Source organism: Eubalaena glacialis, chromosome 2 (assembly GCF_028564815.1).
Source record: "Eubalaena glacialis isolate mEubGla1 chromosome 2, mEubGla1.1.hap2.+ XY, whole genome shotgun sequence".
NCBI classification, from domain to species: domain Eukaryota; kingdom Metazoa; phylum Chordata; class Mammalia; order Artiodactyla; family Balaenidae; genus Eubalaena; species Eubalaena glacialis.
Window position 1 is genome coordinate 187,723,650 of NC_083717.1, and position 288,358 is coordinate 188,012,007.

At 44.7% G+C, this 288,358-nt stretch overlaps 1 protein-coding gene and 1 non-coding gene across 2 annotated transcripts; one reads left to right on the top strand and one right to left on the bottom strand.

The window, feature by feature from the left end:
* Positions 1-24,403: 24,403 nt before the first annotated feature.
* Positions 24,404-215,522, bottom strand: LOC133084744 (uncharacterized). Its single transcript, XM_061181504.1, has 5 exons — positions 215,494-215,522; positions 214,221-214,448; positions 213,709-213,829; positions 213,528-213,660; positions 24,404-24,967 (listed from the first exon to the last, which is right to left on the bottom strand). Exons 1-5 carry the CDS (start codon positions 215,520-215,522, stop codon positions 24,453-24,455), a joined length of 1,026 nt encoding a protein of 341 aa, XP_061037487.1. The 3' UTR covers positions 24,404-24,452.
* Positions 215,523-247,787: 32,265 nt separating this feature from the next.
* LOC133086129 (U1 spliceosomal RNA) lies at positions 247,788-247,950 on the top strand. The gene has a single exon (XR_009699899.1). It is a non-coding gene; the product is annotated as a U1 spliceosomal RNA (small nuclear RNA).
* The last annotated feature ends 40,408 nt before the right edge of the window (positions 247,951-288,358 follow it).

Here is a 288,358-nt window from a genome sequence, read left to right on the forward strand (position 1 = left end):
CTCTTACTTGGCACACATTGCGTTCTTTTTAGAGATCCCATTGGCTTTGGAGTCAGACAGTCCTGCCTCTCATCCTGCCTCCATTTATTAGTCATAGGAGGGCAGGTTATTTAACCTCCCAGAGCCCCAATTTTCTAAACTATAAGATGAAAGAACAAAACCTGCATTACAGGGTTGACCAGATGACCACATGAGATAACATACATGAAGTGTCTTAGCGAAGTGGTCACTATAGATTATTTATCTTCCTATTGTATTATTTCAGGGCCCAGTCGCAGCTACAACAGATAATCTCCAAAATCTTGGTGGCTCAACACAGTAGAAGTCTATTTCTGACTCAAGGAAAGTCCCAGGACATGTGCGCTGGGCAGCCTTTCATGCAGTAAGTCAGAGATTTAGAGGCCCTTCCCATCTCAGCTCTGCTTCCTCTTGGGGCTCAGCATCCTCTCTATTCAGCCAAAGATGGGGAAAGAGTGAGTGGAGGATGACTTGGGACTATAGGCCTTATATTGGTTTAAGACTAGAAGGGGAGAGGAAGGGAGAATCCAGAGCACTTTTACATCTCTCTCCCTAGTTTTGATGGCTTTTCTGCCAAGCACTCTGATGCCATGGGCTGTGATTCCAAAGCGTTTCCAAACACTCCATAGAGGTGTGACTGGGAAATGAATGACCAACTCAGGGTCATCTTTAGCAAATTCCTCATGGAAAAAAGAGTTTGCTTGTAAATCACACTTCTTCTATCCGGCATCTGGAAAGAGGGGAGGGACACTCAGTGGGTGGATGCCCTAAGAGGGCAGGTCATAGAGAGACTGATGAATGACCATGACCATAATAAAGAGCCACCCTGAGACTGATTGATTGATTGAGTGAGGGACCCATTCACTCATCAAATGTTCCCGAATGTTTCCTTTGTGCCAGGCACTATCCTAGGCTCTTGGCATACATTCAACTCACAAAATACCTTCAAATCCCTCCCCTCATGGGGCTTACTTTCCAGGGAGAGAGACAGACATAAACAATAAAGATATCAATTTAGTAAATTATATACTTAGTTAGAAGGTAATAAATGCTATGGAGAAAAATTAGAGCAGGGAAATGGAGGTGGGGTGGGACAGGGAATGGTCAATAAAAGACTACTGCTGTTAATTCTGTTTCCTCTGCTACTTCTCCACCCTGGGCTGGGGTTTAATATGCACTGAATTCTCCTAATGATCCATTGAAGTCAGTCTTATGACTTCCATTTTCCAGATTAGGAAACTGAGATTCAGAGAGAACCAGGGATTTGTCCAACTGGGCTCAGCTGGTAGGTTGTAGAGTCGGGATTTGAACCTATGTTTGTCTGTCTGCAAAGGCTTACATTTTTTTGTTGTTTGTTTTACCACGTTGCCTCCTATGGGTGTAGATTGTACCATGTGGATGAGCCCTGACTGGGAAGTCAGTAGACCCAGATGCTGGCAAGCTGTGTGACCTGGAGGTGATCACCTCACCTCTCTGGACCTCAGAGTTCTCAATGATGGAGTGGCAGAGAGTGCTATGTGTTCACCCAACCCCATTTTCTTTTCTTCTTGGGTACCCAGATTACAATTCCCAGCTTCCCTTGCACTTTAGTGGAGCTGAGGAATTGATCTCTTGCTCGTGCAGTGTGGGTGGGAGCAGCATGAACCTCCTCTGCAACCCTCCACAGTCACTCTCTGTGCTGGAGGGATGGAGGGGAATTGGTGGAGCCATATGATGGGAGAATCCTGGGTCCCTGAGTGATTCTGTGGAGCAGAGCCCCCGCTGCATTGGACAGTAGTGTCATGACACATAAACTTTCAATGTAGGCATGGCTTGTCATGGTGGCTAACATTCCCTGGGCAACACAGATGGGGTAGATGCGATCACGGGTTTCCCAACTGTGCCCTTGGAGCCCACTCGGAGACCCTACTTGGGCATGAAGGTGGAGGTGGTGGACAGGGTCTGGATGCTCTTGCTCCTGCTTCCAAATTGTACTTCCTCAGGTTTTGCTTGGGAGAAGAGGGTCCATAGTCAAGGTAAGAGTGGGCAACACTGGACAAGATCATCTCTGTAAAGTTTCTCAGCTCAGACTCTCAGTGGCTGAATGATACTGAGAACTGGGCAATAGCCACATCTCTGCTGAGCTTCCTTCCACCATGTCTGGTGGCCTCATGTGTTTGGATGGGCTCCACTGGGCAGAGTCTAGAAGGACAGATGGTAAGACAATGCTGACTTTGGACCAGACCATGATCTTGTCCCTGCCTCCAAGGAACTTACATTTTAGTGGCAAAAATAAAGGAGCCATGTATTTGGAGAAAATTTCCTTTATGTGGGTAGTAGGAAATGCACTGAAGTAGCAGGCAGGGGACTGAGTTCTGGTCTGGAGCCTCGACTCATTTGCTTGCTGTCTTTGGTTCTCAATTTCCCCGCCTGTAAAATCAGAGACACTCATTCCGACCATCTCTTCTGGGTCTTTCATCCTCTCTGATCTCATCATCCTCAAAGCCGCTGCGTCTGGATTGGTGTCCACAGTAATGATGGGCACCTGTGAGCTCAGCTGCATGAGGGCAAGTGGGCAAGGTCAAAGGGCAAAACACTCTGTGGCTACAGAAGCCACCTCTGCCCCAAATTGTCCTGTAGAATGCCCTTTTCCATCCCAAGGGGTAGTGACATAAACATGACTTACTGAGTACTTTGTCTAAAGCTGGTTGGGGACAGCATGGTCTTGTGCCTCAGAGCTACCTCGGCAATGTGATTCCACACCCACTGCAACTCTGGGGAGTGAACTAGTGTGATGGCAAAGGGTATGGCTTTGCTGTTGTTGGACAAATCTGGGTTTGAATTCCTGCTCAGATCCCAGCTCCACCACTTACCAGCTGTGTGAAGTTAGAAAAGATGCTTAACCTCTCTGAGCCACAATGTCCTCATCTGTATAATGGAGATAAAATTTGAGGTAAAAAAAGATTGTTGTAAGTATTAAATGGAGATAATATGATGATGATGGTAATAAAAATGATGGTGATAAACACAAGAGGTAAGCATTATTAGGCATCTATCATGTGTCATGCTTCAGGCTCTGCATTTTACTTGCTTTATCTCATTTCGTTCTCCACAGCCCTCTGAAGTATGTACCATGTATGTAACTTGCTTGGAACAGGGCTTGACACATGGGAGAGGCTCAACAAGTATTTCATTCATTCATTCACTCATTCATTCATTTACTCATTCTTCACATCTTTTTTGAGTGCCTACTACATGCCAGACATTGTGCTAGAGCCCTGGCTTCCTGGAATGTGCAATCACAGAAGAGGAACAATCACTAAACAACTTATTATACAACAAATGAATGAATTATGATTAGGCAGCTTTGAGAATATGGAAGAGGTGAGATTTGATTTTTGGCCAGGGGAAGCTAGGCAGGCTTCTCGGAGGAGGTGGCATGATCTGGTCCAGGAAGGATGAATGGAGCTGGGTATAGAGACCCTGAAAAAGGTGTTCCAAGGAGACGGGCCAGTGCAAACAGAGCCATGGGGTTGGAGAAAAAGGGCATGTCTGATATCTGTCGAGGAAACCTGTGGATGGGAGCAGGGGATATATCAGGGTGGGCAGAGGAACGGAGGGCTGGAATGGCTGGTCAGCCAAGTGGTGGAGTGTCTTCTGTGTGGGGCTGAGTGTGGGCTTTATTTTGTAAGCTAATGGATTCCACCCCCAATCCTGGGACAGCATCAAGGTAACATTTTCTCTCCTCGGGAGCTGGCAGCTGTGGATGAAATTCTGACTCTGCTGGTCACCAGCTGTGTAACCTCAGGTGGGTCACCTCACTTTGGGAGCCTCAGTTTCCTCAACACTAAATTGGGGATGAGATACCCAACTCCCGAGGTTATTTGAAGATTTAAATGAACGCGTAAGTGTACAGTTGCTTACAAGGACCACTCCTGGTCCCTGTGATGGAGACGTGAACCGCGTGACGCCCGAGGTCCCTTCTGTCCCTGAAATCTCGTGTTCGGAAGGATGGGCAGGGCATGTCCAGGTTCTGAGTGATGCTGAATGTGAGAGGAAGAGATTGGCTCCATATGCAGATCCGGACATCGGGCTCGTATATTGTTTCTGACACCATAAAGTACTTTGCAGAAAATGAGAGAATGTCTCAGTGTTTGGGGGGTGGGAGGGAAGGCTGAGAAGCTTCCATTAACTTCATTTTGCTTTATTTATTTATTTAACTTTTCTTCTCATCTTTGATAATGCCGTTCCCTCGGTCAAACCTGGGAAGAGAAACCCAGACCTCGGGGGCTTGGCAGGGAACAGGAAAAAAGCCCACTTGTGAGGTTCCTGGAGCCTCATTTCCTGTAGAACATTTCTGCATCAAGGAGGGTGTCTTTGGCTACCCCAGAAGAGGCAGGGTGATTGGGGGGCCTGGTTACGCTCAGTGAAGTAAGTGAAACCCTAAACACATTCCTTAAGAAAATCTCTGAGCCACACCAGGCTGCCAATTTAATCTTTCCTGATTGATGGAGTCTTTGGAATGAGAGACCTCTTAGATCTTCTCTGGATGGAGAGTGTAAATCTAGTTGACTTTTCCAATCTGTGTCTGCTTTATTCATTTTTTGGATTTAGGCTTGTTCTTGCTTTCAACGGACAGATGCCCTAACACCCTGAATACTGACGAGAAGGGATTTGGTGATGTTTGTAAAACCTCCGGGGTTATTCCCCTCCATGAAAGCCCAGGAATGGAGTTTGTTCACTTCCCAACGCTTCCCATTAGCACCCACCGATGGCACCCAACCCTTGAACCACGTTTAACTGAAAATGGCAAATAAACATTGTCCAGCCAGAGCTCCCATGCCTGGCAGCTATAGGACTCATTAAAAGGAAAAATGACCAGCCTCCCGACCGTCCAGGCGGACGCTTCTGTGTGTAATGTGGGATGCTGCGTTTAGAGTTGCATTAATTTTTTATCATTCCTTAGTAATTAACATTGTATTTCTGCTGATAAACCCCATCAATACGGTGATTTGATTAGCAAAACATAAAACTACTCATTAAACTCCAATTATGTTGCTCAGGTATAATTTGATTTTGATTGGTTGGAGAAATGCTGTTGTGTTGCCTTTTTTTTTTTTTTTCTTACTCCCCCTTTTAAAATACCCAGTTAAGTGCTACATTTACAATGCTGGTGGTGATGCAAGGCTTATTTTGCAAAAGCCGTTCCCTCTCATGTTTACTGAGAACTCAATGGCATTTAGGTGCCAACTGTGGGGATGACATTTATGGAATCTAATAGTCAGAAACCTCTGGATAATCCCCCCTTCCCCTTCCTGGTGGGAGGCCTTCTGGCAGGGGTGTTCTTCTTTAAGGGGTCCTCACAGCATAAACAATGCTGATTTTTCTGTGCTAAATAAGTGGAAGTGAGTTTTTGAGGATGGCCAAACAGGCTGGTGGTGCCAGAGCTGCATCTTAAAACTTGATTTTGCATTTATCTCCTGTGCACACTCTCTCCCCCGACCTTTGCCTGAAAAAATCTGATCTGGTAAAAATAAGCAACAGGGTCCCTCTCTACGCTGCTCCAGACCTGTGAAGACACTGGCTTCTTGGATGTCAGTTGAGTTGGCTGCAAGAAAAGAAGGATTCCGTCTGACAGATCAAAAGGTAATTTGAATGTTCAAATTGTAATGTCAACTTTCAACTAGTATGAGTTTGCAGCGGAGGGGAGGGATGTTGTATTAATGAATTGATTCCTTCCACAGAGATTTGTGTGATATTTATTATGGGCCAGACACTATGTTGCACCTGGGATGTGGGGCAGACAAGTCTGAAGACCCTGCATCTCATGGAACGTGCGTCCAGCGGAGAAGACGTCCCTGACGGAACCCTTGTAAGCTTCCAGTCACACCTGGAATTCAATCCAAAATCCACCCCACCCCAGCTCCTTCCATTTTCCCTCTCACCTGTCAAACCCTCCTGGTACCTGCTGTTCTTTGGACTTGCCTGCCTCAGGACCTTTGCACTGGCTGTGCCCTTTGCCTGGAATGCTCTTCCCAGGTACTTGCCGGGCTTGCTTCCTCAGCTCATCCACATCTCTGCCATAAAGACATTTTCTCTGATTGATCTATATAAAACAGCAGCCTCCAATCAGCCCTCATCTCCTTACTCTGAATTACTCTTTACAGCGCTCAGCACTACTAGGTATTATATTATTTGTATTTATCTATGTTCACCAGTGGAATGAAAGCTCTCGGAGGGCAGTGATTTGTCAGGCTGTGCTCACACCCACGGCACCAGAATAGCACCTGGCACTTTGTTAATGCACAGTTAACCTTGTCAAATGAATTGATGACATGAACTAATAATTTCAGGCAACGAGATAAATCAGGACCGTGTGAAAGTGGCTGTGGGTGGAGGGATCCCTTTATGTAGGGTTGACAAGGAAAGCCTCTTTGGAAAATGGCAGTTGGGGCAAGATCTAAATGATGGGAGAGAGCCAGCCATGCAAAGGTTTGGGGAGGGAACATCTGGGGCACAGGAACTGCAAATGCAGAAGCCTTGAGGCCGGAACCAGCGTGGTGTTTCCAGGAACAGAAAGTAGACTAATGCAGCTGGAGCCAGGGGGCCAGATCATGGGCCTTGTAGGGCTTCACCTCTCCAACCTGTGTCTGTGGCCCAGCCGTGGGATGGAGGGTGCGGGCTGAGATCCACCAGCAGGGGGAGCTCTAGGATGGCCAGTGTCTAGCTTGCCCCCTTCTCCCAGCCCTGGGCGTTTGCCCGCCCATCAAAGCCTAACTTCTTCCACATTGCACCCCTCCCCCCTTGCCTCCCGTACCTCTGGGTCCCTCGGCCAGTGACTCATGGTTCCTTGTGGGGTCATGAAGGTCTTTTCTTGGAAAGGTACCCATGGATGTTCATCATTCCCAGCATCTCTGAGCCTCTCCTGTTACACTTGATAGTAACAGAGACAACTAGTTCCCAATGGTGATCAACAGCTACCCTCTAGTCTTTGAATATTTGCTCGAGGCCTTCTTTCTGTCTGAAACTTCCTTCTCTTCTTCCTAGAAAATGTCTGCTTCAACAGTAGGTCCGGCTCAAAGTCTCTCTTTTCTGGGAAGTCTTTGAATGGATCTCGACACTTCCTCCCAAGCCAAACCAAGCCCTCCATCCTCGATGACAACAGTGCTACCACTGTCTCCCTTCCAAGAAGCATGAGTTCTCTGAGGGCGGAAGCCACATCTTCAGGGCCCATCACAGAGTCAACATGCAAAAAATGACCAATGACCAGATAGATGGACATTACAAAGCACTGACTAGAGTGGGGAAGTCCACCTGGTGCAGGCAATAAGGGATACAGTCTCTGTAGAGAATTGAAGAACATTCTAGAAAACCAAGTCAAAACCATCCCTGTACCCTTGCATTTCTGAACACCGTTGATGGTAAAATACTTCTCCCTTCCGAGATGGACTTCTTACCTCCCCAATTCCAACTGGTTGTCACTGGTAGAGTGGTTACTGTGTAGCTGCATTTTTTTGGTTTGCTTTTGTATTTTTGGTCAGCCCAGTATATTTTCCCATCCTCCTTCTTCCTTTTTGGAGAATTATATCCTAACTCTGCGTGGACTTCCTGGGCCTGACAATCCCGGCTCCCACCCTCCTCTCTCTCTGAGTATGGAACCTGATCCTTGTAGAACTAATCAAGAGGTCCTGTCCACGTAGATACAGTGACTGGTTTAGGGATCTTCCTGGAAAACTAGAGACCTTCACAGGCCTTTTCTGCTGAATCTAATGGCAAAACCTTCCTTCTTCCCATGGAGCATAGTTTTTAATGCTGTTGGGACAGCCAGCAGCTGTCCTTCCAGGAAGAAGGAGGAAGACTGGCCTGGGGGGAGAGGAGAAGAAATCAAGAACAAGAAAGAAAGACCCGAGGACATTCTTGGAGCCTTTGGATCCAATCAGGGCTGGGAGCCTCCATCATGTGAATCAACCGACTCCTTTTTCCTTAAGCTAATTTGAGTTGAGATTCTGTCTGCCACTTGCAAGTGAAACAGATTGGAATAACACAAGTGGAAGAGATGTTTTGAAGTTTTAGAGCTCTTCCAATGATCTCTCACCTAGAAATGTAAATGAGGCCCAATCTCTCAAGGAAGCGCAGTGGCAGAACTCTGATGCCCCCATGGCAAGGCTTCATTGGCTTGATTTTGTTCTCCGCCACCCCGTGGAGAGGTGACAAGCTCCACCTAGAGCGGGGTCTGCAGTGGAAAGTTGGCCAACAGGGCTCTAGCTGGGGAGGAGCCATGAGGATGAGCTCTCTTTGGAAAAACAAAACAATAGGGAAATTGAACCTTTCTCGAGAAATACATTTAGTTGACAAAATAATGTTTTACAACATAGTTCAGATCTGGAAGATTCAGTTGCCAAGTTCTCTTTTCCACCCCTGCCCAGTGGGTGCTCCTTCTGGGCTCCATCCCATGTTCCAACTCTCAGCCACGGCCTCCCCCAGAAGTATGTGGTTGGGTCTCACCTTCACAGACCGTGGGGAACCCAGACACAGCTCATTCTTTGGCTGCTTGAAGGCTTTGGAGACTGGAGGTGCCTTAGAGATCACCCATAACAAACCTGCAAATTTCATGGGTGAAGAATGTTGAGGGGCTGACTTGGTGGAGCTTTTAGACCCTCCCTTGGAAAGGTTTGAACATGATTTAAGGGAATGGTCTTTTTAAGGCTGCGCTGCTGGCTTTGTTAGCCCTGAGAAGCTATGTTTTCTCATACATTTACTTATCATTTATCATCCATCCATCCTTCATGCATCCGTACCCTAGGTGCCATGGTGACAATTGGTGTCAACAATTTCAGGGGCCCAGCTTTCTGAAAGATATTATTTGGGAGGGCTGTGGAGATCCCTCTCCCAGTCTGAATTCTTGCTTGGCTTGAAGTATTCCTAAAATACGAGATCTGCAAAATAATGTGCCCACAAAATGTCTGAAGTAACAACATACTATCATAACTCATCTCCAGCTGATGAATGAGGAATGAAAATAAGAAACCGAATGTGATTTAGAATGTGATTTGGGATGCCATTTTCACCTATCAGGTTGACAAAATTATATAGTATTGGTGAGGTTGTAGGTTAACAGTCCCTTTGCTTACGTTGTTGGTAGGAATATCATTTGCTGCAAACTTTTCAGAGGATATTTTTGTTAGATCTATCAGAATTTTAAATGTACGTGTTCCTCGACCCAGCTCCTCTATGCTTAGAAAATTTCCCTGAAGATGTAATCTCAGAAGTACACCAAGAGATGGATACAAAGTTATTCCTGGGGGCATTGTCTATAAGAACAAAGTCCTTAAAACAACCTCAGTGACCATCAGTAGGGGACTGGTTAAATAAATTATGGTATATCTACTCAGTATGTTTCCCCAGTTGATCAAAAAAATGCAGGTGATAATATGGAGAGAGTTCTAACAATTATTACTTGGTTTGTGATTGCAAAAAAACGAAAACCAGAGCAAAGTGGGAAACAACCTAATTGTCTATCAGGATCAGTGGAGGAATGGATGAACTAAGGACCATGGTTTAGTCATAGGATGGAACACTGTGAAGCAATTGAAAGCAATATCCTGCATCTATCTGCATCAACATTGATGAATGATTATAAACATGTTGATTGAGAAAAGCAAATTCTGGGAAGATACATTCAGTATAATTCTATTCATGCAATATTAAATACATGTACATAAAACCACAATGTATCAATATTTTTTGCAGATATAAAACTATGTCTTAAAATTACAAAACCATGCATGAGAACTATACACACCAAAATTCAAGATAGTGGCTATTCATGCAGAAGGGGTCAGGATGGGACTTAGGGCTTTTACCTGTATCTCTGATGTTCATTTTCCCTTCCCTTCCCTCCCCTCCCCCCTCCCTCCCACTTTCTTTCCTTCACCCCCTTCTTTCCTTCCTTCCTTCCTCCCTCCCTCCCTCTTCCTTCCTTCCTTTCTTCCTTCCTTCCTTCCTTCCTTCCTTCCATCCTTCCTTGGATCTGAAGCAGATAAAATAAGGCAAACATATCTTAAATCTGGATGGTACATACATGGATGTCTGTTATATTATTTTCTGTATGTTTGAAAAATTTTGCAGAAAACCAAATATGTTTCCTCTTGAGTAAGCATATGTTAGTATAGATGCTGATAACAGTGTAAAAATTTTTGTTTTCTTGGTGAGATACACATGGAACTGTTAGCAAAGTGTAACTTTAGGGGAAGATGAAGAGTCAGGTTGGGGGAGGGATGGAGAGAGATTTTTGCATTCATTTAGTTCCTTTCTGTACTATTTGACCACTTAAAGATACATGTACCTTACTTACCATCCATCTTACTATCCATCCATCCATCCATTGCCATATCTGTATCTAACAGGAGTTATCTGGTTGTTGGATTATAAACCATTTTTGTTCTCTTCTTTAACTTTCTCTAATCAGAAGCCTAGTCAGTGTTATTTAAACACAATAGTCATTTAGGACTGCTGTTTTAACAGAAATTTAGAATTCTTCTCTGACAACTTGGCACTCTGACTTTTGGCAAAGCTTAGTCCTGATGATAGAGGAGATTTTGTTTGTGAGTTTGCTTTGTGCTTTAAGGGCCTGGAAGACCCCTCAAGGTGGTCAATGCAGTCCCTCATTTTAGGTGAGGAGACAGAGGCTGGGAGAGGTTAGATACCAGCTAGGCGATGCTTGGCCCTGGTGAGGCCAGAGGGATGTGAGGAGAGCCCGTTGGCATGTTGAGGACACTTGGGAAGGTCCTCTCCCAGCCTGTGCCTGCCTGGGAGACGGGCTGGAGGGATGGAGAGCGGAATTGAGACCCTTTCCTAGCACCTCCAGGTGATGGCTCTGGTGACTGTCTGTCTGGCGGTGGCAGGCTCTGTCTCAGCTCCAGCCCACATGGAATCAGCGGCAGCACCCCATTTGACTGTGTGTGTTCATGCGTCCCTTGTACAGGGGAGCCCATGTGGAAAGACAGGGAGCAGATAGCTACAGCTGTTGTCACTTACGCTCCAGAGAACAATTCTGGGAATTAATGGCTTCTAATCCTGCAAATAAGGTAGATACAGCATGGTGTTAGATTCCAAGCTGCCAAGCTCAAGTCACTGGTCTTATTTCACAAATATGCTTATAAGGATGCTCTCTAATCACTCAGCAGGGGGATGGGCCCCACCATCCCCTCCTCTGCCTGCGGCACATGGCCTCATGCACCTTCCCAGCCCAGGGAACAAATATGGTCAATAAGATCTTTAAAACAGCCCCTTAGGAGACCCATGTCAATGGATAATCAGAAAAACTTAGGAGTCCTGATACCAATTGCTTTGGATAGCTTTAAAAAACAGAAGTACCGAGGATGGGATACTTAACTGTAACAATCTTTCATTTTAATTATAGCCTTTACGCACTACAGTAAGAAGTATCAAAGTCCATTAAATATAATGGGCTGATCCTTCCAGGGACGGGGAAGCAAATGAGTCATTCTTTGGGGGGTAGCTGAGCATGCTTAGGCTTTGAACTCGTCACTTGAGCTCTTTGGGAGCGGAGCTGACACACGGGATGGGGCTAGTTTGTCTGGCTTTTTGTTCAGGGGCCTGCGGTCAGCCTGGTGGGAGGAGGCTCCTGGGTCAGACTGCGTGGGTTGGGGTTGAAGATGAGATCTGCCAGGGAGAAAGGTCAAGGTCACGGCTGGAAATGCAGTGGTCACTGCTGAGCACTGAGCAGGAGGCAGGAGGCGAGACTGGAAATGGGAGAAGCAGCTGCCAGACGGGCGAGCGGAAGCCTGGGCAGAGGAGTAGGGAGAAGAGGGGGAAGTGCGTTCCCAGGGTGGGACAGTTCCGCCCCATGCTGTGCTGAGGGAGGCTGGAGAGAACTGGAGAACAGCCCAGGACTGGAGCTTATGTGTAAGCAGTAGCTCCGCTTTGGGTCACGGTCACCCTTCCTTACTCCAGGACATCCTTCCTGAGATTGCATAATCCTGCTCAAATACCTCCCTTAGGATTTAGAAGCCCTGCTCAGTAATTTATCCAGCAGTGCCCCACCCCAAGAAGGACATCTGTCCCCCTTTAATGGAGAGTTTCCCATACTTAGGGGCTACCACCCCAAGCCTGGACCCCATAGATCACCTTACACTTCTCATTCTAAGTTAGGGTCACATTTCCCCAAATTCTTCCATTTCACCCACCCCTAGGGCCCTTCTCCCTCAGATTCCCTGTGAACCTTGGGGATGTTCTCCCAGGCCAGCTCCTTTGTGTCTCCCTTACGACTCACTGCCATGGCAGCGCCGAGACCCACGGCAGCCCCAGGAGAAGCCGTCCCCTCTCCTCTCATCAGCACCTGGGTCCTCACTCCTGCGGAGCTGTGGCAGGGGTCCCTGGGCTCTGGCACATGGCCTCTGTTTCCTTCTGAGCCTTTACCATGCTGCTTTGAGCTTTCCCTCGCCTCTTGGTTGTAGAGCCCCTGGTTGGATCCTGACGGTCTGTTCTTCTCGCTGAATAGCACGGAGCTCCAGGAGGGGACAGGAACATGTGTCAGGGTGGGTGGTGGGGTCCCAGCAGGACAAGATGCTGCAATCCCACAGGGTCATCAGGGGGGCTGTAAAGGGACAATTTATAGAGGCGAAGGGAACCAGCATAGAATGGGGATGCACACTGGGGCCAGCAGCAGCTGGGAGCCTTTACCTTTACCTGAAAGGGCAAAGAGGCGGGATGGCCAGAACTGGGAGGGATGGCTGGTCCTCCAGGCCACTGGTAGAAGAATCACTGCCAGCTGCAGCCTACCGGTGCCTCCCGTTGGCCAGGACCCACCTGAAGCCGTTGGGCAAGGGGTGGTCCTATGGGTGAGGCTCCAAGGCACAGAGCAGGGGGAGTGGGCGTGGGTCAGCAGAGGGAGAACAGTCAGCACAGAGTGGACGGTGACCGACTGGGTTCCCCCGCACCACCCCCCCAGGCCATGGTGGGCCCTGAATAGCTCCCTGAAGTCAAGAGCGCGTCCCTCCAGCAAGATCACGGCCAGGTCTTGGGTGGCTCCAACGTCGGCTCAGACACCCCAGGCAGGAACTGGAGTGGTTCAGGGCCCCCTTCTTTCCTCTCCCCATGTCCAAGCAGCCTGCCTATGTGTCAGGCACTGTTCTCTGCATTGTACCTGCATTTACTCATCCCAACAACTTTATGAGGCGGGGAGAGGAAGGTGTGACATGCTGGCGGTCACCCATCTAGCCAGCGATGGAGCTGGGGTTTGAAGCTGGGGTCCACATGCTTAACTGCTGGGTTACACTGCCTCCTGGGCTGGCTGTGGAGCCGCCCCCAGGCCTGCTCCCCTGCCTGCACCCCTCCAGTTGCCCCCTTCTCTTCCCTGTGCACATTTTGCAGCTCCCACCCCAGCCCGGACACCCAGAATCTTTCAAATGCTTCTTTGCCTCCTCTTTGAGACGTGGCAGTTGGAAGATTGAAGAAAAAGTTTAGAGGTCTTAAGCAGCAAAAAGCTTAGGAGGGCTCCTCCCCACACTCCCAAATCTCATTAAAAACAAAAAATAAATACGTAAAAGAAGGGTAAGGCATGTCAGGAAGTCCTGATTTATTCTCAGAGGTTTATTCTGATGATTTTGGAGGCTGATATCAAGTATAAACTTCTTCTTAAACAATTTTCCCTCATTTTGGGGGGCGCTCCTGTTTACTTGATGCCTCAGTGCCTACATTAGTTGCCTGTTGGGGAATACAGTTCTAGAAAGAGGGAGCTTCTATTTTCCCCCTGAGAAATCATGGTATGGCACAGTCACGGGAAATATTCCCGTTTCCATGGTGTGGAACCTGCTTCAGCTGAGGGAGAGAGCTCCCTATGTGGGTCTATGTTAGGTGGGTCAGAAATTTGGGGGCAAATACCCAGAAATGGAAGAGAGGGGTTTTTTTTGTACTCAGAACTTCTAGAAAACTTTTGGGATCCATATAAGATGTCTAGCATTCTGGCTGCCTTTACCCAGGAGTTATTAAGAGTTTGAAGTCATCGAGTGTGGGATGCTCGGCAGTGAAGTTGTGAAAGGATGTCTGAAACTTTCTGTTCACTCCAGATCAATCTGATTTTGCAGATGGGAAACAATGGCCAAGATCACTGTCTTCTCACACAAACGGGTGAGAAGCGAGGATGGACGGGGCTGCCCTGGGTCTTCCAGATGGGCTGTGCACGGCACCAGGGGTCCACAGGGAAAATGAGTAAGCTTCGTTGTTGTCAGGCTGAGAGGTGCTTGCAAGGCGCCCAGGCACTTTGCAAATCTGCTGCACGCTGGGATGTCGGGGCCACTGTCGTGCCTCTGTCTCCTCCCGGGCAGAGCGAATCCCTCTCTCCCTGCAGGCATTGTGCTGTCCGATGCACAAAGGGAGGTGATTATTAGCCTGACTCGGGCGAGGACAGGGATGAAGCATGACCCACTCCCACCTCAGCATCTCTCTCCACGATGGTCTGGCAGGAGAAGCTCAGGAGAGCTGCTAAGGAATTACAGGACAGAGAGTGCTTTGACCCTGGACCCAAGAAGTACAAGGTTCCACATCTAAGAATATCCCACTCCAGCTGCCGAGTCCTAATTCCTGGGAGGAGAGACCATCGTGGTCTGCAAGCATTCTGGGGGGACACCGTTCTGCTCTTGCCTGTGGCAGTGCCCACACATCTGGAGAATTCAAGACGGAAAGACTTAAATTGGCCCCGACTTGGCCATCACGTGAAGAACTGAAGCCTCGAGAGAACAAATTCACATCCACGAGGCTGATTTCCCTTCATTAGAGGAATGTCTTAAGCAAAAAGCATTCCCTTGTGCACACGTGTGCACGCGTGCGTGTGTGCCTGTGTGTCTGTGTGTACCTGGGGAGGGGAGGGGAGTGTGCATGGGAGGGAATGAATGGCTGAATTGTCTGCTTAATTGTTCTTGGTCTCAAAGTAACACTTACAAAATTGAATGGATCTTGTTGGAGCAGTTGTAAGTTTACAAACTGAGCAGGAAGTACAGAATTCCCACCCGCGCCCTCTGTCCCCACCCCACGTTTCCCCATTGAAGATGGAAACAAAGCCAACTGTTCTTGTAGGACTTTTGATGCAAATGGACCACAGCCAACACCCATGATTTCTGGCTCTTCATTGATGTGGAGTAGCAAAGCCCCCAGCCTGAGAGTACACGCTGCAGATTGGCCCGGTCATTTCTTCCTGCGTTGGACGAGTGTGCGTTCACGTGAGCTTCGTTCCCCCCGCCCCAGGTGTGGATGGTGGGCACTGGGGGTGAACCCCAGTCCCTGCCCTCACCTGGCTCCCAGGCGAGTCCAGGATACACCCACGTAGGAGCAGGGAGAGAAACTTCGTGGAGAAGGCAGTGTCTAAGATGAGACGTTCAAGAGAAATAAAAGAGGCAGGATTTGCAGGGCTCTATGACCGTTGGGATGTGTGGGACATGGAGAGCATCGAAAAAAAAACAAGACCTTGGACAGCTAGGTAGGTGGTGCCATTCATGAAGTCAGGTGGCAGGGAGCAGGCTTGAGGGAAGGGATGCACTTCAGCTGCCTCTTAGGGCTGTGGGTACCGGAGGCCTTTGGCACCTGTGTTTGAGGTCAGCAGGGGATCTTTGTTCAGGTTTCAGTTTGGAAGATGTTATGGGATAAATGGCCAGTAGAAACAGGCAGGCCCCCAGGAAGTGTGTGCTGAGTAGAATGAGAGCAGAGTGGGTGAGGCTGGGTTATGAGGCTCACCAACACAGAAGGCGTGGGAGATGATGGGATTAAGTGTGTGCACCTTGGGGTCTGCAGTGGTGGGGGTGAAGTGATGGCGCAGAGGCCACACGGGAGGTTCCAGTAGTTCCAGAAGAGCCCCAGGAATGGTGAAGGGGGACTAAGGCAGCAGAGTGGGGACACCGGGTTCTGACCCAGCCAGGAAAGACCACCATCCATCAGCCTCAGTTGTCAGCAGTGATGGCCAGTAAAATGCCCAGGGATGGAACCGGATGGAATGTCCTCAGGGGATGCACCTGCCCCTCTTCACGCCCCCAGAAGTGATTTGGGGGAGAGGAGTGAGGAGAGGAGGCCAGGAATAGGAAGGGAGGCCAAATTACACCTGTAAGAACGGATTCGCAGCTGTGCAGCCTGCCTTGTGCTTCTGAACCGCGTGGCTCAGAATTAAATAAATAAATAAACAAGCAAATAAATAAATAAATAAATAAATAAATGCTGTTTACGCACCTGAGTGTGAAGCCTTTTGCAACACTTGTCCGTTTGTTGATCGGTGGACTGCCTCACTCACTGGCACATAAGCTTTATTGAAATGGGTGTACCTCCTGCTGCTTTATCAAGAGCACCCATCACAGTGCTGGGCATGTGGGGTGCAGAGCAACTGCGGGATGAGTAAGCATCTGTGGTAGAGAGCTAGCCAGGTTCTGCTTGCAGATTTCTTTCCTTTCCTGGGGAATTCCATCCCCCAGGATAAAAGCCCTTTTCTTTTGCAAATGGTTCTGAATGTGACAGAGTTCACCTTTTTTGAGCTCTGATTGGACCTACGATGACTCTCCTCTGGTTTGGTTCACTGGAGCAATCATGGACAATTCTAGTCTTCCTTCTGGGGTCTCTCCAGCTCTCAGATTCATCCCTTAACTCTTTCCTCAGTGTGGCTCCCTCATCAGAGTCAGGACAAAGCCCCCGAAGACGAAATTCCCAGGTGTGGTTCTGAAAGGGGTGTTTGCCTTCCTTCCTGGGCTCACCCAGCCCTGAGTCTCCCAAATGCTGAACTGGGGGACGGGGAAGCATGAGACAACATTCCACGGAAAGCAATGTGAGGAGTGAGCTAAGGGTTTGGAGGCTAATCAGGCTGACGACACTGAACAGAATGATTCTCCAATGGAAGAACCACGGTCTCTTAATGAAGAAGTTTTGTGTTTGAAGGTGGACCGGCCTGGCCACAAAGCAAAACTTGCATTCACTCCCTCCTCTCAAAAAGCAAGGATGGGTTTCCGAGAAGTCTGCTGGATGCCAGCATCAACCTCACTGCTCAGTGGACCGCTGCAATTTTTACTGAGCACCTACATCCTGCCCAGCAGGTGCTTCACACTAAGAGGGATGGACAAGCATTCATGGTTCCTACCCCCAGGGAATCTACAGATCTGCTTGGCATGAGTCTAAATAACTGGTGGCTTTGGCTAAAATACTGTGGGAAGAGCTGTGTGACACCAGAACCAGCTCCTGACTGTTTTCACCACCTTGTTTTCATCCATCCCCTCTGTAATCATCGGATGCCCTTGGCATACCCGACTTCCTCTTTCCTAGAAGGCCTACTCAGCCCTCTGTTCACACCCAGATCATGTCTTCCTCACCTTTGTGTCTCCAGTACCCAGTACCCTTAACATCCCTACCAGGTGCTCAGGAAATGTCTGGGGAAGGAACCAGCGTGAGGAAGAGAGAGCCAGGGCTGGGGGCCCATGGCAAAGAAGAAAGATGCAGAGGCACTGTCTTCTCGTCTTTAAACCTATCAGGAGGCTTGAGAACACATTAGGTCTCAATATATACTTTCTGGAAAATCACAGGAATCATGGGAAACTCCAGCACAGCCAGCAACTCATTTTCATCACGGCACGTTCCCTCCTCCAAAACATAGGGGATTTTGGTTCCAAGTTGTCATCTTCCTTCTCCAAGCCTGGGTTTGAAGCAGCTCCTTGGGAATTGTGTTGGAGGAGGCCTTGTGTTGCCGAGAATCTCGCCGGGCAGGTTGGAAGCCATCCTTTCTCAGCTGCCTGCTCATGGAATATGGCTGGGGCTTCCCCAGCCTTTGTGTCTGCTATGGAATCTGACAGTTGAACTTGCTTTTTGGCTGAGTTCACCATGGCTGTCACCCAGGCAGGCCCATCTCGGGACCAGGGGTGACAGAGAGCGGAGGGACATTAAGGTTGGGGGGCGCTGTCTTCCGTACATAGAACACGGCCATGCCTCCACTTGCTGTGCCCAGACTTGAGACAATGCAGGTGGACCCCAGTGGCTTGAAATCTACACTGGCTCGTCACTCAATTGACAATAGAAGGAATTTAGGAACTGGCCCCCCCAAAATTGTCACTGCTTAAAATAAGCACACACCATTCGACATACCTTGAATTGAAAGCGTTGTTGGTTACACACTAACAGCATCCTTAGCGGGCACCAGACGTGTGCGTGTGTGTGGGGTGGTGGTGGTGGTGAATGTGTGTGCTCTCATCTGATGCCCGTTCTTTGTGTAGCGTTGGACCCAATCAGACGCCTCTTTTACCTTTAATTTTCTGGCCAGTTACTGTTCATAGCTCTCTCAGAAAAATATGGATGTATTCATTGAAACCCTAAATTACCCAAGAAGGGAAGGTATGAGGTTAGATTATGGTGGGAGTGGGCATTGCCCATGGGGGCAGGCACTCCCTGGGTGACCAGTTGTCTGTGGTGTGTGGCATGCGGTGGGCTTTGAATACCAGCCTGCTGCATGAATGAATGACAACGGAGGACAAAATACATACTCAAAATTCTATACCTTCTACTGACTATTCTCAGTTTGGAATGCAGTCTTCTCGTCTGTTGTGTTGAATTTTGCATTCTGTTTTCCTTTCAACATTATATCATAAAACTTTTTCCCCAACTTTACATTCTAGAAGTCTTTACGTAGACCTTGGTAACATGATAACTATTATTATCGGTGACAATAAAATATTCTGTGATGGGGGAAGTGACGTATTTAGGCAAGTATTGCTGAATTTGGCAGGATTTAGAATCTTTCCAGTTCTCAGCGATAGCCAAATCTAAAATGAACAGCCTTGTGCCTATAGCTTTTTCTTTTAGTAGAACTTATCACTTTGAAAGGTTTTCATTTTTTCAGGGGTGGAATTAAGCTTTGCCACATTTTGCCAAACCCCCTTCCAAAAGGGCATTTCCAACTGACCTTGACACCAGTCACCTCCGCCATATCTTACCCACATGGAGCATCATGAAATGTTCTACTGTTAGATTGTGATGGTGGTGGCACAAATTTGTAAATAAATTAAAAACTGTTGAATTGTAGACTTACAACAGGTGAATTTTATGGTATGTAAACTATACCTCAATCAAGCTATGGGTAAAAATAGTTACAGAAAAAAAAAGAATGTCTGTCTTAAGTGCCTACACTGGTGGAAATATTTTAGACTTGTCTGTCTCCACCATCCAACTTGACATTTGGTTGGAATGTCCCTGCAGAGGGTGGGTACAGGAGTGCAGCTGGGCCCCAGAGACAGCGGAGCCAGGAGGGCTGGGCCTTCATTCAGTGGTTCCACTGATGAACATTGGGCATTTGCTATGTGTCAGGCAGAGTTCTAGGCACTTGAGATACATAAGTGAACAAAAGAGACCATGATCTCTGCCTTTGAAGTGTTTATAATCCAGTGAACAAATAACCAATTGTCCTCAGCAATGTCCATTCTTCCCAACTAGATGTGTAAGCCCCTTCGAAGCAGGGGTAGAGATTCAAGTCTCTCCTTCTGGCCTCCATGGATTCATGTATGAGGCCCTCCTTTCCAGGTATCTATGGCTGCCTCATAAAATACCCCACAACCATAATGGAAAAGAACATTAAAAAAAAGAATTCATATGTATATGTATAACTGAATCACTTTGCCGTACAGCAGAAATTAACACAACATTATAAGTTAACTCTATTTCAATAACAAACCCAACAACAACTAAACAACTTCTTGATTTTATCTCATGATTCTGTGGGTCAGAAATGTGGTCAGGGCTCAGCTGGGCAATTGGTCTGCTCCGTGAGGTGTTGGATGGGGTTCCCTGGTGGTACTTAGCTGGTAGACAGGCTGGTTTGGAGGGTTTAAGGTATCTGCTACTTCGATGAGAGGGCCTGGAGGGCTGAGCTCAGCTAGACCTTTGGCCCTCTCCACGTGGTCTTTTTTTTTTTTTTTAAACATCTTTATTGAAGTATAATTGCTTTACAATGGTGTATTAGTTTCTGCTTTATAACAAAGTGAATCAGTTATACATATACATATGCTCCCATATCTCTTCCTCCACGTGGTCTTTACTTGTCACTCGGCATCTCTGGGTCCAGGAGGGAAAGTGGAAGCCGCTAGGCTGGTAAGGTCTGGGCTCAGCATCACTTCTGCCATATTCGATTGGTCCAAACCATCAAGAGCCTTCTCTGATTCAGGGGGAGTGGACATAAACCCACCTGCCCACAGCAGGAATGACCGGGACATTGCCGCCATCTTCGATCCACCACTGACTGGGTTTGGTATTTTAATTTTCCTGGCTCTTCCTCAGTATCAGGAATGATGATCTGGAATTTGATTTGGGGACTTTTCATCTCTGTGAAGACCCTCCCTGTCTCAGCTTAAGCCACAGTTCCAAAGTATATAAAGTAAAAATTAAACATCTTCCTTGAACCCTTTCTCTGTACCTTTCTACACTTTTCCCACCATGAATCCCTGTGAACTGTGCGTATCCTTCCAGGTAGTTCAGTGCTCACACAGCACTCACCAGAGAATATATATGTTTATACTTTAAAACAAATATCATGATGCTATGCATACCGTTCTGTAACTTGCATTTTTCCACTTAATAATGTATCAAGGTCTAAAATGAACTTTAAAAAATATATTGTTTGCAAAGACTTACAAAATGAACACAGTGCGTGGATTAACCCTGACATCGGGGTACTTTGGAGCAGGGTGGGTTTGGTGGAGGTCATTTGCACATCTGGACTGGTGAGACTTTCCAATCAGACTAGCCACGGGGCTCTCGAGTCTCTCTGAAACTTCAGATGACTCAAGATGTGTGCTTTTCATTAGGTGTGGAATTCATGGCTTCTTATGCAAACTCACCCAGCGTGTCAATGGGGAGTCATAAAATCCATGGTCAGATCCTGGCCATTTATTAGCCATGTGTCCTCGGTCACGTTTGTTTCTCTCTTTTTGCTTCTCAGTTTTCTCATCTGCAAAATGAGGCTAAGAGCCCTTCCCCTGCCTTCCTCTGAGAGTTTTGAGGGAGAATCATAAAAGACAAATGCAGGTGAAGTCGGTCTATAAATTGTAACTGCTGGGTTCATGTTTGCTGAGTCTCTCTCGCTCAAAGCACCGTGTGAGCTGGTGACAGACACTGGGGCGTCTACAAAGGATGTGCAAAAGGTCCTTCTGATGCAAACAGGTCAGAACAAATGGAACATTCAAAAAAGTCATAAAAGTGTGTGTGTCCAAAGACGCAATTGAAACAAAGTAAAACACGTGAAATGCTATCCATTGTTTTAGGTGACTATAGGGTAGTGATAATAGTATACTCACAACAGCTACAATGTATGGATTTCTTATTCAGGGCTGGCCCTATAGGTTACTGCTAAACCTCAGAGCAACCCTACCAGGCAAAAGGCTTTTATGTCCACTTTCCTGATGAAAACACTGAGGCTCAGAGAAGTGGACTGTCACGCTGAGGGTCACTGAGCTGGTACGTGGTCCTTCGGGTTTCCCAGAACTTGAGTGTTTCACTGTATCTGCTGTCAGAGCCTCAAAGACTTCCAAGTTATCTGTCTCCACTGCCTGTTTATACCCCATGAGAGCAACAGGGAGAAAGAGAGAGCATTTCTCAAGAAAGAGCAGCTTGAATAGACACTACCAAGTATTTGTACCTCGTGCTGGAAGAGAACATCTCTACACCTCACTCTGCTTTGCAAAAGCCATAGTGAGCTTGCTGCTGGGTTTATAGGCCTGTAGCTGATCTCTATTCTCACTCCTCATTCCCCGAGATGTCAGATGGGGCTGCACAAGGCTGGCAGGTGTTGGCACCTGTCTGTCTAAGCCTTAGCTTTTTCCTCAGGTGCTGCCTTTGGCATCTTCAAGGAGCCTGCAGGTTCCTTCAGGCCTGGGGACATGGCTGGGGTTTCTGCCACTGGGTCCCTCCCCATCCCCTCCCTCCTCCAGAGCTGATGTGATAACTTCTACACGGTGGGTGTCCTGAACCCCTGTCCTGACAGGGCTTGAACTTGGGCAGAGGGCCTGGAAGCCGGGGCTGAGTTCAGGTGAGATGGGATTCGCCCAGACACCAGTCACCAGAAATGAGCCCAGGCAGGGTCCTGTCTCCCATTGGGATGGAGAATGGAACTCTGAAGCCAGACAGACCTGTTTCAGGTTTACTTGCTTGGTGACCTTGAACAGGTACTGACCTTTGCTAAGCCTCAATGCAAACTGCTACTGGGGGGGTTAAAGATCGTGCCAGTCAAAGGAAGAAAGAAATGTCTCTGTGTCTGGCCCCAAGGTGTGTGATCAGCCAGGCAGGGAGCGCCCAGAGCATCAATTTGAGGGAGCCGGGCAGAGGCTCAGAGAGTGGGAACCAAGCGCGGGGTCAGGGATTATGGTGCCAGACCAGAACTCTCTCCAATCCCTTTCCCGCAGAGTCGTAGCAGAAGTAATCTTAAAAACCTCCAGGTAATAACAGCAGTGCGATATCGTGATTTACAGGAAAAATACGTATTTGGTCATTCAGAGAAGCAAATGTATATGAGAAATATATATTTAATCTTCATCCACAGTTTCTGACTCACAGCTTCTAAAACCCTTGGAATTTCCTGAGTGATGGATTATTTGGTCTTTTGTCCTCCATTCCTGAACTCTTTAGGGAAGGTAGCTTTTGGATCCCACCCGAGGGTGGGAGCTGATTGCCAGGAGAACCAACCAGGTGATTTGAGGGATGGAATTTCAGTTTCCCCCCTACCCCTGACCTCCAGGGAAGAGAAGAGGGGCTGGAGGTGGAATCAATCACCAAAGGCCAATGATTTAATGAATCATGATTATGTAAAGAAAACTCCATAAAAACCCAAAAGGATGGGTTCAGAGAGCTTCTGAGTTGGTGAACATGTGGAGACTGGGGACTGGGGTCTGGGAGAGAGAGCGTGGGAGTTCCGTGCCCTTTTCCCAGACCTTGCCCTGTGCATCTCTTCATCTGGCTGTGGATTTGTATCCTTTAACATCCTGTATAATAAATCCGTAACCTAGTGAGTAAATGGGTTTTCCTGAGTTCTGTGAGCCTTTCCAGCGAATTAATTGAACCCAAGGAGAGGTAATTGTGGAACCTCTGATTTACAGCCAGTCGATCAGAAGTACAGGTAAAATCTATGTTTTCAACTGGTGTCTGAAGCGGAGGGCAGACTTGTAGGACTGAGCCCTTTACCTGTGGAATCTGATTCTATCTGATTCTATTTCCAGGTAGGTAGCGTCAGAGTTGAGTTGAATTCTCATACACCCTGCTGGGGTCCAAGAATTGCTTGTTGGTGTAGGGACACACACACATGCACACACACGTTAGAATTGGGGCCAGGAACCCTTTTTACAAATAGATAACACATATTGAGTACATTGACTAGAAGGCAGGCTCTGTCTTAAGTTCTTCACATGGGTTAAAACTATGAGGCACCGATAACTCAGAAACACCACGCATAGCTATTTGTTTTGTTCTGCAAGGGGAAGAGGTGCTCAGAGGAGGCCTCTCTGGAGAGGTTCATCTGAGTGGGGTCTTGAATAAACTTGAGGGAGGAAAGGGGGTCAATATCTGGAGAAAGCGCTTTATTGACAAAGTGGCCGTGCAAAGGCCCTGAGGTGGGAGCATGCTCAGAAGGGAAGAGACCTTGGAGACATTAAGTGATTCGCTGTGGGAGGCTGAATAACGACCCCAAAGATGTCACATCCTGATCTCTGGAAACTGGAAGTGTTACTTAATATGTTAAAAGGGACATCGCAGACATGATTAAGTTAAGGCTCTCTAGATGGGGAGACGACCTTGGATTATCACTTGTGCCCTGAATGTAATCATAAGTGTCCTTATAGAGAGGGACGGAATGAGATTTTTTAAAAAATTGAAGTATAGTTGACATATAATATTGTATAAACTTCAGGTGTACAATATAGTGATTCACAATTTTTAAAGGTTATTTGTAGTTATTATAAAATATGTGTGATATTTCCCACATTGTACAATATATCTTTGTAGCTTATTTTAAACCTAATAGTTCGTAACTCCCACTCCCCCATCCCCTATGTTGCCCCTCCCCCTTCCCGCTCCCCACAGGTAACCACTAGTTTGTTCTCTATATCCGTGAGTCAGCTTCTTTTTTGTTGTATTCACTAGTTTGTTGTATTTTTTAGATTCCACATATAAGAGATATCATTTGTCTTTCTCTGTCTGACTGATTTCACTTAGCATAATACCCTCCAAGTCCATCCATGTCGCTGCAAATTGCAAAATTTCATTCTTTATTATGGCTGAGTAGTATTCCATTGTATATCTATATACCACATCTTCGTTATCCATTCATCATTTTTTTTTTTATTTTACTAGATTTTAAATGCTTTAAATTTTTTTTTTGTCCGTTTTGTCTTTTAAATACAAAGTCTTAGCTGTCCCAGTGCCCAAAGTCTTCCCTTCCTCTAAGGTCCAGTAGAGTCTGAATCTTCAATCAGAACCTCTGTGGTAGCACCGAGTATATCCGAGTTCATGACCAGCCCTTCAGTGCCCCCACTGCTGCCACTTCCCACAAAGATCTTCCCATTAGCCATCAGGCTCACCCGTTCCATCCCACTACAGTATGACTTTGACATCCGTTCAGCTTCTAGCAGGAGGCACTCTCCAGAGGTGGAGTTTCCCAAGGGCTCAGGAAGAAGAGGAAGACCCTGACCGTCTGCAGGTTGTGTCAGGGACTCTGGATTAGTGCCCAAGATATCTGTGCTGGTGATGAGGGCGCCTGCATTGGCAGCCAGAGCTTCGGCAATCAGCACCTCAGGGTGGCTTTTTGCTTTGTGAGCCACCACGCTGTCCTTCTTCTCAAATTTTTTGCCACAGATATTGCAAGAAAACTGGTAGAAGGAGTCTGCATCATGCTTCTTCATGTGCCAATTAAGGGATGCCTTTTGCCGACAAGTAAATCCACAGATCTCGCATTCATCTGTTGATGAACACTTAGGTTGCTTCAATATTTTGGCAATTGCAAATAATACTACTATGAATATTGGGGTGCATGTATCTTTTTGAATTAATGTTTTTGTTTTTGTTTTTGGATATATACCCAGCAGTGGAATTTCTGGGTCATATGGTAGTTCTATTTTCAGTCTTTTGAGAAACCTCCATACTGTTCTCCATAGTGGCTACACCAATGCACATTCCCACCAACAGTGTATGAGGGTTCCCTTTTCTCTGACAGAATGAGATTTGACACACAGGGGAGAAAGAGATGTGAGGACAGAAATAAGAGGTTGGAATAATGTGGGAAAGGGGTCATGATCAGAGAAATTTAGGCAGCTTCTAGAAACTAGGCAAGGAGACCTAGCTCCCCCAAGAGCCTTCAGAAGGAACCAACCACATTGACATTAGCGCCCAGGAAACTGATTTTGGACTTATCTCCAGCACTTTAAGAGAATCAATTTGTGTTCCTCGAAGCCACCAGATCTGTGGGAATTTGTTACAGTAGCCACAAGAAACTCATACATGTGCCCAAGACCACAGGGATGTTCAGAGTTTTTAATAGACTATTCTGAGTTCTCATCTCCCTGTCCCAGCTTTGGTGACTTCCTTGAGGAGAAGGCAGGTTCCCATTAGCTGGGAGGCCCTGGTGTGACTTACAGGTGGTTACCTGCTGAAATATTTCTCCATTGTTTGCAAAATCGCTATTGCAGTGACTATCCCTGCTGCTCTGGCTGCCCCCAAACCTCCCTCAGGACTGCCCTTAATTCATCCATTAAAGGGTTAATGCCTGAGCGAGTGGGGAGGGTGTTGGGTGGGGGGTGAGTGGGGGCTTGGGGACCAGCTGTAGCAGGTGGCAAGGGTTCATTCTGATTGTTCTGGGTCCTGCTCTACCGGTTGCTAATATTTTGGAGTTTTGGATATCACCCCTGGGTTAAGGCATTTTCTGCTTCTTACTTTTCCCACCAAGCCCAGAGCAGAGGCAGAGTCAGTTTCCACCAGATCCCTCAGGGCTGGGCTGCTCTGTGCCCTGCCCTGAGCCAAAGGACAAACTGCCTGCTGACCCTAGAGATGGTTCCTGAGTTGGTCCGATGGTGTTAGTTTCAGCTCCCTTGAAAACAGGACCCAAAATAATCCAATGCTTGCCAAGTAGGAGAAGGTCAGGAAATAGGAAACAATGAAAAGTTTTGCGATCTTTTAGTTTTGAATGTTATAAACAGATTTTTTAAAAAGTCTATAAAAAGGCCCTCATCAGGAGGGTTTGCTACAAATCACAGGAAAACAAAACAAGAAATACTTTTAAATAAGCAAACAAATCCTTGCTTTTTTGGTTTTGGGGGGGTTGCTGCTTCCAGCAGCATTGAATGGGTTTTGGCTGAATTCATTGCTCGAGTGTGGACCGGGCTCTGACTGGTCCCGGGAACAGCGTCTTCAGTTTCTCCTTCCAGAAGTTTCCCATTTCTTCCTGGGCTCTGATCACTGAGGAGAACAGTGAGGGCTAAGCACCCAGTGCCAGGCACACAGTGGGGGCTCCACATGGGTTTGATGAATGAATGAGCGAACTCCCACAACCATTCATCCACCCATTTATCCAACAAGTATTGACTAAGGGTCCACTTTGCTCTAGGCTACATGTCAGGGATGTCTGACACCCCCACTTTATAGCTAAGAAGCCCATGGAAGCATCTGGGCTGTGCTCGATTTTGGGAAGAGAATCTTAATTAATTTATTCCACTTGTGCTCCATTTCCCCCAAATGTCCAAACACTGATCGTCTTCCTGGGACTTAGGAAGTGCAAATGACGATGGCACACAGGGATGGCGCAAGGACGGACAAACGCACAGAGAGTCTCTGTTGGAGGAACTTGTGGCAAATTGTATCCTTATTCTTTCCTTTTTTTTTTTTTTTTATAGATCTTTATTGGAGTATAATTGCTTCACAATACTGTGTTAGTTTCTGTTGTACACCAGAGTGAATCAGCCATATGCATACATATGTCCCCATATCCCCTCCCTCTTGAGCCTCCCTCCCACCCTCCCTATCTCACCCCTCTAGGTCATTGCAAAGCACCGAGCCGATCTCCCTGTGCTATGCGGCTGCTTCCCACTAGCTATCTATTTTACATTTGGTAGTGTATATATGTCCATGCCACTCTCACTTCGCCTCAGCTTCCCCCTCCCACTCCGTGTCCTCAAGTCCATTCTCTACATCTATGTCTTTATTCCTGCCCTGCCACTAGATTCATCAGTACCACTTTTTTTTTTTTTTGGTTTCCATATATATGCGTTAGCATACAGTATTTGTTTTTCTCTTTCTGACTTACTTTATTCTGTATGACAGACTCTAGGTCCACCCACCTCATTACAAATAACTCAATTTTGTTTCTTTTTATGGCTGAGTAATATTCCATTGTATACATGTGCCACATCTTCTTTATCCATTCATCTGTCGATGGACACTTAGGTTGGTTCCATGTCCTGGCTCTTGTAAATAGTGCTGCAATCCCACTACTGGGCATATACCCTGAGAAAACCATAATTCAAAAAGAGACATGTACCACAAGGCGAATTGTATCCTTATTCTTGAGACATGATTACACTTCCTGTTGACGTCACGCGTGGCCACGTGGCCTGCGCTGGCCACTGACGTGGAGAATGGGAGTGTCCTGTGCCACTGCTAGGAAGGGGCCATAGGAGCCAACCTGTGTTCTTTCCCCTCTGCCACAGCCCCACCTACCCCGGCTGGTCGCTGTTGCTTCAGCTCAGGCTGGAATGAATCTCTGTTGTTGTAAACCACCGGGATTTGGGTTTCTTTGTTACTGTGTATACTTACCTTAAGCTGACCAATACAGACAAGGTAACATCTAAACCAGGCACTGAAGGATAGATGATGGTTTTCCAGGCACTGGGAATGGGACAAGCAAGGGCATGGAGGCCAGACAAGGAGAACACACATCTTAGTTAGGGTGTAACCTCACTGTCTATTAGTGGAGACCCAATGTAGAGATTTATCTCTCTCCCAGGCTGGGCAACATCATTCCAGGGCTGACAAGGTGGCTGTGTGGTGCAGGGACCTGTGGACCTTCTGTTTTGTTGCTCTGCCCTCTGTTGGTCTGCTCACATCTCTACACGCCAGCCAGTAGGAAAGGGCAGGGGAAAAACTCCCTTCTTCTCAAGGCAGGACCTAGGGTTGCATGTATCACTTCCATTCCTATTTGTCCTGGATGTAGTCACATGGCCACTCCTCGCTGCAAGGGAAGCTGGGAAGTGTGGTCTTTGTACTGAGAGCATGTGCTTCTCCATGAAGGCAAGGAGAGTCACATTGAGGGATAAATCTGCCACAGTGTAGCTGAGGACTGGGAAGTAGTTCCCTGTTAACTTACAGGACCCATGATATGGTCAGAGAGTGCTACAGCTTAAATCCTATGTTCACTGGGATGGACAAATATTTTTTGATCAACAAATATTTAATGGGTATTTCTATGTGCCAGAAACTCAGAACCCACGTTCGCCAGTGGCCGATGGCCCCTTTTCAAGTTGGGGTAGATTTTGTTTCCTCTCCCCTTCTTTCCGATTGGAACATACATATCTTTGTCTACAGCTCATCTCCTCAATTTTCAACTCACAGTCCTGTAATAGAAGTGCTTTTTACCTCAGTGCCAAAGTGATTTTTCTAAATGGACAAATGCACCTCTAAGTGTAAGTTCTCTGTCTTCCCTTTGCCTCTTCAGACCCCCCGTCACCCCTTATCCCCTGCTCAGAGCCTTGGGAGCCAACCCGTGTGAACTGCATTGCGAATTTCATCAAGGGCTTCCATTCCCTCTGGTCTTGGTTGGGTCTGGCCAGTGGGAGCCCCTCTGGCTCCCTCCCGGGTGTGGTGGGCTTGCTGTGCCCTCTGAAGGTCACAGCTTACAGGTGGCCTTGCTCATGTTCTCTCTGCCTCAAGTTCCAGAACTGCACCCTCCACCAGCCTTCGAAAATTGCTCCCCGTGTCCGAGCCCAGAGGCTGCCACGTACTTATTGGCCTTTCTGCCCACACTTTTCTAAGGAGCCTCTTGATCAGATTCTTTTCAGATAAATCCATCTAAGTGTCCACCTGTTTCCTGCCATGACCAGGATGATACCAAACCCTTCCAGTGGCTCAGGACAGAGTGTTAGTTCCTTTCTAAAGCCTCCAAGGCTCGTAGGGGTTTAATCCCTGTCTGTTCCTCTAGCATCATCCCTTGTCATCCTGCCCCCATAACTTCATTCATTCATTCATTCATTCACCCTGCAAATATTTAGTGAACCCCAGCTCTGTGCCTGGCGCTGTTCTAGGACCGAGGATCCGACAGTGACAGAGTCAGGCAAGGTCTCCGCATACTGGGGTCCCGCATCCCAGCCCCCGACCACTCCGATCTATGTTTCCAGGTGCTGCGCTGTCTTGCCTCCCCTCCCCCCTCCACTGTCTCACCTTTGGCTGGATACACTCTGACTCTCCAATGATAACCCCTCTCCCCCTCCACGAAGCCACCCAGCTCTCTGCGGGAAGGACCCCTTTCTCTCCCTGGAGCTCCGCTGAGCCCTGTGCTGAGCCCTTGCTCTCTCTTGCATGCTGATTGGCTTATGGATCTCTTTGACCCCAAACTGTGAGCTCCTGATGGGCAAGAGGCACGTCTGGGGCTTCTCTGAGACCCTGTGCCTGCAGGGCCTGGCGTCTAGCAAATGCTCTGTGGAGATTCGTGGAATCAGTTGAACGAAATGTTACTTCTCTGAATGTATCAAGGGCATTTGCCGACCCTCACTGTGGCCGCTTGAGGAGGGCAGGGCAAGGTTTCCACCCTTCTTCTTAGGAGGGAACACAGCGGTCAAGGGCAGGGGAATTACTCCCCTGGTTCACTTGCCTGGTAAGAGGCAGATCAGAGGCACAAATTCAGGGCCCTGAGACAACAAATGCTGAGCGTCTGGCTCCATCCCTCCCAGCAGAGGCCTCCCGACTTGGACACAATACACACTAAGACAGGTTTGTAATTTATGGGGATTAAAATAAATGTATTTACTTCTTTAAAGATTTCAAGAGCAATCCTGGGAAGCCTGATTCAAAAAGTATAGGAATGGGTAGTGTATCAGCTTCCTAGGGCTGCCGTAACAAATTGCCACAAACTGAGTGACTTAGACAGCAGCAATGTATCGTCCCACAGGTCTGGAGGCCAGAAGCCTGAGATCAAGTCCCTCTGAAGGCTCTAGGGGAGGACGTGCTCCAGGCTTCCCCCCTCCACCCAGCTTCTGGTAGTCTCCTGGCTTGTGTCAGTTTACCTTGGATCTTCACATGGTGTTCTCCCTGTGTCCCTGTCTGTGTCCAGATTGCTCCCTTTTGTAAGGACACCGGTCACATCGGATGAGGGCCCACCCTACTCCAGAATGGCTCATCTGAACCTAATTAATTACATTTGCAACCTCCCTATTCCCAAATGTCACTTCTGAGGTTCTGGGGGTTAGGACTTCAACACGTGAATTTGTAGGGGACACAATTTTACCCATAACATAGAGTCAGAGGCATAATAGCAGAAGCTTCCTTTGCTCCCTTGTGACCTTCGTCCTCTCCTAGCCAACCCCTGTATGAAATGATTGCTATCAACGCCAGATTTTTCTATGCTTCTCCAAACCTTGATGATATACCCACACCTACTCATATATTATGAGAAACAAAATTTAAAAAAAAGATACATCTAAAAACATGGAAGAAAAGAGAGAAACCCTTTAAAACACAAAGCGTCCTTGTCAATGTTTAAATTTTTATTTTGTTTCTTTGTTGATTTCTTTCCTGATCAGGGAGACAAGGGTCCGCTCTGCCCTGGAGGGACTCAGAAGAAGCAAGGGTCTGGGCTGTGAGACCCACTGGAGAGTCCTGGACCCACTGGCCCTTTCCAGCCGCTCCGATGCTCATTAAAATCTGTTAATTCTCATCCACGCAGAGAGGGGAGGCTGCCAGCCTCCCGTCTCCGCTTTTGCAAAGCCTTGAGTTCTACGGCACGGCCAGTCCTGGCTTCTGCTGCCGCGAGGTGGGCTTTGGGAGGGCGTGGAAGGTGGAGGTTACTGTCCTGACCTGGTCCTACCATGGAGAGGGGAGAGAGCTGGACGCCGAGAGGACAGCGGAGTGAAGATGAACGCCCGTCGCTGGTCTGTCTCCTAGACGTGACTTTCGAGAGGCAAACAACAGGAGCAGAGCGAAGCCGTACATATGTTACATTCACATCAGTAATAAAGATTAAGTAGAAGTTAATAGCATCCAAGTCATGCTTGTGGAGGTAATCTCCTTTCTGAAAATTCAAAATTAGATTTGGAGGATCGAAGCAAACAGGGGGTGAGACTTTGGCGTAATATTTTAATCAAATTGTCATGAGTGAGTGGATACAATTAAGAATTCTGTCAGTCACAGCGCTGAGGCCCTTTTGTTAGGCAGCGGTGGGAGGGGCAGGCAGGGCCAATATGGGGAGAGATTAAACTTGACCTTTCCCAGGCTCTTCACTTTTGACCCTCTGGATGGGCTTTGCCTGTCAGATAGATGGCCGGTTTTTTAAAAAAAGGTATGTGTGTACACATGGGTACACGTGTGCCCGTGTGTGTGTATGCATGCACTTGTATTTGTGTGTGCTGGTGTGTGTGTGCACCTCTGTATGTGAGCATGGGAGTGCACGTGTGGGGTGTGCCAGGGTGCACACAGATGTGTGTGATACACGTGTGTATGTGGGTGCGTGCGTACACACGTGTGCATATGCGTATGTGTGCATGTGAGAGAGGGAGAGTGTGTGTGTGTGTGTGTGTGTGTGTCCATGCCAGGCAGTGAGAAAGCAGGGACTGGGGGCAAACAAAGGATTTGTGCTGTCCCACCAGTGACGAAACCTGGCCATAAGTATGCCTTTCAATCTTCTTTTCACCCCCTTTTTTTTTTGCAGCCAAATACAAGCATCTTGCATGTGAATATCTGTGTGTACAGGATGTGTCCACATGAGTACCTGGGGATAGCTCAATGCCTATATACACATGCATATTAACATGGTCCAAGGCCGCTGCGAAGGATAAGGCAATGGATGCGAACGCATGAGTGAATGACGGCCTGCATTGCTGTCTTTGACATTAATGCCGTTCTGCACAGCCAGTTTAACTCCTGAATCGAGGTGCACCGTCCACGCTCTCTTCTCTCAAGGGTTTGCCGTTTTCAAGACCTGCTTTGCAGGGCCCCATGAATGATGCTGGAGACGCTGGGAGAAACTGACTCTTCCTACTTCTCTCCCATCACCTTCCTCTCCCCCGCATAACACTGATTTATTTTTAATTTTGATCCGTGGGTGGCGGAGGGGTGGTTGGGAAAGACACCGGCAAAAGTAGCTTTCTTTTTCCTTCTGCAACGACCGTCTGCCATGTAGGTGTATCTTATTTATCAGTGATTATAAATCAATAAGGAGAAGGCAGAAAAGCCAGCCAGCCAGGCTTCCCAAGCCGCTAGAGTTACAGACGTCAACATGTATGAATGCAATGTGTCTGATGCAGAATTTATTATTTTAAGCAGAGTCAAGTAGATTCGAGGTTTAAAAAAAAATTTTTAAAAAAAGATTTCCTTCAAGGTTGCAGCGGCTGCTCTATGCTCTATCTCCCATCTTTAAACTCCAGGGTTTGGGAAATAGACAAATGCCTTCGACCTAGGAGGACAATATGTAATCAGCATCCTGGTGGTTTATTTCACCTTTTGTTGTAGAAGAGAATAAAGTCGGGTGTAACTTGCACTACTCCCTCCACTTGGGTGAGCATTTGGAGGCCAAAGGACCTAATTATTTTTAACACCGCCTTTTACTGTATTTGCCTGGGGAATTATTTCAAATCAACTGACAGACCTATTGTGCTTGTGACATCACAGCAACGGGCTTTTTTACACCGAAAACAAGCCTTCTGTTAATTCAGCAGTAACACACCCGCACGCAAAAATTGCATTAGCAACGTCTAACCCGAGTGTTGAACACATTCGGAAATAAACACTATTGCACTACAGGGGTTGAGAGGGAATATGCATCAAAATGCCTGGCATTTAATTTATTCCCCCCTTCTTAGGGAATTTAGCCAGTGAAATATAGCTGCCAGTGTCCCGGGCCTGCGCGTGCGCTCCTGCAATATGCTCTCGATCAATCAGATTTGCATAACTAAACTGTCTGCGCGCCCGCTCGGCTGCCCAGGTGCAAGGCCATTTGCATATAGAACAGTGAGGAGGTCCCAGGAGTCACTTCAGACGGAGCGACTGCTGAGCCCGCAGTCCGCACAGCCCAGGAAATGAAATTGGAATGACAAAAAAAATGGGAGTGCTTGCCAGGAAGGGTGAAATATGCCGGCGTGTTGCAAAGGTTATGTAGAGATTACAAGGCGGAGGCTTCCAGATGCAGAAAGACCCCCCAGAGTCCAGGGGGCTGCACCCACGGGGGTGAGGCCATGGGTGTCCCATCACCTACGGGTGTCCCCTTGAACCTGTGGAGCTGTTGAAAGTCTTCCTGGGTCTTTCCCTACATGTAAGGACTTCCCAGCCCTGATCCCTTTGTAAGACAGGATTTCCAAATGGATAAGAGGTCTGTGTCCAACACAGAGCAGGGGCTTGCCACACTTCTTGGGCACCCAGAATTAACTGCTTTATAAGTACCAGGTCCCCGCTGAGTCCGGGCGGGTCATCCTCACCCAGCCTTACCCCAGCCCTATAAGGTGGGGCTGTCATCATCCACGTTTGCCCAGACATCCAATCACACGTCAAAGTTCACCAGGACACTGCTCGCGACTCTCAGAAGTCCAGAGAGGGCAAGCCAGTTATTTCAAGTCATCCAGCATGTCAGAGATGGACCAGCACCTTGCTTTCTGGAGTCCCAGCTGAGGATGAGATCTGCTGGGCCAGGGGCCTGCAGATTTTTCTGTAAAGATCCAAAGAGTAGAAACATGAAGCAGAGCCTCATTAAGACATCCATGGACCCTAAGCACTTTTGCCTTCTTGGGTCTCATCCTCCATAAGGAAATATTAAACCTTACATTTTACAGCTGCATGGATATTGAGATGAATATAGCCCAGGCTGGATTCATTATTTTTATATTTATGTTTTTCTTCTGATTTTAAAATAGGTTAAAATCGAACGATTTCCATGGGCACCTGAAAGTCACGCGGGCCCCAGGCACTGGGCCTGCTGTGCTTTGTGGAGTGGTCCCCCTGCTTTGCCGCAGTGCAGAAACAGTTGTGGGCCATGCATAGTTGTGGGCGCACTGTGTCCAATGAAACCTTATTGATGGACACGGAAATAGACAGTTCCTATCATTTTCAGGTGTCACAAAATCTTTTGGTTTCTTTTTCACCTGTGTAAAAACCAGTCTCAGATCAAGGGCCCTAGGAAACAGTACAGCCCCCTGCCCAAGCCATGTAGGTTTCCTGGGCAAAAGCCCTGTGAGGTTGGACAGGATAACAGGAGAAAAATCTCTCGAGAAATAACAATGTGGCTTTTCCTTTATTGATTAGGGACAGACTGATTTTGAGGGAGCTGTTCCTTTGCCTGCCCTGCCCAGGGCTAATGATAAGGATGATTGCACTCTCTCACCTGCCCGGGATCCAAGGAGGCTTAGAACAATGACACCCCCCACCATCTCTGATTTCCCCATCCCACCCCATAGAAAATTGTAATGGAAGTTACGTCTTTGTCATTCTCATTTAATGAATATGAATAAGTCAGTGCTTTAGGTAAAGGAAAGGACATTCTTTTGTAGCTTTCCCTCTGGCGACTGTGTGTGTGTGTGTGTGTGTGTGTGTGTGTGTGTGTAGTGGGGGTCAGGTCAATGTCCCTCTTGGTTTGAATGTCACTTGTTGTCAAGTTGGCATCCTATGTGGTTTCCATGGCAACAGCTTTTTGTGCAGGGGAGGGTCACGCACCTGTAATCTCCATGAAAAGGACAGCGAGAGGGTGCCCACTGGTTAGTGCTTTTGTCTCTCTTGATGGATTTGAGTTTAACCTTGAAACTGGGTGAATAAAGGGCAAAAAACATTTAACACAAACATGGTGTGGGCCACATCCAGAGCCAGGGAGCACTTGCTCGCTGGGTGGGGGTGATCTGACCCGCTGCCAATATTCTGGGTGTCCGAGTGACAGCCAGCACTTCGAACCTGACACCTGGCTGCCTGCTGACCACCTGGGTTGGGTGGGGCATGAAAGGCAAGAAGCCCTGCCTAGAAATGGAGCCAGGAAAGCCATTTCTTCCTCCAGTCATGATTCTTACCTGGCTGTGCAGGAGCTCCCCGCCCTCGCGGGTCTCTGCTAGTTCCTTTACTTTGGGGACCTCCAATTTCTATGGTGGCTGAAGGCAGCTATTGGGTCAGACAGCAGATATGGCCTGTGTTCCAGCTTTGCACCCCAATCTCCACGGAGCCACGCGTCCATCCATTCAACAACTGTTGGCTGGGGGCCTGGTGGGGGGATGCTGGATGCGCCAGGTGCAGAAAACAGAGCTGGTCCTTGTCCATGAGGGATTTACAGGCTGGTGACAGAGATTAGTGTGAAACAAACACCCAATGAATATATAATGATCAATCATGGTAAGTGCTAGTCAAGTTCAGCCAAAGACTTAGTGAGTGTGCATCTGTGGCCAGACAGGGTGCAAGTTGCTGGGATCTCAGAGATAACAAAGGCAGCGAGCCACAGCAAAGGGGGATGTGTGTGCAGTGGAGACTGTCCAGCCTTGGAGTAAAGGAAAGTACATCCACTCTTCCTCCAGGAGCCCCGCTTCTAAGGGGGTCCAGGATGACTCTTTGCTCTGAGCCTCATTTCCTCGACCCTGAAAGGGGATAATAACACCCACCTCTAGGTAAATGTCTTAGTCAATTCTGGCAGCTATAAAAGAATACCAGAGACTGAGGGGCTTATAAACAACAGATATTTATTTCTCACAGTTCTGGAGGCTGGAAGTCCAAGGTCAAGTCACCAGCAGATTCAGTGTCCACTTCCTTGGTCACAGGTGGCTGTCTTCTCACTGTGTCCTCACATACGAAGGGGCGAGGGAGCTCTCCCTCCAGGGTCCCTTGTATAAGGGCGCTAATCCCATTCATGAGGGCTCCACCATCAAGACCTGATCACTTCCCAAAGGCCCCACCTCCTAATAACAACAAAAGGGGGTTAGGATTTTGACTATGACTTTGGGAGGGGACACAAACATTCAGTCTACAGCAGGGAGGATTAAATGGGATTAGTGCATGAAAAGCTCTTACGAGCACAATGCTTGGCACAGAAGAAGCTCGGAAATGGTAGCAGTTGCTGTCGTAACAGAAGAGGTGAAGGCACGTGGCCCACTTTGCGGCAGGCACCCTGGAAAGAACACTGACTTGGCATCAGGAGATCTTGACGCTGCTCCTTGCCAGCAAGGGATTTAACCTCTCTGATCATAGTGGCTTCCTCCCTCCCTCCTTCCCTTCTTTCTTCCTTCTCTTCCTTCCTCCATCCTTCCCTCCCTTCATGGAGATTTATTGAGCAGCCATCATGGACTTTTCACTTTTTTACATGCTGGGATTCCTGCACCTATGCTTGACTCGGCCTATAGCATATGCTCAATAAATATTTGACAAACAATACAATGAATGCATCATTGAAGCAATGCTTGCTCTGAAGCTGGGCTTCTCAACTCTGGCTGCATGTCAGAACCACCCAGGGAGCTTCTCACAATATCTGTGCCTGGGGCCTATCCAGGCTAAGCGAACTGGCCTCTCTGGGTGAGAGGCTGAGAACCACGCTTCTAACGGAAGCAGCAGAAGGCAAAGCGCCTGTTGGAAGGGCAGCCAGCCTACAGGGCAGAGACCTGGGAGGCTGTAGCCCCTGCAGCACTTGGTACCCTTTTCCCTCTCCTAGGGTCATGGCACTTGCCTTGGTGTCCAGGATAACTGGATCGTGTAGGGTCAGGTGCTGTGGCCCTTGCTTTCTCTTGCAAGCCAATTTTACCAAGAAGTCAGGTCAAAGTGGCAAGGGAGGTGATGGGAGGCTGAGAATAAATTCTTACATCTGTTTAGGGCTTCACTCTTACTGAATATTAATATACAAACCCACCTAGATGGCAGGGCACTCCGGGAGAATTATTGTGTCCATTTAGCAGACAGGGAACCGAAGTCCAAGTCATCATGTGATTGCACTGAGGTCACCCGAGTAGGAAGGGGCAGAACCAAGATTCAAACCCAGGGCTTCTGCCTTCCAGTCCAGGGCTCTTTGTACCCGAATGCAGATGTACAACTTCCTTAAGGTGAGAGGGAAGGAGGCCAGATTCAAACTAAATCCTTAGGACTCCTCCAAAGCCTGTTCAAATGAGAGAGAAATCAATTCCTGGCCCTCTCAGAGTTTAAAACTAGTTGCTTACACATCACCTTAAGGCACAAACCAAGACAGTCTGGGAGCGAGTTTTGAACAAGGGACTATGCCGCTGGGTGCCGCAGGAGTTTAGAAAAGTGCAGTGTGGTCTGGGGAAGTCAGGGAAAGCTACCTGGAGGAGGGGGACTAAGCGGAACGTTGATCAATAAACAGGATTCAGAGGAGACGGAGGATTGGGAGGAGGCCTTACAAGTGAGGGGACGTATGAACACAGGGATACATTTTAAGAAAAATTTCTGTGTACATTATCTATTGTGTAACAGTCCACTCCTAAACCTAATGACTCAAAATAACTCGCATTTATTAGGGCTCAGGAGTTCATGGGTCATCTTGGTGGTTCTGCTGTCTTGGGTCAGTCTCTGCTGACCTCACATAATGGGTTCCTTTGTGGTCAGCTGGTGTGTCGGCAGTGGGGGGTGGTGACTGGAAGTCCAGGATGGCCTCACTCATGTCTGGCCACTGGCCAGGGTGATGGAGGTGAATGGACCACATGACTCCATCCACCAGGCTGGCCCTGGCCTGTCCGCTTTGCAACTGGCTAGGGGGACAGGACAGAAGCACATAGGCTCTTGAAGCCAAAGCTTAGAATGGGTACACTGTCACCCCCAGCTCATTCTAGTGGTCAAAATGAGTTACAAGGTAGGGCTTCCCTGGTGGCGCAGTGGTTGAGAATCTGCCTGCTAATGCAGGGGACACGGGTTCGAGCCCTGGTCTGGGAAGATCCCACATGCCGCGGAGCAACTAGGTCCGTGAGCCACAACTACTGAGCCTGCGCGTCTGGAGCCTGTGCTCCGCAACAAGAGAGGCCGCGATAGTGAGAGGCCCGCGCACCGCGATGAAGAGTGGCCCCCGCTTGCCACAACTAGAGAAAGCCCTCGCACAGAAACGAAGACCCAACACAGCCAAAAATAAATAAAAAAAAAAAAAAAAAAAAAAACATACAAAAACAAGTTACAAGGCAAGGCCAATTCACGTGATCTTGATCGGGAGAGATTCCACCTCTTGGTAGGAAGAGATGCAAAGTCAAATGCAAGGTGGAGTGGATAGAGGGAAGGGAATAATTGTGGCTATTTTTGCAAACAATCTTCGCTCCCTCCCTCTGTTTCTATTCCTTCCCTATCTCCATGAGTATTTTATTGGCACCCATCCTGGGCCCACTGCGTGAGATGCTAGAAGGGCAGAAATCAAGGAGACTTAGACGGTCCCTGCCCGCTGGAGCTTGCACGCTACTGAGGCAAGACAGCTACTGATCACACTCAAATGTGTGTTACACACGATGGCAAGTGCTATTTAAAAAATAAGTTCTCAGCCACCGTGGAACAGCTTGGCAGTTAAACATAGAGTTTCTGCGTGACCCAGTGATTCCGCCAGAAGGATCCACCCCAAAGAGCTGAGGACAGGTGCTCAGACGAAGACTTGCACTGAAATGTTGCTTGCAGCTCTAGTCACATCAGCCAAAAGGTGGAAACAGCCCAAATGTCCATCACGGATGGATGGATGAACAAAAAGGCGTATATCCACACAATGGAATGCTATTCAGCCAAAAGGGGGGAATGAACACTGATACAGGATCCAACATGGGTGAACCCTGACCACATTGCGCTGAGGGAGAGAAGCAAGGTTCACACATCGTATGATTCCATAGAAATGAAATGTCCGGGATAGTCGAACCCCTAGAGACGGATAGCAGATTCCTGGTTGCACGGGCTGGGGAAGGTGGGAACAAGGAGAGACTGCTCGTGGGCATGGGGTTTCTTTTTGGGGTGATGAATGTTCTGGAACTGGATGGTGGGGGTGGTGCACGACAATGTGGATGTACTAACAACCACTGGACTGGACGCTGTGAAATGGTTAAAATGGTGGATTTTATGTTACGTGAATGTTATCTCATACACACATAAGTTCAATGAGCTGGTGAGCTCAGTGCTAGTGATCCGATCCGGCTGGGGCATCAGGAGGCTCCCTGAAAATGTGACGTTGGGATTGAGACTCTGAGAGCAGGGAGATGGGGGTCCGAGGACCACTGTCCTCACTTGCGCCCAGCGGGAGCCCAGCCTCAGCAGATGCCAGCTCATGACTGCTCAGCAAGCCAGGAACGGGTCCCTTTTGTCTCAGAAGGGCCACGTTTAGCCACGTGACTGTCAGGCCACTGTCACTCCCTGCCTCTCAGGCCACTGTGGGTTTGGGGGTGCTCAGATGCCACCCCGAATGTCTGAATGCAGGCCTCTCTTCCCTGGGTGCCTTCCTCTGAGCACAGCAAGGCCCCTGGCAACCTCCGGAGCCTGGAGTCCCAGCTGCTGGGTGTCGAGGGGCTGGTGCCCACCTTCCCCTCCTCTCTCCACGGCCAGCGTCCCTTCCCTTTCAGATGAAGGATGAGGAGGTTTGGGGCCCCTCGCACTGGCCCCCCATGGGGTGTGGACTCTCACCCCCACCAAAGTCGCCAGCTCTTGGTGGGCCCTGGGCATCGTCTCCCCTTCCATCCAGGTTTCCTGTCTCCCTGTAGCTTGGCACAGTAGCTGGTGATGCAGGCTGCCTGCCAGGTGGGCATCTGCGTGGCCTCCTTGGTCCCCAGGGTGTGGCCCAATCCCTGCTGCTTTGGAATCATACCATCAAGTCATGAGAGCCGGGCAGGAAGAGCTGCCAGCCCTTCCCTGGGCATCCTCCTGCTCGCCAGCTCTGGCCTGGGCCCGCGGCTCTGTATCCGTGGCTCTTGCCAAATTCAAGGGGCTGAGAGTTGTGCTCAGTTCTCCCTGGTCCCTGCCTCCCAGGCAGCACAGAGCCCTAAAGGCTCCCTGCTGCATTCCTGACCTGGCCAAGGGGGCTCACCCTGGGCCCGGAGAAGGAGAGGCCAGCGGTGGTCTTTAAGTCGCCTCTTAGGCACAGATGCCCCTCTGCCTAAGACTGCTTGAAGCAGCCTATTATCCTTTCCACTGAGGACCACTGACCCAGGGTTAATGGAGAAGGGTCCATCCAAGATGCTGATTTGCATACTGATACCTGTTAATGCCGAGATGCATGATGGCTGCCGTGGTGTCCCTAGGCCCAGCCCGCGCTGGGCTGCCCCCTGATACAAATGGAGACAGAAACTGTTTCCATCTCAGCCCCCAGGGAAAGGGCTGCATTTCCCAGAGAGTGGCCTGCAAGAGGGATGCCTCTTCTCTCAGGGCTCCCCTCCCCACCCACCTCCTTCCCCTCTTTCCACCCAGGAGCCTGGAGACCCTCACCCTTTTAAAGAGTTCTCTCTCCAGAAAGTTCTTTTGTATTCCAGAGAGCACTGTCAACATTGAGACTCTGAGCAGTGCCATCAAACGTGCCTAGGGCAGAGTGGCCCTGGTGGCCTCCAATGCACCGGAGGGGGACTGTGACATTAGGGTGGGTGTCGGGGGCTTCAGCCTCTGCATCTTCCCTCGGTGTTTCCTAAACCTGCCTTTTGTGTTTTATGACAAAAACAGTCTTAAGGACCCCAAGAAGCAATGAGAAACTGTAAGAAATTATAGTCTCATTCTCTGAAAATATTTTAAAATTGCACATCATTACTGTGAAAGAGACTCTGACTCTCTACATGGTAATATTTTGCATGATCATTCCAATGAGAAGACAAAACAAGAAAATCCATTCATGGACCACTTCTTGGCCGTGTACACCAAGGTGTCTGCAGATCCAGGTGTGAACAGCATCTCCCTCCCTTGCTGGGTCCTCATAGCACGGATGTGAAATGGAGTAACTATCCCTTTTCAGGGTCCAGTAAACTGAGGTCCAGAGAGATCATGGGATTTGGCTGAAGGAAGCGATACAGATGCAAAAAGGCAGGGAGATCTCAGCCTGTTCACCTGCCCAGAAGGTGTGCAGGGCTGTCCCTTGGAGTCATGCTTCCAAATGTGAGTCTTGTAGGGTTTGAAGTTGATTTTCAGCAAATTCCATCTCTCTTTTATAGGCCTTTCACTTCTTTTCTGATGGTTTTACTCTTCCTCTCTCCCTCCCCAGAACCATCCTCTGGTACCTGAAGGAAGGGGAGTAAGAAGGAAATTAGCATTCGTTTCACCCTGAAAGGCATTTCACATTCATTATTTCATTGGTTCCTCACTAGAGCCTTCTGAGGCTGGTGTTATTCCCACTTAGAGTGGAGGAAATGGGTACTCAAGGGGTGTAATAACTGGCCCAAGGTCATTCAAAGTATAATGGGCGGAGCCAGATTTCATATCCAGGGCTTCTGACTCCAAAGTCCTCTTCTCTGTAACATTGAGTTGGAGGTTCTAACGATCTGCCAGGGACTCCCTGGGGCAGAAGGGTGGAGAAACTACTTTATCCAAGACATCCCTTCATTGACTTTTTCTTCCTCTTTGTGTTGTGTGAAAAATTCATGTTTGCCCTCATGAGGCAAAGTAAGGAGGACTTTGAGAAACCAGGTAAATGTCACTCAAGAAACAGAGTTGGCAACCTAGATTCATAAAGCACGGAGGAAAGGAAATCTAACTTAGGACCTCAAAGAAAATCATTTGTGGTCATGTATAAAGGAGAGAGAGATGTGTTGTCATAGTCTAGCCCACAGATATAGGGGCCAGAGGCATTCAGAGGAAAGAAATCAGCCAGAAGCCAAGGAGGAAAAGAGGATGGAGTCCCTCTGTCCTACAGCCCATCCCCCAGATGTGATTATGTTTTCATCGTGTCCATTCTCAAGGGAGCATTTATCTTTGTCCCTAGGCCGTGCTTCAAACCAGGCATCCTTGTCATGTGGTCATTGTAGAATGCACCAAATACATCTTTGAGTAATGTTATTAAATAATATTGACACAACCATAATGTATTCACATGGCATTTGTTTTTAATGTTCTTTCACATGCAAAATGTCACTTAGTCTTGACAGCAGACTATGGAGATACTGAGGACAAGAATGACCATCTCCATCTTGTCCTTGAAGAAACAGAGTCTAGTGGGGCTGCAGAAATGACATGGAATAAAAGGACATTCACAGGCCTACTGGGTTCTCGAGGCCATGCTTTTGCCACCCACCAGGTTGCCTTTTGACCTCGTGTTTCATGATGCTTTCACGTGTATCCTGTCACTTTACTCTCCCCATAGTCCTGTGTGTTAGATATGTTTTATGTCTGTTCATTTTACGAATACAGAAAACCAACACATAAAAGAAGGAGATGACTTGCTCAAAGTTCCATGGTGGAACCAAGGCCCAAACTCATGTCTACCGACATGCAACCTCTTGCTTTTTCTACTACTACATCACTGACTTCCTACTTGCATTTGAGGTTGATGGGGTGGGTGTGTCTTGATGAGGGGGTGAGAAAGCATGGTAGAGAAGATGACCTTTTAGATGATGCTGCAAACAGCCCAGGTGTACTTGGTCCAGGCCTTTATCATGGTGGACATGAGAACTCTTCAAATCACTTGAGTCAACTTTCCAAAAACGCTCCTGCACCTCAAAGGGTAGCTCATTCGGGAGGGGCTAAAGGGAGGGAGGGTTTGGCTGTGGAGCAAAACGACAGGGAAGAGCTTCTGGGTTGTTCATTCCCAGCCTTGATGGTTAGGCTGAGATTATGGCTCGGGGAATAAGAGTCCATTTATCTGGTGCGTTCCCACAATCTAATTGGAAAAGTGGAATTACCACTTAAGACCGATGGTAACAGAACGTCTTTAAGCTGTGAAGCTAAAATGAACTGTGAAGTTACACGCAGGAGCGTCTCGCTTTGACTGAGGCAAGAGGTTTTATTTGAAATTAGAAAATGAAAATTACCGATCAATGCAGTAAGAATAGAATGAATGGCATTTCAATTGCGCTATGGGAAAATGTAACTCAGAATCAAGATGTCCTATTTACCTTCTCTCTAACTCCAGCTCCTTCCACTTAATGGCAACATATATAAATAGATAATGCATTGGTTAGCAGCTGAGATGCAACCCCCAGCCTCAGGTAAACCCTGAGATTCTAAAGTGGGCTTTGGGGCAGTTTGACAGAAAGCGGGGACCTCTGTGAGCTTGTCTTCCTAAGAGAGGCAAACAAATGAAGTCAAAGCCTTGGCCTGTGGTCCTTCTTTAAACCTAGAATGCTGTGGAGTTCTGCTTCTTTAGCTAGAAAAGTCAGGTCGTGCTTTTAATTAACAAGAGTAGGCCACCAAGAAAGATCTGTTCTTTCAAAGGAAGTCGTTGAAAGAGCAGTTGTTGTGATGAAAGAAATGGTTCCAACCAGAAAACTGGAATGATGGGGGGACTTATATGATACATTTTAAAATTAGTATTATTGGTGTTGTCAAAAGACTCATAGCTTATATTTCTTGAGCAATGAGTACGGGTGACATGATTTTTGAACATGATTTATTTATTCATTCAACAACTATGTTTGGAATGCCTACTGTACGCCATCTGCTGTGGACGTGGTCAACCAATCAGGCAAACATGCCCACTTTCATGGAGCTTTTATTTTGGTGGAGGATATACAAATAAGTAGGTTTTGTTGAATGTGATGACTGTTGCAGAAAAATAAGTGAGGGAAGGGGGGTAGGATAACCTGGTGAGGCATAGTTTGCATTTTTACAAAGGACCGTCAGAGGAGGTGGGAGATGAGCATTTGAGGAAGTGAGGAGGTGAGACTCGTGGCTGTAGGGGGAAGAGCAGACAGAACGGTATGTGCAAAGGTCCAGAGGCGAGCATGTCCTTGTGTCAGGAGAACAGAAAGGAGGTCATCATATTTATTCCTCCGAGAGCCACTGCGAGGTAATGTTGTTAGTATGTTACCGACGAGGGTTCTTGGCCTCCTTAATCAATAGAAATTGATAAGAGGCCAGACAAGAAATTCAGGCAAGGCTTTATTTGGGCTCCTGCTGCAGCAGGGGGGAGCGAGAACAAGTAACAGACTCCCTTGCTCACTGAGTCGGGGGGGGGGGGCAAGCTGGTTCCTTATACTATGGGGTCCAGGGGTCAGGCCAGAGGGGTGGCTCAGGTGTCTTACCCACCCCTTTGGTGGTGTGAGTGCAGGGGGCATGTGCAGCACCCTGCTTTTGCTTCCGGCTCTTCAGAAGTGGCAGCTGGGTTTTTGGTCTTTTCGTATCTTGTTTTCTGTAATTTGCACCTATTGTGCCTGCACACAGTTATTTTCACTCCCTTATAGTTTCTTCATATTTTATTGCTGGAGGAAACGTTTGTCCTGGGGCAAGCACTGCAGCAAAGGGTCCCGGGTCCCAGGTCCCAGCCTGTATCAGTGTCACAGAGACGGTTGAGGCTTGGGCAGAGGTTGAGGATCTTGACCATGACTTTAGCTCTTAATCACTGTACACCTGCTTCCACCATCCCAGGGATCCCTTGGGTGCCATGGAAACCCCCTGAGTCAATGTGAGGATATAAGAGAGGTTGAAAATGTGAAGTCCAAGCCTGTTTTTCTGCTTCCTGAAAACCTCTTGCATCCATCCATTTGTCTCCAGCTCTAGCCCCTCCACCCTGATTCAGGCTGCCTTGTCTCTCTCTTGGATTACTGAAAGAACCTTCTATTTGTTCTCCTTACTTCCACTCCTGCTCTCCTCCAACCCCTTCCCCTTGTAGTGATCAGAAAAGTCTGACAGAAATACAAATCTGATTATTGCATTGTCCCCCAACTTAAAATCCTTCAGTCCCCATGGCATAGATTTAAGTCCTAACATCACCCCTTCTGCCCTCACACCCTGGGCTCCAGCCCCACTGGCCCTTTCTGCTGCCCAGACACATCATGCATCTTCTTGTTTGTGTCCTTCTTGAGTGCACTTGACCCTGTCTGGAACAGTCCCTTATACTCTACGTGGTTAATCCCCTCTGTATTTCTCAAATAAAAAGATCAGATCAAACATCACTTCTTGCTTTCTCTAAGGCCTGATCAGGTCACTGATTCCATGCCACAGTCCCCTGATTTGTTTGCACTGTTCCCTCATGACACTTGAGACATTAATTTTTCTGATTATTTGTTCACTGTTGTAACTCAGCATCTAGAACAGCATCTAGATGCCCAAGAAGAATGAATAAATATGCCACTCTGCTAGACTCTAATGTCCATGGGGGCAGGGATCTCTTGTTTTGTTCACCATAATTCCCCTGTGCCTAGCCCAGTGCTTGGCATCTAGGATGTACTCCATAATGACTTCTTAAAGGAATTCACGCAGTTTTCAAAATATCAGTCCCTGGTGTTTTTCTCTGGTCCTGTCTGGGGTAGGCTCCTTATACATATACAATAATAGATGGACCCCATTCACAGTTTTCATTCTGTTTGACTTGTGAACTGGTCCAGCTGTGTCTCCAACCTGCTGCCTAGATGTGCCTGCTGTTTTTCTTTGTTTGCTTTGGCTCTTGGAGTCTTAAAAGCAATTTCTTGGGCTCAATTCTAAAAATTCTGTGAGTCTATTCAGTGTGCAGACCCCAAGCTTTATGATTTCACTTCTCTATCCTCTCTCTGCTTGATCTCCTCAAGAACATATTGTCTTCTTTAGTGTTGAATACATTTTTATACATTGCCACGAATTTATTGTGAAATAGTAAAGGAAATGAATAAATAAAAAATTGGGTTTCCAGCCATGCTAAGAATCAGATAGAGTAGGTGTAAATGTTGGGTTCCAGAAAGGATCCAAGTCACATCCCAGCTCACTCCACCATGGCTCAATGATCCTGACCTGGGGACCCTCTTCAGATTCCCACTCTATTGTCTGCCCAGTTACCTCACCTTGTCTTTCTTTCTTTTTTTTTTAAACAGTTTTATTAGAGTATAATTGCTTTACAATGCTGGTCACAAAGCACCGAGCTGATCTCCCTGTGCTATGCGGCTGCTTCCCACTAGCTATCTATTTTACATTTGGTAGTGTATATATGTCCATATATACACTACCACTCTCCACGCTACCACTCTCTCACTTTGTCCCAGCTTACCCTTCCCCCTCCCAGTGCCCTCAAGTCCATTCTCTAGTAGGTCTGCATTTTTATTCCCATCTTGCCCCTAGGTTCTTCATGACGATTTTTTTTTTTTTAGATTCCATATATATGTGTTAGCATACGGTATTTGTTTTTCTCTTTCTGACTTACTTCACTCTGTATGACAGATTCTAGGTCCATCCACCTCACTACAAATAACTCAATTTCGTTTCTTTTTATGGCTGAGTAATATTCCATTGTATATATGTGCCACATCTTCTTTATCCATTCATCTGTTGATGGACACTTAGGTTGCTTCCATGTCCTGGCTATTGTAAATAGAGTTGCAGTGAACATTGTGGTATGTGACTCTTTTTGAATTATGGTTTTCTCAGGGTATATGCCCAGTAGTGGGATTGCTGGGTCATATGGTAGTTCTATTTTTAGTTTTTTAAGGAACCTCCATACTGTTCCCCATAGTGTCTGTATCAATTTACATTCCCACCAACAATGTATGAGGGTTTCCTTTTCTCCACACCCTCTCCAGCATTTATTGTTTGTAGATTTTTTGATGATGGCCATTCTGACTGCTCACCTTGTCTTTCTGACCAGTCTCTTTCTGGTTTTGGGAACTATCATGAATCCAGCTAGCTCACACTTTATTGCAATGCCAAAGTCTTGCCAAAACTTTTTTTCCCAGAGCTTGAGCCCAGCTCACTCTAACCTCTGTTCTCCTCACCTCCAACATTTGCTGGGATCTTGCAGAGAATCAGCTGGCCTTGAGAGCTGTGTCTCAGTTTCCCAGGTCTCTGCAGTAGGTTTTCATGTTTTGGGTGGCTGTGTTTAGATGGTTCTCTGCATTTCCTGAGGCACCCAGAAACTCCATGCTTAGGACATATTCTTCTTTTCTATTTAAAGTGTATCTCTTGTGAAAAGCATACAAGTGGGTCTTAATGTTTCTTAATCCAGTCTGAAAAATCTCTGCCTTTTAGTTGGAATACATAGTCAATTTATATTTAATGTAATTTTTTGTTGTGGTTGGGTTTAAATCTGTCATCTTGCTATTCATTTTCTGCTTGTTCCATCTGTTTTCTATTTTTTTTTTTTTTGGTTTGAGTAGTAATTTTTTTAGTATTTGATTTTTCTCTCCTACTTTGGCCCTTCATCTATACCTCTTTGTGTTATTTTTAAAAATGGTTGCTCTAGGACTTGCAATATGCATCTTTAGCTTATCAAAATCTGTCATGAATTAATATTATGCCACTTAAAATATACTGTTAGAACCTTATAACAGTAAAGTGTCATCTACCCTTTTAATACTTTGCATTATTGTTGTCATGCATTGTACTTCCTCATATGCTACAAATTAAAAATTAACAATGTAGTGTTGTTAATTTTGCTTTAGACAATTATCTTTTAAGTAAATTAGGAAACAAGAAAACTTAAAAAAAAAAGGTAAAAATGTTTACCATTTCTGGGGCTCGTCTATCCTTTAGGTAGATTCAAGCTTCCATCTAGTGTAATTTTTCTTTAACATGAAGAAGTCTTGTTAACATTTCTTAGAGCCTCAGGTCTGCTAGTGATGAATTCTCTTGGATTTTGTTTATCTGAATATGTTTTTATTTTGCCTTAATTTTGAAGGATATTTTAGCTGGATTCAGAATTCCAAATAGATCAATTCCATCCACTCCCCCAGCATTTTAAAGATGTTGTTCGATTATATTCTGGTTAGCATTATTTTGAGTGAGGACAGTAGTCACTCTTTGTTGTTCCTCTCTATGTAATGAGTTTTTCCTTTGGCTGCTTTTAAAATTTTCTCTTTATCTTACATTTTCAGCAATTTGATTATGATGTGCCTGGAAATGTGATTTATTTTTGTTTCTGTTGTTATTGTTTTGGTTTAGTCTGCTTGGAGTTTACTGAACTTCTTAAATTATGGGTTGATAGTTTTAATCAAATTTGGAAACTCTGGGCCATTATACTTTCAAATATTTTCTTCTACTCTAATCTCTCTTCTCTTTTGGGGACTCTAGCTATACTTGTGTTAGATCAGTTGATACTGTTCACAGGTCACTTAGGCTCTTTTCATTTTTTCTCACTCCCATTTTCTCTTATCAGTTTGAATAGTTTGTATTGCCATTTCTTCAATTTTACTAGTTTTTTTTCCTGCATTGTCCAATTTGCTATAAAAGCATCCAGTAAATTTTTCAATTCAGATATTTTATATTTCAGTTCAAGAATTTCCATTTACTTCTTTTTTAAAATAGTTTGTTTCTCTATAGAGTTTTCCCATTTATTTCCTCATTATGTCTATTATTTTGTTTAAATCCTTAAATATATTTTATGTTTCTTATTTTCTGCTAATTCCAAGATCTCTGTCATATTTGGATCTGTGTCAACTGACTTTTTCTCTTGGCTATCAGTTATATTTTTCTGCTTCTTCTTATGTCTAGTGAATTTTGATTTTATGCTGGATATTGCAGCTGTTACATTGCTGAGAGTCTGGATTTTGTTTTTTCCCTTTAAAGATTGTTGGGTTTTGTTTCAGCTGCCAGTGAATTTATTGATGGATCAGCTTCATCCCTTTGAGGCTTGTTTTTAAACTTTGTTATTGTGGGTCTTGTGTAGACTTTACTTAAGGGCTAGTGTAGCCCAATATCTAAGGTGTGGCCTTTCTGGAGATTCAGCTGAATGCCTGGAGGGTTTATTGAGCTCTTTCTACCTTGGCTGTTCAGAGTGTTAATATTTACCAGCACTGTGCAATCTTTAAAATCTCTATTCAGCTTCCAGCTTCCAGTAGTTGTTGCCTGCCAGGCCACAGTGGAGTTTTTTCCTGCACATGTACAGCTTAATATCTGGCCAAAGACTTAGAAGGACCTTTATACAGATTCCTGAATTTCCTTTTTGCGTGACACTCCCTCCTCTTTGGTATTCTGCCCCCAAAATTCCAGTGCCCACAACAGCCCTAAACTCTGATCTCTGCTTCCTCCATTCAGCCACACGATCATGTTCCCTTGGGCTGCACCCTCTGGTGCTGTGGACCATAAAGTGCCTTCAGGCAGAAAGCCAAAGAAATTGTGGCACTTACCTCATGTATTTCCTTTCTTTCAGAGATCACAATCTTCTGAAGACTCTTGTGCAATATCTGAAGACAGTTGCTTCATATATATTACCCAGTTTTACAGGTGTTTTCAACAAGAGAAATAACCTAGCACCAGTTATTCCATCATGGTCAGAAGTGGAAGTTTTGTCACATCCTCTCTTAACTGTGCCTGAATGTTGTAAACCACCTTAAAACACAGTCTTCTTTTTTCATAAGTGAATAGTGATTATTTGCAAATAATAAATAAGTTGGCCAATATCCTTCTCCTGGTCATGCTTAGGCAGAGGATGGAAGGATGGGATGAGGCAAGATGAATTCGTAGGAAGGTCTATAATATGTACTATGAAAGATTTCATGATAGAGATTGTTAGCGGGAATGGGTTATACGTGTTATATGGGTTAGAAGTGTTAGCACTTATTCTCCACTCTTGATGTTTCCTTCACAGTGGAGAGATACCTATTAGAGTAATACTCTTTCTTTTTTTTTTTTTTAAATAAATTTATTTATTTATTTGGCTGTGTTGGGTCTTTGTTGCTGTGCACGGGCTTTCTATAATTTCAGCGAGCAGGGGCTACTCTTCGTTTCGGTGCATGGGCTTCTCATTGCAGTAGCTTCTCTTGTTGTGGAGCATGGGCTCTAGGTGCCTGGGCTTCAGTAGTTGTGGCTTGTGGGCTTAGTTGCTCTGTGGCATGTGGGATCTTCCAGGACCAGGGCTTGAACCCGTGTCCCCTGCATTGACAGGCGGATTCTTAACCACCATGCAACTAGGGAAGTTCCCTAGAGTAATACTCTTGATCTCTCGTCTTATCCCAACTCTTCTTAAGTGGGCAGAATGTGTACCTGATTGGTGAATTTGGGACCAGAAATGGGGAAGTTCAGCTTGATCCTGTCCTCCTGCCCTTCTCTTGGGGATCTGGACCTGGTTTACTCCTCCATGGCTTAATTTATATAGTAACATGCAGGAAGAGAGTAGGAGCTCAATCAATGTTAGAATTAGAAGTTATTATCATTGCTATTATTTTTTACTTTGTTTTATTTTCACTTGCATTTTCTTTCTCCATTCTGAGGGTCCTCTAGAAAACAAAACTTGAGCAGTTACCTTAGGTCTGTCTTTCCTTGTTTGTGTATATAATAAGGGGGTGGTCTCCCATGTAAGCGAACTGAAATAGGAAAAGGGTGACACTTATGGAATCCTTTGGCCCACCCAGAAATCCCTGAGATTGCATCTGGTCCATTTTTATGTGGCACTTATTTGGAGACACTCAGAGTTGTTGGGATCGTCCATTCACATAGTATCCAAAGTGGCAGATATCACTACAACTGCCAATTGATGGTATGAATGCTAATGGAGTAACTGAGGATGGAAATAGGGTTTGAAGTATGGTGGGAGGCGAGGGGAGCCAGGCTAAGGTGGCAAAAACAGCCTCAGAAACTCCACGCTCTGTAGATCAATGACTAAGTTCTAGGTTGGAATGATCTCAGAACCCAGCCCTCTACATGGATAATTCTTACCCTTTTGCTTGTTTCCCATATATTCGTAGTTATGGCAAAGAATCAAAAGACACGTAGTGTGAGCTTAAGAGCATGGCTTCTGGAGCCAGATTATCTGGTTTGGTTCCTAGTTTAATCACTTACTGACTGCCTGGCTTTGGAAAAATCTTTTAACCTCACTGTGCCTCAGTTTTATCGTCTGTAAAATAATAGTAACCTATTCATAAGGTTGTTGGGAAAATTAAATGAGCTCTAGGACACGAGACAAAATGAGATAATATGTCATAGTTTTAATATTAAGTTATGCTAGCTAACATTTAATAAGCATTCCTTATGTGCCAGACGTTATTCTAAGAGCTTTGCACATAATGACTTGTTAACCTTAGCACATAGAATCCTATGAGATAGTTCACTATTATTATCTCCATTTTACGATGAGGAAATAGTTTCCTGGTTAGTGCTGTGGCTGGGACCACAAGTTTGTCTGCTGAAGACCTTTTCCTGTTCTCTGGACCATCTCCCAGACCCCACCAGGTGTGTTGTCATATAAAAGGTTGAGAACGACTATCTAGGATAAAACTTCATGCAGCAGAAAGGAAAAAACAGAGGTCCTGGTGGGGGTAATGGGTTTGTTTTGTATTCTGTTAAGCGATAGTCAATCAGGTATGGTCAAGAGAAGCTCAGAAAAAAAAGAACCCAAAGTTTATTATACTCATAGATCCTAGAGACAGGAGGCACACAGGACCATCCAGAAACACCAGGGTTGTCAGGAAGCAGAAGATGGGAGGAAGGGGTACATTTAGGTGAGGACTTTATTGGCATTTCTGCAAGAAAGGCAAGGCGGGGCAGGGTGACCAGTTTAGGATTAGCTAGTGTGAATAATTTCAGTGGGCTCAGCCCTAGGGGTGGTCTCTAGTTGGAACCAGGCCCTGGGAAAATTAGGCGGCAGCTATTGCCTCCTGGGGTGTGCAGACCAGATAGAGAAGGTAGGGCTCCGGATTGGTTAGTTTGCACATCAAAGACATCTTCTAGGCTGCATTCTTTGCTACCCCTAAGAATTGGCTAGCCCGGTGAGGGGCAGTCTTTCTCCAGCCAGAAAGGTTTTTTAAGATGCCAAAACATTGTAATACACAGAAAGTCAAGCAATCAGTCAACCAAACAACAGACATACAATACAGGCTTCTAGACCATGTGCCACTGGCGTTGGAGACAGCAGATGGGGTTTCCAGCCTCCTAGCCCATGACCCCTCAGGACCCCCGTCATGCTTGGTAATGGCTGGGTGAGAATTTTTCCTGGCAGCCTCCGGGCAGGGCAGGCAGCAGCAGACTAGGGGAGACAGAACCACGCTGATGTCCCTGAGGGCATCCTGTCTCAGTTGGTAGAGGTGACAGGACAGCTGCCTAGATCACAGGCAGCAGCTGGGAAGAAGGCGCAGGAAAAGGAAGAAGAGAGTTTGCGGGAGGGTCACCGAGGGAGAGCACAGCCATTGTTACCTGGGATGAAACTCGTCTGAATTGGTCTCAGAGACTCAATCCAATTACAAGTTGTTCATGGAATCATAGCTGACACTTGTTTGCATAGTGCCTGGCTTGCATTTATTTAGCCTTCACTCACATCATCTAACTTTTTTCCTTTGTTATTTTTATTTGAAATTTAATTCTCATATCCCACGATCATTTATTTAAAATATACAATTCAATGGCTTTTAGTACATTCACAGAGTCACTAATTCGTCACAGAATGCAACCATCATCACTGTCAATTTTGAAACGTTTTCATCAACCTAAAAAGAAACCCCAAACCCTTTAACAGTCATCTCCCCGCCATTCCTTCCCAACCTTCCAGCTCTAGGCAATCACGAATCTACTTTTAATCTTCTCTCTGTCTCTAAATAGTTGCCTATTCTTGACCTTTCGTTTAAATGGAATCCTACAATATATGGTCTTTTCTGTCTGGCTGCTTTCACTTAGTATAATGTCTTCAAGGTTCAGACATGTTGTAGCATCACATCATCTAATTTTGATTCTTCAATAAATTTTGGAAATAGGTACAGTAAATACTGTTGTAACTGTTTCCACTTAAAGATGCGAAAAAAGAGCCACTAACTCCAAGTCAGCTTCTGTGTTGAGCTCTCTATAGGGACCATGTCATCCTCACTATGATGCCAGACATAGGTACCATCTTTTTTCCCATTTAACAGGTAAGAAACTGAGGATCAGAGAGTTGGAGCAATTTGCCTGAAATCACACAGCCAGCAAGTGGTTGGGCTGGCACTGGAGCCCAGGCAGGTTGGCTCCAGAACTTCAAATGTTAACCACCAGCACCCACTGCTTTCTGGCCTGAATGCCTTGCCCTGGGGGCATGGCTCATCTTTGGCCAGGATGGAACTCTTATCCAGATCTCCTGCTTCTAAATCCTATTTTCCTCTCCCGACTCCATGGGCTTTCCACAATCAAGTTGGAATGGCCACTCTTGGTTATGTTATTTAATGTATTTTGGGGAGATACAAGTCCTAATTTGAAGAAATCTCAGGAAAAATGTCAAGATCGCATTTCATATAACATCCATTTTTGAGGTATGACCAAGTTCAGAAGACACAATGAAATATGAGGGAGGATTACATCCTTCAGCCCAGGAAGGAAAAAAAAAGAAATGAGCATCAATAATGTTTGCCTTTTTCCTTATTTTCTATTATTTCTTTCCATGGGTTTCCTATATTAGTATGAGGTGTTTAAATCATCACATTTAACTTCTCTTGCAAATTTATCACACGATGCATTTGTATTTTATGCAAATATTTATGGATCTCTGTATTGTCTGTATTCTAGAGGTGCCCTTAACATAGGGACCTATGTTCCCAGGAAGATTTGGATACCCAGGCCCAAAGTGACCATCACTCCCTACGTCTAAGATATCAGCTCTTTCCTTCCTTTTCCTTACCTAGACCCAAAGAAAGCACACATACATAAAAATGGAAGAAGATGTTCAGGTGGTGATGACAATCCTGCATCTGCCCGAGTTCCTTGCATTCGATGTTGGTTCCTCACTCCCTGGCCTGGCCAGATGTCTGCCAGGGTGACAGAACCTGAGGGTCTCCACTATGTTCAATGAGATGCTTTTCAACTTCAAAACACTATTTAAACATTTTTAAAAATTTTATATTAGAATATAGTTAATTTACAATGTCGCTTTAGTTTCAGGTGTACAGCAAAGTGATTCAGTTATACATATACAGATATCTATTCCTTTTTAGATTCTTTTCCCATTTAGGTTATTACAGAATATTGAGTAGAGTTCCCTGTGCTGTTGTCCTTGTTGGTTATCTATTTTATATGTATTTTATATATAGTAGTGTGTATCTGTTAATCCCAAACTCCTAATTTATCACCCCCCTTTTCCCCTTTGGTAACCATAAGTTTGTCAAAACAGTATTTTAAGACCCTCGCACAGTGTGACAGGGATGTGAGACTTCAGAGAGACTGTGGCTGTAAAACTGCTTTAAAATTGAAAAGTGTTATGCAAATGTGAGAGGTCATTCCTAGTGGTATGACTTGTTATCAAGAAATATAATGATTGATATAACATTATATTCGTTGTCTTATCCAGTGATCGTCAGTGGCGGTCTCCTGGTCTCTCTTCCGCTGGCACTAGACGCTCCATCTCCATTCCCCGCGTCAAGCATGGTGCTTGGTACAAGGAAGGGCTCAGCCCACTCTGCCCGGTCGAGCCTCAGAACAGGTGCCCTCCCATACCTCAGATGTGCATCCAGGTCCACCTCCTGTTTCCTTCCGGCTGAACAGACCCTTTCCCCGAGCTCTGCCTGATTTAATTTCTGCAAGCAAGGTGTGCTGGGGAGTTTTATGTGTCAACTGGGTTTGGCGGGTTATTTAATCAAACACGAATGGAGGTGCTGCTGTGAAGGTATTTTGTAGATGCACTTGACATCTATAATCAGTGGACTTTAAGTAAAGGAGATTACCCTCCATCATGTGGGAGGGCCTCATCCAAGCAGTGGGAAGGCTTTAAGAGCCCAAACTGAGGTTTCCAGAAGAAGAAGAAATTCTGCTTCAAGACTGCAGGCTGAGTTTCCAGCCTGCTGGCCTGCCCTATAGATTTCAAACTCAGTTCCTCAAGGTCAACTTCTGATGCATTTCCAGCCTGCCTTGTGGTTTTTGGACTTGCCAGTGCCCACAATTCCATGAGTCAATCCCTTAAAATAAATCTCTTTATATAAATATAAAGGTCCTACTTCTCTGGAGAACTCTGACTGATGCACAAGGCCCTGAGAGATGTTACACCCTCCCTTTACTCCACCTACCTATTCAGGGCAGCTGGTTTGTTCTCCAGAACCTGAATTTTTAAAAAAAATTTTATTGGAGTATAGTTGATTTACAACGTCGTGTTTGTTTCAGGTGTACAGCAAAGTGATTCGGTTATACATATACATATATTCATTCTTTTTCAGATACTTTTCCCATATAGGTTATTACAAAATACTAAGTAGAGTTGCCTGTGCTATACAGTAGGTCCTTGTTGGTTACAGAGGCTGATTCTTGGGCTTCCTCTTCCACCAAGAGAAAAGAATGACCGTTCTTTGGTGTTTCTGCCTCTCCCTCTGTATCCTCCAGTCTTGGAGCTCCACCCAAGAACGGACCTCTCCCACCTGCCCCTGGGGAAACTTACTAGGGAGAAACCACGTGAGTCGGCGTGTGTGCAGTGAGATTTGGCCATCAGAGAGACCCCGGTGAATTTTATCATCACTTTGAACATTGAAGGAGATACTTTAACGTTCCCAGGCCATTCCACTGCCCCCCCCGCCCCCCCGCCCCCGCGCATCACTATTTTTCTTGTTAATTTACAAACAGAACCGCGCGTACGTGGTCTCCTGTGCGTCTACATTTAATGAAGAATAGTAGTCTGAACCTTGCGTTTGTTTGTTTTCCATTTCCTGGGAACTCAAAAGAAGGAAGTGTTATCCCCACACTGATAGGTATTTCACCTCCGAAGGATCCCGGGGGGGTGGAGTCTGAAGAGTCATATCTCATTCAACATTCTTTCCCCAAGTTCAGCAATCAGACAGATAGACATATGGGTGATGCTAAACTTAGGTACCGCAGATAGGAGGAATATTCGCATGGCACCCGCTCTCTTCAGCCCTCACTCAGCGCAGAATACCATCCTGTTAAAAACGGTCTATTTTTGTGGAACTCTTTTGCTTATATTGAGATATAAAATTATTAGTCTGAGGTTGGCTCACATCATCAGAGCCTCAGATTCTTGGCAGAGCTGCCTGCAGTCTGTTCCAGTCATTCACTGCCAGGGACAGAGCCCGCGCAGGAGCAAAAATAGGTCTTCCTGCCGAAACCTGCTGAGATACCGGGAAGGCGATGTGCGAGAAGAGTTTAATACCCTGGCCTTAAGAAAGTTTCAGTCTTCTCCTCAGACAGACTTGCCCTTGGTAGGTGACTGATCATATGAAATTAGAGAGTTTCAGCGGGGATCGAGGAAGTAGCAAAAGGAGACTTGGCAGCCAGCGGCCCTGTTATAGGAGAGTTTTGCATATAAATTACATATGCATATGACATTTTAGCTCCAACTTTACATGTGTTTTGGAGGCTGGATGCAGTCTTGTCCCTGCCTGTCTGTTTGCTTTTTCTCATCGCTGCATCAATATTAATCCTGCTGTTTTTAGTTCGCTTTGAAGAAAGCATGGGTTTTCTTTTTCTTTATTTGAAACGGCAAGTGGGACACTTTTTTCGTGCGCTCTCGATAGCCTTTATTTTGATATTTTCGGTGAACCCTTGCATCTTCCATGCAGAAATGCGTCCCATCTTCCGTTCTGTCAGAATGTTTCCAGAGTGATCCCTCCCCCACTATGACCTCCCTTGGAATAGGCAGTGAAGCTCTAGGTCAATGTTTTTCATGATAAAGTTCTATTACCAGTGATTTCTCCCTTCTTAGATCTGAGAGCCTTCTGAGGGGGGAAGGTGATATGAGATCAAGGTGTTGCAATCCTTCACTTATTGATGGAGGAAGGAGGGTCCTGGGCGGAAGTGGTTTGCTCTGGGCCTCCAGCGAGTTGGAGATTGAACTGGGGATAGAACCCAGCTCATGTCACTCTTCTCCAAGATTGGCTTTGCAGATCCAGTGGGGATGCCAAGGGGATCCTCAAATTACAGCCCCTGGCGTAAATCTGACCTGCCACCTGTTTTCGTATGGCCCGCAAGTTTAGATTTTACATATTTAAATAGTAAAAGAAATCAGAAAGACACATGAAAATTATATGGAATTCAAATTTTGGTGCCCATAAAAAGGTTGTAAGGGTACCCAGCCATGCCCTTTTGTTTGCGTCATATCTGGGGCTGATTTTATGCTACAACAGCAGAGGAGAGTGATTGTGATGGCAGCTCTACAGTCTGCAAAGCCTGAAATACTCCCTTTTTGGAAAAAGTGTGCTGACCCCTGCTCGACCTCACTCCAGTGTCTCCATTCTCCAGACAGATCGACATATTAGCATTTTCTTCTAATTCAGTCAAATCTACCCATTCATGGCTAGGTATGGTTTTCTCCATTTATAGTAAGGGTCGATATCTTTATGGTCAAATTCAGGTTAAATGTTTTATTGGGCATTTCAGGTACCAATTAATGCATAGGAAGGAGATCTTTGAATTGACCTTTGGGATTCCCATTTCTAGTTGGACTAGTGGTGTCTAAAATGGCTTTACTAGTATATCAGCCAGAACAAGAGGAGGGGGGGATGTTTCATTCTCCACTCTGTGGATTGGCCCACACTGGGATTCCTGGTGGTCACTACACTTCTTTTTTTTTTTTTTTTTAAATTAATTAATTAATTTATTTCTTTTTGGCTGTGTTGGGTCTTCGTTTCTGTACAAGGGCTTTCTCTAGTTGCGGCGAGCGGGGGCCACTCTTCATCGCGGTGCGCGGGCCTCTCACTGTCACGGCCTCTCTTGTTGCGGAGCACAGACTCCAGACGCGCAGGCTCAGTAGTTGTGGCGCACGGGCTTAGTTGCTCCGCGGCATGTGGGATCTTCCCAGACCAGGGCTCGAACCTGTGTCCCCTGCATTGGTAGGCAGATTCTCAACCACTGCGCCACCAGGGAAGCCCACTACACTTCTTAAAAGGGACACTGACAAAGCATATCTAGGCTGGTGTGAGCAGGTGATAAAGAAAGTGGGATGGAGGCGGCAAGAGCGTTAGCGTCAAAGACCTGAACTGCTGTGGAACAGAAGGCTGATTAAGCTTGTGTTGTAGGTTGTGGGGGCCAAAGATGGAAGATCCGAACAGGCACGTTTTGGTCCACTAGGACCAAGATGTTATCAGTTGAAGATAGTCAACCATGGAATGAGCACCAAGGCTCGGAAGTGCTCTTCCCTGGAGACAGCGGACGGCCTTTAACGTAGGCTGTTCTAGAAGAGGTTCAGACATTTCTTGTTTGGATCCAAAAATGGCTGACATATCTCATCCAAAGTTGAGCTGATTTGAGTTCCTTTCCCACCCATTCAGGTCCAGTTAGAACCAGTGTCACCAGCTTGGGTTCTAGGGTGAGGATTTAATTCTGAGGTCAGAATTTCTGTTTGAAGAAAGTAGCCTATGAAGCTTTTCTTTTTAAAAATGAAGTTAATTCAGCGTATTACTTTAGTGTAGAGGGATTTAGGAAGATTTCACAAGACACACAGCTAACACACATTAAGATGTAGAATATTTAAAGCATTGTCCAAGAACAATTTTCCAAACACAAGCCGGGCCCTTAGTTCTCCAGAGTGGTGAGTTTTTAGCACTCTGTTTTGTCTTATGTAGGAATAATGTAATGAAAAAAACAGAGACTCGTTGGTCTTGCTGTAGAATCAGAAAGAGCTAGCAGTTGGCCGGGCAGGCTGATTCTCTGAGATTTGCATGTTATCAAGAAGACTCTGGCTTGCTAAAATTCTTCATAAAAACTCCAATGGCAATAAATTTCAGATGTCACAGTTTTCACTAATAAAGAGATGGAGGAAATGCTCTCTGAGTAGCTCACTCATTCACACAACAAATATTTACTAAGAACCGTTACTAGCAAGGCACTGGCAAAAGCTACAATTCTTTATATCTTTTCAGGACTTGGGATGTTTTTCATGTTGAGCATTTCTTTTATTGACAAACATTTGTGAGGTATCAAGTCTGTGTAAGATGCTAAGCAAGATGGAATGTAGTGGGGGAAGCAGTGTAGGGGGACAGATGAGAATACAGACCCCGGAGCCAGGCAACCTGGGTGTTAGTCTCACCTTCACTTTTGCTATGTTCCTTGGGAATGTTCCAGAATGTCCAGAGGCCTCAGTCTGTTTACCTCTAAAATGGGGATAATGGTACCCCCAATAGAAGCCTCTTGTGAGGATTAAGTGAGTCAATGTGTGTGAAGTTCTTAGACCAGAAACTGGCACATCATAGTGTAATTTAAGTGTCTGCTACTATTATTTTGCTGAAGCTATGAAGATACTGTGTTATCCCTTTAGTTTTCATTTGTATGGCACTCTATACATTACCTCTACAGGCATCCTTTTGATCCTCACAACTGTATGATTTGTAGCAAGAGGTTAAGTCTACTATCTTCATTTTATTGTTGAAGAAATGAGATGCAGATGGGTCAATGGCATGTCCAAGGCCACCTAGAACCAAGACCTTGGCCTTGAGTACCATCCCCTTCCCACTGGGCTTGCACCTCTGACAACAGCGGCCACGTGATGCTTCAGTTAAGGCTGAATGGGTATTGGCTGTGAGCCAAGGGAATTAGATTCAGCGCCTCTCTTTGATCGTGGAGCTAAGAACCCACGTGCTTCCCTTGGCTTTAAGAAACAGTTTGTCCTAAAGGTTGAAGGAAAGATGCTTCACTTTGTCGGGTCAAGAGAATTGGAGCTGGGAGTCTGCTTGGCAGACCTGTTTCTTAGAACAATTCTTCTATTGATCTGGGGACCTTTGAGCAAAGTAAGAGAATCCAGTCGAAACAGGGCAGATACTGAGCAGAACAGATGTCACCACACTCACCACTTTGTACCTCTGTGTGGACCATTCGGCAACATCTCTTGGTGAGAATTACTTTAAATGTAACCAGGCGACAACCCAGGGCTCCGCTGCTGGGACGTTAGAAGATTCCAGGGATCTACTGAGAGGTCATGAGAACAGCTGAGGAGCTTCTGGAGAGACATAGGAAAGTGAAAGAGGGAATCTGAAAATAAGACGGCACCTTAACTCTCAAAGGTAGGAGATGGTTCCTGCAGCTCCCTTTCTCCTGGACCCTGTGAGTGGACAGCAGGTTAGATGGGGGCAACTGAAGATGACGGGGGTCTCTGGGTACAAGAGGAATGAGCCCGGAGCTGGATGTAACTGGAGGACAGAACTGACTTTGGTGGAGAGATAGTCAATGACCAGCTCGGTCACCCAGATCTGAGAGGCAATGCCTTCAAGACTCCATGTGTTTGGGAAGGTTCTAGAAAACGGTGGGTGAGGGGCAGAACACAAATCAGATGCTTCAGTACCTCACACAGCATCACAGGATGCCACAAGAATGGCGGGTTTTCAGACCTGGAGGTCCAGGGCTTAATATCTGATGGAGATTTCCAGAGTGCTTTCTGTTGAATCCTTTAACCTAACTATGTGTGATGGTTCATTTTCTGTGTCAACTCAGCTGGGACCCAGTTGCTTGATCAAAAACCAGTCTAGATGTTGCTGTGAAGGTATGTGTTCGATGAGATGAACACTTACATCTGTAGACTGAGTAAAGCAGATTACTTACTCTCCATAATTTGGAGAGACCTCACCCAATCAGTTGAAGGCCTTCAGAGCAAAAAAAGTATCCTGGAAATGTTGCATGGTCGTAGAAATATTCTATATCCTTATTAGGGTGATGTTCACATGGGTGTGTATATTTATCAAAACTTCTCAATTCCATACTTAAGATCTGTGCATTTTACTATATGTAAATTTTACCTTAATAAGTAAAAATGATTACACCTTAATCCTTCTGTAAAAAGTACCCTAAAAATCAATGAAAATGCCAAAGAACATTGCATAACCAGAAGAAAAATTAATTAAAATAAAAGAATCTTCCTTTGGAAAGAAAAAAAATTGTTTTCCTGGAAAAGAAGAAATTCTTAAGAGTGCAGCATAGAAAACCTGCTTGAGTTTCTTGCACGCTGGCCTGCCCTGCCTAATTCAGATTCAACCCTGTAACATCAACTCTTACCTGAGTTTCCAGCCTGCAGATTCTTGCTATGTCCACACAATCATGTGTCAGATCCTTAAAATAAATCTCTATCTCTCATATATATGTACCTCTATCTCTCATCTCTCACATATATATGTATGTGTATACACACACACACACACACACACACACACACACACACATACATACATGTACTGGGAAAGAGAGAGGAAAGTTGCCACCCTGCCAGAGTCCCTTCCCTGGAGGGAATCCCTGAACGTTTTCCTTGTTACAGGATTTCCCCCAAAACAAGAGCATCTCCAGCTCTGGGAGCAGAGGTTAGGGTCAGTGAATTCACACGTCCCTCTGTGTAATGCCACCATGTTTTCTCATTTCTAAAGTGCCAGCCACCATCAGACAAAGCAACAGCTTTTCCAGAATAGAGAATCATTCCGAGGTTAAATATTCACATTGTTGAAAAGATGCATTTGAATTTCAAAAACCTTAAAATGTAAAGCCATGTGTATGTTTGAACTTTAGAAAGACTGTAGTTAGCAATAGTAAACTTTTATTTTATTTTAACAAATGTCAGGCCCCATATGGATCAGTGAAAGCGTAATTGCTCTAAGCCTTAATCTCCTCACCTGTGAAATGGAGACACAACAGCAAGGACCCCATGTTGGGTTGTGAGGTTTAAATGGTATGATGCTCAGAGTGTTTAGCGCAGGGCCTGGCTGCAGGAATCGCTCAGACTCTCTTCCTTTGTTATGATTCTTAGCATGTGTGGGCCACCAAGCCTGGTGGATGGATCTATAGACAAGAGGCAAAGTCCCTAAGCTCAAGTTCACAGGCCACTGGGGAAATTCCTGTGTCACCCCATTATGATACCAGGTTGTAAGTGCTGACAATAGGGAAAATCAAGGGAGCACCCATCACCCTAGCCGAAGTGGAGTTTCCACATGACGTCTGCAACTTGGCACCCAAGGGCTGCAGCGAATGGGCTGGCCCTGGTGCTGCTCATCCTGGCTGCTCTGTCCACGGGGATGTGCTTGTCCAGGCCCAGCCACCCAGCGAGGGAGGCCCAGCTAATGTTTCCTGACTGCCTACCACTTCCCAAGCTCTGTGTCAGGCAGGCTCAGACTCCATTCAAACGGGATGGTCTTCTGTTCACTTGTCCATTCATTCAACAAATGGTGGTATTTATATAATACCTGCTTTGTACCAGGCACTCGGTCCAAGAGAACGATACTCTGTAGAGGACAAGACAGGCAAGAATCCTGTTCTCATGGGGCTTGTTTTCTAGTGGGGGAGATAGACAGTAATTCCGAAGATGAGTGCCATCAAGAAAATAAAGCCCAGTGATTCGAAAGCACTCCGCTGTGCAATCTCCAGGAGGTTGGCCAGGGAAGGTCTCTAGTGAGGCATGTGGGAGCTGAAAACTAAATGAGGAGCCAGCTACGTGGAGACCAATGGGAAGAGCATTCCAGAAGGAGAAAACAGCAAGTGCAAAGGTCCTCGGTGAGAATGTTACTGAATTCAGGTTTGGCTGCCCGTGACTCAAGAATCCAATACTGAATGACGTGTTGGGTAAAAGGAAAGATGCTTTATTAAGGAAGCCAGCTATCCTGGGGAGGAGGTGGACTCACGTCCCAAAGAACCAACTCCCCGTTGCCAATCAGGCAGCGGGAGTTTCTGAAAGGGAGTTTCAGGGATGTACGATGCGGGGGCTAAGGGGGGCTGCCACATGCAGAGCAGCACAGTCAGCTCCAACACTCATCTTGAAATTGGTTCTGCAGTGGTCTGATCAGGGTCATCTTGATTATTTTCAGTGCAGTGAATCTTTAGTTACAGGGTTGGTTTTTTCCCATTTCCTTGAGGCCAGTTCTTAGAACTGTGGCAGCTTATGTCATGGCGACAGTCTGGTCATCATGTAGTTAACTTCTTCCACCTGGTGGAGGTTTCAGTATCTACAAGACAGCTCAAAGGATATGGCTCAGAATATGATCTGTAGCCCTTGAGGAGGAACTAAAGGTCCTCGACTTTGTTAAATGGTGAAACTATAATTATTTTGTCTTGTTTGACTGTTTTCCTTTGTTTCTGCATTATTTCATTTCTCTGATTAAATTTATTCTTTGACTAAAGTTTTTCTACAGGCAAGAGGCAGGTGGAGGACGTGGGGGTGCCGTCTGTCCTGGGAAGGCTCCGTGGGGTCTTGCTCAGTTCCAGGAATGGGCTTGGAGTGTTGGAAGAACAGAAGGGAGGCATGAGGCAGTGGTAACAGAGAGCTCCCAGAGGTGAGCCTACCATAGGTGCTAAGAAATCTGAGTGCCCTTCTCCGTGCAGTGGAATCATGATGGCAATAGTGCTAGTTACCCGCACACCAGGCAGGATGCTAGCTGCTCCCTGCATCTTCTGTCTTATCCCTTACATTAATGAGGATGTCATTATCCTCATTTTATGGACAAGGATATTGAGGGATAGAGAGGGGAATTACCTTGTCAGGGTGAATCAGGGCTAATCAGTGATGGGTCCAAGGTAGAAATGCAATTCTGTGGTCTTTATACCCCAAGTTTTATTGAGATATTCTCAGTCGCCATAAGGAGAAATTGGACTCAGGCCACACTTTTGGGGCTTTGTGAACATGAGTGATTTTCCAGGACCTGCAAGGTCACACTTTCTGTAGATCTTGAGCCCCAGAGTGACTCAGGACCCTGGTGGGGGAGCACATTTGCCTCATGAAACCTCAGCCCCTGGAGTCTCAGGTTGCCTTTCGCGTCTGACATAGAACAAGGATGAAGCAGCAAGCCTTCCTTTTCCTGAGTTGAATTTGAACTTGCATGGGGAGGATGCAGGTTTAGGGGGAAGAGAACGGGAGGGGTTGGTCTGTAAGGCAAGCATGTAAGGGAAGGGGCAGGAAAGAAAGAAAAAAGAGCAAAGCCCAGTAGTCAGGCTGTGGTCTCAGCCTTCTAAACCCTTTTGCTTCTCTGATTGATACTTTTCAATTATTCCTTCCCATTTCACTGACATTTGAAATGCTATTTTTTTTCTGAGCGATAACTTCAAATGCTCAAGTTCCCACAGTCCTGGTAGCCCTGTTTAGCTGTAGTGGTAAATTGCTTCCTTGTACAACATAATGGCATTGACAGCCTTTTGCTATAGGGAAATGAGTTCTCCAGTGGGACATGCCGATGATAAGACGTCCGGTTTTGAAATTGTATTTCTCTGTATCAGAATTAAATCTGGACTTTATATTTCTGGGCTGCCATGCTCAGGAGCTGGCCCCTATACAGTACACCCCGAGACTGACAAGCAATGCTTACATAGGGACTCTTTCGCTTAAATTGGATCTGTGCTTTTATGCTCTCTCCTATTATTAGCTATTAAAATCTCTCAAACTGCAACCCCCCTCAATACCCCTTTTTCTCCTTCTTCTTCTTCTTCATCGTCGTTTTTTTCCCCTTTTTAAACAGTGATAGGGTTTTTCAGACCTAGTTATCTGAAACCCAGACAACTGTGGAATGGGGGAAAAGAGGCTTTCTCATCTTTGCAGGCAATAATTCCCCTCCAGAGGCTGAAAGGTGTAAAATTAACGCAAACTTAGTAAAATGCAGTATTGATTTTCTGTGATTCATAGGGGAATCTGCTTTTCATTACAATAGGGGGTCAGAGCTGAGCATATAATACGGGGAGGCTGAAAGGCTTTTGTGCGGATGACTCTTCCTGGATGGAAAAGGGGAGTCCTTTTCAGATGCTGTCTGTAAACCCATCTTACGCTTTCCCTTCCTCTTGGGTTGTCACCTGTGTGTCGGTCTGCTTCCTCCCCAACCCCCCGCCCACCCCCAGTCCTCCTGATTCCCCCCAGAATGAGAATACTTCAAAACCAAAGTGCTCCCTGGCGACCCCCCCCCACAATAATTTTCATCTGCACCCATTTTTGACCATGTTCTAGTGTGTTCACTTGGGTAATGCTCTTATTAACATACCATCACCCAGCTGAATATAGGTGGCCTGGAGGGTACCAGCATATGTAATTTATTTCAGCCCGAGCGTTAATTTATCTTAAAATAATTTTTAAAAAAGCATAAAATAATCAGCTGTGTCCGGGTAAGGATTTTTCCTCGGCTTGTGTTCTGTTAAGATCCAAGGGCTTTCTCTTGATCCTTTGATCCCTTGTTTCAAAGTTATTTAGGTTCCTGGCCACCAATTCTTTCTGGAAGATTTCATTATTGGCATTTGAATGGGAGGGGGTCCTGAGAAATCCAAATATCTTCCGTGAATTTAGTTTCATATCGCCAAGGTCCTATCTCCCGACAGCATTGCCCGGTTCTCATGGAAATGATGGCCAAGGTTCCCATGTGTGGAAAAGCAACGAAGGGAGCTGGAAAGGCTGATGCAGCTGCTCAGCACTGACCTTGAACTGGCTCCTGGCTGAGAGGGTGGGAGGAGGGGGGCAGCCCCCCCCCTTATGTCCTCCTTTGCTTTGGACCAGCATGCTGGTTCCTTCCCAGGTGGGCTTCCCCCCATTCAGATGTGCGGGTTCCCTTCTGCAGGGCGCAGAGGAGAGGCTGCAATTCGACCAGAATGTAACTTTAGAGCTTGTGTTTCCTAAATGTCATTAATAATCAGGAACGTTGGATACAGAAGGGCAAGTTAAATCCTGTCATTGAAACAGCAAACAGCTTTAGTCAAATGTATTGGCAAAGGATTAAAAATGCATCAAGCATGTATTTGTCTTCTCTATGGGAAGCCCTTATTAATAGTCTGAAGAGTGGAAAGCTTTGCCCTTATACAATCAGCACTGTAGTTGTTTCTTTAAAAATATGTTTTAATGTGTGAAATTGCAGGATGCCAACGTTGCCATTAAAACTCCTCTCCAGTTCCAATAATTTCTCCACTTATATTTCTTCCCTTTTCCCCTCCCTCTTTTTTAAAAAAAATTCTACTTCTTTTTCCAAATCATATTTCAAAGTGGTTGGAGCAGGAGCGCGGGGTTATCAGGAAGGCAAACGCACAGCCCTGACCTCCATTTCTGCCAGCTGCAGCCACAGCGTGGGGTGGTCCCGTGGCACCTCGTGGGCTCCATTCGCAGGTCAAGGCCGAGGAAACCTTTCCTTCGGAGGAATTTAGACTCCGATATTTGTGGCGGAAAGAGCATGATCTAGTCCCAGCTTTGTTTTGTCATTACTTGGGCACCTAGTGCAGACCAGAAAGTGGACATGTGATGATTCTGTTGATTTCTTCTGACTCTGGTACTGATGTAGTTGGGGGAGGCAAGGCAGCGTAGTCAAGGTCAAGTGTGAACAGGGATCAGAGGTCTATTTGATGTCTCAGTTGCTTTTCTTCCCTTTTTTCTGCTCCCATCCTTTTCCTTCTCTCCCTCCTTTCCTCCTTCCCTCCCTCCCTCCCTCCCTGTTTGGCTCCATCTAGCTAATTCAACAGACATCTTCCGAGTACCTATTATGCACCAGGGTCCAGGGTGAGAGATGCAGCCTCTGCCTTCAGAGACCCACTTCTTTCCATGCACACGACCCAGGAGCCCCATGGCTGGCTGTGGTCCCCACTTCCCTACCTGTACAAATGTGGATATCAGCCCTGAGTCACCTCCAAAGGCCTTTCCAGACCTGCATTCTCCAAGACTACGGCCTGTGGAGAAATAGGAAGTGTGTGAGAAAACCACCTCTCTCTCCTGTCTTTATTGAATTTCTCCCAATTCCCAGGGCAATGGGTAACAGCCGCAATAGTTCGGTGATCCTCCTCTTGGCTCCTTCTGCCTCGTGTTTTAGATTCAATGCTTATGTGCTATATTGTCAATGCTGCCGCTCATGGGCTATTATTGTCACACACACACGCACACACACACACACACACACACACACACACACACACGCTCATGAAAAAAAAATCAATGCAATTTGAATTTCTCTTCCCCAGCCGGTCTTTGGTAAATTGTTGTAGAGAGCTATTGATCTCTTATTGTGATGTGATTTTTAAACAGCATTAAGGTAAACACAGTCGTATTGTGTTCATTTTACTGGATAACACTTATCTAGACAAAAGGAGACATGAAGCTGCCGGAGCTACTCAGCTTACCTTTAGGAAAGATGCAGTGAATCACCTCCAATAAAAACAAAGCAAAACAAAAAGCTCTCCACGCTGAACGGAACGGGAAAATTGCTCTCTTGTCACTAATTTTGATTGAATTGAGTCGGCAATCTCTGAACTGGTTCACTGATACAACAATAGGAAACATTTAACTATTTCTTGCACTTTTACACATAGAAAGTGGGTTTTCAGACAGTCGGTAGGGTGTGCGTGTTCAAGGCTCAGACACACACAGACCGTGGATGGCCACCTTGGATCCTGGGACTTGATGAAGTAAGATGCTGCCCAGAGAGCTCCCAGCCGCAGCTGGAGATGCAGAGACCTGGCCTTTGCCCTGGGCAGGATCTTGGGAGAGAAGGGACCCCAGAGTTGGTGATGCTAATGGCCATGGAAGCTGACATATATTGAGGATTCTCTGTGCACCAGGCTCCACTCTAAGTGCTGTGTGTGTATCATCTCATGAAACCCTCATGACATCACCATGGTGGCGCTGCTTTTACGACACTCGTGTTTTACACATGGTAGAACTCAGAAGTTGCCAGACCTGGTTAAGAACCAGTCTTGGCTCAGAATTGCAATGGACCAGGAGGCAGGAAACTCCTATTCCAGCTGTGACTCTGCTGATACACTTGCCTCCAAACAGAACCAATAAGATATCTATATATATATATATGTATTATATATGTATATTATTATAATGTGTATATATATTCATATATACATGAATGTAGAGAAGAGGTGAGGGAAGGAGGGATTTGTTTAAAGGAATTGGCTGATATATGTAGATGCTGACAAGTTTAAAATCTGCAGGGCAGGCCAGGAGGCTGGAGACCCAAGAAAGAGTTAAGTCTGCAGCTCAAGTCTGAAGGCTGTCTGCTGGCAGAATTCCTTCTTGCTCGGGGAAGGTCAGTCTTTTTTCTCTTAAGGCCTTCAGCTGATTGAATGAGGCCCACCTCCATTATGGAGGGTAATCTGCTTCACTCAGTGGCTCCTAATTTAAATGCGAGTCTCATCTGAAAAACACCCTCACAGCAACATCTAGACTAGCGTTTTACCAAATCTCTGCATACCGTGGCCCAGCCAAGTGGACACATAAAATTAATCTTCACAAGTTCACCCCTCACCAACATGGCCCCCATATGCATCCCCTTGAACCACAGGTAATCTCTGAATAAAGACAATCACAAGGTCATGCTTACATCTAACACGGTACACCATCCTGCACACAATCAGAAACACTCCAACCTCTTCCCCAGAAAAGGATGGAATACTTTGGTGCTGTTCCTTCTTCTTCTTGATAGCCTATAACTTAAACACTGTGATGTGGAATTAACAAACACGCTACTAGAAATTTGGGCATGTTGCTGATTTTTCTGTGCATTCGTCCCCTCCTTCATAAAGTGGGGAAAGTAACCCTAACCTTGCCGCCTGCTGGTGATGATTAAAGGACCCAATGCCTATAAGGTGCCCCACACTCAGTAAACACAGGCCACCTTCTACTTCCCTTTCTCAATCACAGATGAGGTGCTGGCAAGCTTTTTCTGTAAAGGGCTGGAGAGTAAATATTTCAGGCTTTGCGAGCCATTACGGCTTCTGTCTCCATTCTTCAACCCTGCCCTGGTGGTGTGAAAGTCCCTGTAGATGACACCTAAACAAATGGGTGTGGCCATGTGCCAATAAAACTTTATTGTCATCATGGTAATGTGAACTGCTGTGCATTTTCCTGAGTCATGGAGTCTTGCTCTTCTTTCGAATTTTTCAACCATTTAGGCGTGTCAAACCATTCTCAGAGTGCGGGCCCTACAAAAGCAGGCGGCAGGCTGGACATGGCCCACGGGCCGTGGTTTGTGAAGGCCGGCACTGGACTCTAAGCCCCCAGTGGCAGGAGCTGTGGATGTTTTTCTCTGCCCAGTGTCCCCAGCATGTTTCCCACGCAGAGCAGGTATGCAACAAATAGCTCTGGAATCAACAAAACACGCGCTGTGTGATGGAGTTTAGAATCCTTGACCCGTCTACACCTTAGGGTTGAGGGGGACGGCTGAATGAAGATACATTTGTAAACAGGGTTGACACCACGAAGGGCTGTGTCTTTACAGAGCCTTATTTACCACTTGGCTCTCAAAGGGGAAACTATCAAGTTCACAGCAGTGACTATGAGGAAGTGGCCAATAAAAAGGGAAGGAAAGAAGGCTCTAAAATCCATTTGGTTGAGTTATTCCTTTATCTGTTTATTAATCTAGCAACAACAATTTCATCCCACCCTCAATGCTCATACACAAAGGCAAAACTTGGTTTCTCCCGGATTCCCCGGGGAGCCTTCCTTTCGGAGGTGGCCTAAGGAGAGATCAGGGAAACTATGCGGTGCCGGCTATTAAAGCACAGCTGTTCCTCAATTAGGACGGAGAAAATGGTCCTGCTGTTTTAGAGTAGTGTGATGCGTCTCGCGTTATCAGGGCAGGCACCGTGAGACGGGATCGGCTCCCGTTTCCCTTCATCCATCTACCCCAGACACTTGTCTGGAGGGCACCCAGGTACCCACGTTCCTGCTTCTCCACTGCCCACAGCCCTGCGCCATCCAGCCCGGACCACAGCCAGAGGGCACCGGCCGTCCCGTGTCAGTCCAAAGGCTGATCTACGCCCCAGAGGGCGGTGGGAGACTGGGGGCCCCATAGGTTCCCCTATGTGGATGCATTTCAAATAGCATAGGGCCTCAGTTTCACCTGAATGAGGCACCCACTGAGTTCCCTCCTGTTCTGAGTAGGGCTCCCCGCAAAGGGGAAGTTGGCTGTGGATTCAGAGAGCCTGTTTTAACTACCATTTATATCCCCAAATGCTATTTAATCTACTCTCACTTCCTACAACAATGAAAGGGAGCATCAAAGAGAATATTGAACATCATCAAGTAACCAGTTTTCACTCTCATTCTTGGTTCAAGTCTGGGTTACTTTTTCCATAATATTTATTTTTTTTAAAAAAAATTTATTTTATATTGGAGTACAGTTGATTTACAATGTTGTGCTGGTTTCAGGTGTAGAGCAAAGTGATTCAGTTATACATACACATATATCTATTCTTTTTCAGATTCTTTTCCTATATAGGTTATCACAGAGTATTGAGCAAAGTTCCCTGTGCTATACATTAGGTCCTTGTTGATTATCTATTTTATATATAGTAGTGTGTATATGTTAATCTCAACCTCCTAAGCTATCCCTCCCACCCATCTTTCCTTTTTGGTAATCAGAAAGACAAATATCGTATGATATCACTTATATGTGGAATCTAAACAAGTGACACAAATGAACTTATTTACACAACAGAAACAGACTCACAGACTTCTATAATATTTAGAATCATACTTTCCAAGGTCATGTGTGGGTTGGCCCCCACCTACCCCTCCAACATCAGCTCCTGTCAGAATACCTCAGGGCCTTTGCACTGTCTCTTTTGCCTCCTCTACTCTTCATTTAAATGTCATCTCCTCAGGTCGTGTTATCTGAAGTCACTCTCCCATCACTTTATCACATCATCCTCTCTATTTCCACGATTTGTAGTTCTTTGGTTTGCTCCCTTCTCCGCATCCTGCTTTCATCATCTCCATAATAGCTTGGCACAAAGTAGGAGCTCAATACAACCTTGTTGATGGGATGATTGCAATGTGAGGCTGAAGAAAGAGCATCCCAGATGGGGGGCTGCTCCAGAGTAGGGATCAGAGCTCTTGGGTTCAAGACTCAGCCTCCACACATGGCCGCTGTGGTCTGGGGCCAACCATTCAGTCCTTGAGTGTCAGTCTCTGCAGCTGAAAAACAAGGACAATGCTACAACCCTCCCCTCAGGAGCACTGGAAAAATTAAATGCTGCAATGGTTGTGAAAAGTGACTTGTGGACTGTAAATCACACTGCACGTCTTAGTCACTGGGGACCCTGCCAGCTCTGGAGGGCAGGGACAGACAGTGGCTCAGCTTTGTCACTGGACCATCTGGCGGCATCCTTGTTCACTTTCTGTAGCGATTGTTAAGGAAAAGGATGGTGTGGGCTGGTCTAAGCCAACACTAAGGAATTGAGAATAAAGAAATTGAGAGCTGAAAGAGAGATTGTCTAGCTTTCCCCATGTTATTATGGGCTGGATTGACTCCATAAAATTCATATGTTGGAGTCCTAACCCCCAGTATCTTAGAATGTGACTGTGTTTGGAGATAGCTCCTTTAAAGGGGTGACTATGGTTAAGTGACATCTTACGGGTGGACCCTGATTCAATCTGACTGGTGTCCTTACAGAAGAAAAGATTAGAACACAGGTACAGAGGGAAGACCATGTGAAGACACAGGGAGAAGGCGGCTGTCTATAAGCCAAGGAAGGAGGCCTCACAAGGAACCAACCCTGCTGATACCTCGATCTTGGACTTCCAGCTTCTAGAATTGTGAGAATAAATTTTTGTTGTGTAAGCTGCCCTGTCTGTCATACTTTGTGATGTCTGGCAGCCCTGACAGTTGGATATACCCAGACAGCCCCATTATAGCAGTAAACACAGCTGCTCATTATGGAAAACTGACCTTGTTCAAGGCCCCGTGAGAAGTGCATTACAGAAAAGATCTCAGGGCATCTCCCAGCAACTGGCGAGGCGGTCCTCAGCATCCCCAGCTGTAAGATGAGGAAACTGAGACAGAGATGGGGTAAAGTGGCCTGTGCCTGGGCTCACAGCCAGGATGAGGCAAGGCTAGAGCAGTGAGGTGGCTAAGCATAGAGGCTCTGAGAAAGACCTCAGGTTTGAATCTTGGCTCAATCATTTCCTAGCCCTGGGATCTTGGCAAATTACCAACCACAGAGTTTCAGTTTCTCCATCTTTAAATGGGGCTAATCACAGTGGTACCCAGCTCTTAGAGCTGTTAAGGGGAGTTGGTGAGATAACTCCTCAGAGGCTTTCTTAGCATACCGTTGGTGGCACAGGAAAAGCTCTCAAGCTCATGGGCACTGCTCACAGCTCATACCAGGTTAGCTGGACTTGAGAACCTGCCCTCTGCCTGCGGCCCCAGGCTGCCCCTGGCCCCTGGTGATGAAGGCTTTGGGCAGGAATGAACCACAGGCCCTGCTGCCTGATGCACAGACAACTGAAGGGGAGCTGGCCTCCTGCAGCAAATCTGGTGGTTTGAACCCCTCTCTGAGCCCCTGAGACCACCATGTGGGCCTTTTAAGGACCTTCTCCTGTATCTCCTGCCACTGCAAAACAAACAAGAAGCCTCCTGTGGTAGCCTGTCGCTTCTGTAATTAAGCAATGTAAATGTCATAAAGGGTGTGAAAGCAAGACACCTTGTGGATGATCCAGCTTAGCAGATTGAGAACAAATCCTAGGTTGCAATGTAAATCCTTTTTTTTCTTTTCTTTTTTTTTTGACCATGATGAAATTATTGAGCTCCCTGGGAAATGGGACGAAGTTAAAGCAGTAGTTCATGATGGTTCCTAACCACATTTACAAAAGGCATAATAGTCCACGAAAGATTTCCGAATCGAGTCACTCCCTGGTCTGGCCACATCCTAGCTGCGTGGCTTTAGAGGAACTTCCTTAACCTCTCTGTGCCTTGGTTTCCACATCTGTATAATGGGATTCATAGTAGTACTTATCTTGTAGGTAGTTGGAAAGATCAAGAGATATAATACACAGAAAGCATTTAGCAGAGTGTCTGCTCAGGAAATGATAGCTGTGGTCTGAGTTCTCACTGTTATCCTCATTCTTTTAATTCCCCTCCTCCTCCCTGGTCCACTGTTCTTGGACCCTCCCAGCTCACCGACTGCTCCCGTCCACATGTGTCTCTAATACTCTGTTCTTGCACTACCATTGCTTTTCCTGCAATGCACTGCTCTCAGCTCTGCATGAGAGACTAGTTAGTAGTCATCCTCCAAGGTCCAGCTGTTGTTACCTCCTCTTTGAAGCTGCTGAGTATTTCCAGGTTCTGTGGTTTGTCTGCCGTAGTTCTCCTAAAATCTTGCAAGTTGAATCCGCTTTTCCTCATTTTACACATGGGGAAACTGAGGCTCATGAAGATTGATTTGTCCAAGGCCATAAAGCTTTCAAGGTCACAAGGTTTCAAACCTAGAGCTCAGTGGTCCCCAGGCCACCCTGATTTACCCCTCTCTCTCTTCCCACATACTGTATTCAAATTATTTGTGGCCCTTGACCCAGTCATGATGTGAATTCTTTGATGGTGGGCATAATTCTATTCCTCTCTGTATCCCTGGCATCTAGCAGGATACCCGGTACAGGCAGATGCTTGATAAATACTGGGTGAATGAGTGAAGGGAAGAATAAATTCCACACGCATGTAATAAAGAAGTTAGATTTGAAGGGATCTCTAAGCTCACCACAGCTCTCAAAAAGCTAAGTCACATAATTCATGGAAATTTCTTCCTGTCAAAATCGTGTTAGGAAAATACAGCAGCGAGTGGTATGGCAGGATTTTTAACATAATTTGCAATTTCCAAAGCTTCTTATTGAGACATGAACTGAAACAGGCATGGTGGTTGGTCGAATATGTGTATCCAGAGAATTATGTGAGAATCTCAGAGTGGACCCACCTGAGGAGCACCTTGAACTGGGACAGATGTGGAAATAGAAGGGGCGTTGGGGCTGAGCAGATCTGTGCATGGTCCTTCTCAGCTGCTTGCTGGTCTCCCAACCTTCGCTGAGTCACTGGCTTTCAGTTTCTTTGTCTGTAAAATGGGGACAATGTGAAATGGGGCTGTGGTAGGAAACATGGCTGCTACACGGAGAATCCCAGGTGAGTCAGTTTCTTCTTCCTCCCTTTGCAATTTATGAGACAGAGTTCAAGTTCTTCATTCTGACAGTTAAGTTGTTAGTCCATCTTTCTACCTAAAATCTTTGTCTGTTCTCTGTTGCCACCTGGGCAGCATCCCAGCTGCCGTGTGACATTTGCCTAGGCCTGGTGCACCAGACAGCTCCTGGTCAATGTGAAAGAGTTGGTATAAATGACCGAAGCTCTTAGAGGTCACTGGATGGTGCCATCTCTTCCAACTGGAGGACTGACTTGGCTGTGAGTGGTGGGACTTCAGTGGGCAGTTACAGGGATGGGGGAATGGATGGTATTTGTGAGGGTCCAGAGGACAAAAAATTCGAGGCATGTGTAGGGGTCATCAGCAGACAGTGCTTTTGAACTGGGAGAGTGAGAAGAGAAAGTGGAGGGGTTAGATGGAGGGAGGGGCTTCTTGCTGAGCCATTGAAGGGATTTTATTCCTTCCTCCTTTCCTATTGTCCGTCCTTCCTTCCCTCTTTCCTCTCTCTCACTCCCTCTCCCCCTGCCAATTTCAGAAGGACAGAGTTTAAGGCAAGGTTAAAGTTGGAGGAGAGAGAAGACAGATCTCAGTGGGGTTCTAAGTGGGTGTGGGAAAGCGATCAAATTAGCAGAGGATTAAAATATCAGTACAGTTTCTGAATCCTGAAACTAAGTGCAAGTCGGTGAAGGACAAAAGACAGAATACCGTATCTTCTTCAACATCACCCGTCTCCTGCTTTGTTTCTGTTCCTGTCTTTGGAGGACTATGACCCAAATGCTTAGGAACAGGGACCTCCAGGGGACATCTTCCTGACCTACTCTGTAAATCAGAACTCTCAGTTGGCAAGAATTTGATTTCTCCCAGCTTTAACTCAAAGGGAACAAGAATACTCTCTGTCTGTATCTGTCTGTCCATTCGTCATCCATCCACCCATCTTTCTTCCTTCCATCCTCCTATCCATCCATCCATCCATCCATCCATCCATCCATCCATCCTTCTACCTATCTATCCATCCATCCATCTATCTTTCTTCCTTCCATCCTCCCATCCATCCATCGATCCATCCATACATCCTTCTATCTATCCATCCATCCATCTTTCTTCCTTCCATCCTCCCATCCGTCCATCCATCCATTCATCCGTCCATCCACTACTACCCAATAATAGTAGAATAGGGGCAAGCAAGGGAGGAAGGGACAATTATTTATTGATGTAGAATTATTGGGGTCATATAGACTTGGGGAGATGAACTCTGTCTTATTCTAGTTACAGTTTTCCTAGTCAATCACCTCATCACTCAGAGATCCAGCTTTGTCACCTGTAAATTGGGGCTAATGGCACCTGCCTTACAAGGACGTGATGCAGCATCCACGCGAGCACTGTGGATGTAACCTCCCCTAAGCACTTCCTCCGGAGACGTGGGTGGGAACCTCTTCTCGCTAACCTATGCCAGGCACTACTGCACAACTAAGGGGTTATTCGCATATTTTTCCAGAAGGAGAACCGGGCAGGTCTGCTCTGGCCCCACCCTTTGTGGAGAACGTTCTTCCTGAAGCCCGGCCTTGTGGCAGCGGTTGGAGGTGGAGGGGTGGGGTACCTCATTCTGCCAGAAGCTCTGGGGCGCGGTGTGCGGCGGTTGCCCGCCAGGGGGCGCGCGCACCCGCGGGCGGGGCAGAGAGGGAGCCCCACGGGGAGGGTTCGCGGTGGGTTATTCTCTACAAGGATGGGCGCACATTATCTCCCAGCAGCCCGGTGGGGCGTCCTTGGCGCTGTTTTTCCAGATAAGGAAGCTTAAAGGGGCTGGGAGGGGTAAATAACGTGTCCAAGGTCCCACGCCCCTGGGTGGACAGGCAGGGTGGCCGGAGGTTTAGAACTGGGACAAAAGCCTGGCGGCTCAGCTGCCCCTGCCCCGCTTCCGTTTTGATTTCAGAGGGAAGAGCTCTACCTTCGACTCAGACCTGTGAAGTGGGTGCATCCCGAACAAGAAAAAGGCCAACAAGTTCTGGAGATTCAGCCTGTTGGTTTGGCCGGGGTGTGGTCGGTGACCCGGAGATGCGTGCCCGAGTCTCCCTGGAGACAGTCCCAGGACCAGGGCAGCAGCAACAGGACGAACAATAAGGAGGTTGAAGTGAGTTTTGCAACAGGCTGGCTGTCTTCGTTTTAAAAAGCCATCCTTTATTCTGAGACATCTTTATGGCTGTCCTAGAATTTAGATGTGCAAAGTCCTTTCTTTTATGAAATGAGAGCGACAATAGATGGTACTTGGGTCTTGTTTTTAACGTTTTGGCCAGATAAAAGCTGGAAACTCTACATTGATTTCCTTATCTATCTATAATCTATCTATCTATCTATCATCTATCATTTCTATCATATCTGCCTACTTATTATCTATATATCCATCTGTCATCTTTCTATCTGTTATCTATCATTTACCTATCATATCTATCTATCGTCTATCTATATATGCATCTATCGTCTTTCTATCTGTTTATCTACCTACCTATCTATCTATTTATCTACTTGCCTGTCTGTCTTTAATTGTAAAATGTACTACTCTGTGACATCCACAGGTCTGGGCATCCCTGCTCTGTATATCTCAAGGAAGTTCCATGGATTAGGAGGTTGCAGAGCCTTTCAGGGGCTTCTGAGCAGCCACCTCTCAGGCAACCCAAATCCCGGGAGCACTAGAGAGTAGAAAAGACTCTCACAGGGCTGGCACACAAAGGGCATCCAACCAGAAGGACTTGGCTTCATCCATTCATTCGTTCACTCACTCAACAAAGCCCATGGACCTCTTACTGTGGACCAGCCCCTGCCCGGCGTGCTGGGGGAATAGCAGACAGGGATAGTAACGGCCTTTAGCTTTTCAGTGTAGCAGGGGCCCCAATAAATACATGGCAGATCTGCTCGCTGTGTGGGTTGAGGAGGGAGGGCTTCTGGAGTGGGGTGGGCAGGGAGTCACAGGAGCTCATGGAGCTAGAGTTTGGGGAGAAGCACCTCGCCCGGCCTGGGGCATGGGAGCTGGCTGGCAGGGGGCAGAGCCCTGTCGATAGGGAAGAGCTTCTGGCTCTTAATGGGAGATTCTCAGAGGACCAGAGGAACAGATTCCTGGGGAGCCCAGGAATTTAAACACCAGAGAAAATGCAAATGTGTGATTTCTTGGAACAACAGACGGACTGTGGCCTTTTTTAGAGCAGAACGCCACCGCTGATTTGGACATCACACCTTCTCTGAGGGTCATGGTAACTGGCCCCTGCATTCACAAGGTCTGTCTGTTTATGGAGCTCTTTCTCAGACTTGATGTCATCTGATCCACACATCAGGCCCACGAGGTGGGTATTATTATCTCCATTATGTAAGAGGACATGGAGCCTCGGACAGATGAGATGACTTGCCTAAGCCCACCTGGCTTGTCAGTTGCGACGTGACCCAAGGCTTCAGGGCCACTGCACCCAAAAGCAGCCATTTCCTTCTAAACCCTCTGGACACGATATCTGCCCCATGCACCGCTGCCCTATTTTGTTTTTCTCTTTCTGACATCAGCTGGCTTTAGAAAGGTCAATCAGCTCCTTCGACCAGTGACCTCAGCATCCCGTGTCTCTGAAGGGGACACAGAGGTGGGCAGTGGTCCTGGTGCCCCCCGTACTCCTTCCCCAGCATGTCGGGGGCCACCTCCTGAGAAGTGACTTTAGAAGGGGCCTCAGGAAAAATGGGACACGTTGACTCTCAGTGTTCAAAAGGCTGGCATCTGGGGGAAATTCATTATTTATATTCTGCTGGGGGAGTCTCTGCTTATGTTTTTCTCAAGTGCATACATTTGCTAAAAAGCTCGACAAATCAGAAAGAAGGAACTTAACTTTAAAAAAAAAAAAGGAAATTTAGCATCGGAAGTTGGACTCTAATATTCTGGGTTAAATCTTTCTGAGCTAGGGAAAAGATGACCCTCCCAGCCCTCCTGTGTGGACTTCTATTTCCATGAATGTTGCCCAGTGTTAGTTTTGTTGTTGGGGTACAGGGTTTGTGTGTGTATGCGTGTTTTTTAAGGATATAAATTCCAACCATGTTTTGTGTGAAGGGTCTCAGTGCATACTGACATTGTGAGTGTCAGCCCCAGATCACTTTAATCAGAGAGTGGATATGCATGATAAAACGGATAAGGGACTTTAATCAAAAAATCCACTGGCCTGGAAACGTGACGCACTCCGCCAAACACACTTCATCCCGCTTTTCTTGTGTCACTGCCAAGATTCTATTTCATGAATATGCATTGGGCATGATATTACATTAAAATGTGACATTGGTGTATGGTGTGGAGGATTTAGAATTCCCTCGCCCGCCCCAAGATGTATGTGTATATCTGTATACACACACACACACACACGTGTGCATTTCTGCAAAGTTTTTGTCAATTGCACGTTAATGTCCCAAGATGATTTTTTTTTTCTTCCCAAAGCTTATTTGGGAGCTGAATATTGGATTTATAACCTGTATCATCCCTAAAAGAAACTAATAGTAATACTAGGCAGGAGTTTTATCTAAACTCTACCCAGGAGTGTCAGTCCCATTTTCAGCAAGGGTTACATCTTTCCATATAAAATTCTCATTTGGGAGAGAGGGCACAGGCAGGCGATTTTATGGTTTGTTTCTATTTCAAGGAATTAATTCCAGGCGTAGTGAACGAGAGAGTGTTTTGGCTGCATCACGTGCCTTTAGAAACAGGCCAAGAGACCCTGGTGAAATGCTTGGGGCACCCTTCCTGAGGAGCAACTTTGGGGCTCACGTCTGTCTGCTTTGGAATCCTCAGACGCCAGCTAATCAGTGGCCGTCAACCCCCAGCTCTCCTCTCTGCCTGCTGTGTTTTTTCCTCCATCTAGATGGAGGCTGCAAAATTTGAGACTTGATCGGAAATAATATCATGCCGTGCAAAGCACACAACTTGCCGAGTAAAGGTGCACTGCACAGATTAAAGATGAGTGTATTGTCAGACCTTGTTTGATATCTTGCAGAGTCCCTCCGTGGAAAAATTCTGGGTGGTGTTTGGCAAGCACAGATTCATCTGAAGGAATCAGGGGCTGAATGGCTCCATAATACTATTTGCATAGAAATGGGCTGGCATCTGACTCCCCAAAGGGCTGGGTGTTACTTGGATTCTCCGTGGCACTGGTGGCAAAAGGCTAGTGCTAGTCTCTGCCGTAATTCTGTCTGTACAGACGATCCAGACGTGGTGGGATTTTTCTGGGCTTTAGTTAGGGTCCTTTGAGCATTATGCCTACTTCTCTTACCCACTTAAAATCTTTTCACAAGGATGCATATGGGGTTATGTACTTGGTGGAATAGTGTCCCCTCCCCAAATTCATGCCTACCCAGAACCTCAGAATGTGACCTTATTTGGAAATAGGCTCTTTGCAGATGTAATTTGTGAAGGACCTGGAGATGAGCTCCTTCTGGATTTAGGATAGGCCCTAAGACCAATAACTGGTGTGCTTCTAAGAGTAGGAGAAAACAAGCAGAGAGACATAGAGAAAAGATGGCCATGTGAAGACGGGACCGAGATGGGGTGACGCTGCCACACTCCCAGGAATGCATGGGGCCACCAGAAGCTGGAGGTGGCCAGGAAGGATTCTCCCCTAGAGCCTTTGGAGGGAGCGTGGCCCTTCTGACACCTTGCTCTTTGGGTTTCTAGCCTCCGGAGCAGTGCAAGAATACATTTCTGCTGTTTTTAGTCACCCAGTTTGTTATGGCAGCCATAGGACACTACTACAGGTCATACAGAAAAGGGTTACTGAAGACCCTAAAAACAACCCTCTCTGTCAGGCCCCACTCCCTGCTCTCCAGCCGTGTGGCTAGAACTGTGTTATCTCCTCTGCAAGCTGGGGGCTGCCACTGTTTCAGTGCTGGCTCTGTGAGCTCACAGGAGGGAGAGGACACTGCCCTCTGACAAATGAAGGCTGCTCAATGCGGTTGCAATGAAAAGTTGAGCACAAACCCTACCGGGGACATTCATATCCAAAGAGGAGGTGGTGGCTTGGCCGTGCTGCCCACACAGAGTGACAGCAGCCCCTTCCATCCCTCTAGAGCTTCCCGAGAGCTGGAGATCTGGGAGGGGAGAGGGAGGGTTGCAGAGGGAGCCCAAGGGGCTAACGTCCCGGGGTGTCTGATCACGTGACCACAGCTCCCCACCCAGCTGTGTCACTCCGCTCAGAAGCCCCTGGCACTGATTGTTCAGTGCATCCCATTTTCTTTCCAAATCAGCAACTTTTAAATGCAAAAATTGTAATACATACTAATAAATGGGGGGAATAACATGTCATCCTCAATCAACAAGGTGTGGGGGCCTGAGAGTCATGGACATGGAAGGCTCCCTTTGGATGACCATGGCAGGGAGTCATATGAACAGCACGGGGTAGGGGGGCATTTATGGCTGGGCAACCCTTATCAGGCCCCCTTCATTGCTTTGAGCTTCACTTCTGGCATTTGAAAAATGTGGGTAAAAATTATAACTGGCACACAGGGTTGATGGGGAGACTGAATTAAGTGAAGTAACTCATGTGAACAGTCTATAAACTATGAAGCTTTATATAAAATTAAAATGATTATCTTTTAGAGGTAATTTTCCCTCCCTCCTCCCTTTATCTTTCTTTTTTGGGACACCCAACTCTGTGCTGTTGTGTGCGTTCCAGTAGGGTGCTGCCTTTCTGGACAAAGGCATACATAGCATCTGGCTGGAAAAAGGCATCGTTTGAGGCTATGAGTTAAAGTTTTCTAAGGAAAACCTTCTTTGACAATTAATAGACATGTATTGATTTTGAAGTACTTTGCCCACTGCCAAGACATCCAAATTGCTTCTCTATAAAAACTAAAATTCAGCAATATTGGACCTTCTGATGTCACTGATGGCTTCTGGTGATTGATACCAGAGTCCCTGACAGACCAGTAGAGCCTGTGTCCAGGGACCCCCCAAAAGCAAAGCCTGCGGGTCACCTGAGAACACTGAAAGTTGCAGACTGCGATTTGGTACCTGCTGGAAGGGGAAGCATGGTTCTCTGTGATGGGAACTGAACTTAGGAGGAACTCTCTGGTTCCCTATTTGGCTGTTTCTGATGAGCTTCAACAACATCCTGAAATCAAGCAAGAGAAGTATTGTGATACTTCAGAAGCTCAGCTGCTGCTCACAAAGGCCGTGATAGCCTGATAGGGGAGGCATGGCGTCTGGGAAGTCAACGTGGATTAGACCCAACGAGGAGGGATAGCTGGGTGCCGTAGACTAAGCCCTGGACAACTGAGAGGACATCTGTCTGTCCCAGGCTCTGCTGCTCACAGGGGGTGAGACCTGGCCACATCCCACTTGGGGCCTCAGTTTTCCCATCCACGAGATGGGTCTGACTCCACATCATAGGAAATTTGTAAAGATCAAAAAAGACTATGTATTTATAAGCAAAACACACTTTGAACAACTATGGATCAGGGGCAAGTGCTATTGTGATTTCCCACCATTTACTAGACACCCATTTGCTAAAAAAATGGGGGTGTTTTCTAATTCGAAAAAGATATGTGCACCCCAATGTTCATAGCAGCACTATTTGCAGTAACCAAGACATGAAAGCCACCTAAATGTCCATCAACAGATGATTGGATTAAGAAGATGTAGTATATATACAATGGAATATTAGCCATAAAAAAGAATGAAATATTGCCATTTGCAGCAATGTGGATGGACCCGAAGAATATTATGCTTAGTGAAGTAAGTCAGAGAAAGACAAATACTGTATATCACTTATATGTGGACTCTAAAAATAATGCAAATGAATCTACATACAAAACAGAAACAGACTCACAGACATAGAAAGCAAACTCATGAAAAAAAATAGAAAACAAAACTTATGGTTACCAAAGGGGAGGAGGGGGGAGCTAAGATTAGGAGTATGGGATTAACAGATACAAATTACTATACATAAAATAGATATGCAACAAGGATTTACTGTATAGCACTGGGAATTATACCCAATATCTTGTAATAAACTATAATGGAATGTAATCTGAAAAAATACTGAATCACTATGCTGTACACCTAAAACTAACACAATATTTTAAATCAAGTATACTTTAATTTAAAAAAAAGTGGTGGTGTTTTCAGGGAAGTTCCTACAACCTTAAATAAATAATTTTCTTGAAAAAATTCCATGTGTTGTAATTTTTTGCTTAAGAGGCAAACCTGATTATGGGGCTTGGGTGGTGACAGCTGGCAAACCCAGATGGCACTGTGTCTACCTGTGGTCCCTGGCAGGTAGAATGACCCTTGCGTCCAGGGCGTAACGATCTGGTTCTTAACTTTATAAACCATCCCGAGCATCACTTGAAAAGGGAGGTGTCCAGAAAAGGCAGGGTGGTTCTTCTCATTTACAGCCAGTGTTATCATCAGATCCAAATCTCCAAACTCTGTAATCCAGGGGTAGGGGCAGGAGGAAGAACATTCCATGTGCAATTCTGACATGCTTGGTGATAATGAATCCTTCTGCATTTGCTTATGTCATGTTGATGCCTCACATTGGGTTATATCATGTCATGTTTCATTATTCTAGAATTCACAAGACGTAGTAGAATACTGGCAGGAATTTGGGAATTAGGGAAAAAAAAAGAACCTACAACCCCACACCTACAGTATATTTTTCTTATCTGTTCCCTGCTGCGGTTTCAGTTAAAAAGCTCCCCCTGTGACTTTGTGTTATTAATTAGAATCGTTGGTTATCTGCAAGAAGCAGATATTTCTAAGATACAGGCACACAGTATGTGAACGAGGGTATCTGGGGACTCACTCTACTTGAGGAAATAGAACCATACTTGAAAGTTGCATTATGTGGTGAAGACAAATGCATTTAAAAATAACTCACTAGTCTGATTTTTTTCTCCCTCTTCCTATACGGTGGTTATATACTTCAGCTTCGGCTTTTCAATGTTTTGGGGTCCTCTAGACATACACATAATTTCAACTTTCTTCTTTTCTGCCTGGGCTGCTGATTAGTTTTTAAATTTTATCTTATTGTGGTAAGCACACTTGACATGAAATCTGCCATATTAACTTAAATTTTCAAGTGCACAATACAGTATTGTTATCTATAGGCACAGTGTAGTATAGTAGGTCTCCAGAACTTATCCGTCTTGTGTAACTACACCCGCTGTACCTCCTCTTCCCCGTCTCCAGCCCCTGGCATCCACCATTCTATTCTTTGCTTTTATGAGTTTGACTATTTTAGAAACCACATGTATGTGGAATCTTGCAGTATTTGTCTTTCAGTGACTGGCTTATTTCACTGAGCATAACGTCCTCAAAGTTCATCCATGTTGTTACATATGGCAGGATTGCCTTCATTTTTTAAGGCTGAATAATATTCCACTGTATGTATATACCACATCTTCCTTATCCATGCATCCATCAATGGACACTCAAGTTGTTTCTACCTCTTGGCTATTGTGAATAGTGCTGCAATGAACATGGGAGTGTGGATATCTCTTTGCGGTTCCAATTTCAATTCTTTTGGATAAATACCCACAAGTGAGATGGCTAAATGAGATGGTAGTTCCATTTTTAATTTTTTGAGGAACCTCCATACCTTTTTCCATAGGGGCTGCACCATTTTTTTTAGAAGGAAAAACGCCAGGACACAGATCTTTTCCTCTGCAGTGCTTAGCAGGGGTTTGGGTGGGAACTACCAAGGAACATACTTAAGAGGCAAAGTGGGATTCAGGCCAGCAAGCCCAGAGGCTGCCTGAGGTCTCGGTCAGAGTCCAAGTAGCTCTGTTCATTGGTCCCTCACTGAAAATAATGACAAGGACACGTGCTCTTTAAATAAAGGAATAGTCCTGTTTTTATGGGCTCATTTGTAAGAATAGCATAAGGAGGTGACCATGCTGGTCTGGATGGGTTTCAGGAAGAGAATGAAGTAGAGTTATTCATCTGTTTGTTACATCACCAGCATCAGCCCCAGTGTAAATCTTGCCCCTCCAATAAGCCCTGATTCTTAACCGTGGCCACACAGTGTAGCTCTCCAGAGGAGGTTAGAGAGCCGTGAATACTGCTGCATGTCAAGCTGTTTGAGTTGTGCAGCTGAGACATGGGGACCCCTGTGTTGAGGTTTCTGGGTGTGGTGCTGTCCATTCTTGTGGTGCTGAAGAGCCAGGACTCAGCCGTGCTCACTGCTTCATTCCTCATTCCTTCCCCATAAGGGGGCTGTTGGTGGAGGAAGCAAGGTACACAGGAGCCATAACCAAGATGGCAGGCACTGCTACAGCTCGGTACGGGCTGTTTGATAAAGCAGTTAGACTTTTCTGGTGAGGTACACAACCTCTGCTCCCCACTTCCTTTCCTGAGTCTCAGATGGCTGCATCTGCAGAGGAGGACCTGCCTGGCTCACCCACCCCGGTGCAGGTAAGGAGAGTTGGAACCGGATAAAAAAAAGACAGGCCCAGTTTTGGTCTACTCACTGCCTGGGGGCTGGCAGTGCCAGGGGGAAACCCGTGCTTGCATACTGACCATTGTGACAGAGGAACTCCACCTGTGGGTAAAATGTGGACCGCAGGTGTCCTAAAGTCTGACTCATCAAATAAGTGATTCCTCTTCCTTAGAGGCCTGGAGGTGCTCTGGGGAGGGGACAAGAGAAAGGAAGAGCATTAAGACAGTAGAAAATTTCTTTCTAATATTGTTGGTGTGGTTGCCAGATTTAGCAAATAAAAATACAGGATGCCTGGTTAAATTTGAATTTCAAACATATTTATTGAGGGGCTATTTATACTAAAAGAATTATTTGTTGCTTATTTGAAATTCACATCTGATTGGGTGCTATTGACTGAAGTGTGCCCCATCCCCGAAAATTCATGTACTGAAGCCAAAATCCCCAATGTGATAGTATTTGGAGGTGGAGACTTTAAGAGGTAATTAGGTTTAGGTGAGGTCTTGAGAGTGGGGCCCTCATTATGGGATTAGTGCCCTTATAAGGTGAGATAACAGAGAGCTTGCTGTCTCACTCTCTCTCCCCACCATGTGAGGACATAGCAAGAATGTGGCCATCTCTAAGTCAAGAAGAGAGCCCTCACTAGAAACTGATCATGCCAGCATCTTGATCTTGGACTTCTAGCCTCTAGAACGATGAGAAATTAAGTGTCGGTTAAGCCACCCAGTCTATGGTATTTTGTTATGGCTGCCCAAGCTGACCTAGATACTGGGCATACTGTATTTTGTCTGGAAACCCTAATTGTTGGTTTATTCTTTCCTGACTGTACCTAGCATTGCCAACACTATTTGGGCTGCCCAGAGGTGGTTTTGGCTGGGGAGTTTGGCTGTGGGCATAGGCAAGAGCTAAGGTGGGAAGGAGCAAGAGATGGAGAAATTGAAAGATACCAAGACATTTCCTTTTCAAGTGTTACTAACTTGGGGGAAATTGCAGAACAACAAGGTACAGGCTGCTTTTGCTGCTACCCTACTGAGAGAAAAACACCTTTTCAGTGACCTAAACGGTTGTCATCCAACATGGCCTGGGATCACGGGTGGGAAATTTTCCAAAATATATGCATGAGTTTGTCTACCATTGCCCTTGTGATCCCAATTTCCACATCTGTTTGCACGAAAATGAATGGCTATGTTGGCAATTTCTGGATGAAGAGTAAATAAAGGGAACTTAAAAGCGGTCACAATTACAGCCAGTGAGATGCTTCTGCATCAATCTTGAGGGCTTTACTTTAGTCTTTTTCTCAGTCCTGGAAGCACTTGGTAGCTGTGTCAAAGTAGAAAGTCCTTGAGTGGAAGACCTAGCTCCTGACGGGCTGCTTGTCGGATATTTGACAAGTTACTTCTCCTTCCTGGGCCTCAGTATCCTCTTCTGTTAAATGGGGTTGAAAGGGACAGGACTATTGATAAGATTAGATCATGGGTGGAAGGCATAGCCTGGCACTCAGTAGGTCTTCAATAACTGGCTGTTATTATTTTTCTTCAAATAGTTTGTGTCCCAGCTGTAGATACACCAGCCAGTGTGTGCGTAGCACAGGATCATCAGGAGCACTTCAAATAAAGACATTTCCCTCTTAAGCGGAAGGCTATTTCTTAGTGAATAAATATTGTATTGATAGCATCAATAACAAAAAGTACAAATGTGACTATAAAGCAGTATAATGGATGTGACTTAGCAATGTGGGGATCTGAGTGGGCTTGGGGAATCCATTTGATTTGTGGGGTTTTATGTTGGGCAGTAACAATAGATAATCCTTGTATTAATTGGCTCCCTCATCAGAGTTATGGAAATCATGTTTGTGGGAACTGTACAAAAAATTCTAGAATGATTGTTTCAATAGGAGATGCTCCTGCCCTGTGCATCAATACTTACAGGCGTTCCTGTCCCGCGGTTGCTGGGTGGCCTGGCATTTCTTGGTGCAGCTTTTCAGAAGTGGATGCCGGGACCCTGGTTTTGAAAATGACCCTCTTCCCAAGTCACTGTATGTGTGCTCTCATCAGCACCAACCCAAGATAAGTGCAGAGCAGTATAGAACCACTGGGAGCCTGGAGAGACTTTGACATCATCTTCTCCTGGAGAGATTGAGGCCAGAGTTGGGCAGTGGCTTGCCCAAGGTCATAACTGAGAGTAATGTGAATCTCTGAAACCGTCCTATAATCATTAAACTTTGACTTTCAAAATCGCTCACTAATGTCTTCTCTCTGTCTCCCTGGCTATGGGTGACCTTGGACATCACCCCTTTCTGCCATATGGAAATCACACAACTCAAGTTATGTATTCATTTTTACGGTTGACTCCCAACTTCTATTCCACCCCAGATGGTTAGTGTGAGCCACCTGGATTAGTCAGGGTAATCATTGCTAGCTGCCGTAACAGATAACTTCCAAATCTCAGTGGTTTAACACAATGCGACATCAATGATGTCTAGTGGGTGGCCTTTAACCAAGTGGTTCAGGAATCCAGATTTCTACATCCTATGGTGTTGTCATCTTTTAGGGCCTGAGCTGCTGATGAGAGAGAGCATGGAGGACTACATAGGACATTTTAAGGACAGGCCTGGAAGTGACATAACTTTTCCCACATTCTATTGGTAGAAGCCAGTCAAATGGCCCAATCTGAACTGTAAGAGAGGCTGGGAAATGCAGTCTTCATGGATGTCCAGGAGAACAAATGGTATTAGAAAATATCTACCAGGTTTCTCTTACAGCATCCATGGTCATCACTTCCCCCTTGCCAGTGGGTGGCTTAAGAATGGGTATGGAACCCAGGGTATGTGTATGGAACCCAGTCCTGGCCAATGAGTCTGGAGATGATGACAGCTGGGTCTTTTAGGAAAGGTTCTCTCGTACCTAAGGAGATGGGCCCATTTCTTCCTCTGGAGAAATCCCCAGAACTGCTGCATCCTGGTTCCTACCTACCTGAGGAAGATGTACACACATGGAAAAGGGCCAAGCAGAGGGAATGTTGGAGCAGCAAAGCAACCCCCTAACCTATGGTGCCTGGAACTTGCCCTGCCTCTAGACTTCTACTGCTGGAGGGTAATCCACCATCTCATTGTTGAAGCTGGTTTGAATTTGGCCTTGCTGTTGCTTGTAGCTGAGATCATCCTAACTGATAGCAGCTATGGTGAAAATTCTTTGATGCAGTGTCCAAAAGGGAGCAAAAGATGTCAACATTATTTAATAAACTGGATCATTACAGACAGCCAGAGCCAGACATGTAGGTTGGGCTCAAAAGCCCAGAGGAAACTTGGAAAAGGGAATAAGCATGGGCTCCAGAGTCAGAAAGACCTGGATTCAAGATCCTAGCTTGATTGTTTGACCTGCTCTGAGATCCTGGGAAAGTTACTTACCCTCTCTGAGCCTCTGTTTTTTCCACAGAGTCCAGTACTTATCTTGGCAAGTTGTTGAAATTCTGTTTGTTAAGTGCTGGCCCATAGATGACACTTAATGGCTGGTAACTACTTTTTTGCTTAATTGACTTGCTCAGGGAAGAAAGTACCTGTTTCTTCAGTGAGTAAAGTTTTTGACCTCAGTTAACCAGTAGATCTCCTTCCCTCCCCGTACAGACAGCCTTTGGGAGGGGGTTTTGTGTCTAAGATCCTACTTTAACATGGCAGCCAGGTCGGACCCTCCATTATTCATTTTCTGCAGTAATGGGCTCATTACGCCTTTTCCTGAGACTCCGCGGATTCTGGAACAAAACCAGACACCACTCCTCCAGTGGTTATTTTCTTCCTTGAGATGCTTATACTTTTTGGAGGTAATGCCAAGACATCCAGCGAGGCACTCAGATCCTTTTTGGAAGGAGACAGGATATAAATCATTAATAAGTAAATAAATAAGTAACCATGTGATTCTGTCAATTCGGGAGGGAAAAAAATCAGTCAAGCCAGAGTTTGCTGTCATGTAGACCTTTGGAGTGACTGAATTATGAACGTTTTTGGGGAGGGGAGAAAGGGGAAGGAGTATCGACATTGTGCTACTCTCTGACAAGGAAGTTTGGGAACAAAACTTAGAAAACAAGGAGAGGAAAATTGGTCCAAGTGACTGCCTCGTTTTCCCTCCTGCAATTAACAAAGGCACAGGGATATTAATATTAATTCTAATATTAATATTAATTCTAATATTAAAAATAAAAGTGCATAATATTCAAAGAATTGCTCAATTCCTTTTTATAAAGGGGTGGAGGCTCTTTCATTGAAGAAATGATTTTACATCTTCCTATGGATTTTTAAAAAATTAATAATGAATTTATTATCCCCCCTTTTTAACATTACAGTATAATTACATATGTAGAAATAAGTAGAATCTCCTTCATTTTGGGATAGAGTTCTGTGAGTTTTGACACATGTAGACAGTCATGTCTCATCACCATAAGGATGTGGAGGTCAATTTCTATCACATGAGAAATTTTCTTGTCCATTTGCTGTCAACCCTCCTCTCCTTCCCCAGACCCTGGTAACCTCTATCTGTTACTGCTCCTATAGTTTTGTCTTTATAAGAATGCCATATAAATGAAATCTTAAAGAATTTTGCCTTTTGAGTCTGGCTTACTTCACTTGGCATAGTGCCTTGGAGATTTATCTTTGCTGTTGTATGTACAAGTGTTGGTTTGTTCCTTTTTCACTGATTAATAGTATTTCAAGTGCCGTGTTCCCCCCTGGAGTCTTGGTGAGATGCCTACACACCCTCCAGCTCTCTCTGTCTCCAGCCCACCCACAAACACTGACCAAGGGCCCACCAGACCTAGTTGTTTTAGGGAAGACATTATTTGCCCAGTTCTTCCCACCTCTCTGTATCCATGCTCTCTGTTACATCCTTTGAGGTTACCCCCAATAAAGGCAGAGAATACCTCCTCCTCTTTATTTTTGGCTCGGCCATTTGATTTTTTTTTGTCCTTTAGAATGAGGTGAACATGGCCGAGTACCACTTCTGAGCCTAAGCCTTCATAGATCTTGAGGTTTCTACTTGCTGTTGTGGTTCTGCCATCCTCATGGGATGTACACGCTAAGCAAACCTCTGGTCTCAGGCCAAGGAGGAGAGACACAGGGAGCAGAGCTGCCCCTGTCAAGACCAAGCAAGAGCAGTTGCCTGCAGGTGTCGGAGCAATAGTCGATTGTGGTTTGTTACACAGCTGTCGTTGACTGATACACCCACTGCCTTTGCATCACAGTGACCTGCTTAAGAAGAAAGAAACTGCTGCTTCTCACATGGACAAAGGGGACCAAAGAGTCATCTCTCTCCTTCTTCAAGGCTCAGCTCAAAGTTTGCCTGTTCCCTGAAGCCTTCCCTGTTGATTTTGGTTCAGATAGATTTCTCCTTCCTCTCATCTCCATAGCTCTCCATACTTCCAACACAAGAATTTATTTGGGTTCTTCTTTATGAGCTTGTTAGGACCTTTGTACTTCTGTTCCTCTGTCTAGAACACTCTTACTCTGAGTCTTGGCATGATGGGCTCATTACCGTCAAGTCAGCTCAGATGTTACCTCCTGAGAGAGACCTTTTCTGACCATTCTGTCCTCCAATCCAAGGCAGCCCCTCTACTCACTCTCCACTGTATCTCTTTGCTTAAGACACCCATCATTTTCTGGAATGATCTCATGCATTTTTACATAGGTGTGTTTTTTAAATGCACTGGTTGTGGACTCCAGGGGGGCCTGGACTCCTCTGAATTGGTTCCCACTATATCCCCAGCACTTAGAACAACTGGGTACATTAGCAGGCCCACTTTAAATACTGAATGAATTGGTGGCTGAAGTTTTGCGCCTGTCTGCTGCCCTCCCACTTTTGTTCTTTAAAAGACTGATTGATGTTTTAAAATAAAAAAGGACCAGGCTCATGGTGTTATATGCTTAGGGCTTGACCACTGATCTCTGTGTCCATCCTCCCGACATGCCACTTCCTGGCCTCTTCCTTGCATACAAGACTTAGTTTCTCCCATCTTCACCCTGACTCCACCTCTCCCCCTTCTCTCCCTTTACTGAGAAATAATTCACACACCCCAAATTCACCCATTTAAAGCATACGTTTCAATGGTCTTAGTGTATTTAGAGAGTTGTCCAACTATCACCACAATCGAAGTTAAGAACATTTTCATCACCTCAAAAATAACCCCCCTACCCATTAGCAATCACATACTCTTAACCTTAGGCAACCACCAATCTACTTTCTGTCTCTATAGATTCGCCTACTCTGGACATTTCCTATAAATGGAATCATACAGCATGTGGCTTTTGTGACTGGCTTCTTTTACTAAGCATCATGTTTGCAAGGTTCATCCTCGCTGTAACATGTCATGCTTCATTCCTTTTTATTGCTGGAAGGTGTTCCATTGCAAGGATAGACTACATTTTGTTTATCCAGCCACCAGCTGATAGCCATTTGGGTTGTTTCCACTTTTTGGCCACAATGAAAATGCCTGTATGAGGTTTTTTGTGGATGAATGTTTTCATTTCTTTGGGTCTATAGCTAAATCTGTAGCTCCACATCCTATCTTGACTTTTGCCTTCACCTCTTCCCCTATCATTTACTCATGAATCCATTATAATGATGATGACAATAATGATGACAATGATAATGATGAGATTAATCAGCTCTTTCTGAGCATTTAAGATGTGCAAGACACTCTTTAAAGCACCTTGCATGTATTCATCAATTCATCAGAACAACTCAGTGCTGATAGTAGGGTTGTTATCCCCATTTCACAGATGACGAAACTGAGGCACAGAGATGTTAAGTGACCAGCCCAAGGTCACAGTGCCAGGATGTGTCAGACTCTGGTTGACTCTGGCTCAACTCCAAAATTCATCTCCCTCAGAGGTAATACCCCTTGTTTGATCTGGCCCTCAGAACCTTGACCTATTCTGCCCCTGCCCCTGTGGACAGCCCTCCATGCATTCTGTCCCAGCCTCATGTGATATCTCCCTGCCCTAAAAGTGAGCTCTTGCAGGCAGGAACTGGGCCTCTTTCATTTCTGTGTTCTTGTACATTTTTCACACTACCTGGCACATAGTAGAGATTTGAAAAAATACTCATTTAATTGAAAATAATTCAATTAAACACATAAAACATTCCTCAGTGTAGGCTATGTATTTGCTGACTCAGGAGAGACAGGTACAATTGACAGGGATGAGATATTTCCAGATGGGGGAGGAGGGATCCTGGGCATGAATTCTGTGGGTTGCTAAGGATGGAAATTGTTTCCTCTTTTTTTCTTTTTTATGGTTTTCAATAACTCTGAGTTCTGCTATAGTTACTTCCAATAAACCCCCAATAGTAGTCACATACAAAAATAAAACATCTGATTTCACCTACAAATGAATGCATAAATGAATGAGATAACCTCCATCAGTCTTACACACAGTAAAAAATGAATTAGGTAAGAACACTTGGAAAAAGAAATATTAAGATCCTCTGTTAGTGACATCGGCAAATTCTAGCTCCATCTCCTAGTTTGATCCCTGCCCCCCTATCTGTCCAGAATGGTAATAATATCAGATAATAACTGACATTGTACAGAGTATTATAGCCCCAGAGTTTACAAAATCCTCTTATTGAAATAATCATCTCGTGGATCCTCTAAAGCTCATCTTTATCACCTTTCCATTTCTGATGCTGAATTCCTCCAGCAGGACTGAACTGCTCACAGGACCCTGCACAGGCTTCATTTTCTCTGGTCCCCAGACTGCTGTGCATACTGAGACCTCTGGCCTCACAGCCTTATTCCCCTTCGTGCCTATCCATCCTTCCCATTTTAGCTTAGGCATCACTTCCTCCAGGAAATCTTCCTTGACTCCTCCGTATGGGTCCTGTGTCCCTCTGTGCTCACTGAGAGTCTTGCAGCCTCTATCCCACCATCAACACTGTTCTGTGTCCCTTTTCTCCAATAGACTGTGCACTTCTGTATTCAGAGACCATCCTGCCTATGGAGGAGAACAGATGTCCAAAAAAAGGGCATTCAATGAATGACTGATGGCAAACCCCCGTGAAGTGAATATGATACACCTCACTGGGTGGGTGAAGAAAGGGAGGCTCAGAAAGGGCAGTTTTGAGAGCGGTTTTGCACAGACTGTCTCTGGGATAACTTTGGCTCAAGAATTAGGAGTCTTTCCTTTGCCATCTCTTTGGGCAGCTGTGCTGACCCCGCCCAAGGCCATGGCTGTCTCTCAGAGGCTCATTTAAGATGCTGAGGAGACGGGATCCACCCAAAGCATCTCTGATTCCTTTAAGCTTCTGCAGGTGTGAAGACTATGTACCAAATTGAAACATGCATTAAAAGAATTTTATGGGTTGAGCCGATCACGGAAAAAACTACTGTACAAATACTGTCAAATGGGGCATGTATTTAAAAGGTTAGACAAAATATCTCCTTGCCGTTTTTTCTTTGGTTCTCTTTTTATAGTCCACTGCAAAACAACAATGGATAAAAGGGTGCAGAGAATGCATGTATATTTTCTTTTCTTTCTTTCTTTTTTTTTTACCTTTCCCTAAGGAGCTTCTGTGCTACCCACACTAATTGTAGGTTTTTCTGAAAATGCAGCATGAATCATTTATAAATAAAGAGACTTTAAAATCCCTAAAAGACTCCCCAAGGCATTCAGTATTTCAGCATAAAATAACTGTTAAATGGAGTTATTCTGAATTAGCTTTTACTGGAATGTGGTGAAAATAAAGTTCTCTTTTCACTGTGATTGGTGCAGTAATTCTTTTACACAGCCACCTGGGGTAATTGACAACCCATTTCCATAATTCAGGTTTCAGCAAAGCCGTTCCCTGAAATGGCTAGTGTTGGAGAAATGGGGGTCTCCAAGAGGGACACCTCTCACACTGGCCAAGAGAGAAGCCAGCCCAGGGTCCCTGGGGGGAGACCTGAGATGGCTGTTAAAGCTCCAATACAAGTGCAGACATTGAATCTTGCGGGGTAGGAGAGAGCAGCGCCTTTGGATTCAGACCACCCAGATTTCTAAGCCCAGCTCTGCCTCTTATAGGCTTTGTGACATTGGGGGAGTTGCCTAACCTCTCTGACCCTCAGGGATAATAATAACCCTTGCTCTGTCGAATTGTTATGAAAATTTGAAGTAAAATTTATAAATGCCTAGAACAAAATAGAAGATGAAAATGGCAGCTATAATTAGTTAATAACAATGATGCCTCTGCTTGTACATCAAATGTGCCTTGAACGCATGTGCTGAAGGGCCATCTCGATGTCTTGCCTCCTCTCTGTCTCGCTGGTCACCTGAATGCCCTCGCTCCTCCATCCTTCCGTCTTTCCACTCTCCCACCCATTGGTTGACTGGTTCGTTTAGTCTGCATATATTTTCAGAGTTTTTCAGAGTGTATGATCATATGCCATGTGCTCTGTGCAAGGGACTGGGGGTCTGAAGGTGAATTAGACTGCAGGGCAGGGATTTAGTCTAAGGAGGAAAGGAAGATAGATGGTGAAGATGAGCAAGACGGAGACACAGGTGTGACAATGACAATTATTTACTGGGCACAGTGAAGGTGCAAAGGAAGCAGTGGCTGTATCACCTGGGGGTGGGGAGGCAGGTCAGGGATGGTTTCACAGGTGGAGGGTGGGCCCTAGAGCTGACCCTTGAGTGGCAAGGGTTTTCCAGATGAGAAAGAGGTGGGGGAGGGCAGCCATCATCCCACAGGACGGACGTTCTCTGAGGTCAGGGACAATGTCTGTCTTATTGTCCCCCCATCCCTGTACTTGTCACATGTCTGATTCAGAGCAGGCTTTCCATATGTGTTTTGTTGAAGGGATGAATGAATTCCAGGCACGGGTCCAGAGGAAGCCAGGACTTGGGGAAGGAAAAACTGGCGTGGCGGCCAGTGTGTCTGGGGATGGCCAGTAGCTGAGTCAGGCAGGGAGAGGCACAAGGGCAGGAGTGATGGAGGTGGGCGGGGTCCAGGTGAGAAAGGACCTTTGCCACCTGGCTAAGAGCGGAGAGGAGGCGCTGAAGGGTTTGACAGAGTGAGGCCATATGCAAGAAGTCTCCTGCCTTTTGGCAAATCCTCTTCAGGAGGCTGGGAGAGCAAATTGGCAGGAGGAGGGCCTGAAGGCTGGAAATAGGCAAGAATTTGACAGGTGCCGTTGGAGTCATCTTTTGCTGTCCCAGCGCGGCATCCAGTCAGAGGTCACTTTTGATCCCAGGTGTAAAATTATGCAGAGGAGGTTCCCCTTCTACTCTGCAACTGATTGACAAATTGTCCTGTCACTCAAACGCTTCTTCCACTTATCATAAAGAGGAAAAGAAAATTATCTGTTCAGTGCACATGGGAAAGAAAGCACGTTCATTAACCTCTGGATGCTGAGATTGGAAACTTATGCAGCTTCAAGGAATAGAGATGCTTCAAGGAAGACACGAGGAGAAAACCAGGGAGAAGTTACGTGCATGCTGTTGTGTACACATCACTCTCTCTATTTACACACACATGCGGCCCGCACATCTGGTCTCCACGATCCACTGCAGAAACACACAAACCCAAACACACATCCATACACCCCTACACTCACCAGCGCACATATATCTTGCAAAGGGTGTAGCTACTGCATAAGTTTACGCCTCCAATGAGTGTGTACACATAGAGACAGATGCTTGCATACCAGTGTTTTACAATGGGAACTGGCTGCCAGCAGTTGGAACCTGGGACCCGTCTGAAAACACTGCACTTTTTGGAGAGCTTTGTAAAGGACCCATCTATTTTCTGATTTCTCTGGAAGACAGCTCAGACTTTTCTAAGAGGAGGTGTTGGTTAGGAAGGAAACCTCAAGATGGCAATGTCCCAAGTGACAGATGGACAGATGTCCTCCTGCCCAGCTATCATAGTATCCTTACCCATTAGTCAAGGTTCTCCCCAGAAACAGAACCAATAGGACATGTGTATATCTCTCTCTAGAAAGAGATTTATTATAAAGTATTGGCTAAGGTGATTATGGAGCTGAGAAGTCCCACCATCTGCCATCTGAAAGCTGGGGACCCAGGAAAGCCCGTGGTGAAGTTTGAAGGCCTGAGGGCTGGAGAGCCGCTGCTGGAGATTCCAGGGCAGGTCTGAAGGCCTGAGAACCAGGAGCGCCAAGGACAGGAGAACCACGTCCCAGCCCAGCAGTCAGACAGAGAGCAAACTCCACCTCTGCCTCCTTTTCGTTCTATTCAGGCCCCCAGTGGGTTGGATGAGGCCCACCCACATGGAATGGGGGGTTATCTGCTTGCCAGTGACCACCCATTCAAATGCTCATCTGGTCTAGAAACACCCTCACAGACACACCTGCATTCTCGGCGTCCCATGGCCCAGTCAAGTTGACACATAAAATTAACCATCGCACCCATGAAGTCACAACACCTACTCCTTCTTGACTACGTACCCTGTACCCATCACCAACCTTGGTCCTTTACATGCATCCTCTAGAACCCTCATAATAACTTCCTGAAATATATATGATCCCATTTTACAGATGAGAGACTGAGGCTCAGAAAGACAACCCTGCCACTTCGGCCAAGGTCACAGAGGGAGAAAGTTGCTGGCGTCTAACACAGGCTCTTTCCACCCTAAAAATCTATCTATAGTGCCCTTTTTCCCTTTTTTTTTGATTGTTAAGCACTTATGCTTCTATTAGCACATATCCTCACACAAGTAATGGGAGGTGGGCCTTAGTAATTCTTTTATTCAAATATTTACTGAGCCAGCCACGGTGCTGAGTTTTGGGGAAACAGCCAATACTCAGAGCAGACTGAATATGGGCCTCAGTCTAATAGGAGAGGGCAGAGCATAAACAAGTTAGCAAGGAATCCTGCAGGCGATAATATGTGGATTGAAGAAGAAGAAAGACTTATAAGAAGGAAGAAAGTGCCGGGGGATTTCTTTTAGATGGAGGGGGGGTCAGAGAAAAGCCTTGCTGATGAAGGGACAGCTAAGTAGAAAACTCAGAGGAAGGGAATCACCAATGAGGAAAAGAACATTCGAGGAGGTGAAGTCGGGCTCAGACCAAAGCCCTAACTCTCACCACCACAGCTTCCTCCTCCAAGCTTCCGTGCACAGACCCGATAGAATTTTCTGCTTGCTCTCTGCTGCTGGGGCAGACAGAAGGACGTCTGTCTTTCCTAAGATGGGCCATGTGCCCTCAGTTCCCGCTGACAGGCTCAGAGAGTGTTTCTTGGGGTGACACACCCTCATCTTGTCTCCCCATCTGATCTTGCTCCGCCACCCATCACCTCTGGCTGCAAAAAAACTTAGCAAAGTTAAGGCCACCCTACAGGCCTGAACAGGAACGAACGAATCCCTCCACTGTCGCTTCTGTATCCAAAGCCCAGCTTCTGCTCTGCTATTTAAAATATGTCTTTCTGCCAGTGGCTGAGTAGGTTGAAGTCTTTGAAACCCTGAATGTTCTATAAAATCCAAATAATTCCCTGTAAATCAAAGTACTTGGCATGCTGGCTGCAAAGCCTGCAGCCTTTTTTTTTTTTTTTCCTAAGGTAATCTCTAGAAAGTAGTTTGTACTCATGTTTCCACAGTGATTAAATATGCAAAGTAATTTCCGCGATTTTCACCACGTCCTGAACCAAATCAGATTCCGTTCTGCTCCTCTTTGTACAAAGCCACTTATTGGATCAGATTCCAAAACAAATCCCCTGAATTTGGCGGATCATCATTTTAAAAGGGGGCTTGTTAAGGTAATCATTAAATTAAACCACCCCTTTAAGAATATTTAGATCTGGTCCGCCAAGCGGAACGGTCTAATGGTTTTTAAATTAGAAGCTGCGGAATGCTGGTGAATTTTCTTTTGTGGGTCAAGTGGGTATTAACAAATGCTAAGACGGTTCTCTCTTTTGTCATCACCTTGAAATCTGCAAAGAAATGCAGAGTGGGAAGGACCCAAGGAGCCAAGTAGGGTGGCTTGGTGGTACCCATGGTTGCTTGCAGAACAAAGCAGGAGCAAGCATGAGATATTCTACTCACCATCTTTTTACACCCAGTCTTGAGGCAGACGGAAGCCTGAATCTGCCGGGAAGGGCAGATGCCCAGGGTGTGTCCTGACTCCTGCAGGCTTAAGCCGCTCATGGGGTCAGCTCTTCCCACCACAGAGCCTGGGCTGATACCTGTGGCCAGGAGACTTTTTAAAAAATCTTATCATTGTCTGTCTTTCCAGGGACGCTCACAGAAAGCCAGAGCAGGAGCTTTTTGTCAGCACATCTGTAAAATACTCAAGGAACCGTGACTCGCATCAATGCATTTCACTTCCTCTTACGGGGGCTCTTAGCTTCCTGGCAGCCCTGGATCCCAAGCTAACGTTGCCCAGGCCTGGGGCCCAGTAGCACCGCTCTGGGTTTATCTACGGTTAATTCAAGTGCACTCCGAGTTAGGCTTCAGGGTCACCTGGAGAGACTTTCCTGCCATGCCTGTGCCCACCTCCAAAAGACTTATCGAATTCAACTGGGGTGGGACCCAGCGCTGGCCTTTTTTTAAAACTTTCCAGGTAATTATAATGTGCAGCCAGGGTTGAAACTATTAGATTTAGAAAAAGAGCGCAACTCTCACAGAGAAGTCTAAATGGATAAATGTCCTGTGTGAATGGGGCCTTCAGTTAAGCCAGAGGGTTGGCAAACTAAGGCCCCTGGGCCAAATATGCCCTGTGTTGGTCCCAGTTTTGTATGACTCTGAGCTAAAAATAGTTTGCACATTATTAAGTGGATGGAAAAAATTCAAAAGAAGAATATATTTCTTGATATGGGAGAGTTCTATGAAATTGAAGTCTCAGGGTCCATAAATAAAATTTCATGGGCCCTGCTCATTTATGTACGTGTTATCGATGGGCTGCTTTTGCACTGCAATGGCTGAGTTGAGTATAGTTGTAGCAGAGATTATATGGACTGCAGAATCCAAAATATTTACCATCTGGCCCTTACAGAATAAATTTGCCGACCCTTGAATTAAATCGTAGGAGAAAAGAACCATTGCCGACCCTTGAATTAAATCGTAGGAGAAAAGAAGCATTGCAAAGAAGTGTCTCTTTAATTGAAACCATGTAAAGTGGGACCTGTTTAAAATCAATAAGCCCAAAGAAACAAAGATAAAGAAAAAAAAGAGATGAAATTCAGTATTACTATGGATATAGGGGGAAGAACACTTCCACACACAGCCTAGGGGAGTGCTGGTGTGTTCTTTCTGGAAGGCATTTTGTTAGTACATATCAAGGATCTTAACAATGTTCCTATGCTTTGCGCAGTCCATTCTATTTCCAGAATTAGGTTTTATGGAAACTCCCAGTTATATGTGCAGTTTTATCTACCAGGATTTTATTGCGAAGTTGTAATACGAAAACAACAGCAATCTCCCACCCCCAAATCTGTGTCCAATAATAGGAGGTGTTTTATCGACAGAAGAATGGATAAAGAAGATGTGGTATATATATCAATGGAATTGACTCAGCCATAAAAAGGAATGAAATAATGTTATTTGCAGCAACATGGATGGACCTAGAGATTATCATACAAAGTGAAGTAAACCAAAGCTAAATATCATGTGATATCACTTATATGTGGCATCTAAAAAATAATACAGATGAACTTATTTACAAAACATAAATAGACTCACAGACATAGAAAACAAATTTATGTTTACCAAAGGGGAAAGGGGGAGGAGGGACAAATTAGGAGTTTGGGATTAACATATATTCAGTACTATCTATAAAATAGATAAACAACAAGGACCTACTATATAGCACAGGGAACTATATTCAATATCTTGTAATAACCTGTAATCAAAAAGAATCTAAAAAAGAATCTCTCTCTCTCTCTCTCTCTCTCTCTCTCTATATATATATATATATATAGAATCACTTTGCTGTACACCTGAAACTAACACAACATTGTAAATCAACTATAGGTCAATTACAAAAATAATAATAGGATGTATTTTAATAAATTGTGTTACATCCATATACAGGTATAAAAATGAGGTGGTTGAAGAACAGATAATAACACAGGAAAATGTCTGTGGTCCATAAAATGAAAAATAAGCCATAAATAAAACATTCTTAACAGAAAAAATTCGATGTATCAAAACACATACATATATAGAGAGAAAATTGGAGAGAAATACGCAAAATGGTAATCATGTCTAATTCTGGGTGATTATGCTATGAGTAATTTTAATTTTTTTCTTTCTGCTTTTCTATATTTTTCAAATTTTCTACATTGAACTTGAATTAATACGGTAGCGTTATTTACAAGTGGCCCCCTAGGGAGAGGGCAATACAGGACAGCCTTCGCTTGGAAAGTGAGAAACCTGAATTTATGTCCCAGGACCCCCTTTCTAGCCCCACCTGCTGAATGAGCTTCAAGATGTCAAATAAGAGCCCTGACATTCTCCCACCCTGGCTATGAGGCATGTTGTGAAAAGGAAAGACTTCGGGGCCATAGGAACTTGATTTGATTCCAGTTCCTGTCACTTCCATGCTCAGTAATTTTAACCATTTCGAGGGCCACTTTGGTCCTCAGAAATGCAAGGATGATAAACCTTTCTTATGAGGTTCCTTTGTCGGTTGACAAGAGAGCTTATGCAAAGCACCAGATGCGGTACCTGGGACAGGTGAGCATCCCAGAACCTTCAGCACCTTTTTTCCTCCCCTCACCGTGATCTTTAAAGTCCCTTCTACTCTCATCAACAGCTTGTATTTTTCTAATTTCTCCTGTTTGTATAAGGATAAGAGATTGTGACCGTAGTTTCATGTGCTCAGGGAACATCCGTCCTGAAAGCCAGCCCTGATGCACCTGTACAGATGCTGCTGGGCCCATGCTCTCACACACGGCGGGATCAGTGGCTGTGAATTCCCAATGATGCTCTCCAAGGCACAGGGGCGCTCCGTTCTTTCAGGGCTGTTGTATGGAAGACAAGAACTAAATGTGCCTAAGCTCTACGTTAGGCATGATAAACTCCCTGGGAGCGACAGACAGAGCTGGGCCCATCCATCATTGCATTCCCTACCCTGGGCATGCATGCTGGAGGGGACCGGACAGCTACCCAAAATCTGGAGGGCTATTTCGTTTCAATGCTATGAATCACACAACACAAGCACCTTGCATGGAGCATAGCTGTGGAAGGCAGAATAACGACTTCCATAGATGTCCATGTCCTAATCCCCAGAACCTTTGAGTGTATTACCTTACACGGCAAAGGGGTAATTATGGTACAGATGGAATTAAGGTTGCTAATCAGCTGACCTTAAAATAGATGATCCTGGATTACCTGGTAGGCTCAATATAATCACAAGGGTCCTGAAATGTGGAAGAGGGGGGCAGAGAAGAGAGTTAGAGAAAGATGTGACAATGGAAGAATAGTCAGAGAGATGCATGCAACGTGGCTGACTTTGAAGATAGAGGAAGGGGCCATGGGCATAGGAATGTGGGCATCTTCTAGAAGCTGGAAAAAGCAAGGAAACAGATTCTTCCCCAGGGCCTCTAGAAGAAATGCAGCCCTGATGACACCCATGTCAGACTTTTAACGTACAGAGCTGTAAGATAATATATCTGCGTTGTTTTAAACCACTAAGTTTGTGGTAATTTGTTACAGCAGCAATAGGGAACTAATACACTTGCCATGCAACCATGTGACATAAATAATCTCACTGAATTCTCACAACCTTGTCAAGTAGATAGTATTATCTCCTTCTTACAAATACAGAAACAAGTTCAGAGAAGGCAAGTATCATTCCCAAAGGCACACAGCTAATAAGTGGTAGAGCTAGGATCCATATCCATAGCTCACTTTCTTCTAAGACCCATGCTCTGTGCTCTACACAAGATCGAGGCCTCAGTGTAAACATTTCTGGACCAGCACCTGTGAGGGGTGTAATCCAGACTTTCAGGGCTGGATGGGGACTCAGATGGCTCCTCAAGCTCTGTCTGGTGCTTGGACTCTTGAATGATGTCTCATGGGAGATGGATATTCAGCCTGTGTTTGAATGCCTCCTCTGATGAGGAACTCACTTTCACTCATGGACCTCATCTAGGTCTTGGACAGCTCTGTCTATTGAAAAGTTCACTCTGATTAGGCATATCAAGCATTATCTACTGCCCCATAATTCTACTTTTTCGTCCCAGTTTTTCTTTCGGAGACCCTTGGAATATTTGCCCCCCCATACTTGGTGGGTTAGCCCTCTGAACATGGATCTAAGATGAAAGCAGACCCCTGGAAGTTGCCATTTTGCAGAATTGGTTGGCTTGCAGGCCAGTCCTTCCTAGACAGCCACTCCCAAGCCCAGACAGCTGTTGCTGGAGAAGCGACCCATCCAGGACCCCTGTGGAAAGTTCGGGCGCTCCCATCTCTGCTGATGTATTTTGTTATTGATATTCTCAATAAATGTGGACCTGATTCTTCACTGGCTAAAAATTCAGCCATTCTGGGCTTCCCTGGTGGCGCAGTGGTTGAGAATCTGCCTGCCAATGCAGGGGACACGGGTTCGAGCCCTGGTCTGGGAAGATCCCACATGCCACAGAGCAGCTGGGCCCGTGAGCCACAATTACTGAGCTTGCACTCCGCAACAAGAGAGGCCGCGATAGTGAAAGGCCCGTGCACCGTGATGAAGAGTGGCCCCCGCTCGCCGCAACTAGAAAAAGCCCTCGCACAGAAACGAAGACCCGACACAGCCATAATTAATTAATTAATTAATTAATTAATTAATTAATTAATTAATTAATTAAAAAAAAGAGTGAGGGTAGTGAGGCTGAAGTAGTTTATCGGGATGCCCTACTTTAAAAAAAAAAAAAATTCAGTCATTCTGAATTCAGGATCACTTGGAGAGGGATTGGGTTGGATTTCACTTTTCTTCTTTTCTGTAGTATAAAATATTGCTGGGGCATGAGTCACTCCTGTGAGACAGTGATTGAGATGGGCACACTGCACTAAGTGGGGTTTGTAATCGGCACATGGACCATTTATCCTTGGAGGCAGAGTTCTCCTGGATGTCTACTCATCAACACTTTAGTAGTCTTCTAGAAGTTACTCTAATTACAATTATAGTTATTTCTGGGTGTTTCCAAAGTGGCAGGAACTGTGCTCAGTAAGAGTCTTACATGCATTTCTCCTTTCCTTCTTAAAAATAGAGCAAATGAAGAATCAGAGAGGTTAAGAAACACGCTTAAGGTCACACAGCCACTTAGTGACAGTACCTGCAACTCCTGATCCCCAGCAAGTGAAGCTCCATTCAGGGGTGAAAAGAAGTTGAGACTTGGAGTCAGATAGACCTGGGCTTATATCCTCCCTCACCCCATGTTCACAGTGTCATTTTGGAAAACATAAAGGTCAATAAAGTATTGTTCCTTCATAACATTGATTATCGTTTGTTTCTTGTCTTTTTGCTTATTATCCCTTTTCCCCTCTAGAATATGAAATCCACAATACAGAGTCTATGTCATTCTGTTCCCTGCTGAATCCTCAGAACCCAGCACAATTCCCAGCATGCAGTTGACACTCAAAAAATATTTGCTAAGTGATTGAATAAATAATATCACAACTGAAAATAGAGCCCGGGATATCCTGAGGCTTATTTCCCTTCCTCCTCTGAACCTGAGTTCCAGTAGCTAAGTGGGACTTTCGGAGTCTTTCAAAATGGGGTAAAGGGAGGAAAGGGTGAGCAAAGCATTATGTGCCCTGTTCCCACAAGGGTCATTGGTTTTCAAAATCAGTACCTAGGAAGAAGAGACAGTTCGATAATGTTCACTAGGTATTGGGTTTTGCATTCCATGAACTCCCCATAAAAGCCCCCAAATATACGGCATGGTTTCTCCAGGTGACACTTCCAAACTAACTTTTGTATCTCATTATATTGAACAAAGTTTACTGACAGGACTGGAAAATTCATAAAATAATAGTAAGATAATAATAACAGCTTCCCTTTATCGAGGGCTTGCTGTGTACCAGGGGTTATAATAAACATTTTATAGGATTTACTTAATCATTAGAAAATGCGAAGAGGAAAGTACAATCATCCCCATTTTACATAAGGAAACTGACTCAACTTGCCTCAAATCATACCGTTCATAGGGGGTGGAACTTGATTTGCACCCAGGTTTTCCTTCTTTTCATTTATAGCACAGCTACATGCTTCTTATCTGCAAGACAGACAGCTGAGACTGCTGACGATCTAGTTCTCCAAATCATTCTCATGAACCCAAACGTAAACAAAGGCCTTTCCAGAGTGGACAGAGTAATCACAAAGACTGGCTCTAAAGCCCATGCAAATTTCCTCATTGCTGATGTTTTCTGGTCTTTACTTAGAGCCTTCTGTTTTATTTTATTTTATTTTTTAAAAATTTATTTTATTGAAGTATAGTTGATTTACAAGGTTGCGTTAATTTCTGCTGTACAGCAAGGTGATTCAGTTATACATATACATATGTTCTTCTTCATATTCTTTTCCATTATGGTTTATCACAGGATGTTGAATATAGTTCCCTGTGCTATACAGTAGGATCTTATTGTTTATCCATTCTATATATAATAGTTTGCATCTGCTAATCCTAAACTCCCACTCCAACTCTCCCCCACCCCCATCCCCCTTGGCAACCACAAGTCTGATCTCTATGTCTTTGAGTCTGTTTCTGTTTCGTAGGTAAGTTCACTTGTATCATTTTTTAGATTCCACATATAAGTTATATCATATGATATTTGTCTTTCTCTGTCTGACTTACTTAGTGTGATAATCTCTAGGTCCATCCATGCTGCTGCAAATGGCTTTCTTTCTTTCTTTCTTTCTCTTTCTTTCTATCTTTCTTTCTTCCTTTCTCTCTCTCTCTTCCTTCCTTCCTTCCTTCCTCCCTCTCTCTCTCTCTCTCTCTTTCTCTCTTTCTCTCTTTCTTTCTTTCTTTCTTTTTTAGAGCCTTCTGTTTTAATCCTGTGTGGTGAGGTGAACCATGTCCTCCTGAAAGATATATTCAAGTCCTAACCTCTGGTACCTTGGAATGGGATCGTACTTGGAAATATGGTCTTTTTGCAGAAATAATTAGTTAATTTAAGATAAGGTCCTACTGCCTTAGGATGAGCCCTAAATCTAATGACTGGTGTCCCTATCAAAAGAGGAGAGGACACACAGATACACGGGGAAGAAGGTCATGTGACGTGGAGGATGGGGTGACGTAGCTACAAGCCAAGGAATGCCTAGGATTGCCTGGAGCCACCAGAAGCTAAAAAGGGAAAAAGGATGTTTATTCCCAAGAATCTTCAGAGAAAGCATGTCCCTGCCAGTGCCTGGCTCCCAGAACTGTGAGAGAATACAGTTCTGTTGTTTGAAGCCTCCAAGTTCGTGGTCATTTGTTACAGCAGCCCCAGGAGAAGACCACACCACCGTTACAGAACTCCTGGTTCTCTGATTGCTCAGACGGGAGTAGTAAGGGCGGAGTACGGGGAGAAGGTTAAATGTTGCTGGAGGAAGTCACCCCAGCTTCAAGGAAGTGCGCTAGCAGCCGGTTCAACGGCAAGGCTTATTCAAAACAGCCCCGTAAAACACAGGCCTGGGAACCAGAAGCACAGCGGCCTGGAGACGTCCTGCAGACTGGGGTGTTCCTGGAGGACTCGTGGTGCAGGATAACTACAATAAATCGTTGCAGTGTGCTTTCAAGTTTACATGCAGTGCTTCAGATCGTCAGTCTCAGCTAATCCCCTGGATATTAGTATTATTTTTATTCCCCAAGAAACCAGTGATTAAAAAACTTAAGAGATTTACCCAAAGCAGGTAAATCAGAGGAGCGAGGTTATAAACCCACAACGGTGATGCCACAACACAGCTTAGGTAAGTCTGACGTGCATTCATTCAGAGCCGCCTGCATACCAGGTACCAAGGTAAGAAAGACACAGCCAGGCTCTTCCTGCCAGGAGACGACAATTTAGTGGTATAGACAGATATAAAAACAGACCCGCTCCGTGCGGGGGATCAATTCGAAGCGGAGGAAAGGTGTGGACGCCTGCTGCAGCCTCAGGGCTTCAGCCAGGAGGAGGTAGCTCCCCAGCCTGGCTTCGGAAGAGGATTAAGAATTAGGCAGGTGGAGAAGGAGGTGTGGGTGGTCCTTGATGGCGATTCTCAAACTTTTCGGTCCTAGGACCCTTTTACACATGTATAAATTATTGTGGGCCGCAAAGAGCTTTTGTCATGTGGATTATAGTTATCAATAATTAGTACATTAGAAATTAAAACAGAGATATTGTAAACATATTTGCCAATTCATTGAAAGGAAAAATAGTGAACCCATTACATGTGAACATAAAGAATACCTATTTTTAATGAAAAATAAGTTATTCCAAAACCAAAAACGTAAGCTACAGCAAAATGGCCTTGTTTTACATTTCTGCACATCTCTTTAATGCCTGGCTATCTGCCTTATCAGCTGGGTCTTCCTATCTGGCTCTATGGTCAATCTGTTGTGATATGTGGTTTTGGCTGATGTCTATGGGGAAAACATCTGGCTTCACACACATAAGAAGGAGGAAAAAGGAGGACTTCGGGGACCCCTGGGAGGGTCTTATGGATCCTCAGGGGTCTCCGGCCCACCCTGTGAGAACTGCTGTACCAGGCAGAGGGAACAGCCTGACCTGAGGCCAGGAGGCAGACCACAGCATGCAGTGTTTGGGGAATGAATTACACACAGCTCCGTGTGACCAGAGCATCCTGGGAAAGACCTCAAATGGCGGGAAGGGCCCCTGAAGTGGGAGTGAGGGAAGGTCCGGACACCTGGTGGTCCATGCTTCAGCCAGCAGTGATGGAAGGGAGGCCACGCAGGGTTTTACCAGGGGGGGGTCCCGAGCCGCTGGCATTGGAAAAGAGAACTGCAGCTGCTCGGGGGGGAGGGCTTGTGGGGTAGGACGGACTGGAGGCGGCAAGCCCAGAAGCTGCTTCAATGGTCCAGGCAATGGCTGACTACCCTTTGGAAGATTCTGGGAAGATCTATCACTGAGTTACATCAGAGTACAAAGCTGCTGTTCACACTGATGGCCCTGAGCCAGTGAGACAAGGTTAATCACACTGAATAGGCTGTTTTAAGAAAAGGGGAAACGTTTCCATTAAAATAATTAAAATCTTAAAACGTTTTGGGGCTCAAAGGTATATGTTTCAGTTACCTGGAAAACCTACTTGGTGAAACTTCATTTTTTCAGCATCCCAGAGAAATAAGACATTACCGTATTTTCTCTATACAGTGAGACTGGAGGGGGAAGAGGACTGTGTAGGCAGACAGACGGGGTCCCAGCCTTCCAGAGCTTCCCCACTCAGTAGCTCTGTGACCTTAGATGCAGGAATCAGGCTCCCTGTGCCTCAGTTTCTCCATTGATAATAAAGTAACAATGATTCCCACTGCAGAGATGAAATGAGATCCTGATCTATTGAGCTTAGGTCAACATCATTTCCTGTCCTTCAATTGCTCATGTCAATTTCCCACACAGCGCCCTGAAAATGTTTGTTCTATCAGGGGTCTGATTGACAGCATTTAGAGCTAAGTTCCCAAACCAGCTGCAAAATCTCTTGCTCTGTATAACTGGTCTTTTGCTTCAGAACATCCCTCTCTATGATTGCCTATAAATCTCACATGGCATATAACTGGGGATTTCGCGTTTTGAAAACACGTGTACCAAAAAGCAGTGAACATCAACTAGGTTTATATGGATTTCGGAACTCCACCCTTTCGCCCACCCCTCGCCGTGCCCCCAGATGGCTTTTATGCCCGTGGACAAAGTGGAGAGCCATCGTGGACCACCAGGGGCATGGAGGATGGTGGGGGGGGGGTCCCTCCTCCAGGGTCATGGAGGAGGATGGAGTGCTGGGAGGCAGAGCTCCAGAGTCCCAGGCACCCCCATCCCACTTCAGCCATTGCAGTGTGTCTGATGTGCTTCTTTATGGGGATTCCACAGGAGTCTGATCGACAAGATGGGTCCTACAAAGCACACACGCATGTACGCACACAGGTCTGCAAAGCTCAATTTCAGGACCCGTTAGATTAGCAGGGAGAAACTGGTGAATCCCACTGGAGTCTCTCTCTACGCTACCTGCAATGAGGGCGTGGGGTGGTTTCCCATCAAGGGCTCAAAAATCTTCCGGCTCCCTCTTTGTCCAGCCTTCTGCCCCCAGATCTCCTTTGGCTTGGGAACCACTCCTGGCTCCAGGGCCTCCTCCAGTGCGCATGGAGTGCTTCCTACCCCAACCTCAATCTTAGCGGGAGAAGCAGCTGTAGGGGAGATAGTGGGACCCGGGCTCAAATCTGCCACTATTGACTTAACACAGACACTTCAGTTCTCCAAGCTTCCATTTTATCATCAGTGAAACAGGACTAAGATTGTTGGGAGGACAAGATGGTTGGAATTGTAAATGAGACCTGGTAAGCAGAAGCACCCAGGATATAATAGATGCTCAATAAAAGCCAGTGGAACGCTTTCAAGATTCCTAAGATAAATGGAATAACATGAAGTGTGTGCTTGTGTGTATGTGTGTGTGTGTGTTGGGATGGTCCAAATTGAGGGATCTAGGGATGCAGAATACCTACTTTTCTTCTTTTAGGGGATGGGATTCTATCCAGGGACCAGTTTCAGGAGGATCAGAAAATGTCAGACACTCAGCCTAGCTCACCGCAGCCATCTTTCTATTTTGCCCTTCTGCATTGGAGTATGACTGGTTATTAAAATGAAAAATTCTCTCTTCCTCACCCACAGCAGCCGTTTCATTATGTTTTGCATTTCTCTCCATCTAAATGTTAGCTCTTGTCCCGGGCAGTAACTTTCATAATTTCTTTAATGTATATATCTCTATTGACATTATGATGGATGATAACAGACTTCCGCTGAGGAATGAAGCAGTCTTACAGGGCCAGTCCGACCTATTGGGAAAAGAGCAAGGATTAAATAACCAATTATAAATGGATATTTACCTGATAGATTAGGATGGAGGCTTTAGAGCAATCTTGCTCCATTAGGTAAATGATCTATGCTCTTCAAAGTTTATAGATATGTATTTCACCAAAAGACTCAAGTCCTGGCAATAATTAATATGCATTTCATAGCATTCCATTAAAATCCGAGCCCTCCTCTTGATTTTTCCGAAGAAAATGAGCTTAAAATAATGCTGCGGCAAATAAGTAGCTGGTCTTCTTAGTAATGCTGGGACATGCCACTGTTACATCAACTTGTCCAAAACTGTTCTGTCTCCCATGTACCTCCTCCTGGGTCCCTTCTCATCACAGGTTACCACAGCATCTTCTCAGTGACGAAGTTAGAACCACGTACCCTCACTGGATCCTCACTCCTAATGTGAAATTGATCACAAAGTCCTATCCATCCCCCGCCCCCATCTCAATATTTTCATGCTGCCAGCATTAGGTTTCCATGTTAAAAATCTACGTACATTATTGCTCTTCTCAAAAACCCTCTACAGGAGTCATTATGCTGTACGCTTGAAACTAATATAATGTTACATGTCAATTATATGTCAATGAAAAAGAAAAACAAACAAACAAAAACACTCCACATCTCTGTGCTGCTTTAGTAGCAATTCCCAATGTACTTTGGAATACCAATTCCACGAGACAACACTCTAAAAATTAAAAAAAAAAGGATGTTATGATTAAAACATTTAGGAAATATTGTATCTTTCATAGTCCCTCTTGGAAGTTCCAATGTGTATGTAATTTTCTTCTTTTTGTTGTTCTATCTTTGTCTGGTTTTGGTATCAGGGTGATGGTGGTCTCATAGAATAAGTTTGGAAGGGTTCCTTTGTAATTTTTTGGAATAATTTCAGAAGGATAGGTGTTAACTCTTCTCTGAATGTTTGGTGGAATTCACTTATGAAGCCATCTGGTCCTGGACTTTTGTTTGTTGGGAGTTTTTTTACTCACAGATTCAATTTCAGTACTTGTATAATAAATGGTCTGTTCATATTTTCTATTTCTTGGAAGTTCCAATGTGTATGAGAGTATTAAAGGCTCTGAGAAGTCCTGTAGTGTTTACCATGATATTTTCCAAGCTTATTTTTGTAATGCGTATTACCATCTTATGGAACTCTTGTTTCATAGAGCATACCTTGATAAGTCCTGGCTCACAAGATAAAGTCACAATCACTTAGCCCAGCCAATGAAGCCCTTCACAACTCCCCTCTAGGCTACATTCCCAGATTCATTTCTGCATGTTCCCTCTTTGTCATCTCCCCATTATAGGCCATTCTTCATTCTCAGAATGTGCATGATCTACTCTTTTCTTTGCATGGAAATTCCTCCTTTCTTCTCCTCCTTCATCTTGCAAACTCTTATTTAAGCTTCAAAAACCAACTAAAGCATCGCTTACACCGACCACAAATTCTACACTCCCTTACCTTCTTCATCAGGTTAGCATTTTTATGCACCTCTACTATTTTTATTTTAGCTCTTTCTATATGAGAGTTACTTGTTTATTTCACTGTTTCACCAGAAAGACTGGTGGAGAGAAGCTTTATCTTGATTCTTTCTCTACCTCTGCAGCCTAGACGGTTTCCAGCACTTAATTCATATGCAATAAATATTTATTTGCTGAAGGGACTTAGAGATCAAATTACCAAAGGTAAGCTCTTGCTCTTTTTTATGTTTTGAGCTTTTTCTGCATGACCTTATGAATTATTTAAGCAACAGAACCTGAAAGAAAAGAGGGATTCCTGATTTTGTCCAGCCTCATCACCATAAAGAACACTTCAAAGAAAAGGAAGACTCAGTCTTTCCCCCCAATGCCCACCTCTCCCTGACCATCTGTGAGTGAAACTAGTTGATTTATGGCTCAAGAAGGATCAATTTGATACACTTGTTTGAAAGAGCCATTGGATATTATTTTAACAGCGATATTAACATTATGCTCCCATTGTAGATTTTCTGATTCCTTATGTCTGAGAAAGTGCTTTTAGCCTTGACTCAATGGCAGTGATATTGGAATGAATGCACTTCCAACGGTATCTGGACCCCCATGAATATAAGATGCTTTATCTCTGGAGACCATCCAGGCAAGCCATGCTTTAAATAAATAAAATGAATGCTCTCATCATCCAAGATGCCTATGAGCCAAGGCTTTTCAGTGTTATAATGTGGATACAAAGCATGATTGTGGATACAGGCAAGAGGGAGGGTAATATAATAGAGGCAGGAGACCATAGCTCTGCATCAAAGTAATAGAGCATCTTAATGGGAGCCTGAACAGGGTGACGACTTGACTCTATAGTCCCATCAGTTTTATTGTCCAAACGCCATTTGTACATTTATGGAGGAGCCTCTTTAACAGGAGGGAAATACTAATTGTAACATTTTAAATATGGACTAGACAGGCATCATGTCTGATTCTCTCTCTCTTTCTCTCTTTCATGTGAGTGTGTGTGTTTGGGTGTGATGCATGTATGTGTGTAAATGTATGTGACTCTGTGTGTCATATCTGGGGATGCATGGTCCCCACCTGATGGCAGTGATTGATTACGCCACAGAGAGGTTGATGTCACAGACCTCTCATGATCCTGAACTAGGAGTGGGGGCTTATTCAGTTTGTCCTCTTTGGTTAAAATACTTTTGTTTTCATCAGCTGCTTCTATTTCCTGGAAGAGTTCCCATGGTCTGAATGGGACCCCGAATGAAGATCAGCTGGAGATGGGGGGAATTTCCACGGAGAGGCAACCCCTGCATCTGCCCTGTGTCGTTTAGGACTCAAGGTGTACAGTCCACTCTTACTTTAGTTTCATTTCAGTTTCACTTTAGATCAGGGGTCCGCAAACTAGGGCCCGTGGGCTGCCCACCTTCTTTTGTAATTGGTGTTTTACTGGAACACAGCTGTACCCCTTAGCTTACATCTTGTCACGCTGCTTTCACAGCACAATGGCAGGACTGAGGAGTTGCAACAATGGTGGTGTTGCCGGTGAATTTAAGGTTCTTTCTTCATCGTGAAAGAATTTGGAGACGAAGCGATGGGTAAGAATCAGATTTATTTAGAGAGAAACACACTCAACAGACAGAGTGTGGGTCATCTCAGAAGGCGAGAGAGAGCCTCGAAATATGGGGTGGTTAGTTTTTATGGGCTGGTAATTTCATAGGCTAATGAGTGGGGGGATTATTCCAACTATTTCGGGGAAGGGATTTCCAGGAATTGGGCTACTGCCCACTTTTTGGCCTTTTATGGTCAGCCTCAGAACTGTCATGGCGCTGGTGGGTGTAGCATCTAGCATGCTAACGTATCACAATGAGCGTATAAGGAGGCTCAAGGTCTACTGGAAGTCGAATCTTCTGCCATCTTGGACCCAGTTTGTTCTCACTAGTTTTCATCACGTAGTGTGGCTATGTCATTCTTTTAAAAGTTGTGCCCTGCCACCTTCCCTCCTGTTTCAATGGTGGAAACTGCAAGCCCAAGACATTTACTCCCTGGCCCAATACAGAGAAAGTTTGTGGACCCCTGTTCTAGATCATGAACCTGAGTTGGGCAGGACCTCCAAGGTGCCCTTGCTGGCTCTTGGCTGATACTGGAGACCCACCTGGTCTTTCTTCTGCAGCTGCTTGAGCAGCTCCTGTGACGGGTGATGGCACCTGGCAGGAAAGCAGAGTGATATTCAGTGACTCCTTCCAGAGTTCTGTCTTCTCACATCTCCCAAGGTCTTGGAGTTCCAGAAGATTCCTTACAGTGGACCTTCACAGCTTCTTTCCATATAGCCATTTTACTCAATGGGAGGTACAATTTATTTTTTCCATACCCAACTCAACACCAAGAAATGCAACCTCTCGCTCCTGGAAAGTCTGCTTTTGAATGAACCCGAATGCTTCCACAGAACATCCCTACACAGTTTGAGTGTTGGCTGCTGTGCTTTTGGCTTCTCCTCCACTTGAGATGCCCATTGGTGATGCAGAAAGAGCATAGCAGTAGAGCCAGAAGACCTGGGTTTAAAGAATCAGTTGGTCACTCAACCATTATTTACTGAGACTACTTGATTACAATGACTCTGAAATAGAGCAGGAGCCTATGGTCTTCTCCCCCATGACCTCCACCTGCCTTTTATCTGTAGAAAAACTTTAGCCAAAGAATAAGTTTAATCAGAGAAGTGAGAAAAACGCAGAAGCAAAGAAAAGCAAACAGGACAAAATAATAATAGTTTAGTCATTAAACAAAGTCAAGGACCTTTAGTTCCTCCTCAAGGGCTGTAGATAATATTCTGAGCCATAACGTTTCAGCTGTTTTGTAGATACTGAAACCCCCATCAGGTGGAAGAAGTTAATGACATAATGACCAGACTGTAGTCATGATGTGAGCTGCCACAATTCCGAGAACTGGCCTCAAAGGAATCAGAACAAACTGACCCTGGAACTGAAGACTAACTGTACTTAAACCAATCAAAATGATGCTGATCAGACCACCGCATGACCAATTTCAAGATGACTGCCAGAGCTGACTGTGCCATTTCTGCATGTAGCCCCCTCTTTCCACCTATATACCCCTGAAACTCCCCTTTAAAAGCTCTGGCCCATTGAATGTCAGCAGGGCAGTCGGCCTTTGGACACGAGTCTGCCCTCCAACCCCTGTTTGTTGGCCTCAGAAATAAAGCACACTTTCCTTTCCACCAATCTTGGCGCTCAAGTCTTGGCTTTTGAGTGGTGAGACGCGGGACCGCACTTTCGGTAGCACGTTATCCCCCCGGGGACAGAGTTTTCAAAACCAATGCCTGCCTTCTGTTCCCAAACCTATGGAGAAGGTATATAAGCAAGCAGGCTGTGTGGGGGACTTTAATATAATAGTTTGGAAGGTGCCTGTGGGTCCCCAATCCAATCAGCTGGGGTCTGGGAAGGCTTGAGATCCAAAGCAGTGGGAGCATGAGATCCAAAGGAGAGAGGTGGTAGAGGGCATTTTTGGCAAATAATTGCTGTTATTTGGAAGGTCCCTTCCAACTCTGACTTCCCATTGCTTACCTTAACCTGCCACCCCCCAATTTAAGATGGGCCTCTGTGCCTAGAGCAATGCTTCTCAAACTCTAATGCGCAGGAATCACCCAGGAGCTTGTTAAAATCCAAATTCAGGTCTTGGGTGGGATCTGAGATGCTGTGTTTCTCACAAGCTCGAGGTGATGTGGATGGGTGCTGCTGGTGGGGTTTTTGAGTACAAAGCGCTTAGAGGATTTTATTAATTCAACAAGTATTCATTAAGCACCTACTGGGTGCCAGGCACTGCACAGGCTCTGATGGAACTGCGATATGAGAGTCAGAAATGTTCACACCCTATCGTGGTCTCAACTGGCCCAGGAGAACAGACACGGAGTAACGACCAGCTCCCAGATGACCCATCACATTTGTGACGAGCAGCACAGGGTACCATGCAGACATAAACGCAGGTCACATGATTAGTTGAGGGTGGAGTTGGAGTGAGGAATGGCTCTCCTGTCGGAAGAAATATTTAAGGTTAAAACTTGGTTATCAAAATCCTCCTCTCCCATCCTGGGTCCCCACAGAGAATATGCTTTCTGTATGCCCATGACCTCTATTCCATAAATATCTGGGAGGATCAAGATGATCTCAGTTGTCACACTGACAGTGAACTCTCTGGCCATGAGACTTACCCCAGACACCTCCTCCAGGAAGCCTGAGAGGATTGGTCCTGTCTGGCACTATTCAAGCTAATCCTCTCATGAGATCATTCTGAAAGACCCCTGTTTCTTAAGAGTTTTTCAAGTGTATCAGCTATTAGATTATAAACATCTCTGAGGGCAGGAGCCTGACTTCCATCACCTCTTACCCCGGTGCCCAGAGCAGTGCTACACAGGGCACACTTGTTCACATTTCAATGGAGTGACTTTGAAATGGGGACTTTGCTTTAGAGGGGGTTGGTCATGTCCTGTGCATTGTGTACCAGCCATCCCCCCACCCAAAGTCCAATGCTTTCCTCACATCTTTTCCGGTGTGTCAAATGAGGAGACCCCATGACCTTCCCTTTGGCTTTCGGGTCCTCAAACTCAGGTTGACTGTCCCAGAGTCAAGTCCACGTGTGTGATGTGAGGCTACCTGTGACTTCCTTTAGTGAGCACATACTACGTGCTGGCTCTCTTCTGCACACCTCCTTATGAAGCAGGAGTTAGTGTGGATCTTTTTCCAGGCTGGCTGAACTGTTCATAAAATAAAAGTTCTGGCCGTTTTGAGTAATATTTGGCAAGAAGGGGATTAACATGGAGCTGGGTTAGAAAGAGCACTTCAAAGGTTTGCCTGAGAGAAACGTGATCAAGCGTCTTTGGAGAGAGGCAGGGAATAAGATTGGGCACGGTGCTCTAAGGGCAGCCAAGTCACCCTCTCCCAGTGGGTGGGAGGGGACATTAGAAGTGACAGTACCCCTATACTCAATATTTTGTAATAACCTATATGGGAAAAGAATCTGAAAAAGAGTATATATATATATATACACATACACATATACATGTTTATATATGATTGAATCACTGTGCTGTACACCTGACACTAACACAACATTGTAAATCAACTATACTTCAATAAAATAAATAAATTTTTAAAAAAAGAAGTGACAGTTCCCTAGCAAGGGGATGCAGACTGAAGAGTACTCAGAAGAAGAGACATGAGATGGAGAATAAACGGCACTTTCTGCCAGCGGTGGAGGAAACCACCAGAACGGGCAACAGGAGGTCTGTTTGTAAGAGTCAGCTGGGGCTGCCCCAAGGACACCATTTCCAACAGGTTTGAGGGGAGTCTTTAATTTTATTTAACGTTTTAAACTTTTCATTGTATTACTTTGCAAAAAGAAAAGAAAACTTTTTTTTTTTTAGCATACTTGGAGTAAAACCCACACATATTAGTTTCCTGTGGCTGCCATAACAAAGCACCGCAAACTGGGTGGCTTAGAAAAACAGAAATTTATTCTTTCGCAATTCTGGAAGTAAGAAGTCCAAAATCAAGGTGTCAGCAGGGCCGCTCTCCCTCCAAAGGCTCTAGGGCTCTGGCCTTTTCCGGCCTTCCGGTGGGTTCCAGGCAGCATCACTCCTGTCTCTGCCTCCGTCGTCAATGGTCGTCTTCCCACTGTGTCTTCACATGAACCTTCTCTTCTCTGTGAGTGTCTGCCCCAAATTTCCCTCTTCTTAGAAAGACACCAGTCATATTGGAGGAGGGCCCACCCTAATGACCTCACGCTAACTTGATTCCAGCTGCAAAGACCCTATTTCCAATAAGGTCACATTCACAGGTACAAAGGGTTAGGACTTCAACACATTTTTGGGAGGACACAACTCAACCTGTATCACCACTCATCACAATTTTCAATTTATTTTCTTTAGATGAAGTTTTATATTACTATCGATGTGCTATATTTAACATAGCCAAAGAACTTCCTGTACACCTTCAAATTATTTTTTGTATACCTTTAAAACATAAATATTTTCCTAGGTAGGCTCTTTTAAAAACTTGTGGGAAAATAATTGTGTTTTTTTTTGGCACCAAAGCCTAGGTCATGTGACACTCTCCAAATAGTAAAGGCAAAGGTCCCTCTTGTATTTTAACATAGATTCATTGAAGAGAATATCTTGTTTTTTTAGCAATCCATAGTGGTGTGTCTAATAATATTATATAAGAATTTAATAATACATTTGTATTATTACATATTATTATGTATAATAATACTACTTATATACTTACTTTGGAGAAAATATAGGAAAATGCCCCTTCAAGTAATGCTTACAGTTTTGTAAGTTATCACTTTCTTTTTCCATTCTAAAATTCTGTAATTTTTTTATGTTATAATTTTCTATTATAATTCTAAAATTCTGTAATTATGTCCATCTCACAAGCACAGAAGTAACATATATTCCTATTATTAAACTATTATAAATAGTTCAAATTGGTCCTCATAGTGGGGAAAATTATATTAAGTTTAAGAAACAAAAATACAGGCTGGGACAAGAAAACTGATTTCTCTAAGAATCATCCACTTGTAGAAATATTACTCTTGACTCTGATTTTTGCATCATGTTGTTAAAAGAGACCCTAGCCATAATCAAATTGTGAAATGCCAAATTAATGAGTGATATGATCTTTGGAGAAAATGCTTTTAATAATATTTTATTTTAAATTAATGTCTTTTTTGGTCTGTGTTTAGGGAGAGCCTAAAACCCAGGTCAGTATTTTTCACCTGGTGGGGCGTGTGTGTATGTGTGTTTGGGGGGTTACTTATTTAAAATGCAGATTACGAGGTGCACCTGAGACTATTGGAATCGGTGGTTCTGAAGGATGGGGTCCAGGTCTCTGGATTATTAGCAAGTCTCCCTGGGGATGTTTATGCACATGTAAGTTCGATAATCTCTTACCTGGACCCTTTGCAAGCAAAGTTATTCGCCTGATGGCAGGTGCCTAAATGAGGGAGGAATATAAAGGCTCAGCCTCTTTTGAGCTGCCTCAAAAGCCTGAACCTAGTACACAGCACCTATCATGTGACTCCACACAAGGGGCCCCAAGGACCCTCTGCTCCTCTTCTGCATCAAGACACTGGGGGGCTTCCTGAAGCGCTTGCCTTAGGACTGCAGACTGTGCTCTCAGAAATAGGTCCTGTCCTCATCCCCCCTGCTCATATTAACGCCCCTCCCGCCTGTGACCCCAGCCAGCCTGAGTCTTCTGTGCATCTTCTGGGGCCCAGCTATGGGAACCCCGGGAACAAATGCAGGGAAGACAAGGAGAGGGCTGGCACGAAGCTTGCCTCCTGCCGAGGGCTGCCAAGTAAACTACAGGACACCCAGTAAATTTGAATTTTACATAAATAATAAATAATGTTTTAGTACAGGTATGTCCCAAATATTACATGGGACATACTTAGACTAAAAGAAATTCAAATTTCACCAGGTATCTTGTATTTTTTACTTGCTGAATCTGGCAGTCCTACATCCTGACACTTCTCTGGGTGAAGTGAGTCCTCCGGGTTTAAGTCCCTACTGTCACAGCGCTGGGGAAACAAAGTCATTCCATACTTTTGCTGCAAAAGAATTAGCCAAGGCCAAGTTCATGTACATTTGGAGGCTGAGTCCAGTTTTCACGTTTTTGAAACATTTTCTAATTTTGGTAGTAATGTACAAGTTGACAGTCACCACTAGATTTCTACGATCTGTAGGTCTTTGAATGATTTTGACAGAAGCCGTTTTTATAGCTTTTTCCCCCCGTTCCCTTCATGACAGTTTCAGGCTACACTCATGTAAGGCTAATTTGTGATTGATCATTTTTCCCTCTGGTGGTGATGTGGCATCCTGAGGGCTGAAGTGGGTCAGCACCACATTTTGAGTCCCAGCCAACTCTTCAATTAGAAGGTGGAGATAAGTGAGCTGTTACCCAGGCGTGCTCTCTCTTGCTCTGTCTCTCTCTCTCTTTCTTGGTCATTTATCTTATCTCTCAAGAATATGCCATTTGGCATTGCTGAAAACAGCCTCCTTGTACTTCACCGTACTATTGCTTTCTCCAGATCCGTTTTGATCCACATAACCTCCCAGCCATTCTGATAAGTTCCCCCAAGTTCATCACCATTCGCAAAACTCAGAGGGGAAGGGCTGAACGTGAGAAATAATCAGAACAGTAATAATCATCATCATCTCAGGAAGAAGAGATAGACCAGGATAGCAGCTAAAATATTATAATCCAAACAATGTTATGGGTAATTTTCCCCTCGTAACCCAAAGACCAAAATCTTTATGACTCTTTAAACTTCAGTATCGCGCCAATTAAATTTCAGCTCAGGAATATGAGCTTCTGGTCTATGTTCCATTAAAAAAAATGTAGCCTATCTTATGTTCCCTAAAGAATCATAGGAATAACTTTTTATTCTTCCTAATCGCTTTTATTTTTCTCAATTAAGAAGCGTGAGAAGAATATTAACTGCAGATGCTAACTCATGTGTTCTCGACGTGGTGACGATCACACCTTAAACAATGCTATTTTCTTACAAAAAGTAGGAATGAGGCTTTTTTTTTTTATCTTGTCACATTTAACTTTTCTACCTCACAGCTCAGATAGCTTTTTAATCAAAGCAGGTAATGGAAGAACAGTCTGTACCCTCAAATGCAATCATATTGAATCATATTTAATATCCTTATTTCTCAGCTGATCAAACTTTAAAATTTTGGATGCTTTGGTTTGATTTAGAGCTCTGTAGAAGTCTAACTAATAAAGAAGCACATTCCTTTGTTGTGTGGATGGGGGAGTGTGCTGGGGAGAGGCCTGGGCTGTGGGTCTGGATTCCAGGTACTAGACAGGTCTCTGCGCATGATTTGCCTCTGTGCCTCTGTTTTCCCATCTGTCAAAGGGGTGGGTTAGTGTATGTGAACACTTACACTTCTCCGTCCTCTGAAACAGTGAATGCAGGTGGGCTGCTCTCATTGCCAGAGGGCAGGATGCAAACCATGTCCCTCTGGATTGCTTGTCCTTTGCACAGTGCCTGCATACAGCAGACGCTTCATAAATGTGTGTGGAGTGGGGATTGGATTGAATGTTATACAACCATTAAAAATGTTAAGTAGGGTTAGTATATATGTATAACTGAATCACTTTGCTGTATACCTGAAACTAATGCAACATTGTAAATCAACTATAATCCAATAAAATTAAAACAAAAATGTTAAGTAGGATTTGCTTGTTGAAAAATGGACACGGATGGAATGTTGAGGGAAAAATCGACCCCCCCCCAGATATGTTTTGTGCCATGATTCCTGCGAGTTTAAATGCTTCTCTTTTCAACAACATAGTGTGCCTGGGCCTGGGCTCAGCGGAGAAGGTGTAACGTGAATGCCCACGGCCCACCTTGCTAGCAGCTCACAGAAGGGCGGTTGGTGTGTGACAGCTGTGTGTGTCAGGAACTGGGGAGCCCCAGGAGGGCCTCAGAACCAACGGGTGAGGGCTGGAAAGACCACCAAAGTGTGGGCTGAAGATAGAGCAGGGTTTCATCAGGTAAAAGGGAAGAAACAGCAGTGCCCAGGTGGAGAGACTGGAATGTGGAAAAGATAAAAGGGAACAGGAGAATGAAAATAGCTCTCGTGATGGGGGAGAAATTGGGGGGTGAAATTGAATTTCTAATTTTTTAATATCTTTTGGGAAAGATTTGCAACTAGAAAGGTCAATTAAAAAAGACATTTCCTGAGAAAAGGTAGTGGGCTAGGGAGAGCTCAGAAAGTTCTGTCCTGGTAGTCAGAGGAGCAGGGGTCGTGACAGTCAGGTTTCGATGGGAAACTGAAGATCCTGGGTGTTTCCTCATCTGCCCTCCCAGGGTGGCTCCACACTGTGCCAGGGTGAGGTTCCCCGCCTGTCTATCTCCTGCCCCTTCCAGCTCTGAGATTCCCACATCTTTTCTGCTGGTTATTTTCCCTTTTTTCTCCAGCCAGCCACCCTTCAGAACCCCTCCATCTCCTCAGCTCAGCCCCAGAAAGGCCTGTAAGAGAGATTTCTCTCCTAGCTGCCTTTGGTGACTTTAAAGTCCATTCTAATTATTTTAATCACCCCTCCCCAACACTATCATTACTTTCTAGTGTCACAGTGCCTGGGTTCCAGTTGTGTTGTTACATGGGGAGTGCATACTGCCTATGTCACGGGGATTTTTTGATGTGCAGTGATAGGGTACCTTTTCCTCAAAGCTGATAATAGATATCACACCAAAGTAGGGAACATTCAGGGCACTGTAGTCTCGTAGGACCCACACTGTCACCTTGGAGGAGCATGCCATGAGCCTTTAGCCAGGACACAGATTTGTTTCAGGGGACCGGAGTCCTGGACTTGGGCTGCTGGACCCCAACGGCAAGTCAGAAACAAAGAGTTCTAGGTCCTTCGAAAACTATCCATTTTTAAAATTTTATGTTTAATCATCGCATTCATACATGTGCATTAGGGAAAACTTTGAGATTATTTATTTTTATTTGTGCATATGGATAATGCGCATACACACAAGAAGGTTTGTATAAGTTTTTTCATCTTGATTTTTTCACTCTGTTTTATGGCATGAACATTTTCTGAAGCTCTTAAGATGTCTTTGAGAATGTGGTTTTTAAAAAATGGCTGTAGAGGACCCCATGTTGTGGGTGTAGGTGATTCACTGAACTATTTCGCTGGGGTTGGACATTTGGGTGGTTATCTGGCACCACGGATATGGATGACAGTAAACAGCAGGCGCCCTGTTCCCAGCACGTCCCAGCTCTGTCTGTCTTGAATCCTAGAACTGAGCTTCCCTCTTGGCCCCTTTGGTAGAACTTTCCTTGCTCTGATGCATCATCACCCTGGGGCTGAAATCTGAGCTGTGGCCAGAGCTGCTTCCAGCCTTGTCAGCCCCGTTGGGTGAATTAGGAAAAGATGTCCCTTTCCACAAAGCACTTGACTTCCATCTGTCAGGAGATTTTCGTGGAGGACATTGTCATTATCTGGGGTGGGAATAACGCCCCCTTAGCCATGGCCCCCTTGTGCAGTGCACACCCTTGAACAATCCTCAGTGATGGCCTGGGAGGGCTTGTCCCTACCATCCAGGGCTGGTTTGTTTCTGCTCTCCCTGTCTCTCTGCTTCTCCCTCCTTTGCTCATCTATTCCCTGACCCCACCAGTGGTAATCTGTCCTTTTCCTGATCACTTGCAGCTATTTGCCTTTCTGTCTTGAGCCTTCACACCCACCTGCTTACTATTATGTTTGTTTTCTTTTAAAAATCGTTTTAACTCTTCCTCTAGTCAGGAAGCCCAGTGAAATGGGTTTTGGGGTCAGACAGTCCTTGATTCAAACAGAAGGCCCATCACTTATTAGTCTTATGACCTTGGACAACTGACTTTGCTGGGCTAATCCTTTTTTCTTATTGGCAAAACGGAATGAGATAATCTAACGTATGAAACACTTGCGTGGATTAAAGGAAAAAAACCCAGGCTCACCATCCATTAGTATCTTTCCTTCCCCCTCCTTGAGGGCAGAGACTGTTTGTGTAACTTCCTCTGTCCACAGGGCCAATACAGTGCTGGTGTATGTCAGGGACCCCTGAAGTTTGGTTGAATAAGTAAATGGGTGCTGAGGAGGAGAAAGAGGGGACTCATGCCTTCATCAAGTCATTCTATAATGGAATGTTTACTGAGAACCTGCTATGTGCTAGGGAACAGAGATGTCAAGAAGAGACACACAGCCCCTCACTGCAAAAGACTTATTGTAGTACCCTGTATCCCCCCCATGTTTCAGAAGAAGAGAGTAAGTCAAAGGCTTGAGAGTGAGAACGATGCATATTCGACACCATAATCTACTCCATGCTGGAAGCTGGGAACCAGAAATTAGTCTTCCTGGTCCTTCCTTTTAAGGCGTCCTGAAGTATGTGCTTGGCTTCTAAGTTTTGAAGGATGCATAGGAGTTCACCACTCAATCAACAAATACCTTCTGGCACACCTGTTATTTGCCACGCCCTATTTGCTGGGTGGTGACATCCAAAGGTATAAACTCTGGCTCCTGTCCTCACAGAGCTTCCTGGGGAGATGACATAAACAGCTGGCAAAAGAAGTACTTGCACCAGAGGATGTCACCAAGAGGCACTGAGAGATGGCACGGGCTGCAGGAGGATTGTGCTGGGCCGGAAGAAACAAGGAGGGCTTCCCAAAGGAGGTGATGTATGAGGGAGAGGGGAGTAAAGGGGGCCCAAAACAAGAGTGCTGTCTGGTAGCTTAGCTGGTGTGCAGACCCCAGAGGATCAGTAGAGTTTCACCATCCACACATCCCTGATTGTTCTCATCTCAGTGGATGCAGAGGGTGATGGCAAAGTCCTGCTGCCCCCATCCACTTGGGAGGTATCTCATTTCCTTGCAGCTTGGTGGGCATCCCCATTAACCTCCTGCCTTTGATGTATACGCACAGGGGAGGATTGCCTCTGAAACTCCAGGACTACCTGGGAGAGGGAGGCACTGAGCTGCTTGGAATTATATGAAGGCTTTGCCCATTAATCGATTATTAACACAGAGCCAGGGAAACACCCAGGCCTAGGGGAAAAATGGCTGTGTATCCAGAGCTAAGGCAGGTGGTGACCTGGCCCTCATTTCTCTCTCCCGCCTCCCCGAGAAGTCCACTCTCATGAGTTCAGCCATGAGCCTGCTGTGTGGAAAACTTACAGAAATGCAAAAACAGAGGCTGCACTGCAAATGTTACCCCAAGTAATATTCAGGGAGTATGTTAGTGATGTTAGGAGTGCATAATGAGTAAATGTCAGCTCAGGACTTGGCATCAGAGCCCAAGAGGGCAGCACTGTGTGACCTCAGGCAAGTTCTCAACATCTCTGGGCCTCAGTTTCCCCATCTGTAAAATGGGAACAACATAACAGATTTGTAGGTTTGCTGTGATGTATTATTGTTGCATATGGATGAATGAGTATGTAAACAATAATGGTGAAAGCTGAAGGTAATTGGCTATTTACGCTAAGCCAGCAACTGTGAAAATACCCATTTTCTCACTTAATTCTCAAAACCTCCCTCAGAGGCCTGGGTTATTGCTCCCTTTGCCCTGTTTATATCAGACTCCAGGAAATGGTTGTGGCTGTTAGTTTTCCTGTTTCCTTGTGTGTTGCCCCTTCCCAGAGCACCTCTAGGGCCAACTCTTCTCCTCCTTCTTGGTAGCCTCTGTGGCTGGTGTATGGTAAGTGATCTACCTGGGTGGCCAGTGACCCAATTAGATGCTGGATGTGGGCGCTGGTTCTCAGGGGAGAGCCTGAGAGGAGAATCTGCTTGGCCAAGCGGAACGGAGATGTGTGATCTTCCCTCAGTGGAGGGGAAATCGCTGGAAGGCACGGACCCTGGGTTCTCCCCAGTTGGGCAGCGCTGGTTTGTCATGGTGATTGTTCGAGTGTATGTCCACAGACCCTGCCCCCCATGCTGAGTTCTGACCGTGTCACTTACTAGCCCTGTCTTTTTTGGCAAGTCACGCATGTGGGCTTGGGTTTCCCTAGAGGCAGAGCCCTGGGGGGTCCAGGAACACACGCAGGGTGGTGAAGAGGGGACACAGGGAAGGGAAGATGTGAGGCATCAACACCGTGTGTTGGGAGCATAGGATGCTTTTGCCTTAGAACCATCCACTATGAGAGAGGGAGCCAGTTGGGGGAGGGAGGGGAGGGTTAACTCCAGCCCGTACATCCTGGATGATCAGCTGTCTGGGCTGTGAAGGCAGCCCCTCAGCTGAGAGCCTCAACGTCGGCCGTTGGAAGTCTGCCCAGAGTCCCATCCTGAAGTAGAAGGGCCAAGGGTGTTCAGCCGCTGAGGGATTACATCTGCCAGTCATGTAACCTACCAAACCTCAGTTTCCTCTCCTTGCAAATGGGCTGGGCGTCCTCATCTGGCCGTCTTTGCAGCAGGCGTTTGTAGCGGCCATGGAGTGTCAGACAGAAATGGTGAGGCAGCACCACGTCTGTTCTCCAGGAGACCTGGAAGAAGATGCACTCACAGACAGGATGAAGAGGCTTGGAGCGGGCTGTGGAGAGGGGGCACAGGACAGTGGGATGTTGGTGCATCTTTGAGAAGGGATCCACACCGGCTCTTTTCCTCAGGCCACAGCTAAGGTGGGTGGGGACTGATGGAGCCTTGATCAACCTGGGGAGCTGAGGCTAGAAGGTTCTGGTGCCTGCTTTCCAGCTGGCATCCTGGGAGGTGACACCTGGCAGGCTTTCTGCTCACAGCCCTGTGGTGAGAAACAACAGGTGGGGTTTGGTCCTGCGTCTCTTCCGCTGTGCAGACTTCTTTTCTGGACTGTAGTTTGTTTGCATACACGGGCTGGGTGGCTGCAGAGAGCTCATGCTCTGGGTTCCTGGGGACCCAGACGGGTGCAGGAGGGAGACTGTTACTCGAGGGAGGGAGAAGGACACCAAAGATGCCAGAGACTACATTTCCCAGCTTCCCTTGCAGCTAGGTAGGTCATGTGACTGGGTGTATTTGCTTCCTGCTGTTGTGGTAACAAACTACTACAGACTCCATGGCTTCAAGCAACGCACTTTTATTCTCTTACATTTCTGGAGGTCAGAAGTCTGACGTGGGTTTCACTGGGCTAACTTCGAGGTGTCAGCAGGGTCATGTTCCTTCTGGAGGCTCCAAGGGAGTATCCATTTTCTTGTCCCTTCCAGCATCCAGAGGGGGCTTGCATTCCCAGTTCCCAGGCTCGTGGCCCCCCTCTTCCATCTTCAAAGCCAGCATCTCTCTGACCCTTTCTTTGCTGTGACATTTTTCTGACCAATTAGAGCCAGGAAGGCTTTGCCACTCTTAAGGATTCACACGATTACTTTGAGCCCTCCTGGATAATCCAGGATACTTGCTTAACCTTAATCACATCTTAAAGTCCTTTTTGCCATGTAAGGTAGCATATTCACAGGTTTCGGGGATGCCATGGACGTCAGTGGGGGCCATTACGATGCTCTTTGCCCATGGATAATGGGCTGTTAGGACAAGCATGTGCAACTTCTGTTTCTTGTATATAGTTAAGATGAAGCCACATGCTCTCTACATTTCCCCCACCCTCCAAGGTGTACAGTTTCAGACCCAAGGCCGAGAGCAACTGGGGCACCCAACCTAGACCCAGAGATGGAAGCCGCTTGTTGAGGGTGGCCAGGACACCCACCAGCTCAGACCCCCATGTGAAGACCCAGGGCACCCTTTACTGTTCTGGATGGGTGTGTGAGAGAGATGTAAACTTCTCTCTTATTCAAGGCAATACCTGGGGGACTCTATGTCAGAGCACAGAGCCTACATTTACTTTTACTAATATAGGGAGATTATTATATTAGAGAGGCAGCTGAGTTATGGAAATATAAAGAAACAGACACTTTCTTGCTCCCTTGAACACATGCTGGCTTTGGGGAACGACGCCTTCTCTACTGACAGTGGCAGCAGTGAGGCATGAGTGCCACAGAGACGATCGGCTAGAACAGGGATACCCAGCCTGGCTTGGTGGTGACCGCGAGAAGGGCTTCCCAGGGGTGGATGTTTCAACTAAGTGTTAGCCAGCCAAACAGGGATGGAAGGGCAGAGGTGCTGATTATCTCCACTAAGCTGTGGCTTGTAAAGACACTTTCTCTCTCTCTCTCCCTCATAGCTTTTCCTTTGCCTTCAGGCATATTTTCCTTATGACCACAGGCTGGGGTGACTTGGCACTGAAATTGGACTTGCCTTGGGCTGGCAGGCACAGATTAATTTCCAGGGCTGGAGTAAACTGTACACCCAGGGAACAGAGTTGGAAGGGGTCCCAAGCCAGGAGCCGGACCTCTTCAGGTACTTCTGGCTCCAGCATGGGGTAAACTCCCTAACTGGTGGACCTGCAGGACTCCCTTCCTGGGGGTCCCTTGCATGACATACCTGGTGAGTGACGCTCTGGCATTTGCTTGTACACCACCAGTGATGGGGAACTTGCTTTCCATTCCCAGATCCATTTCCTGCAGCTTTAAGGTTTTAACAAAGGGAAGCAGGTGGGTGCCGGGAGCCCACAGGGACCAAAAACCAAAGTCAAGATGAGCTCAAGGCAGGATCAGAGAGAGTAACTGACATCCTGTATCAGCAAGGCTTGGGTTGGACAAACCCAAGTGACCCTGGGTATCCCGAGCAAGAGGGGACTTACAGGGCATTGGGGGCTTTGGGATGATTGGAAGAGCTGGCCTTGTAAAGATCATGGAAGCTGCTGCTGGCGCTTGGGAACTCAGAACTGCAGAGATGGTGGGCACGGCTGCCAGGAGTCTCAGCTGAAACTGTGGGCTGCCCAAGCGCCGGTCAGTGGTAAGACCTCGTGTCAGCTGTTTGTGGAAGCCGGGGTGCCTGATGTTCCTGCAAGGGCGATAGAGGCTCCTGCTTCTCTCCCACCTTCCGGATCTCCCTGGAGTGCCTCTCATTGCAGGGACCTACTGGGGCATCCTGGGGCTGAGAAAGGCAGCTTCTGGGCTTCCAGCCTCTGCCGTGTGGGAAGGGGCAGAGAAGAGGACAGGGAGGAGGAATGGGAGGGGTGGGAGGAAGGGAAGGCAGGAGACTGTCCAGCTCACGTGGTCTGCTTCAGACACTGTGCCCACATCTTTCCTGGCATTTTCATACGAGGAGTAGTCGACCAAACACACGCTGGCTTAGAAACGACCACATGGGTGAGTTTTTTGTAAGTTGCACATGCTAGAGAGATGACCTCAAATATTGGGTCATTCCTTATTTTCTCAATGAAAAGATTCCCACCGAAGTGTTTTGACTACTCGGAAAATCAACTAGGGATAACCAATTTATTAATCTACGAACGTATACTTAAGATCACATACAATATAAAATAGTGATTTTAAAAAATGTCCTTTTGCTGTCTCACATTTCACAGAAGTTTGCATATCACTGACATGTGATAATTACTTGTTACTTAAGCTTGCGTAAGCTACTTTGACACCAGCAGTCATGATCGTCTCAGTTCCTTGAGATACAGCATCCTTGAGGTCGGTGTTCCCTGGAAGCTGTATTCCAAGCCACAGGGGTTCATTCACGTAACGTTACAACCGTTTACACAAATTACCCTGGAAGTGTACATTTGTGATCTGGGCGGCTCTTGATGTGGTCTTTAAAGGGGTCCTTTAGAAAGACACTCAGCACTGAGGGGCATCAGCTCATCTAGCCCACAGAAGGATGACTAACTCCCTGTGGTATTTCTTTGCCTCCTTTATAGGTGATCTCTCTCAATATCCCAAGCTAGCCTTGACTGAGTTCACTTCAGTCTCTGCATCGGCTCCAGACATAACCTTCCCTTGGATTTGGGCTTGCACAGAATAAAAGGACAGTGAAGACACAACTCCTGTGTGTGTGTGTGTGTGTGTGTGTGTGTGTTTATATTTGCATAGTGCTTTTAGAAAATTCTTTCATGGGCCTCATTCCTTCATTCACGTTCATTCATTGACTCATTCACGTCATTTCCATTCTGATACCACTGAGTGGATTCCCGCTGCCCTTGGGATAAAATCCAAGCTAGTCTCCCAGGCCTGTGGGTCTCAACATCACCTGAAGCCTGTCTGGGTTCCTCCTCTCCCTTCCCACTCTGTCCCAGTGATCCCCCTGCACTGGTTCTCAGCCTGCCCAGCCTGCCTGGGGCCCTGGTATCAGCTCTCCCCCTGCCAGGAATGCTGGTCCCCCACTTCTGTACCTGGTGGGTCCCTCTCTTCCTCTCAGGTCTGTGTTCAGTGAGGCTGACGCTGCTTATCTTCCTAAAGAAGCAGCTCCCCATCACCATCACTCTTGGTTGGGTCTTCCGGTTTGGTTCTCCTCTTGGCTCTTAGCATTATCTGGCAGGGTCTGGTTCAGCTGTCTGCTCACTTGCCTGTGGTCTGGGTCCTTCCCGTCGCATGAGCTCTGAGGGGGTGGGAACTCAGGACGAGGAAGAGCCCTCCCTGCAGCTCCTGGAAGACCTGAGCTGGCTGGCTTTGTGACACCAACCCCAGCAGAGCCTGGTGGTCACCATCGGGTGTATGCAGCCATCGGGCAAGGCTCAAGTATTATTGGCCTAAGTTCACTCCAGGGAGAAGGGAGCTCAGAGAGGTCAAGTAACAAAACCAAGACCACACAGGGGATAAGCAGGGGAACTGGGAGTGAGCCCCGGCGTGCTCACAGCTTGCACTTGAGCATGTGAGATGCTGTCCTCTCTGCCCCCTCCCACTGACCTGCACGCACTGACACACTTTACATCTGAAAAAATGACTTACATTAGGAAAATTAAAGTTTTAAGGGTCTAATCTTTTCCTATCCCCACCAAAGACATCAGCCTGGGAAAATCTCACCCAGGCCTTGTTTAACTTGATGGAAATAGGTAATGTGACAGCCCAGGTTCCCTTGTCGAAAGAAGAGGCAAAATGACTTCCTTTGCTTGGAGTCATGGGTGTAATGATTGGGCTAGAGAATCCATTTCAGCTGGAGAAGGGTGGGTGCTGATGAAGTTACGAGTCTGCTGCACCTTTTAAGATGAAATATTTAAACAAGTGGAACCTCGAGTGGGTGATGTATTAAGCTCTCCTGAGATGTAAATCACACGATGCCTAAGTGCCCTTTAACAAAGTCAATTACGTTACAGAAGCTTAATAGAGACCAGGGTCCCTTATCCTTAGAATCGCCCGTTTCTCCCTAGTACTTTTGCCAAGACAAAGACCTCTCTACAGAAGCAGAATATTATTTAAAACCCTTCAACATCGTTTTATAAAGTGGGTGAAATAAAAAAAAATCTGAACAGAAACGTATACCTTGTTGACGTTGCTGGTGAGGGGTAGCACTTTGGCAGGTACATGGCAGGAAACATCTCTGTATTCCTGAAATCACCTCTATTAGATTATGTAGATATGATCTATGAAAATACTCCCAAACTTAATCTGTTGAGACTTCGGAGAGAGTATAAGCAAATGCTTAGATTTGCATTAGAGTCTTGACTTTGAAATCCATTACTGTAAGTTCCTTGCTGACTTTGAGGGGCAATCTTTAGCACAGGAGGGAGGCGGGAGGGGACACGTTTGTGTTTAGAGGCTGACTGGCCCCCTGGATGGTTTTTTAAGGCCTTTTAAATCTCTTCTGAAGGTCAATCCCATATTTTTCATTAGGGAATTAGTACCAGCCAAGCAAGGCGAGCCTGTGTCAAAACTGACTTCAGCCTGATGGCTTTCTGCAATCATTTTTAGAATATTTGTTTTATTATGTTTTTGTTCCATTTCATTTATTAAAAAAATTGAAATTTGTTGCATTTGCTTTTTTTTAACCACTTCCTCTTTCTGAACCACTCTACTTGTATTCTCTGGCAGATGTATATATTTTTTTAAAGTCAAGCGTAGAGTAAAAAAGAACAGCAAAAAAAGAATGTCTGATAGCTTCTTAATGATACAGGTCTCTCTCTCTCTCCCTCCCTCCCTATTTATTAGGGGGTGGTGCACAAATTCTCTCCGTTCACATTTTACTTTGTTTTATTCAATTATTACATATTTTAAACAAGATGACTTTTCTATGTCGGGAGTCAGCAAACTCTTTGTGTAAAATGCCAGATAATAAATGTTTTAGGCTTTATGGGGCTGTTTGGTCTCTGTCAAAACCACTCAACTCTGCCTTCTAAGCGTGGAAGCAGCTGTAGACAAAATGTAGATGAATAGGTGTGACTGTGTGCTAATCAAATTTTCTTTATGGACACTGAAATGTGAATTTCATATAATTTTCAGTTTTCCCCAAATATTATTATTCTTTTGATTTTCTTCAACCATTTAAAAAAGTAAAAGTCATTCTCAGCTCTCACTCATGGAGAATTAGGCTGTGGGTAGGCTGGATGTGACCCTTGGACCATAGCTTGCTGGTCCTGCTCTATATAGGAGCTGAAGATAATTGCCTTTCCTTAAAAATTTAAGGTTGATATGAAGCTCTCAAGTAATTCTGCTTCAAAATGAAAATAGAGGAGGATTGTTGCAAGTGAAGCCTGGCCATTAGGAAAGTATTTGGACTCAGATATGAATTGATTAATCCATCACCTATTTACTGAGCACCTGCTCTGTGTCTGATGCTCTACTTGGGGAGGACCATGGGATCGTAGAATGACCTGGGATTGTAATCACTGTCAAAGGCAGGGAGGGGCTTGCAGAATAATTTTTGTTATTCTGAAGACATTTTGGAAGCAATGTCAAAGCGATGGAAGAGTGTCTATTTTTTCTTAATTTAATCATCTGTCACTTTCCGTATTCCAGTCACTGGAATGGAAAGGAGAAACTGCTCCTGAGAAATTTAAGCCTCTGTAAGTTTTGGACGTGGGCATGGACTCAGCTGTTCCTAATTCATCCCTGGCCAAAGGTCACCGGGAGGGCTTGCGAACTCATCCCTGACAAATAACTTGGTTGACCTGGCAGTGTAATTTCATTTAGGTGAACATGTATCAGTGACCCTCTAAAAAGAAAGTGCTGGTCATTATACCAGCAATTACCATCACTCACATGAGGCTATGCATACAACTAAACCCTAGAATACATGAAACCAAGAAGGTCCTATTACATCCAATCCCAAAGATTTGTCATCCTAACACTCTACGTGGGCCTATTTGGGCTGAATTGGGCATGCTCGCCTGTGACTTCGGAACAACAATTCAGCACACAGATCTTTAAGAGCCCTTGAGATGTTCCTATCCTTTGACCTTAATTAAATTTCTGGATAACTTTTCTACCTAGAGACCTGTAGTCGAAAGTTATATATAAATATATCTAATGCAGTAGTATTTGTAATATGAAATTTGTGAAAGCCACATACATTTCCAATAATAGCCAAATAGGACAAATCATCATATACCCATATATTAGTGCCTACTAACATTTTTTTCTAATAGGACGATTTAAAAAAATATTTATTGATAAAGTCAAGACTCCAGACAACCGTATTGAATTGTTGCAACCATAGAGACATAAAAGTGGGAAATTCTGGACAACATTAGCAATACCTTTCTGACAAGTGAGATCATAGGCTGTGTATTGAGTTGTGGCCCTTTGGAAGAATGAAATGTCAAAGTGAAGCTTCCTCTGTGCCTGTGTTTTCCCCCAGTGAAGTAGTTCCTGGTGAGGCCAACACAATGCCTGCCTGGAATGCAAAAGACACTATTAATAATTTTAACCAGTGAATAAATGAATAAATCCATGAACCAAATCTAGTTTAATGGGCCTTGGAGAATTCCATCATGGTCGCATGGTAGTTAGATGATCCAGCCCTGGAGTTGAGATCTCATTACCTGGGTGTCTTAGGAAACTTAAGGAACTTCCCTGAGGTTCAGTCTTTAAACACATTCATAAATGGGGACAGCACCTCCTTCTCAGGTGATATGAAGATTAAAGGAGATGATTGATGCCGGTGATGTACCTGACCTGGGTCTGCATTTAACGGGTTCCCAATAAAGGTCAGCTTTAGTCCATATGTTATTGTGAAAGACATTGGCCCACTTAAAAATAAGTTCAAATATTTAACTGAGCAAAATAATTACTTCATGACCATGTTGTTTAATTGTTTATATCTCACCCTTCAGCATTTTAACATTTACAATATCCTCCTTCTTTGGAGGCACTGTTCTGTATTTCTTTTTAATAAATTAAGTGTAATTTTTAAGATTAATAATGCCTCCATGGTTTCTACTAACATTAAAAAATTCCACGATATAGACATTGGTTTTCATTTGGTCTATTTCTGAGCTTTCAATAATGTGTGTGTGTGTGTATGTGTGTGTGAGATGTGTTTCCCTGAAGGTCCAATAATTTCTTTTGTCTAACCTGGGTCAGTTTGTAAGGCAGGAAAACAGTATTTAAAATCCTATTAATGAAATTGTTGGATGCTTTCAGATACTTCCACAGCACACAGAACACTTGCTGCATATGTTATATATTTTATCATTAATTTCTAGTGACTCATCAACACCAAGGGCTCTCAGACACCTCCCAGCTGAGTGCCTGAAGTGCTCACTGTGGTGGACGCCACCAGATCCTGACCTTCCCGGCTGACTGCCCCCAGCCCATCATGGAAATCCCAGGCCCCTGGGAATGGTCCAGTCATGGATGGGCTTAAGGTAATGAAAACCAATGGTTTCTGGCCAATGAAACCAGAGGGACACATCTAGGTCTTCTGGGAATTAAGCATCTTCATTCTTCGGAGAAAGCCGTGGGGAGCTAGTTTCTCTTTGCCCTCTAAATGTGAATGAGAAAGCCCCATGGCAGCTATCCTGCCTTGATGGATATTGAAACAGGAAGACAGAGCCAATGGAAGGTAGCAGGAAAAGGGTTGGACCCAGGGACCAAGAACGCTCCTTGTTAGTTAAGCCAGATACAGGCTTATTTTTGATCCTTGCAGCCCAAAGCACCCGCCCTCATTCACTCGGCCTTGGCTAATCACCTGGGAAAATGGCTCATTGTACCTGTATGATAGGCAAGTGTAAGAACTAACTGCTGGGACAGTGCAAGGCCCAGTGTGGGCCCGAGAGCTTGGGGACCGCTCTTCCCACTCAACATTCTCCTTTGACCCATGAGTGAACAACAGATGGAGGGATTCCTTAGAAAATGGTCCTCAGAAAGATGTTTGGGAGCCTCGTCAAATTAAACTGTAAATATTTCCCACGTCCTGGGTAACCTATTTCTATCTTTTTCATAAAGATTAAACATGATCGGCTGTCTCATACAATGAGAGTTTTATTCTGATTCCTTTGATCTCCACTGAACTAAACTGAAATTCAAGGGAAACAAAAAACCATACACAATTTTCAAATCCTATTTAGTTGTTTGAGGATATGATGTTAAAATGTCACAGGTATTTATTGGCGCTGGTTCTGAGTGTGTGTGTATATATGAAAAATAATTTTTGCTTGGAGAAAGAGAGAGAGAGAGAGGAGGAGGAGGAGGAGGTGGAGAAGGAGAAGGAGAAGGAGAAGAAGAAGAAGAAGAAAAAGAAGAGGAAGAAGGAGAAGGAGAAGGAGAAGAGGAAGAAGAAGAAAGGGAAGGGAGAGCGGGGAACGGAGGAAAGGAAGGGGGTGAGGCAAGGAGGGAGAGGACCAGTATCTAAGGGTATTCAAGGAAAAGCAAGTCTCCCTTAAACCTCCAGCTACAAGTCTCTCAGATTCTAATCTATGGTGGTCCACTGGTAAAGAGTCCGCCTTCCAATGCAGGGGACGCTTGTTCGATCCCTGGTCAAGGACCTAAGATCCCACATGCCGTGGGGCAACCGAGCTCGCGTGCTGCAACTACTGAGCTCGCGTGCTGCAACTACTGAGCTTGAGCGTCTCAATGAGAGAGCCTGCGTGCTGCAAACTACAGAGCCCACGTGCCCTGGAGCCTGCGCAGCACAACTAGAGAGAGAAAACCCACATGCCACAACTAGAGAGAAGCCTGCGTGCTGCAAGGGAAGATCCCGCATGCCGTAACTAAGACCCGACGCAGCCAAAAATAAAATAAATAAATAAATAAATGTTTAAAAAAGTTATAAAAAAAATCTCAATAACTGTCCCACTTAATGAATTAGGAAGCTCTTTATAGAGAGGCACCCTTTCTGAAAGCATCGGCAGGTCACTGTTATATTAAGTCCTCAAGTCTGGCTTTTAAAGATATCTGATGTTATGCAGGTCAGAAGCAGACCTTTATCAGATGACTTCTACGTTGAGAGATAGTCAGGACAAGAAATAGAATTACAGCTGAATGCGGCATGCCGGACTTTCTCCCTTGAGCTGTTCTTAAGCACGAGGAACTAAGTGTTTCCCTCCTGGGTAGAGTCCTCATGGAAATTTGCCTTCTCAAAGCCCTTATCTTGGCATCTGAGGCCCTACCAATCTGAACTTGATCTGTCTTTATCCCCCATCTCCACTCTCCACACACTCTGTCCCTCCATCAGGGTTATATGTCCCATCCCAGTGTCCATCCAGCCCAGGTCCAGCTCAGTTCTCCCGAGTACCCAGACTTCACCTGTTGGAAAGGTGCCCACTCTATTGAAGAGGTGCCAGGAGGACGTACAGCCTTCTCTTTTAAAGTGTCTTTCATGGGTCTATCTTTAGTCCATTGCGACATTGTCTTTTCACTCCCTTTGGTGTGGGTACATGGAGTGGTGGTCAGAAAGGACAGGCTTGTCTAAGGTCAAGAGTCAAGGTCTCAAAGGGAGTGAAACTTGGGGTTGGAGTCTAGCCTGGCCATGTCTGGCTGGTGTGACCCTGATGAGTCACTGTCACATCCACTCTGTGGATAACTCCCTAGAGGAAACGTCCCCCTTTTCTGGGCCATGGTCCCCTGCCCTGACCATGTGACTGCCAGCCTCTGTCCTGAGGGCTGTCCTTAGGTCCAGGGTCCTACCCAGAAGTTCCCCCCAGACAGACCCTGTTTGACTTTTGAACCCACATGGAAAGAATCACAATCAAAGACATCAGCAATCTAACCAGCTCAAGTAATAAAGATGACTCTCTCCTTGAACTTGCACCTCTTGAAAAATGCTGAAAATGATCCAACACACGTGCCCCCCAGTAGTTCTGAGGTTCCGTTTCTTCCCATCCCTAATTCCATCATTCCCACACTGCTTCAGAGCCTGTGTTTTGTTGCTGGTACTGCAAAAGAGGCCACCTACCCTTTGCCCCCGCCCACAAGGCTTGCTTCTGCCTCCCCTTCCCCCTCTCTCTCCCCTCTTCTCCCCCATCAACCCATTCTTTTCTGTGAGAGTTCTTCATCAGAAAGCACTCTCCCGTGGTTTATCTCCTCCATCCCTCAGCATCTCTGGGACTGTCTCAGTCTACTCCCTGATTCTAAATCATGAGTCCAAAATGCATGCTCCAGAAACAGGCACGGTAGGGAGTGGAAGGGAGGGTCCATCTGCTGGGAAGAGCAGCCCCCTCCGCACCGAGCAGTGAGGGGAGAATGGGAGCTTCACACACCGGCCACCTCCCCTCTGCACAGTCCCGTAGAGTCAGCTATCACGGATGCTAAACAGTAGACACCTGCTAACTGTTAGCATCTCCTCCATAACCCCTCCTAAGTCTGGACAGTGTCCAAAACGGGAAAAGCAGAGATCTTAAAGGGATGACAAGGGAGGAGCCCATTTATAAGAGAATGCTGACTTCTTTAGATCAGGAGCTTGGGGCAGCTGACTATCCATCATGCTGGCCTAGAAAGAGCATGTGAGACTCTAGGGGAGAGTTTCCACTCGTCTCAAGAGTGTTCCTCTCGTTTTCATTGGCTCGTGTGAATTATGCTTCGACTACATGTCTCATCCTTATTCGTGGCAAACATTCCGAGAGAGAAGACCTGAGCTATCTTGGGGTTCGGATGTTGCCAGATTCAGGGACTGCTCATGTCTGGACTGTGAAAAGGCCCTAACAGGTGTGCTGTTCCGAGCAGGTTGAACTGGTCTCCACATCAGAAGAATGGTGATGTAGAAAGGACCAGAGCCTTAGCGGCGGGAGTCCCGAATCCAAGTGCAGACACCTCTCACCTGTGTGAAATCCCACACCATCTTCAAATCTTATTTTTCTCATGTGTTAAAAGTCCACGGGAGAAAGGCCAATGGTTTCTGGAACATCACTCATCTGGGCAACAACCTCACAATTGTTCACACTCAGCCCAGCACCCAGCTCAGAGAATGCAGTTCCAACATCCCCCCTGAATGCCCGGATGGAGGCTTAACTCATTTCCTGAAAAATATACTCTGGCTTAACAGGAATTTTAAAAGCACCACCTCCATGGCTATAATTATAAGACATGATTTCCACATCAGTTAAGCCAGAAGAGGAAGCCGGGTTATCTGCAACCCAGTGGTTACCGAGGGGGTCCACCTTCCCCTCCCTCTGGACGTGACAGCAGTAATCCATTCCCTGTCAGACCAGATCACTAGGAAGCGCCATTCATAATCGTCCCCTCTATTGATCCTGGTCAGTGGGTATTGGCAGCTTAAAAAGATTATGTTTTAATTGGGGACCAGATAGATGGCGTTTTAAGGTTTTAAGTTTTGCTTTGTGCCATGCCATGGATTATTTGAGAGTTTGCTCAACACCAGGAGGACAAAGATTAATGTGTTGTCCTTTTCTCGGGGTGACCCAGGGTGCAAATGTAGCTTGGGCTAAAGTGACTGAAAATCTTTTGCTATCACAGGGCTGAAAAGGTTGACTATGAATTCATTAATGTTATCTTTGTTTAGGGTATAAAATCTACGCATTAAACAGCTTCAGTGGAACACACATTTCCTCCAGGCTATACACGCCTCAAGGGACTGGAGGAAAAAATTGGGGTCTCCAGGCGGGGTTAAGGGTGTAACAATTTATGGGGCATGAACCCAAGCCTCTCAGAAGCTGTTGTTTCCATGTTTTTGCAGAGGAAAAGGATAATAATAACAGTAGTTAGCTGGGGACAAGATGCCTGGGAGGATTAGACAGAGTCTCTGCAAAGGGTTTCGTAAACTGGGAACTTGAGAATAAAAACATAAGAGCTATTTATTGTGGAGTATTTACTAGGGGCCTGGCCCTGGCCTGGGACATGATGTACATTATCGCACATTAATGGTCGGGGCAAGTGACAACCCTCTGAGTTGTTATGTCATCCCTATTCTAGAGATGAGGAAACTGAAGCCCAGAGAGATTGAGTCATTTGCTCAAGGTAACACAGCGATGGTCTCTCCCTGAAGCCTTGGGTCTTGTCCCCATCTATTTTATGCTCTAAAAGTGCAATCATCATGGTCCACATTGGTATCTCATTGGTGTATCCACCCTTCTCCTCATCACCACCATTGAATAATTTCCAGGGCTACCCTAATGAAGTACCACAAACTGAGCAACTTGAACAACAGAAAGTTATTGTCTCAAAATTCTGGAGACTACAAGTCAGAGATCAGTGTGTCAGCAGGGTAGGTGCTTCTGAGGGCTGTGAGTTGGGAATCTGTTCCAGGCCTCTCCCCAAGCTTCTGGTGGTTTGCTGACACTCTTCGGTGTTCCTTGGTTTGTAGATTCATCATCCTGATTTTTGCTTTTACCTCCACATGATGTTCTCCTTGTGTGTCTGTGTCTAAATTTTCCCTTTTTATAAGGACATTGGTCTTATTGGATTAGGGCCCACCCTAATGATCTCATCTTAACTTAGTAATGTATAAAAGGGAGGAGAGGGATAAATTAGTAGTTCGAGATTAAAACATACACACTACTATGTATAAAATAGATAACCAACAAGATCCTACTGTATAGCACAGGGAAATATACTCAACATCTTGTAATAACCTATAATGAAAGGGAATGTAAAAAAGGAATATATATATATACATATATATATATATATATATGTATATATATGTATATGTAACTGAATCACTTTGCTATACACCTGAAACTAACATAACATTGTAAATCAACTATATGTCAATAAAAATTTTTCAAAACTGAAAAAAAATATACAAAAGACCCTATTTCCAAATAAGGTCACATTCTGAGATACTGGGGGTAGGACTCCAACATATCTTTTGGTTTTTGCAGGGGTGGGGGGCAATTCAACCCATAACAATCATCACTATTTAGTTGATAAGAAGTAAATATGGTAAGTCATTGCACCTGTCTTATTCTGCTCAGGATTCTATAAAAAATTACCCTAGACTGGGTGGTTTAAACAGTCAACATTTATTTCTCACAGTTCTGGTGGCTGGAAAGCCCAAGATCAAGGTGCCAGCAGATTCTGTTCATGATGGGGGCCCTCTTCCAAGATGCAGATGTCTGCCTTCTCCCTGTATCTTTACTTGGTGGAACTCTCTTTGTCTTCTTATGAGGACACTAATCCCATCATGGGGCCTCATCCTCACCACCTCACCTAAATCTAATTACTTCCCAGAGGCCCCAGTTGTAAATATCACTTTGGGGGGGATACAAACATTCAGTTTGTAACAGTCTCAAAAGATTTAACTTCACCTTCCCAGAGAACCGGTTATACCAGTGCAATAAGATCAATTAATTTGGCATGGAGTGTTCAGAAAACCAGGTAACTATCCACCTTGGTTGATCAGTTTTCAACCAATAAAACTGACACATAGCCACCGTCAGGGACTGACCCTCTTTGGTTGGCATTTGACCTTTCTCAACTCCTAGGGGCATCTCTAAAGATGTCATATTGGATGCTGAATAAACAGTAAATGCTCTAGGACAGAGGTCCCCAACCCTTGGGCTGCAGACCGGTAATGGTCCGTGGCCTGTTGGGGACCGTGCCTCAAAGCAGGAGGTGAGTGGCGGGTCACGTTACCACCTTAACCATCCCCTACCCATCACTCACATCGCTGCCTGAACCATTGCTCACATTACTGCCTGAACTCCACCCCCCTCCACCCCCCCGTCTGTGGAAAAATTGTCTTCAACAAAACTGGTCCCCGGTGCCAAAAAGTTGGGGACCACACTGGTCTAGGACACTCTCACAGAGCCAAGGTCAAGTGTGCAGACTCTGAGAATTTGTGGGTGACCTCAGCTTAAAAAACCATTTCCCTGACTCACAATCCCTGGCATCCTATTTCTTTCCCCAAGGAGTCTTGCAAGATCTAGAGAAACACCTGTCTGGTTCAGCTTCCCCAGTTCTCCAAGTTTTCTTGGCATCCACTGAGTCTTGCAAGAGCGGGAGAATTCTCTCTGACTTCTCAGTCAGCACAGGCCCTCACGTCCTCACAGCCTCTGATCACGCCAACTTCCTGCTTATCAGGGAACCTCACCAAGTTCAAGGTTGTCCTTGGGGCACGAAGCTCACCAGAACCTCTCTAAGGGCACCAGAAGAAGCCGACCTCGATTGTATGTTGTGAATGGTCACCATCTTGTTTCTCTTTCCCGCCTCTCTCTGCTGTGCCCTCGGGTCCCCTGCCTTCACCGTGAACCCCTCAGTATGGTCCTGCTAACAGAGGCATGCTCCTCAGACACATTTGTGTGAACTCAAAAGACTTGGCACTTTGGCATCTTCTGAAATCCTCCCTTGCAGTGTCTGCTGCTTTGCCCCTGTGGTGGATAAGATCTACACAAAAATCAACAAAGAAGAGGGGGCTGAGATAGAAGTCATTTTCCAGAATGCAAACCTTGTGCTTCGAGAAACAGCTAAGCATAACAAGTTATTTATTCATGATTATCTGTAGTCATGGCTTGTTTCTACCCTCTCAGAGTTTATATGACATTTATATAATGTGCATAATATAATTATATATTTACATTAATTTCTCTTGTTTGTATTCATATATTTATTGTGAGCCCTGCAATACGCATCCGATTAATTTAAAAATAACATTCGTGGAAATCCTTTTGCAACAGGAGGCTCTGTCAGACATTCCACATTAGATTATTCCCATCCTTTTTCATAACTTCTAAGGGGCTGATAAGCTCCATCCATTTGGAAACTGTCTGTTAGAGCTGAAAGGTCACTTACAGATTCTTCAGGGCAGACTTTTTATTTCAGAGACAGGGCAAACAAGGCCCCAAGAAGAGAAGAGATTCTCTCATGGTGTGTTGGCAGTCAGGTCTCATGGTCTCCAGTGCAGCCCAGATACATATATGTGCACCTCCACCTGCGGCGTTCATGGCCAAAGGCTTGTGTTAACACAAGCCCAGTCTATGAGTCTCTGTCTAGACATTCCATGGTCACTCATGTTTCCGCATCAACTTTATGTTACAGAATTCTTTCCAATCTGGTTCATCCATTGTTGCACAGTCCAACTATATCATCATCATCACCACCACCATCATCATCATCATCACTGTCACCATAATCATCACTATCACCATCATCATCATCATCACTGTCACCATAATCATCATCACCATCACCATCATCACCATCACGATCATCATCATCATCACTGTCAACATAATCATCACCATCACCACCATCATCGTCATCACTGTCACCATAATCATCACCATCACCATCATCATCATCATCACTGTCACCATAATCATCATCACCATCACCATCATCATCATCATCACCATCACCATCATCATCATCACCATCATCACCAAAACCACCATCATCACCACCATCATCATCATCACCATCACCATCACCAGCACCATCATCATCATCAAAAGGACTTTATTAAGGGACTATGGGCACTGAGAAATGAAAAGAATATGGTCAAGAAAAGGTGCATGTGTCATGAGAATCAGGGAGTAAGGATCTCATGTGTCTCTTGGTTTGGTTTATCAGGACACATCATTGAGGCTCCCCCTCTGTGGTCTAACTTGTCTACCACTTTCTTTCCCGCCTGATGCTCCTCCACACTGAGCTGCAGGCTTTCAAGGCTGAAGGAGGAGGAGCAAGAGAGAGATGGAGTCAGAGTCTGGCTCTCTGAATATAATTGATTTCAATTTACAGATTAACTTCCTTAGCACTGTGAAATCTTTGTAACAGAGATGTCCCTGTCAAACATTTACACAATTATACTCATGACCACCAGCACCACCAGCGCCTCTCAGGGGCCTTCCATTGGAATTCTGAGAATCTTAAGCCTTATTCATGAAAAACAGTTAAACACCTCCCCTTTTTTATTGAAGTATAGTTGATTTACAATGTTGTGTTAGTTTTAGGTGTACAGCAAAGTGATTCAGTTATACATATATGTATATATATTCTTTTTCAGATTCTTTTATATTATAGGTTATTACAAGATATTGAGTATAGTTCCCTGTGCTATACAGTAGGTCCTGTTGTTTAACTATTTTATATATAGTATTGTGTTATCTGTTAATCCCAAACTCCTAATTTATCACTTCCCACCCCCTTCCCCTTTGGTAAATGTAAGTTTGTTTTCTATTAAAACCTTTTATATGCTGTGCTCTGTGCTGGTTTAACCCTCTTGATTTACAGATTGGGGACATCTTGAGGGCAGGAACTTGGCTGACCTGGTCTCACTTGTTGTTGAAGCCGCCATTGGTGTCCTAACAAGGAACCTCGCAAACTGTATCCCCCTGATGAGAGTTTATAGATCGAATTCCAGCTGAGAAGGGTGAAGTTCAGAGAGGTGAAGAGGCTTGACCAAGGCCACACCGCATGTTACTGCAGAAGTGGCAACAGAGTTTGGACTGTTCCATGCCCACCCAGAATGGGTCAAGACAGCACCATGTCTATAGCAGATAAAGAAGCCACATCTCGTACTTTTCTTTTTTTTTTTGCATTTCAAACTTAATTCTTATTTGACTACTGAATGTGTTTTTTGGTATCAGAACTAGGCTATGAACTCTCAGCAGGCAGAGCCATGACTTACACTGCCGTGTTCCTGCAGGAGAAGCAGAACATAGTAGGAACCCCGTGCCCATCTGAAGAAGGATCTTTCTTCAGGTCTAGAATCAGACCGTCTTGGCTCAGATCCTGGTTTCATCACTCATGAGTCCTGTGAACAAGCTGCTCAGACTCCCAAAGCCTCCACTTGATCATCTGTAAAATGGGGAGAATAGTATCTCCCTTGTAGGGTTTTTGTAGGGATTTAACGAAGCACCCAACGCATTGTCATGTGCTCAACATTAAGAAAAATTAACTCCTATTATTTTTTCTGGTGTTATTAATACTATGATGTCCCATTTGTAATGGGAAAATGGCTGAAAATTTTATTCTCCATGTCTCCTCTCCCCTATTTAAAGGTGATTCAAGGTTTATACCCCTTCATCTAACTAAGCTTTAAATTTGGATACAGTCAATTATCAAAGATCTATTATTAGTCTATTATAATCTTACCTTTAGGATAAGCATATCCCAAATGAGCTTATTTAAGACCATTCTTCAGTTACTTTCAGTTATTCAATAACTAACTTCCACGGTGTGCCAGGCACTGGGTTAGGTCTGGGCTCTCAGAGATGGAGGAGTGAGCTGAGGGCTTGAACCAGGCAGGTTCAAGGCCACCTGGGATGGCAAGGGTGGGGTGTACCAACTTAGCCCTCCCACTTGGGGGCCCTACTTTCTCTTAGTCCAAAATTTTTTTTTATTAGACCAAACACATGACTCACCCATTGCAAATTACTCTCTTCCTTATGCTGTTTCTACACTGAAGACCCCCCTCTAGCCCCAGAGGGAAGGGAGAGAGTGAAGAGATGTGAGTAACAAAGGTGGAGGTGTTTATTCCTCCTTCTCTAACTCGGACGACTGGCTGACAGACTTGTCCTGTGGGACCCCGTGATAGGAGAGAAACAGCAAAGAACCTGAAAAAATAAACGGGAAAGCCAGCCTTCGTGGGGCACTGCAAAACCTCATTTTGTTCTAAGAGCTGGAGGAAGAGAAGGGGATATGATCTACACCAATACTTTCCATAATATGTAGAATGAAAATCAAAATAATGAGCATTGTTAAGCTCCCACTATGAGCCACTAACTGTGTTCTAGGTTCTTTATACCTGATCTCAGTTATCTCTTAAATCTTCTAAATTTTGTACTGTTACTGTGCTCATTTCACAGGTGGAGAAATCGAGGCTTCGAGAAGTTAAGTGACTTAAGCTTGGAAGTGGTAGAGCCAGGATTTGAACCCCAGAGTTCTGGCTCCAGAACCTGCAGTCCACACCTCTCCCAGGACCCTGGGTTGGGGTTTCCTCAGCTGGGGTCAGCGTTTCATTGACCAGGCCACAGTTGGGGAGTACACCACAGAACAATCTGCATAAGATACAAGAGGTTCTTAGAGCCCATTTGCTAAGAGGGAAGAACACAGGTGTGTTCTTCATTCACCTTAGGAGTGGACTACAAAGAAGAATTCTTATGTCATTGCCTTTTGGTGTTTGGTATTTAGTCATATGCTAAGGTCTCCATGGTGGGAGAAGGGGGGGTGAGGGGGAGAGTCTAAGTCTCTGGTCTGGAGATTTTCCTGCTGCCCAGGAAGTCTGGAAGAGTTCACAGGTGCAGCATTTGAATTCCCAAGAGTTTTTCACAACCACAGTGAACTGACAGACATTTATAGATGTGAATTTTCATACATAGGAGATAAAAATACAGACTAAGATGATAAACATAGGTTTATAGACTAAGGGCTGTGTGATTGCATCAGGTAAAAAGTACTTAATTGTTTCCGGAGATAAAAAGGGGCAGTGTGATCAGGAAATATGCCACAGGTGGCGGGGCACTTGAGTTAGGGTTTTAAGGGATGAATGGGAGTTTGCCAAGCAGAGAGTATGGCAAGAGGGATACCCTCCAAGCTGGGAGCATGTTCCAAGCTGATGCTGCAGTGCGTTCTCTAATGTACTAAGATCCTACATTGTTTTATTCTTCTTTCTTTTTAATGAAGTACTTTCATAAAATGGCCTGTGGAAATTAAAGTGAGTGCTCTGAAAATCCAAAACATTTCTATCCTTAAGTTCCCTACTTGGTCCTTGAAACAGAATCTCTTTTTAGGAACACAAAGAAGCCAATTCTAATCGATTTAGAATTTCCCAACTGCAGATGGGGAATGGAGATTAAAAAGTGGAAAATGAAATTTGAAGAAATTGGGTATCTTCAGCATTGCATTCTCCCAAAAGTTATGGCATGTGAGGGTTTGTTCCCAGAACTGAGGCCACATCATGTGTGAATATTCAAGGCTCCATGTTTAGCATGATGGGTGCAGAGGCAGCTGTGCGGAGCTGACTTGAAACATTGCAGCTTTAGAGAGTTTTGGAGGCTTTAGACCCGTGGTCCTGCTTATCGGAGGCCCCGGATGTGCTGAGAAGAGAGTGCTGTAAAGGGAAATGGCCTCTAAGCTCAGTAACACTGGAGTAGAGGCTCACTTCCAGACTTGCCCACAGAACTTTCCAGAACATTCCTTAGGTTCAAGTGAGAAAAAGCCCTGTTTTTGCCGTTGGCATCTGTGAGTGGCATTTCCTGCCACTACCCCTCAGCACAAGGGACATTCTGAATCTAGCTCCTGGGCTCCATCCTCCCTGCAGGCCCAGGCCTGCCCTGGATCACCTCTGTGTCTAGCCTTCTTCCCAGTACTGAGTGGAAGGCACTGGAAGGCCTGCGGAAAGAGGTTTATGGACACGTGACCAGGGGAAGGGCTGCAGATGGGAGGGAGGACCACGTGGATTTCCACTTCTGACTGGAAAACTACAGCTTCTGGGGATGTTCAAAACCTGAGGGGAGGAGGCTCTGGTTGCCCCCGGTTACCTGGCAGGTCTCCAGGCCGGCCTGAAAGGTGGTTCATGCCAAATGCTCCTGGCATCGCCCAGTGTTTGCATTAGGACTGCCAAATCCCTTTGGTGCTTGATTATCACGTCAACCCCTGGGCATCAGCCGGCCTCAGTGTCTCCAGGAGATAGAGGATGAGCACGTGGGGCCCATCTCCCCGTGTGGTCCCGCTCATGGGACTCGCTCCCTTGGTGCATCCCCAGGGACTCACAGAAGGACCCTTTATCTGACCTCCCCAAAGCGGGTCCAGACGGGCTTGGGATTTCTGTGGGATTGTCCAGGAGATGTGGCTACAGAAATCTCCTCACTGTTGTTGCTTTCCTCATGGGTGACCTTGTATCAGCTCAGCCGCAGCCTGGTCCCCATCTGTCTCCTCCGCCGACATTGGTTTCCTGGAGCCCTGGCTGCACTGGGCCTGGGCCTGGGCCTGGAGGATTATAGCCCATTCACAGAAAATAGCCCCCCAAGCTCAGACCCCTGATACCAGCAGGGGTGAGGAGGGTGGCACCGGTTCAGAAGGAAAGTGGACGTGGACGTTGAAAACATCCAACGTGTCCTGTAAGCCAAATTCCACCTGGTGCGTGGAAATAGGTGTGGCCGGTCCCTCTGTGGAATTGCTCTCTGAGATCTTACTATGGCTTTCCCAACACAGCTGGGCTGCTCACCACCCTCACGTGGGCTGGTACCTGGTCTGAAATCCTTTCTCCATCTTATTCTCCACCTGGACCCTTCTAATAGCCACACGGCCCTTCCTCATAGAATCCCATGTGACTTAGGGCAAGGGTCCTCCAACTAAAAGATCAGTAAATTCCAGAACTCTTCTGTGATTTTTTTCTTTCTCATCCATGAATGGGTGTGATAATAATACCTCACATTCCATGTCATTATTGTGAAGTTTAATCACATTCATACACTTGAAGAACCAGGAATGGGACTTCTGGTTAAAGACAGTGGAGTGACCCCAGATACTATGCTTCTCTTCCTCCTCAAATCCACTCAAAAGGCAATCAATGGCCATCTGAATAGACATAGACCCACACGGATCCATGAGATGAGGGACAGAAAACAGTGTCGTGTGTGTGAGCAGGAGAGCGGGTAGGTGCATGATGATATTTTTTGCAACTCTGAGGAAGCATGATGCTAGTGGTTGGTGGGAAAAGCCAAGAGCAGCCCTGTTTAGGCTGCAGAATCCCCAAAGACCTCAGGGATTAGGGGCACCACCTCTGGAAGTGAAGGATGACAAGAAACTGAAACCAGAGAGTCTGTTGGAGGATGAAGGAATGACTTCAGAGGCGGGTAGAGGCGCTTTCTACGGTCTTTGAGAAAGATGAGCGGGGCAGCCATAGGTGGAGGACCAAGGAGACACGGTAAAGAGAAGGGGAAGTAAGTGAGATTTTCGGTACAAAGCATGAGAGCCCCAGCTCCGGGACTCTGCCTGCCCTTGGAAGGGGAGTTTGGAGGACTCTTTTCTGGGGAATCTGACACTCCAGAGAGACCTGAAGATACTGACGTGGGGGATTCCATATGGGAATTATCCAGCCAGACGTCCAGGAGTGGAGCTTTCAGTGCAATCTGGGGCACAGCTTTTCAGAGTCAGCACATAGCCAGGCCTTTGAGGAAAGAATGGGATGTGAAAGACGGCCAGCTGAGAAAGGGCCTGATGTGAAAGGCAGACACCTTCAGAATTTGTGCCTCTGTCCCTGTGGCCTTAGAGTCTGCGTGGCTCGTGAACCTGGTTCCCAAGGGCAGATGTTTCCAACAGGGATGCAGGGAGGGCTCCACGGAGCTGGCAGCCATGACGACCAGCTGGTTACTTTCAGACCTTCACCCAAGAGATCAGCTATCGGTGCTTTTCCAAACGTCGACCACAACAAAATTCCCTGTTTGCTTCTAATTACAGAAAACATATACAGGCAATAAAAATCTCTCAGAACCCCAACAGTGATGACATTTTAGTGGATTTCCTGTCAATCTGTTTTCTGTGCATGTGTCTATATTTCTTTTAACCCACATATGGATCATAATGTACTTACTATCATAGAAACACCCTCAATGAGTAACACATCATTAATACTTTCCAGTGCCATTAAATATTCTTCTACAATTTGACTTTATTTTAATGGCAGCATGTTATTTCATTATATGAATGAGCTCTGATACGCTTTTATAGTAGTTTTCCAGAATTGCGTAGATAATACAGGCTTAATGCTAGACATTTGGAAAACACAATCACAAAAAGAAAAGTAATTTATATTATTATTAAATAATATTAATAATATTACTTTAAATAATATTACTAATTAAATATATTTTTATTAAATAATATATAGTATATATATTATTTATCCAGTGACCTTGGCTAATATTTTGTTATATTGAAAAACATGTAGCATTTCAAAGATTGTATGCTATTGTATATACTGTTTTATAGGCTTTAAACCAATATATCATAGACATTTTCCCATAAAAATAAACTGTCTTTCACAAAAAGATTTTAATGGCTGCATAGTAGTCCACATTACAGATGTACATAATTTATCAGCCATTGCACATCAGGCAATGAAACTGATTCTAAAATTTCACTATTATAAATTATTCCATTATAGACATCCTTGAATATATATCTTAGGTTACATTTCTGAATATTTCTAATAGGATAAATTACTAGAAGAGGATTTTTTGGGGGGGAGGAAGAGTATTATTGTATTAGTTTTCTACAGCTGCTGTAACAAATTACCATAAGTTTGGTGCCTTAAAACAACATAAATGTATTATGTTATAGTTGGGAAGATCAGATGTTTAAAATGGGTCTCATTGGGCTAAAATCAGGGTGTGGCAGGGCTATGTTCCTGCCGAAGGTTCTAGGGGAGAATTCATTTTCGTGCCTTTTCTAGCTTCTTCTAGAGGCTGCCTGCCTTCTTCCAAACCAGCAGCGACTGGCCCTGTCCTTCTCAGACATGGCTCCTTCTGCCTCCTGCTTCCACCTTTAAGGACCCTGGGATTACATTGGACCCACCCAATAGGCTAATCCAGCATAATCTCCTTATTTTAAAGTCAGCTGATTAGCAACCTTAATTCCTCTTTGCGTATAATATAACCTATTCACAGGTTCTGGAGATTAGAATGTGGGCAACTTTGGATGGCTATTACTCTGTTTACCATAGGCATGAACATAAAAATGAAGGTTTTAGTAAAAATTGGCCTCCAAAAATCATGTGATGATTTACAATCTCCGTAGCAGCACATATAATTGTCCATTCTCCCCCATACACACCAATATTGACTGTTACCATATAAAAAAAAAAAAAAATCACTGCCAATTTGAACAGCTGAAACTTAGTATCTCATTGCTTTAACTCTTATTTCTTTGATGATGTGATATGTATCATTAGTTTTTTCCCAAAAGGTTATTGGTCATTTAGATTTCTCCTTTCGTAAATCGCCTGTTCGTGTCATTGGCTCATTTTTCTATGTGTGTGGGCCGTGGAGTATCATCTTTTATAAAAGCTCTTTTTCCATTAAAGCACTTAACTCTTTATTTATATCTGTGTCAAGTACATTTTGTCCTGGCTAGAGATTACTCTTTAATCTTATTCTTGTATTTGATATCCAGAACCTTAAAATTTTTCCACATAGATTATATCAGTACTTTCTCCTATGGCTTCTTCCTTGGTTTTATGAATTAAAAAAATAATAATTGGGGCTTCCCTGGTGGTGCAGCGGTTGAGAATCTGCCTGCCAATGCAGGGGACACGGGTTCAAGCCCTGGTCTGGGAAGATCCCACATGCCGCGGAGCAACTGGGCCCGTGAGCCACAACTACTGAGCCTGCGCGTCTGGAGCCTGTGCTCCGTAACGAGAGAGGCTGCTTTAGTGAGAGGCCCGCGCACCACGATGAAAGAGTGGCCCCCGCTTGCCACAACTAGAGAAAGCCCTCACACAGAAACGAAGACCCAACCCAGCCATAAATAAATAAATAAATAAATAAATAAAATAATAATAATGGATAATAAGATTTTCCTCACCTCTGGTTCCATAAATATTTACCAATGTTTTTGTAATTTCCATTTATACATTTTAGAATTTATTTTGGTTATAGCAAAAAGTGAAGTATCCTCCCACTTGTCCTTTTTCCCATGACTCTGATCATGTGCATTGAGCCTCTTGGTGTTACACCCTATGTAGCACCTGATTTGCGTATATAGCCTTGTAATTTTTTTTTTTTTTTTTTTTTTTAATCACAAAGGTGATGCTTCTGCTGCCAAGATCTTATTGCCATTTTAACACAGGTGTTGCTGTCCTCCGGGCTTCTGGGGCCAAGAAGTGTAATCCATACAATAGAAATCGGGTGCAGCCATCCAGATACCGAAGGCTCTGATGCCAGCATTGTGAGGCCATGGGCTGCTGTGGGATCATTAAGCTCTTTTTGGAAGCTGCCAGTTGTTTGTTTCCAGGTTCTACCCTCGTTGGGACAGCCGGGGGAGCCAGCCTTGTCTTTGTGAGCACGTGTAGGGTGTGCTCTTGGAGAACACACAACACAGGCATAAGGGCAAGATGCCATCACTGCCTTTGGTACTCACCACATCCACACTGCTTTCATTCTGGGGGGCGGCAGAATGAAGGGAGGAATGAGAGAGACCTCTGTGGGCTCAGCTGCTGCCCGGCGCCTCCGACGCTGCACCCAGAGGTCCCTGCCTTGTCCTGGTTACCATGCCTGGTGCCGCAACCCACGCCCAGACAAGATGCTTTCCCAGAGGCTCGGGCTCCTTCCTTTTGTTCGTTCACGTATCCATTCTGTGCATTTTTATAGGCAGGGGAATCATGGAGAGTAAACTGGGGAAGGCCCCTGGCTACATGGAACTTAGGAAATTGAGAAGAGAAAATAGAGATCAAAAAAGAAAGAAGCCAGGAAACAATGGCACATTGTCATGAATGTTTTGGAGAATTCAAGCGGGATGTTGGCATGGAGAAGCCAGGGCTTGGAGAGAACCTTCTTCCGGTGGCAGCTGCGGGAAGGCCCCTTTCCCATGTTATCTGCTCCTGCCCAGCTGGTACCCAGTGAGTGATGGCATCCTCTGAGTTCCTCAAACACAACCAGGCGCTTCCTTTCTGGCCTCTGCCTGGAACGTTCTTCCCAGGTTCTAGACCGGGCTGCTTCCAGGTTGCAGTTCAGGCCTCGGTTCAAATGTTAATCCCTGCAGTAAACCTCTGTGAAAGCGCCTACTATAGAAGGCTGCTCCCCTATCTCCCGAAGGAGCGTTCCTCTCCGGCGCGTCATCAGTTTATTTCATTCGGAGAACTCATCTCACTGAAGGTATCTCCAACGGTGATTTATTTACGGGGTTATGGTCTGTCTACCCACTAGGCTCAGAAGCTCCATGTGGGCCAGGGCTGCGCCTGTCTTGTTTACCACAATGACCTCGGCAACTAGCTTAAGGCCTGACCGTAGCAGATGCTTAGTAAATATTTGTTGAGTGAATGAAAGGACAAAGGGGCCGTGGAGGGAGTAAAATGAGTCACAAGGGGCCTAGAGGTTTCGATCCATCAGATCTAGATGGGGGGGAGTTCCCAGGCTGTGGGTATTGCCTCCTCATCCTCACCTTTCCCTGGAAGACTCCACACCCACCCCATGGCTGGGGCAGGAAGGGGCCACCTTCTCTGCCCCTTCCCTAGGGCTGGCGGGTCCCGTCCGCTGGGCATTTGGGAAGCAGACGAGGAAACACTGACGCCGTTAGCGATCGGGAGCCCCGCTGTGCGGGGACCAGGACATTGCTGGGCCCACAGCAGGCTAGAGCCAGACCCACTGAAGTTACAGGGGCTCAGGAGCCAAGAGGCCAGGAGAGGGAGCCGCTTCCGAGAGAGGGAGGAAGACAAGAGCAGAGAGGACCAGGGCTGAGAACTGGGTAGGTGTGCAGGGCAGGAGGTCGTAAGTCCGAGGAGAGAGGGAGACAGGGAGGGAGCGGGGTGGCGCGACTGCCTGACCGCACTCTCGTCCGTGGGGAGAGCGCGACTCTGAAGCCACAGTTAGTTTTGAATCCTGGCTCCACCCCGTTCACTGCAGGACTTTGGGAAAATTCCTCAACCTCTCTGAGAGTCAGCTTCCTCGTCTGTGAAATGAGGATCGCTGTTCTTCACTGGGCCTCGGGGAGCGTCACAACACGCGGTGAGATGGGCCAGCATCAGTTCCCACCCTGGCCCCGCCTCTGCTTTGGGAGGATGCGGGGGTGTGTGTGGACCCAGGAGGTGTGCTGAGTGCAGAGCTGCTCCTGAGAGCCAAGGTACCAACCTCGGGAGAGCCCAGGACCTTGCCCGAGGGAGTTTGCACACAGCCATGAGTGGAGACCATTTACAGAACGACTCCCTCGGGCCGAGCCTGTGGGCCATGTCAGACCCGCCTGCAGAGCCATGAGATTCACCATCAGAAGCTTGGCCAAGCCCACGCCCGGGTGGGTCCCGGCCTCCAAACCGCTCACCGGGGGGCCACGAATAAGTGCCCGGCCACGCAGAAGTCTGCTGTGTGAGGCTGGATGAAGCCAGGCTGACATCCAGCTCTGGGGCTACCCTGGGCCGGTCCATCTGGCCCCTGCAGACTGCCTTACTCTGGAAAATTCTGCACGGCCATGAGTGTCCCTCTGTCCTGTGAGGGATACAGCCTCATCCAGCTTCCCCCTTGTGGAGAACTTAGCCTTTGAAAAATGGAGAGGGAGAGAGAGAGAGAGAGAGGGCAGCAGGTAGGAAAGCTGGGGCTGAAGCAGCTTGCATATTGCATATTTTAAGGCATTTTAGGGACTTCCCTCGTGGGCCAGCAGTAAAGAATCCACCTTACAATGCGGGGGACGTGGGTTCCATCCCTGGTCAGGGAACTAAGATCCCACATGCCGTGGGGCAACTAAGCCCATGTGCCACAACTACTGAGCCCACGCACCCTGGAGCCTGAGCGCCACAACTAGAGAGAGAAAACCCGCAGGCCACAACTAGAGAGAAGCAACGAAAGATCCCACGTGCTGCAGCAGCCAAAAATGAATAAAACAAACAAATAAATAAATAATAAATAAATCTTTTTTTTAAAAAAAGCATTCTAGGTCATTCTGTCTGGCTCAATACAGAGTATTCATTGGATCATGTTGTCCCAGACTGAATCTAATTGGACTGAACAGCTTGGTCTCCAGGGCCCCATTCTTTGTTCACTGGAGGTCCTAGGGGCAGGTGACACTTGCCTTCCTACACAGAATCAGACAATTATAGAATCTCAGGGTTTCAAGTGACCTCATGAGTCATCGACTGTAGACTCTTCCTCCAGCTCACCTGGTGCTTAGAGATGAGTCACAATCATGACCCAATCTGCTTTTGATCTCCTCTAGGGACCGGGTGCTCACTACCCCTTAAGGCAGCTCATTTGACAAAGATTACTTGGCAATCAACTTGCAAGTTTCTTCTTTACACGGAAGCAGAATCTCTTCCCTCGAAACAACAACGATTTGGGTCCTTTCTCCTCCAGACCCAGAATTCCCTGCTCCTTTGGCTGCTGGGTTCTGACAAGGCCCAGGAATCCCCCTGCCACCCCAACTGTCTCCTTCTGCACGGCCTGGCCAACTGGCTGCTGCCTCAGTCAGGATGGGCTCAGCCAGGCTGCACGACAGCTAACCCCAAAGCCTCCGTGTTTCACAGAAACAAAGGCTGATTTCCACTCGGGCTGCACATCCAGGAGGTGGGGGAGGGCTGCAGCTCTTTCCTGTGCCACTTTGTCTCCAGGATTCAGGCTGAGGGAGAGCCCTGGACCTGGGATTTGCCAGTTCTTCTGACAGAGGGAAAAGAGGACATGGTGAGCCATGTGATGGCTCTTGGAACTTCTGTTCAGAAGCAGCTGATGCCAATTCTGCTCACATTTTCTTGATCAAAGCAAGTCACACAGCTACGTCTGAAATCAACAGGGTGAGGATGCCTGATCTTCTCTCATCTGACACATCTCCGTTCCTTTAACAGGAAGAGACCCAGAGCCGAGGACCTCCCTCCTGTTCCTGTTCTTGCAGCAAGTCGAGTTGAATGGTTTCTTTCCCCCTTCCAGCTCCGGTAACCTGTGAGTGCATTCAAGCCGTCCGTTTATATTTTGGGGAACCTCACCACTCTGTTGTACCCACAGATGCAACTGAAGGTTCCTATGCTGGAATTATTCCCTCATTCCCACCCCTTATCGTTTACCACTCTCCCACTTTAGGCCTCGTCTGAAATGTTGCTTCCTCCGTGAAGCCCTCCTGGCTTCCCATGCAGTTGAGTCCTTCTGTCATTTAGTGGCATAACTCCTTATGATTCCTCCCAGCACTCATCACACATCTAACTCAGCCAATGCCCATCATTTTGGCTAGACTGAACATTCCCTAAGAACTGGCATAGTACCCGCCCTATTCAGTCCTAACACCCCAGATCCTAATATGAGACCTAACACACTGAAGGCACTCAGTAAATTTTGGTTGAATGATCAAATGGCAAAAACGTAACTCTTTCACAGGGTATAATTTTCCTATAAATTTCTTTTTTTAGCCCAAAGCGGGTACTTCAAATTTCTGTCCCCAAACCCTGATATCCTCTGAGATTTGGTTTTCCTTCTGTGTATTTCAATCCCCTAAACTAGAAATCACGCAGACCTTGCAGGATGAAAAACCTATCACATGTGTGCAAGCGTGCACACACACACACAATGCAAAGTCTCATCTAGGTATTTTTTTTTTTCTTTTACTGTATGCAAAAGTCCCCTGCAAATTTCTTTTATGAATTGGGTCCTTCTGTTTTATAGCCAGCGCTATTTGCATTCACCGCAAAGCCGTATTATGGCCACAAATTCTTTTTTTTATAGTCCTGGAACATGGGCCCCCGGAGAAAGTCGCTTCACAGAACAACGGCCAGTAAACTGGGCTCATGTGTCAGCGAAACACTTCTCACAAAAGTGTATCAACTCTCTGTTCTTACCCGTTGTCATCCTTCACCTTAACAAGCACACCCCAAAAAAGTCCTCTGGTTTCTACGGCTTGTTAGGTCTATCATCTTTTTAATTAATAGTGTTTTTACAAAGCCGTCTGAACTGTGTCATTCCCATTATCAGAAACGCATTGCCACTAATGAATCATTTTCATTTCTGATCTCTGGTATCATGCTAGTTGATCTCCTGTTTCCATGCCTTGGAATGATAGCATCGTTTTCTGCCCACGATCAAATTTAATTTGGACTCTGATTATATTAGGCTGTTGCGACTGAAGTGTCAATTTTTGTCAGGCAATTAGGAGCTCTAACCTGTGAAGTTAAGTTTGATAGGCATTGTAATTGGATTGTTACAGTAATAGCCTAGAACGTTCCTTTTCCTCCTGCTTCTTTGATTCTTGGTTCATACTCCCGTCGTGAGAACAAAGACATTTGGGTTATTATACAACATCAGGATGTTTGCGACAACAAGATGGCAAGTCAAAGTTTTTGCAGCGGAGTGTGCTTGCACCTAACTCCAAGTGTGGGACGTTGAAAGTTTGCGGGATTTAGAAAAATCAGAACAAAGGGAAAGTACACAGCGCTGTGTAAAGAAAAGTTACAGAAGTCAGTGTGGAGATTCCTGGTAAGTTGCAACGACAGAAGCCCGAATAGTTTAGAACCTCTTCTTCTTCCCTCCCTCCCTCCCTCCCTCCCTCCCTCCCTCCCTCCCTCCCTCCCTCCCTCCCTCTCCCTTTCTTTCCTTTCCCTCATTTCTACAATCTTTCACCCAGGCACTGGGCTAAAGCATCATGAAAAAGACAAGCCTTCCGTGCTGGTGCAGTTCACGATGTAATAGTAAAGAAATGGAGACCCATAAGGACAGCAGGTCCTTGTAGAGAACACCTGGATGCATCAGAAGACCCTAGATCTTGCTGGAAGGATAGGACTTTGCTGCAGGAGAGAGGAGGAGGGCGGGCCAGCTGGTGGGAAGAGCACGCACAGACACCTGGGTGCATCGCAGAATCTGGCCACGTCGGGGAGAGATGAGCATTTCAGTGTGACAGGTGCCCGTGGTGCCTGGCTGGGCAGGGCCGGCAGGAGCTGGAGCTGGAAGGGGGTGGGCCACGTGACAAGGGAGGGGCGTCTGGATTTTATCCTGGAGCGCGTGGGTGCTTAAAGGCAGGTGCAGGGATTTCGGAGGGTGGCGTGGATGACTTCAATAGCATCTTTATCAGTCCTGATTCCATGGCCCCGAAAACTCAGCTGCTTCATAGCTCTTCTCAAATGGAAATCCGGGCAAGAGCAAGCGGGCGGCTTACAGCCCTTCAGGGGCTGTGAAGGCAGGACTCTCCGGCATGCCCTGCAGAAGGCAGACCAGACGAGTTATTGCCCAAACCAGGGCCCTTTGGGAGAGTGAAGAAGGTGAGGGGTGACTTACTACTAATTCCACCTCTGCGATGACAGTATCCTTGAGGACTGTCCCGGGCAAACCAGGAGGCAGGCCATGTACCTCTAAGGCCCACGTGGTGAGGTCTGGCTCCTTCGTCCTTCTTCAGTGTCCTCTCACATTGTTCTAGCTCTCTGAGGCCCAGCTCCATTGACTTTTCTGGTTCCTCCCACTCCTCCAGCCACAGGGCCTTTGCACATGATGTTCCCACCGTCTGAACCTTGGCCTTGTTGCCTTTCACTCCCGCACAGGCTCTCATGCCAGCTGGTTCCAGTGGCGTTAGTCAATGGAAGGTACTGGAAGAAGATGGATGAGCAGGAGAGGAGGTTGCATATTTCTCTCCTCACTTCTGTCTCTGCATCTCTGGCAAGAGCTGCATCCTCCACTACGTGGCTCCTACCCAGCGTCTCCACCTGCATTGTTGCCTCCATTTTTCTGCCTCGTCCCTTCAGTCCTGGGAGTGTGAACAGCTCCCTGCGCCACTTGCCTCCGAGCGAGGCACAATCCCTTGTTTGCTCTCCTTACGCCCTCATCTCTGTGAGGAGTCTCTTCTCTAAAGGTTCATCATCAGTGGTGAATTCTGTCTCCTGCCGGGACCTTGGCTGCTGCAGTACCTAAAACAAAGTGCCCCAGGGGAAAAGAGACTGGAGTAGACTCTACCCGGTGCACCATGAGCTTGCAAAGGAGCTAATGCTGCCTCTGCAGACAGATGTCAGCAGACAGAGAATCTGGTGAGAGGGTCTTTTGGGTGGAGAAAATGGCATTTGGTATTTGCCAGTGCATGGAAGAAAGAAGGAGGGTCAGTTTGTGGGCTGGTGAGCAGTCCAATTTCTTTCTTTCTTTCTTTCTTTTTTTCTTTCTTTCTTTCTTTCCTTCTTTCTTTCTTTCTTTCTTCCTTCCTTCCTTTCTTCCTTCCTTCCTTCCTTCCTTTCTTTTGTTCTTTCTTTCTTTCCTTCTTTCTCTCTCTCTTCCCTCCCTCCCTCCTTCCCTCTCTTCCTTCCTTCCTTCCTTCCCTCCTTCCTTCCTTCCTTCCTTTCCTCTCTCCCTCCCTCCTTCCCTCTCTCCCTCCCTCCCATCTTTCCTTCTTTCTTTTTCTTTCTTTCTTTCCCTTTCTCTCTCCTTCTCTTCCTTCCTTCCCTCCTCCCTTCCTTCCTTTAACAAACATTTCTAGAGCTCCCACTCTGTGCCTGGCACTGTTTTGGTCACGGAATCAATGACAGAGAAATCCCCTGCCCTCACAGATGTCCTATTCCAGTGGGAGAAGACCGGAAACTAACAAATGGACATATTTCTAATATGGCAAGTGGCCATGAAAGCATGGAGAGAAATAAAGCCCGGTAAAGAGAACCACGAACCTGGAGTGTGGTTTTGAAGATGATGTATTATTAGGGGCTTCTCTGGAAAGATGGCATTTGAATAGAGTTCAGAAGGAAATCAGGCAACAAGCATTCAGCCATATGAGAGACGGGTGTTCCAGGCAGAGAGCACACCGAGTGCAAAGACCCAGGGTAGAAGCTTACTTGGTGTGCTCAAGGTCAGCGAAGAAGCCAGAGTGGCTGGAGCAGGAAGGATAAAGGGCGGAGCAGAGGGGGATGATGTCGGCAAGGTTGAGGGACCAGATGGGTCCAGTCCTAGAGGCTGCTCTGAGGATTTGGCATTTTCTCTGAGATGGGAAGCTAGGGCAGGTTGACAAGAGAGGAATAACATCGCCTGGTTGCTGAATGAAATTAGTTTGCTTGGCAAGGGTGGAGGAGGGTGACGAGGCAGGGTGTGGCAGCAATGGTCCAGGTGGCCAGAAGCAGGGCAATAGCAGGGGAAATGGTGAGAGGGCGTCAGATTCTGGATACGTGTTGCAAGCAGAGCCAAGGCTTCACTGGGTAATTGGAACAGGAGTGTCAGCGGAGATGAGATGCCCGAAAGATGACACCAAGGTTTCTGTCTTTAGTGCTGCCACTTACTGGGGTGGAAAGACTGAAGTCTTAGTTTTATGTTATGTTTCTTTTGTTTGGGGGTCAGGAGTTCTGTTTTATTTATATTAGATTTGAGCTTCCTCTTATGAATCCATGTGGTGATGTTGATGAGGCAGCTGGATCTAAGGATCTGAAGTCCTGGGAGATATGGATTCAGGAGTCATCCCTATAGAGATGGTACCTAAGGCCACGTGACTGGAGGGGATCACCTGTATGCAATAGGGAGGAAGCCAGTCCTAAGACCATTTGATTCAGCTTGAGTGCAGTTTGGTTCGGGACAGCCCATAATGATACTCCTGTCCTTTGGACTCTGATTTTTCTGATGGTTGCCTCATCAACTGTGGCCCTTATTAAAAATTGCATCATTTGTTATTATTTCCTGGTATCATTCTGCACACCAAGTACCTGGTGCAGAGCTCTGAGTGGAGGAGATGCTCAGTTATTGAATAAATCAATGAATGAATGGATCAACCAATAATTGAATGAATGAATGAAAGAATGAATGAGGCACATCTTGACTTTCCAATGTCATTGTAAGCAGCCGAAGGGCCGTGGAAAAGTCATGTTCTAGTGGCTTGCACCCCAGGGAAACATCATATAGTGAGAAGACAGATCTAATATCAAATCCCATCTTTGTACTTCAGGCTGTGTCACCTCGGGCAGGGCATGTCACCTCTCTGAGCTTCACCTTCTTCTGTTTATAAAACGAGGACTATTGTGAAGGATCAAGGGAGGCGGCTGTCACTGTGCTGAGCACACAGTAGGGCTGCCCATGTTTTTATTCTTTCTTCTGACCCCGCCCCTGCCCTCCAGGGTCAGATGAGGTTGGGCCCAGAGTGACCAGCCAATTAATAATAATTAATTATACGTGGATAATAACAAGGTCTAGAGTTTTATCTAACAATTTATACTCTCAAAAGCTCTTTGGTATATGTTTCCTCTCTTGGCCCTTGGTGACCCAGTGATGGTATCACTCGGGCAGGTGGCAGTTACTGATTTTCCTGATGAAATGGGGCTCAAGGGGGTGGGGGGAGTGGTTTGGTCAAAGCCCCCAGCTGGTGGGTGGTGAAGGGAGTATCAAAACTTGTCTTGGGGGGGGGTTGGTGGTGGGGGGATGAATTGGGAGATTGGGATTGACATATATACACCAATATGTATAAAATAGATAACTAATAAGAACCTGCTGGATAGCACAGGGAACTCTACTTCACTTTGCTGTACAGTAGAAACTAACACAACATTGTAAAACAACTATACCCCAATTAAAAAAATAAAATAAAACTTGTCCTGAGTCACAGTCTCTTGCAATTTGCCCATTCGTTATAGTGCCCCGACCTGGTGAATAGATCTTAAATGCAGTGCAAAGGCCTAGGCTGAGCTCTGGGGACCCAGGTGTGAAGTATGCCTGCCTAAGGTGCTCACATGTTGAAGCCCCTCTGGGAGAGGTTGGCAGGGGGAAGGCAGATGGAGAACCTCAACTTTCAGATCTGTAAAATGGGTTCTTTCCAGCCTACCTTGCTTGTAGTTATTCCCTAGGCCTGCAATGCCTTCCACCCCTGCACCTCCCGCCTCATCACCCAAATCTTGAAGTCAACTTTACTCATCCTTCAAGGCCTAGTTTAGATGCTGCTTCCTCCAGGAAGCCTGCCTTCATGCCCTCCTAACTTCCAATTTAAAGAGACCTCACCCTGAACCTCCACAGCTGTAGATGCCTCCCTCTATGTCACTGGTTACTCTCTCTCCAGGTTAGACCTACGAGAGAATGCGTGGCACCCATCCCTCTGCAGACGGCGAGCCCCTCGAGGACAGAGGCTCTTCCTGGTCCATCCCTGCATCCTGGGCCAGCTGGGCCTGTGGGAAAGCTGCCATGTCATGAGTGAGTGACCCCCAGGAGGGGACTGAGGAGGCGCAGGATAGCCTGGAATCGTGCAGAAGCAGGAGGATAACCGGCAACTCAGGGGAGGATGATGGGAGATGAAGCAAGACCACCGAGGCAGCTCCTGGTCTAAACATGGGCTCAGGAGCCATCAAGGCACCTGCCACTGGCTCCTTTTCAATGAGGATGAAACCGAGTCTTCAAGAGACGAAGTGGCCGCCCCAAGTCACAGGGCCACTCCTGGTGCTGTGGCCCCAGCCCTGCAGTTGAGGTGGCCCCATGCACCACACCCACCTTCCGTGAGAAGCCTGTGGCTGGAGCTGGGCTGGCCAGCTGGTTAAAGATGTCCACTTACAGCTGGTTAACTAGCTTCATTTTGGGAGGACATTCTGATGGTTACCAATGCTTTGTCTCCTGGTGGGGCTGGACAGACCAGGTCAACTCTTCTGCACACTGCCTGGAATGTGGTTGGTGGCCGATCACGGTTAGCAGTCATGGTGTCTGTAACTACTGTTATTCTTCCAGGCCTGCTTCTATTGTTTAGAGCTGCAGGGAGGGCCTAGGCCTTCGTTTCCCCACCTCTAGGGCTGACATTCAGTGCTTCCTCTACCTGGCTTTACCTCCTCTACCCCAGGCAAGGGACACCCAGCAGCATCAAGACAGTGTTCAGTACTTGACATGAGATTCTTGGGGGTCTGGCTTCAAGCTTTTAACATTGGAGAATTGTTAAAAAAAAAACCTTTTTTAGAAAAAAAAGGTGGTTAGATGGTAATTTCTGGGCGGTTGAGCAGCTGAACAGCAGAGATGGGACAGGCTATCAGGCCAGGAGCTGCCCTTGAACAAGGAGTGGCTGTGGCCATTGAATGGAGGGCTGGGGGGTGAGGCGGCCGGAGGTTTGAATCCTGGCTCCATCACGCACTAACTGTGGGAACTTGCCCAGACAATTTGACCTCAATTTTCCTCATCTGTAAAATGGAGAGATAACAGTATCTACCTCATATTCTGTGTGAGGATTAAATGAAGTAATAGGATAAAGTGCCTACTTCACCGTGAACATGGGGGCCACGCTAGTTATTATTGTTATTGATCAGCAGAGCTGGGAGAAGGCAGGGTTCTTGCCCTGGGCTTGGTCCAGACTGAGTTCCTCCCTTCCTTCCCCAGTGACAGATGTTTAGCTTTGTAGGTGCTGGGGATTCACGCACTGAATAAGCTGAGTGAGAAAACCCAGGCCTGCGGTCCACGGGCTCCCTGTCTCCCTGCGGGTCCACCAGGGAGACTGAGTTACGAGCAGTGGTGACATTCATTCCCCACCTACTATGGGCAAGGCGTGATCAGGGAAGGCTTCTCAGAGGAGATGACACAGGAGCAGGGTATGGTGGTGCAAGAAGGGAAGGCAAACCGTTTGATTCTGGAACCTAAGGTGTCAGAGCACGTGGGCAGAGATGAGCAAGAGAGGGCTGGCTGACTGAGCATGCCTGCTCATCTTCAACCTGGGGTGGGCAAACCACAGCCTGCGGTCAAAGCCAGCCTGCAGCTTGCAAGCTAAGAATGGTTTTCACAATGAACGTTTGCAATTGATTTGAGGATAGGAGACACTAACTTTGACAGTCAGTTAAATCAAATGTTATCTCAAGAAAAGAATTCCATTCTGCTCATATGTAGACTATATTACAAAAATTTATACTCAATTATTATATTTTAATTTCATCAACAAAAATTTGAGGAAATATTTTTTCTTCTATTGTTATATAAGTACCTACATGATATCTTAGATTTTGCCTCTTGGTCTGCAAAACTTAACATATCTAATATGTGGCTTTTTACAGAAAATGTTTGCCAAACCCCGTCTTAAATCCCAGGAAAAGAAAGAACATTCAAATTCACCGAGCTAAGCAATGTGCCAGCGCTTTCAGACGTACTGTTAAAAATCTTTCCCCGAGCTAAGGAATGTGCCAGCACTTTCAGAAGTACTGTTAAAAATCTTGACCATGACATTGCAAATTTCACAAATGGTAAAAGGAGGCACTGAGAAGTCAAAAGGCCTCCAAAGTGGTCCCAGAGCCCAGCCTCGGTCTTCCATACCCAGCCAGGTCCCCGGGCAGTCAGGTGACACACGGATCAGGAATGCCAGGATCCATCCTTTCACTATGCCGTAGATTCTGCTATTTAAACTTAAAATAGCCATTCTGCCTAAAATCTCTAGCCTCTCATTGGGAGCCAGGTTATCACCAACTTAGATTCCAGGTCACTTCCTGAGTTCTTTCTTAGACCCTTTCCAGAACAGGCATCCAAAAATCCCCTCCTTCTCCTTCCCTCCGCTATGAATGTGACTGAGGGTCCAGGAGGGTCAATGTCGTAGCCTTTATAAACGCAAGGGCCAGCCATCAAGACCATGCGTGGTCTTGGCCATCACCCAACATCTGGCCCCGAACTGGCTGCTCTCCTGGCCTGGGGTGGAAGATGGCCCATCCAGCTGCGAGGGGACCTCTGTGCCACGCCGGGATGCCGGTCATGCAGCTCGCCCGGCGACATGACCAAGCCAGAATAAATTTTAGAAAACTTAATGGAAAAGACGAAAATGCACACATTAAGAAAACAAATCTGAGTTCCTCGGCGTGCCTTTGGACACCAGCCAAGGTGCTGATAGTCATCTTTATTAACTTTCCGTCCTGCTTGATGTCGAGTGACAATTATCATAGCCAGGCGATCGATACCTCATTAACGTCAAGCTCTTGAGCAGAAATCGCAAACTGGGTCTTTCTGAAATGCAGTCTCCTTTTTCCAGGTTCCCTTGTTTGTGCAAAGAGAAACACTGTGGATTTGCCTCAAACCAACAAACAAAACCCTCCTGAGTTGGGGGCTTTTACTCCGGAAGAGGCACCTGTAGGTTCTGCAAGCCAAATGCCCTCATCCTCCTCTGACGTCTGTCCTGATGAGCAGAGATGCTGAAAAGTTTCCCATTTTTCTCTGATGTCAGAGATGTTTTAACCAGCTGGGGGCAGAATTACATTCCGGAAATTATAGGGGATGAGGGGAAAAAAAAGTGAATATTACAAATACAGTAGTCTTTTGGAGTCTGAGCTTCGCTGTTAATGCATTATAAAACAACTTAAAAAATCCTATCAGGAGAAATGATGTTTGAAGCCACGTTATATTTTAAAAGTGTCAGGACATGGGCAAGTTTACATTTGACAAGCAATTTAAATATTTCAATGTATTTTATATCTTGAAAAAAAATTGCCATGATCAAAACCTAGATGAAACTCTTTCATTTGGTACCTGGGTAGGAAAACATTGAGTTACAAATCTTTTTGACAATGTGGATTCTGGATGTTACATAACCATTTTTAATCTTCTGAAATATTTCATTACCTGGGAAAGAAAATCAGGGATGGGGTATTGTGTGCTTTTAACTTCATTTGTCTTAACACCCTTTCACTTTCTTGTTCTGCTTTGATGGTCTGATTACTTCTCTACATAAATATAAGCCGGAATTCATTCTGAGTATAAGCCTTATTTTTTTCCTCAGTGGTGATACGGGATGCAGAGGGTCTTTTTTTCCCTGTGCATCAAAGTGAATTTAGTAGTGAATGGTGTCTGCCATTGCAGAAAAGCCCATTTATTTATCCCTATAATCAGAGCAGCGCAGACAACGGAGCCTGGCGCTTCCTCATTTCAGGTTCAGATGGAGGGAAGATTTATTGAGCACATACTATGAGCCAGACACCCTGCTAGGCATGGCCCTGCTAGGAGGAAAAAGGCCCCACTGGCCTGCGTTAGCTCTTTAACCCTGTTTGCTCCTTGCACCAGGCAAGAAAATTAACTCGCCCTCTGCCCTCAGGGAGGGAGTGGGGAGCTGGTCTGGGTTGTCTGAGTCCAGTTCCTCCCTGCCGAGGACCTGTAGAATGGGGAGGGCAGTCATGTAGCGGTGACAAGTCTGGAACTGGAATCCCTGGAGGCAGGGCGGTGGGTGAATATCTCCTGTGCCTCGCCTTTCTTCTTGGGCTCATTTTCCGGTCGGTGGCGGGGCAGGACTGCAGAATAGGATGCACCAGCTTCTGGCTCATTCTCAATTGTGGTAGAAAAACTTCTACTGACATTTTATCTCTTCCAAAATTCCTTTTGCAAATTCTCCCCCCCCCCCCTTCTTTTTCTTGGCACCGTCAGTGAAACAATCCCGAAAGCAAGGAGGCTCCTTACCCAGCTCTCTGGTGCTATGAAGGGTCAGTAAAGCCCCCAGAATGACCCACACTCCATGGAAGTGTCACCTGTGAGTGGGTCCCTGGGACACCTTTTCCAGAAAGTATCCCAAGTAGGTTATGGTTGAACTGGAGATGGAGACACACCCCATGGACAGAAAGCCATGCCTTCTAGCGGAGGGGTGGTAAACTGGGAGGAAAAAAGGTTCCATGGCAGGGCAAATAAAAACACTGGACAACAGTTAAATCTGAATTTTAGATAGACAACGAATAACGCAATATTGGTGACACACCCTAAAAATAACTATTTGTTCTATAATTAAGTTTGCAATTTAAATTGAACTGGCCTCTTGCGTTTTTCTGGTAACCCCATCAGAAGGGCATGCTCTGTTTCAGGGGCTTTTGTCCTAACTGGTAACTATTTAGGTGCAGAGGAGCTAGGCTATTTTTTGGTGGTGATGGCAGAATTGATTTCAATTGGAAGGCATGACTTGGAGGGCTTTTAGGCCCTCCCTCCAAAATCTCTCTCAGCACCACATCCCCAAGCCAGCCCAGAAAAACGTGTAAGAGCACACAGTGGGACTTCCCTGGTGGTGCCGTGGTTAAGAATCCACCTGCCAATGCAGGGGACACGGGTTCGAGCCCTGGTCTGGGAAGATCCCACATGCCACGGAGCAACTAAGCCCGCGCGCCACAACTACTGAGCCTGCGCTCTAGAGCCCCCGAGCCACAACTACTGAGCCCGCATGCCACAACTACTGAAGCTTGTGCTCCTAGAACCCATGCTCTGCAACAAGAGAAGCCACCGCAATGAGAAGCCCGCATACCACTACGAAGAGTAGCCCCCGCTCTCTGCAGCTAGAGAAGAACCGCACAGCAACGAAGACCCAACGCAGCCAAAATAAATAAATAAATAAATAAATAAATGAGCACACAGTATGCTTAGTAATATATGCTTACAATGGTGCTTCAGCTTTAAAACCAGTCACTTAGGTCCCTGTTTCAAGCAGATGGCCACCCAAAGTCCCTCCCATGGAGGAAATTTGGAGCCTCTCTGGCTTTACTCAAATGTGCTTTTCGGGTGTCTCTCAGTTCAGTTAATCCCCATTTGGCTACAATAGCCGGCAAGGCTGCAGCACTGACTCCCACCCGCAGCAGGTGGAATCATCTCTGGGAAAGGCCACGTGGATCACGTCATCCCAGGGCTCACAAACCCTGGTCAGAAGGTGATGTCACAGTCACTAGGAACGCCTCACCTGGCGAGTTCTTACTCATCCTTCAGGGCTCAGCTAAGAGGCCCTTTCTTCTAGCAAGCCTTTCTTACTCTGACCCACCCCACCCCACCTCTCTCCAGCCAGCCCAGGGGTTGGCTGCCCTCTGTGTGCCTTCAGGACATCTTGGAAATTTCCCATCAGAGCTGTTGTCATTGTAAAATTTCACAGTTGGTGTGTCTGCATCTCTCGCTTGACTTTCAGCATCCTGAGGGCGAGAGATCCACCCCATTGTCCGTCATTGTGTCTCGGAGCCTGGCAGAGGCTGGCCCAGTGCATGTGTTCAGGATGGGTTTACCAAACTATAGACAGCTGATAGAGTGAATGAACAAACCAATGGATGAATCAAGGAATGAATGAGTTACTTGGTAAAACATTTATGATATAGTATTACATGAAAAATCCAGCAGAATAACTTTTATGCAAAAATATACACATCTTCTAAAAATTCCTGAGTAAAAGGAAGAAGCTCCTATGCTGAGGCAAGGACAAGCCACACTGATCCCACACACATGAGGCCAAGGACATAAAGGTGACGCCTGCAGCAGCCGTGACCTTGCGCAGGATGTCAGGTCCAACTGCTGAGGGTTGCAGGGTTAACCCACAGCTGGTGGTCCTGGAGGTTCTCAGTGGTGCCCATGATTCTTTTCCTCTGGGGGCTTCTTCATTTAGCAGGGATGCCAAATGCACAAAACCCCAAATAGCCATAGGAATGTTGGAGGGGTGGAGTAGAGGAATAATTTTCACTTTCTGGCTGCCCTGCATCACCTGCCTTTCGTATTTACACTTCCCTCCCTCTGGGGAAAATTCTGGATTCCGTGTTGACTCCGCCAGAGAACAGTGCTGGGTGCCCACCTCCCTCTGCTGCTTCCCCTCCCAAGCTCAGGATAAGGGGTGCAGATCCTTCTCCCACCAGCAGGGTGGTGCAGCCAGAGGGGGAGGCTCAGGGCCCGTCCCCAGAGGCAGCTTTGTGCCAGTGGTGCTTAGGGTGGGCCTTGTACAGTTGCTGATGCTGGGTTTCGGCTCCCGCAGTGCCACCCAAGCCTGGCCCTCAGCCTCCTGTCAAATCGGTCCGCCCCCAACATTCTTTCAATACACTCTCTGCCTCTATTGGAAGAAGTAGCCAGAGTAAGTTTCTACTAATTTAAACCACGAACCCAGAGGGATACAAGGGGGAATTAGTTAAGCAGCCAATCTATTCAATCCCTCTGGGAACCTCCCATGTGCCCGGTTATGTGCTAGGGGGCTCTGTGGCTCCTGGCAACTCCACCCTCCTGGCCCACCAGCCCAAGGCACTGTCCTTCACCCAGTGCAGGAAAGTTTGAAGCTCTCCCAGCCCAGACCCCATGTTACGGACTGAATTCCTGTGTCTCTCCAAAGTTCATGTATTGAAGTCCTAATCTCCAATGTGATGGTATTAGGAGGTGGGGTCTTTGGGAGGTAATTTGGTTTAGATGAGGTCATGAGAGTGGCATACCCATGGTGGGCTTAGTGCCTTTAGAAGAAGAGGAAGAGACACCTGAGCTTTTTCTTGCCATCCTGCGAGGACACGGTGAGAAGATGACCAGCTACAAGCCAGAAAGTGGGTTCTCACCAGGAACGGAATCTGCTGGCACCTTGATCTTGGACTTCCAGGCTCCAGAACTGTGAGAAATGAATGTCTGTCGTGTAAGCCACCCAGTGTACGGTATTTGTGACAGCAGCCCCAGCTCAGACACCCCAGGTCTGACCTCCCAAGTCCATCTGACAGGGATACACCCTGTGCTCAGTTCTGATAACCACCCATCTATCTCCATCACGGAATCCCTTCCCACCAGACTGTCCCAGACTTTTCCTCGTGTGTGTATAACCTGCCTAGCACACAATCCTTCAAGGACCTGCCTTGGTCTTGTAGGCGAGTGACAGGCTGGCAGTGGGGACACAGGCCCTGCCACCTGCTGTTACACCTCCCAGGTCGGGCTGCTCTTTTTATTGATCATCTTGTATATTTCACTTTGGGCCTATCACCACTGGCCCATTTTCTAGAAGCCCCATGTCCAGTCTGGGGAGCTCTTTAGGGCCCCCCGCCCCACCCTCAGGGCCCTGTTCTGCCAGGAGCAGTGACCTCATTGCCTTCCCTGTAGAGCCTGGTAAGGGAGATGCAATGAACATGCAGGACACCCCAAGAACAATCACGTGCAAACTCTGGGTGGAGGCTGCAGGTCAGTGGGGCGTCTGGAGATGGCTGAAATGGACAACTTTAATCCCCAAGATTGCAGTTTCCCCTCTGTTATTCCTTCCAAGTGTCAAAAGCATCGGGGCCTCAGAACCAAGGCCTGGATGCCACCCAGAGCCCATCGCTGCCAGCAGGGACCAAGGACACACAGTAGGTCAGCAGCCCTGTGGTTGGTCTGCAGAGATGAAGCAGTTGGAGCTGCAGGGCGGCTTGGAAGACCCTGGACAATGGCACAAGAGGCATTTATTTTCAGAGGCTGCGTGACCTTGAAATTCTCTCACCCTCTTTAAAAAAAAATTTAATTAAAACACAAGGAGGTTAGACCGGAGGACACACCTGAGATGTTGAATAATAATAACCATGGTAAAAGGAGAGTGTCATTCATTGAGTGCTTACTATGCATCAGGAGCTTCATATACATTCCCTCATTTAATCCCATCTCGGCATTGACCGTCTGACCAATGATGCTACGAGTGTCTTTATCTCTCTTTTGCCAAAATTTCTCTGCGCAGAAAATGCACTGATGCCTTCATGACTCTATACAACCAAAGTGAAATTCCAATGGCTGTTAGAGTCTTTATTGAGTCAGGAGCTAGGGGACCTGGCTGTGTTCATCTGACTGCACTTCCGGTCACCGAGTCCCTAAATGGACAGCTGGAAAACTACTAATTGGTAACTGATCAAATTATCTTGTTAGGAAGATAGATGGCTATGATAGCAGTCGGGAAAACAACGCTAGCGTTGAACAGTGTAATTATATGTGGGTTCAATTCAATATTTAGTCACCCTGTGAGCATGTAAAATTTATATTTTGGTTCCTGGACTATTTATCTCTAAGGATTTGGTCGTTGGGTATTAAAGTCTAATACGGGAAGCAAAACTCCACTGAAGCAGTTACGAGGTTTGTAACGGAGGGCTGGATGGAGCCACCGCCCAGGCTTCCAAAATCAACCCCTTTGATCCTGTTAAACACTGAGGGTTCATTTATTTATCACTGGCACAAAAAATCCTGCCTTTTGGCTTGAGGATACATACATGGAATTAACATTTTCTTGCTGGAAGAGACAGAGATGGATCTTCTAAGGTCAAACCTCTGTCTTTTTGTAGGTGAAGAAGTTAGCAAGAGAAGTTGAGGTCCACACAAGGTCACTCAGTGGGCTGGGGTCAGAGCCGGGACTGGGGTCAACCTTCTGGATCTGTCTTGCAGCGACTTTCATGTGGGAAACTCAGATGCTGCCCATGTCCATGGTCACAGCTGGGCCCTGGAAAAGTTCTGCTTCCCCCCAGCCGTGTCCCCTGAATGTGTGAAACCCTCATATTCTTTGGTGACTTTGTGCTCACTTCTGCCTCTTTCTTAAGCAGCAGCTCACATGACACCTCTCTGAAGAGTCTTTTTCCTTCTGTGGTCAGTTTCCGCATCTTTCCAGGGCCTAGAAGACAACTGGGCATTTAACAGACATGAAGGGCAGCTAGTGGAGGGATGCACAAATGCAGGATGAAAATTGGCATCCCAGGAAGTTCCCATATGTGGACCACACCCTCTTTTTCCTGCACGTTGCTTTAAATGTCATGTCTCTAACTTTTATGTAAGGTTCCTACAAACCATATGATGCTATTTCTGCATTTCCTGCAAACATCTATCTCGAGATATTTCATTCAGAGTTTAGAACTAGGAAAAGGTCTGTCTTTCCTGGGGAGCTGGCATCATTCAGTACTTTCCGACAATCCACATTATTTAACATGGAATTTCCCTCTTTGCTTTGGCCACTAAGAAACTCAGAGCCTGGATCTAAACTTAGCTACGGCCACTGTGCTGACCCTTGTTTGTTAAAATCACTTTTTCTTATTTCTATTCCTATTTTATTCATCTTATTTCATGTTGACTGTCCTCAAATATTTTTTTTTTTAATTGAAGGATGCAGGGTATAAACACATCTAATGAATATATTTTAAAAATAACCTTGTGGAGAAATAGCACTCTATTTCAGGATTCATCATCTAGGTTACAGATTATCTGAGGTTCTGGGATTTTCTGATTATAAACAATGGGGAGACTGAGTCTTTGTATCTGAAACCATTTTACCCCCTTGTCTGTCCCCACTGTGGGGTAGGGACCCATGTCCTTGTAGGCCCTTTCATCTAGTCTGTGGGATCCTTGAAGCAGAGTCGTGCCTGCTGCCCCCTCACCGCTTATAGGTCCACAGTGAAGGTTATCTGAATGCACCTGCCAAATCCCTACAGCTTTCCAGAGTTCTTTCTTTAATGCTTACAAGAGATGGGTAGGAAAGGAAAAGAAATAAGGTAAAAACCCAAACACTGGTCGTTATCCTTTCTTATTAAATTTGGTAGAATAATTGGTGGCTTATTTTATACAAGGTCCTTCTGAGTCTGACCACAAATTACCTCTTTAACTTCTCCTTTTTTGCACATTCCCTTGCTGCTTCTGTCCCCCACACATCAGTCATGTAAAATATTTCTCTGGTCTTTAAGCACAGAATGCCCTTTCCTCCACTTCTTGCCCAGGCCAACTCCTATTCATCCTTCAAAACCCCAATGAAATGACTCATCTTTCTGAGAAAACATTCTTGATCTCCCTACACCTACATATGGTAATTTGCTCCCTTTATTGTGTGTGTACACCTGTAGAATCAATGTATATGTATATGTTACTGGAGCAATTAGTCCACTGTATTATGATGGATGACAGTTTTTACTTGAAGGAGTGGCTAAGAGCCCAAGCTTCCTGCACTTGAATCCCAGAGCTGCCACTTAGCAGTCATGTGGCTTTGGACAAGGTACTTAATCACTTTCTGCCCTAGTTTCCTCATCTGGAAAATGGAGTAACAAAAGAATCCCCCTCATAGGAAGATGGCAAGGTAAATAAAATCAAGTGCTAAGACAGCACCTAGCATACAACAAGCTCTGGGTCAAGATTAGCTCTGTGTTTAATCTCTTATCTTCCCCTGACTCTTTAGGATGGGCTGTCCATGATATTTATGCTAGATTCTCTTACCTTTTCCAAAGAATGCTTAGTGAAGTTTTAGCAAATGATTGTGGGGTGAATAATTGAATGAGAAGGTTGGATTATGTGAAGTGTTATTTGTTTTCCCAGGGAATTTATTTATTTTGGGGAAAGGTCTTCAATCTTTCCTTCCAATAGCAAAAGAGGCCCAGGCCCAGGAGGAGAGGCCTTCTTGGGGAGGAAGAAGCCACACATTCTTTGGATGGATATCTTTTTCCCTTCTGCATCCTCCCTCCCTTCCTTGGGGGAAGGTGGCGGAGCGGGGCGCCCACCTAGATCCAGCTGATGAACTGGTTACAAGGGAACTGTCTCTCAAACGAACAAATGCAGAAACCTCCCGTGGAGCTCCTCCCCCAACCCAGGGGAAAAGTCGGCTCCCCTGAGGCCTGTAGGGAGCACGAAGGGGGACGTGGAACTAGCCTGGGGGGCTTTAGCAGCAAGAGAGGCTGGTGGGCTTCCAATACACCCCCCCATCCAGCGAGCTTGGCTGGAGTTCCTCTGGACCTGGGACCCTCAGGAACTGGGGCCTGAGGAGGAGCTACATCCGTCCAGCACTTACTGAGCTGAATGTCAGACTCACCCCCACCGAGGCCCCGGTCCAGAGGTGAGTGGGAAAGAAAAATACGCACTCTAGAATAGTTCCAGTGAGAGCACTATGATGGGGAAGAATGCTGGGAATCCAGAGCAGACAGGTGTGATTCAGGGGTAGGATGCATGGAAGGCTTCCTGGAGGAGGTGATGTCTACACTGCTACCCAAAGGACTGAAAGGGATTTGGCTTGGTCAGGTCAGAAAGTTTTGAACAGGTGAATAAAGTCAGTTTAAAAATCTTTTTCCAAGAGTTTCTGAGCTTCCACTGAGGCAGGCTTCTGAGCTTGTCTAGATTTGGAGCAGGTCAAAACTCTCTGAGTGTTTGGAAAGCTGTTGTCCATTGATACCTGGCACAGGCCATCTGTGGCTGTTATTTTAAAATCTATATTATGTTAGTTATAACATGAGGCTCACTTAATGATTTCTGGCCCCTGAGTTGCCCCCATTCACAGCCGCAATGAAAATAACATTAATTCTTCTTAAATATTTTGCAAATCATTGAAAAAAAGTGCATTTCTTTGCACTTCGAAAATGGCATTTTCTAGCACTCCCTGCAATCACATCATCAAAGTAGAACTTCCCTGGGCTGAAGAGTTTCCTCTGTATAATTCAGATTATAAATTGTGATTTAAAACTATTGTGATAAGAAGCCCCATAATGGCTACAATTATGGTGTTTAGAGATATCCTAACTATGTCTGTTTCACAGCTGGAATAGATCTCTTTGGGGAGGGTCGCACCTCACTGGTGTTGGCAAAGTACAATTAAATTAGTCAAAGTGTAATAAAGTCGTGGGGAAACATCGAGATATAAGAGCCGAAAATAAAATAAGGATAATTTAATCATTAAAATTGGCGCTGGTTTTGAGGACATTCATTGCTATGGAGATGTTTGAGCAGATTCCAGCTTGCATTTTAATAGTGAACTTAAATAAATCTGAGTCCTGGAGAGAAACCGCTAAGTGTATGGAATCCGAGCTAATCAGAGAAATAGCTCTGACTTGGAGTTAAAGCTGGTAGTTGTTTGCGGGGAAGAAGCCGAATCATCCAAGCCCTGTCTGTTTTTTCAGAATTTATTTTCAAGTTCTTGGAGTCTTGGCGTCAAGTCCAAACTTTCTAGCCAGGCATGCGGGCCCCTCGGCATTCTGGAGCCCACTTCCTTCCCAAATTCCCATGGCCTGAACCTGCCCCTCAGGTCCACATGGCCCCCCTCTCCTTCAGGGCCCATCTCTAAAGCACCGCATCTCTTGGTAACCCCTGTTCTTTCCTGGAACCCCTGTTCCATGTACCATGCGGTACCTCCGAGTGTGGGCTCTGGACTCAGACAGCCTGGGTTCAGACCCTGGTTCTGACATTTACTGAGACTTCATTTCTTCCTCTGTAAAATGAGGATAATAATAAAACCTGCCCCTAGGATGGGTGCTTAGGTAAGGGGCCAGTGCCTTCATGTGCCTGGAAGCTACTACATGGTTACTAGAAATTATTGCTGTCACTGAAGCTCTTGTCCCCTCCTCTCTCACTCGGTCATGGATGTACATGGACTCTTCATTGGAGTTTAGGTTCCTGACAGAAGGAAAAGATGACTTATGCATCTTTGCAAGTAATAGATGTTCAATAAAGGTGTTTAATTAATAAATAGATATCTGCTAATAGCAACATATTTATATATGAGGAAAATAGATGGTTTCTTTCTACATAATAATGTATGACTCTAATTATTCTATCTCTCAGAAGAAGATAAAAACCCAGAAGAGCAACCAAGTGAAGTGGAGATAGGCAATCTAACTGAAAAAGAATTCAGAGTAATGATAGTAAAGATGATCCAAGATCTCAGAAAAAGAATGGAGGCTTAGACCGAGACGGATACAAGAAATGTTTAACAAAGAGCTAGAAGATCTAAAGAACAAACAAACAGAGATGAACACTACAATAATTGAAATGAAAAATACACTAGAAGGAATCCATAGCAGAATAAAAGTGGCAAAAGAAAGAAAAAGTGAGCTGGAAGACAGAGTGGTGGAAATCACTGCTATGGAATAGGATAAAGAAAAAAGAATAAAAAGTAATTATTCTGTCTCTGGTGCACTTCTGATAATTGGGAGAACATTTAATGTCCACATGTGCGTGGATTGGGGCTAAGTGATGTCCACAGAATGAGGTCAACACTCTTATTATCATCCTCAAATGCTGGTTCATTAGTTAAAGTAACACTAGCTGCTGAAACTAAAAGACCCCAAGAGGCTATTTCCAAATCAAGTAACAGTTCAAGGTGGGTATTTCCATCCAGGAGCAGCTCCCTCCACACGGTGATTTGGGGATCCAGGCTTCTCCCAGCTTGCGGCTCCACCATCGCCTTTATGGTCCTCCTGCAGCGGGAGGAAAGCTAAGAGTAGGCGTGCAGGAGGCCGCCCCACTTCTTAGAAGATTGCACTGAAAGTGACACAGACCAGTGAGAAATTATCACATGACCACACTTGGATGCCAGGCGGGAGGCTGGCAGGGAAACATGGTCTGGAGGCCACTGCTGTGCTGGTGCCATCAAGAACTGACTCTGTGTGTCTCTTCCCAAGTCCAAGTTCAGTGAGTGATGTCACTGGGTAGCTTGAAATCGCCAAAGTGGGAGTATTTACACCACAGCAGTTGGCAAATGCTTTGATTTGTTTGCGCCGCTAGTTTATCAACATTATACTGGTCTCTTCCCAGTGACAATGGTGTAAGATGGAAGGGAGAATGTGAATTTTGGAGGGCAACGGTCATCTCTGCTAGGTATGATAATAACCCCATTAAAAAAATGAGGAAGTGGAGGTTTAGGCGTTCTCACTAACTTTGCCCTGGACTTCAGAGCTAGTGAGAATTGAGTTAAGAAGGGCTTCTAACTTCAGCTCTTAACTGCCCTGCCATCTGGCCTCCCAAACCCAGAACATTCACTTGCAAGATTATTAGCAATTCTATTTTTAATGTATCCACATGTTTACCCTCTCCAAAACTATTTTAGAGCGATCGGGAAAAGAGGATGATTTCTTTCTCTGCAAGTGGATTTAATTAGGACCGAAGCCACTTTATTTCCTCTTTTATCCTTATTAAAAATAAATTTTTCTTTCTTTGTCCGAGAATTGTTATAGGAAATGCTATTGAATAGGATCCTGCAGCTCTGAGCATTGTTCTATCACTCTGAAGGCCCAAACAGCATTTTTTTTTTCTCTCCCAGAAAATGTGGTGGCTGACTATTTTTTACTGAGTATTTTCCTAGTAAATCTCCCTGCTAAATTGGCCACTTTATTCATGATGATTTCTTCAAATATATCATTCTTGTGGCACAATATGAATAATGAAGAGGAATATTTTCAAACACATACAGGGCTCTGAATAAAACTAATGGGTGAGGCATTTAGCAAAGTCGATGGGGGCTTGATCAGTCCTCACATGCCTTGCAGAGAGAACGGGGGTTGCAGAGAACCCGATCCAGGGACCCTCAGTCCCTGGAGAAGTCTTGGCATCCTTGGCCTTGGTCCCAGCCTCCAGGGCTGGCCGAAGTAGCCCCATCAAGTGTATCGCTCAGCATTTCCTCTGGCAGCCATCAGCACACCTGTACTCAGCTTCTATCCCAGAGGCAGGATGGCACCCAGATCGGACACTCAGGAGGGGAGCCAGCCTCCAGGATTTGGACCAGCTACCCTGCCTGCTGGCTGGGAGGACTTGAGAAAGCTAGCTCACTCCTCTGAGCCTCTGTCTTCTCCTCTTGAAAATGGGGATCATTATACCTATTAGAGGATCATCCATCTAACGACTTGTAAAGTATTAGAACGCTGCTGGCAGGGGTTCTGTGTCACCATCATCACCATCATCATTGCCACTGTGATCTACCACATGTTGGGTACTCCAGTGGCAAGCTCCGGGATGCAGTTTGGCTTCTCTAGGCATCACCCTGCACGGTGCAAATGATCGTAGCTCATGATGTTTTAAATGACCAATATTTAGAAAATCTGGGAACTCCGAACAGAAAGTCTTTTTTCTTGGGGAAAAAAATCAGTTTTCCACTGTTATCACCTCTCTCATGCCCTCTACACCTGATGTGCTTCACTACATCTGTTTGTGTAGATGTGTGAGTTTGTGGTTCCCTCTCGGGCCATGGAGGGTAGACTTGGCCTGGTTTTGGGGTCAAGAACACTTCTGGGGCAGACTGGAGGACAAGAGGCGGAGGTGGGGAGGAGAGCTCGGAGGCCATTGTGTCAGTGCAGGGCATTATTATTCCTGGTGCTGTGTTTGTTGGTGTCACAAGTTCATTGCCATCAGGGCAGGAGCTCCAGGAGACCAAAGATGCTGCCTCAGCCTCCAGTTTTCAGGACAAGGGTCTCATTGGGTGCCCCTCTACCCCCATCCCCAGCCCACCTGGCCTGGCACTCATAAGCCATGGATGTTTCAGAGTAAGGGAATTGATTTCCTGCCCCTACGTCCATTCAGACATTCGGCAAACATTTCTTAAGCACCTACTATGTTCTGGGTACCATGTGAATTTCTCTAATGCTATTTATTTAATTAAAAGCATCCTTCATAGTCTTTATCTGATGTTGTTTTATATTATACATTTGTTTATTTGTACAGGGTGTCTCTCCTCCAGTTTCTGGGGGTGGGAACTCGTTTTGTTCACTGCTGTGTTCCCTGGTCCCCAGAACGGTGTCTGGAACCAAGCTGGTACCCAACAAAAGTTCTTTAATGAGTGAATGAATGAGTGTGTCTCTACACTCTTTGACGTGGGCATTAGTCTCTGTATTACTAGGCAAGGAATAGAATTTCCAAGAGGATGGGCATAGGACGGGGGTTAAAAGCAAGGACTTTGGAGTCAGACAGAACTGGCTATCTTATTTTCTTTTATTTATTTTCTCTCTCTCGGTTCCCATATAGAAAAACAGGAATCATAATAGACCTACCTCACCTGATGGTTGTGAGGATTGAATTAAACCAGATAGAGAGCTTAGCTCAGTGCCTGATGCACAGAGACCGTTCAGTGAATTGCAGCCAAAATCATGATCAAGAGGTAAGATCAGAATGGTTGTGTTCTGTGGCTCCCTTTTCTCGCCAAGGGTCAAGCCTGCTCTACGGAGAGGTGTTCTGGGGTGCTGCAGAGGCTGGGGTGTGGTCCTGGAGAAGGCAGATTTTATGCTGTCAGCTGGAGGGTTACGGGGAGACCAGGGTGCTGGGCTCAGCTTTGCCTCTGTTCCTTGCTGGCTTTGGGGTCGTCACCTCCCCTCTGAGGGCTCCGTGTGGTCTCAGATGTGTTAACTGAACATCTACTACGTGCTGAGCACTGTGCTAAGTCTGGGGTCACAGAGATGGATGAGACACAGCCCCTGCTCTCAACTATGCTCTCTGTTTCATGGAGAAAACTGATGGGAAAGAGAAATGGACTGTATTAGTTTCTTGCTTTTTTAAAAAAAATTATTGAAGTATAGTTGATTTACAATGTTGGGTTAATTTCTGCTGTACAGCAAAGTGACTCATATATATACATATGTAATAATATATACATATATATACACTTTTTCATATTGTTTTCCATTATGGTTTATCACAGGATATTGAATATAGTTCCCTGTGCTATTCAGTAGGACCTCGTTGTTTATCCATTCTCTACATACTAGTTTGTATCTGTTAATCCCAAACTCTCACTCCATCCCTCCCGGACCACTCTCCCCCTTGGCAACCACAGGTCTGTTCCCTATGTCTGTGAGTTTCTTTCTGTTTCGTAGATATGTTCATTTGTGTCTTATTTTAGATTCCATATACAAGTGATATCTACGGTATTTGTCTTTCTCTTTCTGACTTACTTCACTTAGTATGATAATTGCTAGGTCCATCCATGTTTCTGCAAATGGCATTATTTCATTCTTTTTTATAGTTGAGTAATATTCCATTGCATATATGTACCACATCTTCTTTATCTATTCATCTGTCGATGGACATTTAGGTTGTTTCCATGTCTTGGCTATTGTAGATAGTGCTGCTATGAACATAGGGGTCCATGTATCTTTCGAATTATAGTTTTGTCCAGATATATGCTAAGCAGTGGGATTGCTGGGTCATATAGTAATTTTATTTTAAGTTTTTTGAGGAGCCTCCATACTGTTTTCCATAATGGCTGCACCAATTTACATTGGACTGTGTTTGTTTCTTATCGCTGCTGTAACTAATCACAAACTTTGGGGCTTAAAAATAACAGACTTATCATCTCACTGTACTGGAGGTCAGAAGTTCAAAATGGGTTAGCAGGGCTCTGTTCCGTTCTGAAGACTCTAGCAGAGAATGTTTCCTGAATTTTCTTGCTTCTAGAGGCTGCGCATATTCTTTGGCTTGTGCCCTCATCACTCCAACCTCTGCTTCCAATGTCACGCCTCCTCCCTCTTATAAGACAATTGTAATTCCGTCAGGTCCACCAGGATAATCCGGGATCATCTCCCCATCTCCAGATCTTAACTTAATCACTTCTACAAAGACGTGACATGTAAGATGACATATTCACAGCTTTGGGAGATTGGATGTGGACCTCTTTGGGGGGCATTATCCTGATGACCACAGTGGTACCAGGACTGATGCACTGATAAGGGCTGTGAGGGGGCCCATACGTGGGACACCTCACCCATTTGAGAATCAGGGTTTCATCCTCTAGAAAGCCAGAGTTTGAACGAGTTGATCCCCAAGGCCCCCACCTTGACCTTTCTGAGACGTACAAAAGCAAACGCACTTCCCACTCTGGTATTTTGGGTTTGCTGCAGCTGAGCTCTACTTGGGAAGTCCACATCTTGGCAAATGACAAACAGGAGGAGCAAAGGGTCAACACATAAGGAGATTTAGGTTCCCTGGGTGAACACTCTCCTGTTTGCTTCCTGCCGGCCCCAAAGCACCCTGGCCCCGGGAGACAGCTGCGTTTCCTCAAATAACTTGGAGGAACTCTGACACTTTCAAGGCTGAGGGGTCTTGAAAAAGGAATAATTGAAATGATGCTGGAGAACAACCCTCCTCACCCCCACCCACCCCTGCTGCATGCAGACCATCTCCTTTTAAGCCATGCGTTTCTGAAGGCCCGGCTTCCTGCGCTCAGCTGCGTGATTCATCACTAGGAGAAACATTAGTCACATCGGATTACACACGGCATCAGCTAAAACAGGAAAGATGCTCCCTGAGTCATCCCGGAGCCATAGCAGAGGCTCTTGCTCTGAACCGTGTGTGGACCTGCAATGAGGAGGTCCTCAGGCTCCTTCCTGGAGTGGACCAGAGCTTCCAGAGGAGAATTTGCCTTTTTTTTTCCTCCAGCCTTCCAAAGGAAGCACAAGGAAGACTCGAATGTGAAAAAGCGTGATCGATACAGCCTCTGGGTCTTGATGGGTGGGACCTTGGGGGGCACCTTGTCTCCTCTAGCAGGTTCCGGTGAGTTACAGGATGAAGTCTACGGGAGCATCCCCCCCGCCCCCCCTCCCTGTGCATCTGCCCATTGCATATTCATTTTGTATTTTTAGTTCCCAAACCTTGACATCTAAGCTCCCCGCACTGTGGCTTGGGCGGCAGGCTGCCAAGCTTCCTGTGAAGTCGCCCGCTGCCGAGCATCTTCACTCTTCCTCCCGAGCAGCGAGGCCTCCAGAGCGGGATCTTCTCAGAGGAAGACAGGATGTGGGCACCGAGAGGAGTGGGTGGTGACGGAGGTGACAGCAGCCACCTAGGAACCTGACTCAACCAGACAGGACATGGAAGTCAGTGGTTCCCTCCTCTTTGGAAAGTCACAGCTTCATCTTTCCCCATTTTGCAAAACACACACCCAGCTCTACCAGAGATTCTGTGTCTGTGCAAAAGATAAAATAAACGCTCATCTCTGGTGGCTTTAGGACATCCAGGACAATTTTCTTTCTTGTTTGCCAATTTTTAAAAAAATGTTTAAAAATACTTAATACCCCAAGGAAGACAAGACCTCTAGAAAAAGGGCAAAAGGCCTCAAGAAAAAAACCAAAGCCAGCTGACATGATGGCAAAGAGGCAAAAATAGAGAGGTGAAATAAGAAAAGAATGTAAGGAAATACAAATGGAGTAGGAGAAGAAAATCTACATTGATTTTAGGGTAGAAAACAGAAAATTGACATGAAAGAATTTGGACCAGAGACATGGACAACAAACTTGAGAATCCGCCTAGGATGAAGAAGTAAAAGAAAAAGGTAAGAATGCCGAGAGAGTGCATGATTAGTATGGTAACAGAGAAAAAGAGCACTTATCACACATTTTAGGGAAAAAAACCACAACTGTAGAAATAGAAGTTATCATGAAGATGTTAGGAGAAAATTTTCTTAAACTGAAGAGGAGCTAAGCGTTCAGGTCTAAAGGAGATACAGTGACATTATTTTAAAGACACTGATGTTGGGAATTAAGGCTGAGAGAAGGCACGTGACTTGATCAAAGTTTCAAGGCTGGTTGGGTGGCATCCCCTTCCATTTTCTTATCTGCCCACACGCTTGCAACACACATATGTGTATGTGTGCACGTGTGCATGTGGGTGTGTAAATGAGAGGATGGAAACAGACAGAGGGGAAAAAAATCGAGGGAAAAAATATTTTCAGCAGTGGCAAATCGGGCCCCATGGTTAAGAATTAGATTCTAGGTCTGGCTTGCTTCCACCAGGCTCCACTATGAAAAGTATTAGGACCTTCAACATAATGTTCTTGTAAAAATTCAATGAGATGAGGCCGGCAAAGCTCTCAGCAGAGCAGCAGACAGGGAGTTAGCGCTCCAAAGGGGTGAGCTGCCCTTATTAATATTTAAAAAGTGAGTGAGAGAGAGATGCAGAGGCTGGACATGAATGGCTGTCTTAGGGAAGAAGACACAGGCAAGCAAGACAGCAGACCTGGAGGAAAGTCGTGCACAGGGTTCTATTTTGCAGGGAGGAGAAGTTCATGGGACAAGGGCATTGACTAAACATTTCTAAGGTTGGACATAAATTCACTATCTGGGCATCATTGGCCCTTGGTAAGGGGCCATCATCCCTTTAGCCTGACACAGACATTGGCAAGGCGAAAGGTCATTAGAACATGTGTAGGGTCGATTGCTTGCCTTACATGTCCCATCAGAAGTTTCAGGTGGTACAGAGATGCAGCGGGCAAGGGGAACACCCCTATGACAAGTCTTCAATAAACTAGTCAAATGGACCAATGTCTTGAATCACACCTCTTGAAATATACGGTGAAAAGTCACTGTAGAGAGTCACAAATGTTTTGAGTGGGAAAGAATATTTGTATTAGGGTATTCCACCCCTCTGCCCCTTTCACATCCCAGGGGAGGGAAAGGGGGTACAGAGAGTGGAAATGACTTTTATAAGCTCATACGTCTTCCCAATGGCTGGAGGCCAGAACCCAGGCGATAGCAATAGTATCATGTAATTGACCAGGGGTTTGACCAAGCAAATGACTGGTGGCTTCCTCGGTTCATTGAGTCCTTCTGACAACCTTCTGGAGCAAGTAGAGGGGAGATGATGATTCCTGTTTGAAGGAGAGGAACCGGGGGCCGAGGGACTAGTTACTACAGCTAGTTAAGTTGCAGTGTTGGCGCTTGAATCCAGATCTCAGGACACTCAGACAAACATATTTTCTACTTAGAATCTCACCTCTTTGAAATTTCAGAGGGAAAAGTCAATCCGCTTTTCATTATGTTTCTGTAACATTACTCTCCTATAAGTTAATGAGTCTTTAAAGAGTACCTCCAAGAATGAATGAGTTGATTGATAAAGGAGCAAATGGATGCATAAAGGAGTGAATGGATGAATTCTTGAAGAGATAAAAGAAGTATTCTCATTAAAATTTCAATCCAGCTATTAAACGTAGGATCCCCAGGGTCCTCTCTTTCCCGCTGACCTAAAAGCAACAAGAAAATGTTATTGTCGAAATTCCAAATGGTATCTCCGTTCTCCACATATGCTTGCCATTTATTCTCATCTCTGTAAGAGAGAGATTGTCAAGGATGAGTCACACGGGAACCTCCCCGTACCCTCACAATTATTATAGGGTAAATTTCTGGAATTGGAGAATTTCTTTTTGGAAGAAATCAAATGGAGCATTCCTTCTGAAGAGGGAGCAAGAAAGGCAGCTGGTACAGCCCAAAGAGCTAGAACTTGGGAGTCTCTAGTTGTGTGATTCCAGGCAGAGTTGAGAGGATTTAAGAAAAGAATTTGCATTTTGTATGATACCTCATACTAAGAATGTGTTCAGGAGACACTGACTGGTGGATTTATGTCCCTCTAATAATTAAAGCCAGAGCCCTTAGCCTCACAGCTTTGGTCTGTATTTGGTAAAGGAGTTTGAAGTACATCTTTTGCGCTCCTATCTTTCCTTCAATAATCTTTTGAACATCACCTCCTCTGTGAAGCCTTCTCTGATAGCTTCCTCCCCCCTTGTCTAGACAAAATTGATCACTCCCTACTCTGCGCTCTCCTTGAACCCTGTACCTTCCTTAATAATCGCAGTGTTTTCCAGAGGTATCCATAAGGATATCTTAGAGGCAAATGACCGAAACTGACTCTAAATGACTTTCGTGGAAGAGAGTTGATTGGAAGGGCATGGAATGGGGGCCACTCCTGGGGACGCTGCAGCAGGAACTTTCAGTGTTGGGATACGTTGCTTTCGACCCTTTTCTCTCTTGCATCATTCTATTCCACAGGTTATCTGAACTTGCGTGGGGCAGCTGCCCTTTCCTTGTCCAGAAGATGGCAGAGCTCCTCAACTGACCTTCCCATCCAAATCCTCCCCCTCCCACTCCCCCCCACCCCCGGGAGATGGATTTGCTCTTTCCAGAAGATGGAAGGGCAGACTGAGAGAAGTGGTCCACCGCACCACTCCAGAGTGTGATGGTTGATGTGCGTGTTGGCCTCCCTCCCCCTCCCCCTCCCCCTCTCCCGCTCCCTCCAGCAAGACTACGAACATCTTGGAAGGAGAAATCGTGTCTTCCTCAGATGCTCAGTAAATGTATCTCAGTGTCTGGACGCAGTCACGGGGGCGTGACGGGTGCGGACGCGGTCGCGGGGGCGTGACGGGTGCGGACGCGGTCGCGGGGGCGTGACGGGTGCGGCCGCGGTCAGGGGGACGTGACGGGTGCGGCCGCGGTCACGGGGGCGTGACGGGTGCGGCCGCGGTCACGGGGGCGTGAAGGGTGCGGCCGCGGTCACGGGGGCGTGACGGGTGCGGCCGCGGTCAGGGGGACGTGACGGGTGCGGCCGCGGTCAGGGGGACGTGAAGGGTGCGGACGCGGTCACGGGGGCGTGAAGGGTGCGGACGCGGTCACGGGGGCGTGAAGGGTGCGGACGCGGTCACGGGGGCGTGACGGGTGCGGACGCGGTCACGGGGGCGTGAAGGGTGCGGACGCGGTCACGGGGGCGTGAAGGTTGCGGACGCGGTCACGGGGGCGTGACGGGTGCGGACGCGGTCACGGGGGCGTGACGGGTGCGGACGCGGTCGCGGGGGCGTGACGGGTGCGGACGCGGTCGCGGGGGCGTGACGGGTGCGGACGCGGTCAGGGGGACGTGACGGGTGCGGACGCGGTCACGGGGGCGTGAAGGGTGCGGACGCGGTCACGGGGGCGTGAAGGGTGCGGACGCGGTCACGGGGGCGTGACGGGTGCGGACGCGGTCACGGGGGCGTGAAGGGTGCGGACGCGGTCACGGGGGCGTGAAGGTTGCGGACGCGGTCACGGGGGCGTGACGGGTGCGGACGCGGTCGCGGGGGCGTGACGGGTGCGGACGCGGTCGCGGGGGCGTGACGGGTGCGGACGCGGTCGCGGGGACGTGGAGGGTGCGGACGCGGTCGCGGGGACGTGGAGGGTGCGGACGCGGTCGCGGGGACGTGGAGGGTGCGGACGCGGTCGCGGGGACGTGACGGGTGCGGACGCGGTCGCGGGGACGTGGAGGGTGCGGACGCGGTCGCGGGGACGTGGAGGGTGCGGACGCGGTCGCGGGGGCGTGGAGGGTGCGGACGCGGTCGCGGGGGCGTGACGGGTGCGGACGCGGTCGCGGGGGCGTGGAGGGTGCGGACGCGGTCGCGGGGGCGTGGAGGGTGCGGACGCGGTCGCGGGGGCGTGACGGGTGCGGACGCGGTCGCGGGGGCGTGAAGGGTGCGGACGCGGTCGCGGGGGCGTGGAGGGTGCGGACGCGGTCGCGGGGGCGTGACGGGTGCGGACGCGGTCGCGGGGGCGTGACGGGTGCGGACGCGGTCGCGGGGGCGTGACGGGTGCGGACGCGGTCGCGGGGGCGTGGAGGGTGCGGACGCGGTCGCGGGGGCGTGACGGGTGCGGACGCGGTCGCGGGGGCGTGACGGGTGCGGACGCGGTCGCGGGGGCGTGGAGGGGGCGGACGCGGTCGCGGGGGCGTGACGGGTGCGGACGCGGTCGCGGGGGCGTGACGGGTGCGGACGCGGTCGCGGGGGCGTGGAGGGTGCGGACGCGGTCGCGGGGGCGTGACGGGTGCGGACGCGGTCGCGGGGGCGTGACGGGTGCGGACGCGGTCGCGGGGGCGTGACGGGTGCGGACGCGGTCGCGGGGGCGTGGAGGGTGCGGACGCGGTCGCGGGGGCGTGACGGGTGCGGACGCGGTCAGGGGGGCGTGACGGGGGCGGACGCGGTCGCGGGGGCGTGACGGGTGCGGACGCGGTCGCGGGGGCGTGACGGGTGCGGACGCGGTCGCGGGGGGCGTGGAGGGTGCGGACGCGGTCGCGGGGGCGTGGAGGGTGCGGACGCGGTCGCGGGGACGTGGAGGGTGCGGACGCGGTCGCGGGGGCGTGACGGGTGCGGACGCGGTCGCGGGGGCGTGACGGGTGCGGACGCGGTCGCGGGGGCGTGGAGGGTGCGGACGCGGTCGCGGGGGCGTGACGGGTGCGGACGCGGTCGCGGGGACGTGAAGGGTGCGGACGCGGTCGCGGGGGCGTGACGGGTGCGGACGCGGTCGCGGGGGCGTGACGGGTGCGGACGCGGTCGCGGGGGCGTGACGGGTGCGGACGCGGTCGCGGGGGCGTGGAGGGTGCGGACGCGGTCGCGGGGGCGTGACGGGTGCGGACGCGGTCGCGGGGGCGTGACGGGTGCGGACGCGGTCGCGGGGGCGTGGAGGGTGCGGACGCGGTCGCGGGGGCGTGACGGGTGCGGACGCGGTCGCGGGGGCGTGACGGGTGCGGACGCGGTCGCGGGGGCGTGGAGGGTGCGGACGCGGTCGCGGGGGCGTGACGGGTGCGGACGCGGTCGCGGGGGCGTGACGGGTGCGGACGCGGTCGCGGGGGCGTGAAGGGTGCGGACGCGGTCGCGGGGGCGTGACGGGTGCGGACGCGGTCGCGGGGGCGTGACGGGTGCGGACGCGGTCGCGGGGGCGTGACGGGTGCGGACGCGGTCGCGGGGGCGTGACGGGTGCGGACGCGGTCGCGGGGGCGTGGAGGGTGCGGACGCGGTCGCGGGGGCGTGGAGGGTGCGGACGCGGTCGCGGGGGCGTGGAGGGTGCGGACGCGGTCGCGGGGGCGTGACGGGTGCGGACGCGGTCGCGGGGGCGTGACGGGTGCGGACGCGGTCGCGGGGGCGTGAAGGGTGCGGACGCGGTCGCGGGGGCGTGACGGGTGCGGACGCGGTCGCGGGGGCGTGACGGGTGCGGACGCGGTCGCGGGGGCGTGGAGGGTGCGGACGCGGTCGCGGGGGCGTGACGGGTGCGGACGCGGTCGCGGGGGCGTGGAGGGTGCGGACGCGGTCGCGGGGGGCGTGACGGGTGCGGACGCGGTCGCGGGGGCGTGGAGGGTGCGGACGCGGTCGCGGGGGCGTGGAGGGTGCGGACGCGGTCGCGGGGGCGTGACGGGTGCGGACGCGGTCGCGGGGGCGTGACGGGTGCGGACGCGGTCGCGGGGGCGTGGAGGGTGCGGACGCGGTCGCGGGGGCGTGGAGGGTGCGGACGCGGTCGCGGGGGCGTGACGGGTGCGGACGCGGTCGCGGGGGCGTGACGGGTGCGGACGCGGTCGCGGGGGGCGTGACGGGTGCGGACGCGGTCGCGGGGGCGTGGAGGGTGCGGACGCGGTCGCGGGGGGCGTGACGGGGGCGGACGCGGTCGCGGGGGCGTGACGGGGGCGGACGCGGTCGCGGGGGCGTGACGGGTGCGGACGCGGTCACGGGGGCGTGAAGGGTGCGGACGCGGTCGCGGGGGCGTGACGGGGGCGGACGCGGTCGCGGGGGCGTGACGGGGGCGGACGCGGTCGCGGGGGCGTGACGGGTGCGGACGCGGTCGCGGGGGGCGTGAAGGGTGCGGACGCGGTCGCGGGGGGCGTGACGGGTGCGGACGCGGTCGCGGGGGCGTGACGGGTGCGGACGCGGTCGCGGGGGCGTGAAGGGTGTGGCCAAGAACGCCAACGAGGTCACTGCTCAACCGGAAGCACATGCTCTTTCCAGTTGCCTTTGAGAGATTCTTTCTTAACACAGATCGGATGCCCCCCCCCAATATATCTTACCTCCCTTAAGGTCCTTTATAGGTGGTGATGTGAGGTTGTGATAACTTAATTAGACACCTTTTTGTTTCTGGAACTCCTACGAACAAGGAGTGCCTGCTAGGGTTTCCAGAACTACCTGGTTTTTGGGTTTTTTTCCCCTGCTGCAGAAAATTTATTTCCAGTCGTCATTAAAATTCTGCTCCTACCATTTGTTAACAAATGAGAGAAAGCACGGGGTACAGTATGTGGAGTACACGTTTGTGAAAACGAGGCATGAGTACCTTCCAACACTTTGGGATTTTATGAATGATTTACATCTGGTGCTAAAGTTCACAAATGAAACGTCGGGGAAGCAGATGCTTCATTTCTTGACGGCATCGTGCCTGCCCATACTGATGGGGAATTGAAAACAGCGAGGTCTCATAAATCAACAAAATCTATTTTTGTGCCTCTTGATCTCCATTCCGAACATCCATATAACACCCAAACAAATGTGGGGAAATGAGTTCCTCAAGAAACGCTTTATGTTGAGTAACAGTGTGGACATGTTAATAAAAAGAGGAGAGAGATAAAAATGGACTGAAGGCGGGGGCGGGGGGGCAGTGCGGGCGAGGAGTGGGGAGTGGTAGCGAAAAGAACCAAATCTCAGAGTCAAAAAGCTCTTCGATGGTCGGTGATTTTACGGAGAGCAGGAAAGGAAGTGTGAGACTGGTCTGGAGAGACGAAGGAAGACCTGCCCTGGCCAGCCTGGGGTTACAATGATTTGGAAAGAGGGCTCATCCCAGTAAAGGGAGAATGCTGTGTTGCAAATTGAAAAAGAATTAGCATCTGGAAATGAACTTGAGTTGGTAATTGGAAAATCATGGAAAGATACTTGTAAAGAAGACAGGGGTCTAATGTTTTTGTATTTTTTCCCCTTCCTCTTTTCCCCTTCCTTTCTTCCTTCCTTCCTCCCTCCCTCCCTGCCTTCCATGTAAAATATGGTCTTATGTGAAACATGGTGATCATCTGACTGTTGAATAAGAAAACACAACTTTCCCAGAAATATACATGGGGCCCAGCCCTATGGAGTAATTAATATACAGGATTATTATTCTCATCTTAGAACACCACCCCCATTGAGTCCAATCCCTTGAGTTTCTCTGATGATTTTTAAAAGTCTAGCATGTCACCTCAAATTTGTACTTTATCATCTTATGTCTCTCTAATTGTTTTATGACTTATTTAATCGATAGAGTTTGACCTTTCTTGAGGTCAGAGACAGTGTATTAATCACTCTGGGGTTGGGTTGCAAACCTAGCCCTGTACTGAGCAGGGGACATTTCATTGGCAATCTTCAACTGCCTGCTACCAGCATCGTTTTTAAGCGTTCAGTGTGAGAGAGGAAATGGACTAGGTGTTGTGAATATAAACATGATCACACAAGGTCCTTCCTCACAAAGGACCCACTTAGCGGAGGAGCAGGGCTGCCTGCCATGGAACTAGAGCTAGCCTGTCTTGAGACTCAGAGCACAGCAGGGGCCAAAACAGGGAGAGAGCCTTTGTGTCCAAGGAAGCCCAATGGGCTTCACAGAGGAGGTAACGTGAGCTGGGTCTGAAAGCAGAATTATTTGGGGGAGGGCAGTAACTGAAAAGGCAGGAACGGACACTGGTCAAGAATAAATACCTATTGCTTTTGCATTTTTTCCTTCCAGCCAGAACCCCATTCATTATAATGAAGCACTGATTTTCTAAATTAATTGCCTGGGGAATTGTAAGAGTTAAGGTACACTTTACACTGTACCTAACTTATATCCTGCGAGGAGTTTATTCATTCACAGTTTCTAGCTGGTTGACTTTTATAAATGAAGCAATAAACACAACAATATTAAATATGCATCTATAATATTTCTTCACATTTATTTCTATAGCCATCACTCTCAAGTACCGGCTGCATCCTTTGTTGAGATTTTTCCCTTTTGTATTTGAGCTTCTATATGCAAGAGACTTTTTGATTTACGGATTCTTCTATACTTGGTTAAAAAAAAAAAAAAACTGGAGGAGACAGGTAAAGAAAAACCAAACAAAACCTGTTTTCATCTCTGCACTGAAGCCCATGCTACATTTCTTAGAATACAAGTTATTGGTTTATTTTGAAAATTCCATATTGGGGAGATCACAGCCTTTTAAAAGGAGCCAGAGTAGGACACAATTTGGGCAATTTGCTGCACGTAATAGTAACTATTGGATTAAAAAAAAATAAATGTAGCTGCTGCATTAACAGATGAAATCCGATATTGTAATTTAACACCCAATTTTCCAACAATTCTCTAATACGTAGACCACGTCCAATTTTTTCTAAAAGAGAATCTCAGTTTAAAAAAATATATATATATATCATTTGCATTTTACTATAATTAGGTGATGCTTTCGTGGGGGAGTTTTTCTTGATATATTGAATCCCCCCAACCTTCTTCACCAAGGAAGCTACTAAAAGCAGAAAAAAGAAGTTCAGTGGTCTCCCTTAGTTACCATTCTGTTCAAAATATGTCCTCACCTAATATAACTTGCAATGTGTCATAAAATACAAAGGAAAGTACTTTTCATGCCAAATATCAGAGAAGTGCTCTCTTTTCTATACTGCATGACGAACAGCAATGATGTGTTCATTTTAAATTCCACTCATGTAGGTTCTAATAAAAGCTATTATAAAATACAATTGTGGAGAGACAAAAAGAGAGATAATATCACTATAGCTCAATATGAAATTTAAGTAATTAAGACATGAAAACTATTACACAATTTACTACAAATGTGGCAAGAATAATAAAATGTTTAACCCTTTCCCTCCCAGCTCCTCCCCCTCTTGGTCTCTCTCTTTAATACCAAACTGAGACACTTGAGCACCTGAAGGGATGCATAGAAATATCGCAATGCAGAGTGTTTGGGGAAAGGAAAGGAAATGGCTCGATTGTTTTTTATTTCAGGAAAGACAGGTTCTGTTTCTGGAGTGTGCTGCTGCTATCTACTGTGTGGCAAGTTGATTTTATTTGGAGAAAATATAAAATTGCTTATCAGCCTGGCCATTACATGATTTCCCAATAAAAAGCCATGATGACAAAGAGAAGGTCCCATGGGTCAATGGATAGATCTGAATTCAAATCCTGACCCTAATGCTTGCCAGTTATGTGCCATCAGGCAACCTTATTAAGACTCACCTTCAATAAGTGTTGCTGGGAAAACTGGACAGCTACATGTACAAGAATGAAATTAGAACGCTCCCTAACACCATACACAAAAATAAACTCCAAATGGATTCAAGACCTAAATGTAAGACCGGACACTATAAAACTCTTAGAGGAAAACAGGAAGAACATTCTTTGACATAAATCACAGCAAGATCTTTTTTGACACACTTCCTAGAGTAATGGAAATAAAAACAAAAATAAACAAATGGGACCTAATGAATCTTAAAAGCTTTTGCACAGGAAACCATAAACAAGACGAAAAGACAACCCTTAGAATGGGAGAAAGTATTTGCAAACGAATCAATGGACAAAGGATTAATCTCCAAAATATACAAACAGCTTATGCAGCTCCATATTAAAAAAAAAAAACAAAACAATTTAAAAGTGGGCAGAAAACCTAAATAGACGTTTCACCAAAGAAGACATACAGATGGCCAAGAGGCACATGAAAAGCTGCTCAACATCACTGATTATTAGAGAAATGCAAATCAAAACTGCAATGAGGTATCACCTCACACCAGTCAGAATGGCCATCATCAAAAAATCTACAAATATTAATGCTGAAGAGGGTGTTGGTGGGAAGGTAAATTGATACAGCCACTATGGAGAACAGTATGGAGGTTCCTTAAAAAACTAAAAATAGAATTACCATATGACCCAGCAATCCCACTACTGGGCATATACCCAGAGAAAACCATAATTCAAAAAGACACATGCACCCCAATGTTCACTGCAGCACTATTTACAATAACCAGGTCATGGAAGCAACCTAAATGTCCATCGACAGACAAATGGATAAAGAAGATGTGGTACATATATACAGTGGAATATTACTCAGCCATAAAAGGGAACAAAACTGGGTCATTTGTAGAGACGTGGATGGACCGAGAGACTGTCATACAGAGTGAAGTAAGTCAGAAAGAGAAAAACAAATATCGTATATTAACGCATGTATGTGGAATCTAGAAAAATGGTACAGATGAACCCGTTTGCAAGGCAGAAATAGAGACACAGAGATAGAGAACAAACATATGAACACCAAGGGGGGAGGGAGGGTAGGATGAATTGGGAGGTTGGGATTGACATATATACACTAATATGTATAAAATAGATAACTAATGAGAACCTGCTGTGTAGCACAGGGAACTCCACTTCGTTGTACAGTAGAAACTAACACAACATGGTAAAACAACTATACCCCAATTAAAAAAAAAAGAATGCTAGAAATCTGAAGCTTGGTGACAGTTACACAGGGGTTCATTTTACTATCCTTTCGCTTTGTTATGTATCTGAAAATTTTGATAAAGTATCAGAATAAAAGTCTATAAACATTGATTATAAATTCACAACAACAACAACAAAGACTAACTTTGGAACTTCCTTGGTGGTTAAGACTCCGTGCTTCCACTGCAAGTGTTCAATCCCTGGTCGGGGAATTAAGATCCCGCATGTCACGGGGCGCTGCCAAAAAAATAAAAAGACTCACCTGTCGAATGGACATAATCGTATTTGCTACCTCTTAGGGTCATGCTCTCATCAGGCAATGGGGGTATGATGGCCCTAGAATTAATGCAGCAATTGGATGTTCACTGAAACACTAGCAAGAACTATGATTTCCTATTTTGGTTTTCCCTGAAGTGTGTTCCATGTTTGACCCAGATCATTTCAGAACATAAACACCATTTATCACAGAAGGGACGCACTATTTCTTGGTCAAATCTTTCCCCACCTCTCTGATTTGATTAAAGAGAAAGGGCTTGTATGGTGCCAGTAGGTCTTCAGCATTTCTCTAGCACTTGCTAAACTTCATTTTTTAACAAAGGTGGTGAGATCTTGGGCTCAGAACCTGCTTCGGGTAATGACATCTCATGGGAATACGCGAGGCTTTTGTCTTTTTAATTGTATTCGTTTTTCTGATAGCCTCTGATGAATGACAAGGATGTGGCTTTTCCTCTATGGTGGTGATATAAATTTACCTCGTGAAATACATTTATTTCATACAAAAGCAGAAGGGGAGGAGTAGAGAGTAGTAGTTTGCGGATGCCTGGCACAGAGGAGGTACTCAAGAGATATTTGTTGAATAAGAAACGTAATTAATAGTACGTAGTTACAGCAAATATTGATAGGGATGGATATAGATCATTGCTTTCTTCACCTACAAAAGACTGAATGAACCATTTCTATTAAGATTGGATTCTGCATTTTCTCAGATATTTGTCCAAGTAGTCCCTTCTGCCTTATGTTTCTTTAGGCATTTAAAACTTTGTTCATGCTTTCTTCCCCACCAGGAATGCCTTTACTGATTTCTCTCTTAAGTGTTCATTCTTCAAGTTCCAGCCCTAAGATCTTCTAGGTGTTTGCATCTGGAATCCCAGGGACTGGGCCACTCTCACCAGAGACAGCATCTTATATACTAACTGCACGAATTCCACTGTGGGGCAGGGTTGTCCTGAGCCCCTTGCCTCCAAATGGTAACCGGCAGAGCTGAGATTGTTAACACAAGTTCGTGTACCCAATGCACAGTGGGGCCAAACAAACTGAAACATCGGAGTTTGGAGCAGAGAAATGTTTATTGCAAGGCCATGCAAGGAGACGAGGTGGCTCATGCCCTAAAAAGGCTCGGGCTCCCTGAAGGGTTTCAGCAAAGCACTTTTAAAGGCCAGGTCGGGGTGGGTGGTGTCGCAGGGTAGGTGATCAGATCGTGCACAATTCTCTGATTGGCTGATGATGAGGGAAGAGGGTGGTGTCACAGGGGTTCACATTATCAATCCTTAGGCTCCAGGAGGCCTGGGACGATGCACTCATGGTCGTCAAGTAGTTAACATCTTCCATTTAGTGGGGGGTTTTCACATCTGCAAAACAACTCAGGAAATGTGCATCAATTACTATTATCTGGGTACTTCAGAGAGGAACTAAAGCAGAGGGTATGGGGGAAGGCCTGTGCCGGGAAGGTCCCCATGGCGTCCTGTTCGGTTACAAGATCTGAACCAGGCCCATCTGGTACTACCCTCTGTACTTTCTTCTATATCTCAGGATCTCCATACAGATAAATGCCATTATGTTCCAAAATTGGCATCCCAGGAACGTCTCAGGAAGGGCTCACAGTAGAGTCAAAGATGTTGAAGGGCATGACTTAGTGGAAAAGAAGTGACAGGAGGCCAGATCCCAAATATTAGACTTGATATCCAGAATGGCAAAATAAACTCCTGTGTCATGGGCTAGATATCCAAACACTCATAGGATATGAGATTAAAGTGAAGGAAAGGAGTGAAAAATGCTTTCTTTGTTCTCCCTCCTTTTTGTTCCTAAGTATGATTGTGTTCAGACTTACTCTGAAAAATATTTTGTTCCTTAAAATAAATTCAGAGGAGATGACCCAAGTTCTTTGCTCTGAGCATGGACCAAGTCTTACCTCCCCCACCTGCACTTTTCAGGTTTCTCTAAACCCCACCTGGAGGCTCCACCTCACTTCCTGCCACAGTGAATGAGCAGAACCAGGCCCCGCAGGTCTTCCTTGCCCACCTCAGGCAGCCCACCTGCTCTAGGGGAGTAAGTGAAAGAACAGGGTGGAATCAGAGGCATTCCACCAAATCTCCTAAGAAAAGGACAAACTTGTAATATTGTCTTGCAGTGATGTCTCATTTTATTTGTAGAGTTGATTGGATTATTTTTCAATGAAAAAGAAAAACATATTATAGGTAATAGGGGAACACAGAAAGAAAAAGAAGAAAAAAATCTACTGATCTTACTACATAAAGACAATGAACGTTGACAGTTTTGGTGACTATGCTCCCAGCCATTTTCCCATCTATATTTGTACCAGTCAGGATAGAATGGATAACAAACAAGCAAATCCCCAAACATCAGTGGTTGAACTCAACCTACGTTTACTTCTCCCTCGTGCTTTTTTCTATCACAGATCTGTAGAGGGGCTCTGGCCCTGGCAACCACTGAGGAGGGCTGGTTGATGGAGCAAATCAACGTCAGTAGCCAATTTGATGGTTATGCCAAAGGGAAAAAGAGTTCTAGAGGGTCTAACACTGGTAATTAAATGCTTAACCCGGAAGTGCCCTGCCTCAAGTCCATGCACAGTTCACTGGCCAGAACTCGTCATATGGCTCTTCTCAGCCCCAAGTGGCCAAGGAGTGCCAACCTACCACGTGATAGAAGTGGGCGCACGGGAAATTCCTAGTGAACAACATCAACAATTATGTGGTATTCATTAGAGTTTTTTGTTTGTTTGTTTTTGATTTTTTCTGATTCCAAAGAAACACATATTGACAGAGCCTATTGGTGAACTCAAAAAAGCAGGAAGGAAATAAAATCCCTTATAATCCCACCATTCACTTATCACTCCTTCAGCTATTCAGGGCTATATCAACTTTTTCTGTGTTTATATAAAAATAAGGATTTTTTAAAAAGTATGTGGACCATATTGTATGCCTTGCTTTGTAACCCACTATTTGTACTGAATATATGGTATACAGTATTTTGAAGTATTAATATTTTTCTGCAACATGCACAATATTTTGTCTACACCATAATTACTTATAATGAATTTCTTAATTATTTTATATTTAAGAGTTTAATTTTTCCTCTATTTTTGATTATTTATATTCATGTGTACATATGTATATGGGTTTTTTTACAAAAAAGTTTTATTAAGTATAGTTTCATATTTAGAAGAACTTCTAAGCTTACAAATGTGATTGGATCTTTAATTTATTCTTAAAATACATGAGTTACATACAGATGTTAGAATATACACACACACACATCTTGTTTTTTTCTACATATGATTGCATCATATTTGTCTATGTCATTATAACTCTCTCTCCATGAAGTTTCTAATGAACACTCTAGTATTTCACTGTGCAAACTGATCAAACTATACTTAACTTTTTTTTGCTATTTTGTTTGTTTCCAATTTTCAACCACTAGTGGACTTTATTTAAAGTATTTTTTTTTTAAATTAATTAATTAATTTATTTTGGCTGTGTTGGGTCTTCGTTTCTGTGCGAGGGCCTTCTCTAGTTGTGGCAAGCGGGGACCACTCTTCATCGCGGTGCGCGGGCCTCTCACCATCGCGGCCTCTCCTGTTGCGGAGCACAGGCTCCAGACGTGCAGGCTCAGCAATTGTGGCTCACGGGCCCAGCCACTCCGCGGCATGTGGGATCCTTCCAGACCAGGGCTCGAACCCGTGTCCCCTGCATTGGCAGGCAGATTCTCAACCACTGCACCACCAGGGAAGCCCCTAAAGTATTTTTTGTACTTAGACATTTTCAGTGGGCTAGAGTCCAAGGAGTGATAATACCAGCAAATGTTATAAATATTTTAAGACACCTTAAGATTAACATGTTTAAAGGAAAACATGTTTGTTTTGAAGAACGAATAAATGAATGAATTAAATTACAAACGACTTGTCAGACTTGTCAGATCCTGAGAACTGGCAGCGAATACCTCTAAGAGTCTCCTTCAATAATACGTCCCTTTAGTTGGAGTTGGTATTGTATTTTATCCTCACAAGCATCTAGTGAGAAAGATCCAAAGATGGAACTTCCAAATGCTGGCTCCACGTCGGGTGCTGTGTTAGGAATTTTCTATTTTCTAATTCAATGACCACAATTCCATAAAGTGGACTTTAAATGTTCCATTTTTAGAGTTACCATATGATCCAGCAATCTCACTCCTGGGCATATATCCGAACAAAAATATAATTCAAAAAGATACATGTACCCCTATGTTCATAGCCACACTATTTACAATAGCCAAGACATGGAAACAATTTAAATGTCCATAGACAGAAGAATGGATGTAGTACATATATGCAATGGAATACTACTCAGCCATAAAAAAGAATGAAATAATGCCATTTGTAGCAACATGGATAGAACTAGATATTATCATATTAAGTGAAGTTAAGTCAGGAAGAGAAAGACAAATACCATATGATATTTCTTGTATGTGGAATCTAAAATAAGACACAAATGAACTTTTATGAAACAGAAACAGACATTGAGAACAAGACTTGTGGTTGCCAAGGGCAGGGTGGGAGAGGAATGGAGTGGGAGTTTGGGATTAGCAGATACAAACTATTATATATAGAATTGATAAACAACAAGGTCCTACTGTATAGCACAGGGAACTATAGTCAACACTCTGTGATAAACCATAATGGAAAATAACAAAAATAAATAAATAAATGCTCCATTTTTCAGACCAAACATTGCAAAATCTCCTGGTCATGAAGTTGGAATTCCAACATGGTGGACTCAGGTTCGTGCCTTTCCTTATGGAATGGCAATAGACCCAATATTAATTTGCAAAATAGAAAGAGATAGCCCACAATTAAGAGATATTATGTGTATCTTCGTGCAGTTACACTTCAGGGAATAGGAGCCTTATGTGCTGGGATAATCAGGCGGGCGTTGGGGGTTGCTGAGTTGTACCATGATGGTGGGCTAGTTCTGGGTGGGCAGAGGGGAGGAGGTCTGGAAAGTCTCTTCCCCAGAGACTTTAATGCCCGTGTAGAAACATTTTGACCACTCTTTCACTTTCTTACAGCAACCATGAGACATTTTATTCTAAACAATAACCCTAACCCCTATCCAAACCTTGCCTCCTCTTCATTTGCTCCCCCCATTTGACCTTTCACCTCCATGCCATTCTGTCCTACATCAAATCACCAGAGGTCGCAGCACTGGTTGGTGTCTCCATATTTGGTGTCAGCATTTTCTCAAGCCAGTGTCTGGGGAAACCCTGTCTATTGACCAGGCCAAGCAGTGAGTTAGAAGACCCAGGAATACATCCCCACTGGCTCCCTTACTAGCTGGGAGACCCGGAGCAAATCATTTAGGGTCTCTGACAGTCACTTGTCTCTTTGCAAAATGGGAGTAATATTGCTACCGTGCTTGAGTGAGAGCATATAAAACACTTTGTAAACGTAATGTGCCATGCAAAAATGACGAGTTTGAAAGTGAATATTTCTTTGTTTAAATTTTGAATTAAAGGGTACGCTTGGAATTACTGCTGTAACCGGCATTTGTGGGTTTTCGCTTTTTGTTTTTCTGCTCCCGGCGGGTTGATTTCCTCCTTTTGGCAAGCCTACACGTCCTCAGTTGCTTTGCTCCATCTTTCATCCACTCCTTGTCCGTCCATTAACCAGCCTCTCGGCTGTATCTGTGGAATCACTCTCCACCTTCCACTGTGCCATTCCTCTTTACCCCAGGTCTCCTGGCAGGCCACAGTGCTGATTACATGTCACAGAATCCAGCCATGAGTTCTCCACCCAAGTTCAAGCTCTAATTCCCCCCAATATAATCTAAAACTGTAACTGTACTGCAGCCAAAAATCCCCGTCTCCCTCCCTATAAGCTCTTGGGTAGTCTGACCTTTTTGGTTCCTTGAAACACTCCGAGGCCATGGAAAAGGCCATGGTTGACAGCCATGGGTTAAGGTCATAGCTCTATAAAATAACAAGCCCTATGCCATTGTTGAGCTGAAAGTGACTTACATCTTAATCCGGATCCCAGATAGACATGTTTCGTCTTTTTCTTTTTTGGATTGGGGATAAATGAAGGTGAAAACGCATGATGAGAAAGTCACTGCCTGAAGATGAGAAACCAGCATCCAAGCTCACCCTCACCCTACCGCCTCCCCACAATCACAGCTGTCCACTAGTGAGTCCCTTTGCCTCTCTGGATCTTGCTTGTTTCATTCGTAAAATGGGAGGAAAAGTAAGTGGCACAGATGATTTTTCGAGATGCTCTTAAAATACAGACTCTGCATTTATAAGCATCTAATAACAACAACAATGAAATCTTAGATTTATGGAGTATGGAGCACAGAGACAAAAAAGTACATTATTTTGTACATTACGTCAACAAACCTATAAGGTATTTTATCAACTCGGAACTTTACTCAGTCGTTAGCAACCCCAAATAACAGTGGCTTAAACCATTTAGATGTTCTTTTTCTTTTATATTACATGAACACCACAGAGCTGCTATGGTGATTTGACATTAAATCTTTCCAGTTTCTGGGTGCAGTGGTGACCCAGAATCTTTCCAACTTTCCACTCTGCCATCCTTAGCTCATTACTTCCATCTTTAAGGCTGCTTCGTGGTTGCAAGATGGCTGCTGTGTCCCTAGCCATCATGCCCACATTGTAGGCAGCAGGAGGGAAACTAGAAAAAAGGGAAGAGGGTGAACCTCCCAGAGGAGTTGGGTCCTTTTAAAAGTTTCCCCCAGAAGCCCCATCTGATGATGTTCACCTAAATCTCTTTGGCCATCCCTGTCTGCAAGAGGGGCTAGGCGCATTGCTGTCTCCAGTAATCCCAGGGTTCAGTAAGTAAGGATAACAAGGTTGGATACTTGATAGGGAACTAGTAGTCTCTGTCATAAGAAGGTACTATTATCATACACATTTTACAGATGAATAAACAAAGGTAAGCAACTTGCCAAGCATATAGCTAGGAAGTTCAGGAGTTGGAATGCAAAATCAGGCTGATTCCAGATCCTAATCTGTATGTTCAATAAAAGTGAGATGATGACAGGTCAAATGGTGCAGCCTCAAGTCCTCGTCTCCCCATCTGTAGAATGGGATCAGAGTGCTTGCATCACAGGCTGTATGGCGGGGGCCGCGGGTGGTGGTAAATGAGATCATGCATAGGAAAAGCTTGAGAATTTGGCTGAGCATAGGAGATGCTCAGAAACAGTAGATGCAGATTTTGATAGCCTGGCACTTACTGTGCTGTTGCCCAAGTGTCCCACGTGAAAACACACCTCTCAGGAGACCTGTAAACTGCTGAAGCCCAGGGAACGTTCTGTCCAATATGCCCTCTGGATCTGGACTTCCTTGCTCGTATGTGAACTTCCTAAAAGTACCTGGCACATGATAGGGCCAGAGTCACAGTTGGTTGATTGACAGAACAAATACTTTGTTTCCTTTTGGATGTTAAAATTACATAATTCTCCTCTGTGGATCACTTACCATAACAAAGATGCAGGCAAAGAGAGGCTTCAAGATCAGACCTGCTCGTGGATATACATACGGGTGCACGTGTGTATGTTTGTGTATGTGTTTATGTCTGTACTGTTTGAGCATGGTGCTGGGGGGGAAAGCAGCCTCACAAGAAGGGGAGATTCCAAATAGAATTCCACTTCTCCCTGATATTCTCAAAATACACCATTCAAGTTAAATTGTATTCAAACATTAATGAAATGAATGAGGGAGAAAACATGAATAACACATAGGTTATAAGTGCTAATTATGAAGACACACTTATTTTGAAGAAAAGAAAACCTTCCATAAAGCATTTGTAAAAGCACAAAGAAAAAGAGAAAATCGTGTAACTCGGAGATGTCCACAGGGTCTACAGGGAGAACTCCTGCTAAGACATCCTCAAAGGAGCTTCTGCGTGGAGGGAGGTATTGGTCAAAATCCACAGTCGGTGTTTTCAGATTTGTCTATTTAATCATTTACAATGATGGTTCCTAGAGTAGATGTAAACGAAAAGCAAGATTCCTGCTCTGGTCCAGATTTCTTCCCTTTCTTGAGACTGTTTAACCGTCAGACCAAAGATGGGCACTCATCCTTGATCTCAGAACGTGGACCAAGAACCAAGAGAGGAGCCCACCCTTGTGCCAAGGTAGGCTGCCTGGCTCTGGAAGTCAAAGGCCCCTCTTCTCACCTTCACACAGAACTAGGTGGTGGAGCCCTGCTGTTTCCATTCACACCAATCTCGTGCCCAACTCAGGGACTTTGCACTGGCTGTTCCTTGCCTGGAACCCTCCTCCCAGGAATTCACAGGCTCACTCCTTTCCTTCAGTCACATGTCTCTCAAATGTCCTTCCAAGTCCCCGTCACTATGTTCTTACCCTATTTTACAGCTAGTATTAATACTTGGCACTATCTATACATTTGTTCATTTATTTTCTGTCTCTCCCACTACAATGTAAACTCCACAGGGTAGAAGTTTTGTTGCAGTTACTACCCAATCTCTGGTACCAGAACAGCGCTTGACATATAATAGTTGCTCAATAAACATTTGCAGATTACTGAATGAATACTTTGATAACCACAATTCTCAGAGAGAATTCAACTGACTACAGCCAACTGATTTTATTACATTTGCAGAACTGAAAATCCATCTCCTCTCAATCTTTCAAATCTAGATTGGGGTCCATCTCTTTCTCAGTCAGGAGAACCCAGTCCTTCCTCTGGGCTCCCCGGAACCTTAACAGACACGCACAACTGTGAGTGTCACTGTCGTGTTACAAATGTTCATATCTTGCCTCTTTCATTGCTTTGCCCCGCAATTAGCCTCCTGGAGGGCTGGTCTCACAATTACTGATTTTTCTAAGATTATGCTCTCCTCCAGGACATGGCTGCAGCTCATTTCTATATGACCCCCAGTGCAAACAGCACAGCCTTGTATTTATTTATTTATTTATTTTTTTAAAATTGAAGTATAGTTGATTTACAGTGTTGTATTAGCGTCTGGTGTAAGCAAAGTGATTCAGTTATGTGTACATATATATGTAAATATATATATTCTTTTTCAGATGCTTTTCCATTATAAGTTATTATAAGATATTGAATATAGTTCCCTGTGCTATACAGTAAGACCTTCTTGTTTATCTATTTTATATATAATAGTGTGCATTTGTTAATCCCAAACTCCTAATTTATCACCCCCGCTTTTCCTTTGTTGACCGTAAATTTGTTTTCTATGTCTGTGAGTCTATTTCTCTTTTGTACATAAATTCACTTGTATCATTTTTTATTAGATTCCACATATAAGTGATATCATATGATATTTGTCTTTCTCTGTCTGACTTACTTCACGCTGTATGATGGTCTCTAGTTCCATCCACGTCTCTGCAAACGGCACAATTTCATTCCTTCTTCTGGCTGAGTAATATTCCATTGTATATATGTACCACATCTTCTTTATCCATTCATCTGTCGATGGGTATTTAGGTTGCTTCCATGTCCTGGCTATTGTAAACAGCGCTGCTATGAACATTGGGGTGCATGGATCTTTTCGAATTAGTTTCCGTCTTTTCTGGATACAGAGCATAGCATTTTAATTGTGACTCACATTTATTCAGCGTGTGCTATGGGCCAGGTGCCATACCAAGTACATCACATGCATTCACTTAGTGGCTTTCTTGTTCTTTTTTTAAAATCACACTACAGAAATAAACATGTTTTACATTTCAACCCAGGAAGCGATATGTGCGTGTATAGCCACAAGTCGTATCTATATCTCTACTACTGCTGAAACCAAAACTTTAAAAACTATACTCATGGGTCCTATGTGAAATGCACATTGATATTTCCATTCTATTTATTTTTAAAAAATGCTAGTTGTCACCCACTGAATGAGGGGTCGCCCTGGGGCAAATCCAGCCTGACTCCTGTTTTTGTCAGTAAAGTTTTATGGGGACACAGCCACACCCATTTATGCATGCGTTCTCTGTGACGGCTTTTGCACATCACAAGCAGAGTTGTGACAGACACCATTATACCTAAATAAATACTATCTAGCCCTTTAAGAAAGAGTTTGCTGACACTTGCACTAAACTGATTTCAGGTTCACCTAGGAGTTGTGACCTACAGTTTTAGAAACACCCTTTTGGCTCATACCATTCTGACAACTGCCCTTTAAGGGTGGTGCATGTTATACTCAGTTCCAAGTGAGCATACTGAGGATGAGAGTATGACACTTGCTCCTAGACAGGTGATGAGTCAGCCTGCAGAGCTGGGTCTGACCTAAGTCACCCCAGAACAGAGCCGGTGGCAGTTAACTAACGTGGGATTCTCCTCTGCTTTAGGGTGAGTTGAATATAGGTTTGTTGGTCAAAGGAATGATACACAAATTACATTTGTAACTTTAAAAAACTTATCTTACGGGTAAACTTTGGAAGAAATGTTGGTCTTATTCTCCACCATATCCCTCAATAAATGAATAAGGGAATGATACCAAGGAGCATTTAGTAGGCGGTACAACTTTTAAAAATTAAGTCATTACATTTTAATTTTTTATTTCGAATATAGGCTCGGCTGCCTTGTTGGATTTGTTATTTAAACCTGACCTATAGCACTGATATCTACACACATATGGTAGACCAGCAGCTTGGCAGGACTCCCCGTGACTCACGCTCTTGTGTAATCCCCTCCCCTCCAGTGTGGGCTGGACCTCGTGATGCTCTCCTTACCAGAAGAGGACAGCAAAGGGATGGGATGTTATGTCTGAGATCAGGTTGTAGAGGACTGAGACTTCCATCTTGCTGGCATGTCCCTTGGCCTTCACTGGCTGGCTAAGATGAAGTCAGTTGCCGTATTGGGGGCTGCCCCGTGGAAGGGCCCACCTGGCCAGGAACTGAAGGAGGCTCCCAGTTCAACACCCTGCAAGGAATTGAGCACTTGGAAGCAGATCCTGCCCAGGTTAAACCTTCAGACACCTTGACTGCCTTTGTAGAAAACCTGGGCTGGGAGACCCAGCTAAGCCATGTCTGGATTCCTGGCTCCATAGAAACTGTGGGATAAAAAATATGTTCTGTTTTTCATCACTAAGTTTTGGAGTAATTTGTTATGTGGCAACAGATAGCTAATACACCACACTACTGTATTATAATTTGGGTTTCTGGGATCCCCATCAATCAACAAATACATCCTCGGCAGCTATTAGGTGCCCGGTCCTATGAAGGATGGAGCAGAGCATCTGCAGAGCCTAAGGCTCCTACCCTCAGGGAGCTCACCATCTGGTGAGAGATCAGAATATTGGAGCCACATTTCGTGTTCTCAGCCACATTGGTAATTTTAGTCGTTTGCCTTCCATCTAAGAAGGTGCCCAATGGACTCTTTATTCTCTTCAGTTGAATGCTGCTTTCTTAGGTTTCCCATAGATTTTCACGGTGTAGGTCCCCTCTTAGCTGTCCAGGTTGGAAACTCTTTATGAGAGCGGGGAGCAGGAAGCCCTCCCAAAATGGCCTTGGGCTTCCTTGGTCTGACACCCCGAAACTGTGAGTTGCTTCAAAAGGAACAGTGAGCGAGGCCTGATATTACCACAAATAATTTGGTTTCTGAAAGTCAAAAATGAACCAGATGGCTTTTAAGGAAAACAGGACACACATCAGATTCCAATTATATTAAAATGATGACCCAATTTAGGAAAACACGAAGTGTAATAAAAAAATGTTTAAATAAACAAAATCTGCATAGTTATGAAACTATAATGTTTGCCGGGCTCCTCACTTTGGATAATGAATTTCTAAACTAGATAGATTGCATTCCAAACTTGAATCCAGGCTTGGAGAAGCCTGCAGTACTGTTTGGAATTGCAGACGATCGGAAGAGGAAAGAAAAAAAAAATTTAGCGTGTGTGTCAGCAGCCAATTCCGGGAAAGGAAAGGTCAGCTCTACACAAATGTGATAGATCCTATTCTAATGCAACCAGGAATAGTCAGCGCTCGCCCTGCTTTGTTGGCTGAACACGGTGACACCTCTCGCTGGCGGCAGTTGCTGTCGCCCGGAAACCTTCAGCGCCACTGGCAGACTCAGCGCTCGGCTGGGTTGTCAGGGAGCGCCTCGGATTTATCTATTTATTTTTCTAGATAAATTAAAAACTCAGGGGGGCACTTAAAATAAACTAGCAACTACTCCTGAGCGTGTCTTTCTTGCGGTGTCACACATTCGCTGTTTTGGCAAGGACTAAGTCACCTGCCTCCCCATCTTTCCGCACCAAGCACAAACTGCTAATGGAAGAGTGCGGGCGTGGGAAAAGGCGCATCCACGGTTATTAATCCAGGAGAGGGGGCGCCAGGGAGGGTCCAGGTTCAGCAAGATGCTTTCAGGGCTACCCTGTCTCTGGGGCATCTGTGCGAGACTTTCTGAGGCCAGGGAAGAAGGCCAGCTATTCTCCGCTGTAATGAAATGCTGAAAGGCTCTCCAAGGGAACTTTCTTTCACCTGTCCCAGGGAGGGGGTTGTCTTACGTTACAGGCACGGCATTTGTAGGGGATGATTTTTCCAGATAGGATGATGTCTATGCCATCTCTTTCTCTGCAGTGTCCGTATGTATTGAATCACTAATTACTCAGTGAGCCTCCTCTGTGGCCAGCATCTAGGAGACAGCCACGAGGAAGGGTAACAAAATCCCAGTCTTCCTGGGGGGGATGGTCCTACAATACATCACCCTCTGCAGAGCGTTATGACATCAGTGGTCTCCATAGAATACTGAGGGTAAGTGAGATCAGCACCTAAGAGCCAAAATGGCAAAGAGAAAAAGCCTGTTCTGAACATCGTTCAATACGGTTGACAAAGGGGTTTAGTCCAATTCGCCAGTCTGAAGGCCAAAATGCTAACTTCCTCCAAAGAAAGCTCTCTCCAGTGTCCAAACTAGTGTCCCCACCCGTTCACTACTTCAGATGGAACAATAGTATCTGAGCTACAGGGTGCTACACTATCTCTTTTTTTTGCTCTCTCAACCAAACAGGTTCTCTGAGCCTCTAGTTCTCAAAGCTTTTAAGTAAAGTTTTTTCTTTCCTTCCTTCCTTCCTTCCTCCCTCCCTCCTTTCTTTCTTTCTTTCTCTTTCTTTCTTTCTTTCTCTTTCTTTCTTTCTTTTCTTTCTTCCTTCCTTTCCCTCCCTTCCTCCCTCCCTTTCTCCCTTCCTTCCTTCCTTTCTCTTTCTTTCTTTCTTTTTCTTTCTTTCTTCCTTCCTTCCTTTCCCTCCCTTCCTCCCGTCCTTCCTTCCTTCTTTCCCTCCTTTTCTCTTCTCTTTCTTGCTTTCTCTCTCTCCTCTCTTTCTCATTTTTTCTCTTTCATTTCCTTCCTTCCTTCCTTGCCTCCCTCCTTTTCTCTCTCTTCTCTTTCTTGCTTTCTCTCTCTCCTCTCTTTCTCATTTTTTCTCTTTCATTTCTTTCCTTCCTTCCTTGCCTCCCTCCTTTTCTCTCTCTTCTCTTTCTTGTTTTCTCTCTCTCCTCTCTCTTTCTTGTTTTTCTTTCTCTTTCTTTCATTTACTTCCTTCCTCCCTCCCTTCTTTCCTTCCTTCCCTCCTTTTCTACTCTTTCTTTTCTCTCTTTCTTTCTTGTTTTTCCTCTTTCATTTCTTTCCTCCCTCCCTCCCTCCCTCCCTCCCTTCCTTTTCTCTCTGCTCTCCTTCTTGTTTTCTCTCTTTCTCTTTCTTTCTTCTTTCTTTTCTCTATGAGGAAAAAAAATAGTCACTAAATCAGGGTAACATTAAATGAGAGAAGGTTTCACTCCCTTTCCACGATGTGATATTTGTTTTGATCATCCCCACCTGCCCGTAACATTTTTCACACCCATCATCTATGTGAACACAGAGTTAGAAAGCTAGAAATGTAAGAATCTAAATCGGATTATAACTGCATTATATGATAGAACACTGATTCTATGATGATATTCCAGAATCGTTCCTTTTAGGTGAGTAGCTTTCATTGAGAAGGCTTTTTTTTTTTTTAAATAATAAATTTACTGTCAGAAGAGTCCTTCATTAGGGGAACCCACGTAACTTGCCACCTGAGTATTCATATATAATATAAATCAGATGCTCCTTAGTTTTAGGTAATTTGGTTGCAAGCATCTAATTTTATCACAATATAGCATCCTCCAGAAGATTATTTTAAAAGTGCTTATTCCTCATGGTTTTTTCTTTTACTTTTTAAATTCTGGGTTTTTTTTTTTTTTTTTTTTTTTTGAGTCTTGGCAGGATTGGAGGAAGTACTAATTGTCTCTTAGCCAGAGTTTAAGTGCAACATTTTTCATTAGAATTTAACAAATGTTCATCTTAAAAGAGACTGACAATGGGTCAAACGGCTTCAGCTTCTCTGTGAACCTGAATGCATTAGACTTGAGGCTTTTTATTCTTGGATCAAAGTTGTTTCTTATTCTTGGACTTAATTTAGTATAAGACTAATATGATGGTCTCTCTTTTTGGCTATAATAAAATTAGAATTAATTGAATAGAATGCAATCTCTAGCTTTTTTGTCAAGCACAGAAATGCCAAATACAACAATATGTTTGGAATTTTTTTTTTTTTTTTGCCAGTAGTAAACTATTGTGCAAAATAATTATATAAATACACAAGAACATCTGGTCTTTTGAACTGTAGTCACTGCTGAATTTAAACATTGTACGCTTTTGACAAAATTAAAGGAGTTTATTCTTTGTTTTTCCTGGGCTTTAAATAGCAAGCCACAAATAGTACTTAAGAGCTATCATTTCTAGTTCATTTTGAATATTACGTGGAGAAACTTATTCTGCATTCTCCCAGACTCTCATATACTTAGGGTCTCTGGAATTTGGGCTCCAGGTTAAAAATGTATCACATTATTAAAACAATGACCCAAGTCAAATTAAAAGGGGGGAAAACCCTACTAAATGCTCTTCTCCCATTTTCCCCACAACAATTCCTAAATGCCAGTAGACAGAGCAATTTTGCTATCTTTTGTAGAGTACAGTAATTAAAATTATTACCGCCACTTTTGTAATAAACTCGTGTGACTTTGAAAGTCTGTCCCTGCTCGCTTTCATGATGGAGACATCACACAATCTGTAATTGTGCTATTAAGGAAAAGAGAGCTAATCTTTTTGCATTTGAAGTAAGCCTTCATCATCAGTCCAACAAAGCCAGACAGATCAAAAAAGAACCAGAGAGAGCATTTAAGGAAATTAGTACAAGTATCAGTTAAAAGGTAAAAATTAATGCACTTATTATTGAAATATGGTTGAAACCTACGTTCTTTTCATTTCTTTGATATTGCCAAAGTCTAAAACATTCAATTAACTTTCCATTGTGTTTGGGGGAGAAAAGGTAGGGGATTGTCAGGGAAGTATGAGGGGTGTAGGTGGAGCTCAGTGAAAAATAGAATAGGATGAACAGGAGAGGGACCCAGACCTCAAGGCCCAGGCCACGAAGTTGGAGCTGCTTCTGCCTTTTGGACCCCACCTGGTTTAGGATTTCAGATGGGCTCTAGACTCTGCTGCCCAGTTTAGTGGGGAGATTTTTTTTTTTTTTTTTTTGGCCGCACTGTGCAGCATGTGGGAGCTTAGTTCCGTGACCAGGGGTCGAACCCGTGTCCCCTGCAGTGGAAGCATGGAGTCTCAACCACTGGACTGCCAGGGAAGCCCCTGGTCGGGAGATTTAAAAATCAGCACGTTGAATTCTTCGCTGAAAAATCATAGACAATGTACATTTCTAGTTGTCCTGAGGTTTTGTGAATGGACCCATTCCTCGTCCTCCGATACAGCATGATCATGATGATAACGAAACACAGAAGAAAGACTGGAAAGAGAATTGACTCTTTATGGGTGTTTGGTTTATGGATGAACTTTTGCCTTTTGACTAATTTTGTTTTTCAATTTTTTCTGATGCTTCTGCATTTATTTTCATAACCAGAAAAATAAAATAAAGTTCATTTGGGGTAGTTTTATAGCAGCATGGGGTGTAGAGGGGAGGATAAATATGGGCTTTGGGGTCAGGCTGATTAGGGTCGTGATGAGTAACTCAGCCACTTCATGCTGTATGACTTCAGAGAAGTAGTTTAATGTCTCTGAGTTAAAGGTTCCTTCCTCTATATCCCTATATAGTGATGTGAGTATCTTCTGTTTAGGTGGCTAATGAGTGTGAAAGTGTCTTAGCAGACGTTCAATAAATGTTAATTTTTTCAACCTGACACTATCCCTTCACAACCCCTTCATACAAAAAAAACCAAATCAATGAATATTATTTGGTATTTATGGGTGAGTAGGATCAGCATTTGATGTCACTGCTTCACGCTGAGCATGTATTAACTCTCCATCACAAGCATCACTTTTATTTTGCTTTGAAATTTTTGCAAGTTTATTCAGTGGGGTAGATTTATAAGGCTACTTTCAGAACATCAAAACTCCTTAGCTGAACAATCATTATTTGACAATAGCAATTCAAGAATTTTTTCAATTGTATAATGAATCAATCTTCCTAAATTGTATGCATGTCAAATTGTGATCAACTTGCTGTGAAAATGTTCAGCAAGAGAAGGCCTAATGTTTAAAGTGAAAATTACTGGGATCACACACATTAATTTATCTCTATCATTAATGAAACATTATTTGATTGCCCCGAGAAAAAGACTTTTGCACATATTATAAAACAAATTTTAATAGAGAAATACTCTGGAGATTATTTCATCCCATAACACATCAGATGCAGAAGCTCTGCATCCCTAAATCTTAGCCTGGTGCTGGGCACAGCATAGGCACCTTATCCATATTTTAAATACAAAAGAAATAGGCATATTTCCTAAAATGGGACTTGTACTCAGGGGGTGGCTGATGACTTTTGGAGAATAAACCCAAATAGCCCATTCTTGGCTTCATAAAGGCTACCAGGGAAGGGGGATACAGGACGCTTTTATTAGCAGGGACAATTCTGAGTTCAGAAAAGATAAGTTCTGTTAAGCAAACTCCCTTTCTACCTAAAAACAATGTTTGTAAAGTTGCAAAATGCATCTCCGAGGAAACATTTTTTGCAGTATTTGTGCTCCTTTCTAGTCAACTCTGCCCAGGCACTTAAGGAAAATAACTCAGTTATAAAATCCTACACCACTGATGTTGTGATTATTATTCTTATTAACATGCATATGATAGAAGTTAGTGCCAAAATGACAGATTTATGCTTTTGCAAAGGTAATGCATCAAAATAAGAAGGTAAAAGCCACTATTACCCTAAAACCTGAAAGTGACAGACTATTCGGATTGTTGTTTTGTTTTTTTTCCTTCCCTGTGCAGATGGCTGATAATGCTGGGTTTTTTGGTTTTGTTTTCGTTTTCTTTTTTCTTTTTTCAGAAACACAGTAGAAATATAATCAGGACTACAAAACTAGCTCCTGAAAGAAAGCTTGTGCTCTCCTATTTTGGAGCTTTTCTGATTCTAGGTCTTTTCTGAAAGGTGCTGGGCCCTGGAGGTACTGGGGATTGGGGATGGTGAGTGGGGAAAGGTAGGGGTGGAACTCAGTTTTAAGAACGACCCTCATTAACAGAGAGTGAGGATGAAGGGGCGTAAAAAAAAAAAAAAATCCACAATCCAAACATGGATTTCTTCAAAAAGAAATCCAGAGAGAACTAACGAAAGGACCATGGAAATGGGAAGAAATCCCAAGGGGAGGTCAAGAACAAGCACAGAACATCTGAGCCTCCCAAGTAGATCGTGTGCTCTCTGGTTCGGGGAGTCCTTTCCCATCCGCTATTTCACTGGGTCCTTCATCCAATCCAGGGAGGCTAGCACGATGGGCCATTTTAGATTCACAGTAGAGATGGGGGGGTGAGAGGTGACGCCTCCCTGCCCAAGGTCACAGCCCAAGGATCTGTGTTGCTTCAGGAGTTGGGAGTGAGCTGCTTCAGGAGTTGGGAGTGAGCTGCTTCAGGAGTTGGGAGTGAGCTGCTTCAGGAGTTGGGAGTGAGCTGCTTCAGGAGTCGGGAGTGAGAACGGCATTTCTGGAAGCTGGATTAGGAGCATCAGTTCCTTACCTGGTTCACTTAGGGTCTGAAGGAGAATTTCTGTTTCCCCCAAACCTTCATCCTGCTCTACTCCCTGGGGTTGGGACCAATAGCAGTCTTTTATTACATAAAAAGCTTAGAATTTCAGAGGTGAAGGGGTCTCAAAGATTTCTAGTTCGCAAGGCCCAGGATAGTAAATTGAGACAAAACTAGGATTAACTCTTCAGATCCCACTAAAGTGTCATAAATTAATACAGCAACAAAAATGCTTAACGTGTTTTATAACTCTAACATTTGGATGCATTTTCTTCAACCTTGTCAGAGCATTTTTGCATGTGCTTTCAAATCCAACCCACAAAGAATCAAGTCTTTGGCTTTGCCCTTTACTAGCTCTGTGACTTGGGTGAGGAATCTCTCTGGGCCTCTGTTTCCTCTTCTGTGAGGTGGGGAATCACAAAAGTCCTACTCACAGGGTAATGGTGGGAATGATGTGTAAATGTGCAAAGATTGAGTTAGTGCAAAATAATCACCCAATAGATGCTAGCCATCACCTTCATCTTCACCATCATGCACCCTGCTGCGAATCGAGGCAGGGCAAGTGTTTCAGTCCCACTTCACAGATGAGGAAAATGAGGGTAAGTGTCCTACTCAAGTGACTCAGAGTTTGGGCCAGATCTACGTTCGTTAACTTCTAGTCCAAAACTTGTTCTACTTATTTTATAGGAGCAAGTGCTGACATTCAGAGTGTTGGTGGGTGAGTCCAAATAGTCTTGGAGGTGGAAATAAAGTCATGGCAAACCAATAATGGTAATAAAAAGGTGTCAAGGACTTCCCTGGTGGTCCAGTGGTTAAGACAGTGCTTTCACTGCAGGGGGCGCAGGTTCGATCCCTGGTCGGGGAAGTTCCGCAGGCCCTGCGGTGAGGTCAAAAAAAAAAAAAAAAAAAAAAAAAAGGAGGGGATTATTCACTCAGTCTCTCCCTGCTAATGAAGAATTAGGAATATTTCTTACTCTCTCTAAAAATTCAAGGCTGTGCATTGTCAAAGTAAGAGTATTTCTTACTCTCTCTAAAAATTCAAGGCTGTGCAAAGTCACAGGGTCACACATATTTCTGTGTGAGGCAAAAGCTGGACAGAGGGGGCTTCCCTGGTGGCACAGTGGTTGAGAATCCGCCTGCCAATGCAGGGGACACGGGTTCGAGCCCTGGTCTGGGAGGATCCCACATGCCGCGGAGCAACTGGGCCCGTGAGCCACAACTACTGAGCCTGCGCGTCTCGAGTCTGTGCGCCGCAACAAGAGAGGCCCGCGCACCGCGATGAAGAGTGGCCCCCGCTTGCCGCAACTAGAGAAAGCCCTCGCACAGAAACGAAGACCCTACACAGCCAAAAATAAAAATAAATAAATACTTTTAAAAATAATAATTAAAAAAAAAAAAAAAGAAAAAACAGCTGGACAGAGAACCACTGCTTGGAGCTGGTCTTTAATAATCTGTGCTGCAGGAAGTCACCGCGAACACAGAACTTCAGAAAATACACAGCTACCTTGGGACAGAAAGAACCGGGAGCTGCAAAGCCCGGATGACAAACAGACCCAGTGGGGCTGCCCTGGTAGCAGAGCAGGCAGATCTAGGTGGGTGCTGCTGGATGTCCCAGGACGGAGACGTGAGCATCCCTTAACGCACTAGCAAGGAAATCCGAGCACACGCGATATTTCCGTTCCCCAGTGCGGGCGCCTGTGAAATCAGAGGCCAAGAAGCTTTGGGGGGACAGGATTTCTCCCTGCTAGGCCACTCATGATTCTAACCTAAGCAAAATCGAACTTTCCTCCACCCTTCCAACTTTCACCTGTGCTCAGACAAATGCGCTGGCATTGACCTCAGCCCTGAGGCCAGAATTTACAGTTCACATCCTGTCTTCTGCACTTGCCTGCTCTGTGACCCTGGCAACTCAATGTCTCTGGGTCTCAATTTCTTCTTCTGTTAGAGAAAAAGCAGGGCAGGTGATGTAGCCACCCTGCCTGGCACTGTAAATGAGTCTGCTGCACACAGCTGTTTCCCCCTTGACTGTGCTCATGGGTGTTCATACTTGGAATAATGCAGTTGCTGGAACATCCCTGACCTGAAGGCCCTCCATCATTACCTCTGCCAGTGAAATATCAAAGTCTTGGGATTGCTGGCAAGGTTTTTATCCCTGTCTGGAGAAATGCCTGCCTGCAGACAAAACAAGACACCCAATCTTTGTGCTTTGTATTTATTTCCTTAAAATCATGGAGGTCACAGGCTGCTGAGGATTGAGCTTGTGTCCAGAGCCCCCTGACCAGCTGGGGGGACTCCATGCCTGCTGTCTGTGCCTCAGTTTCCTCATCACCCAAACGGATCAAAGGCCATCTACTGTAGCACTGAGACGGTGAGTGATTAATGGGCGTGAGGCCGTGTGTAGTCTGTAGCATCTGGCTAAGGAAAATGTCCATCGACGGATGAATGGATAAAGAAGATGTGGTACATATATACAATGGAATATTACTCAGCCATAAAAGAAATGAAATTGGGTCTCTTGTAGAGATGTGGATGGACATCCAGAGTCTGTCATACAGAGTGAAGTAAGTCAGAAAGAGAAAAATAAATATTGTATATTAATGCATATATGTGGAATCTAGAAAAATGGCACAGATGAACCCATTTGCAGGGCACGAATAGAGACGCAGACGTAGAGAACAGATGTGTGGACACAAGTGGGGAAGGGGACGTGGGATGAATTGGGAGATTAGGTTTGACGTAAATACACTACCATGTGTAAAACAGATAGCTAATGGGAACATGGTGTATAGCACAGGGAGCTCAACTCGGTGCTCTGTGATGACCTAGAGGGGTGGGATGGGCGGGGGAGGACCAAGAGGGAGGGGATATATGTATGCGTATAGCTGATTCACTTTGTTGTACAGCAGAAACTAACACAACATTGTAAAGCAATTATACTCCAATAAAAAAAAAAGGAAAGGTACTTAATGGATGCTAGTGACTGATCTGATCATTAGAAATTATGCTTAAAAGCAGGTCAAGAAAAGCAAACTCTCTTCTCTACCTACAAAGCACTCAAAGAAGTGGCTGTGGAGTGAACATACGCAGAAGAATAAATGCAGGGGCAAACCCCAATTATGATACTTTCCCCCCCCGAACCCTCTTACTCACATAGTATTCAAATTGCTAAATTCATTGAAAAAGCACTAGGCACTGTTCAAGTGGAGGTGATGTTATACTTCTCACACTTTCAATTTACAAAAAGACAATAGTGTACATTCTTTCTCTGTTCACCACTGAGCCTGCAAAGTAGGCAAGAAAACTATCATTATTATCAGCACCATATTATCTCTAATAAATTGGTATCTATTTCCACATCTACATCATTTCCATATCTATATTTCTCTCTTTTCTGTATCACTATGTCCATATTTCCATACTTCTACCTTTTTCCAATATCTATAGTCAGAGCCATATCTATACCTGAATCTATACTTATATCTATATACCTCTATCTTTGTCTTTATTCTTTTCAAATCCATATCCATGGCTATATGAGGAAACCAAGTCTTCAGTGAGATTCAGCAACTAGACGAAGGTCACCCAGCTGGGACCTGAGAGCTGGTGTAAGGCTTTTGGCTTTAAATACTGCTCTTTGCCAGTTATCCCATGCCATCTCTCAAATAAATGGGATTTAAAAAAAAGAAAGAAAAAGAAAAAAGGAAGGAAGGAGGCAAACAAGCAAGCACTGTAATTACTTTACTTTCTATTCACAAAGCCCAGCATATGGCCAGACCTCTTATCTCCTCCATTTCCATTAACTTAAAGTTTTTGGTGTGGGGTAGACACAGGAATGGTCTTCAAAATGACCAGTCACTGTACAGTTCCATGTCATCTTCTGAGGTTCTTCATCATATATATCTTCTTGCTTAAAATTCTTAGAAAAGTTTCAAAATGCCAGATTTTTTTAAAATTAGGAAATACAATAGGATTTTTTTTGGAGGAGGAGGAGGAATTAGGTAATTTATATTGTTAACAACCATTTATATGAAGATATTCTGGAAATTTACTGTATTAATGCAGATCTAAACTGGTATTTTAGAAGACACTCCCCCTTTAATTTCTTTCCTCTTTCTTTTCTCTATTTTTTCTTCACTCAGAGCTTTTATAACAGAACATGGTGAAATAGACTAACTGGACTGCCAGGATGATTAAAATTTATATCATTTTTGCATCTGTTTTGAGAGGTGGAGCCCTAATTTTAAAACAAATTATCAAATATTTCAAGAAAGTAGATTGAAGATTACTCTTTATTCTCTAAAAATTTCAAGAATTGAATTGCTGTGAATAATTGGCAGGATTTTTTTGTAATGAATTTATCGGATTTAAACCAAAGGTTTCCTTCTTCTGTTCATAAAAGCTTACATATCTGCTCTGTTTTACAATAATAATTTTTAGGGTCAATTTTCCAGCCCTTCCAAATCCTCTTTTTTCCCCAAACGTGAAATCTACAGAAGGAAAAAAGCATACGTATTTCATTTTTAAAATTGAGTAGTAATGTTCTAAAGAATTATATTTTAAGGGTACCTTCTAGGCTAGAGGTTTGCAAAACATCAGCTGTTTCTCCTTGTGCGAGGTTTTGTTTATGCCCTTCTTTTGAATCTATTTTTGGTCTCCCGAATTTAGTACAGGTTGCTTAAAAAATCAAAAGCAATTATAAAATTTACCTAGAATCTGCTTTCAAACTCGAGTTAAGCCATATTATAATTTTGTTTTCTGTTGTTGCTTTTAACTGTATGAGTGATTTATGCTGTCTGTGTTTTTAGCTTCCTATATGGCCTTTCTCACACTTCTACTTACTCTCTCCTTATTTCTTCTTCACTACCTTGTCTTCACAGAATTATTCAACTCAGACTGCCATGCAAGGGGAAAACTATGAACCCTTAGGTATTATGTTTTACCTTTTAGAAGTAAAGGTTTACTTTTTCAAAAGTCCATTTTACCCCCTTAGAAAGAAATATCAGTGTGCGCATATTATCTAAGAAGAGACTCTCCCCTGGTTTTCGTTCCATTTATTGAAAACTTCAGTTTCTTTGCAGCGGCTTCTAATTTATTTTGCAATTCACACAGCACACTGCAAACATAATGTAAAGTTTTCAAAGCTTAATTAACAGCTAAGGATAGCGGCAGGCCAAGTTTTTAGAGGCATTTACTTAAGCTCGGCTCCAAGAAAATGAAGAGACTTCCATGCAGGAAGCTGTGAACTTGAACCTCTTAAACAATAAAACTGAGGATTCAGAATCCTGGCTTTGCTTTTTGATGCCAGGACCAGCACACCTGCGGGCTTAACCCCTATTGGGCCAAGATGCTTCTCACAGGAGCCCTTGTTCTGGAGCTGTTTTTCATGTACAGAGATGAGGTAGCAGCAATAAGACAAAATCCCACAGCATTTCATCAAAGTTTCAGAAAATCCACTTTTAGATTCCACAGGGATGGAGGTGGGGTTCAGCAATCTGGACAGAGTCACAGCAAAATGGAAGAGCAGCCCAAGTCTAATGATGGGAACAATTGGGGTGTGGTGTTCCTCAGACCTATACATGGGGCAGAAGAGGGTAGCATTACCTGTAGTGTCACGGTTCTGCCACTCCTAGCAGGAGTGCTTGATGTGGTCACTTAGTCTCTCCCAGCCTCAGTTTTCCCATCTGTAGAATTGGATCAGGAATCTCACAGGTAGGGTGTTGTGTTTTAGGTGCTGTGCCCATTAGCATGGAGAGCTAGGTCAAGTCTGGCTTAGTCACTACTTCACCAGCCTTGGGCAAGACCATATATCTCTCTGGACCCCAATTTACCCATTTTGTAAATAAAGGGGTTGAATTCTGATCTCACATTTTTCCCAGGGCAGGTGAAGGGGAACTGGGGGATCAGGAGGGCCAATTTTTCCAGGCTTCCTATTCACCAAAAGTCTCAATATAGACTTTTGATTGTCTCACCAAATGGGGACATACCATCACTGTCAAGATGAAAAGGCACTGCTCACCACATGGTATATTGTGCCTCAAACTGCAGTCATCTGCCTGAAATACACAACTATTTATTTATTATAACTCTTTTAATTACTTTGTCAGCTGTACACTTTTATTCCATTGTACTATTTGTGTAAGAAGATTATTTTATTATTTGAGTTACCTGTTTGGCATTCTCTCATTAAAAAAAAACAAAAACAAAAACAAACATACAAAACCAAGGCCCTCAAAAAAAAAAAAAATTCAAGCTCTTACAGTTTGATGAATCTATTTGTAAATCAAAGTGGCGTTTTTATGTCTCTTCATAAGCCGTCCCCCATCCGTCCTAGACAAAATGCTCAGGGACAGCTGGAAGCCACTGGTCTGCCCGGGTCTGCAGGGCTGGGGAACTCGCAGGAAGCGATGCGGCACGGGGCAGTGCGCGCGCGCGAGTCGTGGGAGGACGCACCACCACCCCGCGCGAAAGGGAGGGAACGGTGACACCGGAACTGGACGGGTGGCGATCTGCTTTAGGAGCCAGTGCCTCCAGCCATCTGTTGGTGACCCTGAGGAAAGTCTCTGCCCTTGCAATTCTGAAATCGAGGGGGAAAAGGAAGACTGGGCAAAAGCGCAGGGTCTGGAGCAGGCAGCAGTTTCCTGGTCTCTTGGGGAGGAGGTGGAAAGGTTGGTGAGGTGACCAGAGCCCGGCTCGGTCTTTTCATTTCACTTCGTGGCTGCGAAGAACATAACAACAATGATTAAAAAAAAAAGCCAAGGGAGGCCAGGCCGCCTGGATCAGTCCTGCGGGGTCCGGATCGCCTGGCCTGCGCAGGGGTGGCGCGCTCTCCCCGGAGCGTAAAAACGCGGTAGGCCGGCACCCCGCTCAGGCTCTCCAGGTTTCGGGGCTCCTCGTCGAGGCTCTGCCGGGGGAGCAGTGAGAGCAGTGACCCCCAGAGAAGCCCCCTCACCTCCGGCCGTTTTGCAAACTCGAACGTGCGCCAGGGCGCCCTGCGGTTGGGGTGACAGCAAAGGCCAGCGCGGGGCCGCCGCCGAGAGCCTGCCCCCCACGCCGTGCGCTCGGGCCTGCTGCTTGGGGCGGCGGGGAGGGGCCCGTTCCGAAATCCGCCCGACTGGATAACTTTCCAACTACGACTTTTTTTTTTTTTTTCTTCTCTTTCTAAAGAGCAGCCTAACTTGACAAGATCGGTTCTCCCCGCCACGACAGTCCTTGTCTCCAGACCCGGAGTTGCGGGGAGGGGGGAGGGGGGGTCGGGTGGGCGCAGGCGCAGGTCTGCCCTGGGGTCCCTGCCACCAGAAGACCCGCAGGTGGCTCCAGGAACAGCAGGCCCGCTGGGGGCGCAGCGGGGTCCAAGTGGGAATTCCGTTTTCGGCCTCTGGGCGCGGTGTTTTCAGTCTCTCGTGTGTTTAACTGAATTTGCTACACATTTTCACTCTTCTCACGTTTCCTTTCCGAATCTACCTTTCCGCCTTGTGCGCCCCTAGTCTCCCCCGAATCTCAGGCACCCGGCCGGGCGCAGGCGAGCGTGGGCGGTTGCGGGCGCGGCCGAAGCGCCGAGGGGTCTGGGTGCCGCCGAGATGCGCCGGCCCGCGGGGAGGCTGCAGGAAGCCGGGTCTCCGGCTCAAGATCTGCCAGAGCCGCCGCCTCTGCGGATCTCGGGGCAATCGGTGCCTCCTCTCCCAGTCTGCGCTAGGGTGGGTTTCATTTCAGGGTAAAGCGAACTCAGGTCTCTCTCGTTTGTCTAAATCTGGGGAGGGCGGGAGGGGTTAGGGGCGAGTTCTTGCCCCGGACCTACCTCGCCCTGTTAAACACCACTTGGAAAGAAAAGTCAGTGTCCTGGGTCCCCAGCACATCGCTCCACCGTGCTTAGCCATGGCTTTGTTTTGGTTGTCTTTAATATACGTATATTTATTTCTAGCCCTGCAACCCCGTGTCAGCACAAAGCCCTCTTCTCCGAATTAAGTCCTAGAGTCGCTGGCAGTTTCCTTTGATTTCGGAATTAGCCTTTCCCACTTTCGGGGAGTACCTCCTACTTGCCCACCAGACCAGACATCACAGCCAAGCAGACAGTGGGCCCTTGGGATCCTTACATAAAATACGGTGGAAAGAGCTTTAAGGGGCTCTACCCTAGCTCAACCTGGACCATTGCCCCCACTAATCCCTCCATAGAAGCTTCCCCAAACCCCCGGACCCCCCATGCAGCAGGTAGAAACTCTCCTTCTCCCTGGTCAAGAATCCTGGGTTGATATTCTCCCACGGCAGTGTGACTTTTTAGGCAAATTCCTTAAATTTTCTTGTCTCAGTTTCTTTTTCTGTGAAATTGGCTATGGGGTCGTTGTGAGGATGCGAAGTGATTACGTACTTGTAAGCACTTTGAAAAACTCAAAATCACCTGATTTTAGGTGATACGGATGGGGACAGCTGTCAGGAAGGTGGGTGCACAGTAAACGTGGGCAGATGAAGGGATCTCACTGATTAGCCTAAATCAATGAAAAAGGAAAAGCTGAAACCCACTGGCGCCTGGCAGAGGGGATGCTTGCAGCTAACTCGCTTCTTGGAAGAGTTTTAACTGTTCCGTTCTTTGCAGAAGCTCCTTCTAGAAGGAAGTCCGAGGCCTCGGAGGAAGATTTACCGAACCCTTGAACGGAGCTGGATGTACTTCCCCATGCCTCCATTTTCCAAGCTTCCAAGACTAAAGCTGGGGAGCGCGGAGCACTGGGAGTGGCGGGCTCACCTGCCGCTCTTGGCCACCTGAGCCCCCATAAGCAGGTTACAGGTCCTTTTCTGGTTTCAAAAGCGGGGCTGATGGCACCTGTGTGCCCTGTGCCCTGGGAGCCCCAGAGGCAAGAATCACGGGGAAAGCTTATGGAGCTTCATTCTGCTGCCCTGCCAAGCATGGGGCCAAAGCCGTGGCCATGTGGCTGACCTCACTTTAGGTAGGTCCTGTTGTTATGGCCAGTGGACACAGGAGAACCGTTACCGAACACAAGTTCAGCCAAACCAACCAAAATGTCGGAGTTTGGAGCAGAGAAAGGTTTATTGCAGGGCCAGGCAAGGAGATGGGTGGCTTGTGCCCAGAAAACCCCAAGCTCGCTGCAGGGTTTCAGCAAAATGTTTTTAAAGGCCAGGTGAGAGAGGGGCATGGTTTGTTGTTGCAAACCTCTTGGTGTCAGAATCCTTTGTTCTTGCAGCTTCCAAGTAGGTCAGGTCAGGATGTTCCTGTAAACCTCCAAGACAAATGTTGTTCTCTGTTCTGCAACTTTTTATCTCTCTATGAATGGAAAAGTGCTGTACCCTTAAAGGTCAGAGCCTTGAGAATGGGCTATCCTGTATATTTCAGGCTATAGGCAACATTCTTAACTGGAAGGAAAGCGATAGAATACAAAGGTTAAAGTAAAAGAAACAGGTTTACTATGGAGTCAGATGTGTTCTTCCCTATTGATGCGGCAGAGAGCAGGGATATAGTTTGCCCCCTGAGGAAGCAGTAGAGCTGGGTTTCTACCCAGGCCATCCAAGCCCAGAGCCCGCACTTGGAACCTCTCGGGCACAGTGCCTGGCACCCAGTCAGTGCCCCATCCAGGGAGGCACATCTTGCTGTTTTAAGGAAAATCGGACTTGTCCCACCTTGTCCCAGGCCCACCCACTTGCTATTTCCCTTTATGAATTTAATTTTGAAGTTGGTGGGGGAAGCCTAGGCATTCATCCCTGGAAGCACTCTTAGTAGAACTGAAATCTTCCAAGCTTGCCTTGGCTAATTTAAAACTCTGCGGACAGTAATGACTATGGATGGACGGTAGTTTCCTATGAATATGGAGGAGTGGGTAGAGGCATGTAGCGGATGGATTACTATTTAACATTAACTGCTGGTGACCTTTCCTCCTGTCTGACTTCCCTGCAATATTATACTGAGAAGGGTCAGCCCCGGATGCTTTTTTGCAAAATACGATTAGTCACTTCTGGCCACATGTGCTTGCCCCGGACCTTATTTGCCATCCTATATAATTATTAGAAGGAGCTTCTAATTTTATTTGAAATTCTGAGTTGACACGGGTGTCAACGTGCCATGACCCAGCATTGTGTTTAATTTCTCTTTTGTTAGCCTCATTTGGGCTGCTGAAGAATTACACTCAAAGGAATCATCTACCCTGTTCACTTCCTCATTGCCACGGTTACCCGTTGGAGCTATGAATTACAGCCTTGAGGATTTGCTCCGAAAAGGTCCTGTGCTGTGCCGTGTGTGTTCTCCTTCATGGGTACAAGTGAGGACCTATCTAGGTGGCTTTGCCGTAACTTGAAACTACAGGTCACGGGTGCTCAGAACTCTCCTTTTGCACCTGCTGTTCCTTCCTTGGCAATGCTTTTCCCTTCTCTTCATCTGCTTGGTGAACTCCTGTTGATTCTTTTTTTAATATATACTTTTATTGATTTTTAAATAATTTTTAAATTGAATTATAGTTGATTTACAATGCTGTATTAGTTTTGGGTATACAGCAAAGGGATTCAGTTATAAATATATATAAAAATATATATATATAATATATAAATATTATATATATATATTTCCTTTTCAGATTCTTTTCCCTTATAGGTTATTACAAAATATTAAGTATAGTTCCCTGAGCTATACAGTAGGTCCTTGTTGTTTATCTATTTTATATATACTGTTGATTCTTTGACTCAACTCAAGCCTTCCTCTTTGCAGCCATCCCTGACTTCCAAGAGTTGGCCACGTCCTCCTGTACTCCCCGTGTACCTCTCTCTGTCCAAGCATGTATTGCCCTCTGCTGCTACCATGCTTTTATGTTTCTGTTAAATTCTGGTTGTCAGGTGTGCGTGGTTATAATTGTGGACTCTCAAGGCAGACTTCCTGGGTTCACGTTCTGTCTCTCCCCACACTCTCTTGCCATGTGACCTCATGTGTGTCATGGGAGTAATAATATTGCCTGACTCTCGGATGGATAGGATTAAATGAGCTATGTTATTCAAACCACGTTACCTTGCAGCAGGCACTCAGTAAGTATTCAGTATTATTAAGGCGTTGACTTTCTTTCTTATGGGCTGTGAGCTTCTCAGGGGATGTGAGAGACACCTTTGTATTTTTTCCCATTTTCTGGATACATAGTGGGTGCTGTATTCCCAGTACTTGGCTCATAGTATGTGCTCAGTTACTCTTTTCAGAAAAAAATGAGAGAGGCAGAGTTTGTTCATGGAGGTACCAAATGTCCACTGTCATCATTAACCAATTACTCAGCATTACTGTAGCACTTACTCCGTGCCAGGCATTGTGCTCGGTTCTGCAGTGGCTTAAAAACGGGGTATCAACACTTCCATATAGTGAACCAAGAGTCGGGGTGATAAACAAGCACTATGCCCATCAGATGATGGCAAAAGACAGAAATAACTATATGCTTCTAGGCAGCGATCTGGTCCCCTTTCTAATCCATCCTCACTCTCGCCTGACTTTTCTTATTGCCGGGCAGAATTAAGCATGCCCAAAGGCCGAGGAAGCTGAAGAAATTTAAGGCAGAGAGCCACTCACTTGCATGGGCTCCTTTCATGTGTTCACAGGGTCATACGATTTTAAGTTCATTTTTTTAAGGAGCCCCCCTAAACTACTTTAAGCTTCTGGCCCCATAATGCCTGGATCTGCCCCAGTTGTGCCGTGGTGTGGCTTAAACACCTTTGATGACTCCCCAGTGTCTTGAACAGTGACCACCTGCTATGAGCCACTCAGTGTATGAGTTTGGAGCACGGATCATCCAGACGCTTAGCCTGGGATGTAACCCCCTCATCACCTGACCAAATTCCACGTTGGCCCATCTCTCACTGGAGCCAGCTGGGCTGCTTGCTCTTCCCAAGGGCACTGTTTTGTCTCCACACCTTTGACAAGGCTTTTCTCTTTGCCTAGGATGCGTTCCCCCCGCACTCCCCCCACCTCTGCCTGTGAAATAGTCATAGCATCTGCCAGCTACCTTCAAATGCCTCTTCTCCCCGAGTTTTCCCACAGACCCGTGGCTCCCGGCTCTGAGTTCCTCGGCACCCGGCTCAGCCTGCTTCGATGGCCTTCCTCGTGTGGGAGGCTACCTTGTCGCTGATGGTCAGTTTTTCCCTCTGCCAGCAGGATTGTCAGATTCCCATTCCTAGCAGTGAACTTTGACCCTGATGTCTGTTTACAGTCAGTAAGCTCCCTGTTTGGGGAGAGAAAGGAGGGAGGGACGGATGAGGATGCAGTGAGAAGGGAGGAACGGATACAGCGAGTGAAGAGTTTTCATGGATTTTGTCAAAAGAGTGCTGGAAGTAATAGATCTTATAGTTTTAGAAGAGGAAGAGATTATTTGGGCAGAGAAGGGTCCTCAGCTTGACGCTGAAGGCCAAGGAGGTAACTCGAGTTCAAAATGACCAGTGGAATAAGGTTTATGAAAAGACATCAGGGTGTTTTTTGGTTTTGTGCCCACCCTGATTTAAGTCGCGACTGTTAAAAAAAATAAATCAGAGATGGTTGTCGCTCACAAGCAATCTTCGAGCATTTGCTTTCTAAGCAAGTACTTCAAGAAACAATGGCTTTTTGTTTTCAAAAATCACATATTGCTAATCTCAAAGAGCATTTTGAAAGGAGTCTTCAATATCATGTGAAAAATTAAAGTATTACTATAGATCAGAAACTGGAAAAGAAGTCTTTTCTTTAGGAGTCACATTATGCTGTAACCATTTGAGAAGGTAGCCTATAAGTTAAATTTTCTTTGAAACTGGCATGTGACATGGCAAAAATCAAATGCATTGTTTTTTGACAAGGTTTGAGGACTGGAATTTAGAAAAGCACTTGGTATGGGAGACGGCTGAATTAATACCGTTGAGATCGTGGTTATAAAGATTGATAAAGAAGGTGCATTCACTAAAAGATATAATGGCAGATGTAATAATGACGGCATTCATCATCCGTCAAAGGCATTTATTAAGTACCCACAGGTACTTGGCAGCCTATGGCGTGCCGTGCAAGGAAGACAGACGTGGTCCCTATTCATGCGAGAGCTTGCCATTGTGTTCTTCCTTTGTCAGGAGCATAACGTCCCTACTTGTCATTGGTGCCTGAAAGACACTCCTTGTCATTATTTACGCTGTCTGAGTTTCTGATTTTCAAGGGTGGGGGGCAAGTCTTTTCTGTCGTTTCTCTTAATTATGCCACACACCGTGGTGTTCCATCCTCCAGGGAGACATTGCCTCCGTCAGTGGGTGAGCCTGCAGGTAGGAACCCCCCCGATGCTCATTCACAGCATCCACAGGAAGATGGGTGGCTTGTGGGAGGTCATCGTGCTCCTCCTAATAGAACCCACAGGGCTTTGCCTGTCTCTCCGTTGTAACCCCTGTTCCCGTAGGTTCTGCCCACCCTGGTCTAGACTGTGAGCAAGCTGAGGGAATGGAGGTCCCCCTGAGCACTCAGCACCCGGCTGGCAGTGCCGCCTCACCAGAGATCAGTGGTCTGTTGACTGACTGAGGCGACAAAAGAATTCCACAAAGCAATGGAAGGTCAGTGGCAGATCTTATCAAATGTTTGTTTTACTCGACTCCTGACGTATCTTATCCTGCACACGTGGACACACCGGTACCTGCTAAATTGCCTATTTGTCCCATGTGATGTGCTGTGAGCTCTAGTAGTTAAAAGTTGACTCCAGGCAAATGGAAAATGGAGGGTGGGAGACGTTCTCCAGAAATAGTTTCCTATGGATGCGTGTTACCAGCTGGCAGTCAGTGGGAGGATGACCTGTGACTGGGAGCTCCAAGTCACAATCAGTGGTAGAAAAAAGAAATGCGTCCAGTTCATGATTTTTCAAAATACCATGATTGGGGCTTCCCTGGTGGCGCAGTGATTGAGAATCTGCCTGCCAATGCAGGGGACACGGGTTCGTGCCCTGGTCTGGGAAGATCCCACATGCCGCGGAGCAACTGGGCCCGTAAGCCACAACTACTGAGCCTGCGCGTCTGGAGCCTGTGCTCCGCAACAAGAGAGGCCGCGATAGTGAGAGGCCCGCGCACCGCGATGAAGAGTGGCCCCCGCTTGCCACAACTAGAGAAAGCCCTCGCACAGAAACGAAGACCCAACACAGCCATAAATAAAAAAAATTTTTAAAAAACTAAGTTTTCAAAAAAAAAAAAAATACCATGATTGGGGGAAAAAAAGTGCCTATGCTGAGCTTTCATTTCATTTCATGTTATACCCTTGAGTTTTAAAGAAGATTTTGATATTAAAAAAATCCAATTACAGAACATTTTTTTTTTTTTTTTTGGAAACCGTTGTGGATGACATTGCTCACCGTGTTGTGAAGAGCTGAGTTAAATGCATCCTGAGACATTTTCAAGGTCACGTTTGTTCTTCCAGATTAATTTGTAGGCTTCTTGGTGGGGCAGCGGGGATTAGTGATACAGCGGGTTTCCTTTATCACCTTGGCCAGCAGGGAGCTCACAATTATGTGTCGTCACTGATGAAAGGAGCTTCCTGGCACATTACTTTTTCCTAAAGGCAGAAACTTTATACTCTCTTAATTTTTCTCCTAGTCCATGTGTATATTTTTTCTTCAAACAGCTTCAAATCCTTTTGAAAGTTAAATATATTTTTATATCTATATACAACTGTTAACTATGTATATTAATATATGGGTCTGTGTGTATGTATACAGGCATTATATACGTATACATACATACGTATATATATATATATCTATATATATATGAATATCTATATACATCTATATATTTATATCTATATCCATAAACACACACAAATCATTCATAAATCTACTCAACAACATTTATTGAGCATCTGCTAGTTGCTAGGTACCATTTGGTGCATGGAGGAATCTGACCACTGACAAGGTAGCTTCCTTCTTTTACCAAGCTCACCTTTTAAAGAAGCCAGACTATAGTGACAATGACATAATAAGCTAATATGCTTTTGGAACAGGAGAGAGGGAAGGACTCTTGAATTTGCTGTTTCTTCAGTTCTGCCCTTTTCCCTCATCTTCAACATCTAAGTTGTCACCCACTGTCCTTTTGGCATCCCTTTTCCCGTCCATGACCATCCTCATTAACTTGCATCTCAATTGCTCCAACAGCTTCCCATCTGGCATCTCTTCCTCGATTCTTCGTTTATACTTGTCTGATGATTTTTCCTAAAACTTCACTTTTATCTCTGGGGCTTCCTACTGTGGATCCCCCGCCGTGGTAATAATAGTAGTAGTTGATCAGAGACAGTGCTTGCTCTGAGCTCCTTGCTCTGCATGTGTTATCTTATTTAAACCCTACAAAATCTATGAGGTCACTGCAATTATTATTCCCACGTCACGAGGGAGGGGACTGAGGCTCAGAAAGCTGAAAGCACTTGCCTGAGACCTCACAGCTGCTCCGGAGCAGCTCTGGCTTCAGGTTTGTGGCCTCAGTTCTCCTGACGTCTGTTGCCCTGCTGCTGCTGTTCCAGCCTTGTGGGTAGAACCCTGGTGCCTAATATCAACCCTGGCTCTGAGCTGATTCCTGTGCCTCTGCTGTTTTCCTCAGAGGAAATGGTATCACCTGTCTGCTCTGTTTAAGCACTCCTTCTAGTGGTCCTGGGCAGATCTTCTCAGGGCTGGTGAGTGGGGCATGAGGCTGCCAAGCAGGGCTGCATTACTGGGGCACATCCTGTAGCTCCAGGGTGGTGATGACCAATCTTCACCTGGAATTCTGCATTTCCAGTCTGGGTATCTGACGGCTCCAGGGGCAGAGGAGTCCTGGAGTAGGTTCATAGGAGCAGATCATGTGAGCCGATCAGTATTCAGTGGTGACGTGGAGAAGGGAATTCAAGCATTCCACAAGAGACTGGTGCTTCTGCAAGCTGCTGCGTGGCCTGAGAATCCATGGTTCATCCACGAAGACCTGGCCCGCATTCATGTTCACCCCTCGCCAAATTCGCGCACATTCCATGAGAACCAGCACTGACGGTTGGGTCTTCCCGGTGAGACGCCTTTTGGTTGCAAGCAACGGAAACCATCTCGAGCTGGTCTAAGCACACTGGACACATTCCTTATTCACGTGGCTTGTAGTTTTCTTAAACGGGGCGGCAGGTGCTTATGCTGCCTTCTTCCCCCAGCTGTGAGTTTCACATCTGCTACCAGGAAAGGGCTCCCTGCCTGATGCCCACAGAAGCATCTTTCGAGAAATGAAAGTGCTTTATTGTGAGGTCAGCTGGCAAAGAGACAGGAGGCAAGGCTCAAATCTGAATCCTCTATCCTGGGCTCTGAGCGAAATTTAAGGGGTCAGGGGAATAAACTGATTGGCTAGTCTCAGAATCGGTCCATATATGATAATCAGCTGCTGGAAGCCAGAGTTTCCTTATTGAAGTACTTCTCACTTCCTAGAGGGCTCCTGTGGCATCACTTCTATTCTTCGCGTTCCGTACACTGAAGATGCTTGGTTCCGGGGTCATCCTGGAGACGGGTTCCTGTCTTGCCCATGTGCAGTGCTGTCTCTGTAAAATAACTCAAGGTCTGAGTCATCAACAGCCCCTTTTAAGGAAGCAAAATTAGTTTCAGCTGTGCTGTTTCACACTGAGCACAGAGAAGATGTCCAGTAAATTCCTGGGCACTGTTGTAGACATTCGGGATCCCAGTGAATACAGTAAGCCCCGTCTTCCTAGAACTTACCTTCTTCAAGGAGGAAAAGACAATAAATGACAAACATAACAAATATGGAATTGAATATATGTTACAAAATATCAGAGCAGGGTAACGGGGGGTCTGGGAGGGACAGACTGTGGTATTAAGGAGTGGGGTCAGGACAGGCCTTATTGAGAAGGGAGCAAAGCTATAAAGGGCTATGGGAGGGACAGCCAAGTGGTAATCCAGGGGAGGAACATTCTAGAAGGAAAAGCCAATGCAACTGCCCTGAGTTAGAAGTGTACCTGGCGTGTTGGAGGAATAGTACGGAGGCCGGTGTGGCTGGAGCCTGGCATGTAATTTCATCTTGAGCTTGGAAGAAAAATTCCTCTTTTAGCGAGGACTCCTGCTGCACATTGGCTGCTCTTGTGCTTTTGAGAAGTCAGTCCTCAAGCAAAGGCTTCCTTTTAAGCTTGAACTTTAAGCTAGAACTCTTCTATTTTTCGAAGAGGGAAGCCCATCAAGGTTCTGGCCCTGTGTGTTCTGAGGGATGCTTTTTTTTTTTTTTTTTTCTGAAAAAGCCTAGCTTGGGGAGCTTCTCCTGTTTGTAGATAAATTTCAGAAACATCGTCTTCCAGATGCTGTGTCTCCACAGCACATTTTGGATGCCTGACATTTAAAATCCTGGAAAAGAAACCTCCAGTGTCTTGTATCTCTTTGGAAATGATGAATTTCAAATGAACTGAAGTTAATGTAATGCTTGTGAAGGGCGCCAGACAAACCGTGTTCAAAACTGTAGACTCTCGACAAAACAGGTCCAGCAGGACCCCTCTCAGCAGATGGCTGTGCCCTCCCAGCCTCGCAGCAGACCCAGACGTCGGCTCTTAGCGTGAGAAGGTAATTTCTGTTTACTTCCCCTTCACTGTCGCACCTGTGGGTTACCATGCTATTTCCAGCAAATTGTCTTACTTCATGCGCCTTAGTAATTGGATAACTAATCAAATTTCTATTTTAATTGGAATGTTTGGTGTCAGGCTGATGCAGCCCGGGACACTTAGAGGGTGTGATCTGGACTTGTAACTCATGGGTAGCTACTTCTTTGGTCACATAAACACGGCCCCTTGAATAAATGTTAGCTGTAGACACTGTCTCTTGATGGTGATATTGATCAAAGTGAGCTCCACTGTTGACATTTGAGGCTGGATCGTTCTTTGCTGCGGGGGCTGTCTGTGAATTACAGGATGTTTAGCCACATCCCTGGCCTCTACCCACTAGAGGCTGTAGCATCGTCTCCATTTTGTGACAACCAAAACGTCTCCAGGTGTCACCAGATGTCCAGTGGGCGACAGCATGGCTATGGACCATCAGATGCCAACATCTGGGTGACAGATGATCAGCCCCTGTATTTACAAAGTGGTTTCACAGCCACGCCGCAAGTTGAATAGGATCACGCCTTATAACAATAAAGACAGCAACACTCACCTCTTCTTTTCTTCTTATGGATCTTCTTTTCTTTCTTATTACAGAAGTAATACATGTTCATCTTAGAAAACTTGTGAGCAAAACAAAACTATAAGATGGAACTACAATTCATCTGTGTTCTCACCAGCCATCAACAAACTTCTGTTAATGTATCTACTCTTTTTCATGCATACATCCAGGTATCAATAGATATAATTTTGTTGCAAAAATAAGATCATGCTTTTTGTCCTGTGTCCTAATCTGTTTCCTTCTCTGTGCGAAACATAAATATATTTTCTGCGAAATATTCTCATCTGTGACTCTATTCAATATTCTCACCTGTGATTCTAATAGCTGCATGGTATTGCAATGTGGAGATGGACTGTAATTTACTCATGGGTCGCCTGCTATCGGCATTTCGGTTGTTTCCAGTTTTTCTCTATAAACACTGCTTTGGTGATTTCTTTTTTCACATTTAGAGCACTGAAACAGACTGGGTAATGGAAGGCTGGGTTTTGGTCAAGGATGAGGGGTTGAGTAGGAGGGAGGAGTTGAGAATGACATCAGGTGTGTTGAGGTTTAGTGACTGGGGAAGAGGATGGTGGTTCCATCTCCTGAGATGGGATGGAGAAAAGATGATGGGTTTTGTGGTGTGTCTGCCCACGCTGACAGTGAGCTGCCAGACAACGGGAGATGTCTGATGGCCAAGCAGAAACGAGGATGCAGGTTGGAGAGAGCCGTCTGGAGTGATCTTTCTAGAAGTGGGATCGAATCCTTTGGCACAGTGCTGTTCACCAGAAGCCTACTGCAAACCACATGTGTAATTTTTAGATTTCTCGTGGCCGCAGTAAAAAAATAAGGTAAAAGGAACAGGTGAAATTATTTTAATAATACATTTTATTTAACCCAGTATATCCAGACTGTTATTTCAAAGTGTGCACACTAGCCACATTTCAGGTGCTCAGTTGCCATAGGTAGCTTGTGGCTACCGTATTGGACAGGGCAGCTCTGAGGCATGACACCACAGCAGTGTTCACTTTGTCTTCCAGGGGACATCTGGTAACACCTGGAGACATTTTGGATTGTCACAGCTGGAGAAAGTGCTATTGGCATCTAGTGGGTAAAGACCGGGGATGTGACCAAACATCCTCCAATGCATAGGAAAGCCCTTCAAGCAAAGAATTATCCAGCCCAGATTGTCTCTAGTGCTGAGGTTGAAAAACAGTTGTCTACAGTCAACATTTGTTCAAGGGACCATGGTGTTCCCAAGTGTCAGGCCTGTGTGCAGAGCTCTACAAGGATTGTCTCACGGAATCCTCAGAGCAACCCTTTATTACAATTTCCATATTACTGATGAATTAACCGAGGTCTAGACAAGTTAGGTGCATTTGTCCAAAGTCATGGACCTGGGGTTCAAACTCAGGCCATCTGACCCAAGAATAGAGAGAGAGAGAGTGGCTATATGGAAGTGAGCTTTAGCATTACCTTGAATAAGCAGAGTTATCCAAAACATCTGCTTAAGTTCAATATCTCATCTTTCAGTTGTATTTGGCGAATAAACATGGCAATAGTAGTTGGCAAATAAGCATGGCAATACTGTACTTCTATCCTCTCTTTGAATTTTTTGAGATTAGGCTTGTCCACTTGGTCACATCAGTGTGGTCAAATGCAAGACCATCTCATCTCAAATGCCCCTGATCAGCTCTGAAGTCTTGGGGGAGTTAGTTAAGCACTCTGAATTCCAAGCATTTTCATCGATAAAATGGGCACAGGTATGCTTACCTTGCAGGACTAATGTAGGGGCTGAATGTACTAACATGTTTGAAAGCGTTTCACACCTATTCACTAGCTGCTTAATAAATCTAAGCCAGAATTGTATCACCACATCCTTGGTTTAAACTCTCTGGCATCCATAAAGGAAAGGGTCTGATGCCTGATTTGGAAGGACCAGAAGAATGTGCATCCCTCATCCTCTGGAAGCTTCCAAATATGGGAACAAGATGCTGGTCAACAGAATTATGTTTCTTGAAAATGAAAAAAGAGTCATTGCCAGAACTCTTCTCTGTGTCTGGTGCCTTGAAACATTTAGGAGCCTTATGATTTCTGAGGCAGAATAAAGCTGAAGAGAGGTGGCATCCAAAATAGCACTTTAAAAAAAATTCTGAGCAAGGGCATTTGCAGCATGGAAGTGGAATGTTAATTGAAATCTGACTCTGCCAACAGGAGCTTTGGAAAGAGCCCAATCAAGATTAGACTAATTAAGACATCTTTAAAATTGAACAGGTTGGACTGTCTTAAGGAAGAATTGAACCAAATGAAAACTATATGCTAAGGAATATGACTCTGGAGGGTTGAAAAAACAAAACAAACAAACATGCAAATAATTATCGTCAAGTCAAAGGAAGGAAGGAGAGATGCTAGCTCTGTGGACCTGGGTGAGTCAGACCTCCCGTACCGGAAACAAAATTTTCTAACATGTCGCTGACATTGGCAGGTTGGTTGTTGGGCAGACATGTCATTCAAACCACCCTGGAAATAAACTGTTTTCTTTTACAGGCTATCCTGGATGTTTTTTAGGGAACACTTCCTCTACACTTGCACCATGACATAAAAGACCCCAAAGACCAAAATATTCCAACAGAGCTCATTTTTAATGTACAGCATTGTGTGATTTTTAAAAAAGTGTTTTAATGCCTCTTATCTCTTGGCTTCCCTTCCTTTGTTTCCTCCCGAGCCAATCAAAAAGGTCTTTATTTTAATGTGTTGCAAAATAAAGTAGCAGTTCTACAAAAAGCACAGATAAGACGCCTAATTTTTAAGGTTGTGCTAAGTACTGAACTAACCTGACAGCCTATATTTAGTATAATGATTTATTTGCTCTTCCGAAAAGCTAACAATTTACCATAAAATTTTGGATACAAAAGGTGAGATTCTACCAACTACACAATATAATCAATAGCATGACTCGGTACCTCGGAAGATTCCAGTCCTCCCAAAAAATATTTTGACAAGACTTAAAACAGTTAAAACATAATCGTCTTTGCTCATTATTGGAAACAGTAGTATGTGTGCCGACGGCATCACAATAAATATTTCTGTGATTAGGAAACTTGTAATAGTCCAACAGCAAGTTTGCTCAAGCCTTAAATTATTTTTCATAATCTGTAAATAATGTTGACATTACTTTGGCATTATAATAAATATTAAGGCTATTTGGAAGTGAATCTGCTAGTTTAGATGCCTGCCTACCAAAACAAACTTATTTATATTATTGGCACATAGAATGAGGAAACATCACACACACAGTCTTCTGCATTTGGCTGGCATATTTTATGTGATCATTACATTTGTTTGGAGGGTTCAAGAGTCATATAATTAATACACTAATAAACTGTTTTGTAGAGCTGTTTTGCAGACGCACACTACCAAATGCCTTTTAAATAACACAATAACTGAAGGCTTGTTCGCAAGAAAGAGCAATTGATAATAAAACAGGTAACTGAATGGTTTAACCTTTTTTATTAACAACGAGTAATGCAACTTTAGAAGATGGGGAGGAATAAACAAGGGAGAAAATTGAAGTTTTCGGAGTAATTTGTGCAAGCAAATGGATTGTGATTTGTGGGAAAGATATGGAAAATGAAATCTAGATGCTGGTGGTTACAGACAGGATTTTTATACCGGCAGCCGTGCTATTTTTATGTAGTAAACAAGAAGAGGAAGGAAAGAGGTCATAGTGAAACGAATAAGAAAGTTCCCTTAGAAATGTGGTTTTTAATGTTAAAGGACTGCCCCTTTTTCCGTTGCACCATTTTTCCTTAAACTGATAACGTTATCCACCCTTCTTTGGGAAAAACCATGTGAGTGATGACAGTCATGTGCCATATATGTTGGAGAAGAGGGTCAGATTCTGGCTCCGCTACCCAGCTGGGTCTTCAACTTCTGGGCCTCCATCTCTTTTCTATAAAAAGTGGGCAGCAGGACCAGCTGGCTTCACAGGCGAATTCTATCAAACATTTAGAGGAGAGCTAACACCTATCCTTCTCAAACTCTTCCAAAGTATAGCAGAGGGAGGAAACCTCCCAAACTCATTCGACGAGGCTACCATCACCCTGATACCAAAACCAGACAAAGATGTCCCAAAGAAAGAAAACTACAGACCAGTATCACTGATGAACATAGATGCAAAAATCTTCAACAAAATACTAGCAAACAGAATCCAACAGCACATTAAAAGGACCATACACCATGATCAAGTGGCGTTTATCCCAGGAATGCAAGGATTCTTCAATATACGCAAATAAATCCATGTGATACACCATATTAACAAATTGAAGGAGAAAAACCATATGATCATCTCAATAGATGCAGAGAAAGCTTTTGACAAAATTCAACACCCATTTATGATAAAAACCCTCCAGAAAGTAGGCATAGAGGGAACTCACCTCAACATAATAAAGGCGATATATGACAAACCCACAGCCAACATCATTCTCAATGATGAAAAACTGAAACCATTTCCTCTAAGATCAGTAATAAGACAAGGTTATCTACTCTCACCACTATTATACAACATAGTTTTGGAAGCTTTAGCCACAGCAATCAGAGAAGAAAAAGAAATAAAAGGAATCCAAATCAGAAAAGAAGAAGCAAAGATGTCACTGTTTGCAGATGACATGATACTATACATAGAGAATCCTAAAGATGCTACCAGAAAACTACTAGAGCTAATCAATGAATTTAGTAAAGTAGCAGGGTACGAAATTAATGCACAGAAATCTCTTGCATTCCTACACACTAATGATGAAAAATCTGAAAGAGAAATTAAGGAAACACTCCCATTTACCACTGCAACAGAAAGAATAAAATACCTAGGAATAAACCTACCTAAGGAGACAAAAGACCTGTATGCAGAAAATTATAAGACACTGATGAAAGAAATTAAAGATGATACAAACAGATGGAGAGATATACCATGTTCTTGGACTGGAAGAATCAACATTGTGAAAATGACTCTACTACCCAAAGCAATCTACAGATTCAAAGCAATCCCTATCAAACTACCACTGGCATTTTTCACAGAACTAGAACAAAAACTTTCACAATTTGTGTGGAAACACAAAAGACCCTGAATAGCCAAAGCAGTCTTGAGAAAGAAAAACAGAGCTGGAGGAATCAGACTCCCAGACTTCAGACAATACTACAAAGCTACAGTAATCAAGACAGTATGGTACTTGCACAAAAACAGAAATATAGATCAAGGGAACAGGATAAGAAGCCCAGAGATAAACCCACACACATATGGTCACCTTATTTTTGATAAAGGAGGCAAGAATGTACAATGGAGGAAAGACAGCCTCTTCAATAAGAGTTGCTGGGAAAACTGGACAGCTACATGTAAAAGAATGAAATTAGAGCACTCCCTAACACCATACACAAAAATAAACTCAATATGGATTAAAGACCTAAAAGTAAGGCCAGACACTATAAAACTCTTAAAGGAAAACATAGGCATAACACTCTATGACATAAATCACAGCAAGATCCTTTTTGACCCACCTCCTAGAGAAATGGAAATAAAAACAAAAATAAACAAATGGGACCTAATGAAACTTAAAAGCTTCTGCACAGCAAAGGAAACCATAAACAAGATGAAAAGACAACCCTCAGAATGGGAGAAAATATTTGCAAATGAAGCAACTGAGAAAGGATTAATCTCCAATATTTATAAGCAGCTCATGCAGCTCAATATAAAAAATACAAAAAACCCAATCCAAAAATGGGCAGAAGACCTAAACAGACATTTCTCCAAAGAAGATATACAGATTGCCAACAAACACGTGAAAGGATGCTCAACATCACATACACACATAAATATATATACACACATACATATACACACACAAACATACACATACACATACTTACATATACAGACTCAGACACACGCATACATACATATACCCACATACATACCTATACACACATACATACACACATATACACATGCACATACATACACATGCACACATATTGCAATACACACACATGCATACACACATGCACATACATACACATATACACACAAATACATATACACACATATACACACACAAATACAGACATACACATACAGACATACACACACATATATATCCACACACATATGCACACACATTCATATACACAAACATACACACATGCACACATGCATTCATACATATGCACATACATACACACATATACGCACATAAATACATATCACACACATACACACACACATACAAAATACATATATATATACATACATACACACATATACACCCCCAAGCATACATATATGTAAACATTCATATACACACACAGATACACATACACACACACACACATATACACACATACACATACATATAACCACATGTATACACACATAAACATACATATACAGACACATACACACAAACATATACATATGCACATACATATACACACATGTACACACACATACGTATACACACATACATACGTACATATACATACATACACATACATACATATACACATACATACACCCACATACATATACACACATATACAGAGACATACATGCATACATTTATACACACACATACATACACACGTACGTTCATATACACACACACATACACACCCATACATACCTATACACACACCCACACATATACATATATACACACATACATACACACATGCACACATACACACGTATACACACACTTATACACATATACACACATACATATACACACACATACACATACATACACAATACACACATACATACATATACACACATAAACACAGAGAGACATACACACATAATACATATATACACACGTACATACACACGTACATATACACACATATACATATATGCACACACACACATACATATACACATACATGCACACATACATACACACCCACACATATATACATATATATATGTATTTATATATATTTGATATGGGTCGATCTGAAGTTCTCTGGCCAATTAGTTCACTTTTAATTCTTGGTCTTCACAGTTGGAAGTGACCTTGTGGCCCAACTGAGTAATGTGGGTCTTGCTTCTGTTTGTCAATATGTTTGAGTCACTCATGATGGGTGGAGGGAAGAGTCGACAGACCCCTTGATGTGCAGTGAATGCTTTCTATTCACCCCCCACACCCCGCCTCTCCTGGAGAGCCTTGCGGACCCCTGAGCTCTGGGCTCCCCATCAGGCTGGGATTGGGCCTGTGGAGAGTTCCTGAGTAGAGAAAAAAAAAGGGAGCATGGAACAGAGGGGTCATTAGAGAAATAAAGGGCTGAAGTTAGGGGAAACAGTGCTGGGAAGTGAGGAAGGAATTAGGAGAAAGAAGATGGCAGGAAACAGAAAGGGGTGCTGCCTTAGGACGTGCTCAAATGGGAAGAGTCCACGGAGCCTTGTGATTCCGGAAAAAATGGGGAGGTTTCGGGAGTCTGGCTCAGCTCTTTGCCTTTGACTACAAGATAACTCTTTATGCTTATATTTTTAAATAATATCTATTTTTTCTTATTGGAAACTAGAAAAAATTTACTGCAGAATATAAAAAATACAGTAAGTGTAAGAAAAAATATCTGTAAACTCACCACCCAGTGATAATTATTAACATTCAGATATGTTTCTTCTAAGCAGTTTCTTTTGCTATGTTCATATATAATATTATTTTTACAGGTTTTTCTTTGGCTTTGCATCCTGGTCTGTGCATTTTGTATTAAATCATGAGTTCCCCTTCTTGGTCCCTATTCACTAAAATATAATTTTAATGACGGTTTGAGATCCCTGGGTTGGTTGTGTAGTAATTTAATAAACCATCTCCAAATATTTAGATGGCTTCCCATTTTTCATGATTCTATAAATGCTGAGTGAAACGTCTTATTTGATGTATGAATTGTTCATCACATCGATGATTGTTCTTTTGGAGTAGATCCCTAGAAATGGAACTCCTGCGTTGAGAGGTATGAACAGTTTAAAACTCTCGGCGCTATTTTCAGAGGGTTTTGAACCTCAGCTTCCCCCTCTGCCCTTCCAACAAGGTTGATTTGAGAATGAACATCACATTGTGTGAGTTCTGGGTAATGGACACACCCTGCCGTAGGCAGCTTCCGAAGCAATGTTGCTTGTTACTGTTTCTATGTGCCTCGAATAAGGCCCTCTTGCTAGTGAAAATCTGGAAAACTTTTCTGCCCCCTTTCTCAAGAAGATCTATGCTATCCTGGAAACCATGGCACAAGACGCCGTTTAAAAAGGATTTTCATCTGCTTTGGGAAGTAAAATCTAAACACGTATTTCAGAAACTGCTGTAAATTTCACTAAAGCTACAATGTTTTCCTTAGAAGTCGAGGACATATGGTTAGTCTTCCAGTGTTACTAGTAACAAAGTCTTGAAAATATTAACTACTTCATTCTTCTGAGGAGAGTGTAAAATTATCCTTTATTTTCTTTTTTGCCTCCCACACTTTGGTTTTAACAAAACACGAGACATTCCTATTATAAGTAATTACAGCCCTTCTGTTCCAGTCTTTCAGCGCCATAAAATTAGCTATTGTACTAAATAATTAGCACATGCCATTCAGAATATCCTAAAAATTATACGCAACACCAAGCAGGCACTCTACACTGACACTTGGCCACGTTCTCTCAAAAACCACTCAATGAAAATTAGGTATTGGCAACAGGTGCCTTGAAAACAATTTATTAATTGTAAAAAAAATATTAAGCATTTGAATGATGGCATGTAAAAGCATTTTCAAGTTTGGAATTGTCTGAACTCTGACTTCTTAAATATAGTCTTGACTGCTCGCACACTAATTGCACCCTTGAAGAGCATCCCACCGGCTAATTTAAAGCTCACACACAGCCAGCAGAGTCTCCCCTGGGCCTAGGAGACAGCCAAATGAGGATCAGGACCCCTGAAAAGTTGCTGATCCTATGCAGAGAGGCTGCCCAGGGTCAGCTTTGCTCCTTCAATCACTGAAGATTATATTTACGTTAATTTTTTAAAGCTCACTAAAATAAAACATGGTTGTTTTGAAAGGTGTTGTGGCTCTGCAGTTGATGAGGACCTTAATGATTTTACAAATTTGAGATGTTGAATCAAACTTGTTTTATTTCATAAAATAATGATTTCCAGGTCCTCTAACTGGGGGAGCATGGCTATTGAGACCTTGTGTTTTGAATATCACATACTGAATATCACATCATAATTTTGACTATTCGGAATAACTGAGCTCAAATTAGCGAAGACTCTGACTTGTGCAATTTTTTTTTCTTTTTTTGGCCATGCTGCGTGGCTTGTGGGATCTTAGTTCCCTGACCAGGGATTGAACCTGGGCCCTTGGCAGTGAGATTGCGGAGTCCTAAACACTGGACCACCAGGGAATTCCCAGTGAAATGTTTTTTAAGAGGCAGATTAGTTTTATTTTAGTGTACAGACAGACAAGGATACTCAACTGACATTCAGGCTTAGTACAGCTTTGACAAGAATTAGATAGTGATATGTTTAAAATAGGCATAAGGGCACAGAAGAAGGATAGTATTAACTACCCTCCCCTACTCCACCAAAAATGAGCTGATATGCTGTGTTATATCAGACAAAATAGACTCACTGGAGTTAAAAGATGGTCATTTCATGTGAAAAAGCAAAACTCAAGAATGATATAATAATTTTAGATATAATAGTTCTAGATATAAAATATAATATGTATCTAGGACTTAAAATATAAAGAAAAGCTTTATAGCACTACAAGGAGAAATTGACACATCCATAGACCCCCTACACCCTGCCCTTGAGTTATTGATTGAAGAGGCAAATAGAGGATGTGAACAGCTGGCAAGTGGGATCCAGCGGATGTATTTAGAATATGGTATCACTTTGTACCCAAATTGAAGAATACACATTGTTTTGAAGCATATATGAATAGTTTTGAAATTTGTCACATGTACACTGATTCTCAAATGCGGCTTCGTGTTGGAATCACCTGGTGTGTTTTAAAACCCAGTAATGTCCAGCATTGTGATGTAGTTGGAATGGAGTATGCCCTGGGAACTGGGACTTGTAAAATCTACCAAGGTGGTTCTAATATGCAGTCCAGATTGTGAACTACTGCTCTAGCCTAAAGTAGCCCCAACTGATTTCAGTGCATTGTACATGATAGGCCATCATCTCTGACCAGATTGTAATTAACTGAAAAATCAGTATAAAAAATATAACTAGAAAAAGTCATATATTTGAACTTTAAAAGTTATACTTCTGAACAACATATGGGACAAAAATAAATTTAAAAAAAGGTCCTTCAGCAGACGAATGGATAAAGAAGATGTGGTACATATATACAATGGAATATTACTCAGCCATAAAAAGGAATGATATTGTGCCATTTGTAGAGACGTGGATGGACCTAGAGACTGTCATACAGAGTGAAGTGAGTCAGAAAGAGAAAAACAAATATTGTATATTAATGCATATATGTGGAATCTAGAAAAATGGTACAGATGAACCTATTTGCAAAGCTGAAATGAGACATGGACATAGAGAACGGATGTATGGATACCAGGGGTGGAAGCAGTGGGGAGTGGGATGAATTGGGAGAATGGGATTGACATATATACACTACTATGTGTAAAATAGATAACTAATGAGAACAGACTGTATAGCTCAGGGAACTCTACTCAATGCTCTGTGGTGACCTAAATGGGAAGGAAATCCAAAAACAGAGGGGATATATGTATACGTATAGCTGATTCACTTTGCTGTACAGCAGATACTAACACAAATTGTAAAGCAACTATACTCCAATAAAAATTAATAAAAAAAATTAAAATAAAAAATAAAATGATAAACTATTTAGAGCTGTTTGATGACAAATGCCTATAAATCATGGTGTGTGGAGTGAAGCTACAGCAGCAAAACGAGAGAAATCTACTTAGATTAGAAAAGTAAGAGACTAAAAATTAATGAGAAGTTTTTTAAGAACAGAGATAAAGAATAGCATTTAAGCCCAAGGAAACCAGCAGGTAGAAGAAAGTGGGAGTTTCAGAAATTAATGGAATAGAAAATAAACATACAATAAGAGAGGACAAACAAAGCCAACAGTTGATATTCTGAGAAGATTAATAAAATAGACAAAACTCTTTCAAAGTTAATTAAGAAAAATAGAGAAAAAAGGCACAAATAAATGATTTGAGAAATAAAAAGATGATGCAGAGATTAAATTGATGATATTATGAATGAGACATGTATGCCAATAAATCTGAAGTCCTCAATTAAATGAATAAAATACCAGGAAAAAATATAACTTATCATAACTGATTCAAGATGAAGTAGTTCTATTAACCATTAAGGAAATTGAATCAGTGGTTTAAAATCTTTTCACAAAGAAAGCAATAGAACCAGATGATTTGAAAGGGAAGTTCTATCAAATATTTAAGGAACCAATAATTTTATTTTATACAAATTCTTACAGAGAATGAAAAGGAAGGAACAATCCTCAACTCACATTGTGAAACAGTCCTCACCTCGATTGCAAAACCAGATCAAGAACAACAAAAAAGTAAAAAAAAAAAAAAACAAAGAATTACAGTTCAGTCTCACTCATGAACATGGGTGCAAAAATGCTTAACAAAATTTATTAGCACAACAAACCCAGCAACATATAAAACATATAACACATCATGAAGAAGTTGGGTTTACTCTAGTAATGCAAGATTGGTCTTTCAATGGAAAAAAAATCTGTCAATGGAATTCACCACATTAACCAAGTAAAAGAGAAAACCCATGTGGTAATCTCAATAGATGCAGATAATATTTTGAATAAAATTCCACATCTCTTTGTAAGAAATAAAAAATATTTTAACTAAATTGGAATAAAAGAGAACTTTCTTACTACGTTATAGGACATGTAAAAAGTTCTACAGAAAACATCAGATTTAATGGCTAAATGTTGAAAGCGGTATCTTTAAGTAGAGAACAAGGCAGCAAGGAGGATACAGTCACCAAAGCAGTCAACTTTGTACTGAAGGTGTTATCAATAAGAGGGAAAAGAAATAAAATATAAAGATTGGAAATGAAGAAATAAAATTCTCATTACTTGAAGATGGCATAATTGTCTACATTAAAAAAAAACAAATCCACAAATAAATCATGAGAATTAATTAGCAGTCAATAAGATTGATAGAATAGAACCCAAAATGCAAAAGTCAATTGCATTTCCTTAAATCAGCAAAAGCTCTTAGGAAATGTAAGTAAAAATCTATTTATAGAAGATAATTTATAAAATTTCAAGAAATCAGCTTGATAAAATATGGATAAGCCCTTTATGGAGGAAATTATAAAAGTTCACTGAAAGAAATTGAAGCTACCCAACTAAAGACACATTCTTAAAGAGGAAGACTCGATACTGTAAAGATATAATTCTCCAAGCTGATGTGTAGATTCAATGAATTTCCATTCTAAGTGCCAAGGGGATTTTTTTTAAATTAATTAATTAATTAATTAATTTATGGTTGTGTTGGGTCTTTGTTGCTGCTTGTGGGCTTTCTCTAGGTGTGGCGAGCGGGGGCTACTCTTCATTGCGGTGCATGGGCTTCTCATTGCAGTGGCTTCTTTTGCTGTGGAGCACGGGCTTTAGGCACATAGGCTCAGTAGTTGTGGCACGTGGGCTCAGTAGTTGAGGCTCGCGAGCTTAGTTGCTCCGTGGCATGTGGGATCTTCCCGGACCAGGGCTCGAACCCGTGTTCCCTGCATGGGCAGGCAGATTCTTAACCACTGCACCACCAGGGAAGTCCGGATTTTTTTTTTTTTTAAGACAACAAACTGATTCTAAAAGGTGTATGGAAGAGGTAAGGGCCAAGAAGAGTCAACACTCTTTGGAAGAAGAAAATGAAATGGGGAACTTTGATCTCACAGACAGAAAAACTTACTTTAAGTTATAGAAGACCCAACCAAGTATTGGTGGAATAGAATAGAGAGCCCAGAAGCTCATACATATATGGGAACTTGATTTATGATAGGGCTGGTATTGAGAAACACTGTAGAAATTAATGAATTTGGTAATTTGGGACAACTGGGTAAAAATATGGGTCTCTCATTCTCACCACACACAAAAATTCAGTTCCAAGAGAATTTAGGACATAAGTGGCAAATTATAAAACTCATAGGAGACAGTCTTCGTGACCTTTGGAGAGGTTTTCTTAAACAAGGTACAAAACATAAGGCAAAAGATAAAAAGCACAAGACAGAAACTTGGAGGATAACATGAATATACTAGGATATATGTATATAATTAAAATGACAAATACCTATCATGGAGGAGCAGGGGCCTTGGTTCTGCTGGTGAGAGTGTAGACTTGTACTAGCGTCCTGGCAGTCCTAGTGAAGTTGAATATTTGCATACCTCATGGTCAAGCACTTCCATTCCTACTGATGTCCTGTAGACTTGAGATGTACACTGGGACTTTCTGTGATGATGGAAATGTTCTATATCTGCCCTCCAATATGGTAGCCGTTGAGCCACACATGGCTACTGAGCACTTAAAATATGGCTAGAGTAACCAAGGAAACGAATTTTAAAATTTATCCAATTTTAATTCATTTAAATTTAAATAATCACTCTAGTGGATGGTATAGCTGAAAAATGGTGCTTCCTGACATATTTCATGTCATTTCATCCACAGAAAATGGTAACATTTGGGAAGGAAATCTCTTTCACATGTGTACCAGGAGACATGAACAAGAATGTCCATCAAATATAGAATAGATAAGCAATCGTGGTATATCCGTACAATGGAAAACCACAAGGCAAGACAAAGACAGTGCAGTAACCCCAGCACATCATGAACCTGAACAAAGAACAGAAACTCAATTAAAAGCAGGAACTGGTTTCATTTATATAAAAACTCTTTAAAAGGCAAAATAAAGTCTATTGTTTGAGACCAAAAAGGCAATTGGCAAAACCATGAAGAAAAAACAAGTATATGATTAACACAAAATTTGGGGTAGTGGGTACCTCTCTGGGGAAAAAGGAGGCTGAGGTTGGCAGGGGTGGCATACTGGGGGTGCTGCCTATATTTTTGTTTTGGGAGGTGGTACATATTTATTTTATTACTAGCAGAATTAAATGAAACAACATATACATTAGACACTCTCTTGTATGTAGATTTCATAACTAAAAAAGAAGAGATAAGAAGAGTCATAGTTTAAAAGGGTTCATGAAAGGTAGAAGATGCCTAAAATAGCTTCTTCTTAAGTTTTTAAAGCATCTTCTGCTTCTATTTAATGTTAATTCAATAAGTATGTTAATAGATCTAAAGGCAAGTATCAGCCCAGTTGAAATCATTTGTTCACAAACAAATCCAGTAAGTATTCGCTGAGCCACTACTATAGGCAGTGCTGTTCCAAACAGTAGGGATATGGTGTGGATAAAGTCCCTGCATATAATATAACTGCATATAATGTTAGATGTGAGGAGCGCTGTGGAGAGAGAGAAACCAGGGAAAGAGGCACAGGGGTAGACAAGTTTAGGTAGGGTTGGTCAGGAAGAGCTTTTCTGCAAGGCTGAACATTGAAGAAAGTCCTAAGGGGGATGAGGGAGGGCAGCCACGTGGATTCCTGGATGCCAAGCATCTCTGGCAGAGGAAGCCCCAGATACAAGGACCCGAGGTAGAAGCATGGGTGGGAATTTGAAGGGACCACAGGAGGCCAGTGTAGCTGGAGGGAAGGCAAGATTCTGGGAGATCCTGGTGAGGTCTTGGCAATGGGAAAGAGTTTTACGGTTTTGAACAGGGGGCTGTATTTTCCAACGTCTCTCTCCAGCTGCGGGGGGAAGAGTGTATGTCAGGCTGAAGTTAGAAGTGGAGAGAACAGACAGAGGCTATTCAGTGGCAGAGAGAGGGGATGGGGGCCTGGGCCAGAGGTGACATGGGGAAGGTCCTAAAGTGAAAATGAGTCGGATCCAATCGGCCATATTTTACTGTATATGCAACATTTAATTCTGCTTATTGTGGAAGAGCAAGGCTCCATGTAGAGTCCAGGAATGGAAAAAAAAGAGGAGATAAAGACCCAACCCTTTCAGTCCTCTAGATTTATGACCACATCATTTGTAGTCAAGAAGATCTTTCCAAATGCAAGTCTGAGCTGAGCCCATCTGCCCTTTAAACCCTTACTGACTTCTCATGATCCTTTGGACACTTTACCAAACCCTTAGGGCCAGCGTGGTCCTGCTGCCGCCCTCCCAGCCACTCCCCCTCCCCCTCCCCCGAGGCGGGGCCACAGTCTTCCTTCAATTGTCTGAATGTATTGCTAAGTCTTAGCCTTTGCTCTGTGTAGAACAACTGAGTCGATTCTTTGGTGATAAAGTTCACTAAGGTTAATTATAGAACGAAAATGTTGTATAGCTACATGCTCTCAGAGTAGTGTCTGACACATAATAAGAACTTAATAAAATTTTAGCCTTTATTAGAAGAGATTTTACAGTTCCTTTATGAGCCTGCCTGCCAGTTCCCCATTGGTTGTCCATTTTCAAAGTGGACTCCCGCCTTCTGAGATAGAGAATTCCACTGGGAGAAAGAGCTTCCTGACATTGATCCCAACTGGACCTCTTTGGAGGCTGCATCCTTTGCTCCCAGGTGGACCGCTGCGGTTATGCAGCATTAGTCTCCTCTAAAGGTGTCAAAGCTGAGTTTCAGTTTGGAACCACCAGCTTTATCTTGGCTTCCCAATTTGGACCCAGCCAATGAGATTTTTAAAAGTTGAATTTGTTGATATTCTTTATTAAAAAAATTTTTTTTTAATTTTTATTTTACATTGGAGTATAGCTGATTGACAATGTTGTGTTAGTTTCAGGTGTATAGCAAAGTCATTCAGTTATGCATGTACATACATCTATTCTATTTCAGATTCCTTTCCCAATATAGGCTATTACAGAATATTGAGTAGAGTTCCCTGTGCTATACAGTAGGTCCTTGTTGATTATGTATTTTATATACAGTAGTGTATATAAGTTGATATTTTTAAAAACTGTAGATTTCATATCATCAGTTGGATCTCTGGCAACTGCAAATGCCCCAGAGCCAGGTCGCAGTGGCCCTGTTGGGATGAGGATGCCTCCTGCCCTGATGGTTTTCGTTATACTTGGAGGCTTACACACCCGGCCCTGGCAAGCCTTTGAGTTTGAGACCCCTAATCCATGTTCTCTGTCAGCTGTTCAGTCCTTGAAAGAAAGTTGTTATACGCCCCATCGCTTTCTTTCCCCGTGTAAACTTCCCTGACTTCTCATTTCCTGCTCTTTCTTCCTTGCAACAGTGGCAACAAACCCACAGACCTCTTTCCTTCCCGTGGGTTTTATAGATAGTCATCTCGAGAAGGTAGGGGTAACAAAAATATTAACTATAAGGAGGTAGCCCAGTTTGTGCAATTTTGCAAACTCCTTTGAGCGCTAGTGTTTGATCTTTAGATACTAAGTTTTTTCTGGGGCAGCTGAATTTGATTGATTGATCACTTTGATTTCTGAGGGTGAAATCCCATCCCTCCCTCCTAACACCCAGCCGCAGAGAGCAGGGCTGGCTTCTCACGGCAGCAGTGTGACATAGACAGCAATCTCCGGGCTTGGAATAAAGTTCCAGAAAGAAATGCACACAAGAATCAGAGACAGTCTGCAGAAAGAAATAGCGGCCTCGTCCACCATTCCTTTATCTGTTCATTTACTTGCTTTTGCCTTACTCGATTAAGATGTTCATACCTTCACTGAATCTCAGAGAGTTGATCTGAACGGTTGCCCTAGTCCTGGAGACAGAGTTCCTGCCCTCAGGGCCAAAACTGTCAGTTCTGGGCTGTTTCAAGCAGAGCCATCACCTGGGCTTCAGGACAGTGGACCGTTGGGGGTTCACTGCCAGGGTGTGCCTCATGTCTCTAAATTGTCAGATTCTGTGCGAGGTCCTCTGCAGGAAGTCTGCTGAAGAGGACCCCACTGTGGTCACCCCAAGGTTTGGCTAGTTTCCCCTCATTGCCAGGACAAACATTTCCAAGGGACGCTTGGGCTGATCCGAGGACCCCTGGCTGGGGTGGCGGCAGGCAGCTGTCAAGGACATTCCTGGACTTTGGAATGATGCAGTTTCCTCAGGGTCAGGGAATTCTGACAGAACTCGCAGGTTCCAGGAGCCGATCACAGGAGCGCAGCGTTTGGCTCCAGAGGAAACGAGTGTCAATCAAACGCGTGTCATTCTTGACTTGATTGTAAACTCTTCCAGTCGGGAAAATACTTGGGGTTGTTTCGCTGGACTTGTGACGAGAAATGACATGGCATGATTGCCTTTGATCACCCTTTCCGGGGAGTTTGCAGGAACAGAAATCCAAATGATGGTGTAAGTTCATTTTCAGGAATTAATTCTTTTTTCTCTCCAACTCTTGCCAACGGAGCACCAGTGTCATCTGGCTGCAGCCCCTTAGGTGATGCTAGACCGGTGAAGATTCAGAGGGCTCTATCGATACTTCCAGAAATTTTTGACATAAAAAACAGAGCTGCCAGGGTCTGTTTCTTTTCACATTTCGGTGTCAGAGGCTGTGTGTTTAAGAATGTCATTCAGCTGCTGAGGTATCGACCGGAGACCTGGCCCCTATGAGAAGTTCTGGGGAGCAGTGTCTGCAAAGCCCCTTTGCACACCTTCCAGAATTTTTGAAATAAATCCATTCAAGGTGGCTCCTTCTGGGGTCACGCAGTGACAGCTGTGAGCCAAGTTGTATAATGTGCAGAACCTAGGAGGTGTCAGAAGTAAAAACATCTCTCAGTTCTACTGAAGTTAGTAAGTCAAGTTAAATCATCCACATATGTGGAAACAGAAGATTTTCAAAGCAGCGCCTTCATTATAAAAAATGTGTTAAAATTAGTAACTATTTTATATCTTGCCTATTTTCCCCATCCAACCTAGTTTTTTTTTTTTTAATCCAAATATAGACTTTGCAGTATTAAGGTAGAGATGCACAGAGTCACTAAGAGATGAAATCAAGGTTGAATTTCTTACCCTTAGGTAATAAGTGCCCCTGGATAACTTCGACAACTGTGTTTTGGGGAATGTGGTCCAGCTGAAGTGGGAACCCTCTCCCTCTCCATCTGAAAAGTCTCAGAAAAGGTTTTCTTGTCCCTCATTTTTTGTCCTGGGGGCTTGTCTGATTTTCATTACTTCAACCTAGAGTCTTTGGGGAGCATGTTTCTCGTGCCTTCTCTGAACTTGGGTTTTTGTGCTGGCATTGGAGTAGGTTCTTTATGGCATTCCTAGAAGGATTGACGAATACAGTTCTTTATTGCATCACAAAGTAAACTCATTGAACTTTTTCTCTGCTGTAATGTAATTTCATGGAAACTGACAGCCTTTGAGACATCAACTCAAAAGCCACACTTGGGACCTGTATAGCACGGGGAACTATTTCAATATCCTGTGATAAACCATAATGGAAAAGAATATGAACAAGAATCTATCTATCTATCTATAACTGAATCACTTTGCTGTACACCAGAAACTAACACAACATTGTAAATTGACTATATACTTCAATAAAATAAATTAAACAAACAATTAAAAGTCTGTTTATAATGACAATGAGCCTTCCATTTTAGCCTAAATAGATCTATCTAAAGGTGTTTCTTCTTCTTTTCTTTTTTTTTTTGGAAACTTACACTGATATGTAACGTGTTCCTAAGAATTGCTTTCTAAAGAAATAAAAGGAAGTCATTTATAGGTTAAATCTGGCAAGACCCAACACATTCCTAAACCTCTCAACTTAGATATTTTTAACGTAAGAATTCCAATGGATCCGAAATTGCCCAAGGAAGCTCGAAGCACTGAAATTGGATTTAATTCCAGGTTTGCCATGAACATGTTTCTGTCCCATGATAATGACCCTATCTTTAACGATGCTAGGTGGTTTGCCATTAATCACTGAGCTGCACGTGCATGTTTAAAAGCTGGTGTTTCCTGCCCTTCACGATTCCCAGGTCTCTCCCCTCTGGAAACTAACCACAAATCACTCTCCTGACTTCATGTCCCTTTCAGCTACAGCCTTATTTTTATCTTCTTTTTTATGGCCAAAGCTCTAGAAAGTGTTGTCAACATTCTGTTCTTCCATTGACTCGATTGCAATCTGGCTTCCTCTGGTCTTATTTCTTTAAAGTCACCCCTTGCTAGCAGTCATGTCCAAAATGAGAAATTTAGAGAAGGGGACCAACTAAGTGGCAGTTTTGCCCCCAGCCCCCAAACAGCACCCTTGACAGCCATTGTTACTCCATGATACTTTCCTTTTTGGAATCCTTTTTGAGAGCATCTCCATCAAGTGACCAGAGTGGCACAGGGGATGATGCCTGTTACCATCCTGGGTTCAGCCAGTCCCTGCAGTGGGAAGTCACAAACCATCCTCTTAGAGAGAAGAAAGCAGAGGGGCCATGTGACAGGTGAAGGGACCACCAAGAGAGGTGGGCTCTAGGCTGGCTCCGCTGCTTATTCGAAAATGAGCTTGAGCAAGTTTGCTCTGGGCCTCAGTTTTCCTTAAAAGGGAATAAAAACACCTATTTTATTAGGTACAACTATAGGACCTGGCATGCAGTTAAGACCCTCACTAAGTGTTTAACTATTTTTATCAGCAAACAAAGCGGAGTAAAACACAGCAGTTGTCACTAACCAGCTGGTTCGTAGAGGCCCTCTCAGGTCTTGTCCTGGCTTTTTTCTCTTCTGTTCGTGGATATATTAGGCCCTGCCAAGCTGACCTATGCCACTCCAGTACACAGACAGAGGATGGGCTTGAAAGTGGGATGCCATCTTATTAACTTCCAGTTATGATTCTAATTATCCAGTGAAATTTATTTGCGCATTTGCTATGCAAGGTGCCCTCTCTTTGCCAGACACCAAATTACTGTCTACAACGGGGGGATAGACTTGGCCAGGAAACACAACGTCTCTGGTGCTCTGTAGAGGGCATTCTGTTCCAGGCCCTCACCTTGACTCAGGAGTCCAAATTAGACAGCAGAAGTGAGTTTCCGAGGGGCATCTCTTCTCACCGTCGGTTGAGCCCCCAGAGGTTCTGTGGCTCCTTTCCAGCTCTTTCTGCCTTGACAAAGTTATGAGTCACAATGCAAATAATTTTTCTCCAGCAGTGTCTTCAAGAAAACCTTACATTTGAGACAGACAAATATCATAGGATATCATTTATATGTGGAATCTAAAAAATAGCACCAATGAACTTAATTACAAAACAGAAACTGACTCACAGACATAGAAAACAAACTTATGGTTGCCAAAAGGGAAGCGGGGGGAAGAAATGAGGAGTAGGGAATTAACAGATGCACTTTACTATATATAAAATAGATGAACAACAAAGATTTGCTGTATAGTAGGGAACTATATTCAATATCTTGTAATAACCTATAATGGAATAGAATTTAAAAAAAGACTATATACATATATGTATAACTCAATCACTTTGCTATACACCTGAAACTAACACAGTATTGTAAATCAACTATAATTTAAAAAAAAGAAAACCTTACATTTAAAAGTGCTGAGCAATTTACCAGGTGTTTTTGCATGCATGCATTATAGATAGGCAGGACTGAAATTTACATATATCATTCTTCGCTCACTAGAAAAGTAAGCCTACTCCGTTCCAGAACTTGCCCAAGTCACCAAGTATTCTGGTTATCTCTTGCTGTGTACCAAGGCAGTCATTCATTTGGCTCATAACTCTGCAATTAGGGTCGAACTTACTGGAGAAGATGTCTCTCTGCTCCACAACGTTGGGTCCTCTGCTGGGAAGAATCAAACAGCTGGGGGGGTAGAATCATTTCACTTAACGTGTCTTGTGCCTGGGCTGAGATGATGGAAGACTGCGCTCAGCAACCTATACCTGGCCTCACAGTGTAGCTTGGGCTCCCTCACATCATTGTGATCTCAAACTAGATTTCCTGTAGAGCAGCCCAGGGCTTGAGAAGTGAGTATTTCAGTGAACAAGGCAGAAGTGGGATGGCCTTTTTATGACCCAGCCTCTGAAATCACATGGTACCACTTCCGCTGCTACTCTATTGGGTGAAGCACTCCCAGGCCCATTCAGACTCAAGCAGTGGACACAGAGACCCCGCCTCTGGAGGCGAACAGCGTCAGCGAATTTTGGGTGTGTTTTAAAACAACTACAGCAAGTGTCAGAACAAGACCTGGATCTATCGAGACTAAATTCAGATTTATCGTAACTAGGTTAGTAGGGGCTATGGGGGCAATGCCAGAAGATTTAGTGAATCGGGTAGAATTCGCTTCAGCTTCTGGATCTTTTACTTATTAGGTGTGTGATATTAGACAAGCTGTTCTACCTGTTTGAGTCTCGCTTTCATTATCTATAAAATGAAGAAACAACCGTTCTAACCTTGTCGCGATGATTAAATTAAACGAGGCTTGTAAAAAACTAAGAGAGTGTTTGACACAGAATAGGTGCTCAATAAATGGGAACTACGAATAAAAAAATTAGAAATACCCATTTAAAAATAAATAGCACTAACTTTAAAATTATTATTATTAATATGTTTATTGTTATGAATCACCTGGTAGGTAATAATCCTAAGAAATATGTCTTCTCTCCTTTCTTCCTCCGTGGTCCTAGCTCCCAATGGGGCCATCACTCCCCCATCAGGTGGGCCTGATTCCTCCCCCACTTCCCTGTGTCCCTGTAGTCCTGGGGAGTAGAGGACATTTGCTAACCTCTGGTTACTTTGCTTCCACTCTTTAGTTTCTTGGCTTTTTCTCTCATCTGTAAAACCATCCCCTGTGCTTGGAATATCCAACATGGTGTCTGTTTCCCTGAGTGGACCCCGATGTATACAGGTCAATGTACAAATGACACTGGGGCTCTGTCAGCAAGGATGAGGAGGGGTGGGGCAGAGGATTTGGATAAGAACAAGGTGTTTCCCTCCCTCTCTCCTTCCCTCCTCCCCTCTCTTCTTTTGCTCCTACCCTCCCTTCTTTCCTTTCTTTTTTGTTTTATCTTTTTCAGAGATGGAGCAATCCTATAAGTGATCCTACACAGCTTGCTGTTTTCACAGTAAATACACATAACTCTAATTCATGCTGTTCTAATTCACTTAAAAAGCTGCATGGCACTATTTACAGTAGTCAAGACACGGAAGCAACCTAAATGTCCACCAACAGATGAATGGATAAAGAAGATTTGGTATATATACACAATGGAATATTACTTGGCCATAAAAAAGAATGAAATAATGCCATTTGTAGCAACATGGATGCAACCGGAGATTATAATAATAAGTGAAGAGAGAAAGAGAAAGACAAATACTATATGATATCACTTACATGTGGAATCTAAAATATGACACAAATGAACTTATCTACAAAACAGAAACAGACTCACGGACATAGAGAACAGACTTTTGGTTGCCAAGGGTGAGGGAGTTGGGGAAGGGATGAAGTGGTAGGTTGGGGTTAGCAGATGTAAGCTTTTATATATGGAATGGATAGACAACAAGGTCCAGCTGTATAGCACAGGGAACTATACTCAGTATCCTATGATAAACCATAATGGAGAAGAATATAAAAAAAAAAGTATGCAAGGACTTCCCTGGTGGCACAGTGGTTAAGACTCCGAGCTCCCAATGCAGGGGGCCCAGGTTTGATCCCTGGTCAGGGAACTAGATCCCACATGCATGCCACAACTAAGAGTTTGCATGCACAATCAAGGAGCCTGCCTGCCACAACTAAGACTTGGTGCAACTAAATAAATATTTTTTAAAAATGCATATATATGTGTAACTGAATCACTATGCTGTACAGCAGAAATTAACACAACATTGTAAGTCAACTATACTTCAATAAAAAAATGTAAAAAATAAAAATAGCTGCATGATACTTACCTGGCAGGGGAGTTACCATGATCGCAAAGGTGCTTTTCCCAGGGTGAGGCTTATCCATTGCACTCTGGATCTGCCGACCCCCGCGATTTCCCCAAATGTGGGAAACTCGACCGCATAATTTGTGGTAGTGGGGGACTGTTTCGCGTTCTCCCCTACATAAAATAAAAAGCTGCACGATATTGCATATTATGGATGCACCCTAGCATATCTATTCGTTTCACTATTGATGGATAGACTGTAGTTTACAGTGTTTCAGTTTTTGCTACAACAAACAGTTCTACATTAACTATACGTTTATGCACATATATCCCTGTAGATTCACTCTCATTTCTGTAGAATACATTTCCAAAGGTAGAATTTCTGGATCAAAGAGTATGTGTATTTTTAAATTTGTCAATTAAAGAAATATTTTTAAATTAAGAAACATCACCAGATGACTTTCCCCAAAGGCTGTAGCATTTACCTTCCCTTTAACATCTTATTTCCACTAACTATTCAGCACCAAAAGACCTCCGTGCTTATATTTGGATAACTACAACCAGGCTTGGCCCTTGAAATGTCTATTTGATGAATCAAGAATTTGGAGAGTGAAGAATCTGATAATAAAAGCCATGCCCAAGTTTGCTGATTGAGATAAGTTTTTATTATTTATGGGTTTGTTCTGTTTTACCCCCTGCATGCCATAAAAAGTCAACCTTTGAAAAAGGGCCTTCTCTCTACAGAAATCCCATCCTCTAATCTGTGAGTCCATGTAGGTGTCCTTGATATATTTTCTAATAAGGCACTTGAGAGGCTAATTGCATTGTATTTATAGCCTGTAGAGGTGGTTCCCACTTCAAATGAGGAGTTTCCTTGGTAATGTACTAATAACCACAGGTTCCGAGAGGCTAAACTGAGACTAACGTAGCAAAATTCAAAGCGGGACTTGCAGGGGATCCCAGAAAGGCACTGAAGGGAACAGACAGACCGCTTGAGAGAGACAGGAGAGGCCTGGGGCGAGGGCGCGTTTCATTTGATTCCTGTGCCTTCTGGGTTTTCCAGTAACCTTGGGTTTAAAATCTGCACCAATGTTAAGCTTGGTATTGACTATCCTGAATTCCTATTGTTCAAAAAATCCAAATGTCTCTATGGAGTCTGAAAAGCTGCCCCTGATTTCTGGTCCGCCCAGACCCTGCTGTCCTGTATTCTACTACTGCCCACTTCCAACTGTTCCAACATTCCCGGGAGATTTCATCTCTCCTTCAGGACGGATGAAGTAGCTAGCCTGTCTCTCCTTCCTTTTATCTCTTTATCTCTCTTCCAATCCCCATTAAATTTTCCAGTTAACACTAACCAGTTCCAAATTACTGTGAATCACTGTGAATAAGTGTCATTTCAGCACTTACATAGTTGGTTTGAAATAATAATAATTATATTAGTAAATACTAATGGAAAACATTTTGGACCATTGTGTTCTAAGCACTAAGCTAGACAGACACGATAGTTCTGTAAGTAGGAATAATGATCTGTTTGACAGAGGATGGGACTGAGGCTCAGAGAGGGTTAGTGACTTGCCCCAAACCACACAGGCAGACGTGGACTTTAAATGCAAACCTTACTGGACTTTGATGTCCGTGCTGTCGTTAGACTGTCCCACCTCCAGGCAGCCTGCCAAATGGCACTGGCTTATCGTTATTTTGAAGGGCGTACACTGTCTCTGCCGTGTCCCTTCACTCTGCTTCATCCTCATTCTCATCATCCCATGTGGTGAAGACACACTGTGTGCCAGGCACTGGGTGAGGTGCCTTCATAGACCTGGTTATGAACTACCTTGTATGATTCCAGGAAGGTGGGGACCTCATCTTGTGCATTTGAGTTGGTGCAGTTCCTGGCCCAGTGCTGAGGATCTGGTACACACTCAACCCCAGTTATTTCTTCTTTTCACCATAAGTATTTTGATGGCATAGGATTGCTCACCACTTTCTTATAGATCCCTTCTCCCCTCGGTGCCTAAGGCAGAGCCACACCTCTATCCTAACCATTTCATGATCTTTTAGCAGTTAACCTTGTATATGGTATGTTCACACACCTCTCACCCTCGTCTGGAGACCAAATGAAATTATTAAATACATTCAGTGAGCTCAAAATAAGGCAGAAAAAGTGGAAAAGGGGAACAAAGAAGGACAAATAAAAAAATAAGTAGCAATCTTAAAAATTGAAACTCAACCATATCAGTAATTACACTGATGGTCTAAATGTAAATGGTCTAAACACCTCATGGCAAGACTCATTATTATTTAAGTATGTTTATTCCAAAGTTAATCTATAGATTTAACAAAATCAAAACCATTCTTATTTCACAGGCAAGGAAACCGAGGCCATGAGACACTGACACTCATCTGAGTGAGTGAACTGCATCTACCCAAAATGTCATATATATAGAACAGGGGTTCTCAACCAGGGGTGATTTGCTCCCCACCCCCAGGGATGATGTTTGGAAATATCTGGAGATATTTGGTTGTCACCACTGGGAAACTGCTACTGGCATGTGATAGGTAGAAGCCAGAGATGCTGCTATACATCCTACAATACCCAGGGCAGCCCCCTGGAACTAAGAATTATCAGAACCAAATGTCCATAGTGCTGAGGTTGAGAACTCTGGTATAGAAGAAAGAAAGGAGGCATATCTGACCCTATTTTCTGCCGTTGGTTATCTTAAGAGATGTGATTTTTATATAATACTCACAGAACATTGAATGCTTTCTTTCCCTCATAAGATGTGAGCCCACAGAACTAAAAAATAACTACTACTTATGTATGGGGTATAAGGGACACCATAGGCTATCATTCTTAAAGTAGGTTAGCCTTAATTTTCTTTTTTTTTTTAATTATAGTTGATTTACAATATTGCATTAATTTCAGGTGTACAGCATAGTGATTCTTCTTTTTTTCAGATTATATTCCATTATAGGTTACTAATGAGCCTTAATTTTCAAATGAATTTTTAATAAACTCAAAAAAATAGTGTATGTATTACCTTCTTTCCCATTTGAAGAGACCAAGGGCAATAGATGGTATTATGGGACGACATTATTAAGACATGGGCTTTGTGGCTCAAGTTAAGTGTCAAAGTTTGTTTCAAATCATATGGTTCCATTCTCTAATCAGGGAAAATGCTGGACCTAGACCTCTTTCCATTAAGAGCTCCTGGTCCTATACGTATAACCAAATAAAAAGCCTGAATGAATAACTTAAGTTCTAGCTGTCAAAATGGTATGCCATTGATGGATGAAATTATATGACATCTGGGGTTTGTTTTAAAATATGCCAGCAAAAACAAAAAAAGAGGTGGTAAATGAACAAGTTCAGCAAAATGTTGGTACTTGTTAAAGCTGGATGATGGTTACATAGGAATTCCTTTCACTTTTTTTTCTACTTTCATGTAAGTTTGAAAATTTCCAGAAAAAGCATCTAAAAAATGTGTACTATGACCATCTGCAGAGTGATAAGCAATGTCATTAGATATAACTTGTTTCTTGCTCCATCTCTGTGGATTCACAAGTGATTTCTTGAAGGAAATTCCATGCATGTGTCTAGATATTGTTTAATCCAGCAGGCTGTTTATCATCTCAGTGTTTTCAGGGAACTTTGAAAATTAAAAGTGACCACAATGTGGGAAAAAGATTTAAATAGGCACTTCATAAAGGAATCTATATGAATGACCAATAAGCACATGAAAACATTCTCAGCATCAGGAGTTATTTGAGAAATGTGATTAAACAATGAGATAGATACCCCTACACACTGATTAGAATCTCTAAGTAAAAAGATGGATAACTACGGGCTTCCCTGGTGGTGCAGTGGTTAAGAATCCGCCTGCCAATGCAGGGGACATGAGTTCAAGCCCTGGTCTGGGAAGATCCCACATGCCACAGAGCAACTAAGCCCGTGCACCACAACTACTGAACCTGTGTGCCACAGTTACTGAAGCCCACATGCTTAGAGCCCATGCTCTGCAACAACAGAAGCCACTGCAATGAGAAGTCCGCACACCACAACGAAGAGTAGCCCCCACTTGCCACAACTAGAGAAAAGCCCGTGCACAGCAACAAAGACCCGAGGCAGCAAAAGATAAATAAATAAATAAATTTATTTAAAAAAAAAAAAGATGGATAACTACCAAGTGTTATCAAGGATGAGGAACAACTATAACTCTTATATTTTTGGACAAACAAAAGTGGAAGGAAATTATCATCATGTAGTGTAGACCTACACTAAAAAAAAAAGCTAAAGAAAATCCTTTAGGTAGAAGAAAATGATTCCAGATGAAAATCTGGGACTACACAAAGGAATAAAGAGCATTGGAAATTGTGGATGCTTGTATGTTTATATAGGTGAACGTACATATTTCCTTATTATTAAACCCCTTTAGAAAGAGAACTGAGTGTTTAAACAAAAATAATAACAATGTAGTGTGGTGCTTATAACACATATAAGAGTAAAATGTATGACAATACACAAAGGTCAGGAAGGGAGGAATGGAGAGGTACTCTTGTAAGGTTCTTATGCTCCATGGCATGGTACATACCACTTAATAGTAGACTGTGTTAAGTTAAAGATGTGTACTGTGAACCCTAAAGCAACCATAAAGTAAAAAATCAAAGAGTTATAGCTAATAGACCAACAAGGAGACAAAATAAAATAATTAAATAAATTCAATGAACTCAAGATAAGGCAGAAAAAGAGGAAAAGGGGAAGAAAGGACAAATGAAAAAATCAGTAGCAATATTGTAGATTGAAACTCAACCATATCAGTAATTACACTAAATGTAAATGGTCTAAACACCTCTTTGGAAGACTCATTATTATTAAAGTATATTTATTTCAAAAATGACCTATAAATTTAACAAAATCAAAATCACAACAGGCTTAGTTAGAGAAATTTATGAGCTGATTCTGAAATTCATATGGAAATGAAAATGACCTAGAATAGCCCAAACAGCTTTGGGAAAGAAGAAAGTTTTTTGGCTAACACTACATGATTTCAAGTCTTTTTAAAAAGCTATAGCAATCAAGATAGACAAATAGAGCAATGAGATAGAATACAGAGTCCAGGAGTCCAGGAAGTTTAGTCTACCCATATGCAAAAAAAAAAAAAGAAAGAAAAAAGAAAAAAGAACTTCAATCTATACCTTGCATCATAACAAAAATTAACTCAAGTTGGACCATATGACATAACATTACATTTAGTAAAACCTAAAAGTTCATAAAACTTCCAGAAGAAAAAAACATTTGTGACCTTGGATTAGGCAAAGATTTCTTAGATACAATAACAGAAACATGATTCATAGAAGAACAAGTTGACAAATGATTCAAAATCCATACAATCTGCTCCTTGCAAAACACTATTAAGTAAATGAAAAGATAAGTCTCAGCCTAGGAGAAACAATTTGCAAGTCGTCTGATAAAGGATTTGTACTCAGAATATATAAAGAACTCTCAAAACTCAACAATAAGAATACAAACAACTGAATAAAAAATAAATAACAGATTTGAACAGACACTTCACCAAAGAAGAGATACAGATGGTAAATAAACACATGAAAAAATACAGGTAGTAAACACATGAAAAGATGCTAGACATTATTCGTCTTTAAGGAAATACAAATTAAAACCACAATAAGATACCAAACACACCTATTAGAATAGCTGAAATTTAAAGGATTCATAATAAGTAAAATATTATCAAGATGTGGAGCAACCAGAACTCTCATATACTTACGATAGGTACAATGACTCTGGAAAACAGTTCGCCAGTTTCTTTAAAAGTTAATCATTCACCTACTTTATGATGTTGCCATTCTACTTCTAGGTATTTGCCCAAGAGAAAGGAAAGCACATGATCACATGATCAAATGAAAAGATGGACATGAATGAATGTTCACTGTAGCCTTAAATAACCCCAAACTGGAAGTCACCCAAATGTCCATCAACAGGTGAAAGACTGTGCTATATCTATACAACTGAATCTCAGCAATGAAATGAATAAACTATTGATAAACTATTCGGATGTTTCAAAATAATTATGCTGTGTTAAAAAAAAAAAAGAGCCAAGAAAAATGAGAGTATATACCATATGATTCTATTTATATAAAACTTTAGAAAATAAAAACTACTCTATAGTGGCAGAAAGCATATCTGTTCTTGCCTGTGGTGGGCAGGGAGGAAGAGCTTACAAAGGGCACGAGAGTCTTTTGGGTGATGGATATGTTCATTGCCTTGATTGTGGAAAATAGTCTCAGGAGTGTGTGTATATATCAAAACTTATCAAAATATATATTTAAATATAGTGTTTATTGTATGTCAATTAAGCTCCAATAACACTGTTTAAGTTTTTTAAAGGTTTGTTCATTTCACTTTATGTAAATTTCACCTATAAAAAGAACCAAAAGCAAAGGTTGATCTTGAGTTAATGATAGGCATGTTGCAGTGTTTAGGGATAAAGGGTACTGATGTCTGCAACTTATTTGGAAATGCAGCAGCAACAAGAATAAAATGGACTGATGCATGGTTAGAGGGATGGATAAATGGATAGATGTGTAATAACACAGATTTTTTTCCTTTTCCTATTACAGATTCTCATATCGATTTATTTCCATATCAAGTCCACCACAGAGACTTCTGGCAGAGGCTGCCACCCTGTTTCCTTATCCGGTGTCTATAACGCTTCCAGACTGGAAGGTTTTCTAGCTCACCTCTGGTTCTCCCTCAGTTGTGGAGCATTCCCAGGCTTTCCTTGTGGTTCCTTCCATTAGTATTTTATCTGCAACAGTGCTAGTGAAGTTTCTCTCTAATTCATTGACAAAGAAATGTTTTTACCCTTTTAATTGGCCACTGAGGAAATCCCAGCTGTTCATCCTTGGAATGCCACAGCCACAAAGAGCGTGTGTTTCATTAATCTGTATGTGAGCTAAGGTGGAAAAATGCTCATCACTGCTGTTTACTTTATCCTCCAAATCTTACACTAATGGATTCTGTACAGATGTTCTATTAGTTTCCTTGGGTTGGCATCACAAAATGGTAGAGAACAGGGAGCTTAAACAACAGAAATGTATTTTCTCATGGTTCTGGAGGCTGGAGGTCCAAGATCAAGGTATTGGCAGGTTTGGTTTCTCCTGAGGCCTCCCCTCAGCTTGCAGATGACCCCCTCTTGCTGCCTTTTCACATGTGCTCGAATCCTTGGTATCTCTCTCTGCGTCCTAATGTCCTGATTGAATTAGGACAGACCCTAACGGTGTTATTTTAACTTAATTATCTCTTTTAAAAACCTATGTCCAAATACAATCATATTCTGAGGTACTAAAACCAAGCAGGACCATGTAGGGCTCCTGGGTACAAATCCTTTCTGTGTCCCCCATTTCTTGCTTGTAGGAAATAGGCTTCATTCAACCTCCTTGACCTTTCTTGAGTTCCAAAGGACATATTTAAACATTTGCTAATCAGGGAAGGCAGGGGATGCAGAGACTAGGGAGGAGAAGTCAAGAAACAACAGTGCAGCGATGGGGCAGGGTCCCAGTTCCTCCTAAAGGGATATACATAACAATATCTTTGAGTTCTTCTGCAGGAACTAAGGCCTCCACCCATGTGGAGGATGGTAACTTCAGGCTGAGCCCAAGATTCCCAGAGCACCGCCCTGCTACCTTACCACCAACCAATCAGAAGAAAGTCACACATCCTGCAGGCTTCACTCCAAATTTTGCCTATAAAAACTTTTTCCCCAAACCATTGGGGAGTTCAGGGTTTTTAAACAGGAGCCACCCATTCTCCTTGCTTGGGCCTGCAATAAAACTTTCTCTGCTCCAAACTCCAACGTTTCGGTTTATTTGGTTTCACTGTGCGTCAGGCACACGAACTTTGTTTGGTAACAGTACTGGGGGTTAAGGCTTCAATATATGAATTCTGGGGGCACACAATTCAGTGCATAAGAGATGTGTGAAGTGAGACATGCACATTGTACCTGCATTCACTCTGTAACCCTTGCAGTGGCTTTTGGTTACAAGCAGCATATCTGATTAACACCTAAGTGGCCTTTTCCAGAGGCATGGATTCTTCCCAACTCTCTCCACCTCACTCTAGCTCCAGGCCACCATCATCTCTCATCTGGAATGTTGCAATGGCCTCCAGGCCAATGTCCACATTTTAGCTCCTGACCTCTCTGATTTGTCCTGCACATGGTGGTCAGAGCAAGCCTTGAAACACGTAGGTGTGGTCATGTCCACATGGTCAAGGTCCCCTATACTTCAGCTCTTAGTGGCAACCAGGATCAAATCCAAATTCTCACTTGGCTTTACAGTGCCCGTTTCCAAATTCATTTAGTAGCACAGTCGCCATGCTAGCTATGCCCCAGCCACCCTGGCTGCCTGTCTTCCCTTTGATGTCCCAAGGTGCTTCTTTGTCCAGGACCTTCACGCAAGCTGTATCTCTTGCCTGGACCCCCACCACTCCTACCATCTACCCATTGTATTTAGCATAAGGGGCCCTTCCCGGGAGATGATATTTCCTGACCCCCTCTTCCCCTACCCCCATGCAGACTAGGCTAGACCCACAGGTGTATACTTTCATTACATACTGTGTTTTTTCTTATTCTGTTTTTCAGGGCTGTTATTAATTCTACAGTTATGAGTTTTGGCGCCTCTTTCCTCTCCTATAACACAGACACCATAAAAGGAGGGAGAAAGATCAATGTGTTCATTGCTGTAGCCCCAATCACTGGCCAATACATCACACATAAGTGCTCAATAAATATTAAATGAATAAATGAAGGCATGGAAACCTTTAAATCAGCTGACCCCTAGTTGTTTGCCACCATTTACAGATTATTCACTCTACTCTCCCTTTGATCATTTTATTCCCTACTGGAGGTTTCATCTGTCAGATGACAGGAGATGAGGAAAAGGACCAATGAGTCATTTTCTGAGCAGCTGTAGTTAAGATCACGTGGGAAGGGGAGGGAGGGAGCAGGCAGAGAACAAGTTAACCATTGAGCCGTGGTGCATTGGTTAATTTTGATTGATATTAGTCATAGTTACACTGCCCCATTCATTAGCATGGGTAGGTGAAGGTTGGATGTAATTTTAAAAAACAGTTTGAGGCATTTCTATTCTGGTCCTGAAACAGCTTAAATATTTTATGAGTTTTTAAGATTGGGAGAAATTAAAGCAAGTATGTAATCTTGCTCTGTGTGTGTATAAATATATACACATATGAAATTTAAATATACTCACACAAAATCTTATTGTAGAGAATCTCATAAATCTAAAAAAGATAGGGAGTCTAAAAAAAACCTACCCATATGTAAACATAATATGAAAATATATTCAGTGTTAATTTCAGAATTTATTGCAATCTGCACTATATCTTTAACAATTGCACATACACTCTCCCAAGAGCTAGAGTGAATTTTTTAAAAATGAAATATTTTGCATAAAATATTTTGATATTTAAAAAAACCAATATAACTTTTAAAAAACCATAAAAGAAATGTCTAGCAGGAGTTGTGAGGGAACAGTTTTAAGGGGAAAAAAGTCATTTTGCTATAGTTTTTATCCTCTGAAATTGGGACCAATGTACTAGATAATTACGTACTTTGGGATCATTAAGGGGCTTTTAGCAAATAATTTATCTAGTGTTCAAATAGGAATGTAAATAAATGAGTAATTTTTCCTTGTTAATTATAATTCTTGTGAATTACAATGTCTAGGCACCTCTCCAGGACCACAAATCCACCCATGAGTCAGAAAATGCCACCAACAATGTTGATGCTGCATTTGATAAAGTTTTTTTTTTTTCCATGAGTAATCATTATCTTCAATTTTAGACCATTTCAGAAATAAAAACGGACAATAAAGGTAATTTGGGTTTCATTCCATTTCTTGTATGCATTTTATGGGTTATAATATGTTTCTATATCTCAATGAAGCAATTTATAGAAGAAGTGTTACTTTTTATTAAGTTCATATTATGCATATTTTATTGCAACTTGCTACAGTCAAACATCTTTTAAAAGATTAACTCCCAAGTTACTCCCTACTTCTGCCAAAATGAAAAACAAAGAAAATACATTTCAGTGTGACTTAGGGTAAAAAATTCTATCAACTATAAATGTTAGAACAATTGCGATTTAGATCTTATTTAAGGTTTCAAAGCATTTTGCCACCGATTTAGTTTGATTACCATATTATCCAGTTATGTGCATTAGAAAATGCCTCTGTGATGTGACTTCTGCAAATGATCCTGTGACTTATGCACCTATTTTCCTTTAAAAACCAAATGCAATTCACAAAAGAGGCTTATGGATTTGCAATTAAAATAGGAGTGTTGCCTGAAACCAGAGAGGGTGCGGTCTGACCTTCCATTTGTATAGAGTAGCAGATCCTAATAGTATGTGTGCACGTGTGCATTTTTTTTCAAATTCAAAGGGAAACAATTTGCAAGTGCAAACAGCGTAAGTGGTCTCGGGTTTTTGAGGCTCTGAACGGTTTGTAAATGCTAATTTTGAAAAGGATACTCAGAGAATTCTTCATGCAGGGGAGGGGGAGAGCTAAGATTGCTCTCTCCACCCACTTAACGAGAGTTGCGGTATCAGAAACCCCAAGGATTAAAATTGTAGCATCAGCTCCTGTTTGGGGAGCACCCACTATGCGCTCAGCACCTTCTCTGTATCATCTCACTCAGTTCCCAGCAAAAGCTTGGCAAGATCAGTGGCGTCACCATTTTCACCAAGGGGAAAAGTGGCTTGCTCAAGGTCACACAGCTGATAAGTGATGAGGTAGATGCAGATCCGGACCGAGCCAGCTCCCAGGCAGGTCTCTTCTACCTCCCCCCCAACCCCCCCACCCCGTGCCCTTACCCACTTTCAGCACTGGCAGTTTGCTGGTGGAATTAAAGAAGTCTCGGGCCAGTGTTATTTCCACTGCATCCCAGTAAATTGCCAGAGATGCTCTCTTAACTGCACTCAATCTGTGAATCAACTGCTGCTTCTCAGTTCTCACTTAACCCATCCCAACATCTGCAGAGGGTCTGCTGACCACCTCTGGCTGGCCTGCTCTTTGCTACGCCTGCCCACATGCATCCTACCAGGGGACCTGCTTGCCTATTAAGAGTCACTTGGTTTGTACCCAGTCCTCCTGGCCACAGGGGCCCCTTTGTTGTACTGAGCTCATTTAGTTAAATATTCCATATTCCATGTAAGCCAGTGAAATAGTGTGAAGAGAAGTTGTTTCTATGGAATTTAAGATGAAAGTTTTCAAAAGATCTTATCAAGGGAGGTCACTACAGAAACTGTTGTCGGATTAGGTGTGGATCAGATAATGCTAAAGGCTTGGGGGGAAAAGGATGACAGTTGAGAAGGATTCTGAGTGCTGGTTACTTGGTGTGTATCTTCATGTTCTAGCCACTCTTGAAAGAAACCCAAACTGGAAATCACAGACATGGCATTATGGGTGTGGTTTATGGAACCCAGACTGGGGACATTCCATACCCAAAGAAAAGGCATGAGTCCTAAGGCAAACGTTTGGTAAATTAAAGTACATCGTATGTTGTAAATGGAAATGAAGATATTAAGGTTCATATGATTTTCTACTTTCATGGGCTTTCCTAGGTAACTGACCAGCTAGTGTTCCCCATAGAATCAGATCTTAGTGCACTGACTTTAATTTCAATAATTATAATGATTAATCTCTACTGACGGCTTACTCTGTGCAGGTAGGGGTCCAAGATGCAGAAGAATAATGCTTATATAATAAGTAACATTTATGGCCAGCTACCCTTTCCAGGCTTCGTCCGCCCACTGCTATAACTACCTCCGTTTTACAGGTGAATCACGCACGATATAAACAGTGTCCTCTAGGCGTTTAGGCCACTCCTGGTGACTATAGCGGAGAGAGAATGATAGACATATGAAGTCAGAAGACCTGGGTTCAAACCCCAGTTACCCCACTGATCTACCCCAGACAAGTCAGTGGGCCTCTGGGAGTCCGCGTCACTGCTTTGGTAAAACAAGAACAGTAATACATCCCTTGCAGGGTTGTTATTAGGACTGCATGAGGGTGCCCCGATGTTCAGTAAATGCTAGCTCCTTCCCTCTCCTTTAAGTGAGGGAGGTAATGCACATCTGCAGAAAGGTAGGCAGTCTGTAAGATAGAAAACAAATAAGCTGTCATGATGGGAGAGGAGGGAAGGATTCCTTTGGACTGACTGAACGAGGGAAGGCTTCCAAACAGAAGCTGGGCTTGGCACCCAGTTTGGCTTACAGAGTCAAGAACACTAACAGCCAAGAAATGGAGATGAGAAAGCACAGGCTGTGGGGTGGTGGGAAAGCTTGGGGAATAGAACCAAGTGAGGGTGGAAAGGATAGCTTTGGACAGATAACAGAGGCCTTGCAGGCTGTACCAAAATGGTTGTACTTGACCCAGAAGGCATTCAGATGATTGACTTAAAGCTATGAGAGGCCAAGTAGTAAGAGTGGGAGGTGGGCTGCATGTGAAGCAGCATTGCATTCATCCATCCCTCCGCCCATCCATCACCCGTCCATTCCTCCATCCATCCTTCCATGCATCCATTCATTCATTTATGCATTCATTCATCCACCCATCTATCTGTCTACCTATCATCCATTCATCCCTCCACCCACCCACCTACCTACTCTTCCTTTATTCCTTCCTTCTTTCTTTCCACCCACTCATCCATCTACCCACCCATCCATCCATCCACCCATTCACCCATTCATTTGTCTACTTGTTCACCCATCAATTCCTTCCTTCCTTCTTTCTTCCCTTCTTTCCTTTTGTTTATTTATCCATCTACCCACCCATCCACCTATCCATCCATCTACCTGTTCATCCATCCATCCTTCCATCCTTTCATCTATGTATTCTCTCTTTACAAAAATCCCAGGAAACTCTAAGGGTTTTGAAGATAGATTCTTCTCCCTCTTTTTGTGGTAGTAACACAGCTCTTGTCACTACTATTGTTACTAATACAGTATTTAGTCCAATTCCTTATAGTATTAGTGTCTTCTGCTGTTATACAACTCACCTTTATGCACTGTTTTATTTGAACCTCACAATAGTCACTTCAGGTGGTCAGGAAAGGTATATTCACCTCGATTACACAGCAGAACACAGTGTACCATCCTAACCAGGGCCTGGGTGGCATAACAAGAACTTGAAATGCGGTTTTCTGATGCAAGATCTTTTCTGCCTTAGCTCCTGCCTTACTTACCTCCCAAAGGTACCGACCTATCAGGCTCAGGAAGAGGGCCTCCTTGCAAGTTTGAGGCCATCAGGGTGGCCGCTGAAGGGCCATCCCCAGCTATGAGCCTCTCCTCATGAATGGGAAGATGGCTGCTTATCATGCAAATGTACACAGCGTCTGAATACTGTGTGCACAGAAATGTCCCCATTCATAGAGTAGGAGACAGCTGGAAGTAATCTCAAATGCATTATGCATTGTGATTGCATTGGCAGAGGGGTAAGAAATGTTAAAGTTTTGTTACAATAATAATAACCATTGTGACAATACTATTTGTTTTACCGACGCCCATTTTTTGGCAACTCTATCGTTATAAACACAGCATGTGACTGTACTTTAATGAGACTGTATAAATGTATGCGTGTTTACGAGGATATATTTATCAAGCCATTCTAGGTCCCCAGTTTCTGGGGTACTTCTCTCTCCACAGCTGTGGCCCGTTGACCTCCAGCTGCGGGCCCACTGTGATCTTGGTATATGAGGTCATGCCCATTTGAATGGAGGAGTTCCGGTCCAGAGGGCGGGTGGGCAGGGGGGAGGTTTGCCTCCTGGCTGTACATTAGAATCACTGCCCGCACTTTTTAAAAGTGCCCACTCTTGAGCACTACTCCAGACAAGTTAAATAAGATTCTCTAGGGATAAGGGGCCAGACCCAGGACATTTTTGAAAATTTCCCAGTTAACTCTAAAGTACAGCCAAGTCTGAGAACTACTGCCCTAGCTCAGGGCTTCTCAGCCTATAACGTGTGCATGGGTCACCTGCAGATCTGTTTAAAATACAGATTCTGAATCAGTTGGTCTGGGGTGGGATGGGGCGGGAAGAGGAGAGGAGGCAGATGGGCCAGGACAACGTTGCATTTCTAATAAGGTCCCGGGGATGCTAAGGCAGCCGGGTCCTAGACCACACTTTGGTCAGCAAGGCTCTGGTCAGCCATATGGACCTGCCCATGGGGTTTTCCTTGAAATTCATCCTTGACTTAAAATGGACTACAGTGTTCTGGTCTAATGTACACACTGCTATATTTAAAATGGGTAACCAACAGGACCTACTGTAGAGCACAGGGAACTCTGTTCAATATTATGTGACGACCTAAATGGGAAAAGAATTTGAAAAAGAATAGATACATGTATATGTATAACTGAATCACTTTGCTATACACCTGAAACTATCACAACATTGTTCATCAAATATACTCCAATATAAAATAAAAAGTTTTAAAAAAAAGCACTCTGGTCTAGATCTTTTTCAGCTCAGGAACTAACTAATGGGAATTACAGCTGGGGCTGACATTGATAACATTGGAAACACCATGGAGAAAATACCGTAAGGGACAGGAGGTGGGCACATGTTCTAATTTTCAGAAAGAAGAGGTCAGACAAGTCAACTTAAGTGTCTGGCAAAATTCAGGAAGGAATTATTTAACAGATGGTTGGTGACACATGGAGAGGAAGGAGGTGGTCACCAAGAATCAGTTCAGGGCTAAGGAGTTAGGGGCCTTCCTGATAGCGTTCTTGGACAGGGGAGCCGTTGGAAGGCTACCATCCTTTTATCCGCCTTGAAGAAGTATCACTGGGAGGATTGCATTTATCGTGGTTAGCTGCGAAGAGTGACACAAGAGTCAAATATGCAGAAACAGAGACACAGATGTAGAGAACAAACGTATGGACACCAATGGGGGAAAGTGGCCGGGCGGGGTGGTGGTGGGATGAATTGGGAGATTGGGATGGACATGTATACACTAATATGTATAAAATAACTAACTAGTAAGAACCTGCTGTATAAAAAAGTAAATAAAATAAAATTCAGAAAAAAAAAGAGTCAAATATAAATGACTGACTTGAACTTGCCTGCTTGCGTGCATCATCTCGGTAAATTGTCGGAACATCTCTCTCTTAGGTAGCAGGAAGTCAATTTCAAGAATGGGGAAACCGAGGCTTAGAGAGACATAAATACAGACACTTCCTCCAGGTTGCACAGCTGGGAGAGCTGGAATTCAAATGCAGATCTGTCTGAATCCAGGCTCTACTTGCTTTCCCAGTCCGTTCCATTGCCAGTTGGAGCCGGAACTTTGACTGAACTGGAGAAAGCAGGCATTCCACAGGAGGGTGGGCTACTGCACGTGTGAGGAGAGCTGTTCCTGGATGTGGGTGAGCAGGGCGTGGCGCCCCACAGTGAGGGATGCTGTGGAAACGATGGCTGCAGTGAAAAAAGCAAGGCCTTTTTTTTTTCTGTTTTTTTTAAATTTATTTATTTTAGTTTTTAATTTTTGGCTGCATTGGGTCTTCGTTGCTGCGTCCGGGCTTTCTCTAGTTGCGGCAGGTGGGGGCTACTCTTCGTTGCGGTGCGCGGGCTTCTTATTGCAGTGGCTTCTCTTGTTGCAGAGCACCGGCTCTAGGCGCGCAGGCTTCAGTAGTTGTGGCACGTGGGCTCAGTAGTTGTGGCTCGCAGGCTCTAGAGCACAGGCTCAGTAGTTGTGGCACAAGGGCTTAGTTGCTCCGCGGCATGTGGGATCTTCCCGGCCCAGGGCTCGAACCCGTGTCCCCTGCATTGGTAGGCGGATTCTCAACCACTGTGCCAGCAGGGAAGCCCAAGGCCTTTTTTTTCTTAATTTATTTTTTTTTAACTTTTAATTTTATATTGCAGTATAGCCGATTAACAATGTTGTGATAGTTTCAGGGGCACAGCAAAGCGACTCAGCCATACATGTATCCATTCTCCCCCAAACTCCCCTCCCGTCCAGGCTGCCATGTAACACTGAGCAGAGTTCCTGAGCAAGACCTTTTCTGTAGAACTGCTGCAAAGGATTAGGTGAGAAATTGTTTGCAAGGCACCCAGCAGGCTCTCCCCACATCACAGCGGAAGCTGTTTTTATAAGTAAGTTAGATAAACGTGATGGGCATGATTCCTTCCAACTCTGATTCTACTGTAATTCTGGGCTTTTCAGACAGCGGGCCGAGCACCACTGCTGCTCTTGTTGGCCCTCACCGCGTGCGCCTTTGCTGATTCCACCCCAGCACCCTCTCTTCTTCTCTCTGCCTCTGTCAATCATTGGTCAGATACAAGCCGTTCATCTTTGCCTGCACCAGCCTAGTCAGTTTCTCCAAGCATGAAGCTTTTCAGTTTATTCTTGTCACAAACAACCCACTCACTACTCAGTTATGTTCTTAGGAAGGTGTGGTTCTGCCACTGTTTCCTGTGTGTCTGTCTCATCTTCTTGAATGCTTCATCCGTGTCTTTAGGGCAAGTGACCCAGATGATCAGAACCCTCCACTTCTGTGGATGGATTTCTCCTTCAGGGAAGATTTAAAGCTCTTGGGTGATTTCTAAAGGTCCATATTTCCACACAATACGTTTCCTTATTTCAGCATCTAATGAAAGTTTCCAAAAAGGATAGAGGAAATTGACCACCATGAAGCTTCTATTACACGTTAGATCCTAGATCAGGTTATTTTAAAAACATCTCCTTTGTGCCTCGAGATCCCCTAAGACATCCGCTAAACCACCATGTTCTAGCCTGATGCAGTCTGTTCTTGACTGAGTCGGGGAGGTACCGCAGGAGCCTCTACAATCCAGATTTTCCTATTTACAGCTTCAAGACGCAACACAAAACAAAACACAACTGGCAACACCGCGCAGCGCTGCGATACCCAGCAAGGTGATGTTCGTTCCTCTGTGCCTGCTATCTGGGCATCCTGTCTTGAACAATTTCTACCGCACGTCACATCGGATGTTCTCACACTTCAGTAACTGATACTTTTATCAGGAATAGAAAATTGCCACACGTGGCTTTAAGACGTAGATCTTCAAAGCGGGCAGCAGTGAGCGGCTTCTTTGTGTATTTAAGAACACGGCCCTCACGCAACGCTTTTTCCATTCTACCTGGGTTCCAGGTAAATGAGCATCCAGACAAGCCAGCCACGGTCACCTCTCTTTAAGGTTCACTTGGAAATCCATGCCTTGGGTGCCTTTGTTTTTGCCACAATTGTTGCAAATCCTCTTAAATCGGTTGACTGTCAGATGCAGTTTTGGTGGCTTTAAAAAGCATTTTACAACAAGCGCAGCCATCATCAGTGTCAAGGAGAGGGCTCATCACGCTGTGGATATAAAAGTGCTTTCTTATTTAAAACACTCGACCAGGGCTTCTTGGCCTGCATCTTGAGATACTGATAGAATAAACTGGAACTGACAAAATATATTAAGTTGTGCTACATCTCATTTCATCTGCTAAGTGATCCTAGCGGTAGTGGATACAGAAGGTTTAAGTAAAAATCATGGGGAAAGGTTGACATGTATGGGAGAATTTTGAACGGTGAGAATGACCTTCCCCCTTTTTTTTCTCCGCAAAGTGGGAAAAGAACATCATCACCTGACCTTCGTAGGTGGACATAAAGGCAGACAGTGCATTGTAGGCAACCAGATCTGCTACTCTGCTGCTATTCAAAGCTGCTATGGGTGCTGAGGATTGAGATGCGCTTGTGGGCTCCTAACCTGGTGATGACACTCCTCGCTCTCAGAAGAGTGATGTGACTTGTTGTCTGTCACTGCAGTCCTGATAGTCACCTAAGCAAGTGGCCTGTGACAGAATGCTTAGGCGGTACTGCGGTGACAGATAACCCCCAAATCTCAGTGCCCTAACAAAGGTTCATTTCTCCCTGGCACTTAGGGTTGCCAGACTTAGCCAGTAAAAATACTGGACACCCAATTAAATTTGAAATTCAGAAAAATAACAAGCACATTTTTTTTTAGTATAAGTATGTCCTACGCAATATTTGAAATGGCATGTTTATGTGAAATTCAGATTTAACTGGACATCTTGTATCTTTTTGAGCAGACTTACTCCCACTGTGTATCCACCATGGTCTGTAAGGGGCTCTGCTCTCCTGGGTACCAGGTAAGAAGAAGAAGAGAGTTCTGGAAAGTCCCACACTGGCAACTCAGTGCTCCATCCAGGAGGGGATGCATATTATTTTGCTTATAACTCATTGGCCAGAACTGGTCATGTGACTTGGTCCAGGGAAAAGGGGTCCAGGAAGTACAGTCTTGTGGTGTGCTGGAAAATAGAGAGAACTGAATTCAAGGCAATGCAAGGTCAGCCTGGAAGGTCAGCCAAGCAGGAAGGAAAGGGAGGGCCCTCTAGTAGTATAACTGGTGTCTTAGTCCGTTAAGGCTGCTGTAACAAAATACCACAGACTGAGTGGCTTATAACAACAGAAATGTATTTCTCACAGTTCTGGAAGCTGGAAGTCCACGATTAGGGTGCCAGCGTGGCCAGGCTCTGGTGAGGACCTTCTTCCAGTTTCCATATTGCAGCTTTTTTTTGTATCCTCTCATGGCAGAGAGCAGAGAAGAGAAACAAGCTCTCTGATGGCTCTCTTATTTATTTATTTTATTTATTTTTGGCTGCATTGGGTCTTTGTTGCCGCGTGCAGGCTTTCTCTAGTTGCAGCGAGCGGGGGCTACTCTCCGTTGTAGTGCGCAGGCTTCTCATTGAGGTGGCTTCTCTTGTTGCGGAGCACGGGGTCTAGGTGGGCGGGCTCAGTAGTTGTGGCTCACAGGCACTAGAGCGCAGGCTCAGTAGTTGTGGCGCACGGGCTTAGTTGCTTTGTGGCACGTGGGATCTTCCCAGACCAGGGCTCGAAACCCGTGTCCCCTGCATTGGCAGGCAGATTCTCAACTACTGCACTACGAGAGAAGTCCTCTGATGATTCTTACAAGGATACAAATCTCATCCTAAGGCCCCAACCTCATGACCTCATCAAACCCTAATCACTTCCTAAACGCCGCACCTGTTAATACCATCACAAGGGTAGGGGCAGGATAGGGTTTCAGCATATGAATTTTGAGGGGACTCAAACATTCAGTCCATAAGAGTTTGTATTCTCCTTTTTGACTCTGTCCATTGCAGTCAGCAGAAAAATGCCCCTTACCCCAAAGATGTCTCCGTCCTAACTCCTAATACCTGTGACTATGTTACCCCACTTGACAAAAGGGAATTTGCAGGTGTGATTAAGCTAAGGATCCTGAAATGGGAGATGATGCTGGATCATCCTGGTGGGCCCAATGTCATCACAAGTGTCCTTAGAAGAGGGAAGCCGGAGGATCGGAGTCAGAAGATGTGACCATGGAAATAGACATTGATGCAGGCAGCCTTGGGAAGCTGGAAAAGGCAAGGACCAGATTTTTTTGTAGAGTCCCCAGAAGGAACGCAGCTCTGCCAACACCTTGATTTAAGCCTTGTAAGACTCATCATGAACTTCTGACCTCTGGAACTGTAAGAGAATAAATTTATGTTGTTTAAAGTCACTAGGCTGGTGGTTATTTGTTATAGCAGCCATAGGAAACTCATACATTCATGAAGAGAAATCGGAGACCAGCTCCTGGGGGTTGGATTTCTTGTAATACCAAGCAGGAAGGAAACCAGGCACAGAGCCAGGAAGCAAGAAGCCAGGCAGAGTAAACATGATATGATGCCAGAACGCGGTCCTGCTCTGACAGAGTGAAGAATGGACAAAGTGTGGAAGACGGAGGCTCCTGGGGTCAGAGGCTGGACCCTGCCTGCTGAATGTATGCTTCTTGTATTATCTGTATTTATTTTCCTGGCACTGTCCTTTAATGATTAGCACACTATGTAGAAAAGTCTAACTTGTTTCAGTTTTAATAGACACTTCCAGAAGCTTTGTATTCATGTTTTGTCTAAAGCGCTGCAAAGCAGACAATGTGCTCAGGGGCCAATGCGATGGTGGGTATGAATTAGCTTAAGAAGTCCACTGAAGGACAAAAGTAGACTCAGATAGAATATTCGGGCTCCTTGATCCACCACCATTGTCCTAGATTTTGAAATTGGTGTTATTAATGAGCAATGGATTATTTTTCCATAGTATTATTTTGAGAGAAAAGCCAGTTGCATAGAGTGGAAGTAACATTTGACTTCCAGAATCATGGTGAGTGATTGCTATGTGAACCACCTTCTCCTGTGGTCCCCCACCCATAGCCAGAGAGACACAAAAATGAATAAGGACCTGACAGGGTGTTATGGGGCTTGGAACAAATATTTGGCACGGCATAAATATTTCATGAGTAAGTGAATGCATGAAAAACTCTTGAATGATTTTCATAAACTTTTATATCTTGGTTGAGTTTTATGTATCTAAATTTATCCATAAATGGGAGATAGAGGAACACTGGTGTATTTTATTTTCCATTATTGTTCAGAACAAGTCACCCCTACCTCATTATGATATAGACTCAATTGCCCATGGATGATATTCTGAAAAGTCCAGTTTTATTGTGTGGGGATCTTACTAGGTCCATGCAAATTTTAGAATTTGAATGCTATGCCTTGACCTGTGGTGCCACATAGTTTCAAATTCTTGGTTTGCGATTAGTCCTGTCTTTTTTTAATTTTATTTTTTTCTTTGTCGTCCCAGATCACCATTAAATTGCTCTTTCACTCGGAGCTGAATGCACAGCCAGGGCAGGGCGGAGGTTTGTTGAGACGGGGGGAATGAAATGGAGGGTTGTTGACCCTGTTGCTTGTCTTAGAGGCTCCATCCAAAATGCTCTGGAGAATTTCCTCCAGAAGCAAGACTGCTGAAGGAGAGGTGGTGCTGTGCAGGTGCGTGCGACAGAGGAATGGCGGGAGAAGCGGCCAGCTGGCAAGCCAGAGATGAGCCATCAGGACCTCTGAGCTGGAAAAGATGTCCTTGGTGCTGACTCACAGAAGTCTCTGCACATCTGTGGGATTTCTCCCTGGAGGAAAATAAGCCTGTGAGGGCTCAGTGTTCAATCTCAAGGGGAGATTATCCTCTAGCCCCACTGATACATATCAAAAACAGAGATTTTTCCAAAAAACTCTCTTCTCTCTCCTCTCTCCAGCAAGGAACATTGACCCAATGTTTAGTTATTGTCTCCCTTCCCCATTCTTCCTCATTTCTCTGTGTCTCATGTCTCTGTAAGTCACATCTAATTCAAATGTCTGTGCCCTGAGGTAGCTTCCTAATTCAAAGGAGTGCTCATGGGAGTCAATGGACACTCGCCCATTCATTCCAGTGATATTGAGGGCCTCCTGAGAACTGGAGACAAACATCTCATTTCCCTCATAGGACAACGCTGCGGTGTTTACCATGGTATCCCTCTTAGCTATACTTACTTTTTTTCAACTTATTCCTTACCCTCCTCTTTCAGGAACTCAACATTCTGTCCAAAGCCAACTGTTACCAGTGACAAGAACAAGAGTGATGATGTCGTCAATGGCAGCTACGTTTACTGAAGCCTCACCTTGTGCCAAGCGCCGTTTTAAGCCCTTTCCACATATTAGCTCATTTAATTCTCCCACCAACCTTATGATTTTCATCAAGAAGCTAAAACCCTAGCCATTCACCAGTTGGCCTGGGCCTTTCCTTTCATCTGGGATGTTCTTCCTCAAACCCTTTCCTAAGGGAATAACTAAATCCTACATTTCCACTGAGGTTGAATGAAGGTCACGCTCTGTGGAAAGCCATTCTGGCTGTCACTGGGTAAGAATGGGCTGCCCTCCCACTCCAAACATCCCTGTGTACCTGTGGGATCCTTCCCACGGTGGTCACTTTCCTTGGGATGTTGTAGTAAGTGCTCCTACTTAGTAAGGACTGGCCTTTGGCACGTGCTCCCAGGACACATCCATACCTGTGGTCGTGTCACCATCTCATGAGTGCCTGCTGTGGGTGGGTTGTTTTTTTTCTAAAAAGCAGTAAAAGGACTGAGTTTAACATCAGAGTGAAAAAGAGACAGTGCATATGAACACAGGTACAAGGATGGGGAGGACTGGCCAGGGATTTGCAGATGTCAGAGGTGGGGATTAAACAGGTTGACTAAACCTGTGAGGGGCTGGGATGGTCTAGCTGACACGTGAATCAGCGTATTCACTAGAGCACTGACAGTGCTCGAGAAAATCCCTTCTCCATTCGCATGGAGAAAAAGAGAACAAATGGAAAACTCTGTTCTATGGGGCAGGCTGGACAGATTCCTCATTCGCTCCTTAAACAATTACTCAAAAAAAATTTTTTTTCACACTCTTGTTCATCTGAGGAAACAGACCAGAAGGGATGAGGGTGGCTCAGCTCCCTTGAGCTACAAATAGGCAGGGAAGACAAATGTCCAGCTAATGTTCAGTTGGTAGGGCACCATCTCCTGGACTGTTGATAGATGTTAATAAGCATTGAGCCAAAAAGGGTCCCCATGGTCAGCAAAGCATGAGGAATGCTGGCTGGAACAACATTTTATGGACTTTCTAGATGCAGGACTGCTCAGAGCCTTTAACATCCTAATGTACCTCATGACAGTTTAAGAGGGGTTGTCCGATGTAGCGCCACCCAGATCCATTTGACCGTGCAGTTCGCTTTTCAAGGAGCGTCTCAAAGCACTAGTGTTCCCTTGAACAGAATTTGGGAACCACTCTCCTGTTGCCATCCCTCTACTGGAAAGATCACATGTTTTTCATGGACTGCAAGAAATCCTGTGTCCATAGCAATTTATCCTGTGGGGTGTTTTACTGGATTAAGGGTAGAGGTGGAGAAATATTTAGCAAATGCAGAATCTAGGCATTTTGCTGAGCACTTCTGATGTTAAAGTGAGATAATTGAAATCACACTAAAGTTCAAAAGCCTCATTTGTGTACATGAGACTAGTGCCAATTTATCTATTACTACACTTGAATAATACAAAATTTTATTCAGTACTAATAGTGTGGGTCTAATTATATGTTTTTCACACATGTGGAATTAAGGGCACTAAAGATAAAATAAATAATCTGGAAAATTAGTTTTTAGGAGCTTCATCTCATATTCAACACAAAAAACATTAATGCAGTTGAATATTTTTTTCTCCAACAAGCAGGACAAGTAATATTTAAGAAACACTTAAATGAAGACAAATGTCCTCACCAGCACTTTTTATACACTACATTGGTTGAGGGTGTTATTTCATAATTACATCAAATGAAAACTTGGGTAATTTTGTCCAGTGAGCACAGCCAAGTTATTAAAAAGCAAATTTTTTTTATTGCATTGATTATATTCAACAAGCATTAAATGAGTACTTACTATGTGTAAAGCATTGCAATAAATGGGTAGGATGATGCTACGGTCAACTGGATAGAGAGCCTGCCTTCTAGAAGCTTCTAATCTCATGGTCGGGGGTGGGCATCTCAGTTGGATAGCTTCTATTGCAAATAACATCACTTGTTTGGCTTACTTAACTGAGAAGTTCAAGGGTAGATCTGGCATCAGGCATGGCTGGATTCAAGCACTGAATGCTGTCGGCAGGGTGTGTTTTTTTGCTCAGTCCATGTGCCTTCTCTGCTGGTTCTTCTGCCCGAGTGATGGCAAAACAGCTCCCCCAGGTCTCATCCCACACTCCCTTTCAATTTCTCCTCTGGTAGTTTTGACAGCAGTCCAGAGACTCTCTGATTGGATCAACCTGGATCACATGTCCATCCTCGAGCCAATCAGGGAGACCAACACACGGAGCACTGATTGGTTTAGGCCTTGGAAAGCTCCGCCTACAACACTTTAACCACAGGTGGGGAGAGTGGGGTTGCCCAGATGGAAGTTGAGGCTCTTGTTCGGTGAAGGGGATTTCTGCTTGGCAGGCCGACCATATGTCTCCACTATGTACAGGGAGGCAGACCTGGAAATGAACAGTTACTGTGAAAAACAGAGGAAAGGTGTAATGGGGGACAAGAGTCATGCCGGGGGAGACAGGAAGACTGAATGTGGCATTGATGTCTGTGTGGGGTGCGAGTACTGAAAGATTAAAAATAATGTCAGTGACCTGAGAGAGGGAGGAAGGATCAAAGGAATGGTATCAGCAAAATCAAGAAGCATGACGTTGAAGCGTGTGCCAAAGGATCTGAGAATTGCAGTGTGCCTAGAGTTCAGAAAGCCCAGAGAGATGGAGTAAGAGGAAGGTGGCAGAGATAGTGGAGGGTCAGATCATGGAAGGCCTTAAAAGCCATCCAAGGAGGCTTTTACAGGCATCTGTAAGGTCGCTGAAAAATAAACATAGAAATGCTGAGTGTAACTTTCCAAACTGCCTTCCGTTGCACCGCACTAGCATCAGGTTTTCGTGATTGAGCATGTTACTCTGAAGCCAACTTTTAAAAAAAATCTCCTACACTTCTTCCTATTAAAGAGTAATGTTAATTGGTGAGTGTATATATAAGAGGGTTCTATGGCCCATTGAGTTTATATAGACTGAAATGCTAAGCAGGCCCGAGCAGAAGCCTCGGTGGGGACGAGAAGGTTGGCACTCTTCAGCTTTATGTCCTCTTTCCTATTTACAGCCTACCCCTCACAGTGCTGGGGAAAAAGATAAACAGAATTCTCCTTACAGCTTCCTAAAGAAAGAAAAAAAAATAGCCCCAGACTCCACAACCCATTTCATTGCTGAGGAATCTTTTTGTTTGGCAAACTTTATTTCCTTCCTGAAATGTGGGACCAGGAAGAAAACGACAGCATCCCGTTCTCTCTGGACCTTTATTTTTAATTTTTCAGTTTTCATAAAATTTTAAAGGTTACTTTCCATTTCCAGTTATTACAAAATATTGGCTATATCCCCTGTGTTGTACAATATACCCTTGACCCCCATCTTACATCCAATAGTTTGTGCCTCCACGCCCCCATCCCTATATTGCCCCTCCTCCCCACTGATAACCACTAGTTTGTTCTCTATATCTGTGAGTCTGCTTCTTTTTCGTTATATTCACTAGTTTGTTGTAGTTTTTAGATTCCACATATAAGCGATATCATACAGTTTTTGTCTTTCTCTGACTTATTTCACTTAGCATAATGCCCTCCAAGTTCATCCTTGTTGCTGCAGATGGCAAGATTTCAATCTTCTTTTATGGCTAAGTAATATTCCATTGTATATATACCACACGTTCTTTATCCATTCATCTGTTGATGGACGCTTAGGTTGCTTCCATATCTAGGCTATTGTAAATAGTGCTGCTATGAACATTGGGGTGCATCTCTGGACCCCTATTTTGAATTACACTGATGATGGAAGTTTCAGATCCCAGCTCCCACTACAGCTTTCATTCATTCATCCATTCATCAAACATCTATGAAGGCCTGCAGTGTGCCTGGCACAGTCACAGGCACTTGGGACATGTTAACAGATCAAATAGGCAAAGTCCGTTCTCTCATGGAGCTGATATTCCAGAAGGGGCATCAGACAATGGCCAATAAACAAATCCACGTGCTATGGGGTGTTGGGTTGTGTCATGTATGAAGGGAAAGAGCAGGGCAAGGGGTAGAGGGTAGGAGGACCTGCTATTTCAGATGCTTGACAAGGAAGGTCACACAGAGACCTGAATAAAGTAAGGGGGTGTGTTAGTCAGAGTTCTCCAGAGAAACAGAACGAATGGGATGTGTGTGCATGTGTGTGTGTGCAGTACCATGTGCATGTGTGTATGTATGTGTGTGTATATATACATAGTATGTATAAGATTTATTATAAGGAATTGGTTACACAATCATGGAGGCTGACAGGTCCCAACATCTGCAGTTGGCAAGCTGGAGACACAGGAAAGCTGATGGCAGAGTCCTCACTGGAGTCTGAAGGCCTGAGGTCCAGGTGTGAGTTCCAATCCAAAAGCCGGCAGGCTCAAGACCCAGTAAGAGCTGATATTTCAGTTTAGGTTTGAAGGCTGTAAAAAAAGCTCAATGTCCCAGCTCAATCAGTCAGGCAGGAGGAGTCTCCTCTTCCCTGGTCTTTGGTTTTGTTCAGACCTTCAACTGATTGGATGAGGCCCACCCACCTTGGAGAGGGCAATCTGCTATTCGCAGTTTACTGATTCAAATGTTAATCTCATCTAGAAACACACTCACAGGCACATTCAGAATAATGGTTGATCAAATATTTGGGTACCACGTGGCCCAGTCAACTTGACACATGAAATAAACCATTGCAGGGAGTGAGGCACGCAGGTGTGAGGGAAAGAGCATCACAGGCAGGGAGAACAGCAGATGCAAAGGCCCTGAGGTGAGCCCTTGTTTGACGTGCTAGAGGACCAGGCAGGAAGACAGTGGGAAGGGGAGGGAGCAACGTGCTCGAAGGGCAGGATTGTGGGAAATGAGGTCCTAGAGGTGGCAGGGGTGAGGGTGTTTGTGGGTCATGAGAAGGATTTTGCTTTTAAGGGGGACTTGATTTCTGCCCTCTTTCTGCCCTGCTTGCCCTATTCAGACCTCCTTGGTCCTTCCAACGCATGAGGCCATGTGTTTATTTGATGTCTGCCTTGCCTAAAAGACTGTGACCTCAGGGGAGTCAGGCTGAGAACTCCTTTATTTCTGTGCCCCCAGTACTTCACGGGACACAGAGTAAGATCTTAATATGCATTTGTTCAGTCAATGAAGTAAGCCTGTCTTTTGACAGGAGGTATAAAAGTTGAATTTAAAAAGTATGGATTTCCTTTTATTTATTTATTTTTCTTTCCAAGGGTTTTGCAATTGGATCCAATCTCTAGTCAACCAAATTCAACAAACATTTGTTGCTTACCTTCATTATGCAAGGCATTGTGTTGGGTAGTGGGGACTCAGAAATGAGAAGTAAAAATAAGCACACAATAAACAAACTACTACACGCCAGTTGCTGTACTCAGTGTTTTGCCTGCGTTAACTCTCATTTGATTCTCGCAATAACCCTCGGAGGCAGGTTGGGTTGCGATGCCTGCTATAGAAGGAGGAGACAGAAGCTCAGGATTCAAACTCGGGTTGTTCAGACTCTAAAATCTTTCCCTATACTCCACCACGGTCAGGGAACTTGCCGTGGGATAATGGTGAGGTGCCGGGTGTGGGTCATGTCTGTATAACTATCTACAAGTCATACTATCATAAATGCAAAACTTGAGTCTAGATATACTGGGATCAGGTCTGGAAACAGCTTCTTAAGTCAACATCTGGATTGGGAGTTTTGGATGGTAAAGTGATGAGGCTGTGTGGGCAGGAGCAGTCTAGGTCCCTGGGTACTTCCGGTACGGTGATCCCCCCCCTCCCCCTCCCCCTCCCCCCGCTGTCAAATTCATCTCTGCCTGCCGATTCTCACCGTCTTCTCACCTGAGACAAACAGGTCCTCTTCCCTCCTCTCTGTTTCATTTGATTTCTAATATCTTCCTAATTTCATTAAAGGACAAAAATAACTTTATTATTTCTGTAGAAATGATAAATAGGCATTGAAAAATGTAAAGATACGTAAAATCGGAGAAGAGAAATGGAAACCTCTTCCAGGTTGCGTGTGTGAATGAGTGAATGGGTTGATGAATGGGAAGTAAGTCGTGTCACCATGAGGGTGGCGACTCGGAACGGTTTGTTTCCCAGTGTTCTTTCTTCCGCCTATGTGACTACAGAAATGGAGGTGGCCCCCATCCCAATATCACTTCCGAATCTGCAGCTCCTTAGGGCGCTACAGCTCTCTTTTTTCCACTCATTCTTAGCCCTGCCTTGGGTTTCAGTGGCTGCAGGGAATCCCATTCAAACTTCTGAGTGAATGCATCCATTTCCTGCCCTGGAGATTGATACAGGGATGGGTTTAACCAAGATGCTTCTCACCGCGCAGGTACCACAAGACACAAGTTTTGTGGAAGTAATTTCTTTCTGCATATCTTGCACAAATCATCCAGTTGAATTTTTTGAGTTAAACACAGCTTCCAGTGGAAGGATGGCTCTGATTTGTAAAACTGTATTACAAGTGGTAAAAATTATTTTGCTAATTATACTATACCTCCAATGTATAAGATGTGATTCATATATAATCACCATTTTAATGTTTTATTCCTTCCACAGGAAAAAATGTGATGGGAATAAAATATCAATATTCTCCTTAAAATAGACAGTTCATACTGACATGTAATTTAAGCAAAGGATGAGATATCAATTAAAAGAGGGTGACACGACATTTTGCTCTTTTTTCCCCCTCATTTTATGTTGAGAGGGCGTATCAGAGATGTTTGAACATTTTCTTTATTAAATTACAGAAAACCAGTTTAATACTGGTGTATGTCAAAATGAATATAAGAGCAGGAAAGACGATCTTTAAATTACCTTTATTTATCTTATGATATGTTATCTAAGACATTACAGTACCTCATGTTAAAGATTCATATCTTGAAGAATCTTATCAATTTTGTTTTTGAATGACAGCAATTTGTAAAAAAAAATGACATTGTAATATGTCGGTCATTATCTATAGGGCCTTGGAAGATTTTACAATAGGTAACTAAAGAAGCCATGTGGGTTAGAGAGAGTGAGTTTGGAACTTGGAAATACATAACATTTTGGAGGTCATTTCATGAAAGCATTTTCAGGACCAACACTTCCTCAACTTGATTTAGCTACGGTGTCTAAAAATCACGTTAGTCTTAATTTGTTGGATCAAGCAGTGCAAAATGAGAGTGGTAACCTATATATCAGGAGCAGGCAGGAACTTTTTGTTTCTGGAATTCATTTTGTTTAAATGGTAATTTTAGTTATACATTTTCCCTGGTGTCTAAATCCATTTCTGCTACAGTGGGAACCTAATATATGTTTTAACAAATCAATGAAGGAACGAATGAGGAAGGAGAGGAATGAGTGAAAAAAATGGGTGGATGGATGGATAGCTGGATGGGTAGGTAAATAAGTGTTTGATTGATTAATGGATGGATGAATTGATGGCTCGATAGTAGATGAAAGGTGAGGCTCTTGAGCCCAAGGATTGAATGAATAATTTTGCGGGACGGCTTCTCCAGCTCAGACAGTGGCTGAGTTCACAAATGTCTGAGTTTGACCATGACAGTGGTCTGTAGAAAGAAGCATGGACTCAGGAGGCTTTCTCGATCCACTCACCCAGTCTCCTCCTTAGGGCCCGGGTTCTGTACTTCAGGAGCTGCTCAGAGACCTGACCTCTGCCATTGCTTGTGTTTGGGTGAATTGTCACTCTCTGTTGATGAGACTTTTTCCTCCCCCAAGCTCTGAGCCCCTGGAGAGAAGGGCCCTCCCTGCCTTAATCATTTGGTATTCCCAGCGCCTTGTCCAGGGCCTGGCATGCTATTGTTTTGCTCAAAAAATGGTCCCTGAAAAGCGTCAACTGGAGTCAGACAGTTGAGGGTGCCAGCCGCGCTCTGGGTTTTTGTCATTCGCTCTCTAACTCTGGGTGAGTGTCTTGATGTCTCTGATCCCCAGGAGCCTCATCTATTCAAAATACTTTGTGCCTAGCATCCAGGAAGCTCAATAAACGTTAGCTAATTGCTTAAATAAATACCATGTGTTCTTATAGCAATGGACCGCCCTCTGGGAACACACATCCCTGAAGTCTTCTCTGAACTCTGCGTTTTGAGAAGTAACTTTGTGTTTTCTTCTATGGTCCTCTGCATAGAGTTTCCTCCTCAGCAGCCTCTCTGCATGACCACGTTAGAGTCCAGATGAGGCCATGGCAGTGAAACAAACGAGAGGAGTGATCCTTTACTGTACTGGTGTTGCAGGAAAATGGGGCGCGAGGGGACGCTCACGTCACAGGTCTCGGGTGACTTCCTTGGGATGGGCCGCCAAGTGAGGGTCCTTGGCTTCACGCAGGAAAGAATTCAAGAGCGAGCCGTAGTAAAGTGAAAGCAGGTTTATTGAGAGATACACATGCCACAGGAGGAATGTGGTCTGTTTCAGAAGGCGAGAGCAGCCTCGAAATCTGGGGTGGTTAGTTTTTATGGGCTGGGTGATTTCATAGGCTAATGAGTGGGAGGATTATTCCAACTATTTGGGGGAAGGGGCAGAGATTTCCAGGAACTGGGCCACTGCCCACTTTTTGACCTTGTATGGTCAGTCGTGGAACTGTCATGGTACCTGTGGGTCTGTCATTTAGCTAATGTATTACAATGAGCATATAATGGGCTCAAGGTCTACTGGAATTCGAATCTTCTGCCATCTTGGACCTAGTTGGTTCTAATCAGTTTTTGTCGTGTCCTCAAGGGCTATGTCATTCTTTTAGAGGTTTTTCCCCGCCCCCTTCCGTCCCGTTCATCACTACTACCCCACACCCATCACCTTGACTCTGAGCAGCGGGCAGCTTCCTCTCTTTCTCAAGACGAGGGGAGTCCCCACGATGGCACAAGTGAGCACCCTGGAAGCAGACGGCCTGTGTCTACAACCCAATGTGGCTAATAACTGACTCCAGTGCCCTAAGCCTCCATTTCTCATCTGTGCAATGGGGATAATAAAACTCTCCACTTTCTATATTTGTTTCAGGATTAAACGAGCCAGGCCTTGCCTGCCTCATGCTGAACACCCAGTAAATGTCCATGATGATGATGGTGTTGATGATATCTGACATCCATGGAGCACTTTGGGACTCACCCAAGAATGGGTTTAGATGAGATGTAACATCATTGGAAGTCAGAACAGAATAAGGCCCTAACTTTGATTAGCAGCCAGGTTTGTCTGCCATTCCTAGAAGCACTCAGAAATTGCCAGTTATCATGCAGATGAGTATTTGGAGGAGAGCCTGGCTTGTAGTAGGTGCTCAATAAATGTTAATTACTAATGTTAAAGTAAAATATTAGCAAGACATGCGAGGTTAACAATGAACAAACCGGGGTCCTTGGCATGAAGGGACTCGCTCTGTGAGGGAGGGAACCACAGACCCAGGGAAGGGTAACATACAATTGAAGCAGGTTCTGTCTTAGAGGAATCCAGGAGAAGAGTCTCTAGGGTTGGGGTGACTTAGTCAAAGTGTCAGGGATGCTTCCTGGGTGATGTGACAGCAGAGTCAGACCTTGAAGGATGATGAGATCACAGGGATGAATTGGGAGGAGATGGGCGCTGTGGGCAGAGAGAGAAAACAGAGTGATCAAAGCTCCGGTGTTGACCTTGGCTTTTCTACAAGGATTGGAGCAACGTAGAGATTGCATGACCCCCATGCAAGGATGAGATGCCCCTTTGTGATGCATTCCATTCTTGTAAATCACACACTCATGGGAAACATGACTTTTGCAAGGAATGTGGCAAAATATAAATATGCTTGCTATATAAAGAGCTTGGAAAAAATCAAGAAAAAGAAGAACGCTAATATAAAAATGGTCAAAAACATGAGACTATGACCTGCAGTCAGGGCCGGCTTCACGGTTGTATGACTGAGAAGTTGCACAGGCCCTGTGCTTGGAAGGGCCCCATGTTGGGTTAAACTCTTTGCTGTCACCATCTTGAAATTCTTAACGATCTTTGAACAAGGGGCTTCCGCACTCTTGTTTTGCACTGAGCCTCGCAAATTATGCAGCCAGTTCTGTCTGCAGTGAAGAAATACAAAGCGGCAACAAGTATATATCAAGAAAACTTGTTATTGTTAATCAAGGGTATAAGAATTGAATTATAAAGACATACTAATTTATATTTATCAAATTGGCCAAATGATAACAATGCAAGCAAGGGGACGGTGATCGGGTATGTTAGAAACTCCTGGTGGGCTTCCAAATTGGCTTGGTATCCTCATCCACTCTCTCCCCCCAACAGGCTTGGTCAAAAGCAAACACTAAATGTCCCCCGTGCCTCCAGCCTCCATCTTCCAAAACCACACCCTCCTAGGCCCTGACCCCAGGGAAGCCCTTGCACAGTCTATCCACATCCTCATGTTTGCGGGCAATTCTTTTCTTCCCGAGGACTCCAGCCCTGCAGCCAGGAGGTAGCCCTGTCTTTTTCCTCAACCAGTATTTGGACCCAACCCTGGGCCAAAACTCTGGGACCCTGACATACTAAAGGCGGGTGCTGAGCTAGTAGAACCTTCCCCCAAAGCAGGTCTGCCATTTATAGTAAGAGATTACCTCTGCCCCCCTTTGAGATTTGAGACTTTGAGCAAATGTATTGGGTCAGATCTCTTTCAAGTTGTTAAGTGACAGAAAATAAACTCAGAACAGTTGAAGAAGAAAAAAATAGAAAATTTATGGGCAATAGGAAACTCTTCCAACATGCTAAGCAGACATCAGATGCATATATGCACAAACACACATGTATACACACATATATATGCAGACATGCACACATACATGAATATACACACACACACATGAAGGCATACACACCTACACATATATACACACATGCATCTGCAGATATGCACACAGACATGTGGAGAGTCATTGCAGGATTGTTTATGGTAGCATAAAATTAGGAAAAGACTGAATGTTTAACAAGGGATATTTCAAATTAATTGCTGAATGTCTATATAATCAAATATTATACAATTATTAAACATCACATTTTCAGAGAATGCTAGCTAATATTAATGATGAGAGCTAACATTCTAACATTTATCATGCACCTGATACATCCCAGGCACTCTTCTAAAATAACTCCTTCACTTTAGGATTTTTAAGGATATTTAAGGATGTGACAAAATGCTCATACGATATTGCTCAATGGAAAAGAAAAACTAGAATACAGAATTGTTTTTATACAGTGATCTCAGGTTTGTCATGTATATTGATATCTATTATGTTATATATACATACAGAAAAATGAACCAACATATTTATTATTTCTGAAGGATTATATCTGGGTGTTCAGATTGCAGGAAATTTTTATTTCTTCTTTATTCTTCTGTATTTTATAAATTGTTTATTGTGAACCATAGTATAATATTTTTATGATGACTAGAAAACTAAATATTGTTTAGGTGAAAGTGGGAAGAAGAGTTATTTGGTTTGATTTGAGAGACAACATGAAAGGAAAAGGGAGAAATATGACAGAATACATAATTTGGGCTACCCCTTGGAAGGCCTCAAAAGTCAGGCTAAGAAGATTGTATTTTACTAGAAAAGCAATGGGGAGCCATTGAATGTTTGGGAGAGAGGAAGTGACAAATTCAGAGTTAAAATTTCTTTGGTGACAGCATTGAGAATGCCTTCGAATCGGAGGTGGGAGGCCAGAAGTCCTGGCAAGGAGGTGAAGGTCTTAGTTATAACAACATAGCAAGAGTAGAGGGGTCGGGCAGCTGCAAGCGGTGTTGAGGATTTGGAATCTATAGGACCTGACCACCAGAGCTAATTAAGGAGAGAGAATTAAGAGAGCAGAGGCCAGGAGGCTTTCAGGGGTTCAAGAGGATGCAGGGAGGGATGGGGGACAGAGAAGCCCCGAGAGGGAAGAGTAGTAACCTGTGAAATGATGTACTTTTTTTGCCTCTTTTTGATTTTCACTCCCCTGCTTTGTGACCATTGAGATCAAGCATGTTTTGATTCAATATATTCCAAAGTTCCAGCTTGGTTTTCTGTGGATGCCCCCTGTGGATTCTCCAAAAATTTCTACATTAATATCAAACCTTGAAATCGGTGATGAGCCCTCTGTTGATAAGGGTAGTTCAATATTATTCCCAGCCTTGGAGAAGATAACCATGGCCATCTTATTGTCCATCTGAAGGCGTGGTTCACGTCATCAGGATTTGGGGCTTGTGCATTTCAAAAAGAGAAAAAAAAATCACTTTCTTTTCAGATGAATGTTTTTGCAAACAACAAAGCAAATTTCACTTAATTATATAAATAGCGAAAATACTCCATCTTTGAAGATAGAGGATCAGTCAGTCCCTAAGAAGAAAGCCATCACTGCCGTTCCTCGTGGCTTAGCCATTCTGAGGCTCCATTTTGTGACCTATAGAATGGGACCACAATAGTGCCTTACCTCTTAATTGTCGTGAGGATTAAATGAGTTAGCTGCTGTAAAAGACTCAAAACTGTGTCCACACATAGCAAGCACCCAACAAATGTTAGCTCTTGCTGTGCTTACTGTCATAACTATTATCATTATTCTCAGCCTAACAGATTTTTCCCTTCGTCTACAAAGCCTTCTCTGAACATGCTAATTCAGATACCTCTCTTCCTGATGAACTAATACCGCACTTAATAAATGCCACTATTTGGATATGTCATCCACTCTTAATCAATTTTTAATTAATGCACTTGGTGTCCCCGTCCAGATAACAGAAGAAAGAGCACAGTCTTTGCAAACCCAAGTGGGACTCTGTCTTTAACCCTGACTCTCGGACTTAAGGCTGCATCATTTACCTTCTCCAAATGCCAGTGACCTCAGAACGTGAACATGCGTGCCTCTCTCAGATAGCTGCATTGAGAGGATTCAATAAAGTAAGGCTTTTTCAGCCCCTGGCATGATGCCCCGACACAAAGAAAGTACTCACTAAATGTTTATTGAATTTTAAAATAATTATGATTGATGGCCACTAGCATTATCATTTTGCATATTGTCTCGGAAAGCCCTAAACTTAAATGCTTCTTGGCACTGAAGATTCAGATCATTTATCCTTTCTATTAAATCTCCTGGCTGGGGGCAGAGACAGGGATGTTGTTTCTTGGCCTCTTTGGTCAGGGGTCTGGGGTGCACATGATCCTTCCTACTGGGCTATGAATCAGTCTGCTGAAAAGCCTCTTCGTGGGCAGGGGAAAGGGTGCTAGAGTTGAGGTCCTGTCTCTGCCCCTTTCTATTCCTGAGACCTTGAGCTAATCGCATCCTCTCTCTGGGATGGGATATTTACTCTTATTTAACAACAACAAAAAAAAAGTCAAAAGATATCATCGCCAATTTCAAAGGGATGTTATAAAAATTACAAAGAGATAAGTACAGGAAATTGCTTTATAAACTCTAAAGCACTGTGCCAATAGAAGCTTGTTTTTATTCATATAGAGACAGAAATATTTTACTTTATCACTGTGGATATGAGATTAGGGGCCATAAATATATTTACACCTTTTCCATATGATTATTTTTATAAACGCACATTTTTGTTGGAACACATTAGAAAAAGGATTTATTAGCAAATTCTGACCTGATTTAATGGATCCATTCACACATTCAGTAAACATTTAGAGAGCGGCTATATATTCAAGGCGCCATCCTCAGTGCTGATGAGACACATATAAATAAGGCGGGTTCCTCCACCCTTCAGAATTACACTGTTACATGAAAATCTTAAAAAACATTTTTTTAAAAATATCTTTTGATGGGTTCCAGTTTCCACACATTAAATTACCTTGCTTTCTGTTTTTATTCAGATAAGGTGACCACCTCGGCTACTTCCTTACCTTGTCTGTGAATAACAAAGTCTGTCAGCTCTCTCTTGTTCAGAAATGTCCCATAATGACATGGCTTCGCTCCACACTTTTACGTAATATCGTATTTGTGAACAGAACCTCCCCAATAGTTATTCATGTAATTCTATTAATATGATCTCAATCACCATATGGCGGTGTGATACCAATTACATTGTTGTAACCAGTTGACTTACGAGAAAGGAGACCATCTTCCCAGCCGAGGACAGCACCCTCGTTATAAAGATTCCCCAAATAATGGTTTCTCAGCTCCCTTCTCTGTGAGATTTGTTTTTCCCAATTATTTAATCAGGATATTCTTGGGGATGCTCAAAAAAAGGTTGGGATATTTAGTTTCCTTTTTTCTATGTGAAATATACAGTGTATGCAGTGTTGGCCCATGTCTTGATAAATGCAAGGCTTACATGGCATTTTTTGTTGTATTTGTTGTTAATTAGGGTGGAGCGTGCGCTGCTCAATCCCTGCTGAAACCAAACACAAAACTTCACTTAAACCAATGCAAAGCTCACGTCTATTTATTTTTGAGCTTCAAAGGCAAGTAGTTGGTCTCAGTTACAAAACTCCTGACAGCGCTGTAAAAAGGTGTAACACGCAGACTGTATCCCTCTCTAGGACCCTGCTTCCTTTCTCTCCCCCAAAGAATTACATTCGGCACCACATGTCAAAACACAATTGTAATTGTGTAGCACCATATTTCATAAATCTGAAAATGTTTTAAAAACCTATTGTGTTTTCGAAGCTTCCAAAGTCATTTCCTGGGTTAGCATTTTTTCTGCACTAAGCGTGCCTTTTTTTTTTTTTTTTCCTTTCTGATTTCCATATTCCCCAATAATTATTAAGCATTCTTACCTCCCAGGCAGGCATCTCTGATGTAGAAGCTGGTGATAGCAGTGGCTGTAATTCTTGTGAATTACTACATTTTAAAATCTTTGTTAAAACATGTTACCAAGCATCCTGAAGTTAGCAGATGGCCTCCAGAAAGGCTCGTTTTAATTTTTCAAGTACGTAAGTATAATAATCCACACTAATGTGTGCACATAACAATAAAATGTACTTGTTGAGCAATTATATTCACAGTTTCACATGTGTACCTGTGGGGAAGGGTTTATCAATGGATAATAGATATATGGGTGGACATAATATTTGTAGGATCAAAAGAGGTAATCAAAATGGCTAAGTCGAAAAAAAAAAAGTACTCATAATTAAAAGCAGCCGTGGCAAAAAAGCTGAGGACAGAAGAATGTTTCTATCACCAGAATGGAAAAGTTTGTGAAAACCATTTAATAGAACTGAATATCAAAACATTTTAACTTTTTAAAGTTTTCAACATTAAACAATTAGGATGAAATGCAATTAGGCAGCACATTGTAGAGGATGGTCACTTTTTGCATGTCATGTGGCTTTAAAAACAAGTCAGATAAATGATGATGCCATTAAAACTGAACTAATTAAAGAAAGCTTCTTTTAAGAACTCATTAACTGCAACCTCATTTGCATAATGATGCATATTAATTAAGTTTTAATGAATCTGAATTTGCACCAAGCCTATTCGTGTTGGCTTTGAAACAAATTGAACAAATTAGTTAAAAGCTTTTTGGAATCTACTTTTCACACCAAACAGGATATGAATGCAATCATCTCTACAAAAAAGAAATATTTTTCTTTTAATTTAATTCAAAGGTATGCAGGCCCATCTATTAATTATTTTTAAGTGCAATAATTTTCACCTTTTCTTCGGAAAATCAGCCATATTATTCTTGAATGGGAAATATTGCAAATGCAGGTTGTGGGGAAAAATCATTACAGCCAATTTATTGGCAATAAATTGGAGGTATTTGACTTTAGGGTACATTTTGTTTATTTAACAGCGGGATTAAAAATTGAGGAGGTAATTTCTGGGCATTCTGAACATTGGCAGTGTGGCAACTAAAATGAGACGTATAGAGGTGGCAGGTCTCATTTTTCGGGATATAGGCAACGATGATGTTATGTTATTGGTGTCACATTCATTTCTAAATCTGATTCCACTCCATCATAAATCTCCTAAGTAGCACCGAAAAAAAAAATTAAACATTTACAGAACATGTGTTCTTTCCCCCCGGATCTGTGCAAATCCTAATTTTTTTATCCATGAAGAGCAGAATTCAATTTTAACAAGTTTGCGTTCAGCTCATGATAAAAACAAGAATTACCGCCACTACACTATTGATTTGCTTCTAACTCCGTGCTGTCTTCATCAAGAATGAAGAGATTTATGTAATTACTGCTCCATCTTTTGTTGTTAGAAAGCACTTTTTTTGTAAGTCAGCATCTACAAAGGATGGAAACGCTTTTATTATTGAGATTAGAAGATCATTTCTCCCCCCCACCCCCTTGTTAAAATGTTTTCTCAGATGCTGTGGAGAGGTCGACAATTAAGATGATGTTGTATACTGGAAATGCACATTTAAAAAATGTATTTACAGGTTTTCTTCGGCAGTATTTTTTAACCCATTTATCCTTTCACCTTTCTCCCTCTTTTATTCCTCCTAGGCCGTTTCAGTTCCCAGATAAGTGAGAAGCATTCGTCGTCGGCACCAGAGCGATGCCAGAGCAAATTCCCTGCAGCAAAGTATCGTGAATGCTTTTAGATGTCGAGGGGCAAAGTAGCAACACTCTGGATTCTTCGCTCCTAATTACATTGCTCTCGTTGGAATTTATTTGTGGTTGGGTCAGTGATCACTTTTGACTCTTTTAGAGAAAAATAAAATTAAGATCAGCTCTTAGCTGCCCTACTTCACCCGTGGACTGGTCCAGCTTGCATCCTATTTAAACTGCCTGGCTCTGCAGAGGAGCTTTGCCTAAGCAAATGCTTTTCCATTTTGGAAGCCAAGTCCAGCTGCGTTGTAAAATAGCCCACTGACTACTCTTCTGAGCAAGGTATTTGTAGAAGCCATCCCAAACTCTTTCTTTCCTGGAAGAAAGGATTTGCCATGTATCAAAACAGGAAGCAGAATGAAGAATCTAATGTGCAAAACAATTTTAAAAATACCTCGATTCACAAATCATGTTGGGGATGATTTTAAAATTAACTCCTTCCCCATTCCCCGTTTTTATTAGAATAATCCTGCCTCTCTTCCCCTTCTATATAGTTCCTGTTACCATGATGGGCTATAATATGCCCTCTGATGGGAGTCTTAACGTCAGAGAAAAGTCACGAAATGCAATCTGCAGAGAGTCAGCCCTCGGCTGGGAACCGTTTGCCGCGTGATCCATTATGCTTTGAACGAAATATTGTTTCTCTATTTTCTCCCCGCATTTCTATTCTACTTTTTGAGCCTGTTGTCCTCGGAAAGTGAGGGAAGCTGTGAAATATTTTAAATACAGTCTGCCGTTCACCGAGAACTATGCGGCATCCAGATCACCCCTGGAGGAAGGGGACTCTCTTGTCCTGAGTTTTAGGATTCTGGGTGTGCCAAGGAACAAAAGCACCACCATGGGAAACTATAATTAAAATAATAATAAAGGCAGTTGGAATCTTCCACGAGGGTCTATATTTAGGGAGGCAGATATCATTATGGAAAAGGGCGCTGGAGTTGGTGGCACTACTGCCCCCTAGCTGGAGAACCGCAGGAAGGGGCGAGGGGTACGGGGATGGGTGTGGGGACACTCGGATTGACATCCCTAGCCCTGAAAATGACTTCCATGTTTAATTTTTAAAGACTCAAAACAAAACAGAATAACGCAGGGAAAATGTGTTTTTTTCCTCCTGGCTACATCTCTCCGCACCACACCCCCCCCCCCGCCCCTTCTCCAAATGGCTTCTAATCAAGCCCATTTTCTTTACAGAAGTCTTTAGTAAGGTAGCCTTAAAAAAAAGTGCAAATTTTGCGTGGAGAATTGGCTTCTTTGGGGGAACATTTTGACAGAAAGCGCCTTCCTTGGGGGAGGTCAGGAGTCATTGGTATTAAACTAGACAAGCTGGTACTGGAGTGTTAATGGCCGCAGCCAGCAGATGTTCTGTAATTAGGGAAGATGTGAATGACAAGGCGTGAGAGGTACCATACACAGGCGGGCTGGCACAAAGCAGCTGCTGAGACCGCTTCCCCTGTCACGGGTGTACACAAGTCAGACCAGCCCCCGTGAGGCTGCCGGCGCGGTGACAATTAGAAAAAAACCTGGTATTTGATTAAAATAAGGAACATAGCCTTCAATGTGATTTCTTCTCCAACCCAGCCAGGAAGAGTGGCCTAGTTTTGCCTCGGCCAAAGCAAGCCAGAGGTCAACCAGATGACGGAAATGGAGAGGCTGTGCTGAAATCGAGGTTTGAGTTATCACCCTTATTTTTTATTTTGTTTCATTTTATTTTTTTAGTTGATACTGAGAGCAAGGCCTTTTGAACAGGAGAAACGGACTCTTTTCTTTCTCCCCTGTAGTCCCACATGCATGCAGTCCGTCAGGCTGTCTCTTTTCTCTCCTAAATATCTCTCAAATTCTTCCTTTTCTGCCACCTCCATTGGCATTGCCTTGACTATCATTTATTCTAGAATATTCCGCAGCCTCTTCCTGCTGGTCTGGGGAGCCTTTCTTAATTTCCATCCTTCCCAAGAATGGGTGGGACCCATTCTCCAGACATCTTCAGAGTCCCATCTTCCTTCCACCCCATCAGACCTCTTACTTAATAATTGTTAGCATCTGTCTCAATTTAATTCTCTGGGTCCTCAGACCAAACACAGGGCCAGATGCTTCACAGGCCCTCAGTAAATGCGTTTGTGTGAGTACGTGGCAGAATCAATGCAAAATTCATCACAAGTCTTTATTGCCGGGTACCACGATAATGAAGAATTTGTATCCCTTTATACTGAAACTGAATTGCAAAATCAAAACAATTTTCTTTTTCTTTGCTTAGATGATGCATGTTTTGGTGGCAGTTAAAGAATGAGCAAAATCAGTTTTCTAAGGGATTGTTTGATACCTGCAACCTTTAACCATTTTGGAGGGGGGTGGGTCACAAAGATGAGGTGAATCATGTTGACCCAGTCCCTCCGGGAAGACGTACCTGGCTGGGTGGAGAGAATGCTGGGCGGAGGGCCCTGGGATGAATCCTGGCTCTGCTTCTCCTGGGGGACCTCAGCTTCTCTGACCCTCAGACTCTTTTTCTGTGAAATGGGGTCAACAACACT

Bases quoted from the DNA above. Each gene is read 5' to 3' on its own strand.
- LOC133084744 (XM_061181504.1), bottom strand. From the start codon at position 215,522: ATGGGGGCTCAGGTGGCCAAGAGCGGCAG. The intron at 214,449-215,493 runs GTGAGCCCGCCA...AACCCACCCTAG, and splicing joins CAGGTGGCCAAGAGCGGCAG to CGCAGACTGGGAGAGGAGGC. The intron at 213,830-214,220 runs GTAGATTCGGAA...CGCCGCCCCAAG, and splicing joins GGGGCGCACAAGGCGGAAAG to CAGCAGGCCCGAGCGCACGG.